The sequence below is a fragment of the Gossypium arboreum genome, chromosome 13 (genome assembly GCF_025698485.1).
Source record: "Gossypium arboreum isolate Shixiya-1 chromosome 13, ASM2569848v2, whole genome shotgun sequence".
Lineage (NCBI taxonomy): Eukaryota > Viridiplantae > Streptophyta > Magnoliopsida > Malvales > Malvaceae > Gossypium > Gossypium arboreum.
In genome coordinates this window covers 123,003,222-123,289,237 of record NC_069082.1, presented here as the reverse complement: position 1 = coordinate 123,289,237, position 286,016 = coordinate 123,003,222, and the positions used below count along the sequence as shown (strand labels likewise).

The 286,016-nt window shown below is 31.7% G+C and overlaps 26 protein-coding genes, 4 long non-coding RNA genes and 1 other non-coding gene across 48 annotated transcripts; 13 read left to right on the top strand and 18 right to left on the bottom strand.

The window, feature by feature from the left end:
- Positions 1–2,865: 2,865 nt before the first annotated feature.
- LOC108461167 (probable CCR4-associated factor 1 homolog 7) lies at positions 2,866–4,459 on the bottom strand. The gene is made up of 2 exons (XM_017760896.2): positions 4,204–4,459; positions 2,866–4,081 (listed from the first exon to the last, which is right to left on the bottom strand). The coding sequence occupies exon 2, from the start codon at positions 3,922–3,924 to the stop codon at positions 3,100–3,102; it is 825 nt and encodes a 274-aa protein (XP_017616385.1). The 5' UTR covers positions 3,925–4,081; positions 4,204–4,459; the 3' UTR covers positions 2,866–3,099.
- A 22,934-nt stretch (positions 4,460–27,393) lies between these two features.
- LOC108461991 (uncharacterized) lies at positions 27,394–28,868 on the top strand. The gene is made up of 3 exons (XR_008277507.1): positions 27,394–28,168; positions 28,284–28,344; positions 28,618–28,868. It is a non-coding gene; the product is annotated as an uncharacterized LOC108461991 (long non-coding RNA).
- Positions 28,869–34,973: 6,105 nt separating this feature from the next.
- On the top strand, positions 34,974–38,571 carry LOC108463726 (transmembrane 9 superfamily member 8-like). Its single transcript, XM_017763627.2, has 7 exons — positions 34,974–35,225; positions 35,870–36,034; positions 36,119–36,228; positions 36,330–36,438; positions 36,538–36,650; positions 36,767–36,917; positions 37,152–38,571. Exons 1-7 carry the CDS (start codon positions 35,100–35,102, stop codon positions 38,307–38,309), a joined length of 1,932 nt encoding a protein of 643 aa, XP_017619116.1. The 5' UTR covers positions 34,974–35,099; the 3' UTR covers positions 38,310–38,571.
- Positions 38,572–51,742: 13,171 nt separating this feature from the next.
- LOC108463725 (transmembrane 9 superfamily member 8-like) lies at positions 51,743–55,344 on the top strand. Of its 2 annotated transcripts, XM_053024013.1 has the most exons (8): positions 51,743–52,088; positions 52,679–52,843; positions 52,930–53,039; positions 53,139–53,247; positions 53,347–53,459; positions 53,570–53,720; positions 53,950–53,975; positions 54,111–55,344. In XM_053024013.1, the coding sequence occupies exons 1-8, from the start codon at positions 51,960–51,962 to the stop codon at positions 55,105–55,107; spliced, it is 1,800 nt and encodes a 599-aa protein (XP_052879973.1). In that variant the 5' UTR covers positions 51,743–51,959; the 3' UTR covers positions 55,108–55,344. The 2 variants fall into 2 exon arrangements, with proteins under 2 accessions (XP_052879973.1, XP_017619115.1); XM_017763626.2 differs by having other exon boundaries at positions 53,950–55,344.
- LOC108463728 (ubiquitin C-terminal hydrolase 22-like) lies at positions 55,022–58,474 on the bottom strand. The gene is made up of 3 exons (XM_017763628.2): positions 57,271–58,474; positions 56,979–57,097; positions 55,022–56,577 (listed from the first exon to the last, which is right to left on the bottom strand). Exons 1-3 carry the CDS (start codon positions 58,002–58,004, stop codon positions 55,859–55,861), a joined length of 1,572 nt encoding a protein of 523 aa, XP_017619117.1. The 5' UTR covers positions 58,005–58,474; the 3' UTR covers positions 55,022–55,858.
- Positions 58,475–66,061: 7,587 nt separating this feature from the next.
- On the top strand, positions 66,062–66,761 carry LOC108461609 (probable steroid-binding protein 3). Its single transcript, XM_017761502.2, has one exon. The coding sequence runs from the start codon at positions 66,212–66,214 to the stop codon at positions 66,512–66,514; it is 303 nt and encodes a 100-aa protein (XP_017616991.1). The 5' UTR covers positions 66,062–66,211; the 3' UTR covers positions 66,515–66,761.
- A 1,372-nt stretch (positions 66,762–68,133) lies between these two features.
- Positions 68,134–71,266, top strand: LOC108461910 (large ribosomal RNA subunit accumulation protein YCED homolog 1, chloroplastic). 2 transcript variants are annotated; one of them, XM_053024086.1, is made up of 3 exons: positions 68,134–68,629; positions 69,669–69,957; positions 70,683–71,266. In XM_053024086.1, the coding sequence occupies exons 2-3, from the start codon at positions 69,683–69,685 to the stop codon at positions 71,107–71,109; spliced, it is 702 nt and encodes a 233-aa protein (XP_052880046.1). In that variant the 5' UTR covers positions 68,134–68,629; positions 69,669–69,682; the 3' UTR covers positions 71,110–71,266. The 2 variants fall into 2 exon arrangements, with proteins under 2 accessions (XP_052880046.1, XP_017617381.1); XM_017761892.2 differs by having other exon boundaries at positions 69,282–69,957.
- A 6,855-nt stretch (positions 71,267–78,121) lies between these two features.
- LOC108461339 (protein ENHANCED DISEASE RESISTANCE 2-like) lies at positions 78,122–79,704 on the bottom strand. The gene has a single exon (XM_017761159.2). It carries the CDS (start codon positions 79,539–79,541, stop codon positions 78,627–78,629), a length of 915 nt encoding a protein of 304 aa, XP_017616648.1. The 5' UTR covers positions 79,542–79,704; the 3' UTR covers positions 78,122–78,626.
- Positions 79,705–85,563: 5,859 nt separating this feature from the next.
- LOC108462846 (uncharacterized) lies at positions 85,564–87,642 on the bottom strand. Of its 2 annotated transcripts, none has more exons than XR_001867949.2 (3): positions 87,412–87,642; positions 87,195–87,288; positions 85,564–85,802 (listed from the first exon to the last, which is right to left on the bottom strand). It is a non-coding gene; the product is annotated as an uncharacterized LOC108462846 (long non-coding RNA). The 2 variants fall into 2 exon arrangements; XR_008277153.1 differs by having other exon boundaries at positions 87,418–87,642.
- Positions 87,643–92,577: 4,935 nt separating this feature from the next.
- On the bottom strand, positions 92,578–93,980 carry LOC108461897 (zinc finger protein CONSTANS-LIKE 4-like). The gene is made up of 2 exons (XM_017761874.2): positions 93,167–93,980; positions 92,578–93,089 (listed from the first exon to the last, which is right to left on the bottom strand). Exons 1-2 carry the CDS (start codon positions 93,860–93,862, stop codon positions 92,769–92,771), a joined length of 1,017 nt encoding a protein of 338 aa, XP_017617363.1. The 5' UTR covers positions 93,863–93,980; the 3' UTR covers positions 92,578–92,768.
- A 1,400-nt stretch (positions 93,981–95,380) lies between these two features.
- Positions 95,381–98,419, bottom strand: LOC108463089 (probable cyclic nucleotide-gated ion channel 14). Its single transcript, XM_017763031.2, has 7 exons — positions 98,183–98,419; positions 97,576–98,104; positions 97,279–97,491; positions 96,895–97,196; positions 96,699–96,810; positions 96,364–96,600; positions 95,381–96,285 (listed from the first exon to the last, which is right to left on the bottom strand). The coding sequence occupies exons 1-7, from the start codon at positions 98,209–98,211 to the stop codon at positions 95,584–95,586; spliced, it is 2,124 nt and encodes a 707-aa protein (XP_017618520.1). The 5' UTR covers positions 98,212–98,419; the 3' UTR covers positions 95,381–95,583.
- Positions 98,420–101,715: 3,296 nt separating this feature from the next.
- Positions 101,716–103,908, bottom strand: LOC108464458 (serine/arginine-rich splicing factor RSZ22-like). Its single transcript, XM_017764770.2, has 6 exons — positions 103,790–103,908; positions 103,448–103,572; positions 103,257–103,345; positions 102,441–102,675; positions 102,234–102,347; positions 101,716–102,011 (listed from the first exon to the last, which is right to left on the bottom strand). Exons 2-6 carry the CDS (start codon positions 103,534–103,536, stop codon positions 101,975–101,977), a joined length of 564 nt encoding a protein of 187 aa, XP_017620259.1. The 5' UTR covers positions 103,537–103,572; positions 103,790–103,908; the 3' UTR covers positions 101,716–101,974.
- Positions 103,909–105,727: 1,819 nt separating this feature from the next.
- On the top strand, positions 105,728–108,976 carry LOC108464498 (exocyst complex component EXO70A1-like). Of its 2 annotated transcripts, none has more exons than XR_001868310.2 (2): positions 105,728–108,627; positions 108,851–108,976. XR_001868310.2 is itself a non-coding variant. In XM_017764832.2 (2 exons), exon 2 carries the CDS (start codon positions 106,282–106,284, stop codon positions 108,328–108,330), a length of 2,049 nt encoding a protein of 682 aa, XP_017620321.1. In that variant the 5' UTR covers positions 105,728–105,985; positions 106,261–106,281; the 3' UTR covers positions 108,331–108,811. The 2 variants fall into 2 exon arrangements, 1 of the variants encoding a protein (XP_017620321.1); XM_017764832.2 differs by lacking the exon at positions 108,851–108,976 and having other exon boundaries at positions 105,728–105,985; positions 106,261–108,811.
- Positions 108,977–110,285: 1,309 nt separating this feature from the next.
- On the top strand, positions 110,286–113,318 carry LOC108464628 (exocyst complex component EXO70A1-like). Its single transcript, XM_053024479.1, has 2 exons — positions 110,286–110,673; positions 110,926–113,318. Exon 2 carries the CDS (start codon positions 110,959–110,961, stop codon positions 113,005–113,007), a length of 2,049 nt encoding a protein of 682 aa, XP_052880439.1. The 5' UTR covers positions 110,286–110,673; positions 110,926–110,958; the 3' UTR covers positions 113,008–113,318.
- A 1,699-nt stretch (positions 113,319–115,017) lies between these two features.
- LOC108464020 (coatomer subunit beta-1-like) lies at positions 115,018–120,236 on the bottom strand. 2 transcript variants are annotated; one of them, XM_017764078.2, is made up of 6 exons: positions 119,992–120,236; positions 116,972–119,031; positions 116,195–116,704; positions 115,913–115,998; positions 115,334–115,586; positions 115,018–115,239 (listed from the first exon to the last, which is right to left on the bottom strand). In XM_017764078.2, the coding sequence occupies exons 2-5, from the start codon at positions 119,015–119,017 to the stop codon at positions 115,382–115,384; spliced, it is 2,847 nt and encodes a 948-aa protein (XP_017619567.1). In that variant the 5' UTR covers positions 119,018–119,031; positions 119,992–120,236; the 3' UTR covers positions 115,018–115,239; positions 115,334–115,381. The 2 variants fall into 2 exon arrangements, with proteins under 2 accessions (XP_017619567.1, XP_017619568.1); XM_017764079.2 differs by having other exon boundaries at positions 115,018–115,233.
- A 9,083-nt stretch (positions 120,237–129,319) lies between these two features.
- On the top strand, positions 129,320–130,244 carry LOC108462199 (protein MAINTENANCE OF MERISTEMS). The gene is made up of 3 exons (XM_017762175.2): positions 129,320–129,379; positions 129,465–130,044; positions 130,147–130,244. The coding sequence occupies exons 1-3, from the start codon at positions 129,320–129,322 to the stop codon at positions 130,242–130,244; spliced, it is 738 nt and encodes a 245-aa protein (XP_017617664.2).
- A 3,798-nt stretch (positions 130,245–134,042) lies between these two features.
- On the top strand, positions 134,043–137,904 carry LOC108463777 (uncharacterized). 3 transcript variants are annotated; one of them, XM_017763687.2, is made up of 6 exons: positions 134,043–134,189; positions 134,897–135,941; positions 136,105–136,155; positions 136,226–136,324; positions 136,415–136,564; positions 136,692–136,951. In XM_017763687.2, the coding sequence occupies exons 2-6, from the start codon at positions 134,922–134,924 to the stop codon at positions 136,818–136,820; spliced, it is 1,449 nt and encodes a 482-aa protein (XP_017619176.1). In that variant the 5' UTR covers positions 134,043–134,189; positions 134,897–134,921; the 3' UTR covers positions 136,821–136,951. The 3 variants fall into 3 exon arrangements, with proteins under 3 accessions (XP_017619176.1, XP_017619174.1, XP_052879903.1); XM_017763685.2 differs by having other exon boundaries at positions 134,101–134,456; XM_053023943.1 differs by lacking the exon at positions 134,043–134,189 and adding an exon at positions 134,470–134,589 and having other exon boundaries at positions 136,692–137,904.
- On the bottom strand, positions 137,502–144,935 carry LOC108463776 (plasma membrane ATPase 4). The gene is made up of 16 exons (XM_017763683.2): positions 144,418–144,935; positions 142,088–142,207; positions 141,756–141,992; positions 140,900–141,661; positions 140,691–140,813; positions 140,495–140,599; positions 140,264–140,408; positions 139,968–140,132; positions 139,549–139,787; positions 139,413–139,445; positions 139,241–139,322; positions 138,968–139,128; positions 138,716–138,889; positions 138,315–138,497; positions 138,012–138,193; positions 137,502–137,924 (listed from the first exon to the last, which is right to left on the bottom strand). Exons 1-16 carry the CDS (start codon positions 144,472–144,474, stop codon positions 137,828–137,830), a joined length of 2,865 nt encoding a protein of 954 aa, XP_017619172.1. The 5' UTR covers positions 144,475–144,935; the 3' UTR covers positions 137,502–137,827.
- A 21,645-nt stretch (positions 144,936–166,580) lies between these two features.
- On the top strand, positions 166,581–169,637 carry LOC108463012 (replication protein A 32 kDa subunit A-like). 2 transcript variants are annotated; one of them, XM_017762949.2, is made up of 11 exons: positions 166,581–166,886; positions 166,984–167,105; positions 167,297–167,407; positions 167,586–167,683; positions 167,888–167,929; positions 168,036–168,113; positions 168,394–168,487; positions 168,593–168,664; positions 168,754–168,833; positions 169,205–169,273; positions 169,388–169,637. In XM_017762949.2, exons 2-11 carry the CDS (start codon positions 167,010–167,012, stop codon positions 169,470–169,472), a joined length of 825 nt encoding a protein of 274 aa, XP_017618438.1. In that variant the 5' UTR covers positions 166,581–166,886; positions 166,984–167,009; the 3' UTR covers positions 169,473–169,637. The 2 variants fall into 2 exon arrangements, with proteins under 2 accessions (XP_017618438.1, XP_017618437.1); XM_017762948.2 differs by having other exon boundaries at positions 168,572–168,664.
- Positions 169,638–171,909: 2,272 nt separating this feature from the next.
- On the bottom strand, positions 171,910–176,543 carry LOC108461661 (glycosyltransferase BC10-like). Its single transcript, XM_017761564.2, has 11 exons — positions 175,730–176,543; positions 174,796–175,361; positions 174,222–174,320; positions 173,962–174,062; positions 173,806–173,877; positions 173,584–173,674; positions 173,354–173,434; positions 173,201–173,260; positions 172,987–173,109; positions 172,301–172,339; positions 171,910–172,192 (listed from the first exon to the last, which is right to left on the bottom strand). Exons 2-11 carry the CDS (start codon positions 175,132–175,134, stop codon positions 172,061–172,063), a joined length of 1,137 nt encoding a protein of 378 aa, XP_017617053.1. The 5' UTR covers positions 175,135–175,361; positions 175,730–176,543; the 3' UTR covers positions 171,910–172,060.
- An 8,521-nt stretch (positions 176,544–185,064) lies between these two features.
- LOC108463055 (uncharacterized) lies at positions 185,065–188,543 on the bottom strand. The gene is made up of 2 exons (XM_017762992.2): positions 188,148–188,543; positions 185,065–185,817 (listed from the first exon to the last, which is right to left on the bottom strand). Exons 1-2 carry the CDS (start codon positions 188,313–188,315, stop codon positions 185,287–185,289), a joined length of 699 nt encoding a protein of 232 aa, XP_017618481.1. The 5' UTR covers positions 188,316–188,543; the 3' UTR covers positions 185,065–185,286.
- A 7,062-nt stretch (positions 188,544–195,605) lies between these two features.
- LOC128287282 (small nucleolar RNA snoR77) lies at positions 195,606–195,743 on the bottom strand. Its single transcript, XR_008277980.1, has one exon. It is a non-coding gene; the product is annotated as a small nucleolar RNA snoR77 (small nucleolar RNA).
- Positions 195,744–197,249: 1,506 nt separating this feature from the next.
- On the bottom strand, positions 197,250–200,140 carry LOC108461185 (proteasome subunit beta type-6). The gene is made up of 8 exons (XM_017760922.2): positions 199,823–200,140; positions 199,651–199,727; positions 199,459–199,514; positions 198,980–199,052; positions 198,493–198,604; positions 197,936–198,009; positions 197,748–197,822; positions 197,250–197,616 (listed from the first exon to the last, which is right to left on the bottom strand). The coding sequence occupies exons 1-8, from the start codon at positions 199,929–199,931 to the stop codon at positions 197,485–197,487; spliced, it is 708 nt and encodes a 235-aa protein (XP_017616411.1). The 5' UTR covers positions 199,932–200,140; the 3' UTR covers positions 197,250–197,484.
- Positions 200,141–203,640: 3,500 nt separating this feature from the next.
- On the bottom strand, positions 203,641–206,068 carry LOC108462200 (uncharacterized). Its single transcript, XM_017762176.2, has 3 exons — positions 204,814–206,068; positions 204,461–204,731; positions 203,641–204,051 (listed from the first exon to the last, which is right to left on the bottom strand). The coding sequence occupies exons 1-3, from the start codon at positions 205,729–205,731 to the stop codon at positions 203,912–203,914; spliced, it is 1,329 nt and encodes a 442-aa protein (XP_017617665.1). The 5' UTR covers positions 205,732–206,068; the 3' UTR covers positions 203,641–203,911.
- Positions 206,069–206,938: 870 nt separating this feature from the next.
- On the bottom strand, positions 206,939–211,326 carry LOC108464594 (uncharacterized protein At2g24330-like). The gene is made up of 6 exons (XM_017764957.2): positions 211,089–211,326; positions 210,715–210,982; positions 210,295–210,439; positions 208,555–208,664; positions 207,631–208,051; positions 206,939–207,490 (listed from the first exon to the last, which is right to left on the bottom strand). The coding sequence occupies exons 2-6, from the start codon at positions 210,967–210,969 to the stop codon at positions 207,228–207,230; spliced, it is 1,194 nt and encodes a 397-aa protein (XP_017620446.1). The 5' UTR covers positions 210,970–210,982; positions 211,089–211,326; the 3' UTR covers positions 206,939–207,227.
- Positions 211,327–236,025: 24,699 nt separating this feature from the next.
- Positions 236,026–247,076, top strand: LOC108463840 (ubiquitin carboxyl-terminal hydrolase 26). Of its 5 annotated transcripts, none has more exons than XM_053023762.1 (15): positions 236,026–236,331; positions 236,882–236,981; positions 237,108–237,704; positions 238,338–238,593; positions 238,807–239,534; positions 239,767–239,872; positions 240,229–240,407; positions 240,621–240,905; positions 240,994–241,198; positions 241,695–241,766; positions 241,926–242,150; positions 243,116–243,376; positions 244,183–244,324; positions 244,861–245,052; positions 246,529–247,076. In XM_053023762.1, the coding sequence occupies exons 2-14, from the start codon at positions 236,902–236,904 to the stop codon at positions 244,953–244,955; spliced, it is 3,231 nt and encodes a 1,076-aa protein (XP_052879722.1). In that variant the 5' UTR covers positions 236,026–236,331; positions 236,882–236,901; the 3' UTR covers positions 244,956–245,052; positions 246,529–247,076. The 5 variants fall into 5 exon arrangements, with proteins under 5 accessions (XP_052879722.1, XP_052879721.1, XP_017619276.1 ...); XM_053023761.1 differs by lacking the exon at positions 246,529–247,076 and adding an exon at positions 245,403–245,834 and having other exon boundaries at positions 236,885–236,981; XM_017763787.2 differs by lacking the exon at positions 246,529–247,076 and adding an exon at positions 245,403–245,834.
- Positions 246,386–248,113, bottom strand: LOC108463841 (uncharacterized). The gene is made up of 2 exons (XR_001868174.2): positions 247,360–248,113; positions 246,386–246,830 (listed from the first exon to the last, which is right to left on the bottom strand). It is a non-coding gene; the product is annotated as an uncharacterized LOC108463841 (long non-coding RNA).
- A 1,030-nt stretch (positions 248,114–249,143) lies between these two features.
- Positions 249,144–259,899, bottom strand: LOC108464031 (DExH-box ATP-dependent RNA helicase DExH10). Its single transcript, XM_017764095.2, has 16 exons — positions 258,625–259,899; positions 256,933–257,247; positions 256,701–256,805; positions 256,543–256,611; positions 255,937–256,104; positions 255,788–255,859; positions 255,595–255,711; positions 254,277–254,486; positions 254,034–254,192; positions 252,948–253,037; positions 252,688–252,780; positions 252,154–252,307; positions 251,099–251,247; positions 250,917–251,012; positions 250,548–250,640; positions 249,144–249,558 (listed from the first exon to the last, which is right to left on the bottom strand). Exons 1-16 carry the CDS (start codon positions 259,594–259,596, stop codon positions 249,448–249,450), a joined length of 2,973 nt encoding a protein of 990 aa, XP_017619584.1. The 5' UTR covers positions 259,597–259,899; the 3' UTR covers positions 249,144–249,447.
- Positions 259,900–260,946: 1,047 nt separating this feature from the next.
- On the bottom strand, positions 260,947–263,911 carry LOC108461637 (uncharacterized). 6 transcript variants are annotated; one of them, XR_008277670.1, is made up of 5 exons: positions 263,560–263,911; positions 262,525–262,677; positions 262,270–262,432; positions 261,536–261,642; positions 260,947–261,423 (listed from the first exon to the last, which is right to left on the bottom strand). It is a non-coding gene; the product is annotated as an uncharacterized LOC108461637 (long non-coding RNA). The 6 variants fall into 6 exon arrangements; XR_008277665.1 differs by having other exon boundaries at positions 260,947–261,081; XR_008277668.1 differs by having other exon boundaries at positions 260,947–261,081; positions 261,536–261,635.
- Positions 263,912–274,757: 10,846 nt separating this feature from the next.
- On the top strand, positions 274,758–279,997 carry LOC108461651 (protein trichome birefringence-like 5). The gene is made up of 5 exons (XM_017761553.2): positions 274,758–275,444; positions 277,943–278,135; positions 278,473–278,666; positions 278,963–279,121; positions 279,507–279,997. Exons 1-5 carry the CDS (start codon positions 275,071–275,073, stop codon positions 279,823–279,825), a joined length of 1,239 nt encoding a protein of 412 aa, XP_017617042.1. The 5' UTR covers positions 274,758–275,070; the 3' UTR covers positions 279,826–279,997.
- A 1,720-nt stretch (positions 279,998–281,717) lies between these two features.
- Positions 281,718–285,810, top strand: LOC108463483 (plant intracellular Ras-group-related LRR protein 6-like). The gene is made up of 3 exons (XM_017763414.2): positions 281,718–282,298; positions 284,459–284,628; positions 284,885–285,810. Exons 1-3 carry the CDS (start codon positions 282,083–282,085, stop codon positions 285,564–285,566), a joined length of 1,068 nt encoding a protein of 355 aa, XP_017618903.1. The 5' UTR covers positions 281,718–282,082; the 3' UTR covers positions 285,567–285,810.
- Positions 285,811–286,016: the final 206 nt, after the last annotated feature.

Below are 286,016 nucleotides of genomic sequence, written 5' to 3'. Positions count from 1 at the left end.
ATGTTTTTCTAGTTGTCGATAGGTGTTAATTCACTATGCCAGTTGTTGAATCGTCGCTTAGAGTTTGCTAACGGAACTTAAAAAAAAAACTTAAAAGCTCAATAACTTAAATAAAAAAAACTTTTAAATAATTCAATAACTTAAATAAAAATATTTGAATAGTTCAATGGCAAAAAAATTATAACTAATGATATAATTTACTCTAAATTTTATTGTTTACTATTTGGTTTTAATTATTTTTTTTCATTTTTATAACATTATCCTTTTTATTTCTGATTTTGGGTTAGCCCTTGGCCAGTTTGCGTTCGGTTTCTATTTAAGCTTGGATTAAAATTGGGTATGAGTTTGAGTTTAATTTGTAAATGGATTATGGGATATTAGGAATATTATATTTAATAAATACGTTAAGTAGATTAATTCGGTTAATTCGGTGAAACATCGTCGATTTAACTAAAATTATAAATCGACTCAAAAATCGAAGCCATCTAAACTAAATTGAAAAATCTAAATTAATTCAATTCAATCAGTTTCAACTAATTTTTGCTTACTTTCATATTTTTTGTTTCTATTGAGACAATTACCGTTAAGTGCACGATAATATGGATTATTAGGAAGGATACTATTGCCCTTTTAGCTGTAATTTTCAGATTGCAAATAATTTAATCATACCTGGTGAGCTGTATTTGGCAAGAAATATGTGACTAAAAACACATCATTCAAAAAGTTTTTCATTGAAGCAAACCTTAATTCCTACCTTCTTTTTTATATATATATTTGATTAATTTCGATTTCGAATTTAATTAAAATTTTTGGACGTATAAAAATTAGTTTTTTTATATAATTAAGGGCAACAATTGAGAAATAACATATAAAGAAAATATATGTATATTTATTTTTAAAATAAATAAAATGTATGTTTTAATGATTTTCTAAATGGTATTTGGTTTATTAAAAAACTAAAGTCAATTCACAATTTTTAATTTCAAAATAGATCTAATAATTGAAAATCCTAAATCTAGTCATTAATGCATCCTTAAATTATTTCATTGACAAACCAATGAATATTATCCTAATCAATGTCATTAAGCAGTGATTAACCTGTTCCTATACAAGTATCAATTGTGATTAAATGCATTTTATAACTAAAATAGATTTTTTCCTTAAAATTCACTAGTACAAATGCAATCCATATAATACAAATATAAATATATGTTTGACCAACTGCAATATAAAATAAAATTAATATAAAACTATAAAAAAATTCTAAAAGAATCAAACAATATCCACACATAATATACACATTGAATTTTTAAAAAATACCGTTTTCTTTAAAAATTATCAGGTCTCTTTTTTTTAGCCACCCTTATAAAAATAAAATTTATAAAACAATAGTTTATGTGAACTCCAAATCTTATTGCTTACTCTTTTAACGAATAATATTATAAAGCAAAACTTTGCACAACATTAAACTCTAACAAAATAAAATATTATAAACTCTTATACAAACATTATCGTGATAAAAAATGGCCTAGACCCGTAATTTTTCAAAAAAATGGTCTAATTTGATAATTTTTTTTAAAAAATTGGTATTTTTAAAAAATTCAGTCTAACATACACACGAAATGTAATTGGATATGCACAGATCGTAATTATAAATAATGAGATTTGAACATGAATAAATTTCTTGTAAGCCAACAACACTGATAGAGGTAAGAGTTGTCGAGAATCGAATGGAGACAAGCATCAACTAAAATGTTTTTTTGAGCCATCATTCGCATCGACAACAAAAGCATTTGTTGGAAAGGATCTAATTGGAGTGAGAGTGATAATGCATGAAAAGATGTCCACTTATGTCTGCAATTACTCCCATTTTACCTTAAGCCATATCAAAAACTGGATTGTGCATTCGTCCGCTCTCCTCACAATGGTACTTACAGGTAACAATGTCTTAAAATTTACCCCAAATTTGGGTTTCAGATACAAGAACTCACAACTGTTATCATGGATTGCATAAACACCTTCCCAATCCGGTAGAGAGACCTTGCAAAATCAGCCTTTCCTCTTCGACTCGTTTAAGCTACCATATCAAGTGCAACAATGCCCATATTGCATGAATCATGGTGCATTTCAACATGGAAGGTACCTTTGAGCTTTTTCTTGCCTGTATTGCATGATGCAGCATGCCAATCTGGTAGCAGCCTAGCTAGCTTTTTCCCTTTAAGCATGCAACAAAGCCTATATTGCCATCAACAAGCACTCACTCAAAAATGGTTAACCCCACATCTAGAAATACCACTCGCAGTTTCAATGATTCTAGTTCTCTTAGCCACATCTCAAAAGCTAATCCTTCTATCATTCCGACGAAGGGCACCAAGCTTGCTCAGACCTCAGAGAACACTAATAAGTCCTTAACAATATACACCATATGAACCATATCTGCCAACATCATAAGGTTGCAATGGTTACGCCCTTTGTTGGCATCACAAAAACTAGGATTCAAACCGTGTAATTGTCATCCCCTTCCCCATTTGTAATATATGAACCATATAACTCACGCAGGAACACAACCCATCCATCATCTGCCATCTCAGTGCAGATATTACAACTCCGAAGTTCCTAAAAATTAGCAATGTCCACTTGTAGAAGATACGCTTCCTCTGATAGAGAAGCATCCTCTGTTCCTATTATGCTCATACTGAAATAATAAGACCAAGAGACCTCAACAACTTCAAGGCACAGAGGCCAATTCTACAACATACAAATAAGTTCTAAGATTATTCAAGAGGACCCCAGTGCAGCTAGCAATTGAAATAAATAGAACTTTGCAGAAATAAACACAAACTGTAGAAATATAATCCAAATCAATAAGATGCAAATGATTATGATTATTATTGAAAAAGATAGAAACACTAACTGCATAATTTACACTGGACTTCAACCGGAAAAACCAGTTAAGGTTTCAGTTACAATGCAAGCAAAAGGAGAAAAGTCACAGCTAAATCAACAATACCTTTTTTTTTGACAATGTATACAAAGAAAATTCAGGCTCAAGCTCTAAATAGTCTACATCCATCAACATTTTTTTCCAATTATTTTCTTCTAATTAGTATTCTGTCCATTCTGGACACCTAGGCCATACAATACACCTGCATATTTCTCTGTGGAGCCGTTGAAAAAGTTATCTCTCAACTTCCTAAAGGTGCACGAGGTGAGCAAACTATCGGAACCAGCTTGATGGCACACACCGACTCTTTCCACTTCCAACAACTCGGCGAGCTTGTTCAAACCACCATGAAGGCTGTTGCAAAACTTCATCATGTGCTTGATATCGTATACCATGGGGAAATATATCTTGATCAAATCGAAAAACCCTGCTTGACTATCAGGCAAACTCCTGCAAGTCAAAAGCTTAAGCAAGTATCCGAAGTCGTATCCACTATGAAAGGTGACCCAATGGACATCATCATTCAACACGACCCCAGACGACATCAAAAGCTCACCGAACCGCTTCACATCGATACCTTTCTCGTTATTCTTCTTGAAATCAATCCCACACTGGCGCAGCAACTCAATTGAATCACTAGCAAAGATATCTTCGCTTAAATTAAACTCACGGAAATTGAATTGCCAAATGCAAAAGCTATCAGTTCCACAAGTGGGAAGGTTCCCATTCTCATCCGAAAAAGTGAGACCCAATTGGATCAATTTCAACATATCAACATTATCTTTCAAAGTTTGGTAATTATAATCATTTATATTCTTGAAAGTTCCCACAGGGCGTAGAACCACACCCGGGAACTCAGTGTCCATAGCCACATAATTATAACTATCAACAATTTCACGGATCAAAGCAAACTCTTCCTCTAGATTATCGTTCCAAACTTCCCGAATATGAACCGATTCACCCTTGGGCAAACCCGACATTTCCAGTATACCAAATCAAAGCGACAAATACAACCAAACCCAGATCTGAGAACAAAACATAAACACATCCAAGAAAAACCCAAACCTCAAAAAAGAAGCGGAAAGGGCTTCGAGTCGAGGTCCCAAAACAGTAGCGTTTTCGTTTTCGGAATCAGATCTGAAAAAATAAAAACAATAAGCAGAAAAGAGGGTCAGATGATTTGAATTTTTGGGAGAGATAAATCAAACCCTAGAAACAAGGGAAGGGATAAAATGAAGAGAAAGAAGAAGAGATCTGACCTTGGATATTTGAAATCGGGCCTTGTAAATAACAGATCTAAGCGATTGATTGATTGATTGGGGCGAACGTAAATTTGAAAATTTCGGTCAAAGGAGGAAGAAGAAAGAAGGGGTTAGGGAAAGGAACGGAACGGAAAGGCGGACAAGGTTCGAGCCATTGTTAGGGGTGTCCTCTTAAAGAGTGGAAAGGGCAGTGGTTACGAAGGCCACGAAAACGTGTCACCGATTCTATGGCCCAAAATGCTCACCAGTATCAGAATAATATCAGTTCTCGGCCCATCATACGTGTCCCTAAATCTTGATATTTATTGATTTTTTAATAAAAACTTGATAATGTTTGTTAGGTATAATAATTTATTTGGCCCTTTAACTTTAAAAAAAATCATTTTAGTCCTTATTTTATGTTTTGCCTTTTTTTGCTTTTAAACTTGATCACCCCAAAATGTATGGAAAAGTTAATACTTGTTAACTTTGTTGACATGGCATACACGTGGATTGTCATGTGCATGTCACAAAAGCAATTGATTAATTTTTAAAATTTTAAAATATTTAAAAGTTATAAAAATTTATTTTTTAAGTGTAGAAATTATAAAAATATTTTTAATTTTTAAATATTAATTAATTACTTGTGTGGATGCCACGTCACTTCAGCAAAGTTAATAAATATTAAATTTTTCATCCATTTTTGGATGATTCGATAAACAATGCAATTCAAGGATTAAAAAAATATGAAAAATTAAATAGAGTGCTAAAATGACTTCTTATGTAATATTGGATGGTCAAATAAGTCATTATGCCTATTTGTTATATTTGATACTAAGGTGATATCAGTTCGGTTTGGTTCGGTCAAGTTATTTGTTAGATTTTTCAAACGGCTCGATTTTTTATTTTTCTATATTGATTTTTAGTTTTTGCCCAAACCCTCCCATATTTCGGGCAGGCCAGGTGGCCCAACCCATGAACAAGTCTACATGTGACTAAGAAAGTGAACCATTTGAAAGTTCAGACCTCCAAACTGAAAGTAAATGGTGTAGGGAAATCTTTAATTAATAACGTCATTGACAAAATTGTTCATTCTATTAACGATGATTTTGAAGTTGAGCTTAGGCTTGTTTCCCACCCAATGAGACCAAGTATTTCGACTTCAGTGGTGGAGGAGGGCTCCTCGGGGTTGTCCTAGTTCAGTTTGTTTTCTATGTTACGATTTTTAGTATTTTCCATATATTTTTAATAGGTTGTTCTATTATGGTTTGGAGTTTTCAAGGGAGTAGAAGTGCTAGGTTTGCTTGTATTTTGAACGAATATATCAAGGATCATATGTCTGATCTCATCGCTTTTTTGGAGATAGAAGTGAGTGGTGTTAAAGCTGACTAGGTTATTGCCAAGATTGGCTACCTGTTTTTCGCATAGGGTGGAAGGTAGTGGGTTCATCGGAGGTATATGTTTGTGCTAGAAAAATGATTTAAATATTTGATTTACCCTAAATTGATATGTTAAATTAGGCTCTCTCAAACACTTTATAAGTTTTTTCTCAAGCAATTTACCAATCTTTTTCTTTCGTTGATTTATAGTTTTTAGTATTAATGATCGCTTTTCTTTAGTTTTACTCCTTCTAATACTCAAATTGACAAAATGGTGTCATCGGAAATCTAACGGGGTATTTGATCTTGTGCAACGAGACAACTACGACTGAACCTTGCGAAAAACTGCATTTGATGTGGGTGTCGCAACACTAAAGCTAAGATGTTGCAACATTGAACATCTATCATCTCAGGGGAGCAAAACTTCAATGAGAAACCAACCTGAAACGGGCTATCAAGAATGCCGCAGCACTAGGAGTGTTGTGTCGTGACACAGAGCTTGAGGTCTCAACTCCAAGCCTTCGAGGTCGTGACTTCATTGCTGATGGTCAAAGTGAATGAGTAATGGCCATTGTCGAGGATGTCGCAACACAAGTTAGTTTGTGTCGTGACATCGAAGACCCCCAAAGCCAAGATTGTGCCACTATCGAGGGTGTCACAAGACTGAATTCTAACGGGGTGGAAAGTATTGTAGGAGCAATTTTGTGTCCAACACCAATTCAAGTCAATTCATACACTCGAAAAACATTTTTATCAAGTTATTATGGTTGTAATTTGGTTGTATTAATGGCACACTTGATGCCAAATAAAAAATGAGTCACCTTTTATCATCTTTTCAGCTTCTTTTTTTATTCCTTTCACCATTTTTAGGTTTAGATTTATTTCCTTTCTTAGCTTAATTAATTGGTAGTTTCTTTATTTTTACTATAGCTTTAACTTTCTTGCAATTAGATACAAAAAACTTCTTTTGTTACTTTGATTTCTCTTTAAAGCATCTAATAGATTTCAGCTTTGTGAACTTTTAGAAGTATAAAAATCTAAGCTTTATTTGCACTTTTTTCACCATTAGTACTGCAAACATCTCCAACAAAGAATCCCTCAAGAGTCACAAAGATTTTCTCAACTTTACTTTTTTATGCCTTCTTTAATGAATTATTCAAGAATGAACTTGACTAATATTTGTATGTTGATGATAGGCAGTCACTAAATATTATGTTGGTTGGCTGATTGAAATGTTGCATGATTAGTTTTTGGGTCAGGGACTAAATCGTAAAAATTGGACTAAATCGAATAAACTTCAAAACCTAGAATTGATGCCTCTAGGTGAACATTTAGATAGATGATATCAAGAGGAGAGCCTATTGTCAATCAATTTGATTGTCCCAGTTTAGTTTTGTGAGATCGAAAGATAAACAAGTCTAAATAGTCTAACAGGGTAAAATGGCGACCGAAAGGTAAAATTGGACCAATTAGAAGTTTGAACAATTTAGATCCCTAATCCAAGAATTGAATAGGAACAAATAAATCAACTGACCACTTTAGTCCATTGAAATTATATTTTTGCACTTTTGATTGTTATGCAATTTAGTCCTCCTAGGTGTAATTTACTGTAACTAACCTTTGATGATAATTTGCTGTGATATAACATTTAGTGATTAGCTAGGTAAACTTCTCAGTTGCATGCATTATCATTACTAGTCACTTTATCGTCCGAACTCTCTTGGGTTCTATCTTCTAAATTCTTCGTGTTTCGTTATAACACAAATATTCCAATTGGCCTATCACACTTGCAGTTAACAACGATATTAAATTTTTTCTTAATACAAAAATTTTAACGAATAAGGGCTAAATAGGTAAATATCTATTTATTAATGCTAAAATGTGTGGTTGATATTATTTTTTAAAAAATATTACTTTGAACCAAGATATCTTTCATTTCCATTTTATTGTCCATAAAAACCAATTATTTAAGAGTTTATAGTTATCTCCTACCAACAATATTATCTTCAATATTGGAACCCGATTCCGCACTTAAACTCAACTGGCAATGGAACGAGGAAAAGGCACTTAATTGATGCATCAACCATCGGATGAACTGACTCGAGTGTTGCAAGCTGATCGAGAGGGTAGAACAATACCCACGATTGTTATTCAGTAAGCTTGGTTTTTGTTTTGATTTTTCTCAATTTTCATTAATAAAATAAAAAATGAAATAAAAAATTCAAAAAATCAAAATTTAAACAACCAAACAATATAATTATAGTCCATAATTATTTTTCATTAATATAACAAACTGAAGTTCAATATTTTATTTAATTTTGCTTATTAAAAAAAAACATTTTATTGAAAATAGTAAAACAATGATTTCATTATTTAGCGATCGTGCTTCCCACTTCTAAATACACACAATCATTATACACTTCATCAATCATTACAATACTCCCTATTCATAGATCGTGATTCCCACTTCTAAATACACATATATTTATTTTATTTTCTAATTTTAATTATTAACTCTAGACAGATTTTCAGTGCTTTTGAAAAAAAAACACTTTCGAGAAGTTAGAGTTATAAAAAATATTTTTAGGTAAAATTTTAATTTAGAAAATATATTTTTTCTTTCAAAAACAGTTTGTTTAGGAATATTATTGTCTCAAAGTGTTTTTTTTCTCAAAAGCACTTTTGAGAAATATTCCTAAACTAACCCTAAAAAAAATGTTGATTAAATCGTTGATTTTCTAATGATATTTGCGTGACATCTTGAATGATAATCCACATGTACTTCATAAAAATTAAAATATATATATAAAATAAAAAGTTCAAAAAATTATCATGAAGTAAATGTGAATTGACACGTGTCGTCTCTAAAAATTTAACTTTTAGTTAATATTTCCATTACAAAATAACAATTCATCTCTTGTTGAAAAAAATTGATGGTTAAATTTTGCTCTTTTTAAAGGTTGAAAGTTAAATTTAGCTAAAAAATAAAATAAGAGCAAAATTAACAAAAGATATAAATGTTAGAAGCTAAATTTGATATTATGCCAAAAATATGTAATATCCCTTATTAATCCCCTAAGGTTTAAGGTTATTGTATTTAAAATAATCTATACTACTATATATTAATTTTTATATAAAAATAGAAAAAAAACATATAATCGTAGAAACTAGGGGCTGGTCGAAGTCTCCGTCAATCTTAAAAGGAAAAAAAATTATTTAGGCCCTTAAAATTTTAAAATTTTAAAATAGCAAAAGTAAAATTACACTTTGGCCATCCCTAAAAATATAAAAATTAATTTAATCTTTTAAAGTTTATAAAGATATAGGCTATTAAAATGGTGACATTACATTTTTGCTATCCTAAAATTACAATTTAATTTCAGTCCATCAAAATAAAATTTTGGTTTCACCTTTGTATATAATGAGATTTTAACGTAAGACACTTTGATTTTCAACATTTCTATTTAACCATTTCAAGCAAAATCTTGCTTGGTTTTTATATAATTTTTTACCCACGTAATACTCTTTATCTTAATATTTATTTTTAATCATTTTTAATTAAATTGATATTTGATTAATTCATGATATCTTGTACCAAAATCCCAACATAATTTTCCTTAAATATCCTAAAAGAATCGTATACACAACATCCCTAAATGTAAATAAGAATGCAATTGAAAATTTCAATGAAGCCAAAATAAAATATTTTTGAGTAAAAAGTAAATGAATAAAAAAATGAAAAGTGAAAAAGGAGAGTAAGTTTTAAATACGTTTAATAAGGTAAAATGATAAATTTAACTTTCAAATGTATATATTTTTATTAATTTGGTCATTTTATTTGAGTTAAATTTTTTATTAACTTTTTAAAAGAGTTGAATTGTCTTCTTCTTCTTCTTTTTCTCTTTACAAAGATGTTAATTAAAACATTAATCTTTTAACGACATTGGTGTAATAACCGTGTGACAATCCATGTACATTTCATGCTGACATGTCACTATTAATTTTATATGTCACATTAATAATTAATTTAAAATTTATAAAATGTTCATAAAAATTTCAAATAACCGTAATGAAATACAAGTGAATGTTATGTGGATTGTTGTGTTTACAAAATTTACATTTTAATCATTATTTCAGTTAAAAAACATCAATTTAACTCTTTTTCAAAAGGTTGATGGTCAAATTATTAACACTTTTTAAAAGGTTGAGGTAAAATTTAATTAAAAAGAATAAAAGCTAATTTGATATAAGAGACATAAACGTGAATGGCTAAATTTGACATTATACATTTTAATAATAAAGAAAATGAAAAAATAATAAATTTATTTTCCATCTTAAAAACAATATCTTAAACGAGAGTAAAGAAAATGTAACACCCCCTAACCCCAAGCCATAACCGAAATAGGGCTACGAGGCATTACCGGACTTATACACTAACATTTATACAAAATCGAGTCATAAACTTTATATTCCAGATCAATTCTTATCAAATTTCATCTTAAAGTCCTTAATATGGGCCTACGGGGCCCAATATATGTTTTAGAAGTGATTCGGAACTAAACTGACAACTTTAGAAACTTTTCCTTTAAGATAGGGGCACATGCCCGTGTGGCCTGGGACATAGCCGTGGGACTAACCTGTGGTCAATTCTGACTTTTCCACACGGCCTGGGCACACGCCCATGTGACTTGGCCGTGTGAAAACATGATTTTTGACCATTTTAAAGCTTTTTTCATATACTAAACACACCTAATTCATGGCCAAAATATTTACTTATAAATCTTGATCAAATAACATTCATCAAACCTTTCAAACTTAGAAAATTTTCATTCATTCATTTCATTACCTCTTTAGGATTATGCACCACATTTACATTCAAAATATAAAACATTTATAAGTGACAAACACCAAACCTAGTACATGCCACATTTCTAAAAGATAGATGCATCACTAAAATTGAGCTGAGGTCGGGATTGACTCGGATGCTTGACTGAACTTTAACTTTACCTAACCTGCGCACGGGAAACAACCATACACTGAGTATTGGAAATACTCAATGGTATTATCATAATTCAAATTATAACAACAATAAAATATCATAACATACATAGATAATTAGCAAATCATACATACAAATCATATATATATAATTTTTTACCAAGCTATCATATTTCCATTATATTATTTCCAATGATAGATCCAATAAATCATCAATGAGATTTCAAATAACTCATGAATCTTTGATTCATCTCTCAACCATATATAATTATTCAATTCACATTTCAAGTATAAACACTTCATAAACCTTTGGTTCATGCCTTCCATCTCTTTACAAGTTTCATCTCACATTCCATCTTACAATATCACTTTATCATTTTATTCGATAGCTCGATTAATCAAATTCATTTGATTTTATTATTTCACTTATTTTCCCCTATTAACATGACTCGGACTTTGGCGGATACACGGATCCAACCAACACACCAGAATGGCGACCAACGCCTCATCGGATAGTTCGAAGCAAATAAGTGACGACCAACGTCTCATCGGCTAAGCCGAAGCAAAGTGGCGACCAACGCCTCATCGAATCTATCCGAAGTAAACTAAGTGTCTCATTGACTCGAGGTCAAAGAATCCCTGAACTCTTCCTATCCTATGGCATGTCAACTATATCCACCCTAGCCCGACTAGTTAATAGGGTATCAAAATCACATATTCATATCACTTTCACTTTCAGTTGATCGTAATCATTCGAATTCAAATCCATCGCAATAACAATTCAATCACAATTTCAAATTCACCACAAATCATTATACAATTCAATTTCACACATGTATATATTCATCAATCAAATCCAATTCTCATTCAATTCAAATATCACTACTTACCTCACATTCAACTTCCATACACATATATTAAAATTAAACATTTAACAAGAAATAACTTAAATTATGATAATACAAACCGATATTTTTCTCAAGCTATTCCTCGATCACTTTTTCCTTTCCCTTCGTATTCGACATCTCGGTTTCCTTGTTTGCTATGAAAATTAGCATAAGTACAATTAATTAATAACACACATATTTTATATAAAATAATAACTTTTCATGCAACTTTTACCTAAGTCCCAAATTTGTCCTAACCATTTTCATCTTCTCTCTTTTTACAATTCACATCATTTTCTTATTCAATTTCCATCAAAACTTCAATATAACTATCAAATTTTCATCATTTTTCCATAATTTCAAATTTCTTCCAATTTAACCCCTAAAATTCAAAACTTATAGGCTAGTTCACAAATTAGTCCTTTAATTAATTTTAATTAACAATTCTATCAATTTGATCCCTAATTTCATCATTTATTCGACATAAACCTACTCAAAAGTCTATCAACTTTCAATATTTGCACACAAATTCAAGAATACTTTACTCTAAGACTCCAAAAACATCAAAATCACAAAGAAAGGGACTTAATTGACTTACCAATTTAACTTCCAAGCTTTCAAACCCTAATTTCTCCTTTTTCTTTTCTTCTTTCTTTCTTTCTATTTCGTTTGGTTCCTGTAACTTTTTCTTGTTTTTCTTTCTTTTATTCATTCTTTATTTTATTACCTTATTTACTTAATTAATATTCAACAAAATATCTAATTAATATAAATAAAAATGTTACAATATGTATTCATACACACATGTACACATGTATTAATCCCACACCATACATTTGTCATTATCTCAATTAATAGATAAAATATAATAATAATAATAATAATAATAATAATAATAATAATAAGTAAATATATTTTACTTAATAAATAAGTAAATATATATATATATATAACATACATTTGTACTAATAATTTAAACACACATTTATTTATTTTCTATCTTACACATGTCACTAATTTGGTTTAAATACTAATTTAGTCCCTTGTCATTTTCTCTATTTTAAAATTAATCTTTTACGCTCTATTCAATTTAGTTCTTTTAATAATTACTTCTAATAAAACTAAATTCACCTAATCAAAATCTAAGTCAACCATAACTAACTTCGTAAATATTTTTAATAAATATTTACGGACTCGTTTTCCTAAGACGGAGGCCCTAAATTCACTTTTCTGGTGCCCGTGAAATATGGGTCGTTAAGAAAATGTTGAAGTAGAGGTTAGAAAATTTTGATTTGATTCGAAAAAATCAAAAAAAATTTAAATTTTGAGTTAATCGAATCAAGTTATTCGAATTATTCGAGTCAACTCGAATAAGAAATTCCACATTTCGAGTTTGAGTCGAGTTGAATTTTTACAATTTGAATAATTTGAATAATTGAATAACAAATTAATATAAATACTATTTTGGTCCTTGTCAATTTTGAAAATAAGCAAATTATCTCTCTTAACAAAATTACAAAAAATCAAATTAAATTTCAAATTTTAAAAATAATTTTTAAATTTCAAAATATTTATAGAAGTTCTAATATTATTTTTTAAAAATTATAAATTTAAAAAACTAAAAATATATAATAAAATTAATAAAATAATAATTTTGGAATCTAAATAAGCGATTAATGATTCAAGTTTATCATACTAAAATATCTTTTTTATTATGTGAAAAATAAAATAAAAAGTAAAATAAAGAACACACAAATTTTACGTGAAACCCTTTCGGGAAAAAACCACGGGCAGAGAAAAAGAAAATTCACTATGTCGAAAATTTGAATCAATACAAGAGGAATAGACTATGTCTATTTATAGGCTTGTAAAGCAATATTCTAGTAGGATTGAAACATCTTATCCTAATCAATATAAAATAGATAGAGTTTAATAAGGTTTAAAAACCTTATTCTAAAATAAAATAAAAGAAGTCTAGTTCTATAAGGATTTTACTTTTATTTTATTTTCTATCGTATTTTATCTAATAAGAATTCGAGTCACTTAATTCTAACAATCTCCACCTTGACGCAAATTCTCAATGAACAAGTTCTTTATCGCGAACTTTTAATGAACAAGTTCTCCACCTCTTTCATAAAACCCCTTAAGGGTTTAACTTCAACAGTGAACACCAACCAAGTCTAAGCAATGCTCAAACTTGGTTATAATAAGTGACTTAGTCATCATATCTGCAGGATTTTTATGAGTACTAATTTTGCTCACAACAATATCACCACGAGCAATAATATCACGAACAAAATGATACCGAACATCAATATGTTTTGTTCTTTCATGACACATTTGATCTTTTGTAAGGAAGATGTCACTCTGACTGTCACAAAATACTGTACTGATTTGAAGGTCTTCATTGAGTTCACTAAATAGTTCCTTCAACCAAATAGCTTATTTACAAGCCTCAGTAATCGCCATGTACTCAGCTTCAGTGGTAGACAAAGCGACTGTAGTTTGCAAAGTGGCTTTCCAACTAATTGCACAACCTCCGATTATAAAGACATAACCTGTGAGAGATCTTTTTCTATTAAGGTCTCCAGCAAAATCAACATCAATATACCCTATGACTCCATCTTTAGTTCTTCCAAACTGTAAGCAACCATCAGTAGTGCCTCGTAAGTATCTTAAAATCCACTGAACTGCTTTCCAATGTTCTTTACCAGGATTTGCCATGTATCTGCTAACTGCACTGACTGCATATGATAAATCTAGATGTGAACAAACCATAGCATACATGAGAGATCCCACTGCACTAGAGTATGGAACATGTGACATGTACTCAATCTCATCATCTGATTGTGGAGACAAAGCCGATGAAAGTCTGAAATGGGCTGCTAAAGGAGTACTAACAGGCTTAACACTCTGCATATTGAACCTGCAAAGAACTTTCTCAATGTACCCCTTCTGACTTAGGTACAATTTACTTGATTTTCTATCTTTAAGAATCTCCATACCAAGTATCTTCTTTGCTGGTCCTAAATCTTTCATCTCAAATTCTTCACTTAGTTGGGCTTTGACCTTTCTTATCTCTCATTTATCTTTTGCTGCTATCAACATGTCATCAACATAAAGAAGTAGATACACAAAAGAACCATCACTATTTTTCTTAAAGTAAACACAACTGTCTAAACTGCTTCTTTTGAAATCATGAGAAGTCATAAAGGAATCAAACCTCTTGTACCACTGTCTTGGTGACCGTTTCAAACCGTAAAGGGACTTTCTCAGCAAGCAAAGATAGCCCTCTTTTTCTGAGACTATAAAACCCTCTAGTTGTTGCATGTAAATATCCTCCTCAAGTTCTCCATGTAGAAATGCAGTTTTTACATCTAACTGCCCAAGCTTCAAATAATGCATGGCCACAATACCAAGCAAAACTCGAATCAAACTATGCTTAACAACTAGAGAGAACATATCTGTGAAGTCCACTCCTGGAATTTGACTGTAACCCTTTGCAACAAGCCTTGCATTATATCTGGGTTCTTCAACTCCTGGAGTCCCTTCTTTCTTTTTAAACACTCATTTACAACGAACAGCCTTTTTACCTTTAGGAAGTTTCACAAGGTCCCATGTTCTCTTTTTGTGGAGTGATTCCATCTCTTCTTGCATAGTAAACATCCACTTTTCTGAGTTTTCACAACTAACCGCCTCAGAATAATTAGATGGCTCTTGATTCGCATCTATATCTTCAGCCACATTTAAAGCATAAGCAACTAGATCAGCCTCGGCATACTTCTTTGGAGGTTTAATTTCTCTTCTAGTTATGTTTTTGGCGATAGAGTATTGTGGTGAAGAATCAACTCTATTCTCAATTTTTGTTCTGGTTTGAGGAGTTGACTCTGTATTAATCTGATGCTCCAGCTGCTTTTGATTTTCTTTATTGGAAGAGTCTTTAATAGATAAGTTAGGTAGCATAGCAGTTTCATCAAAAACAACATCTCTGCTAATCACAACTTTTCTATTTTCAGGACACCATAACTTATACCCTTTTACACCAGCTTTATAACCAAGAAAAACGCATTTACTAGATCTTGGTTCCAATTTTCCATTATCAACATGAGCATACGCAAGACACTCAAAAATCTTTAAATCAGAATAATTAGCAAGATTACCAGACCATACCTCTTGTGGAGTCTTTTTCTCAATGGCAACAGATGAAGATTGGTTGATCAAAAACATGCGAGAGGTCTTACGCCCAAAATGACTTGGTGAAGTCGGCATTTGACAACATACATCGAACCTTCTCCATGATCGTTCTGTTCATTCATTCTGCAACGCCGTTTTGCTGTGAAGTATGACGAGCTGTCAAGTGTCTCATGATCCCTTCTAACTTGCATAATCTATTAAACTCATCAGAACAGAACTCTAAGCCATTGTCTGTGCGGAGGTATTTTATCTGTTTTCCTGTCTATTTTTCAATTATAATTTTCCAAGACTTAAACGCGGAAAACACATCATTTTTCTGCTTCAGGAAGAACGTCCAAACTTTTCTGAAAAATTATCAATAAAGGTTAGCATATAATTAGCTCCACCTCTCGAAGTCACTCTGGATGTCCCCCACAGATCAGAATGAATATACTTCAACGTTCCCTTCGTGTTATAGATTTCTCTAGTGAATCGAACTCTCTTTTGCTTCCCAAAAACACAGTGCTCACAGAAATTCAGTTTGCAAATTTCTTGCCCATCAAGAAGTCCTCTATTGCTCAATTCTGCCATGCCATTCTCACTCATATGCCCTAGGCGTATATGCCAAAGTTTAGTAATATCATCATCTGACAAGGAAGAGGAAGCGACAGTTGCATCACCAGTAACAGTAGAACCTTGTAAAATATATAACTTGGCAATCTTTCCCTGCCCTTTCATCACAACAAGGGACCCTTTGAAAATCTTTAAAACCCCACTTTCAGCTGTGTATCTATACCATTTTGAATCAAGAGTACTCAATAAAATTAAATTTCTTTTCAATTCTGGAACATGCCGTACGTCACTAAGTGTTCTGAAAACTCCATCAAACATTTTAACTTTAATTGTTCCAACATCTGCAATTTTACACGAAGCATTATTTCCCATCAAAACAACACCTTCAGACACTGTTTCGTAAGTTGTAAACCAATCCAGATTGTGACTCATGTGGAAGGTGCAGCCTGAATCAAGTATCCACTCCTCGCTTATTTTAGAATCATTGACAGAAGCGATTAGAAGTTCACCATCGCTGTAGTATTCTACAACATCAGCTTCACTGAAATTTTTTTGTTGTTTTCCCTTTTGATTCGCAGCCTCCCTTTTAATCTTATTTTGTAGCTTATAGCATCCAGATTTAATATGGCCTTTCTTCTTGCAGAAGTTACAAGTTTTACCTCTGTTTGAAGACTTCGATCTACCCTTAGATTTACCACGAGGATTTCGTTCCTGTGTCCTACCACAATCATCATCAGCATTCCGATCTTATCTCCTATAAACAATAAAACCCTCTCCTTGAGAGTCGAGTTTAACCACAATATGCTTCATCTTATCATACGAGGTTAAAGAATCATAAACCTCATCAACTGTGAGAGACTCGCGGCTATATAAAATCGTGTCTCTAAAGGTTGAATAAGGCAGGGCAACGAAAAAAGTAGAATCAACCCTAGATCTTCCTTATCATACTGAACCTCCATGGCCTCCAAGTTTGAGAGAATTTCTTTAAACACTGTTAAGTGTTCGTGTATAGACGCACCTTCCTCCAAACGATGAGCATAAAGATGCTGCTTCATATGCAACTTGCTTGTTAGAGTTTTCGACATACATATTTGTTCTAGCCTCTTCCATAATGCAGCGGCAGTCTTCTCTTTCATCACATCCTGCAAAATTTCGTTGGACAAATGCAGATGTAATTGTGTTAACGCCTTTCTATACTTACGCTTCTTCTCTTTATCTGTTAATATCGAAGGCATCTTATCTATCCCTAGCAGGGCATCATCCAGATCCATCTGCGCAAGAACTGCTTGCATCTTAATCTGCCACAATACAAATCTGATGTTGCGATCCAACAGCGAAATTTCATACTTCAAAGACGCCATTACTGTGATTGAGATGAATAACCCGGAAGCTCTGATACCAATTTGTGAAAAATAAAATAAAATAAAGAACACACAAATTTTACGTGGAAACCCTTTCGGGAAAAAACCATGGGCAGAGGAGAAGAAAATTCACTATGTCGAAAATTTGAATCAATACAAGAGGAATAGACTATGTCTATTTATAGGCTTGTAAAGCCATATTCTAGTAGGATTGAAACACTTTATCCTAATCAGCATAAAATAGATAGAGTTTAATAAGGTTTTTTAAACCTTATTCTAAAATAAAATAAAAGAAGTCTAGTTCTATATGAATTTTAATTTTATTTTATTTTTCATCGTATTTTATTTAAATAATAATTGGTCACTTAATTCTAACATATTATTATTTTGCTTTAAAAAGTTTTCAAATATATATTGTTTCAAAATTTTGTGTTTTAATATATAAATAGTTATATTGTACAAGATTTTAATTTAACATTATTAATTTTTCTAATTAAACTCAAACGGTTTCACTCGATTCAATCGAACGCTCACTCCTAATTCGAGTTATTCAAAAATCTAAATAAAAAAAGACTAAACTATGTGGTTTTGATAAATATTTACATTTTCTAAAGTTAAAAGTCAAAACTATCAAGTTAAAAGGCAAAACTACGTTGTTTTGATAAATGTTTACCCATTAGTCTTACTTTCCTTCCCGAATCGCCCCACTCTTCTTTTTTCCTTTACTCAAAATTAATCTAAAAGCTTGTACTTCATCTACTTGTAAAATAATCGGTCCATGTAAACGGAATATTGAGTATAAATAATAAGATTCGTTAATTCGACTCGACTCGACTCGACTCGAAATTTTTTAACTCGATTTGACTCGATTCGAAAAAAATTCAAATTGAATTTGATTGCTAAAATAGGATTCGTCAACTCGATTAACTCAAAATTTTTTAACTCAATTCGACTCGACTCGATCGAATACTCACCTCTATGTTGAAGTGATAAAGTTAAGTAATTACATGTACAAATTTGCAACCTTTTTTTACATTGATCTCATTATATTCAAACTCACGTATTTCTATACTTACAACAATGCCAATGCCAATTGAGTTAAGACTCAATTGATAAAATTATATATTTTTTAAAAGAGAAATGATTGTATGAAAAAGTGGTGTCACATCATCTCATCTGTATCACTTTTCTAATAGTTCAATGTCACATCAATAATTTCATCTTAAAAAAAATCAAATCTCAATAAAAATATTAAAATTTAAGATGAAATTACTGATGTGACATTAAACTATTGAAAAGTTTAAGATAAAATTACCTATGTGATATTAAATTATTGAAAAAATATATCATTATTTCATACTATTCTTTCTATTTTTAAAATTTTATTTCCTCTAATTTTTCAAATTTACCGAATGACCAAATAGACTAACAAACAAACTAATGAAAAGAAGAAATATATGTATATGTATATATATATATTATTTTATTTATATTCTATCAAGCAAATTCTTAAGGTGTACTTAGTTGAATAAAAATATAAAATATAAAATAGTGGAAGACAATGAAAATGAGAAAAGAAAAGAAAATTTAAGCATGTTTGGTAAAAAAAAACAGATTATCTTCTATTCTAATTTATACAATGATAATAAAAGAAAAATAACAAAAATAAAATTAAATATTCAAAATTATATATTTTTTAAATTAAAATTTTTTTGTTCTCATATTTAACTCAATCAAACAACAAAGTACTAACAAATAAGAATGACAGCCCAAACTATTTAATGGATTCTGAATCAATCCGCTCCAAATGTCAATTTTTAAGAGGTGTCGCCACTTCTCAACCAATTTAAATATAAAAATTAAACTATTTTTCTAAAAAAAAAGAAGAAGAAGAAAACTTCGAAAATTAAACAAGATTATTAAAGCAAAGGGTTGGAATTTTTTGACTAAAGAGTCGAAAAGCGTTTAGTAAAAAACTAATTAAGTCCTTATAAAAAAAAATACACCCAATTGAGTTCTTAATGGTAAAAAATATTAATTAAGTCTTTCTATTAATATAAATCGTCATTGATTTATTTGACCGTTAACAGGCGCTGGCATAGTCGGTGGAACCAATGAAAAATGGATTTTTTTTATTAGATCAAACTGGATTGGGAGAATTTAGGTTAGCCATGCGTTTGTAGTTCTTAGGTACTTGTAAGGCTTAGGCCTCCTTTGGTTTGGCTTTTAGCGCTAGTGAGGTGCAGTTGGGGTAGATTTATGCTTTTAATCTCACTGATATGCTGTTTGTTTCAGCAGTTCAGTTCAGTGAAAATCAATTTTAACCTCACTGCTGTGCTGAAAAGGGGTTGGAGGTTTCAGCTGCAATTAAGGGCATTGGGGCAGTGGGTATTTTTAATAGACAAAAATACTCATACTTTTATTTATTATTTTACCATTTTATCCTTGAAAGTTAAATTAATATCTTTCCCAACCTCATTTGTTTTCAAATTTGGGAAGAAAACAACCGTTTATTTTACCATTGTATGAGGTGTTTGTGCATACTTCATCCGGCTAAATTATGCATTTGAGTGAAAATTGTATAATTTAACCAGATGAAGTATGTATTAACAGATATACTTAAAATCTAGTTGGCACTTAAAATCATTGCAATATATGTAAAAACAATTTAAAATATAAATTTATTAATATTAATATATATATATAATAAACTCAAATAAACAATGAAAAGATAATAAATTCTTAAATATATATTTGTTAATTTAAAACGACTTTTATAATATATTTTAAGGAAATCTACCAAACAACGAAAATATTTTACATAGATTCATCCAAACACCAAAAAATAAATTATTTCGAGAAAAGTAAATCATTTTCCGAAATTATTTTGTGGAAAATATTTTCTTGGTAAACAAACGAGCCTTATAATAAAATATTGGAAGATACATTTTAATATTTTATTTAATGAATTTATAAATTCACATATTTTAATAATTTTAAAAAGTAAATAATTTAAAAACTTCTATTATATGTTAATTCTAATCTGATATCCTTAATAGTCATTTTTTATTCTCACCTCACCGCTACAGCTGTTTTTGAATAATCCAAACACACACTCCACCATTGTTTCTAATCTCACTGCTACAGTATCTAATCTCACCGCCATCGCTATTTTTAACCTCACCGGAGGTAAACACACCGCCCATCCAAACTAAGCCTTAGTGGTTTTTCCCGTTTTGGTGAGTAGATGAATTGCTATTATTGAAGGCTCAGCAATACGATACATTGGTTACCCCCCTTTTTCTTTTTCTTTTTTTAAATTAAAAATTTTGCTTTTAGCAAGTATGATGAGTTGGATTGGTGGTTAAATAAGTAAGATTATTGATTTCTATTTTCAATGGTATGTTTAATTCAATTGAATAAATTATTAAAAATAAAATAAATTTCAAAAATTATTACTTCAATCAGTTCACGAGTCGATCAGTTCAGTCTTTTTATATTGGACCGATATCCTGATCAATTTTCACTTCATCGGTTTGACCGTCTGGTCCGATTCTATAAAAAATTATGAAAATATTCATCTTTTGATAGTAGAAATAACAATTTAACATACTATTGTAATGAAGGAACCCAAATTTACAAGAGTGAAGACTCCTTATTACCCGAGGTTGTTTTTTTTTTTTTATCTCATTCAAGTGTAATTCACGTACCCATACACGCACACATTACACTATTATACTCAAATTAAACCTACGGATCAATCTTATATATTGAGAATAGATGAACACCTTTCGACTAATAAACCCAAATTCAATATAATTAAATGTATTGATTCCACTTTTAAATCAAAACTATGCAATGTTCAAGAAGGAAGAATAAGAGCTTTGTTCTTTTTCCAAAGCTTTGGGGTATATGGTAGTAAATACAAATTTATGGTGATAATGATTCTTAGCTACTTTCCATCCACTTGAATTAGGGCACACCAAAGTTGAACATCCATATATTCTTTTTACCATTTTTCCCCCCTTTTGATGAATAGGATAGCTCTAACTTTGTGACCATGTCCAAATCCCGACATGCACCATCTGTTTGGCCCCCACTAGGGTGGTCTAAACCAATGAAAAGAGTATAATACCTTTGTTTTCAAGCCCAAAATTCAAAATTACTAAATGGTGGCATCAGTTTTATTAATTTCAAGGGGAAATTGTGTGTTCATCATCTCCTTTGTTTTCATTGCCAGTTCTTTTTTTAAATAAAAGTTAAATCCCTATTGTCACCTGTTTTGTCGTTTGGTTTGCTTTATTACTCTATTTAAAGAGACGAGAAAAAGTCCCGTAAGATATGGTTCATGAAGCCATATATAGGGACGATGGTTTTTTTTTTTCTCAAATTTATTGATTTTTAATATTGTTGAGTCGACGGAGTATTTATTATTTTAGTAAACACTCTAAAATTCAAGTTTTCTTATATGAGATAAGAAAAAAAATCAATAAGAATAGTGATGAGCAAGCGAAATTATGGACAATTTATGACGGTCTCATGATAGTGTGAGATACTAAATGGAGTGACGTTATTGTTGAAACGAATGGTGCACTTGTTATTAAAGGTATTCATGGTGGTTTGCGAGGGCAATTATATAGAGACTTGGTTCTAATAATTCGAGAGTTATGCAGTCGTGAGTGGAGAGAGCAAGTTTTGAACAGATACCAAGAGTTGGCTGGAATGATGAAGAATTCCCCGATTGGCGCTGTCCAGATTTTTCATACAGCATCCTCTTTGGTTCTTCACAAATTAAGGATTGTTAGCATGTATGTGCTTTAGATTCCTATTGCAAACTGTTAGTTGAATAATTCATTTTTCTCGTTACCAAAAGAAAAATTCGAGTCTCACTAACAATTTTATTTAATAGATGATCTGTAAATATTATTTTTTTTTAACATTTTACAAAAACAGTTATATATTCTAAGCCTGAACTGGGATATTCTTCTCTAATATTGCTGATGATGCAATCCTCACTAACTCAATGCCTTAACTTTTTCTTATATAAAAAGCTCCACTTCTTTCTTCTTTATCTGGAGCCACCATTTTTTCCCCAAAGAAAAGGAAATAAATTCTTCTAAAACTTTCGGAGAATCTAAAGTGAATGGAGTAAACATAAGATACCTAATTAGCCAATCTAATATGTTAATGGATGCTTGCATGAATTACCTGTCCAAGTGGGCATAGCTAATGAGGAATCATAAGATGAAAAGGTGGTCAAAAGTTGTATTCTTAGTTATACAAAATATAAATTCTTGGGTTTCATGCAAGTTTGAAGATAACGTTATTGAGAGAGATAATTACGAATTTTGAAAGAATCTAATCTTAAACGAACAGTAAGATAGACATGAGTACTTTGATCAAAAATATATATTAATACCAATTCACAAATTAATTCATTACCAATTTAGTCAAGAAAATAACTTGAAAAAAATTAGTTGACTAGTATGGTTGAGGAATGTAGGGGCAGTATACTTTGATCACTATTAATTTTGGTGCAGTGAGTGAATTACAATAACATTGTAAAATTTGAATAACAAATATAGTGTGACTTAATCCCTAATTACACCTAAAATTATAAATATCATTAACCATCAAGTCATCGTATGAGATTTATAAATGATATTAAAATGCCTACACACATTAATTTTGGGAGATTAATATTCCTAGGCAAATGTAAAATGTTGGCATGATGATGATGATGGTCTTAAAAGGAGTTTTAATTATTAAATTACTAAAAACATGCGGAAATAACGGTAATTATCTAAAGGGTATTATTTTAACAAAGCAATAGCATAAGAAACTATATGTAATGATGTAAATGAGAAGAATCAAAGGTTTTAGGTTATATGTGGGGGCATTGGAGGCTTTACGGGCGTGGTCTCTTCTTCCCATAAAATCCCCCAATGATTCTCATTTCTAAATTCTTTTTTGATATAATTTTTAAAATTATTCACATTTCCTCGTTAATCTTTAAATAAGAGGATAATATGTTTCAACGCACTCGAATCCACGTCTTCTTGTACTGATAATAATACCTATAACAATTAAATTAAGGCTCAATGGACATAGTTTTTGTTTATTTAACTATATTAGTAATTATGCTGATTGAGTCTTAGTTCGATTAGCATAGATATTGTTATCAATACAAGAAGACTTGGGTTCAAGTGTATTAAAGCACATTATCCTCCTATTTATTAATTGAGCATAGTAATCGCTTGATTATAGTTTTCTTTTTCTTTTTTAGTCACTTAATTATGAAAAATTATAAAAAATAATCACTAAATTATTAGTATTTTTTTTAGATCACTCAATTATAAAAATTACAAACTAATCCTCAACTAATCAATTTATAATGATTTGTTTTATATCTAATTTTATATTATCAATTAGATCATAAATTTTTATTCAATCAATCCATTCCATCCGTTGAAATATAAAACCTATAATCCTTTTCCGTGATAGACTCGGATTAAAGCACCAGCGCCCATCAATGTTCAATTTCAAGCAGCCACTAGGTTGTGGCTTCAAGTCAAAAAGTTGATAATTAAGAAAATGAAAAAGAAATTCAAACACTCATGCTCGGTAATTAAAAGTTATAATTGTTTTTTTTATATTTTTTATGTTCATTTTATGGTTTATATTCGGAGTTTGTGACTGTCTCTGCTAATAATATCGTCTCCAAAATTTAAATCTAAACATATCTTTTGAGAGAGTGTAATATATCTTGTCATTGCATACCCAATTATTAATTGGTATGTTGATAATTATTTTGATTTGTAACAAATGACAAAAGCATGGCAAAGCTTCTAATTGTTTTAAGGCCATTGACATAGTTTTGTCGTCTTCACAAATTTTCCATCGATAATTAGGATAGCAAAGCTACCCGACTTTTATTTTTATATTACTTAAAACAGCGTGGAAGATGTTGCGACGGAGATTAAGGACGATTCACCTTAGTTGGGTGTAGACCTGTATTATATGGGTGATGATTGGAGCCGAGTTTTTAAGAAGGGAATAACGGTGATGTTCAGGGTAAGAGATTATACATGGTGTATTATTCTTGAGGATGTGAGAGGTATTTACATAGGTTGATCTTTAGGGATTCGTGTTTTCTTTTGGTAGTTTTATTGGTTATTATATGATTATTTATTAGGTAAATTATGTGACATCACTTAAGTTGGATGATACGTAACTGTTAGTTGGAGTGATCTATTAAGAATGATTTGCTTGCATATTTCTTAGATTATGGTGAAAGAATGCTTGTAACGAATGAGGTGCAACTTGCAAAACTAAGTGGGTGCTGAAGGTTAAAGATTTCATGCATAATGATGAAAGACTATGAAAAATTGATTGAGCACTTTAAAAATCACCATTTGATTGATACGAATTTATTATTAATATAAATCCACAAAATCATTAATTTTTTTTTTTATAATTATGGTATCGTCTATGTCTATTTTAGGGTTAATGAAGACTAATCATTTCAAGATTCATAACTGCTCCTCCAACAATGTTATTTTCAATGTTTGGATTTGTTCTTTATAGGAGTTAATGTATTTTACCATTTCACCAAACACTTATTAATGAAAAACTAATGTAGAAAATGTTAATCAGATCAAATATGTCGATAATACAGATAATTAGGCATATAATAAATGTAGACTATAAATGATGAAAGGTATAATCTATAATTAAGCCAATACTTGCTTGAAACAATAGTTAAAAGAAATATGTGAAAATATGACATAAGTTCATGGACTTGAATTTTGAAAATCTTGAAATAGATAACTTAAATTCATAGAAATAAAAGTATGTAACCTCTTTAATAGGCCTATAGAATGCAGAGGATTAATTATTGGACTCGCTATGGTAGATATATTGAGAAATTTAAAAAATAAAAAAAGACAAAATTCTAAATTTATAAAGAGTGCATAAACTTATAACATATTTTAACCTTTTAAAATATAACTAAAATTTGAGTAAAAAATGGAAAATAGAAAATTATTTTGTGATTAAAAATATGTATAACTAAAGATATTAAATTTTAAATCACAAACAAATGTTTGTTTATTATTTATATAATTATTTTCACTCAAAAAGTGAATCGATGAGTTTTAATATAAATTATATTCAAGTTATTTTAATTCTGATGAATTGATATCACGAGTAAATTTGACGTTAACTTGGGATATGTTTGATAAACCATTGAAAATTTGTATTTTATTGAAAATTAAAATTTTTCAATATTTATTATTTTAAATGTGTTTGATAATTATTTTAAATTTTAAAATTTTTACTTAATATAAAATTTTCAACAAAAAGTGTTGAATAAGACAAGATAAGTAGGTAGATAGTTACTTAGTACTTAATGTAGAAAATACTAAGTTAATTTTATTTTATTAAAAATAAAATAATTTACCCTTTTGGAAAAATAATTACGATATTCAAATTATCATATTTATATTTTATCCAAAACTATCTAAAATAATACAAAATGTTTGACTAATAAGATGAAAATTAAAAGAATAAATACTAAAAATAAGTATTTAATGAAAATTAAAAGAATAAATACTAAAATAAGTATTTACTTTTATTAAACAATAAAATTATATTCAATATTTACATTTACCAAACAATTTTTTTAATATAAATTTAGTACTTATAAAATTTAATATTAAAAATTCAGTACTAAATTTTTCAACATTTAAAATTTTAGTTTATCAAATACACCCTTAATTAAGAAACAACTAAAATCTCTATTTAATACTAACAAATATTATGATAATAATTTTTAATTTTTATGTAAAATCTATAAAAATCAATTTAAATCTAAAATATATTTTAAAAAATATATACTTGGAAAGGCTTAAACACATATTTTTTCTCAGAATTTATCAATTGTCATAATGGATATGAATAAAAATTAAAATAATATTTTGAGATAATAATTTATTTGACTTTTAACCTTAAAAAATGATTTTAATTATTTATTTAATTTTCACTTCTTTTAACTTTTAAATTTACCTTTTTTGTTAAAGTTTGTTAATTTTACTAACGTGATATACACATGAATCATGCGAATAATATATAATCATTTAATTAAATTTTTAAAATTTTAAAATAATTTTATTAAAATTTAAAAATTAATTAAATGTTAATGCGTAATCTACATGACAATCTATGTAAATATTGTGTAAGTAAAGTTTAAAAGTTAAAATTTTCATATATTTTTAGATAATTTGATAAAAAGAGTAAAAATAAATAATAAAAAATTAAAATGAATCAGTTAACAAAATCCATGGGATAGGATAATGATCCCTAGCTTCATGGCCCAAATCTCAACCTCCTCGGAGGATTGTCGACCTCTCACTCGCACAAATTGGAATTGTCAACCAAAATGGTTAAAATCTATCGCAGAAATGGAAAAACAAACCCTAATTAAAGACCACCTTACCTAGAGCCGCTCAAAAGAAGGAACAAATCAGATATTGTCACGTCGTAATTTTAGCTGATAAGACAGTTATACCCTTGTAAGGCAAACGATCTGATTGGTCCTTACAGGCGGTTGTACTTACCTCAGCCCAGAACAAGCTGTATACGCTCTACTTTTGTCTCCCCAAATGACGCAGTCCAATCAGTCCAATTCCTAATAAGCCCCTTCTCCCCTTCCATCTCACGGTCACTATTGGTTCATCAACTCAAACAAACGTATCAGATGGTCAACCAGCCAATAAATTCCCAACACACAATTAAACTAGTATATTTTTTTATTTATTAGAAAAAAGAAGAAGTAAAATTGAAGTAAAAATGCGAGGAATAACCCTTTTGAAATTTCTGTCAATATATATGCACTGGGGAGTGACTAAACTACTTGCATCTCAAGTCTTTTTTCTCTTTATCAATGGGAGTTTTACATTTTATACAGTGGGTTGATTTTCATTCTGGGTTTTTGTCATTTGATGTCAATACATCGACACAACTGTTGGATTTGTTGTTAATTGGCCGATGACACTCGGGTACGTGTGACCGACACCTGTACGTTCTGCATGATAGAGAGAGATTGAAAGATAAGTGAACAAGTGGATGAGAATGAACAGAGAAAGGGAGAAGAAGGGTTTTTTTTTTTTTTTTTTCCTTTCCCTTTGTTGTTGTGCTTGACAGGTTGGGGGTGGGTTTTTTTTAGCTGAAAACGGCATGATTGTGGAATTACAAGGTCTTACTTTTGGTACTTTTTTTGCCCTAAATGGGTGTTTGGTCTTGTTTTCAGATCTGACTCGTACCTTCAATTAAAATTTGTTTTTGTTTCTAAGTGAAACAGTTTCCTTATATGGCAAAAGCTTTACCTTCTTTGGGACAGAGAAATTGACAGAAGAGAGTGAGCACACAGAGGTATTTGTATAAAGCTTATACTAATGCTTTTGCGTGCTCACTTCTCTTTCCGTCAGCTTCCAGTGCCGGGAGTTGATTTTTAATTCCCCGTTTTGGTCATATCTCGGCCTGTTTTTGTTCCATATATTCTCTCTCCCTCCATTCTCAGAAGAGTTCAATTTGGCTGGCACCAATGAAGGTGGTATGCCCTACTGACGACCTGACTGTATCTTTTGTTTATGATTTATGTTATTAACAAGCGTGGCTTTTGATGTTATTCACTGTTGAGGTATAAGCTTTGATTGATTATTGTGCAGGTTTAGTGGCAAAACGATGAATATGGGACCATTCACGTTACCTCTTGCCTACTAATAGCTAGTATGGTCCTCCCTCAACAAAACCCTCTTTTTTTTTCTGTACTTTTCTTCTTGTTGGTACCATACCTTCATCTTTTACTGCTTTATTGGAGTTTGTTTTCACCTGAATCTAGCAGGCTCAAGTTTCTTGTACGCTTAGTTGCAAAAATGGAGTTTTCTATTCATCAGTTCAATTTATAACCCTATCTTTGTAACAGCAACATGTTGCTTGTCCTACACCTGTTTGTAAATTTCACAATGAGCTTCTTTCTTGACTTATTGTTTCCTTTTGCAGGAAGACACTGATTTTGAGTTTTTGCAACACTGGATCAAGTTTTGTTCTTTCTACTACTTTGTTCTTGTTGTGTATCAAACAACTTAATATGCTTACAAGTTACAACACTGTACTTTGTTGTAGTCTTTATTATTTCTTGTATCTCCAAAAGCATTTTCAGCTCTATAATTGACTGTAGTAAGGCAAAAACTTCCATGCAATCAACAAATTTCAAACTACAATAAGATTATGTTTTCTTTTAGGAAATGAAATCATTTTCATGGATGTTTGCACTTTTAATTTTTTTTGAATCTGTTCTGCGTTAATTATTATTTTAAATGATTGCATGCTATGTTCATTTCTGAATATCAAAATTTTCTGCTGAAGATTAAGCAATTACAAGATTCCTTTTTTTTTTCTTTTTCTTTTCGTTTGATTGTGTGTTGAGGCTGTGCCAATTTGGATCTCCTTGTTGCTTATGTTTCGTTATATTAGTTCTATTTCAAAAGTAGGATATCACTCTACAAGTATTATAGGTATATTGTGACTGTGCAATCTGCACTTAGTGAATGGATGAAAATATCCAAATTAACAATATATAGCAAATATGCTGGTTAAGGTTTAGTTCGATTGGCACGGGCATTGGTAATGCAGGAGGACATGAGCTGAAATTCATTATCCTCTTATTTAGGGGATGGAAAGGGGTTGTAGGTAGTTCTAGTGATTATGTCCAAAAAGATTAAGAATAAGACTATTAACAAAAAATAATATATAACAAATATTTATAAAATGAAAATATTCTAAATAAGATTGAAATTTATTAGGATGTGTATTTTTTTTTTATAATCATAGGTATCTTCAGCTGTTTTAAAGTTTCAGACTAATCCTATCCAAATTGGGACGCCATTGAGGAATAGCTTTCTCATCAATGATTAGGATGTAGTCGACTTTCACCTCTTCTAACTAGTTGTTGCAAGGTATATAGGATCCATGTAGTCTACCTTCTGTTGTACTCTCTTTATGAATTTAACTATAAATGATTGCATTACCAAACATCCAATGGTTAAAGTTCTCTCGACCATCTCATTCATCCTTTTGATTGAAGTAAGCATAATTATAGCTGATATCTGTAAGCAACCATCATATTGTAGTTCATATTTGAAGGCACGAAAAGTTTGAAATTGTATCCAACATTTGTAAGCAATCATCATATTATGTATGTTTTAACTTTTTTAGAATTTCACCAATTTTTTCACTGTTGCATAGATCTCAATTTCAAGTATGTTGTTCCTCACCTCCTGGTTTTCATTTCCACCATTAAGATCTTCTGGTATTTTTTACGTTAAAAATTAAATTTTTATCCAACTTTGTATTTGATCGAGTTTTAACTCGATTGGTATGAATATTGTTCTCAATATAGGAGAGTTCGAGTGCGTTGAGTTGTATTATCTTTCTATTTATGTTTATGAGTTGTGAAGGGACTATAGATAGTTTTAAGTATTGTCTTAAAAAAAGTAAATATAATCAGAAGTTATAATTAGTTGGGGAGAAGCTATGGGTAGTTTCAGACATTATCTTAAAAAGAGTATATATGTAACTGTAAAATTAATCATCTAATTAGTATAACCTTTTTATCCAAATAAAGTCTTATCTTTTATGAAAATTTCGAGTTTTCTCACTGTTTTATTTTTTATTTTTATTTTTTGGTTATGGCACTTGTTGATCTCTAAAATTAGAGTTTGTACAAAGAAATATTTTTGGTGAAATCACTTAAAATTATGTGTCTTGTGTTCTTGACTATTTGTAATTTTAAGTGCATTTCTTAAATCATGTAAAAAAATCATAAAGCTTGATTTATCATTATTAAATATAATTTAGGATAAATTTTAAAAATATAAATAAATTATAGTTTAATGTGTAATTATATACATGAACTTTGATTTTATTTTATGTAATTTTATATATAAAATTTTGATATAATCCAATTCTTGAAAATTATTAGCACAATTGTTGATATAACATCATTTTATGTTTATATATTGCATAGATAAATAAATATATTTATTCAATATAAAAATAAATAGATATGTTTATTTCTTTAAATGTGTATGATTAAATCAAAATTAAAGTTTCAAATATATATTTTAACTATAATTAGAATTAATTAGAATTTTACGTGTATAATTGTACAAAATTTAAATTTATGTATATAATTGCATATTAAATTAAAATTTATATATAATTTTAAAATTTATTCCTATAATTTAATGTTTATTTTAATTTGAATAAATTTATTCAATTTAACTTAATTTTTGAAAAATTTCAAATTAAATTAAATTGATAAAACAAAACTTAACAACTTATTACACATAATTTTCCTACTACAAATGATGTATATCTTTATCAATATTTTGAAATATATTTAATATACGTAAATAAAAATATAAAATAAATGAAATTAAATAGATTTAAAATGTTTTATATTCATCAATTATATGTAATATTCTTTAATACACATTACAAATAAATAAATAGAACTCATCATTCAACAAATCAAAAACAAAAAAAAACAACAAAAGCATCTCATGCTAAACATATAAGATGGAAGTTCTATAAAAATATACATAGAAAGATGTATTCGTGAAATTTATAAGAATTTTGCTTCCCCTTCCAACCGATGCACCTTCTTATAGTAGTTGTGACAAAAACTTGAACAAAACAAAATGCTACAATTAATATAGATTAAAATTTTTTCCGATACAAAAAATATTTGAAAGTTTCGATTTTCTACTAAAACGATGTGGATAGATTGAATTAATACAAAATTAATCATACGGGAGGGCATCGTTTTCTAATTTGAGTTTTTTCAATTAAACGTATCCAATTAATTGTAGGTTCAATAAAGATTCAAATCCACCCATCACACCTGATATGTAGTTTGTCCCTTGAACTTATCCAAAAGTACTTAAGTGGTATTTGAACTTATATTCCGTTACTTAAGTTAGTATCTTCTCACTAACACCGTTAATTTGTGTTGTTGTGGCATTGATAACCAATCTAGTGGTGACATGTGGTAGTTTTTCATGTGACAAGCATAAATTAAAAAGATTAAACAAACCTTTGAAATATGTACATAATATAGTGTAAAAAATACATACATAATATAATTAAAATATATACATAAGATAACATGTAATATATATATATATATATATATACGTAATATAGAATTTAGAATATACCTAATATATTAAAAGAATATATATATAATATAATATTAAAAAATATAATAATAACAAAAAAAAAAAGAGAGAGGGAGAGAGTGGGTGATTTTCGGCATAAGGCCAACCACCGTCACCAACCAAACATCAAGTCATTGCCGTTGGCGCCACCGTACACGGCAGCTGGACCTCAAAAAAAACTTTTTCGGTAAAAATGGATAAGCTTCCTCCTTTTATTTTTACTTTCGGATAAAAGAAACAAAATAAGATTGAAAGAAAAAATGATAAGCAAACAAAGAACTTAAAACGAGAATAGACGAAGAAACCTCTTTTGCTTTAATCTTTGATTAATCTCTAAAAAAACTACTCTCTCCAAAAACTAGCCTTTACAATAACTCTTCTCCTTGATTACTCTCAAAAAAACCTCTCAAAAATCCTTTACAATACCTTTCTCCCCCAAAACTTCTTCCTCCCCTAAAATAATAAATTACTAAAAAAAAGTATAAATTTTTGTCTAGTTTCTTTTTTATGCTAACAAAATTATATTTTTTATAATTAATTTATATATTTTTAAAGTATTTTTCATTTATATTTGCCACGTGGCATACTAAGAGACTGCCACATGTTACTAACGGATTGACTATCAGTATCACGTCAACATAAACTAACGGTGTTAGTGTAAAAGTACCAACTTAAGTGATGGAGAACAAGTTCAAATACTAACTATAGGTCTAATAAAAAATTTAAATACCAACCAATCACCTTTAAATAAGTTAAAAGGACAAACTACATATTAAAAAAAAAAATCCTAGAGAAAGAAAGATGGGCCTAAATAAATTTATTCAATCCAAAACGTCATGGTAATCTATGACTATTCCCGATACCCGAATACAAATAGACTGACCATCAATAACGTTGTACGAGATTTTATTTACTTTTTAAATAAAGATTGGATATCTTTATTGAAGCAATACGACAATGTTTTATAAATGAAAAAAAAATCAAATAAAATGCAAACCATAAGACTTTAAAAATAAAACATCAAAAGAAAAGCAAAAGTTCCCGTCGCACTTAAGCTTTCCTCGTCAAAAAACCAGAATATCAAAAAATTGAACAGCTCCCAAGTTCACTTTTGTCCACATCCATTGCTAGTTGTAGATGGCAGCAAGAGCATCTGGCAGTAAACAAGTCAAAGGTAAGCACTCTGACCGTTGAGATCCATTCCAATCTTTCGTCGGCCGCCACCATCGCCCTCAGACCTGATCCATCCACCACATCACCTTCGTGGACATTTTTCGCCGTTCGTCTTCTACAAGAAGATAATGACTGGGGTCACCTTCACCCTCATGACCATTCTTGATACTCGAATACAAACGGATTGACCATCAATAAAGTTATACGAGATATTAATTAAATCGAATAAATCTAAAAATAGAATCGAATAAATCAAAACAACTTGATTTATTCAATTAATTTATTCATTTCAAACAGTTTATTTAATCAATTATGAATTTTAAATATAGAAAATTAAATAAATCAAGCATTAAACTTGATCCACTATATATACCCAACCAAATATCTAATTATAAATAGTTTTAAGATCTTAAGAGAAAAAATAGTCCACCTGCTTCTCTATGAAAACATTTCACTTTTCTCCTGTTATTTTAAAGAAAATGGGGGTTAATGGTGTAATTATTTTCGCATATCAAATGCTAACACCTCATATATTATTAGAGTCTCTATATATATGCTTGCTTAAAATCTAAAATATACTGGAATAAAAAAAAAAAGAAGAAAAATCAATTGATTCATTTGGGATATAATTTTAGATTTTTTCTTATTTTATTTTTGAAGAGTTCTTTTTATATAATTTTTGGAATTATAATTTTTATTTAAGATTTTTAATTAAAAAAATAAATTATTTGCTGGAGACTAGATTTATCCCACTAGAAATCTCCTCCTCAAGGCAGTGGTAAGATCTAGTACATCCCAGAGGTGACAGTCTGTTGTTCATGATGCCACTGATGTTGATCTTAACAGCTTGGAAGGATATTTAACTGCTAACATAGGGATCGATAAAGCTTCAAAGGTTGGAGCAATCACCAAAAATGTTTTGACAGTCATTTTAGCTTTACGTTGTTAAATTATTTTATTTTCTTGAATCCGAGTGAAGGGATTTTGAAAAACAATTTGAGATGCAGGTTACTTTGCAACTCACCTTTTCGAATATTTATATGGCTATCAAGAAAACCTACCAGTTCTGCTCATAAACATAACCATGTCTTTCTATTTATGATTTATTGGTTGCCTGCGCTTTCTGTTATGCCAAAAGAAAGGCAATTTGGAAATAAAATTTGTTTATTTTTGGACTAGACTGAAGCCGCGATAGCATATATTTCTTACTGATGCTGATCTAGTTATTTTCTAGCCACAGAGGAAATTGGGTTTAAGGTTTCAATATTAGGATGGAGTCACTTTAATATCGACTACGTTAAATATTTTAATATAATTTAATATAAAAATAAAAATATTTTAATATAATTCGATATAATATATTATTTTCAAATTTCAGAAAACATAAAATAAAAATAATTTATTATAAAATATTAAATTAAATTAAATTAAAATATTTAATAATAATATTATTAAAATCTAATAACAATAACAATAATTATCAATCTAAAAATTTTATGGTAAGGGTAATCTGGTCATTTTAGTTTTTTTTTATGTTATTACAACTTTATTCCATTCAACAAGATACAAGAATACTATTAGAGTTCTATTTCTTTTCATTGAACCAAACAATTGAATTACTGATTATAACTATATTCCATTACAGCTCTATTCCGTTACAGTGAACTAAATGTGGTGATAGTGTCTTATTAGTGATAGAAGGTTGATGGTTAAATTGTTAGGCATAAAAAAAATAGGGGCTAAATTAAATAAGTGTGTAAATATTAAGGATTATTTTTTATATTATTCTCAAACTAAGCATTTTACGGCACAATTTAAGGGAGGGACTATTTTTTTCATTCATCTAATGTTTAGGGACTAATTTACCCAATTTTTTAATAAAAAGACCAAAATGCAATATGAGTTATAGTACAGGAACTATTGTTGTAGTTTTACACAAGACAGTGGATCACAAAAACCTAATTCCAAGTGAAATTTAAAAATGAAATTAAAGGAAAAAGTGAAAAACACATATATACGCTCTTTTCGTTTTCCAGATCTAATTTCCCTCTCTCCCTTGTCAAAGAGAGAGTTTCTCCCATCGTCAAAATGGAGTCTCGATCCAGATCTATGCACAAGTTGACCGCCAAGATATGTCCGTTTCTCTTCCTCTTTCTGGCCCACGCTGCTCACTGCTTCTACCTTCCCGGTGTCGCTCCCGAAGACTTCCATAAGGTTGCCTTTCGATTTCTATTTGTGTTTTTCCCTATGTTCCTTTCTTCTTCTTTTTTTGGTTGATCTGGTTTTAATTTCGTGCCTTAGCTATGATCTCTGTTTATTTTTTTATATAATAGTAGGATTCATATAGGTTCACTACGAGAAGGAATATTATTAAAAATTTAATATGTTGGAAATGGAAATAACGTCTCAGATTCAGCTAGGTTGTATAATTAGAACAAGTTAAATTCATTTCACATGATGATTTCCTTTTCCGTTTTATTCTTTTATTTGAAAACGTTGAGAGTGCATTCTTTTAGCTAGTTTTTAAGTTTTGTTCCGTTCTTGCATTTATCCAAGGTATCTGCGATTGTACTTTATGCTGATCATGTTCTGTAATGCTACCTAGAATAATTATTGCTTAAGATTTAGGAAGTTATCCTCGAAAGAGATTCAATATACATAATGTATTAATTGAAGCACCAAAACGTACGTGATCTTTATAGTGGTTAGTTACATTGTGCTCATCATGCACACCTGATCAATAAAGGCTTTGATTAAACCACTTTATGTTCTCACTACATGTCATGATAGTTGGGAGGTGTTCACTGAGGAATCATACTGGTCTTCTTTAGTTTTTATTCTTTTGTTGGGGTTTGCAGGGAGATCCTTTGAAGGTGAAAGTGAACAAATTGACGTCTATAAAGACTCAGCTTCCTTATTCATACTATTCGCTTCCTTTTTGCCCACCTAAAAGGATAGTTGACAGCACTGAGAATCTTGGAGAAGTGCTTCGTGGTGATCGAATTGAAAACTCTCCTTATGTGGTCAGTTATTAGTATTTCTGATGATTTAGTTCTGACTGTTTATTTTATGGCCTAACTTGTTTTTGTTGACTTTAATTAATGTAGTTTAAAATGCGAGAGCCACAAATGTGTACTGTTCTTTGCCGCATTACACTTGATGCCAAAACTGCAAAGCAGTTTAAGGAGAAGATTGATGATGAATATCGAGTCAATATGTATGCTATTTGTTTATTGGGACATGGAAGTCATCTTTCAATATTTTAATTGCTCTGTCGCCTAGGATCTCTTTCTAATTAATTTTTGATTCGCTTGACAGGATACTGGACAACCTCCCCCTTGTTGTTCCCATTAGAAGATCAGATCAAGACTCTTCTACTGTTTATCAGCTTGGCTACCATGTTGGGCTCAAAGGCCAATACAGTGGGGTAAACATAATATCTATTACAAGCATTAAAAGTTCCTTTGGTTGTGGATGTAATTAGCTACTATATCTGTGTATGCTTATGTTTTCTGGTTATTTACAGAGCAAGGAAGAAAGATATTTCATTCACAACCATTTAGCATTTACCGTCAAGTATCATAGGGATCCACAAACTGACTCTGCTAGAATTGTGGGTTTTGAGGTTAAACCATACAGGTTAGTTGGTTCCTTTGAGTTCTATCATATTCTAATGTTTTTGATTCTAGGTTTCTGCGACTGAGATTCAAGTATTGTGTTTTAATTCATTTTCTTCATATACTGAAACAATGCAGTATTAAACATGAATATGAGGGGGAATGGAATGAAAAAAGTCGTTTAACAACATGCGATCCCCATAATAAACGCACAGTTGTTAGTTCTAACACTCCTCAAGAAGTTGAAGCAAAAAAGGAGATAATATTCACCTATGATGTTGAATACCAGGTGAGCTCTTCAACTTCAAATAATTTGTAGGGTTGACAATTGCAATGTTAAAATTTTCCAATGGCAACCTTGAGCTGAACCCTTAGAGGCTGTATTCCTTTGTGTTTAAGTAGATTCTGTTGATATTATTACTTGGAAAAAATTCTCTATTGTATAACATTTTCTTGAATTAAGTTTCTGACATATAAATCTATGAGGTGCTAGTATTCTTAAATTTTTCTGTGCGACTTTCAGGAGAGTGATGTGAAGTGGGCATCTAGGTGGGATGCATATCTTTTAATGAATGATGACCAAATACACTGGTTCTCAATTGTCAATTCTTTGATGATTGTTCTCTTCCTTTCGGGAATGGTTGCAATGATCATGCTAAGGACACTATACCGTGACATTTCTAGGTATAACGAACTTGAGACTCAGGAAGAAGCCCAAGAAGAGACAGGATGGAAGCTTGTCCATGGGGATGTTTTCAGGCCTCCATCTAATTCTGATCTACTCTGTGTCTATGTTGGCACTGGTGTTCAATTTTTGGGCATGGTACTTGTTACCATGATCTTTGCTGTTTTTGGATTTCTTTCCCCTTCAAACCGAGGTGGTTTGATGACAGCTATGCTTTTACTTTGGGTCTTCATGGGCATTTTTGCGGGCTATGCTTCTGCCCGTCTGTACAAAATGTTTAAAGGAGCAGAATGGAAGAAATTAGCTTTTAGGACTGCGTGCATGTTCCCAGGCATTGTCTTTGCCATCTTCTTTGTCTTAAATGCAATTATATGGGGCCAGAAGTCTTCTGGGGCCGTGCCTTTTGGGACAATGTTTGCTCTGGTCCTCATGTGGTTCGGAATTTCGGTTCCACTTGTTTTTGTGGGTGGTTATGTTGGGTTCAAGAAGCCAGCAATTGAGGATCCTGTGAAGACGAACAAAATCCCAAGGCAAATCCCAGACCAAGCTTGGTATATGAACCCGACATTCTCTATTCTGATCGGAGGAATACTTCCATTTGGAGCTGTTTTCATCGAGCTGTTCTTCATTCTCACCTCAATCTGGCTGAACCAGTTCTACTACATCTTTGGTTTCCTGTTCTTGGTATTCATTATCCTCCTTATCACTTGTGCTGAAATTACCATTGTGCTTTGCTACTTCCAATTATGCAGTGAAGATTATCTGTGGTGGTGGAGATCATATCTCACATCCGGCTCCTCGGCTTTGTACCTCTTCCTCTACGCTACATTTTATTTCTTCACAAAGCTTGAGATCACTAAGCTGGTTTCGGGGCTCCTATACTTTGGGTACATGCTAATCGCTTCGTATGCATTTTTTGTGCTAACGGGCACCATCGGATTTTATGCGTGCTTTTGGTTCACGAGACTTATCTACTCATCTGTCAAGATCGATTAGTGTGTAAAAGGGGATATGCTTTTTAGGTTAAGATATAGTCATGCTTTAAGATGTATACATTAATTCTCATTTTTGAACTGAGTTGTCATTGTTGTAGTTGATTGAGAAAATACTTGTTATTCAGATATTTGTTAAGAGGAGTTTCTTGTGATTCTTTTATCAATCATTCTCCTGTTATATTGGAAATGTCTGAAAAACACTGGGTGAATTTGATGATTTTGTAATAATATCGTAGCCTTTTTATTCGTTTATTTACAGAAAACGCAAAATACTTATGTTGATGATTTGTCTTGACCTGGTGGAACACAACTTGACATGCCCAAGGCTGGAATTCTTTTATAACGAAAGGAATGGATCATGTCCGAACTCTAGTTCAATCGGTCAAGAATATTTTTCGATCCGATTTAGTTTTCTTTACTAGATAAAATATTAAGAACTTTAAAAAAAATATTGAAGATTTATAGAATTCAGCTTAAATCGTTTGTTTAATCGTTGTACTCGTTAAAAAACTAATCAATTTTTTTTTTAATATTTCTGACGTACAAACCGATTTATCTGATTTTGACAATTATGAAGCTTATTTCAAGTTTAATAACTGTAAGCTATAACTGTATATGCATCGTTTTGTGTAAATGTTTGCGCATAATTTTTTCTGATTTATATGGTGGTCAAAAAAATTCTCTAATAAGGAATATTCAATAAATTCTAGCCTTTGAGTAGAATTGGTCCTTGAATTATGTTTTCAAAGAGACCAATCGGTAGCTGATGCTTTGGCTAAAATGAATCTCTCAAGTGTTGAATCGTTGAACTTATTTGAAAATCCCCCTTTGGAGATTAAAGAGATCTTGAAGGATGATAACTCTTTTGATAATTTGCTTATGATATTCTTTTTTTTGTTTATTTTATCAAAAAGAAAAAGAAAAAGAAAAGAAAAGAAAAAGAAAATTGTGCAACATTATGTGATTATATTAAATATTATTTTGTTACACTAATTATGATTGATTTTGTAATGTTAGTCTAACACAGATTATAGAATATATTACCGATTTACAAAATTTCTTAGAGTTTGCATAACTTTTGAGTAATAACACAACTCTTAGGCGACATATTACCTTATTATACTAATTATTACAGATTTTATAATGTTTAGTATAATATGAATTATAGAATATATATTATCAAATTACAAATTTTATTACTACTTACTAAATATTTTGAGTAATAACAAAAATTTCATAAGGATTTTGTGTGATTATACAAAATATTATCCTATTACATTAATTATTATAGATATTGTTAGTACAAATCTTCGGTGAGGAAAATCTCGAACACACGAACGGAACTCGAACAGAAGAAGAAATAGGACAAGGCTCCAAGGCGTGTATTAAGCCACTATCTTTAAGGTTATATTCGCCCTCACCTATCTTCGGTGTGCAAACGAGTTTCAAGCAAATTAACCTCGAGGATATAATGAAGCCAATGACTATTTACGTTTTGCACTGACGAGAATAGTCCACTACACACTGAGCAATTGTATGACAAGAAACTCAATTTCTATAAAGGATTTCTGCAGTAATACTTTATAGAATAGTCTAATAATATTAGAAAACGAAGGAAGGAAAGAAAGAATATTAGAATTTGATGGTATGATTTCCAAATGAAATCTCATTCCTATTTATAGGAATTTTTATGTCTCTTCGTAGAGACATCTTTCATCAATAATTGTCTTTCTGAATAATAATTTCTTTAAAATAAACACATAATTATTTATTTAACTATAACTATTCAAATAAAATTATTCAAATAGTTATAATTCTTTTTCAAAAATTAAACGATATAATCTTTTGATTAATTACACCCATTCATTTATAGTTATTGGAACACTATAAATATTTGAAAATGTTCCAACAATCTCCCCCCATTTTCAAAATATTTTAGATTTTGATATTCTTGGAAATCAAGTTACATAAATGAAAGGTATCTTACGATTGAACTTTCACTTAGTGAAAACATGTTAAAGTTAATCAAAATTGCATGGTAGACTAAGCTTTGAACCAACTATTTCATTTGATTAACTGAACACATCTCACACAATGATTTCAACATTGGTCAATGCATAGTTGTACTGGCCTAAATTCAAGGTTATTGAAATAGTGGTTTCGTAATCACAAATCCGATTTAAAGAGAAATTTATTTTAATATTGTTGCATGAATATTTATATGATATAAAAATCGTATCAAAATATCGATAGAAAAAATTTTACCGATTTAGTGGTTAGTTAGAAAAAGAAATTATTGAAGAAATTGGGTAAAAACAAGGTATTAAGACCTTGATCTCGTAAAAATGAGTAGGAAATATATTTATAAATATTTATGAAATGTTAGTAATGTGGTATTAAAATTCCGTTAGAAAATTTTAACATTTGGATAGGTAATTAAATGAAAAGGACTAAATTGAAATATGTGTAAAAGTTACTAGAATGATTAAATAGCTCAATTGTCAAATGGAGAGGGACCTAAAGAGCAAATAAGCCCAAAAGAGATATTTTGGGCGGCATAAGCTGAGAAAAATCAGGAGAATTACTAAAATAAGGGCAAAATGAGAAAATAACAAAATTTACTAAATTAAAGTAGGACTAATTTGGAATATCTAGAAATCTCTTCATTTTTCTTCATTCTCATCAGCCAAAAACACCATAGGAGGGTTTTCTAAGCTGATATTTCATAATTTTTGCACCAAATCCAGAAGATTCAAATACGAAGCTAGATCGAGGAAAGGAAAAAGTTAGGGATTAGTAGATTTTTGTATACGAACAAGTATCGAGGTAAGCTCGTGTAACTTGAATTATATTTTTAAATGCTTGAAATGTATGTTATTGATGTGAATATGATTTGAATGTTCATTGTATGAAAATTGATGAAACATTGATAAATTTGATAAAAAGGGGAAGAAATCTCGATTGAATGAAAGGAAACTTCGATGGATCTCTGAAAAGGAATTGACGGTAAAAAGGATCTAGCCCAGACGGGTGATCCTATTCTAATATAGCCCTTCCAAAGAATATGTGGAAAATGGATTTAGCCCGGACGGGTAATCCGAATTAGGGTCTGAATTTAGCCTGGACTTGTAATTCAGATCCAAGCTCATTAGAGTAATTGTCGTTGTAGGGGATTTAGCCTAGACTCCGACAATACTCTATGAGTTTATATTACAGGGGATTTAGCTTGGACTGGTAACCCCGCTGTAAGGATGAGGTTCGTGGGAGTGTGCTCTCTGAAATGGAAATGTGCGCACATGTATATGAATTGACGGACCCGGAAATTGTACACTAAAAGTGTACCTCTGAAAATCTATCGAAAATTCCAAGAAATTCAACGGGATAAATATGGAAAAATAATAAGGGAATGGAAATCATGGTATTGATGAGTTCATCAATCATTGTATATATATATTATTGATACATGGAAATTATTGTACTAACTTGAATGTTGAGTTTGTGCATGTTAGGGTAATAATGCATTGAATGGATATATGAATATTTATTGCATTATATTGAAAATATTAGGTAAGTATAATTCTTGTTACATGAGCTTATTAAGCACAAAGTGCTTACCTTATTTTATTTTCCCCTGTTTTGTAGTGTTAAGAGCTCGGAGGTTGGATTCGGTTGGAGACACATCACACTATCAACCTCAAGATTTTGGTATATTAAGAAACTTTATTTTGGAAATCAATGACATGTATAAGCTAATAAAGTAAATGTTAATGCGAAATGAATGTAAGGTCAGCCATTGGTATGGCTAACAAATCTTGGTTTTGGTATGTGATGAGGTTATTTTATAAATGTGCATGAATCTATCTTGAAATTATGTTGAATTGGATTTGTTAATGTGGATTGGTCTCAGTTTTAAATTGCAGGGAAGGTTAGATAACTATAAATGGGTTATATTGAGTAAAAAAAATTAATTCGTAAACTCTAATAATACCTCGTACCCTATTCCGGCAACGAATACAGGTAGGGGGTGTTACATTTGTTGGTATCAGAGCCACGGTTTAGCCGATTCTAGGACCAACGTAGCAAACACGGGATTAACTATATATGCCATTTAAATTATTATTGATAGTGTGATATTTCCTGACCATTTAAATTGTGTTTTTCTTATAGTAATGTCATCCGACCAAGCTCAATCCGAGAAAGCTAGGAGTCAGGCTCCGGCTTTAGTACAAAGAGAAGAAACTAGCAGTAGAAGGCCTGAGACAGAGGGTCGAGGGGAGGAGGCAAAAATAGCCTTCTTTCAAATGATGAATGAATGGTTTAGTCAATACTTAAGAACTAACCCTGTAGTGCAGCAAGTTCAAGCTTCCCCTCTTGCTCCTCCACCGGTTCCCGAGATCCTACAGGGTACAGGTACTGAATCTATCAGAAAAGAGAAAGCTCCAGTAGATAAAATTCAAAAATATGGGGCAGAAGAATTTCAAGCAGCAGTTGATGATGATTCCGAACGGGCTGAATTCTGGTTAGAAAATACTACTCGGGTTTTGAAGGAATTATCTTGCACACCAGAAGAATGTTTGAAATGTGCCGTCTCACTGCTAAAAGACACAGCTTATCATTGGCGGAATATTAAAGCTTCAGTTGTTCTAAACGAAGAAATTACATTAGAGTTCTTTCAGAACGAATTTAAAAAGAAATATATCAGCCAGAGGTTCCTTGATCATAAAAGAAAAGAATTTCTTGAACTGAAACAGAGCAATAGATCGGTATCTGAGTATGAAACAAAATTTGTTCGATTGAGTAAATATGCTCCAGAATGGGTACAGTCAGAAGCTGAAATGTGCAAACGATTCAAAGAAGGGTTGAATGAAGACATTAAGCTACTGATCGGAATTCTTGAAATTTGAGAGTTTGCTACATTGTCAGAGAGAGCTTATAAAGCAGAAGAATTGAGCAAAGAGAAGAAATAGAATGAGAAGGAAGCTCGAATTTTTAGTAAAAGACCGATGAAAAAATCTCAGTTTTCTGTTTCAAAGAAATTGAAGAAGTACCAAGAGCGTTCTACCTCAGCCACTGGGTATTCGGGCAGAGAGGGAGGTTCTTAACGCACTAATCCAAGACCTTCCACTCCATCAGTGACCAGTGTTGGCAGTGTTGGGACCCCTAAGCCGAGATGTCAGTACTGTAATAAAGCTTACTTTGGTGAATGCCGATTAAAAAGTGGGGCTTGTTACCGATGTGGATCTTTTGACCATTTCCCCAGAGATTGTCCAGAAATGGGTGAAAAAAAAGCTGAACAGATATCGAAGCCGAGTAATTCAATTTCAAGTATTAGACCACCTCGACCATCCGGTAATATCAGTGGTAGTCGAGGAACTACAAAAGATACTGCAGGCAGACCTGAGGCACGAGCACCTGCTAGGACATATGCCATTAGTGCCAGAGAAGATGCCTCAGCACTCGATGTTATTACTGATACATTTTCTTTACTTGACACTGATATTACTGCATTAATTGATTCCGGTTCTATGCATTCATATATATGCATAAAGCTTGCATGTGTTAAAAATTTATCTATTGAACCTATTGAATTTGTGGTTAAAGTCTCGAAACCCCTGAGCCAATCTGTTTTGGTGGATAAAATCTGTAAAAATTGTCCACTGATGGTAAGAGGTTATTATTTCCTAGTTGATTTGATGCTACTACCATTTGATGAATTTGATATGATATTGGGCATGAATTGGTTAACCCAACATGATGTAGTAGTAAATTGTAGACAGAAATATATTGTGCTAAAATGTTAGAATGGTGAGTTGCTTCGGGTTAAATCTGATCCGACAGAGGGGTTATCTAATGTGATTTCAGTAATGACAGCACAAAGGTATGTCAAAAAAAGGTATGATGCTTACTTGGCTTATGTACTCGACACCAAGATATCTGAGTCAAAGATACAGGCAATGCCAGTGGTATGTAAATTTTTCAATGTCTTTCCAGATGAATTACTAGGGTTGCCATCAGAAAGAGAAGTGGAATTTTCTATAGATTTAATTTCGGGAACTACTCTGATTTCCATAGCTCCATACTGGATGGCTCTTACAGAATTAAAGGAGTTAAAGACACAGTTGCAAGAACTTGTTGACAGGGGTTTTATCCGATCGAGTCATTCACCTTGGGGTGCTCCGATTCTATTTGTAAAAAAAAAGGACGGGTCTTTAAGACTGTGTATCGACTACCAGCAGCTTAATAAAGTAACCATAAAGAATAAGTACCAATTACCCCGAATTGATTATTTATTTGATCAGCTGAAATGCGCTACAGTGTTTTCAAAGATTGATCTTCGATCAGGTTATTATCAGTTACGGGTAAATGAGTCAGATGTGCCAAAAAAAGCCTTCAGAACCAGGTACGGGTATTATGAGTTTCTAGTTATGTCGTTTGGGTTAACTAATTCACCCGCAGTATTCATGGATTTGATAAACCAGATATTTAGACTGTACTTAGACAGATTTGTGGTATTATTCATTGATGATATTTTAGTTTATTCTCGGGATGATGAAGAGGAACACGTAAAACATTTGAGAATTGTGTTGCAAATTCTGCAAAGGAAGCAGTTATATACTAAATTCAGTAAATGTGAATTTTGGCTTCGTTAAGTGGGTTCTCTTGGACATATTGTATCCGCCGAAGGCATTAAGGTAGATCCAAGTAAAATCTCAGCTATTGTTAATTGGAGTCCACCAAAGAATATATCTTAAGTTAGAAGTTTCTTGGGTTTAACTGGTTATTATCGGAGATTTGTACAGGGATTCTCTATGATAACTTCTCCGATGACTCGATTATTGCAGAAAGATGTAAAGTTCGGGTGGACTGATAAATGTCAGTAGAGTTTTAACCGATTGAAAGATTTACTAACGAAAGCACCTGTATTAGTGCAGCCTGAACCGGGTAAGGAATTTATTATTTACAGTTATGCCTTATTAAATGGTTTAGGTTTTGTCTTGATGCAAGAAGGTAAAGTAATAGCCTATGCTTCAAGACAACTTAAACCAAATGAAAGAAATTACCCAGTACATGATCTTGAATTAGCTACTATTGTATTTGTGCTGAAGATATGGCAACATTACTTGTACGGTGAGAAATGTCATATTTATACTGATAATAAAAGCCTGAAATATCTAATGACCCAAAAAGATTTAAATTTGAGACAGCGCAGGTGGCTTGAACTGATAAAGGACTATGATTTGATTATTGATTACTATCCGGGTAAGGCTAATGCTATAGCTGATGCTTTGAGCCGGAAATCTCTGTTTGCTTTACGAGCTATGAATACCTAGTTGTCACTAACTGATGATGGTTCAATCCTAGCTGAATTGAGAGTTAAACCGACATTTCTACAGTAAATATGTAAAGCTCAGAAGAATGATGAGAAGTTACAGGTTAAACGGGCACAGTGTGAGTCAAGTACTGATTCTGAATTTCAAATTGGGATTGATGGTTGTATGTTATTCAGATGTAGGGTATGTGCACATCAGAATTCAGAGCTCATACAGAAGATTCTACACGAGGCTCACAGCCGTACTATGTCTTTACATCCGGGGAGTAATAAATGTATAATGATCTGAAAAAGATGTACTGGTGGTCGGAATAAAACATAATATCTCTGAGTTTGTATCAAGGTGTTTAATATGTCAGCAAGTTAAAGCTGAACATCGGGTACCTTCGGGGTTACTTCAACCAATTATTATACTGGAATGGAAATGGGAAAGAATAACTATGGATTTTGTATCGGGGTTACCGTTGTCTCCGAAGAAAAAAGATGCTATTTGGGTGATTGTTGACCGATTGACAAAGTCAGCGCACTTTATTCCGGTACGTATAGATTATTCTTTAGATAAACTGGCTGAACTGTACATATCTGAGATTGTTAGGCTACATGGAGTGCCTGTTTCCATTATATAGGATAGAGATCCCCGATTTACGACTTGTTTCTGAGACGGATTGCAAGAAGCCTTGGGTACTCAGTTGTATTTCAGCACTGCATTTCATCCTCAGACAGATGGCCAATCTGAGCGTGTAATTCAAGTATTGGAAGATATGCTCCGATGTTGTATACTAGAGTTTGAAGGTAATTGGGAGAGATATCTACCTTTGATTGAATTTGCTTACAATAACAGTTATCAGTCCAGTATTAAAATGGCTCCGTATGAAGCTTTGTATGGTAGAAAATGTAGAACACCATTATATTGGACAGAGCTCAGTGAAAAGAAAATACATGGGGTTGATTTGATCCGGGAAACAGAAGAAAAAGTAAATGTTATTCGGGATAATTTAAAAGCAGCTTCCAATCGTCAAAAATCATATGCCGATATTAAACGAAAAGAGATTGAATTTCAGGTCGGTGACAAGGTATTCCTAAAAAGTGTCTCCTTGGAAGAAAGTTCTTCGATTCGGTCGAAAGTGTAAATTAAGTCCAAGATTTATCGGGCCATATGAGATCATAGAAAGAATTGGATCAGTCGCTTATCGATTGACATTACCAACGAAACTAGATAGAATCCATAACGTTTTTCATGCGTCTATGCTATGACGATATCGGTCAGATCCTTCACATGTTATTTCTCCGACAGAAGTGGAGATTCAACTAGATATGACTTACAGTGAAGAACCGGTCAAGATATTGGCACGGGAAACAAATGAGCTTAAAAATAAAAAAAAACATAAATTTGGTGAAAGTATTGTGGAAAAAGCACGGGATTGAGGAAGCGACATAGGAACCGGAGGAGACAATGAGGAAACAATACCCAAACCTCTTTACTGGTAAGATTTTCGAGGACGAAAATCCTTAAAATGGGGGGAGAGTTTTAATGGCCTAAATTCAAGGTTATCGAAACAGTGGCTTCGTAACCACAAATCCGATTTAAAGAGAAGTTTATTTTAATATTTTTGCATGAATATTTATATGATAGGACAATCGTATTAAAATATTGATAGAAAAAATTTTACCGATTTAGTGGTAAGTTAGAAAAAGGAATTATTGAAGAAATTGGGTAAAAACAAGGTATCAAGATCTTGATCTCGTAAAACTGAGTAGGAAATATTTTTATAAATATTTATAAAATGTTAGTAATGTGGTATTAAAATTTCGGTAGAAAATTTTAACGTTTGGATAGGTAATTAAATGGAAATGACTAAATTGAAATGGGTGATTAAATAGCTCAATTGTCAAATGGGGAGGGACCTAAAGAGCAAATAATTCCAAAGGAGATATTTTGGGCGGCATAAGCTGAGAAAAATCAAGAGAATTACTGAAATAAGGGCAAAATCAGAAAATAACAAAATTTACTAAATTAAAGTAGGACTAATTTGGAATATCTAGAAATCTCTTCATTTTTCTTCATTCTCATTAGCCAAAAAAGCCATAGGAGGGTTTTGTAAGCTGGTATTTCATAATTTTTGCACCAAATCCAGAAGATTCAAAAATGAAGCTAGATCGAGAAAAGGAAAAAGTTCGGGATTAGTAGATTTTTGTATACGAACAAGTATCCAGGTAAGTTCGTGTAACTTGAATTATATTCTTAAATGCTTGAAATGTATGTTATTGATGTGAATATGATTTGAATGTTCATTGTATGAAAATTGATGAAACATTGATATATTTGATAAAAAGGGGAAGAAATCACGGTTGAATGAAAGGAAATTTCGATGGCTCTCTAAAAAGGAATTGACGGTAAAAAGGATCTAGCCCAGACGAGTGATCCTATTCTGATATAGCCCTCCCGAAGAATATGTGAAAAATAGATTTATCCCGGACTTGTAATCCGAATTAGGGTCTGAATTTAGCCTGGACTGGTAATTCAGATCTAAACTCATTAGAGTAATTGTCGTTGTAGGGGATTTAGCCTGGACTCCAACAATACTCTATGAGTTTATATTACAAGGGATTTAGCCTAGACTGGTAACCCCGCTGTAAGGATGAGGTTCGTGGGAGTGTGCTTTCTAAAATGGAAATGTGCGCACATGTAAATGAATTGACGGACCCGAAAATTGTACACTAAAAGTGTACCTCTGAAAATCTATCGAAAATTCCAAGAAATTCAATGGGATAAATATGGAAAAATAATAAGGGAATGGAAATCATGGTATTGATGAGTTCATCAATCATTGTATATATATATTATTGATACATGGAAATTATTGTACTAACTTGAATGTTGAGTTTGTGCATGTTAGGGTAATAATGCATTGAATGGATATATGAATGTTTATTGCATTATATTGAAAATATTAGGTAAGTATAATTCTTGTTACATGAGCTTACTAAGCACAAAGTGCTTACCCTATTTCATTTTCCCCTGTTTTGTAGTGTTAAGAGCTCGAAGGTTGGATTCGGTTGGAGACACATCACACTATCAACCTCAAGATTTTGGTTTACTAAGAAACTTTATTTTGGAAATCAATAGCATGTATAAGCTAATAAAGTAAATGTTAATGCTAAATGAATGTAAGGTCAGCCATTGGTATGGCTAACAAATCTTGGTTTTGGTATGTGATGAGGTTATTTTATAAATATGCATGAATTTATCTTGAAATTGTGTTGAATTGGATTTGTTGATGTGGATTGGTCTCAGTTTTAAATTGCAGGGAAGGTTAGATGGTGCTCCGGTATCAATCCATCATGTATTATCATCTTGAGCCATATTAATTTCAGATATCATTGGAACGAACTTTTTGTTATTATCAGCCTTAGAAGATGATTTTTTCTTTAAAAATTGACATTCATTCTTGAAATATCCCGGCTTACCACAATGATAGGATGAGTCCTTTTGTTTCTTTTTGAACTTAGGTGCTTTATCAGTTTGTTTAAACTTTCTCTTGAATAGTTTAGTAGTCTGTACTTCCTCCGTAACATGCATTTTGGCATTTTCAGAATTTAGATTCTGATCTTACTTTCGATATTCTTCTTCAATACGAAGATGATTTGCCAAAGCTTCAGGAGATATTTCCTCTTTTTTATGTTTTAGACTTCTTTTAAAGTCTTTCCAAGATAGAGGAAGTTTGTCTATATGGAAGATACAACAATCATTTCATCCATTTTCATATCATATTGCTTGAATTGATTCAACATCTTTTCAATATCACAGAATTGTTCCATAACAGAACGACCATCAACCATTTGATAATATTGAAACGACTAACAAGAAATTTCTTACTTGTAACATCCTCGGTCATGAATCTTGTCTCCAGTTTTTCCCATAATTCTTTAGCGGTGGCCTCGTTTTGGTAGGTGTCGAACAAACCATCAGATAAACCATTCAATATGTGGCCCATGCACATGTAATCAGCATTGTCCCATTTTTGTCTTTCTTGGGTTGCAGCAACAAATTCGTTTTCAGTCTCGTCAGGTCTTGGAATATCCAAAACATAAGCAATCTTCAAAAAGAAAATGAAGGTCGATGGAACCATTGATAAGTTTAAAGCAAGGTTGGTAGCCAAAGGTTTTACACAAAAACAAGGTATTGATTACTATGATACCTATGCTCCAGTAGCAAGAATTGCTACAATTGTTAGTACAAATCTTCAGTGAGGAAAATCTCGAACACACGAACGGAACTCTAACAGAAGAAGGAATAGGACAAGGCTCCAAGTCGTGTATTAAGCCACTATCTTTAAGGTTATATTCGCCCTCACCTATCTTCGGTGTGCAAATGAGTTCCAAGCAAATTAACCTCGAGGATACAATGAAGCCAATGACTATTTACGTTTTGCACTGACGAGAATAGCTCACTACACACTGATCAATTGTATGACAAGAAACTCAATTTCTATAAAGGATTTCTGCAGTAATACTTTATAGAATAGTCTAATAATATTAGAAAACGAAGGAATGAAAGAAAGAATATTAGAATTTGGTGGTATGATTTCCAAATGAAATCTCATTCCTATTTATAGGAATTTTCATGTCTCTTCATAGAGACATCTTTCATCAATAGGTGTCTTTCTAAATAATAATGTCTTTAAAATAAACACATAATTATTCATTTAATTATAACTATCCAAATAAAATTATATAAATAGTTATAATTCTTTTTAAAAATCAAACGATATAATCTTTTAATTAATTACACCCATTCATTTATAGTTATTGGAACATTATAAATATTTGAAAATGTTCCAACAGATATTATAGTGTTTTATGTAACACATGAATTACATAAGTGTAAATTACTATATTCATGGTCACTCTAAAATATGATTTGTTCTATTTTGATCATTTCAAAAATCTTTTTTTGTCAATTTAGTCACTCTAAATAAGATAATTGTGTGAATTAGTCACTCTATTAAAATTTTCATTTTCTTTTAACAGATTGTTGATGTGACACATTAGCACATTGAGTGATTGACACATATTTTTTGTTGACTTTTGATTAAAGTTTAGGAACCTCCCTATAATTAGTTCAAAACTTTTTCCCTTAAACTTTAGTCAAAAGTCAACAAAAAATGACACATGTTAGTCACTCAATGAACTAATGTGTCACGTTGGCAATCCATTAAAGGAAAACGAAAATTTTGATGGCAGTGACTAATTTGCACAATTATCTTATTTATAGTGACTAAATTGAGAAAAATTAGAGTTATCAAAATAAGACAGACCCTATTTTAGAGTGACCTTGAGTGTAATTTACCCATTACATATTATATTACCCAGTTACAAAATTTCTTAGAACAATCATAGTATTTAATTAATTTCTTAGAGGGATTTGTTAGTCACTTTTACCTTTATAGAATCAGTAGAATAAGAGTAGACCTATTCATGGGTCGAGTTACCAGTCTAGATTTGAAGGTTCGCCTGAAATTTAGGAAGGTTTAGATAAAAATATTAGACCCGATAAATGAGCTTGGGTAAAAAATTAGGCTCGTTTAAAATATGAGTAGAGCTTGGTCTTGAATATTCAAGGCCCGAGCCCGGCCCGACCTATTTTTAAGTTTATAATACTTTATATTTTGTTATTTTTATATATTATGTATTTTAAAACACATTAAAAAATAAACTCATACTAAATATATAATACTATTCTAATGTAAATATTAAAATAATATTAAGATGAATATATAAAAAAATTCAATAAAAAATTAAAATAATATAATATAATATTTGTTTAAAATTTTTTAAAAATAATACGGGTAAGTCTAAAATGAGTTTAGATTTGGGCAAAATTTTGGGCCCATATTTCAGATCGGACTAAGTTTAAATAAATATAAAATATTTTAATATCATTCTTATACTCGACTCGAATCTGATCCGACCCGGCCATGATCAGATGTTAGAGGGAGTTGTTTTCCAAACCGGCTTACAAACCCGGAAATGAAATCTCAGAGAAAAAACAAAAAAAAAAAAGAATGGGCCTAAATAGATCAGTCCAATCCCAAAAGACATAATAATAATCCACAAGACCATGACCATGACCGACACTCGAATACGAATTGACTGGCCACCGCCGGTCACCACACGGTCGATAAGAAAAATCAAATTCCACGGCAGATTTTAAAAAAGATTAAAAAACAACAACATATAAGCTCTTCTCTTTTATCAGATCTCATTTCCCCTCTCCTCTTCCTTCTCAAAGAGAGAGTTTCCTTCTCCAACCCCGTCAAAATGGAATCTGGATCCAGATCTATGCACCGATTAACTGCCACCATCATATGGCCGATTCTCTTCCTTTTCCTGATCCATGCCGCTCACTGCTTCTACCTCCCCGGTGTTGCCCCCGAGGACTTCCAGAAGGTCGTCTTTCCCTTTCTCTTCTCTTCTTTATTTATTGATATGGTTTTTATTTTGTATCTTCACTTTCAACTCTGTTTGTTTTTTATAGAATAATAAGATACGTATATGATCTCTACGAGAAGGAAAATTAATGAATTTTTTTGCATGCGTGTTGGAAGTGGAAAAACCGTCTCAGATTCAGCTGGGGTTTTTTTTTAAACAAGAAATTAGAACAATTAACTTCATTTCACTTTATGATTTTCGTTTGCCGTTTTGATTCTTTTATTTCAAAACGTTGAGTGTCCACACTTTTAGCTAGTTTTTAAAATTTTCTTCCGGTCTTGCATTTATCCATGGCATTTGCGATTGTACTTTATGTTAATCATGTTCTGTAATTATTGCTTAAGGAACGAGATTCAATTTACATAATGTATTAGTGGAAGCGCCAAAGTGTGCTTGATCTTTATGGTGATTAGTTACATTGCGTACCTGATCGATAATGACTTTGATTAAAAACTAAGTTCTCACTACATGCTGTGATAGTTGGGACTGTTCATTAAAGAATCATTTTGGTCCTCTTTAGTTTTGATTCTTTTGTTGGGGGTTTGCAGGGAGATCCTTTGAAGGTGAAAGTGAACAAATTGACATCTATAAAGACTCAACTTCCTTACTCGTACTATTCGCTTCCTTTTTGTCCACCTGAAAAGATTGTTGACAGTGCAGAGAATCTTGGGGAAGTGCTTCGTGGTGACCGAATTGAAAACTCTCCTTATGTGGTCAGTTTTCAGTATTTCTGATGATTTAGTGTTGGTTGTTTATTCTATGGCCATTAACTTGTTCTTATTGACTCCAATTAATGTAGTTTAAAATGCGAGAGCCACATATGTGTACTGTTCTTTGCCGCATTACACTTGATGCCAAAACTGCAAAGCTATTTAAGGAGAAGATTGATGATGAATATCGAGTCAATATGTATGCCATTTGCTTATTCGGACATGGAATTCATCTTTCAATCTTTTTATAGCTGTTGCCTAGGATCTCTGTCTAATTAATTTGTGGTTCAATTGACAGGATACTGGATAACCTTCCCCTTGTTGTCCCCATTAGAAGATTAGATCAGGATTCTTCTACTGTTTATCAGCTTGGCTACCATGTTGGGCTCAAAGGGCAATATAGTGGGGTAAACATAATATCTATTACAAGTATTAAAATTTCCTTTGTTTGTGGATGTAATTAGCTACTATATCTGTGTTTGCTTATGTTTTCTGGTTATGTGCAGAGCAAGGAAGAAAAATATTTCATTCACAACCATTTAGCATTTACTGTCAAATATCATAGGGATCCGCAAACTGACTCTGCTAGAATTGTGGGTTTTGAGGTTAAACCATACAGGTTAGCTCCTTTGAGTCTAGCATATTCTAATAATTTTAATTCTAGGTTTCTGTGACCGAGATTGTTGTATTGTGTTTGATACATTTTCTTTATATACTAAAACAATGCAGTATTAAACATGAATATGAGGGGAAATGGAATGAAAAAAGTCGTTTAACAACATGCGACCCCCATAATAAACGCACAGTTGTTAATTCTAACACTCCTCAAGAAGTTGAAGCAAAAAAGGAGATAATATTCACCTATGATGTTGAATACCAGGTGAGTTCTTCAACTTCAAATAATTTGTAGGGTTGACAATTGCAATGTTAAAATTTTCCAATGGCAACCTTGAGCTGAACCCTTAAAGCTTGTATTGTGTTTAAGTAGATTCTGTTGATATTATTACTTGGAAAAAACTCTCTATTGTATAACATTTTCTTGAATTAAGTTTCTGACATATAAATCTATGAGGTGCTAGTATTCTTAAATTTTTCTGTGCGACTTTCAGGAGAGTGATGTGAAGTGGGCATCTAGGTGGGATGCATATCTTTTAATGAATGATGACCAAATACACTGGTTCTCAATTGTCAATTCTTTGATGATTGTTCTCTTCCTTTCGGGAATGGTAGCAATGATCATGCTAAGGACACTATACCGTGACATTTCTAGGTATAACGAACTTGAGACTCAGGAAGAAGCCCAAGAAGAGACAGGATGGAAGCTTGTCCATGGGGATGTTTTCAGGCCTCCATCTAATTCTGATCTACTCTGTGTCTATGTTGGCACCGGTGTTCAATTTTTGGGCATGGTACTTGTTACCATGATCTTTGCCGTTTTTGGATTTCTTTCCCCTTCAAACCGAGGTGGTCTGATGACAGCTATGCTTTTACTTTGGGTCTTCATGGGCATTTTTGCGGGCTATGCTTCTGCACGTCTGTACAAAATGTTTAAAGGAGCAGAATGGAAGAAATTAGCTTTTAGGACTGCGTGCATGTTCCCAGGCATTGTCTTTGCCATCTTCTTTGTCTTAAATGCAATTATATGGGGCCAGAAGTCTTCTGGGGCCGTGCCTTTTGGGACAATGTTTGCTCTGGTCCTCATGTGGTTCGGAATTTCAGTTCCACTTGTTTTTGTGGGTGGTTATGTTGGGTTCAAGAAGCCAGCAATTGAGGATCCTGTGAAGACGAACAAAATCCCAAGGCAGATCCCAGAGCAAGCTTGGTATATGAACCCGACTTTTTCTATTCTGATCGGAGGAATTCTTCCATTCGGAGCTGTTTTCATCGAGCTGTTCTTCATTCTCACCTCAATCTGGCTGAACCAGTTCTACTACATCTTTGGTTTCCTGTTCTTGGTATTCATTATCCTCCTTATCACTTGTGCTGAAATAACCATTGTGCTTTGCTACTTCCAATTATGCAGTGAGGATTATCTGTGGTGGTGGAGATCATATCTCACATCCGGCTCTTCGGCTTTGTACCTATTCCTCTACGCTACATTCTATTTCTTCACAAAGCTTGAGATCACTAAGCTGGTTTCGGGGCTCCTGTACTTTGGGTACATGCTAATCGCTTCGTATGCATTTTTTGTGCTAACGGGCACCATCGGATTTTATGCGTGCTTTTGGTTCACAAGACTTATCTACTCATCTGTCAAGATTGATTAGTGTGTAAAACCGGGATCTGCTTTGTGTTCTTTTGTCATATTCATGGACCAATGTCTTAGGTTAAGATATACTCATTGCTTTAAAATGTATACTTCAATTCTCATTTTTGAACCGAGTTGTTATTTTTATAGCTGATTGAGAAAAATACTTAATTCTGATATTTGTTGAGGGAGGGGCTTCTTGTGATTCTACCATCAATCATTTTCTTTTCTGTTATATTTGATATTTCTGTGAAAAGCTCAGGTTGAATGTCTTGACTGTCGTAATACCCTAGTCTTTTTATTCCTTTATTTACAGAAAATGCAAAATACTTCTGATAACGTGGTAGATAACGTGGTAGAACCAAATTAAGCACTGGCTTGTTATCTCTATATAATGGCAACACAACAGAGCCATCTCCACTGTGGAAACAACTTATTTACACAACTCTATCAAACACCTCACTTCACAAAATGGACATACATTGAGGAACTATTGATGAATATTTTCAGCTTTTTATTCATCTTCAGAGTGGCCCTTCCGAAATTAACAGCAATCAAATCTAAACAAAAATAATTCAAAGCTTTTGGGAATCCCAACATGAAAAAGAATTGATTTCACTTGGACAAGTCCAATGGCTTAAACTTCGGAAATTTCTCGAGCTCGAATCTAAGGGAATACTCCCAACAAAGAATAATGTTTGCTTCATTCTCACTGGCTCTTCGGTTCACCTTCGTCCGAAGATTATAAATTACCCAGCATTATCCAACTTTCATCTGGACTCTACACTCACATTGCAACTTAAATCCTTATTTGCTTTGTAGTAAAGCAGTTTCTGAACATAGAACAACATATAACACTGTGAAGCTCTCACTATCCCCTCATCAACTTCACATATCCAAGCATCATCGCATTTATACCACTGGTTGTTTACATGCAGATACGTCACATAATGCCCAGATTCCAGCATTCCCGAATGAGCAATCACAGCAAATATCTCGTATTCAGCTGAACTATCGGTGTTTTCACATTCGAAAGCAAACATTCTATTCCCGAACCTGCTTCTAACAATCGAGGATGACAAATATGGGGTCATGTCCAATGCGAAAGGGAACTGCAAATATTGATCGATTTTCCTTGATGTTTTTCGGATTAAAGAGTGTTCAAATCTCTTTATGTGTAAACAAAGCACCAATGGGAGTCTACTAATAGACAGTTGCTTCGATGTGTCCCGTAGCTCTTGACAATTCTGACAATGGAGTTTCGAGTCAGAACCTAACCTCTCTGCTCTCGTAAACAAATTCAGGCAACCTGATAGAGTAGACAAACCCGTCTTCTCAGCTGCAGATGAGTTAACTGTGTCCAAGTTGAGTGAAATATCAACACAAGGATCGTAAGTTGTGGAAGTAAATCCACAAGTCGTACAAGTGACATCAGATCTCAACAACCCCGAGAATGCCCTATGAGCAATGCATTGGCAATCTCCATCATCTGTGCAAAAGAATAACATCATGAGTAAAATACAATCCGCATTTTCAGTTAGAGAGGAATATCTACAAACGCCCAAATGACTATTCCGAGTAATTTCTGACCAAAGTGAGAACATGTGTTCCTACTTATGGCTACATGTATGTGACTATTCTCCTACTCCGAGTCGTAGAATCAAATTTCTTACCTCTACAAGTTATGCATGTTAACTAATCAAATTTCTTACTCTGCCCCTAGTATCGGTACCGGATAACCTCAACTGCATGCATTATTAGCATAATTGTGTATTTATGACTACCGCACAACAACGTATGCGATAGAGAACAATTACCACCTCGACAACCTAATAGTACATATATGACATTAATTTGAAGCAAGCAAACATCATCACAGCACCTTGTTACCTTTGCTAGAGTTTCTTACTTTGCTTTCTTTCTCATGGATCCCATCTAAAACTGAAATGAAGAATTCATGAGCATCCTGCTCCTCATAACTAGCTAAATTCGATGAATGCTGCCACCAACTTCAAAAAAACAAGCACAAATCCATCAGTCTTTAGATGGAAAACCAAATAGATTGAGTACAACATACAAGCAGAAAAAATTTGTCTCGATTTAAGGCTTAAACAAAGTAACCAAAACAGACCTAGTTCTATTCACATCATAACATTAAAAGCATTGCAAATTACTTAGGCACCTGTAAAGAAACTGAGCTGGACTGTAAGGGGATCGATCACCCGAGAACATAGCTGAAACAAGAGCACCAATATCACAAAGCAAGCATAGCTTTTCACCATATCTTCTCTTGCATTCATCACGGTTATGGTGATCACTCAAGAAATAATTCCTCAAAGGAGGAGCATGAAGCAAAGCCTGCAACACTGAGTTCATAAAACAAGTATTACCCAAATTGTTTAATCCCCTTAATCCCAATGGATAACACGATTTAGCTCTCCCATCTCTCATTGCAATCAACTGTTTCGACTTCTTCAAATCCAATTCCATCCCTGAATTTAATCTCCTCCTCTTGTTCGATCTCCCAGGACAGGAGCCCTTGATTTGTTCAGACACGACAACCTTGTCGAAATCAGGATCGTATACCTGATCACAACACAAACAGCAATAAAGCTCCGATCTTTCGATGTCGATCGCTACGTCATGGCCGGACTTGGATTGGGTATGCAAAAGAATGTGGGTCGAACATGATATGGATGAGCACATCAAACAAATATAAAGCCTGCCTTGATACCCATTACAGAAATTGCATCTGGGTGTTTTAGTATTGTGATTATCAACTCTAGTTCTTCCAATTGGGGTGGTTTTGAGGCAATTTTGGAGGGAATCATAGCCATTGAAAGCATGCCTGAGCTTGTAATCTGCTAGGTGTTTGCAGGGTTTGGGGCTTGTGTACGAAGAGCTCCTTAAGCACATGTTGATATTGATGAAAAAAAAAAGCTTCGAATTGAGATTATGAAGCTGATATACTACCACAATAAAGCGGTAAACTTTGTTAAACTGGTAATAACAATGTATGATATAAGGATAAGCAAACGAAAAATCAGATAATTTTTGGGAAGTTCAATGGAAGTTAAATGATTAAAAGAAGGATAACATATGAGATTTGGCAAGGTTGGTGCAGAAAAATCAATGGGGTTACAGAGTTGATTCGGTGAAATTAAGAGTTGAAACAGGGGATGTAGAAGATTGCAGAAAATGCTTGGAGGGTCCTTTTTTTTTTTTTTTGCTTTGGATTTATTATTGACCGACTGATGGCCATAAAACATTTTTCTTGTTTTCATTGGTCAGGACTCAGAACCGACTTTAAGACATTGACTTTTGCAGATTGTTGTTCTAAATTGAGTATCGAAGTACATTATTCTTTTATTTAAAGTTTAAGAGATGTTATTAATAATTTTATATATTGTATCAGAAAGAGCTTATATGAATGTAGGGATTAGGAAGAAATATTGAGAGATGTAGTGTGTTATAAGCTGAATTTTGAGCTATTTATCATGGCCTGTAATTAGCTTGGAAGTATAAATGAGTAAATTGTGTTTTAGCTATCAGAGGTATTTGGGGAGATTATAAAAGATATTCAAATAGAGAATTGATGTTGCGTACTCATGAACTATGCAGTTGTAAGTGGAGAGTGTTCATAAAGTAAGTGTCTAGATAAGTGAACTTTGCTGCTAATACTTTAGTTCATCTGATGAAAATTTTCTTATTGGTATGAGAATTTTTCATGTGGCTCCCCCATCTATTGATGATCAAATACGATTTGACAAACGTTTTGGTTATCCAACCCTGATCCTACTGTTAGTTTGTAATTGATGCGATTTATATCTTATTACCAAAAAAATATATATTATGTAAGCTTTGTAGCAATTGAGAATTATGAGAAAATTAAGTACTAATAAAAGATTCCATTTCCTTTAAGCAAAATATCAAATTTGTTCATACAGCAAATAAGGTTAAATTCTGTTATTTTATGAGTTTTTGTATTTTAATTTTTTATTTTATAATTTAGTCATTTTTAGTTAATTTATTTTTATATTTTAAAATTTTAGTCTTATCCCAATAGTTAAATCTATTTGATTTAATTCGATTATTAATCTTGTATTATGTATAGTTGTAGGCTTGATACATATCCTATAATTAGATAATTCTAAACTTTTGTTTACCATCGAGGTTGAAATGCAATTTTTAACCTCAACATTGATTTCAAACAAAAAAAAAATATTGGACAAAAAATATTGGCAAGCAACTTCTTAAAACCAAATATTGATTTTAAACTAATATTTTAACCCATGCAAAAAAACCAAAATTTGTAGCTTTTGGCTTTTTGGAAAAATATTTCTCAGTGAAGTTACATTTTTATCCCCCCACTAAATTTTGTATTTTACAATATCATATTTAAAGTTGACATTTTATTTTCTCAAGAATACTTTTTGACATCAATGGTAAACAATATCAAACTTTTTAAAACTATTTTTTCACAACATTTTTCAATCTCAATGGTAAACTAGCCCTAATTCTCTATACTTTTCAAAATTTAAAATTTTAAATTTGATGCAAATGACAGTTGTCAATCCATTAATTGGATTTTTAGTGAGTAATATGAGAAAATAACAAATTGGCATGACATTACACGTATGATAATATATTGGCGCATCAAATTTTGAAAACAGCGTGACATAACTTAACGTGCTTAAGAGTTATAATTTGGTGGAATGAAATAGTTTTTCTATTTAAAAATTCGACTTGATTGCCAATGAAGATTTGAAAATGTTGGTTAAAGTTGAGACCTCATACTTGGAAGGCACAAGTTCAATTTTTACCTTCCGCAATTGCGATGCGTTGGTCTCTTTCTTAAGATGTGGGTGTGTTTTGTGTTTTTTGTCTAATTCTTTACGGATTGGTTTTATTTTTGTCTAATCTATTTTCAGATTAGTTGGACTTATGCTTGTTCATTCGTTCGCTGTTGTGTGTGATTTGTTAGATTCTCTCCAATAGTTTGAATTTTGTTCGACTCCTCATCCACTGTTTCTAGATTATTTCAACTTTTGTTTGATTGTTTACTCCCTATGCTAGTTATAGTTCTACATGATTTGTCTCTAAATTTATTTGAGAACCAACATAAGTATGAAACCTAGAAAGTTTTTAGGGAAATTAGTCTTTATACTTTTTAAGTTCAATTATTAATCCCATAAAATTCTTTTTATTAATTTCACAAGAGTGACATTTTGAAATTAAAAACATACTCACTTAATAGTCATGTAACAATAAAAAAAATGATGTTGTAATGAACTTGACTTTAATAAAAGAATTTTAACAATATAAACTAATAGACTTACATTTTTAAATTTAAAAGCAGGGTGACTACATTTTTTGAAATAAAAGGTAGGAATGCTAAATTCAAAAGTATGGACAACACAAACACCTGGAGTTTTGTTTCTAATAATTTTGTTAATAGAATAAATTTAACGATATTAACAATTAGACTTGTAGTTTTTAATCTAAAAAGTTAAATGACTAAATTTCTCAATATAAAAGTAAAACTATCTAAATTTCAAATGCAAGAAGTATACAAGAAATTAAAGTGTATTTTAATCTATTAAATATTTCTAAAATGCAATTTTTTGAGATTTTTTTACATTAATAATACAACAAGAAATTGATTATGAAAATAGGGTGCCTTCTAAATTGTTTACGAAAATGAGTTGTTTTGTATAGTATTTTTCGGTGTTGCCATGTTGTTAGGCAACACCACTCAAAAAGTACAACTAGGATTAATCAATGATTGCAGTTGTCATTTTTTTTAAGTGGTGTTATCACCTTATACGACAATATTGAAATTTCTAATTTCCCCATTTTTCAATTTACTTGGCTATATATGTTTGTATCAAAATACCGATGCCGCCGTATAGGGTGACAATACCACTTTCTGCCACCTATGCATCTCCTTGGGTAATAGGCAAAGAGAATTTAAGCAGTGTCATTAACTAATAAGGCGACACCAAATAGAATTTAAACCCCTCCTTTTTGGAAAAAAACCAATTTTTTTTTGTTATTTTTATTTATTTATTTTGGAAACAAATAGAGAGAAGAAAATTGAGTTGTTATAGTTAAATGAAAGAAATCTTAAGTTTTAAAGAGTTCCAAAGCCTCAAACTTGTGTTCCTACAACTATTAGAAATCAAGATTGAAGATTAAGAATAATTGTTTTTCATTTCAAAAATCAAGTTTGAGTTGATAAGTTAGTTTAGAATTATTTTTTGGGTAATCTACAAAAATAGCCACTTTTGTTTGCCTCAGATTACATTTTAGTCACTTATGTTTAAAATGTTACGTTTTAGTCACTTATGTTATTATTTTATTACAAAGTGATCACTCTACCGTTAAGTTCCGTTATCTCTCTAACGGTAACCCTAGGTGGCAGTCCAACTAGATTTTAGGTGCCAACTTGAATTTCTAAATGGGATGAAAATAGATTTTTAATTAAAAAAATTTTAATTAATTAAAATTTTCAAACCTAAACCTTAACTAAAAAAACTGTTCATCTCCTCTTTTTAATTTTCCTTCTGTCTCTTATTTTTTATCAATGGGTTTTTTTTTCATTTGACTGGAAAAATTATTATTAAGATATCAAAATAGTTAAAACCAGCAATAAGAAAGAATAATCTGGAATACCCACAAAGAGATTGTAAACATACAAATTGATTCAGATTAGAAAAAATTTAATTGAGCAGCCAATTATTCATGAACTGTGAAAGAACTAGAAAATATAATACTTAGGAACAATAACAGTGAAAGTAACAACCCTTTTCTGAAAATTTTCAAATTAGCTTGAATGGAACATGTTCATGAAAACATGTTTCTGGTTGTATTTTATGATATGTCTATTGACGCAAAATAAAGGTAGAAGAAAATATCAATAATTTTAATTTAGGGTTTTTATTAAACAATAAAAAATCTAATCTTTTGTTTTTCAGTATTGAATAAAAGAGATAGAGGAATGCAAAGAAGACATACCTGAACCCTCCATTGAATCCATCTTTATGAAGCAGTCAATTTGATTTCAACTATTTTGATCTTAATAATAGTTTTTCCAGTCAAATGAGAAAAAAAAAATCCATTGAAAAAAAGAAGAGGTGGAAGAAAAATTAAAAAGAGGAGATGAACATTTTTTTTAGTTAAGGTTTAGGTTTAAAATTTTAATTAATTAATTTTTAATTAAAAATCTATTTTATCCCATTTAGAAATCCAAGTTAACATTTAAAATCTAGTTGGACTGCAACGTAGGATTACCGTTAGAGAGATAACGGAACTTAACGGTAGAGTGATCACTTCGTAACAAAATAATAACATAAGTAACTAAAACGTAACATTTCAAACATAAGTGACTAAAATGTAATCAAACAAACAAAAGTGACTGCTTTTGTAGATTACCCTTATTTTTATATCATTTCATTTTATTTTACTATTATGTATAATTATGTGAATATATAGTGTTAATAATTTCTAGTATGACTTGCAAATTTTTTTTTTATACATAGTCTTTTAATGCTTTAATATGGTATAAATTGTTTTAATAACAACTAATATATATTGTTTTTAATTTATTTTACTGATTTAGTATAAAAGATGAATAACCAATTCTTCATATATGTCCATTTCAATGGGGTAATTTGTCATATGGAAGTTGGTTGTGTATTTGAATCGCACCATCAAATAGGAATGAAGTTTAACAAGAGTGTAATCAAACAAAAGATTGGTGCGAAAACCCCTTGACGTTGTAAATGGAGGATGTCCAGACTATTCTACAAATTCTCAGTTTTGTCAAACCTGTGCAAATATAGGGAGATGCAATTTATAGAGGATGATGATGTGGAGACTATGATCGCACTGTATTACTCGCTTGATAACGTTGAACCAGATGAATTGTTTGTTGAGCTAGCGGATGTTGAACTGGTACAAAATGTCACTCCATTAAACAAACAATATATAGTTCACAACCCATATATAAAGGTTCCAAAAGTGTTTGTGGATAGGCGATCTTCTATACATAAGTTTGACTTTAATCTGAATGTTGGTTGGGTAAAACAGTACAATTATGGAGCGACATTAACATCGGGCAAAAATTCACACAATGCTTCTATTTTGTATAATAACCCTAATTTGGATCCCTATTTACAGATACATCAATTGGTGATTGGTATTGATAGAGATAGTAAAGAAAGACCCGATAATGATGATGATTCCGGTCACTAAAGGGAGGAATTTAGTGACCCTAATCTTGATAAGGTTTTGATGTTATTGATAACGAATACGCGAGCTATCATGATGATAATGTAGAAGCCTTTCCACTCGTATGCTGAGTGTAGATCCCAATGTTGTTCATGCATCTAACTTCCTAGAATACCTGAATATAGTATCTTCCCACAGGTTGACGTCAGATTTTGAATTAGATGAGTTGGCTATAGGTCAACAATTCCCAAATAAAGAGGAATGTGTACCTGCCATCAAGAAGCATACATGAAACTATTGGTGGACTACAAAGTGGTTGTACCTAAACTAACATTATAAATCGAGAAGTGTTGGAGGTCTACAAAAGGTTGCAACTGGTAGGTACAAGCTGCATTGATTCAAAGGCCACAACTATGGGAGATTCAAAAATATGTAAGGCCTCATACATGCACTGTTGTAAAGATGATGTAAGATCATGGGAAACTTGATGTGAAATTAATCTGTAACTACATCATGCCAATGGTGAAATGCATGCCCACGATTCCTATATTGATATTGATTGTCGACTGTATGAACCAAAAACTTGAAAATCTACTAATAGAGACAAGTACATTAAATGAACTCTATTATTAGTTGAGTTCGGTATGAGCACCCCCTATTAACTCCAATATAAATGCTTGAGCAGCGCACATCTTCTCCGACTCAGAGGCATCATTTAGTAAAGTTTTGAAATTATGTTTGAGCAAACAAAACTTTAAATTGCTAAATTTAGTAGCACCTTTAGCTAGTGATCATCCAAGTAACTGATAGCAAAGAGACACAACACTAGTCACTTTACTTGAACCCGTTATTGTAGCTCGTCAAGTGGGAGCCCAATTTGCAATGCAACATCTTTTAAAATGATGGTGCACTCCTCACACGACAATTGAAATGTACGGGTCTCCGAGCGTCACCTTTCAACGAAGGTTGATATCAAGTTAGAACTAAGATCAAATGTCTTAATCAATATTGTCGTTCCAAATCCCGCATCACTTAAATATGAGAAAATACAATCGTCCGACTCGTAGTTCAAAGTGTGGACATGCACTCTCAAGACATGGTAATCACTCTATTCATAACCAATTACACCATAACTTAAAAATGCCAAATAAAATATTAATGACATGCACTTTTATAAATTAATCGTGAATAGCAATTATGTTTTTTCAATTTAAATACACAACATTCCTATTTAAATAAATAACAAGTAGCAATTATGTATTCTACCAACACATCAATCATCAAAGTAGTATGATTGGGTGCTCTTATCAGTGCTCTTATCAATGAAGACATTTCGATATAGTTGTACAAACAAAATTGAATAAATATATCATATTGAAACAATATAATATTTCCAAATATTCCAGTAAATAAATTTTTCCAACCACATTTTTGTAAATATTTTTTGTAATTTTAAGACGGTTAAATAACTATGGATAATAACAACATTCTCGTAAATAATTCTTAACTCAACCTATTTTCATAATTAAATACTTTTATCTCAATCCATTTTGTAAATAATTTTTTTCAGTATCTTTTAAGTGAAATATTCACATAATAATATTAATCACCAACTAAACAGAAAAATATAAAATAAATTACCTTAACTCGAATGTTTGAAATTAGAAATTTCTATTCTACACAAATAAATATTAAAACATAAACATCTTTTTAATATATATATATATATATATATATATATATATATAAACCTAACTAATCTAATCAAATATAAATTACAAACATATAAAAAATAAAAATAAAAAATAAAAAAAAGAAGAAAACTTCAATCGCGCACGGTTACCTCTATGTTTCAAAAGCTGACTTCCAAAACGAAAACACTATAAATAAAATGTATACATAATTAATTAAAATATAATCCTAAACATAAATTTTAAAAATAAAAGTCAAAAACTTTCAACATACACATTAGACATTAGTTTCACAAGCTGCCCCAAAATTTCAACAAATAAATTATAAAAATATATAACAAATCCTAAATCTAAACATTAAAAATAAAATATATAAATTATTAAAAAATTTACCCTTACCAATTTCACAAGATACCCAAAACTCCTTTTTTTTTTTTTTTTTTTTTTTACCATTGCTCAACACCAAAATTTGTATGGGAGGAGGGGAAGGAACCAATCTTTAAATATTGGTTTGGGGAGGGGAATTAAAAATATATATAAAGTGTACTGCAAAGGGGCTGTTATGACCGATTGGTCACATCGGCGGTAGGAATGTCAAACTGATGTTGCCTAATTGTTGTTAATGTAATCGATCGGTCACAATAACCCTTCCCTCATTACATTGCAACCAATTTTATTTTTTTAATTTAATTGGTGTCAGGCACTTAATTAAGCGACACTAATATTTTTCATATTTTTAAAAAATTACTTTCTTTGTATTTACAAATTACTCATATTTTTCAAAAAAAAAATCAGTGTTGTGGTATAAAATGACGACACCATTTAAAAAATTATTTTCTTTTTTAGTTGTGATCATTGATTAATTATAATTGTAGTTTTTGAGGTAGTATCACCTACTATATAATTGCATTAGAAAGAACAGTTGATTCTGGTAAATAATTTGGAACATAATCTATTTTTGTAATTAACTTATTAATTAATGTAAAAAACCCCAATTCTTGAGGTCATATCTGGAAACTAATGGGGCCTCACCCAAAAAAAAAAGGTGAAAAGAAAGAAAGAAACGTGCCTCAGCTCTACTCAACTTGAGTTTATTCAATTACCAAATCAAAGCCAAAACTAGTGGTTGTTGAACTTAAAACACTGTTCTGTTCTCCCCCTTTCCTCTTGGTGTCTGGTTTCAGTTCCATCTATTTGTCCATGGATCTTACACCTCAGCAACTTATCCAATTCAACGGCTCCGACCCATCCAAGCCCATCTACGTTGCAATCAATGGTCGCATCTACGATGTCACCGCCGGCAAATCCTTCTACGGTCCTGGTGGTGCCTACGCCATGTTCGCCGGCAAAGATGCCAGCAGAGCTCTTGCAAAGATGAGCAAGAACGAAGAAGATGTCTGTCCCAACCTTGACGGCCTCTCTGAAAAGGAGATGGATGTCCTTAACGATTGGGTCAAGAAATTTGAAGCTAAGTACCCTGTTGTCGGCCGCGTTGTCTCCTGAAAATTTGCACCTTTCCTCTATGTTGGGTGTAATTTGTTTCGTTTTTAAGTGTCTTTAGACTCTGGTTATTACTTATCTATCAATTGTGTTTGGTGTTTTGCTTAGCTCAGAGCTATTTCTAGGTTAAATAAATGGGTGAAAATTAATAAATTGAGATACTTATGGGCTTGCGTTGTGTTGGTATCTCGTTGTTGTTTATGTTAGAGAAGTTTCATCATCAATGGAGAAATTCATTTTAATTGTGTGATTTTCTTTTTGTTTACTCCATAATGGTGAAGCTTAAGCTTGGTTTAGTGAACTAAAGCATCATTATCTCCATGAAGAGACTTTATAAAAGCATGATTACCAGATTTTTGTCATCTTTGATTCGTGATAATGTTAGATCCAAGCCACAAAAGATTGGCTTCAGCCATTGGTGCTGAGTTTCATGTCTCCTTTGCCTAGGGCTGCAAAACCAACCTCCCCTGTTTTGGGCAAATTGGAGCACCGAAATTATCCTTAATTGTGTTCATAGATGGGGTTGTCCACTTAGCATCACACGCACCATGGAAGGTTGATCTTTTTGTTTGGACAAACTGCCCTAAGGAGATATCCAAGGAATGATTGGACTTGTTGTATCTTGATGGATGGCACTTTGGATAGGTTATTATTTTATTCGTGTCTCAATATTTGTTATCTTATTTTATTTATCACAGTTTTGATAGTTTAACGTTGTTAACCTGTGAGATTAACAAGGAGGAGGAGAAGAATGCTGTGGTGGTGGTTCTGGTTCACCCTCGATTGGGTGGAGAACCATTGGATGGTGATAAAATGATCTTAAAAAATGGGTGTGGGTAGGGGGAGAATGAGGAGGAAGGAAAGCTGATTTCTGTGTCCTGGTTTTCTCTCAAATGTTATGGTGAGCTTATACATGAGAGATAAAGATGCCCACGAATTTTGAGCTCAGTGATATTGGAGTTATACTTTGTTCGGTGTTGATGTGACGTTTTAGGATATGATTTTTTATCATAATTGGGTAATTAATAAGTCTAAACTCTTATGTGTACTTCGTTCGTCTATTGTGGTTTAAGATTCACTTGATTGGAGGTTCATCTGATATAGGCATATTAGTTTGTAACTTGTCTGATGACGACACGTGGAGGGACACATGAAGGATGTATATAAATATCAAGAAATTAATTCTACTTGTCATTAATGTAAACTCGAAACCAACAAACCTTTTTAAAAGCCAATCATACTACTGGTGTAATGATAAATTTGTGTAGGTTTCAAATTATTTGATACAAGGTTTAATATTTGCATTTGTAAATCTCTTCTCCCTTCTAATTACATATTTTTATGAAAAAAAACCAACTTTAAAAAAGAGTAGAATAAAGGGATAAGCATTAACCCCCAACAACTAAATGAAAGTGAAAGAAGAGAGAACATCCTCTTAGTAAATGCTGGGCAACAAGTGCGGTAGAGCTCTACACAGTTCCACTGAAGAAAGAGACAAACAATAATAATGCCTAAAATGGGAGTGGTTTATTAAGAGCTAATGCTGTGCTATATTTCAATCTATACGCTTACACAACACACATGCATACATACAGCTGCTATATTGTATTCAAATGAAAAACTAGACTACTTGGATCATCAATTTATATAATGAATGCCTCAACTTGTATGTATTGTGCAGAGATAGATGAGAACCAGGAACTGAGGGTATCCCTTTATAAATTCGTCAAATTCCATCCAACTTGTGGGAATTTATCTATTATTTTCTGCAAGTCCCAAGGTGGGTACGGGTAGCATGCTTAGTGCAAGAGCCGACCATGCAATTGGAGGGATTGAAGTTAATGAAACCCGGTTCTACTTCTCTAGTAGGGTTTCATTAGTTGGGTTTCAAAGTCTATAAAAGTACATATTGATTGGTGGGCAGTGAACCCATCAACACAAAACCCAGTTTGGCTATATAAAAAGCCCTTACGGCTACGGTCCAAAGGGATAAAAGGAAAAAAAAATGGAGATGAGGGAGTCTGTTGCACAGCAGATTTGAAGAAAAAAGAGCAGAGCTTTGAAGGAGAAAGGATAAAAGCCAACGTAGACAGAGAAAGCAAACAGAAGCATGAGCTGGTATATTTCGGCTTATAACTTCTATATTTCATTAATATCTTGTTCGCATATTCTGCTTTTTTCTCTGCAAGTGAATATATTTTCATTTTAGTTCTGGAAATGCATAATACAATGGATTCAAACTCATGCTTTGGTCATTTGTTTATCCGAAATCAAATCATGTTAAGCTTGTTTTGGGCTAATTCCATGTTAGACTCCTCCAGTCCTTTGAATTTTGATGTTTGCTATTCTATTCAATTCAATCCGTTGTGATTGTTGATTCTTACTGATTAATATTTGAATGCTTGTATTAATGAGTTTAATTTCTCATTATCATTTGTATTGAGCTAGTATCTTCCATGCAATAAGCTGATTGTTCATTTTTAATCCAAAATTGGTCACAACACTCATAATGTGAATGTCTGTATCTTTGTTGTTCTTGTTCTGACTTGGGTATGTCCTACCCAAGTTCAACAGGCAAAAATGAACAGTGATAGTAACATAGTGATAGTAACATACGTCTCTATCATATTAAAACTGTTGTGTTCATTCCTTAACTATATTTCTAGATTTTTGTAATATGTCTGAATCTGCATTTGGTTTATAGAAGTTTCAATTATATCTATTGATATTTATCCTTGTGTGATTTTAATGTATGATAAATTTTGTGCAGACTTCGTTGATCTGTTGCATGTCTCTTAGTTTAGTATATTCGGAAAAACCATATCAATTTTCTCTATACCTTTAGTTTCTACCTCCTGCAAATAACAAGGAACCTAAATGTCTCTCTTGATGTCGTCATCCTGCTTAAGTTTTCCTTCAAATTTTAATCCATTTAAAACATGTGATATGAAATTCCGACAACCTTCTGTATCGAGTTCATTGTGTTCTTTTGTTGATCACTACAAATTTTCTTGCAACGTGGCCGTAAATAACCATAAAATCTTTAGAAACAAGTCTCTGAATGTTTTGAAGCCTGTTAAAATTTCTATTAACCAAAATAGTCAGCCTTTCACCGATGACGATGACGATACCATAACTTTTGATTGGGAGGATGAAGAAGATATTGAAGACATGGGGTCACCGTGGGAAGGGGCAGTTATATACAGCAGAAAACCTTCTGTTACTCATATGGAGTATTGCACAACCTTAGAGAGACTTGGTTTAGGAAAGCTGTCTAGTGATATCTCAAAATCTAGGGCGTCAGTGATGGGATTAAGGGTCACAAAGGATGTCAAAGATTATCCAAATGGAACACCTGTTCAGATCTCCATTGATGTAACAAGAAAGAAGCAAAAGACGAGGCTTGATGGGATCATTAAAACCGTCATCAGTCTCGGTTGCAACAGGTATTTTAGTGTTCCCCAGTCAGCACTTGTTCATGCTCTTAAGTTTTGATAAAGTTTGCCATTTCTTTTTTAATGCCATTTATTCTTTTTGTTTCTCATGGCAATAGATGCTGAAGTAATTGTACTAGCTTTTATCACTTAACAAGGTTCAGGGTCTGCTTTGTTGCCTGCAATTGAGTTTTGGTAAAAAATAGTCGGGGTAAATGTACGTTTCGGTACCTGAACTTGGCTTCAAGGTTCATATTGGTACCTAAGGTTTTCTTTGGGTCCAATTAGGTACTTAAACTTCGTTTTAGGGTTCAAATTAGTCCTAAACTTGGCTTCAAAGTTCAAATTTGTTCAAATAAGTAATTTACTGTAAGTACTAATTTGCACAAAAAAGCCAATTTCAGCTACCAATTTGAACTAAGAAGCCAAGTTCAGGTACCTAATTGGACAAAACTAAACTTTAGGTACCAAATTGAACCTTAAAGCCAAGTTCAAGAACTTAATTGGACCAAAAAAGCCTTGGTACCAATTTGAACCTTGAAGCCAAGTTTAGGTACCAAAAATGTATATTCCCCAAAACAGTTTTCATGCTTTTGCACTGATTGAAATTCAGGTTTCATTAGACACAGCATTGGCTCGAAGCACTCTGTTTTAACTGTTCAACTGCATAAATTTTACCTTTATAAACCCTTGTCTTCCTCAGTCTAAATGACATTGTATGAAACCTTCTGTTGAAGGTGTGGTGAGCCTGCTGCTGAGTGCATATTCTCCAATTTCTCACTTCTACTAAGCGAAGAGCCCACTGAAGAACCTGAAATTATCGATATGGAAGCAAGCTTTAAGGAAGGTTTTAAATCTTTTAATGGAAGTAACCAATGGGTGCAGGAAGACGATGACGATGCATCGATTGATTGGGATGATCGGCTTTATTTCCCTCTTGAAGAAAAAGAAATCGATATTTCAAAGCATATACGAGACTTGGTGCATTTGGAAATTACTATTAATGCGATATGTGATCCAAGATGCAAGGGTATATGTTTGAAATGTGGTACAAATTTGAATACTAGTAGTTGCAGTTGTAAAGAAGATGTAGAAAAGAAGGATTATGGTCCTCTTGGAAACTTAAGGAAGCAAATGCAGCAGAAATCATCCTATAGCCAATAGCAAATTTTCCTTTTCCTTTCGGTGTCATTATCACTAGTTATATAAAAGTATAAAACCATAAGGCCCTATAAATAGTCCTATTTGTATCTGATAATGGTAGCGATTGAAATTTTGATTCTTTGCGTCGATATCTTAATGGAGTATTTTTTTTTTTTTCTTTTCTTGCTTTTGGAGAACAAAAATGTTCATCCTGATTGGCTTATCTTTGATATTTTTGTCTCCAAAGACAAACAAATGGGGTCTGTGCACAGTGCTCCGCACCATGGGGTACACTGCTCACCGACGGATCATGAGAATCTCCTCCGGCATTGCCAAGGGAGCTTTGCGCTTGAATCCTCGAACAGTCTCGACGCCTCCTGTGTGAGCATTGCTCTTCTCGTTGGAACCTTTCCACACTTCTTGTTGAAGCCGCCTCTATTTCTTCATTCGATATCGCCTTAGCTCGCTCGCACGGACAGCGTCAGACTTCTCTATGCTACTCAAGTTAGCACTTTCCCTTGGTGCCTGATCGATCTCCTCCACCTATCTCACTCTCGACCTCTCATAGTGCCCTTCCTTGCAGCTCCTCGACGTGCCTTTCCTTGCGCTCATTGGACCCCTCATGGGACCTCACTTGGGCTAACAACCATTCTTGCCTTGAGCATTCTGAGTATCCTCTCACTCTCTCATAGCTACTCAGTCTTGCTCCTCCATTAGCCAGGCACCCTTATGTTAGCCTCGTCCTTCCTCAAGGAATCGCTTTCCATTGGCAACTCGACACCACCTCCATTAGATCCTTGAGGGTCTTTCTCATCACTCCTTGGTTCTCGACCATACCCACCTCGAATCAAGAAATATACTATTAATTCACATATTTAACACATGATAATAATAATACATATAATTAGATTCAAAAAAAAAAAACCTCTTTTCCCAGATATATTGGAATCTCATCTAAAAATACATCACAAATTAACTTACAATCCAAACTGACGAGACAGATTTCTTTCCCTTGGTGTTTGCCCTAAGCATGCATCAACATGTGAATGTATGGAGGCAGAAGGGAGGCTTGAAAATTAATGCAGGTGGACGTGCGGGTAATTTATAGAATATTTTATATTCACAATGAATACCGGAGCATGAAAAAGTGAGAACAAAATATATTTAGGAAAATAAATGCCCAGCACATGTGCTTTAGACATCAAATCAAAGATTTGATTTATGCATATCATGGATTCTCATGTACTTGTGTGTTTAAACAACCTTTATTGACTTGTATCACAGGATTCCATAATTGCTTTTAATAATAATAATAACAACTAAGTTATCCCACGTGAAAAAAATTATTTAGGATAAATTTTTTTCTTTTGATTTATATTTTAGTCATTTATATTTAAAATATTATGTTTTAGTCATTTATATTAACGTATTATAATATTTTAATCACTAACCAATAATAGTATAATAGTAAGTTAACGTAGCATGTTAAATTATCATTTCAAACAAAATTTTAGGTTAAATTTATTCAATTGATATCTATTTTTTCGTTTTGAGTAATTTAATTTTTTCTTTTTATGTTCTTTTAAATTTTTTATTTTTATTCTCTTTTGTTTTTCCCTCTATTTTCTCTCTTCTCCATCTCTTTTAACGTAAAAGAAAAAAAATAAAATTGTTCAAAACGAAAAAAATATATAGGGACCAATTGCATAATTTAACCTAAATTTTTCATTTGAAATTATGATTTAACGTGCCATGTTAGCTTACCGTTACACCATTAACAACAATTAAAGCTCAATGACTAAAATGTTACAACATGATAACGTAAGTGACTAAAACATGATATTTCAAACATAAGTGACTAAAATGTAACTTGAGACAAACAAAAGTGACTATTTTGACAGTTGACCCACTTATTTATAAAAAATCAAAATAAAATTTTAATTGTAATGATAAAATAGATATATTAGAATAAAACTATGCATTAAATTTGTATTTTATGTGTACATATTTCTTTATTTTCATATAAAATATATAAATAGACCATCAAAATAATATAATTTATTTTGAAATAATACTTTAGTCATCATCCAACTGAGTTGGTATTTGATCTACTCGTGAGACCAACTCAATTAATAGCTTAATATATTATTAAATTGTGGGTGAAATTTTTTTATAATATATATTTTTTAAAATTTGATATAACAATTAAATATGACTTTGATTGAAATGATAAAGTTAATATGTTAAATATTATAATATTTAGATTTGAATCACATCATTTGTAGATATTTTTAAAATTTTATAAGAAAAGATAAAATTACCTTCAAAATAATTTATATTGCTATATAAAAAGAAGGAACTTTTGGTAATCTTACAATTGAAGGTTCAATTAATAGATGACACCAACTCAATTAAACTCTTAACAATAATGAGATAGAAATATATATTTCATTAATGCATTAAATACTTTAAAAAAACAACTTTTACAATAATTTCAATGTTAGGCAGATTGACCTAGCTTAAGTGATATTGTTGTTCTTGCAATAATTAGGAAGGTGTTCGATAGAGTTTTTTAAATATGTATTATCTTCTAATTTAAGAATTTCAGAGAGTTATCAATAGTAGTAAAATTTGTATAAAATTAAATTAAATTCAATGTTAGTTAGCATTCCGCATTCCGTACTTTTTTTATGCTATGATTCTATTGGAATGTGATTGTCAAGAAAATTACATTATAGCATTCGGTATATATTAAGAGGTATTTATTAAAATAATAAGAAAGTTCATTAATTACTTTCTTAGGACTGCAACGATAATTTACGAGTTTACTCTTATCGAATAAAAGATAATATTCACGTATTTAACTTTTTATAATAAACTTGAATATTCATAAATACTATTATAAAGTTTAATTTTCAATTAATACACTGAAAATAAAATTGAAAATAAATATAATATGTAAATGATATATTATATAAATGATTAAATATGCATATAAAAAATAAAATTAGAGAAAAAAAACTTACGAAGAATTCGTTGAAATAATAAAGAAAATCAAGTAGTAGGAAGAAGAAAGGAAGCAATAGCTTCTACCTTTTATTTTTATGTATATTAATAGACTAGTATCCTAAACTAATATAAAATAAGGTTAATTTTATTTTATATTATTTTTAACTTTTAATCTACACAAAAAAAAATAACTATCTTACCTTTTATGAATCACATTGTCATATTTATAAAAAAGTAACTCCTATAAAAAAATTAAATTCTAATTAATTAAATCCTTAATAAAGTGATTAATTTCCATCATATCAAATTCGAGATTTTTATTTTTTTCATTTTGCCAATGGCTAGAAACTACAAGGTTTAATAAGAAAATTAATAGATATAGATTTGATTAATGCATGAAGGATTCTCATGCATTACAATGCAAAACCCCCGTTTGGTCAAGTAAATATATAAATTAAGCTAATTAGATAAAATTATTACTAAATATCATTAAAAAATCAAGCTTCGAGTACTGTAGAATTAGAGTTGTTTATGAACTAGGTCAGATAAAAGTTTATTCCAAAAATTGGAGGGTTTAGACAATAATGTAAGTCTAAAAAATGGACTTCAGCAAAAAAAATATGGTTTATTTAGAAAACGGGTTGAGTCTCATGTATGAGTTTTTTTGCCTTAGGCTCAACTCAGCCTGAATTTTCAATAAAAAAGGATCTTGTTGTTTTCTCACTTTTTGCCACTATTTTGCTATAATTTTACTATTATGTTGCTACTATTTTATTATTAATGTTTGGATATTATATAACACTTATTTCATTATTAATTGTGCTACTATTTTTAGAGACATTTGCTTGTCAAATTACCCTTATCTTAGTGTTATTTAAGTATAAAGTTTTTTTAATTTATTTTTAATTTGTTGGGAAACATTCATTTTAATATTTTTAGTGTATTTAGTGTATTATATTTTTAATTCTTTTATATAAAAATATTTTTTAAAAAATTAATATAGACTAAACCGACTCAATTTTAACATTTTTATCTAAACCGAGCTTAAACCTAGCAATTAAGTCTAAAATTTTATTAGGGTCCAACCTGATTGATAGCAACTCTACATGGAACCAATCCCTCCTCTGTTAAATATATTAAGATAATCTCATGCTCACATCCAATTGTGTAGCCCAAGTAAGGAATAATAAATAATAATAATAAAATGGAAGGAGTTTAATAACAAATAAGCCATTTTAGGGAAAGCAGGCGGTTGAAGACGGTGGCAAAGCATATTATGTTTGGATTAATTGTGTGTATAATTATTTCATTTAAAACTACAAAAAGTATGGGCCAACAATAATCCAAAATCTTCACCCTATTTTGTAGCCGAAAGCTAACGCCAAAACCGATGGCCAAAAACAAATCAACAAATGCTCCCAATAAATGCATGAAGTAAGTGAAGAGAATCTTTTTCACAGTAAATTCAAGCATAGCTAGGTTAGGGTTCTTTCTTCTTCTTTTTCTTTTTATTAAAAAATAGCATGTTTAATGAGAAACAAATAAATATGGAGTTTTCCTCTTCTTCTTCCTCGATTCATGAGGTCAACAATGTCGACAGCAATAAATATATAATTTGTTTATAAAGGGAAACTTTGAATTTCACTTTTCTTATTTCTTGAAATTATAAAATTTTAAGGTGATTATTATTTTATTTATATATATATATATATATATGATGGAATACGTGAATCTCGCCTGTTCTTAATTTTTTAATTAGTTTATTTTCTAGATCTTGGGCCGGGCTGATATTAGACTTAGGTTCGATTCGACTAAAAATTAATTTAAAATTCAATCAAAATTTGATTTGAATTAAAAATGTTAAATTTGAGCCCGATTAATTTGTATTAATTTTTTAGATTATATTTATTTTTATATAAAAATAAAATTTAAAAATATAATAACATCAAATACATTAAAAATATTAAAACAAATATTTCTCAACAAATTAAAAACACTAAGATAATTGCAACTTAACAATCAAATACCTATAAAATAGTAATAAAATTAATAATAAAACAAGAGTTATATAATATCCAAATAATAAGCAAAATAACAACAAAACAACTTATTCGAGCTGAACAGAGGTATGTCTTATTTTTTTTTAAAAATAAGCCTATTTTTTAGTTTATATTTTTGCCCAATATCTCTCACTTTTCAAACGGACTTTTGAGCCTAAACAAGTGACAGAGGCAAACTCAGGTGGGCTGGCAAGGGCCCGGGTCCCTGTAAAATGAAAAATTATTATTTTAGTCATTTAAAAAAATTTTAAAATTTAAATTAGTTTGGCCTCCTTAAAATTATGAAATTTTAATTTAGTCATTTAAAAATTATATAGATATAGACTATTAACAATTAAAATTTCATTTCGACCCTCTTAAAAAAAAAATTTTTAACTTCGCCCCAGACGAGTGACCCGACCTACGATCAAATTTAATTTTTATTTTTTTTTATTGTAAAACAATGAATTTTCTTTTCTATAAACAATATTTATTGGTTATATTTATGACATCAGCATTTCGACTAACATAAATAGTCAAAAATACAAATTGTTTTGACAGGAATATAAAATCAAAACAGTAAAATGACACGTTATCCCAAAATTCGAAAAAGCTTGAACTTGATTCATACTAATTTCTGAGTAGAAGATTACGATGCAAATTTAAGACTATCCAGCAAATGAACAGTTTGCTACGCTATGTGGGGTAAGCGTATTTTAATTTTTACCTCAAAAGCAAAAAATGAAAAAGTAACAATATTTTATTTTATGTATTTAAAATAAGGGGAAAATGTCTTGAAATGTTTAAAGTGAGAATTAGTGGGAACCAACGCTTTACACTTCCAATTTTCCTACTTTTTACTCTTTTTAAATAAATAAATAAATAAAAAGACATCTTTTATTTTATTTTTCTTACTTTATTTTTAAAATATATAACTCTAGTCTTTCACATGTTTTAATTTTTAAACGTATAACAATGTAATATATACACTTTGTAGTTTTTCACATTTTGAAAATGACAGAAATATATATAACATTTTGCAACGGCAAGATATGAATATGTATACATCATATCAATATTGAGGGTAACTCAATCCTTTTAAAGAAAAAAAAATTAGTGGTACAACTTTTTAAATTAAATCTTAGCAATATTCGCAGCAGCATTAATTTTCTCGATGGTTATTATTATGGTATTTTAATAATATTATTTTTTAAGGTAAATTCATTAATTCATTCAACAAATATTTATAGTAGATGATGAAGGATAAGTTCCATTAAAACAACAAAGGCTTTAACCTCAGCATCGATAGAATATTATGGCACGTTGACAATTAATTTTGTTATAATTCAAGCCCAACATATTTAGAGTGATTGCAAGTATTTAATACGATAAGAAAATTAACTTTGAATGGCCCAAAACAACAAATAAAAATTGACAAAAAAAATCGAAGACGACAACAAAATCATCCCTAAAATCTTTGTAAAACTGAAATTACAAGCATAATTGTGATTATTGTTTATCTAATCGTGATTCTTTTTAATTTGTAGTTTCACTTCACTATATTTTATCTAAAAATTGATTGCACCCATCCTATTTTCTCTTTTAAGGCAATGATGATTTTAGTTTTTATCCACTTTATTTTCTTTGATTAGTGTATAATCGTGTTTTGATGCATATATAAAATTTCTCAAGTAAGGGTTTCACTAAATTTATTAGAAATTATTTTTGAAGAACTTTGTTTACAAAATTAGATTTCGAGATAAAAAAGACAGGATAAACAATTTACGAATTATTTTTTTATTCATCACTAATTCGATGAGTCTCTTGAACTCTTAAAAATAAATTTTGATAACAAAATTAAACAATTTTCAACAGTTTAATCAAAATGGTACCACTTTAATTTGTTCATTGCTCTAATCCATTTATTTTAGAAACAATGACATTGATGCATCAAAAATTATAATATCCGACTTATCATGTTTCGATTATTGTTCCTAATGATGAGAAATATGATTCAATAAAATCCACAGAACATACAGTTGCAATTCAGTAAAGGTTTGTGAGTGATAATATAATGAAAACATTATTGGCCTTATCGGGATTGGCAGGAACCGCCGCACAGCCACCGTCCTATTCCAACTTTATTGACGTATCTTTTACCCACCAAAATCTCAACAGTCGCACAGTTGCCGGCAGTGACACAATATTCCCCACACCACAAAGCAATTGTCCCCAACGCAACAATGACATCCAAACAAACATCACTTCATTCATTTCTTTCACTATCTTTTTGCTTTCCCCCACTTCCTTCAAACTCAAAAAGCCCCAAGAAAACGAAAGGAAAAAATGAACAGATATGGAAAATCAGAGCACATTTGTTATTTGTTATCTAATTTTTATTTTCTATACCCATCAATCCCCTCTAAAAAAGGGACAACCATTTGACATACTGAAAATATTAAATTTAAAATTAAGGGGAAAAAAGAGTTATCATTTATCATCATCATCTTCGTCATCACCGGACTTATGGTGATTTACCTTCGAACAACCCATTACACGCGCCGCCGCCGGTTGAATCTGTGGAGTCAGTGCGTCAACCACAGTCGCAGAGGACATCTCCATCTGGCAAACCCTAACCGCACCGATCAACTTTTCCGGCAACTCATTCTCCGTTTGCGCTTCCACCAGAAATCCCATATCGATTGTCACACTTGTCACGTATCCCAAAGCGAGGTGCAAAATCGCGTTAGCAATTGCCGAACTGGAGATATCGACATCAATTTCCAAATAATTTGGTCCTCTATGGTAATTGCACGTCAAAGCTTTACCTAATAAGCAAGCTGCGTAATTGCCCACCGCCTTTTTGACGATCCATGGGCCTTTGACAATCCGGTTGACGATCTTGAACCGTTGGTTCCTGAAGGCATCATCTCCGTTGACGAATCGGTAGAGCAACGAACCGGGAGGGATAGGATCTTCCGTACCGAAATAAAAAACCGCGCTATAATGATCTTTGCCAGGGACTTGGAGATTGACGGCGAAAACGAAGCTTTTCATAGATTTGCCTTGGGATTGAGCTTTTTTCAGCGCGTGAGAAACACGGTTGTCGGGACGGGCGAGTACGTTGTCGAGCTTGGTAGTTGACTTGAGCCAGTCCATACCGAGCGGAGAGAGCAGGTAGTCTCCGGCGGGTGCTTTTTGTCGTTTAGTGAGGTAATTAAGGGAACGGAGAGAAAAGAGGTTACCTGGTGGTGACGCCCAACCGTTGGTTCCAGTGTCGAGGTCCACGTGTCGCAAGGATCCACCGTTTATTGAGTCGGTGATCCAATCGGGGAGGGAAGCAGCAGGTTTGGCGGCGGAATCCATGGCGGAGCCTCGGTGTTTTTGCTTACTAGTCGGGCACATGATATTTATCACTCTCCTCTTCTTTTCTGTTTTTCCTAAAACTTCTTTTTTGTCTTTAATACGAAAACAAGAATGCAGATAGAGAGAGAGAGAGAGAGCGAGACAGACAGGGAGAGAAGGTTGGTGTACTTTGTATGTAGAGTGGAGGAGGGACTGATAAAAGGTACAAGTAAATATACCCTTGGGTTTGCACTAAATTACAATAGAGCCACTTTGTTTCAGAGCAGGGAAAGAAGTTTACTAGTAACAAGATTGTTTACTAGTATGGCTAAATAATCCCATCTAATTTAATTAAATAAATTATTTAAAATTTTAAAAATAAAATATTAATTTATAAGTTAGTTAAATTAATTCTCGATTCAACTAATTAAATAATATAAAAATAATGCAATTCTTCCATACTTATTTTTATTATAATAAAATTATTATCAAAATTGTTAAATTATAAAAAAAATATACAGATAAGTATAAATTTTTATATAAGATTTATTAAAATTTATCCACTACTTTAAAATTATCACCATCATACAAATTTTGTCAAATAATTCATATTCTAATTATCAAGATTTAAAAATAAAATTTATATATAAATATCAAATATACAATTTTTGGAAAAATATATATAAATAAATATAAAATATATTAGCCTTTTAAAAAATATAACTAGTACATATTATAATTGTTCAAAATGAAAAAATAAAAAAATACAAAATCTATATTTATCATAAATCTCTTAATAGAGTTCGTGTCATGGATAAATTCGATATCAATACAACTAAAAAGATTAATATATATATTTTTAAATGATAATTAATATTATTATTATAATGTTTTTATATTCTTTAAATAAAATAACTAAAAATCACATATCAAATTATTTAAAAGAAGTATCGAATACATGTTTTAATAAGATTCAGATACAAAATTTTAAACATTCCATTTATAATTATTGTTTAAATATTAATTTGTACAAATAGAATCGTAATCAATGATTACAAGTATTAAATTAAATAAAATTTATTTGAGTCTTGAATTTTAAATTTTTAATATTTCAATTGTAAAGTTGACAATATAATAAATAAAATATCATGGTTTTTTTGTGAATTATAATAATAGGGTAAAGCTTGAACAACAAGCGTAATTAACACGACTTCGAACCCGTGCCATCACATACGGTTAAAATATCATATATTTTTATAACAGATAATCATAAACCAAATTTCATAAACTGTCTTATTCTTCTGCCATTTAAAAGAAGCTGGCAGATGCTCATAATTGATGACCAAACTTATTAAGTTATGAAATTAAGGCATATGGCTTTGAATTAATCATGATAAATGGTATAATTAATTTAACCAAATTAAGCGACTACAGCCACAACATCCTCCATTAATTTTTCACTTTCACTAGCCGTATCCTTCCTTTAACGACCTAAAGTAAGGGATAAATATAACTCAATATTTACATGAAATACCATCCCAAACCTCCTTCAAGTATTAGATTAATTATAAATACTAACATATAACACATTTAATATAAAAATAAAATATTATTAAAATATATTTATTTGAATTATGACGTGTTCCTAAATTCAACCGAATTTTATTCTCCTAATTAAACTCTGCTATTTATTCCCTAATTAAACTCTGATTATTTTAAGAATATTATAGTCTTATTAGGACTCTAGTTTTAGCCTATTTAAAGGGACCATTGTATCCCTAATTTTAAAGGCCAAAATTAGACACAAATTAGCAAGGGCTTTTTCTTTGAGGGTGATAAGATGTAGTTGCATATGAGTTTTTGTGAGAGATCCGTGGTAATCTCGTTATAGGTTCTTATCATATCTGCTCGTTTTGATACAATGTTTAGAACTACCGTAGCCCCTCCTTAGCCTTTAAATAAGAGAATGATGCGTTTCAGTGCACTCGAACCCACATCCTCTTGCATTGGCAATAAAGTCGATGCCAATCAAGCTAAGACTTAATTGGTTGTTTAAATACATTAAAACACCAACTTCTCGACTTAATATTTAAAGGTTAAATTTTACTATTAGTTCATGTACTTTACAATAGCTATGACTTTGGTCTCTATATTTTAATTTGATTAATCTTAGCTCCTATACTTTTCAAATTGGTCAATTTTATTCATCGTATTTTTTAAATTGCTCAAATTTAGTTATTGTACATTTTGAAATTTTAGTCTTGACCCAAATAGTAGCAAATAAATCCGTTCAATTAAATTCAATTATTAGTTTTGTACTATACATACAGTTGCGGATTTAATTCATATTCTCTAATTGGATCATTTTAAGTTCCTATACTTTCAAATTTTGGAATTTCATTCTTGATGTAAAAAATCATCGTTAATCTATTAACTAAATTTTTAGTGAGTAATATGTGAAAATAACAAGTTGACATGACATTACACAGTTGATAATATGTTTATCTCATCAGATTTTGAAAATAACTGAATGAATTTAACAATTATCATTCAGTGAGGACTGAAATTCTAAAATTTAAAAAATATAGGGACTAAAAATGACCGAATTAAAATAAATGAGCAAAATCTACAACTTTCGCAAAGTAAAAGAACTAATGAAATAATTTAACCATATTTAAATATAGTGCAAATAAGTATTTAATATATGTATATGTCAAGGGTTTTTTTTTTAATAATTTCAAAATAGGTTTTGATCATATCTGTTTTTTTTATAGAAGATAAAAAATTACACATAATTCCTCTCTAACCCATAAGAGCACTCAAATTTACGTGTTCTTATATTAAAAATAATGCTTATACTAATTGAACTAAAACTTAATCCGATATATGTTAAGATTTTTAAATAGAAAGTAACATGCGAATTAATTTAATGATTTAGATTTAGGAGCAATAATGTTTTGCAATTCATAAGAAAATAGAAATTAAAAGAATAAATAAGTTCGTTATTGCTGAGTTTTAATGAGACAGAGACAAGAAAGGTGAGGCAACTTCAAAGACAAACTTTAGAGAGGAATAGAAAAATTGAACCGTCGGACAAAAAAATTGACTTCATCGATGTTGATGATATCACTAATCATATTTTATCTTTTTTCTTTTTTGCCGAATCACAAAAATATATATATTTATATATTATCACTTAATTATAATTAAATCTATTCACGAGTCGGGCTAGTTCAAAGGTCTACTTGAAAAATAAGATGATTTATCGAGTTAATCTTTGAATAAGGCTTTGTTTTACCCGGATTCAGCCCAGTTCAAATTTGAAAAAAGAAAAAAAAGTTGTTGCTTTTTTTGTTGTTGTTTTCTTATAGTTTTATTGGTATTTCATTATTATTTTGTTGTTATTGTTTGAATATTATATAACTCTTATTTTATTGTTAATTTTCTTACTATTTCAACGGCATTTGTTTGTTAAGTTGCATCTATGCTAATGTTATTTAAGTATAATTTTTTAAAAGTTTATTTTCAATTTGTTGGAAAACATTAATTTTAATATTTTCAGTGATTTTGATGTATTATATTGTTTTTTAAAAATTATATAAAAATTAATATAAATAATTTTAATATGGGCGGGCCAAGCTCTAGTTTTAGCATTTTTATCTGGGACATATTTGGGTAAAATTTTAGGCCGATTTTTCAGGTTGGGCCCAAACCTATCGAACGAGCCTAAAATTTTGTCAAGACTCGAACCTGGCCCAGCCTATGAACAAATCTAATTATAATGTACAATCCAACATTTGTTTTAGTGGTTAATGTTTCTATTAAATATTGTTAAGACAAATTATCTAACCGTTTGAATCATAAGCACTTACTTTACTTTTGTTGATTCTATCTCACATTGATAAAACTCTCCTGAACATAACCTAAAATCAAATATTCACTATGTAAAGGAATCCAGAATGAGAATGATTTACTAATTAAACCTCCATGTATCTATTTTTTTTGTTCTTTTATTCTAAGTAAAACTTCCTTAACATATCAACTACTTGTAGGATAGGAGGAGTTCTATTAAACAACCCAAGTTTTTTTCTTAACAAATAGAGAGCTTCGGATATAATTTGTATACGAGATAAATTATTATAACCCAAAATTTATAAATAATGAAAGGCATAATCACGTGTTTTTTTCTTGTCAGGACACGTTGCATCATGTGTCCAACACTGCACAGGACTCAGTTCATTTCAAGTGCCAACCGAAGAAAGCTGATATTTTGTTTCTTATGGCCTGTTTATTTATTTATTTTGTTATATAAAATTACTCACACGTACGTACTTACATATTTTATATATATATAATGCGATTGCAAATGGCAGCATCTTCTGATCAACTTTAATAATTACATATTTCTTATTTGGTGATTAAACGATGATGATGATGATGATGACGACGACGACTTTTGCTTTTGTCTCCTCCTCGTTTGAAAATGGGATTGAGATGCCCATCCTCAATTAATGCCTACCTTTTTGTAAACTGACAATTTTTACATTATTAGGTTTGGTATTTACATGTTTCTTGTAATAATATTTTCCAGAAAAGGCATTGTATATTAGATAACTTATGCAAGGCTAAAAATGACCCAACAAAAAGAAAAAAATGCTATACTTTTACCATTTCCAAAATCAAATGAAAATTGATTTGAATTTTGATTCTAAACTTCTGTATGGATAGGTTATGGTATGAATTGTCATAAGTTTTTGCATGAGTAATGGTACAACAATACGATTAAAGCAAAAAAAAAAAAAAAACCTATTTGAATGAACACATGTAAATTAATAACGTAATTTCATGCATCACTTATTTTATGTGATCTTGCTTATACAATAAATACATTATTAAATTCATAATACAAGCAATAACTCAAATCCATTCTATTTTAATCTTCGGACTGTAATTAGGATATGCATACTTCAATTTAAATTAAATTAAATTAACCAACTTAATCAAATTAGTTTCATTAATCAATTATATATATTATATACATCTATGACTATGACTATAAACACAATATGTTAATATATATTATATAAGCCCAATATATATAAATTAATGGACTTATAGATAGGACAAAAAATTATAAAATAAAACATTTAACAAACATAAAAATCTAAAACAACTAAATAAGAAAATATTTAATGCATTATCAATCTACATATTTTATGTACCATCGATGAATAATAACATTACACTTTATCATTAAATAAAATAAAAATATTGTAGAGTACTTATAAATAAATACTAATAATTTTATTTGAATAATTACTTAATAATTTATTATAATATTTATTTATAATAGTTACAAATAATATTTAATTATGTTTAAATAAGATTATTAATATTTATTATTATTCATATTCCTAAAAAGTTCAATGAGTACTATTCACATCCCGAAATAGTATTATTTATGACCAGAATTTTTGTTGACTCTGGAATCTAAAAATCTTAGAGCACTCACTTTCAAAATTTTCAAAGAATAAAATTTTATTTTATTTTAAAATAAATTACATCACATCTGTGACTATTATCTTAAAAGTTTTAAGTTTGATTATTTGAAAATTTTTCAACTGAGTAGGATGCTCAAACAACAGCAGGATTAAATAATAATATAGATAGATATATGACACTGCAAGACCAAAACCAAATTATGCACATATTGCACTTCCAATCACAACAAAGTTTGTAACTCTTATAATACATTACCTTTACTTTATAAGTATGGTCATTTGATAATTTTCCATCTAAGTTGATGCTCGAATGACTTGCAATATTAATTCAATCAAAGATTTTAACAATATTAGCAAGACCAAAAGATAAATGAGACGCATATTGCTCATCCAAGCACAAAAGATCACACGGATAACAGCAACTCAATCCATTATTATTATAGATCATGAAAATGATTTAAGTGCAATTGGAAAAATAACCCCAATATGGCTTAAGTAACCAGGTTGTTGTTGAAGACACTATTGCAAAACAAGAATGGCTGGATATTCAACAAATATGTCCCTTTGGCTTGGCTGGCTAATGGAAGGAAACGTGAATCCATTAACAAATACTCAGTAGCAATAATAATCCAACACAATAGGGTAAGCATAAAGGCAAAGTCAAGAACATCTAGAACAACAATGTACAAGCATGAAATATGAAACAAATCTAAGGTTCAACTAAACATGAGTTACATGACAAATGATAGATATCACAAAAAATTATACTCTTTATAAACCTCTGTCTCTACATAGAATAAAATCCAGCATAAGTAACCTCCTGTGAAAGAACAAAAATAATAGTTAGTTTGTTTTCCTAGAGAATGGACAAAGGGAGAGACTAGGATTATCGGCAATTACAACGACCGAGAAACTAGCTAATTGGAGAGCTACAATCAACTTAAATGAAACAAGGCAATACCCAAACTTAGAGTCTGCATTGACAAATGAATACAGACCTATATGATCACCGTATCCAAGCAGTGGAAGCAATTAAGATAACACCAGTCCCATGTACTTGCAGCCAAAAATTCGGGAAAAAGAAACTCTTTCTAACTAGTTTATGTATTTAACACATTCTCTGTCTCGAAACCAGACGGGTTAAATCATTGTCAAACAAAAAGTCATTAAAGTTCATATTCAATGGTAACCTTGGTGAAGAATGATAACCATCAGTGATAATATAAATTGTTAGCTAGCATTTCTATGTTCTATTTGGCTAGGCCTTAATATAAGATTAGCCAATGCATTTCTGGAGAAACACAACTATTTGCTGAACCAAGACAGATATCGTATTTGTCATTAACCTAAAAAGTAAAAACTCCTACGTGCTTTTAGGCAAAGGCATTTGAGACAACACAATATCACAAATATCATACCGAGAAGTTCTACACCCACAGGTTACTCTATAATACACCATAATGAAACCCTCCTAGCTCTGGAAAATCATATTAAACCTTCGATTCAAAAATTGAAAATTTGTCCAATACTTAATTCATTGGACTGAGGGAGTACATAGCATTTATATATCTTCTCATTTCACAACAAGAACATTCACCAGAAACCAATAAGGTTACAGTGGGCATTTAATAGGACTACAACTAAATAAATGTTTTTATGTATGAAAATATCAACTCTTAATGAAACAAAGCACAGCTGGATAAGAAAGCTCAAAGTTCTATACTAGGGAATAAACATCAAAACTACAGAAAAACTTTGTTTTAATGTGTAATATCATACGGTAACTTTTATTTAGTGCAATTGTATACATGGTACTTAGATTTTGATTCAATTTTTACAGATCATTAACAGAGGTAACACCAATTTACATTTATTTATTGCATAATCAATCAATTATATTTAACCAAATGGGAAAAAATTCAAATGTGTACAATTGAATTACAATAAAAGTTTCAAGTGCATATTTACTGATCAGAGTTCAAGTATTACATTGCACAGTGATCAATAACAATCTATTTTGATTTCTATCCACAACCACACTTCTCCTTTGGAAGAACAAAGATGTTTCTAATTCAAATGAATCGAATAGTTGGATTAATGGTTTATAACGATTGCAGCAGACTTGCCACTAACCATATTCATTAAAATATCATGAAAACAGTAAGAAACAACGAACTAAAGGCAAGAAAAAGCAGGAAGGAGTTTCACAAACCTAATATTTCTCAACTTTCCAATATAATGTAAGCTTAATGTGCCTTTCTTCTTTGGGGCTGCTTGTCAGTAGCTAATCTGAAAATCCAGTAAACCTATAAACAAGTAAAAAAATGGATCACAATATCAAATTTACAGAAAATAAAATAGAAATGGTTAAATCTGAAGAGTGAAAGACTTGCCAAAGCGAAAACATGAGCAGCAATCAAGAGAACTACCAATACCGGTACCAAATCCAGAAACCATGGGCGCAAAACTTGTGCTTCCTTGGCCATTTCAGTTGCCGAGACCGGAAAATTCAGAGGGAGAATCTTTCTGATAAGCCCTAAAGCCAGGGTTTTGAGATTTGGCGATGAACCAATAACTTCCAGTTGATCGCCTGATTTGGGCTATTGGGTTCCTTCAATTGATCGGGCCTGTTTACTTATTGGGTAAAATCCACTAATAATCACTCAACTATTAGTAAATTCGTTTTTAGTCATTCAATTATAAAAAGTTACAAATAGTCACTCAATTATTAGTAAATTTCTTTTTAAGACACCTAACTATAAAAAGTTACAAAATGATCACCAACTATTTAATTTTATCTTTTTTATGGCATAATGCCAAAAATAGCCTCTAATGTTTAACTGTTTGGTCACTTTGGCCCTTTATGTTTTTTTTAGAGAACTTTAACACCTAACTTTCTTTTTGTCAAATATGCTGAAGTGGCCACTAGTTGCCTAACGGTCAACACTAATCACTGATGTGATAGTCCAAATGTAATTAAATGCTAATATGACATTATTTTATCTTATATGCCACGTCAGTAAATAATTTTAAAATCATCATCATCATCATTTCTTCTTCTCCATTGTATTTGCTAATGGAAAGAAACAATGATGACGATGATGATTTTAAAATAATTTTAATAAATTTAAAATTATTTATTGATGTGATATATAAGATAAAATAGTGTCACATCAGTATTTAATTACATTTGAATTGTCACGTCAGTTGTCAGTGTTTATCGTTAGTCAACTAACGACTACGTCAGCATGCCTGTTAAAAATAGACTAATTTGATAGAAAAAAAAAGTTAAGTACTAAAGTGCTCCAAAAAAAATAAAAGGTCAAAATGACCAAACAATCAAACATTAGGGGTTATTTTGGGCATTATACTTTTTTTATCACCATTTAATTTACCGTGACAGTTTTTAAAATTAACATAATAACAACTTTAACCCTCGATAAAAGTTAACAATATAATTTTCATATACCAAAATATATAATCTTTATTAAATACATCTACTAAATATGCAATTGAGTCATTTCTACTAAGAAATAGATAAAGAGCTCAAAATTCCAAATGCAAGGTAACCTAAAAGAAAATCCAAAAACTTTCACTGTTTTTTTATGTTTGTTGTTTAGTTTGTTCACGAAATTCATTTTTTCTTTTCTCTTTATTATCACGAGTTTGATAATTTTTTTGAGGGGCTAATCACGAGATTGATATTATACCTATTGGAAAAGAAGCAGAAAAAAACAAAACAAAAAAATTGATGTTACACCCAATTTAATGTGTTTTTTTTCTATAGGTTTTCATTTTGTTTTTAATAATTCACCATTTATTTTAACATACGCTGAAATTGATTGGAGGAGCTGTATGAATGTTAATTAAATTTTAGTTTGATTGGCTTACGTTGCTATTAATGTAAGAATACGTGAGTTTAAATATAGTGAAGCATATTATCCTTTTATTTAAGAATTAGAAAGGAATTATAAGTAATTCTAAATATTGTATAAAAAACAGATATAATTACAAACTAAGATTGATTTTTTATAAAAATATTGAAGTGTGGATAAAATAATGTTTAAACTACTTTTTTTCTCTTTTACACATGACATACCTACCATGTTTTTTTTTCCTTTTACATTTTAAGAAAGGTTAAATTTTAATTTTAATCTCTCTAATATGTCTAGATTTGAGATTTAGTCTCTATACTTTAATTTCTAATATATGTTTTTTATATTTTTGTAACGTTATTATTTAGTCAAAATAGTTAATATCATTCACTTTTTGATTATAACATTATGTGGGGATATATAAATTTAAAACCTTAAGAGAGTATTAGAGATTAATATGTGGTCTATCATTTCTTTTAGGTTTATTGGTTTTTTAACATTATAAGACAATAGTTAAATTTTAATTTTGACCCCTAGACTATGCTAGAACTTGATATTTAATCTATGTACTTTAATTTTTCACATGATTTGGTTCATTTACTTTTATAATGTCATTAGTTAGTTTAAATAGATATTATTGTTAACTATTTCAATTAAAATGTTGACACTAAATTTTTCAATAACACCATTCCAACAACAAAAAATTTTCATGACGTTTTCAAATGAGTGCTTTTAAGAAAAAAAAATCCTAATAAATATTTTTAATGTTATTTTTATCAGAACTAGGCTTGAATTTGAAAATCTGAAAATGGAGGACTATATTCCTGAAAATAAAAGTAGGTGGATTAAATTCCAAATATATGAATCATATAGGGACTTAGAGCATATTTTAACTTACAAAGTTTCACTTTATAATTTGACACAAATAAATAATCAACTCAATGCAAAGCGTGGACCAAGAACTATACTTGTAATAATATTTCATGCTTATGCATTTTTAGCTTTAGAGTGATGGATACGCTTTCAAATTATTTTCAACTATGAATTCCGATTTTGATACAATGATATTTTCACCAATATATAAAATAATATTTGATGTTGCATGAGCATGAAGAATCATCGATGAATAATAATATGATACTTTATTGAGATAAGAATGTGGTAAGAAAATTGAAGGCACTCGCCCCATGGGTCAAAAGCCATAAGTGACTAATTTGAGAGATGAGAAATTGTGGTAAGAAAATGATTGAGTGTTCGAGAGTGGAGGTGGAGATTGAAGTTGAGAGTAAACAACAAAGGAAGAGTGGGATCTCCTTAGGAATGTTATTTAATCCGAATTAGTTGGATACAGGTTTGGAGATAGGAGTTAGACTAATTAACTCATGTATCACTCGAAATTAATGGCAAAGCCTAGTTGAGTTGACCCCCAAAGTTTTAAATGTTTATAATTTAATCCTTTGTAAGTATACTATAACCCTTCTAAAAATATAAATAGGCCCCCAAGGTTTAAATCAATCATTATGTAGTACATTTACTTTTAATTTGGTCCCTCCAAAATTAACATTCTGACTCCGTCACTGCTCAAAATATATTAAATCAAATTAAAAATCAATTGAATAAATTTTATTTATTTTTTATTTTAATTAAATCAGACAAATTAATTACACCGATGAAACCAAAAATCAAGCATCAACATCGATATAATTTTGGAAACATCACATAAATCATTGTACCATTTAATTCTTCTTGGTACACTTTCTAGACTATTATTAGTCAAAAATTATTTGACTGCCTGATTGTCAGTTTTTATAATAAAATTTTCAGATGCTAAATATATGAGAAAGGTTTTTATTGCCTTTTTAATAGATATAAAAAAGGGGCCTGTTGTGATCTTGAGATACTTAGATGTTATTTAGAGAGTGGTTCGCTTGTCACATTGGCATCTGATCTATAAGCAAGGCATGGTTTAAATTGACCTTGTGCGACTCGCATATGAGGGACATAACATACCTTGTTCCTGAGTAAAAAAAGAAATTGTTAAAAGTATTTATAAATAAATATTAATATTTTATTTAAAATTAATATTAAGGAATAATATTAATACAATGCGAATAGAATTTCTAAATTTGTTAGAAGGTTGACAAGTGTCCTATAGAATACAGTAAAATATTAAAAGATAAATATTTTAAAAGGAAGCATATAACAAAATTTTAATGCTGCTTGTGAAATAAAAATATATATTGTTAGTGTATCGATATTATCCCTAATATTAATTGTTATATATAATTTGAATGAGAAGATAATCATAATAAAATAGGGTAAAATACATTATCCAATATTATCCTAAAATAAAGTTTATCTTATTTTGATTACTCTATTTTTTTCAATTTAATTATTCTAATTAAGATAATTGTTCAAATTTGTTACTATTGTTAAAAATTACTTTAATCCACTAATATATTACCAGAGTAGCACATTAACCAATTAAACGAGTATATGTAGACCTGTGTATGGATCGGGCTACCCGTCTATGTCTAAAGATTCAATCAAAATTTTGGAGTGTTTGGTAAAAATATTATGCTCGAAAAATGAGATTGGACAAAAAAATAGACCCGTTTTAAGTTTATAATATTTTATATTATGCTATTCTTATATATTACATATTAAAAAATAAATTTATACTAAATATAATAATACTACTCTAATGTAAACATTAAAATAATGTTAAGATACTGTATAAAAATTTAATAAATAAAAAATTATAAAATTATAAAATATTATAATATAAATATTTTTAAAAATATTTAAAAATAATTTGGTTTAGTTTTTTACAAATTAGACGAGTTTTGATAAAATTTTAGACTTAAGCCGAGCCGGGTTAGAATAATCATAAAGTATATTAATATCATGCTTAAACTCAACTTCAATTCGATCCCACGCACCATGAATACCTCTACTTACACAATTTTTTTTCTTTTTTTTACTTTTAATTAAAACTTAAACATCTCTCTATGATTATTTCATAAACACTTTTCCATTCCAAAAAGCCTTTTTCCTTGTTCCAAACTCTGCAACAAGTTCAAACCCCAAGCAAGAACAAAGAACCAAATTTCAACTCTGCCATGCTATTTTGGCTCTCCTTGAAACGTGAATTAAAAAAATAAAATTCCATATATAATTTAAAAATTGTAATTTTCCCATTAATGCCTGAAGCTGTGAAAAAAAAAAAACAGAGGCAAGCGCATGATTTCCAATTTTCTATTTGATTTTTATTTTTCTCAGCATTTTCTCAGAAACCAAACAGAACTTTTACATTGTCAATTCTACTTTATTCTTTAATTTAAAATGATAAGACTTGGCTTCTGCCGGCATTTTGCTCTGCCGCTTCCTTAGTAAATCTCGAACGTGTTCTAGGATTTTTGAGATCAATCCAAGCTTTGAAGTGAATATTTTATTTTAATTTTCTATTTTTTTATTGTTCAGATAAGTGAAGAAAATTCTGATATTTCAGCTTTTAATTGATTTCTATTTTCTTGCCTGCTGGGATATGGTTAGATTTGGCATATTGTTCCCTGAGAAATGGAGGAAAAATTTAAAGTTATTAAAAATAAGATGACTTTGAGTGTAATTTACCTTAAAATATATACATTTTTTTGGGTGCATAAAGATATACAAATATATACAAATATTAACAGAGTATTAATAACATAAAAATGAGACTTGTACAAAATCAATGGTCCAGATTCGATAGTTATTTGGATTATACAAATCACACTACCTTCATCTTCTTTACCTATTAATTTAGTGAGCAATGAAGTAAAAAAGAAAGAAAAGAAGAAAAAAAAACACTTGGAAAATTACAATTCCAAAATTTAACGTAGAATATTACTACATGGCTACCTTAGTTAATTTCAAAACGACGGAACGACGCCAAATCCATACATGTTACCGCCGTTGACTTCGACTTCAACGTCACTGCGCTTTGCAAATCTTCCTTTAATCCTCGGCCGCACCTCCGCGTAAGCTTTCCTAGAAGCGTAACGTATCGTTTTCTCGAATTTTCTGTTCTTTCTCTTCTCTCTGTACCTCAGCACCCTCGCTTCTCTCTCCGCCAACGAGAGTTGCACAGTCTGATAAGTCGTCTCCGTCACTTTCGCGCACGGGACTGATACATCCGTAATCGTACTACCGCCATCTGGAACTACCCCAACATCCAGAGAAGAAGATGATACCTGCAAAAACAGTAAGATAGTGAAGGGTTCGAACTTTAATTATGGAAGAAGTATGAAGTAGCTGCTCTTTTGCTTACACTGTGACTAAGACAGTGAGAGTTGTAGTTACAGTTGTAGTTGTAGCCATAAGGGAAGGCTTTTGGTGTAGTGAACTCCATGTCGAAACAGTGATCGTTGATCATCGGAACTTGGACGGTGTTGCTTTGGACAGGGACCACTCCATCAGTTCCAGAACTGTTCTGGTCCTGGTCCGGGGTTTCCATTTTCGGATCCACATGACCGTAATCCAGATCTAGGTACGGATCCATCTCGGGAAACACGTACTGCCCTGTGTTCACGTCCGGGCTTTCATGTGCTTTGTGGTTAGGGTTAGGAAGCAACCACGACGCTGCCTCCGCTTCTTCCCTGCTGCTGTCAGCGTCTCCATCGACGTCGGAGAAGTAACGGTCGTCCAGGAAGTTAAACGCTGTGTTGGGCTTGACGGAATCGTAAAAGGGAGCCAAAGGAACCCGCTCGTGCCGGCGAGCGAGAGGGTTAGCGGAGTGGATGTCTCGGTCACAAGTGACGCAAAGAGCGGCTGCGTCAGCCTTGCAGGTGACGTGAGCCGGTGCTTGTTCGCAAACTTCACAGACCAAGACCCGAGCGTGACGGGAGGCTAGCTTGTTGGCGGCATGGATTTTGGAGTCGCAGTTGGGGCAAAGGAAAGCCGAGTCAGGACGGCAGAACAGAGTGGCCGTCGCTGATTTGCATGAGTCACACAACTTGGACGCCATTTCAACAAGTTGCTGGGGTTAAACAAATCCACCGTCTTTCTCCTTTTCTTTCTCTGTGTCTGAAATTTTCTGAAAGGTGCGTTTGAGGCTAGAGTTTTTGTTGGGCTCTGTTATGATTGCAGCTTTGACCAAGTTGTCGATGACGGTGCAGTGCGGGACAGGGGAGATCTCAAGACACCAATAAAGAGTGAACACGTGGAAGAGGCTTAGCCGAATAGAAGGATTTTATTCAGGGTTGAAAACTGGAGGGTGGAGTGCAGAGAGTTGTCATTTTCAGTGGAGAAAGCAGCTTTTTTCCTGTTCTTACCTTTTTGGTTCCAGGATGGGGCGTAATTATTAATAGGGTTAATTTCAATATACATCCTCAAACTATCGCTGAATTGGGAATTGGTCCTAAAAAGTTTAAAATGTTATAATTGAGTCTTTAAAGTTTCATTATATCAACTGAGCCCTTCATTCAACCTTACTGTAATGCATTAAAATTAATTTCAATTTGAGATGAAGCATATTTAAAATATGTTGAGAATTTGTCATAAGTCTATGTACTTTTATAAATTTAAAATTTAATTTTATATTTTTATTTTTAAGAATTTAATTTTCTATTTTTCATGTAATTAAAAAAATATTTTGTAATGAATTTGAATTTAACAAAATAATTTTGACAGTATTAATAGTTAGACCCAAATTTTGAAATCTAAAAAAGTAAGATTAAGTTCCCTAAGAAAAAGTATAGAGATGAAACGCCAAATTTACGAAGAGTACAAGGATTTGTGGCATATTTAACCAATCTATTATCTATCTACTGACACTTTAGTCTTTACTCATAACAAAGCAAAGCAAGGCTGCTCACTCAATAAATGGTGGGTTTGGATGGGCGATTGAGTGCGGTACGTTTAACTTACTTTTTGTCTTACGCTATAGTATCGCTATAATATCTAATCTCACTGCCACCGCTATTTTTACACTAACTGCAGGTAAACGCACCACCCATCCAAACACACCCAAAGTCTTTATGGGGTCTTTTGCTACTGGGCTTTTAGCCTCGGACGATATGGCCAATGGGTCTATGGGCCTATGGCATTGGCCTTCTTTAATACTAAAACAATGTAAATGAAATACTCCAAAAAAATTAAAGAAATATACATTTTAGTACCTAAACTTGGTTTCAAGGTTTAAATTGGTATCTAAAGTTTTTTTTATCTGATTAAGTACTTGAACTTAGCTTTATGATTCAATTTGATACCTAAAGTTTATTTTGTCCAATTAGATACTTAAACTTGTTTTTTTTATGTCCAAATTAATACTTACATTAAATGATTTATTTGAACCAATTTAAACTATAAAGTCAAGTTCAAGTGCTAATTTAAACAAAAAAAGTCATTTTCAAGTACCTAATTGGATAAAAAAAATTAGGTACCAAATTGAATGTTAAGGCCAATGTTAGATACTTAATTGGATAGAAAAAACCTTAAGTATCAATTTAAACCTTGAAGCCAAATTCAAATACCAAAATGTATATTTACCCAAAATATTACCAAAATGCCCATTTAAATCTTAACTGTAACATTATCTACATATATAGCCTTTGAGTAGTGTTGCTAACATGTTAGAGAAGTTCACTTCTGCTACATAGAAACTCTAGACATCATCCAACAATGTAAAATTATGTGAACCATACCATGTTCCTACGACAGCCATTACAGATATAAAATGTCGGAGATCTACTCATCATCTGGTTCTGCCGAGAAATCTGGGTCTAGGGGCTTTTGCAACTTAGGCATTTCTACATCCTTCATCCTCTGAGCTCCTCGCCTTGTATTTGCTGCAAACTTTGAAGCTAGAATTGTCACACCTAGATTCAGTTTTACATGGGAAGACTTCGAAGACACGACACTGTGTTCTTCCCCTTGTTGCCTTTGGTCACACTCCGTCACACTAAGGTTTCTCGCCATCGTTCTCTTCACGTGTCGGCGCCAAGCTGCTTGAATAAAGCAGGCACCCCATGTCCTCCAATGGTAAGAATGGTACCTAAATGTGTGTTGCAACTTCTTGCTGTGGAGACGTCGAAACTGGTTGGCCACGAACTTGAGATCTTCGGCTCTTAATACAAAGGCCTCCACTTCAACTAATGTTCTTACCGTTCTTGTAGAGGAAGGCAAGTTGGAAGAAGATTTGGGAAGTAAAGCCCAAGAAAGTAGCTCCTCGCCGCAAAAATCACCTGGTCTTAGATTAATCGAGTTAAAGAAACCGGTCCGGCCTCCATTTGTAGTGCAACTCTCTAACCTCCCTCTGATAATGAAAAGCATCTCCGTGACAGGGTCACCTTCCCGAACAATGTAGGTTCCTTGAGTACTTAAAGACGATACTAACCGCTCACATATGGCATCTAGTAGTTGATCATCCATTTGTGAGAAAAATGGGACCTGAAACCAATCACTTTGCATGTCATTAACCGAAACCAACATTTTATTAAGTGCACGAAAGTAGCACGAACAACTTACGCGCCGGACAAGGTCCAAACATAGATGGCGTTGGATATCTCGACGGAGATCAGGGGGTAAGGCTCGTAATATCGATTCTTCATCCACACCACGAGTTGCAAGCCACTTATACTGAACGAAACATTGAACACGTTCTCGCAGGTCTTGAGGGAGTTGGCGATGTCTCATCCACTCCTCGGTGTCTCGTCGTTTAAGCCTCCATTCCTCTAGTCTCACAGTGATGGATTGTAGGTAGGTCTAAGTAAGGCCCAATGCATGTTATAAGAAGAACATGTATGGTAATTGAACCCAATGTCGAAAGCAGTACGAAATCGTATATAGGGCACCGACGATACCTGCATATTTCCGATTAAATGGGCAAACAGAACTAAACCCAAGATGGCAATCAGTATGGCAAACAAGGTTTCCCACACAAATGTACTTGTATTTAGAGCTTGTCCATAGGAGCTGAAAATTCAGAAAAGCAGAATTACACATAAAAAATGTCCATAAATAAGTTATTTATAGTACAGCATGTTACGTAAGGCATACCTCAAATTCTGCAAACCCCACCATAGACAATAGAAATACTTCTGAAGGAAGCTTGAAGAAAGTACTTGCTTTGTCAAAGCAATTTCGAAAATCCCGTAGTCGAAACTGATATCGTTATCATGATGACATTTAGTAAACACAACGGTACCGTTTTCCCATTTCCGGCGACCACCGTCACCTAATGTGCCACAGTCAAGGTAATGGGGATTGCATTGCAGAGGGCTAGTTTCTTTTTTGCATTCGGATTTCCAACATATTACGTGTCGTTCAACGGACAGCAAATACCATGATGCCCCTAATACCTACAAGAAGCGAACCTGAATCATTTTTAGGAGAAAAAAAAGAAGGGAATTTAAGTCGAGTAAGAACCTATATATCACATACATGGCTAGCTAACATGTAAAGCAATAGATTATATGCAGCACCAGCCCAAGCAGTCTTTGTGACGACACCAGTATTCTTTATAATCTGAGAGCTTAAAGGGAAGATTAAATACAACCGGGGAACATATTGCACTAAAACAATCAGCACCAATGCATTATTAGTATAGTCACCATGGGAGCTCCTTGTTGCTGGTATAATGAACCATATCATAATCTGCCATAAAAAGGAAAAATTTTATTTATGACAGAACATTAATATTACTTGCAATCCAAGGCATCAAAGGTCTTCATATAGTACCTGGGGAAGAGGGAGGGCAGCTAGTAGATCTATGAAGAAATCTGATTTCAAGTACCTGCTGGCAATCATATGAAGGTCGGTAACAAGTTCGCCTCTCCTGAATACTCGGGAGTTAGGCGATTCATACGCGGTTCGGAACTTGATGATTATATGCAATGCGTAAAACGCATCGGCCAGTGTTCGGAAACATGTGACGATGATTCCTAGATTTAAATCAGTATCCATACAAGATGTAGTGTCTTTGTTGATGACTGAAGGCATGTAGAAAAACAATGGATCAACAAATAAAGCTACTAAGCACCAAAAGAGAAAAATCCTGTTCCATTGTAAGAATGTTTCACTGCCAGGATCTAGGATTCTTTCCTTCCTGGGCTCATGATCCTCTGGAAAAACCTTGAATTTTCCAAATTTGGGAATTCTACTATTACTATTACTATCAGAATGACCTCCTTCAGTTTTCAACAAAGGGACTGTTGCTTTGTATACTGGCACTGGCTTCTTGATATCAGTACTGCCATTGTTATTGAACCTGAGAAGTCAGAAAGGTTACCATTAATGGAAATTCAAGGGGGAAAAAAATGAAATTGGGAAATGGTGCTTGCATTACCTCACTAGTTCCTTCATTTTGGACTCCATCCTTGAAGTCAGAAAAATGGGTGCATCTCTACAGCAACAAAAGGTTATCTGAAAATCCCATCATTAAGAAACTTTCCCTTACTTTCAGGTTTCTTTTTCCAACTGAGAAAAGAGAAAGAGTGTTGACGTAAGCAAGAAGATACAAGGCTTTGGGGGGAGAAAAAGGAAAGGAATTCTGTAGTAGTATATATGATGCTATTTGTTTTTAGTTACCTTAAATTTAAAAAAGCAATAATAAAATAAAATGGAAAACAACTCAGAGGTTTACAAGTCAAGAACTTTGGAAAAATGGATACACAATTGGAAAGGACGTGAAAAACATAACTTTCAAAAGGAAGATATTTTAGCAGAATTTTTCAAAGCGGTAATTCAACCCAAACCAGATAAGGGCGGTGAATATTCTGATCATCAGGTCAATATACGAGATTTGTTTTAACAAAATTTACAATACTTTAATTATTGTATGTTAGGTGAATGGGAAGGAGGTCGTGGCAAAGCCAAAGCTCGGCTTCCTTAAAATAAATTTTTTTTATTTAAGTCCCTTTATAATTTATAAAATTTAAATTAATAATAGTAAAATTGTACTTTGACCTCTCAAAATGATAAAAAATTATAAAGATATAAACTATTAAAATAAAGAAATTATATTTTTACTATCGTAAAAATATATAATTTAATTCCGACACTCCAAAAAAAATTTTGGCTTCGAAAATAAATATTAGATCAAATAGGTCACAATTTAATGTATAAAGGGGAAGGAGTTTAATGTCTTTAAGAAACACCTTGAATTTGAATTTTATAGACAAAAAAATCTGCAATTTAAATCACGAAGTGTGGTGTAATAGTAGCTCTCCTCATCTCTTAATCATATAGTCGAATGTTTGATTCTCGTTAATAAAAATGAAGCATATTACGCTGCTAATCTTTTACTTTTTTGGAGAGTTCTTGTAACAAGAAAGTTGATTGTTACGAAAAACAATAGATACCTTAAATTCAACTTTAAATTTAATCGGAATCATACAAAAATATTAATCAAAAAACATTGGTAAGCATTTATTAATAAGATTTGTGTTGAGTTGAAGTGCGGAAGGCACGTCCGCATTTCGTTTTTGGAAGTTAGGTCTTCCCACATTATTTAATCTTTTAGAATTGTCTTCCTCCGAGCCTTAAGGTGCTGGGATTTGCAATTTTTTTTCTTTGTTGCCTTCTTTTAAACTAAAGAATTAATTAATAATTTATTTATGATAACAATTCTATTTTAATGTAATAAATGATATCTTTATTCATCCATGAAACACATGTAAATCCTTTTTTTTTAAATATAAATAACATTATCAATTGAAAATAGTGAAAAGCTTTGTAAATATCCAAAAGATAAACTACCTGGTACTGGCCAAAGTATAAAAAATAGTATGATTAGGGCGAAATTAAAATTTTTTTAAGGAGACCGAATTAAATTATATATTTTACTATATTAAAATTTAATTTCACCATTTAAATAGCTTATATCTTTATGATATGTAAAGAATTAAAAGTAAACTTAATCAATTTTATCATTATTAATTTAAAATTTTATAAATGATAAAATAACTTCAATAAAAATTTTCTATTTTAAAATATCGGAACTCCTATACTTAGTTCACTATAGATGCAATGAATTCAATCATTCATCCCCTAGTTTATAATTAGTGGTGACACCTACTTGACTATGAAACGCAATGTAATCATGCTTCCATTGATTTACACAATTAGCTTTAGAAAAAAAGAAGAAAAAATCAACGCCTATCTCTCATTTATGCATTACAACATTGCATTGCATACCATATAAAAGAACATCCACATTGTTTTAAACAATATCATTATCTATTTTTTTTCATTTGTAAACTTCATTATTATTATTTTTAGGCTTTTTATCCCTAAATTAAATGGTTCAAACTTTTTATTATAATTTTAACCTTTCTTAAATATTAATAATTCGATTTAGATAGATTTATGAAATAAAAAGAAATAATAATAATTAATATTGAGTTGTTAGCATTACCTTAATATAATATGATTGCTAGTCTATATTATTAAACTGGACTGTTTATAACAGTCCCAAAAATATATAAACTGATTGAATCAAAATGAAAAATTAATTAAATCAACTGTCAAACACATTAAGCCGAATATTTATATTTCTTTTAATTTTTTTATTTTTTATAAATTTAATAAAACGAAACAAATTGTTTAGACTGAGACCACCAACCCGATTACAAAAACATTACATCTAATTCTCGCACCAATGTTAAATACTATAGACACATATGTAGTGGCCAGCATCTGGGCATTTTTGGCTTCTGCCTTGGATCATTGTCTTGCAGCCGCGAGAATATTACTTTAAATATACATGTTTTTATTATCATAAATTCATCAATTATTAGTTCGCTAAAAGAAAACTAATGATAATACAAAGTGAAAGATATTCACTTGTACTTCAAATCACGTCCTCCGTCAAGATTTAATAAAATAAAAGAACAGCCAATCTAAAACCATAAATAAACGTTTCCTACACTTGCTTCAGTGTTTTACATTCAATGATGGAATGCTCCGGCAACATAATCATCTCAAATATAGCACATTGATTCAGGGACACCAATGAAAGATCAATCTACCTATGCAAATGACCATAGACGACTAGACGAGGCAAGTTCCATTTGAGACCGAAGGGAAGTGGCAATTCACTTCAGCTATATCAGCTATACTTGTTTTGCAGCCAATGCTATAACCAGGTAGAAGAACCATGATTAACTTGAGAAGATAACTGTCTATGAGTATCAAGCTCTGCAGCTAAAGCTAACCATCCCAGAAAACTCCCCATTTTAGGCATACCACAAAGACAACCCCAAAAGAAAAACCCAGAAAACCCCTCATTTTAGGTACCCAGAGCCAACACAAACAAAGAAAGAATTCCTTAAAAACAAACTCTTTTCTATATCATCTTGGTATAGATGCAGACACAATGAAGAAAGGCGAGTTCAGCATCCCAACTTTCAAACTCAAGTAGAGAACTCCCAACTTATTCTTTATGTTGAAAAAAGCAGAAAGTATCCATCCTTGTAACATTCTAATTCTTTTTGTTGTCTCTTTTAAAAGTTTGCAAAGAAATTATTAGATGTTTTAAGGACATTAAAACATATCAACTTCTGTGGAACAGATATAAGTACCTGCCAGAAGCATTTGAAGCAGCTCCTCAATCCTTTAAAGATAAAAAGTTAAGAAATGCCACTAGAGTTTGAGTGAAGTTGCATCAGAGCTGGAGAGAGAGATTCATTCAAAGTTTCAAACAGTAGCAAATAGCCAAATAGAGATGATGCCAAATGGGACCCACAATCATCTAGTATTGAAGATCCCATAGCCAGCCAGCAAAGAAGTAAATCCCGGGGGAGCGTAGAAGCAGAAAAACACTGAGGCAGACCCAGAAAACACCTCAACACAAAAAGAAAAAGAAAAAAAAAGCATGAATTTTTAGCAGAGTTCTTGGAATGATTTCTCAACAAAATTTATAGACATCATCTTAAGCTTCTTCTTTCCTAACAGAAAGGACTATATAGCATATATAAAGCAAAGAAAACCAACGTAGAATGTAGAAAAACGGAAAAAACTTATCCAAATCCAAGAGGCTGAGGGCGTTGCCCAATTAAAAACAGTAGCACTGAAGTCCAAACAAACTAAACATTCTTGATCTCAGTCTCCTCACATAAAAGCTACATCCTTGTGGTACTTAGCTCCTGCTGCGATGGCGGTCCCTTACACCATTTCTGCACCAAATTCAGTAGAAATATTTCATGCTCATATATCATAAAGCAAAAGGCCACACAATGCAAAAGTAAATTAAGACAAGCATGGCAGTGAGCATGATCAAATGTATAGGGCAAAGGACGGATAACAAAATCTCAACTGGTTCCTAGTATGAAGTTTATTGATGAAAAAGATTACTACAAGGCCCATTCAGCTCTTGTATAAAGTTTAAGGATCTTCACCCATTAGCATATGGCACTTCCTCGCGACCGCGGTATTGGGGAGACTTGCTGTAGTTACGCCCACGCGGAGAGAGACTGCGGCGTCTTGGGGACCGTCCACGAGGACTGTAGCTTCTGCATCAAATTGCTAAGTGTCATCCAATCACATACAGATAACAGACTTCAATCAATCATAAAGATAATCAATGTTAGCATAGGAGGCCTTACCTGCGACCATAGCTTGGGCTCCTACGATATCTAGGGCTGCGGCTGCGACGTCTTCCAGAACCACCACGTGTGCGGCATTCTCGAGCAAAATGACCAGGCTCACCACATTCATAGCACTTCAAATCAGAACCACCAGAGCGTCCACGACCGCCACCGCCACCACCGCCACCTCCGCCTCCACGTCCACCTCTGCCTCTAGAGTTATGAGAAAGCTCAACTCTCCAGCCATTCTTGCCTGTTCCAAATACAGGGAATAGATTGCGACTCTCAAACTAAACTCATGCTCATTAAAGATGCCATTATGAAAAAGAAAACAGGGGCTTGCTTTTAGATGGATGAAAGAGATAAACACTATGATCCTGCCAACAAATTTTACAGACTGCCGCATTAATATAAAACTAAACAGTCAAGAACAATAGAAAAACAAATTGTATAGGGAAAAAAAAGCCAATTACATATTTTATTTGGTCAGGGTAAAGACCAAAGGTCTTGAGCAAATATGGGCAACATTTGCAACATAGTTTGTGATCTAACAGCATAAACAAACTTCCTCCACAAAATAGACATGAAGATGCGGACATGGAAAAATATGTTCTTTGTAAAGCTCATCTGATTCTGAATAAACATAGACTTCAAGGGGCGTACCAAAATTATAATTTTCATTATAAATCTTTCTTATCAATTAGGAAAGAGAAACCCCATAACCAATGTGTTATCTTTTATTACATGAAAGGCTAGTATTCACAGGTAACTAGACAAAACATTTAGGATGCAATAAATGTCATCTTCATAAAAAAGAAGAAATTGTTGGAATACCATCTAATTCACGAATGGCATCCTCAGCATCTCTGTGATCATCAAAGTCAATGAAAGCATAACCTGGAGGCCTCCGAGCAACCCATACACTAAGGGCGGGAAAAGAAAGAACATCAAATGAAAAGGTCAGCATTTGGAGTATTATGAAAACCCGAATCATGTTAAAGGCAAGAGAGCAAACAAGATTATACCTCCGAATAACTCCAAAGACACGAAACTCATCTTCAAGATCCCGCTCCGAAACTCGTGGGTCTAGGTTACCCACGTACACGCGAGACATCGTGTGTGTGTTTTTTTTGGGGGGGTCAAAAGAAACCTACGAAATAATTCTCACGTCATTCATGTTTCAATTCAACACCCAACAAATCAACCAGAAAAAGGGTGTTCCCAGATTTTATATATATGTATATATATCAAATAAACCAAATCAAGATTCAGAAAATATAAAAGAAACTTGAAAATCAAATTAATTTGCAATTCCTGACGATATTTAGAGAAGGAAGAGCGAAAAGATAGAGAGATCTGAAGCTCACCCTGGTGAACTGCACCAAAGCAGAAGCAATAGCAGTAGCGGTAGCGAAATCAGCTGCTTCGGCTTTTTGAGTTTTAGGGATTTTTTTTAGTATTCTGTTCAATGGCTACTACCCTTGCTTTCATAAGGGTGTTTTTATATTAGGGTTAATTCCATTAAACTTCCTCAAATTATGACTAAAATTTTAAATTAGTCATTAAATTTTAAAATATTTTAATTGAATCCTCAATGTATAAGTATCCTATTAATCAAGTCATTCTGTCAGTCTAATTATTACATTTACCATTATATGTCAGCTCAAATCTACTTTAAAGGAATTTTAAAATAGAAGATCAAATTGTAAATATGTGTACCTATTTCAAGAACAATTTGAATTTAACATATTTATATATAATAGTCCTCTTAAATTTTATTGACACTATCTATTTTTTAACAAATTAGATCGAAATTATCTCTAAATATCCTCACATCAGACTCCAATTGACATTCAATTCCTAATTTTATAGCTAAGCTACAATATTAAAACATTTTAAAATTTAAGGATTAATTTAGAATATAAGCAATAGCCTGAGGTCATATGATGGAATTAACCATTATATTATCCCAGATTTTGGAGGGTCTATTTCATCATATGAGATCCAGTCCAAAACAGTATTGGGTCCATTCTATCCTTGCCTGTTATATGGCTTAAAACTAGTATTCAGCCCATAAAAAGATTGCACCCATCGCAAAATTTTAAAAAAAACAATCTGAAATGTAAAATAACTACTTACTAATATAAAATTAAAAATTACCAATCAAGAGAGGTCCTTGGTTTTCAGTATCCAGATTGGAGAATCGTGCATAATTATATGTGTAGATCTCTAAATCTTATCATGTGCGATTGTTATAAGTAGATTTTAATTCAGTTAGTTCAGTTAATTTGTTGGTTTTAATGTAAATTATATTAGTTTTTAATTTGTTTTTGATGTAATGATTTAATTCTGCATTGTGACTACTAAGGTAATCCATTTGTAACAGTTTGATACTTGTGGTTACTTGAACTTATAGTTATACTTTAATGGCACGTTTGGTTTACTGTAATGGAATAGAGTTGGAATGAAATAAAGTTGTAATCAGTAATTCAATTGTTCGATTGAATGGAATAGAACCGTAATAGTATTATGGTGTTTGGTTGAATAGAATAGATATTATAAAAGCATAAAGAAAAAAAGTTGAAACGATCGAAGAACTTTTAACAAAATATTTTTAGTTAAATGATTATTGTTATTGTTATTAAAATTTAATATGATTATTATTAAATATAATTTAATAAAAATAATATTATATAATTTAATAACATTCTTAATGTAATTATTTTATATTAAATTACATTAAAATATTTCGAACATTTTATTTTATATTTTTACGAGTCCAAATTTTAAAGGATAAATCTAAAATTAATTTTGTTAATTATTCAATGTTGTATGAAATAACTATTCTTTAACGATACCAAATAATAACTATTACGGAGGACAAAGAATATGAAATGAGTATTACGTTTAATTAAACAAATGAATAATTTACCCTTTATTGAATAAGGAGATTGCTATTCTATTCCCCAACCAAGCATGGCGTAATTGTATTATACTTGTTATGTTTCAAAAGAAATTTAGAAATCAATAATCATTTATTTAAATTTTTATTTGTAAGTTTTAATAATATTAATATATTTATTTTATTAATTAATAAAAATTAAATTTACGATATCTATTAAAATCATATACGAATAAAAAATTAACGCGTGTTAACATGGAAACAATCACCTTAAATATTTTAATAAAAAAATCCATTAAGAACTCAATTAAATATTTTTAACGTTGAAGGGTCAATTTAAAATTGGAGTGATAGTTTAGGGGCATTTATAAGAATTAACCATTGTCTCTTTATTTCCGTTGTATTTTTCACTTCTTCCCATAAGCCACAGCGGGGATAGAAAAAGTCGTTCGTCATTTTCTTAAGCTAGCACACGTCTACAGTGCTTCTACGTCTTTTACTTTTTATACATTTTTATAGATCATATTCCCTTTATTTTACTTTAGGGTTCTCTTTTTCCGATCTTTCTTTGAAATTTGGAATCCAGAACTCACCGATCCAGCTCAGCTTGCCGGTTCAACTCGACTCTCTCAACCCACTACTGTTCTTCTCCATTTACGAAGTGAGTTGTTCTTACTCGCTTTCTCCCCACCTACTTTTCGTGTGTGTACTTTTTCCCTTTTTTTTCTGAGGGGGTGTTAATTTGGTGAGATTTTAGTAAAGAATGAAAGAAAAAATGAATGATTTTTCTTGCATGAATACGTGGGAAATTGATAAGATCACGCATAAAAAGTAAACAAGGGGGGAAAACCCATTATTGTACTGCTTGTAGATCTTCAAATTTGTAGTATCAGTTCATTCGTATTCGTATTTACAAGCTTGGATTTTTCGGGTTAGGGTTTTTCTTTGGGGATTAAGATGGACCCATCTGGTATTGGTAATGATTGCAAGAACGAATTTTGTATTGATAATTTGATAGCTGCAAGAAAGTCACTGAAGCTTAGCTTAGAGAAATCAAAAACCCTAGGATTGGCTCTTGAAAAGGCTGGACCTAGGTTAGAGGAGATCAACCAACGATTGCCTTCCTTAGAAGCTGCTGTTCGCCCGATTCGTGCTGATAAGGATGCACTTGTTGCTGTCGGGGGCCATATTAACCGAGCCGTGGGCCCTGCTGCGGCAGTGCTTAAGGTTTTCGATGCTGTTCATGGACTTGAAAAGTCCCTACTATCAGATCCCAGGAACGATCTTCCTGGGTATTTATCGGTGTTGAAACGCCTTGAAGAGGCATTAAAGTTTCTGGGTGATAATTGCGGATTGGCAATTCAATGGTTGGAAGATATAATTGAGTATTTGGAGGATAACAGAGTTGCTGATGGAAGGTACCTGTCGAATATGAAGACCTCTCTCAAGGGCTTAAGGGAGTTGCAAAATGACGGGGAAAGAGTACATCTTGATGGTGGGCTTTTGGATGCTGCATTGGATAAACTGGAAAATGAGTTTAGAAGACTATTGATGGAGCATAGTGTGCCACTTCCAATGTCATCACCGTCACTAGGTGAACAGGCATGCATTGCACCATCGCCCTTACCTGTGACTGTTATTCAGAAGTTACAAGCGATTCTTGGTAGGCTGATTGCTAATAATAGACTTGAGAAGTGCATTGCAATCTATGTTGAAGTTCGCAGTTCAAACGTCAGAGCTAGCTTGAAGGCACTTGATTTGGATTATCTTGAGATCTCAGTTTCAGAGTTCAATGATATGCAGAGCATAGAGGGGTATATAGGACAGTGGGGGAAACATTTGGAGTTTGCAGTAAAGCATTTGTTTGAGGCGGAGTTCAAGCTTTGCAACGATGTTTTCGAGAGGATTGGCTTGGATGTTTGGATGGGTTGTTTTGCAAAAATAGCTGCACAAGCTGGTATTCTTGCATTTCTTCAGTTCGGAAAGACTATTACGGAGAGTAAGAAAGAACCTATAAAGCTTCTCAAGCTACTGGATATATTTGCATCTTTGAACAAATTGAGATTGGATTTCAATAGGCTCTTTGGGGGAGCAGCATGTATTGAGATCCAAAACCTGACAAGAGATCTCATCAAGAGGGTTATTGACGGAGCAGCCGAAATTTTCTGGGAGATCTTTGTTCAGGTGGAATTACAGAGGCAGAGCCGCCCTCCTCAGGATGGGAGCATTCCGAAATTGGTGAGTTCTATAACTGATTACTGCAATAAACTTCTTGGTGATGATTATAGGCCGATCCTGACCCAAGTTCTTGTCATTCACCAAAGTTGGAAGCATAAAAAATTCCAGGAGATGATCCTTGTAAATGAGGTTTCGAAAATAATAAAGGCCGTCGATTTGAATTTGGATACATGGATGAAGGCGTATGGTGATACTACCCTTTCTTGTCTTTTTGCCATGAACTGCCACTGGCATCTATACAAAGACTTAAAGGGAACAAAAGTCGGAGAGCTCATGGGAGATTCTTGGTTGAAAGAACATGAACAGTACAAGGAATATTATTCTGCTGTCTTCTTTAGAGAGAGCTGGGCTAAGCTCCCTGTTCATTTAAGCCGTGAAGGGTTAATTATGTTATCAGGCGGCCGTGCCAATGCTCGTGATCTTGTAAAGAAAAGGCTCAAGACTTTTAATGAAGCTTTTGATGAGATGTTTAGAAAGCAGTCTGGTTGGGTTATCCCAGAAAGAGATTTGAGGGAGAAGACATGCCAACTAATAGTGCAGACGGTTCTACCTGTTTATCGAAGCTATATGCAAACTTATGGGCCATTAGTAGAGCAAGATGCAAGTTCCAGTAAGTATGTAAAGTACACAGTGCAGGGGTTGGAACAAATGCTCCATTCTCTTTTTCTACCGAGGCGGGAAAGGTACGGCAGTTTCAAAGGTAGGCCAACAGGCAGCAAAATTGATAATGGGGTAGATCTTCGCCGGACTGCATCAGCTGTTGCGTGATTGTCCAATCTATTTATGTTGCGGTGGTTAAAATGTTCATGTTTTAGAGGTTTAATCTTATATCTTGTACATATCAGTGTTCTTAGGGCGGAGGTAGAACTATTCTCCATCATTCATCCTTTGCCCTTGGACAGCACATGCTTTGGACATTTGACATTTCATTACTCAAGGAATTGCCAGAATTTGATGTGTGAAGCAGATTTTGCTTTGTCAACTGTAAAGCAAATGTGGGGTGGGATTGGGGGACATAACAAGCAAGAACAGTGTTGGGTTGGCAGATAAGAGAATAACATCCAGGTATAGCATTTCAAGTTTAACTTCATATTTATGTTTATTTAATTATATAGTTGATAGCTTGTTTGGGATAAAAGCATTGTAATTTAGTGGATTTCATGTACAAATATTGTGACATAAAAAGTGGAAAATGAAGGGGCTAGCTGTGATTAATTAATTTATTAAGAGATCAACATTCCCTAAAGAATCAACTTTGATGAGATGCCTTATTATTTTGTGCTATTAGGATAGGGTGTACATGTCCTTGAGAACTTACCTTCCTCAGTTCCTCTGCATTGGGAATAAAGTGTTCGGCTGTTTCTTGGATTATTTTTACTTATTAGAGAATAAATATAGATGTTCCTTCTTCGAATTTATTTCAGCATCTTCTTTATCCTGTTCTTTCCCTTTCTTCTTCTACCATATTTTGGAGCTGTGCTTTTGTTTTCCTCATATCCTGGCAATATTAACTTCCTGTATCCTGCTGATGTATACATACATACATACATTATTATTTACGAGTTGGTGTCACGAGTTGTACTCAACATTAATCTAACTTTACGAAATTGTATTATTATTAGGTGTTTTGTCTTTTTAAGATAAATCTGTTTCAAAATTATATTGTATTGTGTTATTATATAATCCTCTATTTGTCCTTCATATCAAATATAAATTGTCCATGCAGTTGTTTATTCACGTATTTGTAGTCTAATCTATGTGTTTAATACCTAAATTGATACTAGATTCACAAAAAAAATATGATGAACATAATTTCGAAGATTCAATCAAAACATTTTAAATTTTAAAATTTAATTTAAAATCTGAATAATTATTTAGGGTATTAACTCTTTTATATTATTTCAAATTCAAGAGGCTCTAATTCATCATATATCAAATCTACTCCCAAAGAACATTGGGTTCATCTATTCCATGCCTATTATATAACTTAAAACTAGTGTATCAATGCTGATGAAATGAGACAACTTTAGAGTTGGGTGGCCAATGTAAAATCCAAGTTTCATATGCTATATGCACACACCTCACAAGACTACCTCCCTGTTATTATCCTTTATCTTACAAGTTCTCTCTATCATTTGTGCGTCTCATTTACATGTTGTTCTTACATAATAATTTACAATCAGAAAAAAATACATAAATATCATTTATAAAATCCTCAAAAGCTTACAATTACGAGAGTTTTCTCTTTCTTTCTCCCTATCAACAATCTCTCTTCCTCTTAAACTTTTATAATACATCTTATGATTCTCGATCATTTAAATGAACTGTCATCAGCTACCATGATCTCAATCTAATATCAATAATGTTTAAAAAAAAAAGTAAAGTACAAAAAATTGACAAATTGATTCAGCGGTGAAATTAGGAGTTTATAATGGCCCCAACCCCCTTAAAATGGAGTTATTTTAATTTTTTTTTTTAAATTTTAAATTAATAAAAGTAAAATTATATTTTGACTTCCTACAATTAAAATTATAAAATTATATTTTTATATCGTAAAATTACAATATAATTTTGATACGAAAAAAATTTCTAGTTTCACTTTTGATTTGATTAAAAGTTAAATGTAATTATTTAGAAAGGGTAGTAATAATTTTGGAATATGAGTTTGAGGTTGGGCAATGGTTTTATTTATTTCACCACACAATTTCCATCATTAGCTCTGATTATTTTTCGACTTGCATTTGAATATTGATAAACCAAGAGAGTGATAAATGAATCAATTTATATAAATAGTGAGAGAGAGATGATGAAATTGCAGTAAAATGGAGTCAATCTTTAGTATGACATGAAGACAAATATACTGTGTCCTGAAGCTATAAATGAACCAAACACGATTCCATAGGCAAACCATTGGCGGCGATTTCTACAATGCAAATATATATTATTCCTTTTTTCAAAAAAAGGGACAAATTTTTTAGATTATTTATACTCTCTTATTTTCACTTTAGGGTTTCTCTCTTGGAAATTCGGAATCTAAAACTCACCGATTCAGATTCCACTCCAGCTCAGCTCTCCGGTTCACCTCGCCTCTCTCAATCAACTATTTCCGGAGTGAGTTTTTCTTACTCGCTTTCTCCGCCATTCACTTTGTTTTTGGGTTTAATTTGGTGAGAGTTCGGTCAAGAATAAAAGAAAAAAAAAAGAGAGTTTTTTCTTAATTAAATTCGTATAAAATTGATCAAATCGCCCAAAAAAAGTAAGCTAGGGAAAAAAACCCCATTGCGGTATTGCTTGTAGATTTTCAAATTTGTAGTCTCAGTTCACTCATAGTTATAGTTGCAAGCTTGGGTTTTTCTGGTTTAGGGTTGTGATTAGGATTTTTCTTTGGGGGCTAAGATGGACCAATCTGCATCTGGTAACGACTGCAAGAACAATTTTTGTATTGATAAATTGATAGCTGCAAGAAAGTCACTGAAGCTTAGCTTAGAGAAATCGAGAACTCTAGGATTGGCTCTTGAAAAGGCTGGACCTAGGTTAGAGGAGATCAACCAACGATTGCCTTCCTTAGAAGCTGCTGTCCGCCCCATTCGCGCCGACAAGGATGCACTTGTTGCTGTCGGGGGCCATATTAACCGAGCTGTGGGCCCTGCTGCGGCAGTGCTTAAGGTTTTCGATGCTGTTCATGGACTTGAAAAGTCCCTGCTATCAGATCCCAGGAACGATCTTCCTGGGTATTTATCAGTGTTGAAACGCCTCGAAGAGGCATTAAGGTTTCTGGGTGATAATTGCGGACTGGCAATTCAATGGTTGGAAGATATAATTGAGTATTTGGAGGATAACAGAGTTGCTGACGGAATGTACCTGTCAAATTTGAAGACATCGCTCAAGGGCTTAAGGGAGTTGCAAAATGATGGGGAAAGAGTACATCTTGATGGAGGCCTTTTGGATGCTGCATTGGATAAACTGGAAAATGAGTTTAGAAGACTATTGACGGAGCATAGTGTGCCACTTCCAATGTCATCACCTTCACTAGGCGAACAGGCATGCATTGCACCATCGCCCTTACCTGTGACTGTTATTCAGAAGTTGCAAGCAATCCTTGGTAGGCTGATTGCTAATAATAGACTTGAGAAGTGCATTACAATCTATGTTGAAGTTCGTAGTTCAAATGTCAGAGCTAGCTTGAAGGCACTTGATCTGGATTATCTTGAGATCTCAATTTCGGAGTTCAATAATGTGCAGAGCATAGAGGGGTATATAGAACAGTGGGGAAAACATTTGGAGTTTGCAGTAAAGCATTTGTTTGAGGCAGATTTCAAGCTTTGCAATGATGTTTTCGAGAGGATTGGATTGGATGTTTGGATGGGTTGTTTTGCAAAAATAGCTGCACAAGCTGGCATTCTTGCATTTCTTCAGTTCGGAAGGACTATTACGGAGAGTAAGAAAGAACCTGTAAAGCTTCTGAAGTTATTGGATATATTTTCATCTTTGAACAAATTGAGATTGGATTTCAACAGGCTCTTTGGGGGAGCAGCATGTGCTGAGATCCAAAACTTGACAAGAGATCTCATCAAGGGGGTTATTGACGGTGCGGCTGAAATTTTCTGGGAAATCTTTTTTCAGGTGGAATTACAGAGGCAGAGCCCTCCTCCTCAGGATGGGAGCATTCCAAGATTGGTGAGTTTTATAACTGATTACTGCAATGAAATTCTCGGTGATAATTATAGGCCGATCCTGAGTCAGGTTCTTGTCATTCATCAAAGTTGGAAGCAGAAAAAGTTCCAGGAGATGATCCTTGTAAATGAGGTTCTGAAAATAATAAAGGCCGTTGATTTGAATTTGGAAACGTGGGTGAAGGCATATGGCGATGCTACCTTGTCATGTGTTTTTGCCATGAACTGCCACTGGCATCTATACAAACATTTAAAGGGAACAAAACTTGGAGAGCTCATGGGAGATTCTTGGTTGAAAGAACATGAACAGTACAAGGAGTATTATTCTGCTATCTTCTTAAGAGAGAGCTGGGGTAAGCTCCCTAGTCATTTAAGCCGTGAAGGGTTAATTCTGTTCTCAGGCAGCCGTGCCACAGCTCGTGATCTTGTAAAGAAAAGGCTCAAGACTTTTAATGAAGCTTTCGATGAGATGTTTAGAAAGCAGTCTGTTTGGGTTATCCCAGAAAGAGATTTGAGGGAGAAGACATGCCAACTAATAGTGCAAACGGTTCTACCAGTATATCGAAGCTATATGCAAACTTATGGGCCATTGGTAGAGAAAGATGCAAGTTCCAGTAAGTATGCAAAGTACACAGTGCAGGGATTGGAACAAATGCTCCTTTCTCTTTTTCTACCGAGGCGGGAAAGGTACGGCAGTTTCAAAGGCAGGCCAACAGGCAGCAAAATTGATAATGGGGTAGATCTTCGCCGGACTGCATCTGCTGTTGCATGATTGTCCAATCTATTTCTGTCGCGGTGGTTAAACTGTACGTGTTTTATAACTATTCTTCATCATATATTCATCCTTTGCCCATCAAAGTTAAAACTGTGTTGGGTTGGTAGATAAGATAATGATACATTCAGGTATACCATTTCATGTTATAATTTCATATTAAGTTTATTTAATTTAGTTGCTAGCTTGTTTGGCATAAAAGCTATGTAATTTAGTGAATTTCATGTATAAATATTGAGGCATAAAAGTGGAAACTGAAGGGTTAGCTTTGATTGATTAATTTATTTAGTGGTCAATATTCCCTAAAAGAATCGACTTTGATGATTTGATGCCTAACTGTTTAATTTTATTAGAATGGGTGCACATGTTCTTGATAAGTTGAGTTCCTCTGTATTGGGAATAAAGTGTGGGCTGTTTCTGGCATTCTTATTTATTCAAAGAATAAATATAGTTGTTCATTTTTCATATTCATTTGAGCATATTCCTCCCCTTCTCTTTCTTCTTCAAGCATAATGTGGTTTTCAAATTTAGGACCTGCCATTTCGTTTTCTTCTTGGCAATGCTGGCAAATTATGTATATACAATAGTCACAACTCACAATTCAATTTATGTGTAACTTTTTAAAAATTTTATTTTGAGTTTAAATTGATTTTTATAGATTTTATATAAAATATATAAAAAGATCATCATAATATAATATTTGTTATTTCATAAATAAAAAAAAGGGTTTTAGTCATTTTCTCAACTAAATTCGTATTTGATTATGACATTAACACATCCACAGATACACTTAAATACACTAATTATAAATATGTGCTTAAGGGTGTACTTAGTAGAGTGGCAAGAGTGGCAAGAACATTGGAAAGGTAAAAAAAAGTTATAGGGTAGAAAAATAGAAATATGAGAAATGTATCTTTTGTTCTTTCCATAGGTATTGTTTGGTAGAAAATTTTGAAAGAATAAGTAATTTTCTTTTTATAACTTAGTAGGTTGAAAAATACAAGTAAATAAAATAAAATATTTAAAAATATATAATTTTGAACTAATAAATATCTTTCCTTCATTTTCTCCCATTTCATCGATTCGATTTTGAAAGATTGATTTTGTACTTTATAATTGAGAGTGATCATCTCTTCTTTCTTTTTCTTTTTCACTTTTCTTTTTTACTAAGTATACTCTATTTTTTTTTTCCATTTTTGCATTCTAACCAAGTACGCCTTAATAGTCTTGATTGATTTGATTATTTTCTCTTAAAAATTTTAGAATTTAATCTATAGACAATAAGGCGATTAATAAGTAATTATAAGAATTAATTTAATTCAACTAACGAATCTAACCATAATACATAACAATGCGATCACATGTAGGAAACTTGAGCCGTGTGGATAAATTCTCGTGAACCATTATGGATGATTTAAGGCTTTCGGTAAAATATGGAAATCACACACATGAGGCAGCAAAGAGTGCTGGGAAGTTAACACAGAGGGTTTTTTATACAAATAATAAAAAAAATACGAAAATGATATGAGATAATAATTAATTACGAAAATTGATTGTTTTTGAACAGTGAAAAACGGTGCCACTTAATTGGTTGGCCGTACAACCCTACTTTTTCTACAATCATCATCCTGTCATTGGTTTTGATGACCAACTAGATGCTTATTCTGAACACTCGGTTTATTCGTTAAGTCCTTTCCCTACAGTAAGTCACTTGTCCAAATTGATGGAACCTGATTGTATGAGAAGTATTCGCAGTTGCATAAGATTGGACAATGATTATGGAAAAAGTACGTGATGCCTCCAACCAATCAGGCGACACCAGTGTTCACTGTCCAAATAGCCCATTTTCATAATTAATTCTAATTTCATACCATTTTCGTTTTTTATTTTTTTGTATTAGTTGTATAAAAAATCCTAAAATAATAAACAAGAAAGAAGATAAATAAAAAAACATGCCCGTTATCGGGAGTACACTGAGAGAAAATGGGAATACATCCAAAAAGAAAAAGGTTAAATGAAGAGATTTATTTATTGAGCCAAAGGTCCTGGAAAGGTTAAATGATAAAAGGCAGTATTTTAACCATTGCTCAATGGGGGCCTTTTTGTCTTCAAATATGCAACTCCAAATACAACAAGGTCATCAACTGTGCTACTACCGCTAGATACAGAAAGCACAACAAAAATGAAGTGTGGTGGCCATCTTTCCAAATGCGAGAACTAATATACCTGCAACTTTAAAACATGAAAAAAAATATATACTATTAAAATTGGGATTTCAATGGGGGATGGAGGCACCAAGTGACAGATTCAAAACAAGAGCGACTACCAGTTTTGGGAGAAAACAAATTGATAATGTTGAAATACTGCAAGCAAATCAACTGCCTCCCTTTTGTTTTAAAGTGATTTTATCCCCAAGACTAAGAGCAATTCCTTGGGTCTTGCTCCTTATCCTGATATACCCACTAAGCTTCCCGTCTGCTTGTTTCTCGATACTCAAATTTACCAATGCATCCTCCCCAAATACGCTTTTTGCGTACAGGTTAGCAGCCAGGAATCCGCACTCACCATCTAGCGCAGATCTGAAACACAACCCAGCCAGAAAAAGGGACAAGAAAGAACACATTAATAACAATGCAGATGATCTATAAGGGAGCTAAAATCAACAGCAACTCCTGATAAAAGGTTTGTTGGCGCCACCAAACCATAAAGAAATATACTTCGGAAACAAACATACTACAAATTGACCATAATAGATTCATTAAGTTGATTCGCAACATACTGGCCTATAAGTCATATAGCATGCTGTAATGTTAATATTGTGCATTGTAGAGCATGGTATGCAGAAACCAAAACCTGATCGGTTTATATTTTAATCTATATTCGTTTCTAAATAAGTCAAACTTACGGTGCAGTGAGACACTTCATGTTGATGGACTTGATAATATGGTTAAGGAATTCCTTCTCATCTTTAATTACAGTGTTAACAGCAACCTGAATCACAACAATAATGAAAATTTAAATATAAACATCAATGGGTAATCAAACACCATGCAAATGAATGTGAGCAACTTATAAAACTGAGCTAATATATTTTAGCAAACTGAACAAGTCAAATTTACTCATACTAAGGGCATCAATGTTGAGCCTAAAGGAAGCTGATATTGCAAGTTGCTAATTATAAAGATACCTTATTTTCCCACTCAAATTCTGCCCACATAGTTCTGAATGCAGTATCACTACAAACGGCAGGAGAGATGTAGTCCATGATATCAATATGAATGTCATTAAGAACAACAACAGTTCTTTCGAGCACATTTGAAGTCTCGTAAACGATATTGCCAAATATGACACCAGTCTCAGTTGAAGACACCTTGATGTTAGCCTTTATTTGCTTGCTAGATTCAGGAGCGAGGGTATAGTTTTGTGGACGCTCAACAAGTTTCAGATCACCCATGGTTGCCAACTCCAAGCACAAATTCTGAAGAGTTTCCTTGGTTCGATTAATAACAGTGACATCAAGAACAATATCATAGTGATGGACAGTCACATATGCTTCAGCATATACTGGGTCACTAAATCCAGTCAGTTGAAGAATGCGATTAAGCTTATTTGCATCATCTGCATCCTTGACAAACTCTCCAGTTGCACGTTTCAAATCATCTTGGACCTCATCCTCCAATTCAAGCTGACTCATTCCCTGGAAGTTAGCAACTGAAACTTTCAGATACAAGCACATAAATTCATGACAAATCCAAGGAAGAATCAATTTATGTGTCAAAGCCAAAAGATCCGGCATAACCAAAAGGGGAAAAGGAGATAAAGCAGAACATTCTATCAAAAGGAACCAAAAAATGCATGCTAAAATAGAATCCTAATATGACCAGATATGAGCATGACCAACTTTGCACAAACCAAAGATGTTAACTTACGCACATAAAATGATGACTATAAATTGTTTTCTCACCTTGCGACTTTTTAAATGGTAGAAGTCAATGAGGTCATCTGGTTGTGCATGAGAAACCTGAGCCTTCGCCTTTAATTCCTCAGTTTCTCTCAACTGTTTCTCTGAAAGCATTTTAACAAAACTCTGACGGCAAGACTGCAACCATATTTTCCTGATCTCATCACCGGTATTGCACAATAATCTCATGCAGAGAACAATCCTATCATACGAATCATTATCAATTGGGTGTGGAAGAACATGAGACTGTCCTAATTGCAGCATAGACACCAAGATCAGTAATGTCTGTGTGGTTGCTTTATTAACTTCAACTTTGGACGGCTGCACCTCTTCTAATCTCAAAACAAGTTTAGTCAGTGTGCAAGCAACAACTGCCCCGAGGAAAAAATCTCCAGTAAGGAGAAGAGACCTGAGATTCCCAGAAGCCAATGATCCCTGAACAATAGTGGGAGGGGAGAAAGCTGTCTCAGAGGCAGCACTCTGGGTTGCATAGGTACCATCAGCCAGAACAGCTGGTCTCCTGGAGGAGATGGTAATGGAGCTTGCTTGTGGAGTTTTCTTTGAGGCATCAGTAGCTTCTCCTTCCTCAGAAGCAGAGTAGAAAGGTAGGTCTCCAAGACACTGCTTGATGGTTGCTATGGCACTCTCAACTTCAGACAGTGAAAGGCAATACTCTCCAATAATCCAAAGGGCACAGGAGCAAACACGTGCAGCTCGGATCTGATAGAATGTGTCCAACAGCCTAGTTATAATGGACACCCTAAGTTTAGGGTTGGTTTCAATTATTTCTCGAACAAAAACTACAACATCAATAGCAGAAGCAACATTACTGTCTCCCAAGAAATCCATCAGCAGATGCACAACAGTGCTTGCAACTTCTGGGAACTTGATTGCACATGAATGAATAGCTTGAATGAGCATTTGTCTATATTCTCCATTCTTCTCAAGTTCTCCAGTTTGAGTCTTCACAACTTCCTTCTTCAACAAAAGAACAACCTCATTGATATTTCGTGGAGTTATTAATTCAAGAACAATATCGAGCGTCTTCCTCTGGATGTCAAGATTTGGACTCGAAAGTGCCCTAAGCACATCCATGATTAAATCAACCGTAACATCTCTATGAGAAGATTTGAGCTCATTCAGCCGATCTAACACAATAAGCTTGACATTGTTGTCACTTTGAGATAGAAGAAGCTGACAATAAGTGTTGGCAGCAGCCTTAATAGCAGAGGGAGCAGATGAGAGAGAAACAAGGGTGCCAGCACACTCATAAATAACTGCAGTTGATGGGGAATTTAATAAAGCTATAATAATCTTAATATATTTTGCTTTCTCCCCACGGTTTGTTCTGCAAACCTTACGAATCAACTCCAGTACAACCATCTGAAGCAATTCACCCCATTCAGAAACCCTATCAACATGGGTCAAGAGGTAATTAGTGGCTCTTTCCTGTGCACAAGTAAATAGCATAAGAAATGCATTTCGCTTGGCAGATGGATCCTGCTCCGTCGAAAGGACCTTCTCAATCATATCAGGTGCATCAACCAAGAGCTGATCACCTTGTGGGAGCTTATATATGGACATGACAGCTAATATAGCATTCCTCCGAATAAATGGATGTCGGTGCTCAAGATTTTGTAGAACTGATGGGATTAGTGGTTCAATAATCTCTGTCTCATTCAAGCGGCAGAGAAACCTCAAGGTCACACCACGAATATATTCATTTGGATGTTGAAGATTGTTCCTCAAATTTTGGCAGATCAATATCATTTCAGGTAATACCCTCCCCTTTGCATCAGTTTTCTCAATTATCTCCAAGTATAGAAGCAAAAGTTTTTGGACAGTGTGATCCTCTGAAGGCAAAACATATCTGACAATGGTGATAAAAAGCTGGGGGAGGGTCTCGCCATTCAACAAAAGCATAATTGCTTTCTTCATGGCATCAACCTTTGCAGAAACATCATTTCCTTCAAGCGCTTCCTTAATCTCATTAGCAATTGCAGGTGTTCCTTTGTCAAAGTGAATAAGAAGAGTGCATGACTTCTCCATTTCTTGCTTGTTTTCTAGAATTAGAAAGAACATCAATGAAAAATCACATCATCAACAAAAAACAAAGTATAAAATGTATAATGCTATTGATGATTATCAAAGCCAGATTAAAATAAAGCCATCCCAGCATAACACAAGCATCTATAACATGAAAATTATAAAAACATAGTTTATACAAATCATTCAAGGTCTTAAACAATACCATCTCTCAATTACCTCCACATGCATAGAACATTATCACTACAGGATTTGCAGACATATCTTGCATAGAACATTGCTTTTCAACTCTTTTAAACAATAATGAGCATTTATTAATGCATGGTTTAGAATAAATTCTGCTTGAGATCTCACATGAAAGCTCTACTACATATATTTTTGAATTGCATGCTCATACTAAACGGGAGGAGCTATCAATCTTCGCCATTCCTAATTCATAGGAAAATGCACTATATTTACAACCGAGACAAATATGTCCTAATGCCACATTTGACAGATCAAAATAAAGAATCATGCTCATTTTGGCTTAATTATTAATAGAAAATCACTGCCGGTCAGCCTACCGAGTAAGAAAACGATAACATCCATCTGTTTTCATCTTCCTAATTCCAGCATTAGTGCTGACATTGCCAATTAAAATCAAAACATAACGAATTTAATAACAAAATACATTCACACTGCGAAAGCGCGGCCAAAAGAAAAAGGAGGCAACTCATTCAAATCCACAAAGCAGAATTCTCTTCGCTATATTTATTACAGTGTGTGAAGCATTCAACCAATTTATCAAATCAATAAGGAACAGCACATCCAAAACGTAAATCCAACTGTTGCAGCTTCGAAAACAAAAGATAAGAATGCCTCCGTTCGATTTTCCAATAAAAAGAAACTAATATAGTAAAACGCAATACAAAACCGAGGAAAGTAGAAAGTAAATCAATAGATCGGAAAATTGGAAAGATTGAGAGAGAGAAACGAACCTCGAACGATCAGATCCGTCGAGAAGAGAGGCCGCTTAGTGAAGGTGAAGCAGCTTTTTTTCTTTTCTTTCTTTTTTTTTTTTTCCTTCTTTTTCAGGGTGGAAATGGGAACGTTCTTCAAAATAACATCATTTTTATTTATTGAGGGGAAATGAAGAAGACGGATGCGCTCAGATCTAAGATCTACTTTGAATACTGTAATTTCAATTTATATTTCTCCCTTTTTACGGGCCTTAACTACTGTGTGAGACGAGGGCTTTTGTTTTTCTTAACCAACGGAAATTGAATAAAAAGATAAAGGTTAAAATGTGCATTTAGTCCTTAGACCTTGACAAAATTTGAGATTTAGTCATTGTACTTAAAGGACTTAAAAATTAAGTCCTTCTACTTTTCTAATTTAAAATTTTCAGTCCATTCATTAATATTGTTAGTATTTTCCATCAAAACTTGTTAATTTGAGATGTTGATTAGGCTATTTTCATAATACATGACATATGATTGAACAAAATTAAACATATTAAGTTGACAAATTTTGACAAAAACTACTAACAATGATAATGATCGGACTAGCATATTTAAATTTAAAAATAAGAAAAATTAATTTTAAATTTTAAATATATGGACTAAATCTCAAATTCTATAAAAGTACATGCCCTCACCATATATTTAACCAATAGATAAATACTAGTAATTTGGTAACCAATGAAAATTGAGGTGTTCAAATAGTTGATTAAATCATCATTTGAAACCAACTATTATTAACTGAATTAACCTATGTTCGAATCGAATTAATTCGATTAGTTAATCAACTTAACTTAAATTTGTGACTTTTTTTCTTTTAGTTCAAATAAGTTTAAAACATGATTACGAATACAATGACAATATTCTTTTTAATTAAAGCAGTTTAAAAGAAGATGAAAATAACAAATAATACAATAAAAACATTAAATTAAAAGCATTACATTAATATTACTAAAAAATACATTAATATTATTTTCATAATATTTTGTCTTTGACCCATTATATCAATATCAATAGTTATAAGTCCACTTCACTCTATATACTACTATAGATATGTATCATGCTTACAAATATATAATATATATTATTAATTTCGATTAATCAATTAATTTCTTGATTCAATCGGCTATTCATTTTCGAACTAAATTAATTGATAATTAAATTTTTACAAAAATTTTAATCAGTCCGAACAAATTTAATTTTGCTGGTTGATCGATTAACTGAATCAATTCAATTCGGTCAATTAATTCAGTTTTAATCGAAATATGTACACCCTTAGCCCATAGTCCACTCTATTGATAAAGTAAAGTATATAAGAATTTATTGTTTTACAGATCAATACATGATTTATTCGAGAGTTTTTAAGTGAAACTACAAATATATGTTCTGTCAATTATAAAATATAATCAAATCAATATAAAACGCCCACAAAAAAAAAAAAACTAGCATATAACCCCAAAAAATTGTCTATGACTAGAAAATTTATCACAGGCTATGCATGTGAAAACCACATATTTAGGATATAGAGGTGTGTTCAAAATGAACATACAATAAAGGGATAACTTTTAAGACTGTACATGAACTTTGGCCTAATATGCAATTTTATATATAAACCTTAATTTTGTACAATTTTATTCATAATTTTTTTATTTGATACAATCCTCACAAATTATTAACATAATTATCGATATAGTATCATTTTATATTTACATATTACATACATAAATAATTATATTTATTAAATATAAAATAATTTGATGTATTTATTTCTTTAAATGTGTATAACTGAATCAAAATTAATTTTTTTTATATATATTTGAACCACAATCAAAGTTTCATGTATATAATTGCACTAAATTAAAGTTCATATATGAAACGCACATTAAATCAAAGTTTATGTATAATTTTGAGATTTGTCTCTACAATAAATAATGAAACGTATGATTTAAAATTAATTAATATAATTACAAGGTGTAAAAAATAAAAATAAAGCATTAGTTGAGTGGTAAATTTAAATTTTTATTAATGTTGGATTCAAATCTCACCATATTTATATTTTTTATTTTTAAATTAAAAAGAAAAACCCTCTAATAATATAACTTATTTAAATTCAAAAAATATTTTAATAATTTCACTAATCAAGTTGGTACCCTTTAACTCGTGATGGGAACTCAGTCAATGATTTAAATAATAATATAAATAATTGTATATGAGATTAAAATTTTAATATAAAATGTTTATCAATAACTTCATAAATACAATTCTATCACTAAACAATTTTAAAATTTAAAAAAAAAAGTTGATCTCATATATAAGATCATTCCATAAATTATTTCAACATTTCATTACTTTGATTAAAGAAAGTTGATAGCTTTTATATTAATATTTATATATTGCAAGCAGTTTAAATTAAAATAATATATTATGTACATTATATTTATAATAATTACTTTTTTATAAAAATAATGCATTGATTTTGAGTTAACTCAAATTTATTTAAAATGTTTTTATTATTTATTGAGTTGGTGTCACCCTTAGTCAAATCACCAATTTAGATAAAATTACAAAAATATCATTCTATAATTAAAATAAATTATATTATTCAAGAATATTTTAGTATTTTCATTTTAAAAAATACATACGGTGGGATTTAAATCTCGCCATTTGAATCAATAAAATCTTAAATTTACCATTCAACCAAATATTCATTCTAATAAATTTTATATAATTTTATTTTAATATGCACAAATTATTATCTTCATCAATTGTATATATTAATAATGTTGTTAATTGAGTCGATATCATAAGTTAACTTAACACTAATTTACAATTTATGACAAAATCATGATAAATGATTATAGTGCATTTAGTATCGTTTATATGATGTATTTATGTGTTTAAATTTTGTTTTACTTATAATTTAATCTATTTTTTCTTTTAATAACGTACATATTTCATTTGCTATTATAATTAATTAGTTTCAAACCATACATTTTATTGTTTATTATACGTTATTTTTAAACACATATATGTGTTCTAAATTTGTGATTTCCGCATTATATATATGTGATAGAATTTATATATTAATAATATTGTTAATTGAGTTGGTGCCATAAGTCAACTCAACACTAACTCACAATTGATGACAACACCATGATAAATAATTATAGTGCATTTAGTGTTGTTAATATGATATATTTGTGGTTTAAATTTTATTTTTCCTCACAAATTAATCTTTTTTATTTTAATATTGTATATATTTTATGTGTTATCATAATTAATTAATTTCAAACCATACACATATTGTTTATTGTATATTATTTTAAACACATATAAATTCTAAATCCTTAATTTTCAAACGCATACATTGGTATCACTTTTAAAAATGTATTATAAGTAAGTTCTACAAAGAAGGAGACTAGATTTAAATATAATATTATTCTTCTTAAAAATCACTAGGGTGTATTTGTTTGAAAGATTTGTAGGAGGAATTCATTTGTTTCAATATTTTCAAAATTCTAAAATTGAATTTACTTGTTTGGATAAAGATGTTAAATGGATTTCAAAATTGTGAGTAAATTTAAGAGGATTTTAATAGCTCAACTTTTTTCCAACTTCAAAAATATTTTTATTTAATTATAATAATTTTTAGATTTATTTTATTAAAATTTTTACAATTTTTACAAATACAATTATATTTATATTGAATATTTTTATATTATTTATTTTTAATATAATTTTTATTTTTAAATTTTTAAATTTTCAATAACCTAATTTTCCTAAATAAATTATTTATCCAAACAAAAAATTACAAATGCTAGCATTTTAAATTGATGAATTCTAAAATCTAGCATTATAAAAATCTAAAAAATTTAAAGATTTTCAGTCTAAGTTTTTATCTATAATTATTAAATTATATAAAATTTACAATTCTATTTCAATTAAGGTAGCTAGTACTACACTATTTTTCTATTGAAATTGGTATGTTCTAGAATCGGGACTAATCTGCTTTGATGTACAGTTTTGAATTTATTGATATTTAAATATATATTTATTATATATAAATATTTACAAATATCAAATAAATGATTCTAAATAAATTTTAAATATAAAATATTCATCAATTATATAAAATACTCGTCTATAAACTCCAAAAATAAAGATACATCATTAAGTAAATCTAATATTGACAAGAAGAACCTTTCAAAACAAATTAACAAGAAAAAATAAATCAAGGGTGAGCGGAGTTTTTCTTTGATAATCGGGTGAATGAATTTTTAATTATATCTTAGTTTTTATATTTTAAATGTGAAATTTTGTAGAAGAAAAACAAAAATTTTAAAAGTTAAAAGTCATTTTATTTCATCAACATATTCCAATTAAGTCTTTAGCATAATAGTAAATAGTTACAATTTTTATATTTTTCTAATATTATTTATGTACGATCCGATGCACCATATTTCGGCCGGTGTGATCGAAATTAGCCGAAATGGGTCAATGCGATCGATACAAATCAAAATTTACATCAATACAAAAAAAGGTATTGCTTGTTCCACTTTAGCAGTATAACGATGCACATCAATTAATACGATCGGAACTGATGCAAAACCGACCACCATGATTTTGATTCTCAATATCCAATTTCTAAATTCAGCCTTTATCTCTCTCCTTAATTGCATACTTCATAAGATGTATTTTTGTTATAAAATGTTGCCAACAACAATTATTTTCTCTTTCCAAAATACAAAGTGATATATTGCTAAATAATTTGGCATTTGTTGTTTTAAATTTAAGGAAAAATCATTTGATATATTAAAATTACTTAATATATCCGTCGGTACTTGAAGAAGTAAGTAACTTATATTTACTTGGTATTTAAATTTTATATATTTAAATTTAAAATAGTAAACTTGGTATTTAAATTTTATTTTTGAATCTAATTAATATTTAAATTTAAAATGGTAAACTTGGTATTTAAATTTTATTTTGAATCTAATCAATACTTAAATTTAAAACTGTAAATTAACTTAATATTTATTTAGATACATGATTAATACCGTTGAAATATGTTGACATGACATTAACAAGCAATAATATAATGACACAAGATAACCTCACATATGCATGTATCACTGTCTATTGATCGTTAATGTCACGTCCGCATATTTCAACAGTATTAACTGGAGAGCTAAAAAAATACCGAAGTTACTAACGATGTCAGTATCAGGATCTAACTTTTGGTGGCCACTGTTGTGGATGTTTCAGCTTTGGCTACTATTCTGTTGGAGCTTTATTCGGTTCTGTGGCAGCTTTGACAATTTTTAGGCTTCACTATCGCATAGCCTCCGTCACAGGCGTGCATATCATTGGCCATTTACGATTACCTTGCGCTCTCATCCTACTCTCCAACAAGGTGGCAACAAAATTTGACTACTTGAGTTTTTCGGAGCTTGGTGTTGGTGGGCTTTCCTTGCTTTTGTCTTTGATCTTTTTAGCCCATTTGTTATATTTGGCCTTTTTTAATGAATCTATAGTGATTAGAAATAAAATATTTTTTTAATTATAGAAATTAAATGAGATGATATGGATCTCTTCTACTTTAATCAGTAATCGTGAGTTCGATCCTCACTCTGGGTATAGAGTAATTTTAAAATTCGTGATCAGCATCTATCCCCTTAATAAACCTATCAAATACGAAAAATTAATAACTAATCTCCATATCAAATAAATACTGTGAAAAATAAATAAAATAATTTTTAAAATTTTTATGTTCATTTTACAATCTATTTAAAAGTTTATTATTATTTTTCTAATAATATTAATCCTAAAATCCGAATCTACATCTTATAAAAAAAACTACTTTTGTTGTCTTGTCTCATGACATATGATGTTTGGCAATTTCTAGTTGCCCACACGACACGCTATTCCGAAATTTCTACTTTAGTGGATTAAGCCAACCTTTCCATTATTATCTCCCCCGATTACTAATTAATTGTTTTTTAATTAGTGTCCTACGTATTATCAATTTGCTGCCATTACCTAGAATTGATTATGTGTTGGATTAAGGCCACTTGAAAAATGAAAAAGTTTAAGTAAAAAAATAAATTTAGATAAAAAAATATTATTCATTTAGAAAACGAGTCAAGTCTCAAGTAAAATTTTTTTGACTCGGGCATGATTTAACTCAAATCTGCCTAAGTTTTCTTTTGCTACTGTTTTATTATTATTTTGCTGTTGTTTTATTACCATTTCGCTATTTTATTGTCATTATTTAAATATTGTATAACTCTTATATTATTAATTTTATTATTATCTTAGAGATATTTGTTTGTTAAGTTGTAATTATCTTAATATTATTTAAGTATAAAGACTTTTTAATATATTTTTAATTTGTTGAGAAACACTTATTTTAAAGTTTTTAATGTTTTTGATGAATTGTATTTTTAAAATTCTTTTATATAAATAATAATCTAAAAAATTAAATATGGACTGGCTGAGTTATGTTCGAGTTTAGTATTTTTAATTTAGATCGAGTTTGGATAAAATTTTAAGCCTATTTTTCAAGTCAAATTAAGCCCGAGCATAAAAAATGAGCTTAAAAAATTACATTGACTTGATTTATGATTAAGTCTATCATCTCTTATTAAAAAGTAAAAATAAAAAATCAATATATATTTTTTAGTTTCCAAGTCATTGGAAAGAAAAAGGAGGCTATTATTAAACCAAAATGTGATATTGATGTTAATGCTATAACAAACGACAAGCGCTTTAACTTAAACATAAAATAATTAAAGTATGGGGACTTTGGACCTCACCTTGGGTTACAATTGGCAGCCATCCAGCTTCTTCTTTCCTCAACTTTCGCTTTTATTCATAATTATTTTATGTTTTTAACTGTCTATCACAAGAATCTCGATTCTTGAGGTTAATTTCGATTGTTTCTTAGGAATAAAAATACGTTTGAAATAAAAATATTATTAAATAAGATATCTTTTAGGTTTTTAAAATATTTTAAGATAAAAAAGGTTTTTCTTTAAAAAGAAAATCAATTTTGAGTAAAAGTTAAAATTTTTGTATTTTTTTTACAAAAGCACTTTTTGTTTCAAAAGTGCAAGGAAAGTTAAATTTTTTTTAGGATAAATAGAACTAAAATTTTATTTTTAATAGTTTATATTTTTATAATTTTAAAGGATTAAATTAAAATTTTTATAAATTTAGAGAAACCAAAGTATAATTTTAATTTTACTAATTTAAAATTTTAAAAATTTTAAAAAGCTTAAATAGTAATTTTTATTTTAAGAAGAAGTGAGACCCTCTAAATTCACCTCTGCAAAAGTATTTCTTAAAAGAAAATGCTAAACTAATCCTAGATTTACAAAAGAATTAAAATAATTTAATTTTAGAGAAATATAAAAATTAATTTTATTATTATAAACTATACTGCGAAGAATACATAAAGAAAGTCATTCTTACCTCATTTTATTCGTCATCAATTTTACTTTTAAAAGAAAGAGGAAAATCTAAGCTCCTGGGGACATGTTATGAAAAAGCCACTGTACCACTAAGTTCTTTGTCTAACAGAATTAGCATTGAAAAATTTGGTCATCTAATTAATTAATGCTTTCAACGTTCTATTTTTACTGCCAACAACCCTATACCACTACCTTAACATTACAATACCATTGAAGCATTACCTCTCGCATGGGAAGTTTTCGGGTTTTTTACGTTTAAAAAAATTTTAAAATATCAAAATAGGGTATCAGATATATTATTTACGGAAATAGGTTATTTTTTTGGGTTGAACCTACTTGACAGGGGCGACCCATTTTTTTAATAATATAATTTTATTTTTTTAAAATATTATTATTTTATTATATTTTAATAATTTTTAAAATTTTAAAATTCAGTCGGGTCAAAACCGGGTCGAGCCAGACCCGGAGACGGGACCATTCGCGCCTGCTGCAGGGGCGCGACTTCCCTGCAGCCCGCCACGTGTCCCTGCCCCCCCCCCCCCCCACCCCCCATCCCACCTGTAGAGACAGAGAAAAAATTAAATTTTGTAATGGGGACCATATAAGCACCGGTCCCCCAATTTTGTGAATGCAGCAGTAAAAGAAAAGAAGAAGAAGAAGAAGAAAAAGAAGAAGAAGAAGAAGAAGAAGGAGAAGGGGGAGAAAGAAGAAGAAAATGTTAGTAATTTTTTTATAATTATTTTAAGATTAAAATGTTAGTAGTTTGGTGTTATGTGATAATTTTTAGTGTTTGTAATTATTTTAAAATTAAAAAATACATTTTTAAAAAAGTAAAATATTAGTAATTTAAGAGTGTTATGTAATTATTGTGCTTGAATATAGTTTATTAGTTGCTAATTTTGTTTTTGTTTTTAATACTACTTGTCAAGTCTTGCTTTATTTGTTTTTAATTTAAACTTTTTTGTTGAATTTTCAAGTCCATGATTTTTGTTTTACTTTTATCTAACATCCTATTTTGGTGTTTTAATTTTTTAACCTAGTTGGGTAAAAACCCCATTATTTTGCCATTGATGCTCGATTTTGATAGCTTAATGGCAGCCTCCCTTTAAATAAATATATAAAAAATCAATATTTTGCCGTTATTGTCCATTTCGGATTTACTTGGAATCAATATTTTTGTATTTTATTTAAAAAACTTTACTAGCATTCACTTCATTGTTAACAAAAAGTGAGAAATATAGTGACTAATACATTCTAAAAATAAAATAAAAATTTATACCTATGTAAAATGTATAAACTTGAGAGTTAATCTTTTCAAATATTCTTAAATTATAATTTAATTTAATTTCAAACTTTTAAATTTAATTAAATTTACCTATGTAAAGTGTTCAAAAATAATTCTTTTAAATTTTATAAAAATTTAATCAAAACTTAAGGAAAAATAAAATATTTTTAAGAGTAAAATAGACTATTAATAAATTATGCTTGTATTTTAACTTGTATAAAACACATAACAAGAGAAATAATATATATTAAAGAATTAAACACATTAATATAAATGATATGTTAAAATGCATTTGGCTTTATGATTGGAAGTAATGTAGTACTTTGCGGTTGAATAGATGCATAATTGACTAGTTGAAAGTGAGTATATGAGAAATAAGTTACTTTGAATATGGAAAGATGTTGAACAAACGATCTAAAGAGAGTAAGAAATAAAATTAAATAATTCTGAAGAGAGTAAGAAATTTTAATGTAATTTTAATGTAATTTTGATATAATGTAAATTTATAATTTTTATTTATTTGATAATTTTAATTGCAGATTTGTAGCAAATGGGTTCGTTGATTGATAATGAAAATAAGGGTCACTTATCTAGTAACATTAATGAGATGGTAATGAAAATTTTATTTGATAGTCACATTATTTGTTGAATGAAATTATATTGTATTAACCATTTCGTAAATATAATAATGTCAGGTCGAGTACCGCGTATTGAGGGGTCGTATTTATAATGTAGGGTTTCAGCCGGATGAACGCGTAATACCGTTCTTAGAGTTAGCGGGGTTCGAATCAGCAGCATTGATCCGGACTTTTGATCTGCGATATAACTTAATTTCTGCTTTAGTCGAGCGATGGCGTCCGGAGACGCACACATTTCATTTGCCGTGCGGGGAGTGCACCATAACTTTAGAGGACGTTGCAGTACAGCTGGGGCTCCCAATCGACGGGAACGTGGTCACGGGCGTAAGTTCGATCTCGAGGCCGGCTCGCATTTGCTACGAGTTACTTGGACGCTCCCCAAGTGAGGGGAAATTTGCCACATTGCGGTTTTCATGGCTAAAGGCCAATTTTGAGCATTTGCCCAATACTGCCACTGAATTGGAGGTTATGCAGGCCGCTCGAGGTTACATTATGCACCTTATAGGAGGTGTACTCGTGCCGGATTCACACGGCAGTGAGGTCAGTTTGATGTACCTACCGCTACTGTCTAATTTGCATAACACGCGTTCATACAGTTGGGGGTCTGCAGTGTTAGCCACGCTATACCGCGAACTTTGTATTAAGAAAAGATAAGTTACAACACTGCCCTAAAACATTAAAACTTATATTGAAAAGATAAGGTAATCCTTTACCCATTCTCACAACTTGTCTCTTCCAGTCTGCATTCTTATAATCTCACTGGAAGTTAGCCGCGATGTGCCGGATGCAGTAAACGGATCTCCATGGCATACCAGAACACCTAATGGCAGCAATTAATCCTTTCCCTTTATCAAAGATGATGCAAATATTATCGTTGCTAATAATATACCTCCGTAGGTTGGTAAGGAAAAATTCCCATGATTCCATGTTCTCCTTATTGACGATGGCAAATGCTATCGGAAGTACGTTCCTGTTGCCGTCTTGAGCAATCGCAAGAAGTAGGATCTGTATATTTTCCATATAGCCAGTCCCATCTACTTGCACAAACGGCTTGCGATGGGAAATCGCGCACACATGGATCAAACGTCCAGAACATTCGATGAAAAATTCTTTTTCCCGATTGTAGTTGGTCATCTGGCCCGTAATAAGGTCGCGTCTGCAACTCAATGACAGTCTCTGGCACGTACTCCCTCATAGCGGCTATCCATCCCTGTAACTCATTGTACGATGCATCGAAATCTCCATACAATTGTTCCATTGCCATTTGTTTAGCTATCCATGCCTTTCGGTATAATACTCGATACTGGAATCGTGCCTGCATTTCGGCAATCAGTACTGAAACTTTAATGGCAGGCATGTCTTTCACCATTGGCATGATGCACGTACAGATAGTTTTCGAATCAAGTTTTCGATGATCTTCTGTCATACGTGTTGAAGTGCATGTGTGAGGCACAACAAATTTTCGTATCTCCCACATCTGCGACTTCTGGATAAATGCAGCTCGTATCCTCCAATTGCAGCCTTCCGCCGACCTCCAACACTCTCCAATGTATAATGTCGGTTTAGACGTTACAACTTTATAGTCTACTGATATATTCATGCTATACCGCTTAATGGCAAAAACACATTCTTCCTTACTTTCGAATCTTTGGCCTACGAACAACTCCTCAGAATCAGAATATACAACTATCCGGTAAGCAGATAGTATTTTAGGGTACTCTGGAAACTCAGCTACGTGCGCCGCATCGGGGTCTATCCGAGACATGTGTACCCCAAGATTATTGTGTATCGCAATACGACGAATCTGGTTCCCGACTGAAGACGCGTTAACGTTTCTATCATCATTAACGCCTTCGTCGTCAATATCATCCGGGACCTCGTCTACGTCGGGATCACTCTCACTATCGACTTCATGATCAGAAGGATCATTACTATGGTATACATCATCACCAACCACATCAGTCTCGGGTGCAGCATTAAGATCAATGTCGATCCCGTGTATAGTTGATTGGCTATCAACGTACGATATCGGAACCACCATACACGGCTCTTGAGCTCTATCTTCTTCACCTAATGAAGTGGGATCTTCAGTTGCCTCTATACCAGCTAACTCAGCAAATAACTGAATCGGTGCATTTTGGTTGTTTCGAGTCCCACAATAAAGAGTGACCATTGTCTCCACGTCTTCATCGTCTACGACTTCTATTTCGGTGAATTTTATGGGATCCGTCGAAACTGGAAACTTGTAGAAAAGTTTCGACATCCTTCTCCCACAACGTTTATAAATTTTTTCACTAATTTTTTCCTTCATATCATCAAACGAGATATTTTTACTAAATCTGATTGCTACTTATTTGAGACATTCAAATATACATCCCACGGTTATTGTTAAAATTTCTCCATCGAAAAAAACACATTCGAAAAATTGGTTCTCCATCTTCAATACTAGATCTTTTAAAAAAAATTTCAAAATTTTCAAAACAGTTTCGAATAGAAAAAAAATACATAAAATTTTTAATGCAAAAATTTTCATTCATAAGCTAACAAAATTAATAACCTAACAAAATAACTTTCAAATAATAAAATTACTAACAAAACTTTACATTCTATTTACAAAAAAAAATACTAAAATACCTTATCCTCCTCCTTGTTTTCTTCTCCTTTCTTTTTTTTCTTCTCCCTATCTTCTTCTTTCCGTTCAACTTTCGTATGCTAAATTTTGTGGTATATGAACCATTTGATTTTCGGGAGTATATATAGGGAAAAAGTTAAGCACGTGTGGGCCCCACCACAACCATATTCATTTGCGCCTCTGAGAAAGGCTCGATTAGTCGCGCCTTTCAAGTAGGCGCAACCTGTATTCGTATTTATACGCGAGTCATATTAACCCTAAAATAAAAAATAATATTTTATTTAAAAAAATTAATATAAAATAATCATTTGGGCCTGTCAGATAGGCGCGAATGAAAAAAACACCCAATTTTCGTATATAATTGGGCTGACAACCTATTTGATAAATAATTTTTTTTTAAAATTTATTTTAGTAAAAAACCCTAAATAATTATTAAACTTAATAAATTTTTTTTCTTTTCTCTCTTTGCAGGTGGCATGGGAGGGTGCAGGATGGGGGGGGGGGCAGGGACACGTGGTGGGCTGCAGGGAAGTCACGCCCCTGCAGCAGGCGCGAATGGTCCACCCCTGCAGCAGGCGCGAATGGTCGCGCCTCCGGGTCTGGCTCGACCCAAAAAAACAATCCATTTCCGTAAATAATGTATCTGACACCCTATTTTGGTATTTTAAAATTTTTTTTAACCCAATTGGGTAAAAAACCCGAAGTTTTCTCTTTTCACAGGTGAATCGTGGTATTCTCTAATTATATTATTTCTAAAATTCCAACATATATATATATATATATATATTTAAAAAATACAAATTTATTTACTATTACCTCTAACATTTATTGATTATAATAATTAGTTTATTGATAACTATTATTCTTTACATAATAGCCGAGTTAGAAAAATTTTTACAGAAATTAAAATTAAAATTTATATTTTTACGATAGTAAAAATATAATTTTATTATTTTACTAGTTTATATTTTTATAATTTTTAAAAATTAAATTAAATGTTTATTATTTTTAAAAGATTAAAATGTGATTTTACTATTATTAATTTAAATATTTATAAATTATAAAAAATTAACTGAATTTTTTCATTTTAAAGGATCGAGAGACTCAATTTTCATACTCCACTCTACACAAAACAACACTCGAATTATTAGAAATTAATTTTAAATAATAATTGTATCATTAATTTGTTGAATACTTCGCATTTTTCCTATCATCTCCATTAGTTCAACCTTCACATAAACTCAAGTTTGAAGAGTGTTGGCTGATTTAGTTTTTCTTTTAATCATGTTTTTATTTAAAATTTATTTGTATTACACTTTTTTATCTAGTATTTTTATTGTAAATTTGTTTATAATTTTGTGTATAAATAGATGCATATTCAAGGAATGATAAGCACGCCACTTTTATCTTTTCATAATTAAAAGGGTTTAATAGAATTTTTTTAATTTGTTAGTAATGTTTTTTAATACTTTAGTTTTATTAGTTTAAAAATTTTTAATTTATTTTATTAAAAGAGTAGGGTCAAATTGAATAAATGTGTAAAATTGATGATTAAATTTATTATTATACTTTAAATATAAATACAAAATTTTAATGAAGGACTATTTTTTCACTCATGAAATGACTAATTTGATTATTAGAGAGACTAAAATGTAATCTAAGATATAATAATGAGATTTTATATTTTATACCAAATATAAAAGTTATGGGGTTAGAAATGATTAAATTGAATTATTCATCATCACCTATTGATAAAGGGTGTATTTAAGGGATTGAAAAGGGCCTCGACCTTTAAAATAAAATTTTTTCGTTTAGATATTTTAAAATTTTAAAATAAAAAATTATACTTTATTTCTTAAAAATAATTAAATTTTAATTTAATTATTAAAAATTATAATATAAATAAAATTTTTTCTACTTCGCCGTTCCACTAATGTTTTGTTTTTGCAATAAAATACAACATTAGCTGTACAAGTTACTATTTTTAGCAGTATTAGATCGTGTTTCGTACACGTTTTATTGCTTCTTCAACCCTTCTCTATGTTACTTTCTTACTATTGGCGTTGGCTTTGCTCTGTCTTTAAACATCCTTTTCTCTCTCTCTCTCTCTCTCTCTCTCTCTCTGAATATTCAAAGAATCAAAGGAATAAGTAAATTTTGATTGCTGTTCTTTCCTTTTAATTTAACTCTTCGTAAATTCTATCCATTATTTCTCTTTTTCATCACTCACAGATAGCTTCATCCTTTGTCTATTTATTTCTCTCACAATTTTTTTTCAAGTAAATACAGATAATAATAATAATAGAAAATCAGATCCTTTGGCAAATAATTGTCTTTGTTTCAATCGACTTTATAAACAGTAGTATAAAAGATCGATTATTTCGATGATGCTTTACAAGAAGAGCTTGGGAAATATGGTTTGGAATTTACGAAAACTCTGTTATATAATTCAAACACACACACACACACATATATATATGCATATATGTAGATTTTGTAGATTGTAAAATAGAATTTGGGTTTTGGACTAAGTTTTACAAACTGTTCTTGGTAATATTTTGTGTTCTTTTTCATCTCACTTCAAGGTTACACAGCAATACATATTATGTTTAGGTTGAACAAAGACAGAACTTTACCTTTCTGGTTTCAAATTTGAGTATCCCTCTAGGCTTTAACTGTTGGGTGGAAAGTTTCTGGGATTTTAATAAATGGTTCATTTTTGTAAACTTTTAACTGTTGGTTTAGTTCTTGTTAATGAATTTATGGTTTTTTTGGGTTTTTTTCCCTCTTTCCTGTCCTAAAGTTATGTCATGTTGCAGGATTATGTTATATGATGCATTATTTTGATGTCTTTCAGGTATAAAGGGTAATTGTTTACCTAGATGGATGAGTATGGTGGTAAAAGAGGTGTTGATGGGCTTGGAAAGGGATCAGGTCTGGTTTTGAACGATCATGTTAATAACAGAGAACGAAATGCTCGGTTTTGCAATCGAATTGGATGCGGTGCCGGGCTAAACTCCATGAATGATACTCGAAATGGGTGCTCAAGAAATGGAAAGGGAATAATTGGAAGTTCCTCTAGAGTAAACCCTACTGTTAGTAACAACAGAAAATCCTCTATAAATCCTCAGAAGAAGCTATCATCTCAGCTGGAAACTAGTAGTGTTCGGGATGAATTGCAAGTGTCGGAGCTCGTTCCACAGTCTGAATCTGGAAATGTGGATTCCTGGGAAGTGCGAAGTTCTAGTGTGGCATCGAGCACAAGTTCGAGGAGAAACATGATTCAGAGATCTCCAAGTGCTTCTGTGGGCTTGGCAACTCGTGCTAACGCAAGCAGGTATGGTTTGAGAAATTTAAGATGTAAGTCCATATCCGATGTTGTCCCGTCTGGTTGTTCATCATCAGATTCAAGCATTATAAGAAGGGAAGACACGGTTAAAACGAGAAACTCTGATGGAGAGGGAAGTTCCTCCGGTTCCAGTAGGGGAAAGAAGTTAAGTGGGTCATCTTTGGAGGGACAGAACAACGGTCCTAGTCATGGTGTTTTTATTTCTGCCGATTCAAGGCAAGCCAGAAACTGGAGAGATAGTGGTGTTGCTTATTCAGTTCGGACTAGGAGGTCAAACAGTAGTTATGGTAGACGGGGATTCCCTAACCAAGCAAATGGAAATAGGTTAAGTTCGAACGAGTACCATGTGATCATGCCCCAAGTGCCTCGATCTGATATACCTATCAATTTGAATGATCCTGTTTCCACAGAAATTGCCTCGACTCGTGCTAGTTCTTACAGTCAACCAGATAATATAAGTGAGAGTTTACTCGATATCATGCCATCTAGTCCTTCAGAAATAGGTGTTAACCGTGATAGCTTCTGGCACTACAATATTGATGGCATTGGGGAGGTATATTAGCATATTTATATCTTTATATTCTATATTCCTTCTTTCTATGGAACTTGAGGAAGGGACTCAATATACTCTCCAGAGAGAGGCTAACATAAAGCATTAGCAGTTTGTTTGAAGTACTGAAGCTTCATCTATCGCTATTGTTTTATTTTTTATGCAGGTTTTATTAGCATTAGAGAGGATCGAACAAGATGAAGATTTGACACATGAGGTAACTAGTTTTGAAGTGTCTCTTTCTACCCGATGGGTTGTCTGTTGTTGATTCGGTTTCTGTCTTGCAGCAATTACTTGCTCTAGAGACCACCTTGTTTCTTGATGGCCTAAACTTTTACGACCAGTATAGTAACATGAGGCTGGATATAGACAATATGTCATATGAGGTTTGTTTTTGCTCACTAAGATGTATTCTAGTCTAAGTTTATTGTTAAAGATAAAACAATGGAGATTAACTTTGCTTGATATCATGACAGGAATTACTAGATCTAGAAGAAAGGATGGGTAATGTGAGCACTGTGCTATCAGAAGAAGCATTGTCAAAATGCCTTATGAAAAGCATCTATGAAGGTACTAGTGTCGACTGTGACGGTGAAAAGGATGTTACCAAATGTAGTATCTGTCAGGTGCTTCCCTATAGAACTTTCCACACTATCTATCAATGCAAACTTTATGCTAGTTTTGCTCTGGTCATCTCATATCAGGACTGGTTTGAGTTCAACCAAATAGAATTCATGGATTTTTGTTTTGCAGGAAGAATATGTAAATGGAGATGAAGTAGGGATGTTGCAGTGTGAGCATAGGTATCACGTGACGTGCGTACAGAATTGGCTGCAGGTGAAGAATTGGTGCCCTATTTGCAAATTTTCGCCCCATAATTGAGTTGAAGTTGAATAGAAATCAAAGGGACAAAGTACAAACTGGTACATTGTTTTCTTTAAGTATGTAAATACGAAATCCCTTTCATGTCAGTCAAGTAATAAGGCAATGGAAAGAACTCATTCGTCTATAAATTTAATGTGAATCAGACAAATGTTACTTACCGAGCGTGACCGGTTTGTCTCTTGGCAACTGCCCTTTTCCCATTCCAGATGTTTAGGCATCAGAATGCAGAAAATTGCAAGCATTCTGCAACGCGACCAACCTAGCATGATGGTTCTGCAAGTGCAACTTCATACAGGAATTCTAAACAAGGGACAACTTCATATATATCCAATCAACAATCAACAACAGTAGTTTTATATCCATCAATCAACAATAGTTGTTTGCAAATTCACATATAGGACAGTAATCTTTCCTTTTAGTGCCCAAGACAAAAAGTTGCCTTTTTTTTCTTTGCTTTTGATGTTTAGAGATTAACTTAAATGGTGAATGATATTGATAGGCTAATATTAGCTACAATAAGAGAGTAGCAAATTGGTTTGCCTTTGCTGAATACATATATGCGTATATGTGTGTGTATGTATGTATATACATAGAACTAATTGTAGATGTAGAACCATCAAAAATGGAAAGAAAGAAAAAAAAGGATTGGGGAAAATGAAGAAAGATTAAGAAGCAAGGTTCTGCAAACAAGGCCAGGCTATGAATTGAAAGCCTGTTGTTATTTTGCAGTTATAAAAAAGGTAAAACACTTCTTTCCCTTCCGTGTACTAGCTTATCCCGTGTTCCAAAAGAGAGCATAACATACATAACCTATACCATCTTAGAATACTTACCATAATACAAATTCCTGTTTCATTATTTTTTTTCTCATAACATCGGCCATACTCCATAGGCCTCGTTCATCATCAACATTTTCTTTGTAGCAAGGGAGGGAAGATCATGAATGATCCTTTGTTTGTCTCAAATTAAAATGCATATCGTCATCATCTGCGGTGGCTTTAGCTTTAAACTGTGTAATGCTGCTGAATAGTATCGATATCAAGTCCCTTCAGCTTCACAACTGATTCAACATGACCCTTCAGTGTATTCAGCTCCCTCAGCCTACAACATATGTTATGTATTATGATTATAAGCCTGGAAAAAAACAGTGCATATGGCCATATATGAATGGGAATTAGTGCAACTCACCTTGCAACCTCCGCCCTGCGCTTGGCCTGCTCTGCAATCTCTGAAAGTTCCCTGTAACTGCTCCTTTCATTGAAGACGTTTGAGGTTTCAGGTGGTTGAAGGCCATGCAGAGTTCTCTGAGCAGCTGCCCATTGTGCTTCTCTTTCCTCTTTTCCATAATCTTTCTTTGTAGTGAAGGCGGTCTTTAATGGGAACACAGCATAATAAGAACCATTGAATCAGAAATATATATACATACATATATATGTGTGTATGTAAATATCAGAAATGAAGAGATTGATTGAAATTCATGCTGAAGCCTACCTTGTTCTCCAAAAGGTTGTCCCAAGCCTTTCCACTAAGGACATAGCGGATTGCAAATTTTATAAGATCAAGTGGAATATAAGTGACCAAACTGTAAAGCCAGATTACAGCAGCCCATCCCCAACCCATGCCTTGTATCTTTGCAAAACGCCAATTAGCGTAGACAGCTATCAAAGTGGCCACCTGCCAAATACAAGCAGCTAAGCTTCATTATGTTGTAACAAGAAGCTATCAGTTACATTTGAAAAATAAAAGTAAAATGAAACCCATGAAGCAGAATTTGTGGAAATTTTCATTTATCAACTTCCACTACGTTGTTAACACAATATAAACCACCACAATTTCAGTGGTACACAGGTATTCACTGCAACACAAAGCATCTATGAGTTAAATTTTCTTACCAGCTGAGCAGCAATAAATGCAGTGACTAATAGAAGTCCAGGACGTTCGACAAAGGACCAGCTGCGAGACCGTGTGACAAAAATGAGGGCCTGACTTACTATACTAACTTGAAGGTATAAAGCTGCCATCATTTGTTCAGGACGATCCCTCAGTGACCTAACATGAAACTTGTCCTGAAATATAGCAAAAAATCAAAAGAAAACTCATAAAAAATAACACATAAATGGGGACATAGCAAAAGCTGTACTTACAGAGAAGAAATCAGTGTCTTTCATGGCCCAGAAGAATAACACGGTCATTAGTGCTAAATAACCTCCAAGCACAATGCCAGTAGAGAAAATCTCTTTGAGTTTCCAGCTATCTGGTTGTGGAGATGGCTTTACTCTGTCCTTGGAAATTGTCATGATTGTACCTATAGATATGTGTGATAAAGAAATAAATCAGATTCAAGATTATGGTAGGTTTTCTGGTGGACTTTACAACAGACTTATTGAAGAAACAGTCTGATAAAAATATCATCTTACCATCATTTAGAATGGCAATGATTAAAACCATGAACGGTGCGAAATCAAACTTCCATATTAAGGCTATGAACAAGAAACCAAACTGCCAAAATGAAAATGAATGAGCTAAACCATTTGTAAAAATTTTCAGCTTTATCATTGTTCAAGTCTCGACAGGTGTTAATATGCTTACCACAATACGGATGGTGATTGAAACAGCATAGATCTACAAAGTCGAAACGAACAAGAAACGATGTTAGAAACACTTGCCCTGTGGAGTAAAGGACTGTAAAATGCAAACCAAAGTAAGCTGAGATATGATGACTAACCGTGTAGTTCTTCATCCTTTGGAAAATAGCCCTACTGGTCAGCACTGCACTGATAATGACACTAAGCCCAGGTTCAGTAAGTACGATATCTGAAGCACTTCGAGCGGCATCGGTGGCATCAGCGACAGCGATACCAATGTCTGCCTTCTTTAAAGCAGGAGCATCGTTGACACCATCTCCTGTCATACCACAAATATGTTTCCTCTCTTGCAGCCTTTTAACAATTTCATACTTGTGTTCTGTCATTGACGTGAAAATAAATTGTTAGTGAAAAAAAAAAAAAACTAAGCAGAGGACCTTATAGCAAATAAATTTAATGATATATCAAGGACTCTTTCTTTTAAAAAAAAAAATATGTAAGAATATATTTTAATAATTTCCATTTTCCAGAATATAACATATTGAGGTACACAACATACCAGGGAAAACTCCAGCAAATCCATCAGCCTTCTCAATCAATTCATCAACAGGGAGGGCAGAAACGGAAGAATCCTTGTCTTGACCAAGCAAGGAAGATGAAGGGTACATGTTGGTTCCCATTCCAAGCCTCCTGCCAGTTTCTTTGGCAATGGCAAGCTGATCCCCTGGTATAATAGGAAAAAAATACAAAATTTACATTTTGAGATTATGCACAATGTACAATATTAAAATAACATTTACATTTTGAGATTATGTACAATGTACAATATTAAAATAACATTTAAACAACTCTTACCAGTAATCATTTTAACATTCACTCCAAGGTTTAGGGCTCTTGTGATAGTTTCAGCACTATCATGCCTAGGAGGATCAAACAGTGGCAACAAACCAACAAGCTGCCATGGTGCCCCAGGACTCTCTTTTGTTTTCTCAGGTACTTCCTGTAGAAATGGAAACTAAATAATATGACTACACCGATTTACTTAATCTAATCAACATGAGTTTTGCAAAAGTTTGTTTTGCAGACCTGTCTTGCAACAGCTAAAGACCGAAGCCCGCGTTCGGCAAATTTATCAATAACTGCATGAACTTTGTTCCTCACATCTGCTTTGCAGTTGCAAAGAGTTATGATCTATTTCAAAACATTGAAAGCATATTAGTTAGAAGTTATCCACCAAGACATTTTAAATGGATATTCCAAAATGAGCAAGCAGTATTAGTACCTGCTCTGGTGCACCTTTGCTAGCACGATGCCACTTTCCATCGGAATCGATGTAGGTTAGAGCAGTTCTTTTGTCAACAGGGTTGAATGGTAGGAAATGGACCTCTCGGATACCGGCTCGTGCCTGGAAAATCAGTATAAAAGATAACAAATGAATTCTAGGAACAAATGGTAACAAAAAAAGAAGAAAAACTTGGATGAAATTAATACCTCCTTTGGATCAGCAAGCATTCCTACAATTGCAGCATCAATAGCATCCTGGTTTTCAGTCCTTGAAGCCCTTGCTGCATAAAGCAGCACTTGCTCTTTTTCGACTCCCTTTGCGAACACTTCAATTAAGTTTCTATCAACTGTAAGTTTGTTTAGAGTTAGGGTCCCAGTCTTATCACTGCAGAGAACATCCATGCCTGCCATTTCCTCAATGGCGGTCATTCTCTTTGTGATAGCCCCTTGCTGAGAAAGCCTATGGGAACCAATAGCCATAGTGACAGACAAAACGGTTGGCATAGCGATCGGGATTCCACCGATCAAGAGTACCAGTAAATTGTCAATTCCATCCCTATACTTGCGGCGCTGTATCGGGTACATGACTATTAACTCAATGACTATTCCAACGGCAATTGAACAAATACAAAAGTTACCAATGGCAGTAAGCACTTGCTGGAAGTGTCCCACTTGATTGGTGCTGTCGACCAGGTGGGCAGCTTTACCAAAGAAAGTGTGAACACCAGTTGCAATAACAACTGCTTCTATTTCACCCTGTTTACAGGTTGATCCCGAAAACACTTCATCCGAAGGATTCTTGGTGACAGGAAGAGACTCTCCAGTGAGAGCAGATTGATCGATCTTCAAAGGATCACCCTCGAGAAGGCGAGCGTCAGCCGGAACTATGTCTCCCAGTTTAATAGTGATAATGTCCCCAGGAACCAGGATTGCTGCTTCTTGCTCACTCCATCGACCATCTCTAAGAACCTACATTATGGTACAAGAACATCATGATTAAAATAAAGAAAGACAAAAAGATGACTCAACGAACGGTTGAGTGAGCTGAATGTTGATTTCCCACCTTAGTTTTGGGAGCAAGATTAGCCATGAGAGCAGCAGCTGCATTACCAGCATTGTTTTCTTCAATAAAACTGATGGTGGAGTTGATGACCAACAAGACAATGATACCAACGAAGTCCTGCCAGTCAGGAGGCCTTCCACCACCATTTGCCAAGGCAATAGCCATGACAGCAGCAGCTTCCATGACCCATGACAAAGGATTCCACATAAAACCCAAGAACTTGAGAAATTTGCTCTCCTGTTGGCAGCATATCATACCATATTATACAACTGGATTACAAGCTGGAAATTTAGAAACTGGTATGTAAAGAGGTTATGGTAATGAATATGGACCTTTTTCTCTTCTAGTTTGTTTGGTCCAAAAACTTGAAGGCGATTGTTACCTTCCTGGGTAGTCAAGCCTGCTCTTGTACATTTCAGTTGCTCGAACACTTCCTCAATTGGAATCCGTTCCTATAAGCAATTATCACTTCCTTAGCCAATTTAATTACCACTTCCTCAATAAAAGTGCACCTAAGGAGAATTGTTGTTTTGTTCGTATGTGTATGCATTTAAGTGAAAATCAAGTGTCTCATAACAAAGAACATATGTCCCCACCCAAGTGACAACCAATAAAAGAATCTACCTTTAGACTAAAACAAATAAGTCATATTAATTGCTTAAAATTTATATTTAATGTAAGTTAATTTTAATATCATTTAAATTATTTTATATTCAAAATTATATCTAAAATAAAATATTTAAATATTTTACCTTACATTTTACAATAATATTAAATACTTCAATTTAAAAACCTTTTATTTGATGATCAAAAGAAAATTTTGAAAGAAAGTTTTTCAAAACTGCTTTTCAGCTATAAACTAAACCTAAATCAAACTAACTTTCAGCTGGAGAAACAAAATATTATAAGTAATTATTAGTATTACAAATAGAATTACATACTCCTATTTTTCTAATAATAATTATAATAAAGCTATTACCTAATTCCAAAGAAAATTTTGCCCTAACGTAAGACAAATTCAAAGAAAAATGAAACCTAGCTAAATAATTCAACTTCAAAAGCCCAAAACAACACGAGTCTAATGCAGATATGTTGGATCTGTTTTATATTAAATTATGGTAAGAGGTATTGGCAAGGTCAAGTTATCCATAATTTTTTTCCTAATTATTATTCAATACAAATTTAATCAATCAATAATGATTTTCTTATTCATAAGGATGAATAATAAAATTAATGAATTAAAATAATGATAAAAATATAATAGAACGTCATCTTAACCCCACAGACAATGGCAATGAAACAAACTTACTATAAATAGATTTTGTCACATTTACTGTGCGAATGAAAAAATATTTTATATTAAAAATATTATCTTTTAATTTTTTCACTAATAAAGATTGGTGAAGTGGTAATAATTTTATATTTTTAATTGTTTTATTTAAAATGATAAAAAATATAAAAAAGTAAAAATATCATTATAAAAATATTAATTATAATTTAAAAGAATCATGCTTCTATATATTTATAATTGAATTAGTGACCTAATTAAAAGTGACATCAATGTAATAAAATGTTTAATATATTAGTTTTGAAAATTTTAAAGTTATTATATAATATATTATTTTGATTTTTCAATTCATGGGTGAATTTTTTCCAAAAGTTTTTTATATAAATTTCTGAAATTCTTTTACTAGTTTAAACCAAGCAACCAATGAATACATTTAAATACTAATAGAACCAAAACCAAATAAAATAAAATAGATTTAAATATGAAGATTGAAATCATTTTTCCGGTTTTTTTTTTTTTTAAATCTTGCTCAGCCTCACTATGTACTAACAGCATGTCGATATGGGACTCTGGGGCATTTCTTTTTTGGTTCGATGGATCATGGGGCATATTATGATACCCTTTTCTTCGCCGTCATATAAAAACCGATTTATCAAATTTTAGTCACTGTTCAGTAGTTAGTCGCGAATTTGTTTTTTCATGTGATCCCTCTCAGTCATATAAAAAAACCCAAAGAAACTCCCGATAACAAAAACAAAACAAAATTTAACATTTTTCTCTTTCTTTTTGAAAAAAAAAATCCTAATAAAGACATGTTCTTAAAAATCGTAGGACTACAGGAAACTTCTGTTTATTTTTCAATAGTAAAATCAACGTTGAAAACAAAAACGCAAGATTTATGGCGAAAAATAATGATTCCTGCTCTTACTCCTAGCTGCCAGCTACCTCAGTCTAAACCTCTTTATTCTTTGGAAAAAAAAATGAAAAAATACAGAGAGTGATGAAAAGATGCGATCAAAGCACATAAATGCTGGAGATGAAAAGAAAATTGGCAGTAAACCTCACTAGAAACAGATATCAAACTAATTAAAGAAAAATAAAATGAAGATATTGGTATGTATTAAGCTTTCTTTCATAAAAGCAACAGCAAATCGTCGCTTAATTGACTTTAAAAAAAAAAACAGAAGCAAAGTTCAGGTACACTTTTTTTATAAAATTCAAGAACAGAGAACAATACAAAAAAACATATAGTTCATGTATAATCACGTCTTTTGGTGATCTAAAAGCCAAATTAAACACAATTCAATACTTAAAAAAAAAAAAACATGCATAAACTTGATTGATTTAAAGGATGGAAGAAAGAATTTAATTTACCAGATCGACGGACTCATTCTTGATCTCGTCGAGGCTTATGCCCTTGTTGCCAGCCATCTGTATTAGCTAGATTAAAGAACTAGTAGTAGTAGCAGCTATTTAGAGCCACATACAAAAGCCAATAATGGCTAATACCAATGCTAAGAAGCAATACTAATGAAAAACTCTACGACGATAATGACGGTATAACAATAAACGGAGACGTTGCCCTTCTTCTTTAGTTTTTTATTTTTTATTTTTTACGGTTCACACCTTGTTTTGGGTTTGGTTATATTGACGTAAATGAATGGAGTCTCTGTTTCAGGGTATATATACGTGAAATGGCGGAGGAGGAGCCTTAATCGTTGCCCTCCATCTGTAGTAGCAAAAAGTGTAGCCGCTATGGGACCCGCTTAACCTGTCCATTTCTTGCTCGTTTCGATCCGCCACGCGCCGCTTCATTCAATTCACTTCACACACTAGGGTGCTGCCCGCTGGGTGCGCGGTCCGGTCTGTGCATAGTCGGGTTTTAACACAATATCGATAAATTTTTTAAAAATATTTATAAAATAAAAAGGGGTTAATTATACAAGATTTTGATTATTTTTTAGTAAGGAAGATTTTCTTTCCAAAGTGGGTAATTTTTTACATAAAGAAACTATTTGCATTTTTTTAAATGTAGTTATTTCATGTCTCTTTTAAAATAAATTATAATAATAGCCTTAATTATATAAGATATTATATTAGATTTTTTACATTTTCTTAAATAAGCCATTGTTGCATTAATTTATGACATAATTTCAATCAATTAATCAATCTTTCAAGTATTTATAGTATAGATTTGTTTAATTGATATTGTGATTGTTGCATTTGTAAAATTGTTCCTTTTAACATGTATATAAAACCAAAATTGTATTTATTAGTTTAAAATTTGCAATTTAATAAAATAATTTGTAACACCCTTCGCCTGTTTTCATTGTCGGATTAGGGTTACAGAGTATTATTGTACATTTAGAATATTTACCAACAAGTAACATTGAACTTATTCAATTAATTAACAACACTCATAAATAATTCAGATTGAAGTCAAACATACACTTATGGGTCTTAAATTGATCCTATGAGGCCTTAAAAATAGTTTAGAAATAAACAGGGGCCAATTCGAAGCAAAGTAGAAAGTTTAGGGAAAAACTAAAAATTTTCAAAACAGGGGTCATACGGCCATGTGCCCAAGCCGTGTGATAGAGCCTAGACCATGTGACTCCAGACATGGCCATGTGGCTACTCCATATGCCCGTGTACGCAGGCTGTGTAACTAACTGTGCCCGTGTAATATAAGGTCACACGGCCGTGTAACTCTCTGTGCTTGTGTAGACCAACTTACACCTAACACGCTAAGGGTACACGCCAGTGTGGGTTTGCCCGTGTGCAACACACAACTGTGTGACAGGCCGTATGTGCCTAAAATTGACCCAAAACATACTCAATTCTTATCCAAATGCTTAGGTACCTAAACTAACTTTCAACACAGGATCACGAGACCTCAACTACATTCAAGAACAATAAAAACATACTAAATCTATCAACCTAAGTCCTGACCAATAGGTCATCAATGACACCACAAATAAACACTTAGACTTTTCACCAACATAGCCAACTTCCATGATGCAATCACATTTACTCCTCTCTGGCATACAATAGCTCATAATCTATATGCCATTTAGTGCTCATTCAACCACATACCCATGTGACCTAGTTTAGTTATATATATGCTTACACTACATGGACATATAACATAGCAAAATCTATTACACATTGGTACCACTACAATAGCTCATAATCTATATGTCATTTAATGCTCATTCAACCAGATACCCATGTGACCTAGTTTAGTTATATATATGCTTACACTACATGGACATATAACATAGCAAAATTTATCACACATTGGTACCACTACATAAATATTATAGGCTAATACAAAAGTATTCATTCCTCCTATTACATGCCATATAAGCCAAGTTGTAATCAAAATCTACCAAAAGGCCCCTGAATAGTTTGAATTCTCAAAGTTAATCCAATCTCTCGATTTCCAAAAAACAATATCTAAAAGGAACAAGACAAATAATACGAGTAAGCTTTCTATAGCTTAGTAAGTTCGAAAGTTAAAACAATAAAACTTACCGTATTAAACATATCAATTCAAAGTACAAGACAAAAAAAATCAAAGCTTCCTATCAATCACAATCACAACAGGAGAGACGATGCTCAACAATGATGTAAATCAAACTTTTGACATTTCAATATCATTTTATTATCACTAAAACATTGGTGATGAACGATATATAGATATGAGTACATGGTTAACCATCCAAGAACACACCAAATGCTCATATGACCTAATCCAACCGATAACACGCCTTGACAATAAGTGCCTAGCCCATAGGCTAACATCCGCCCCCGATGACATACTAGAAAACATTGTAATATAACACGATAGTTTGCAAAAAATGTAGGATGTTGGTATATTCAGTGAACATGAGATATATGAAAATCATCATCACATCTTATACCAATCTCATACCGCTTGAATAATAACCTATTGACATGCCAATCATACTCTATCCTACGTTCATCTGGCTCAAGATATTTCATCAGAAGCTAATGTTATATCAATCCATTGTTTAATTCTCAATTATATACATCAATGTATTGTCCATCATCCAACAACTAAGTTCATATAATACGCTTTAAAAATTATTAAAATTAAACCGAACGAACTTACTAGATTAAACTGTAGCAACGTTAAAAGTATAGGGACTATTCTACAATTTTCTCTTTTCCTCGATTTTCCACTCGTTCTTGATCAAATCGAAGGACCAAAGCTTGACTAAAGCTTTCTTTAGTTTCTTCTATGGTTTTCGGTTGGAGATAAGATGAAGAATATGATAAAAATTTTAACTTGTTTTATTATATTATACATTTTTACCTATTTACAAATTTACCCTTTAATATACAATTAACTTTCACTAATTTTTTAAGCCTATTACCGTCCACTATAGGTGATGATGAGTTAATTACCATTCAAGTCCCTTAATTAACCTTTCTATAGCTATTTAATAATCTTAACTAATAGCAATCAACTTTATCAACTTTTACGATTTAGTCTTTTACTTAATTAACTATCTAAATGATAAAATTTCTTAACCAAAATTTAATACAATATTAACAACCCTGTAAACATTTAAATAGTTAATGTTTATGGATTGACATGTTAGAGTTGTGGTCCTGAAACCATTGTTTTCGACACCACTGAAAAACGAGTTGTTACATAATTGTAATATCTTTTTATCTGAATAAAAAAAATCTAAGTCTTAGCTACTTTAAACCAAATTTGAGATTTAAAATAATATTTCAAAACTTGTTGAGTTTAAGACAAAGGTTTTGAGTTCGAATTATGAGTTCAGCTTAATTTGATTTTAAATTTAATTGGAGCTTAATATAAGTATTAAATATATTAAGTTTTCTTTCTAGAAAATCCTTTTAGAACAGCCTCTTCCTTAGGGTTCCTTTCTAGGCATTTGCCGTCGTTTAACCTTCTCGATAACTCCTCATTTTTCAGTCTTCCTCGATTCCCAATTTCTCTTCTCTAATTCTTTTCATTGCATTTTCTTTTCCCTTGCATTTGCTCATTTCTTGTAACCATCTTATTGTCACCACTTTTCCTTCTGTATTTAATCCTCTTAACCCAATCCTTGATTTTTTTTCCAATTTCTTCTTCCATCGCTCCCCTCATTATTATACTTCCCTTTCGTCCTTTGACTATCCTTTCCTTCATTAAACTTATTATAACGCTACTTTCCCTCGTCAGACCCCCTCCCTCCATGTCGTTTCATTTTTCCTCTCTTTTCTTTTAGAATATTTTTTCTCACTGTTTCGGCTTCCTAAGTTACCATGATTTGCAGGCACATAAAACGCCATAAAATTGGCTTATTTGGTCTAATTTCTCCCCCATCTCCCTCTCATTGCTCATCGTCTTCAAATATTGCCTTCATTAGTCATCCTCCCCTCAAACATGTCACGAAAACACCACTATTTAGAGATTGCACTTGGTTTAATAGTGGATCTTCCAAAACCTTATCAGAGGATGATTCCAAAATGCAACATACCACTCAAGTAGAATTTTACCCCCATGCAAATGAAACACTTAGAAAAAGACCTATCATCCATTTCAGTCAACAACAACTTGAAGTTAGTTGCGTGCAACGGAGTCATTGCCTAATTAGATGCATACATGATTACTGATGTTTCGATTCTCATAGTCTCGAGCGCTCTATCAACAGACTTTGGAACATTCGGGGTAGGGTGCATCTAACACCCCTAACCCGTATTCGTCACCAGAATAAGGTTACGAGACATTACTGAACTTATACATTATGTATTGGGCCTACGGGGCCCAATACATGCTTTAGAAGTGATATGGAACTAAACTGGTAACTTTGGAAAACTTTAAAAAAATTTCTTGAAGTTAGGGGTACATACCCGTATGGCCAGCCCGTGTGGCTCCCATGGCCGTGTGGCCAGTCCGTAGGCAATTCTGACTTGCAATTTCTTAAGCATCAAAGGGGCACACGGCCTGGGCACACGCCCATGTGGCTAGGCCGTGTGGTAAACTGATTTTTCACCATTTTTAAGTCATTTTCACACAATTTTGACACATGACCATGCTTGAAATCTGTGTCATTCACACAACCAAGATACACGGCCGTGTCTTTTGCCCGTGTACTATCCTGACTTCACATTTAAGGATGCAAGGGACACACGATCATTCCACACGCCCGTGGGCTTACCGTGTGTCACACACAACCTAGATACACTCCCGTGTGTCTATCCATGTGGACAAAAATAGGCCGTTTTAGGCCACTTTTCTCACCCTTTCATCCATTACCTGCACTTAAACTCAATTTTATACAAATTACAACCAACCAATCAACTAATTTATGCCTATAATATGCATTTTATATTAACAAACTACTACTTAACCATTAAACTAAGTTTCATACACATATGCCATCCCTTTTACATACTTTAACCATCTATAACTTTATCCAACCAAATACTTATACATGCCATATAAATCAAAGGTAATAACCTAAAAACTACCAGAGAACATCTGGATAGTGTGATTCTTGGTGATGATCTGATCCTCCGACTCCACGTTAATCTACAAGACATGATATTCACATTCAAGTAAGCTTGTGAAAGCTTAGTAAGTTCATAGGCTTAGAACGTAAACCTACCAAATATGGTAAAACATTCATATATTCCAATTCACTAATTTCTCCTATCACTCACAAGCCAAGTCAATTTCACTTAATATTATTCACACTTAAAATTCATTCTTTTGGGCCCATTTATCACTTATCATCTCTTTTCAAATAAAGAAACTATACGAAATTGAGTACTTCGTCTTCACTTTGCCATAGTAAAACTATGGGCTTGCACATGATCACGCTTCACTTTCCGAAGCCATGACCCAGCCATGGTCTTACACGAGTCATATATCATACCGATGCCATATCCCAGATATGGTCTTACATTGGAGCACTTATCACTTTTCTCCGATGCCATAGCCCAGCTATGGTCTTATATGGATCACTTGTATCACTTTAATCCGAAGCCATAGCCCAGCTATGGTCTTATACGGAAATCACTTATCACTTGTTTTCCGATGCCATAGCCCAGCTATGGTCTTATACGGAAATCACTTATCACTTGTTGCCATGGTCTAACCATGGTCTTTTTCCGTCAATTCATCGTTTGTCACTGGACAGAAGTACTTAATCTGATGTTTCATTCAATTTGATCATTTCTTCAATTTCATATGCTTACATTATTCATGGTTTTATCATAATCATATAGTATAACTCATTATAAAATTCATAAGAATAACAATGATCACTAAAATTTAGCCACATGAACTTACCTGGGCTAATTTGCAATAGTTGTAGAAGTTCGAGAAAATTATTCAACTGTTTTCTCCTTTCCACGATTCACTTCAATTTCTTGATCTATAATTGCAAAATCATTCATTGATTAGCATTCATTTCAATTTTATTTTATCTCACAATTTATACCCTTTAATTCCTAAAATTATAATTTTACCCCAAATTTTACAATTTTCACAATTTGGTCCCTGACCAATTAACTCATCAATAAAACCTTTTCTTTTTAATTAACACTTTCCTTAGACATTTTAAATTACTTCACAACCATTGAAATTTATAATTTTCGCATAAATCCCTAATTTCAAGCTCTTTTACAATTAGATCCCCAAATATTCACTTTCTATATAATTCTTTCAATAAAATCAGCATATAAACAAATTAAAGCTTTAATTCCATGCTAAATCATCATAAACTTCCAGTACCTATTCATGGAAACTTTCAAAATCAACCATGAAATCAAAAACTAATGAATTAGATGATAGGACCTAGTTGTAAAAGTCCCAAAAACACAAAAATTTCAAGAAATAATCAAGATTTGAACTTACTTGCAGTAAAAATATGAAAAACCAGCTCTAAGGTTTCTTCAATGGCTGTTTTTAGCTGAAGAGGATAAAGAAAATTAAAGAAATCTCTAGATTTCCAATTACATCTCATTTTTAACTATTTAATTTTTACTTCTTTTCCAATTTTACCCCTTGTTCACACTTAATTTCAATATTCTTGCACACACATGCCGTCCATCCCAATAATAGGTGTTTAATTGCCTATTTAGTCCTCCTTTAATTATTATTAGAGCTATTTAATCACATTTTACAATTTCACAGTTAATTCAATTTAGTCCTTTTTACCCAATTGACTACCGAAACCTTAAAATTTCTTGACGAAACTTTAATACTAACTTACTAACAGTCCATAAATATTTATAAAAATATTTATGTCTCAATTTAATATTTTGAGATCTCGATACCTCGTTTTTACTTCCAAATTATTTAGTATTTATTATAAAATACTATTCACTATTTCAATCATTTTCCTAACTTCACATCAAACTTATTTTCATTAACTTAATAATATTTTCTACTCATTTGTCGAATTTAGTGATCTTGAATTACTGCTCCGACACCACTGGAATTTGGGCCGTTATAGTGCATGTGAACTATAGAAGTGCAGATTTATTAATTCTTAAGTTCGACTCTAAGTTAAAGCTTCTTCAAGTCTTTCGAGAAAGGACATATGCCATTGATAGCTTTTATGTTAGCTAGGTTTGCCCCAAATGTCATCTATTCTGGAGACCTTTTTGTCTCCTTGCTAGTTTGGATTCAAATTCAATGTCTACCTCTAGAATATCTTCAATCTTTTGTGGCAATCAAGTTAGGAAAAATAGCTGAAAGGGTAGTGCAAGTTGATGACCATGATGAGACTCTTAAAACATTTAATTTCTGAAAGTCGGAGTGGAAATCAACCCATTGAGACATCTGATTATTGGATTTAGCATGTAATAAAATGACAGAGTTAGCTAATGGGTCAATTTTAGGTATAAGTACATATGCAAAATGTACATTAATTATGGTATGATAGGTCATATACGTTATAACTGATCTAGTAACCTCTACGATGTTGAGTATATGATGAATGATCAAATGGATAAGATTCATGAGAACCTGGGATATAAAATCTATAGAGATGCAAATCAAATCCGTTTTAGAGATTACATCAGAGCAATTAGAGCTAGAGGCACCAATCGATCCATTTATGTGAACCTAGATCCCCCCATGCTAGGTTTTGCACTAGTACCTCCTACCCATTCTCTAGAAGAAACAGATTTCGCTTTGGATCTAGCTCAAGAGCCACCCCATCAAATAGTGGAAATGCATACCAAGATAATGAGAATGCGAACCAAAATGATGAGAAAACAAATCCCAGCTCTGGAAATGGTGTTTCGAGTATGGCTAACCATATCCCTGATAATAATGCTGGTGAGAAGGAATCTAACCCCTCAGTGGATGACGATGATGATAATAATCATGGTTTAACTCTCTGAAATAGATTTGGTAATGATTGTTGTTGTTGTGGACCTTCCCTTTGTCCCCTCTTCCTCCCTTCCCTCTGATAATCATGCATTGGCAATTATCATGTACAAAAACAATCCTTTCACAAATCCCTTCTCTATTCCTATCCCAAACTTTGGCCCATTTACACCTAATGTTGAAGTGGATAGCTCTATCATAGCATAATTCCTTACCCCTTTCATCAATGCCAATAAACAACTTTAAAACTAATAGGCCAATAGACAATTTGAATAAATTGAATGGATTATTGTTGAGTTATCCTCTCACTTCCTCCCAAGCTTACTTATCTTAACTTAGAAGCTTTTAGATGATTCTTCCAAATAAAGTCAGTTTAGGGTTTCATTAGTCTGCCAAATTCTAAGGTTACTTTTACCAATTACTATCTTTTTTTAAGTAATTCCTCCAATCAAGCTGAATCAAGTCGAGCTGGAGCTTTACGTGGCTTGAAAAAAGCTCACTCAGTTTATTGTTCTTCTATGTTCAACTCCACCAATGCGAGAATTTTTGGAATTTCTACTTCTATCCCTTTTTAATTTTGTTATAGATATTGATGATAAAAATATTGAAAGTACCCCTAAAAATATCAATGTTAATTTAATTATTGCCTCTAACCCTTCTGAGATTGTCAGGCTTGACAATGAAAATGTTACTCCGGTTATCGAGTTAGAACCAGATAATGTCCCAAGCCTAGAAAACTTCAGTCATCATGGTTCAACTTTCCTAGTGGAGGTGATTATATTTTCAACCATGACAACTCTGACAAAGATTGCTCTTCAGATGCCTCGTGGGGCCAATTTAGATCCAAAAGAAGGAGAATTCAAGAAGCCCCAAACGAAGATACCTCTCTTTTAACAGCATTGTTAAAGCTAAAGCAAGATTAGAAGCTATGTCCTTTAAAAACCCCATTTTAAAAGTCTACCATAGGAAAAGATCTATTGGACAATGCTCATTTGATGCTATGCGACCATCCCCTCTCGCACAATATGTTCCCCTCCTAACTCAAACCTGATAGTTGATGCTCAATCTTTTAAGACTTAGATTTCTTTGTTTGAAAGCAATATTGTACCTACGATCTTGTAACCCACTCCCTCAACTCTCATGTTATCTTATTTTTACTGAAAGTGTGTTGGTTGACTTTTTTTTGTAGTTTCTATTGTGTTTGTCCCCCTTTTTAGTCCACATGGGTTAAGACAAGTTCTCTTTGATCAACCCCCCTCATTGTCATCATTTTCTTGTGTTAGAATGTTAGGGAACTCGAGAATCCCCTAAAATCTTAAATTGTTTCTAGCTTTTTTCCGAATTTAAGATGGACTGTTGTTTTTTCATGTAAACTAAGGTTAATAGAGACAGTTATAGAAATTTACTCTCTAAATGGAATTTGATTATTTTTGTTGGTATGGATCGAAATAGCCTTAGTGGGGGGACTATTTTGCTATGGAAGAAGAATATCAAATGCAATATCACATTTATTAATGAAAATATTATTTCTTGCTATATGAGGGAAATAGGCTAGGTACTTAGATTTCTTGCATTTATGGTAAGCCAAGCCTCTATGAAAAATCAAAAGTTTGGAATGAGTTAATTAACTTTTCTAAAACTATAAACAGTAATGAAAGTTGGATTATGTTAAGAGATTTTAATCAAGTTATTTGATACTGAGGCAAAGTTTTCAAACTTTCTAATGAATTAAAATGTGCTTCTGACTTAATTTAATGCCTTGAGGATTGTTATCTTTCTGAAATTCCTTTTAAAGACTCTTACTTTACGTGGACTAATAATAGACAAAATGTTAAAGCAATTTGGGAAATGCTTAACAGGGTTTCGCAAATAACAATTGCCTAAACTTGCGTTCCAACATCTCAGTTCTCAATTTACTTGTTGCCTTATCTAATCATGGCCAAATGATTTTATCCACAAACAAGTTGACTTCTTTTCAATGAAGGCCTTATCATTTTGAAGTTATGTGGACTCTCCATCCACAATGCAGAGAAGTTATCAATGAGACTTAGAAAATCAGTATAGAGGGATCTCCTTTTTACAAGCAGCTTTATAAAATGAAAGCCCTGAGCTTGTCTTTGCAGAAATGGAACAAACAAGAATTTGGTAATTTTGCCATAAAAAATAAGAATATTGAAAATGAGCTCATGAGAATTCAATTAGAGCTCTCAATCAACATCTCTTTTGATAAGGAAAAATCCATTAGAAAAAATCTAGAGCAACTTAAAGAGTAGGAGCACCTTTATTGACTTAAAAAACCTAGACTTCAATGGCATTGTTTGCGGGATAGAAATGCTAAGTTTTCCACCTCACCACAAAAATATGAAAAGTTGTCAACATAATTGAAGGAATATTTGACCCTCTTTCAAAATATCGGGTGGATAATCCCTTAGCCATCAAACATGTCTTTATAAACTTATTTGTTGACCGCTTTAAAACTCAACCCCCATTTAACAGAATCTCAACCTTCTCTTATCTCAATAACTTGAGCATGCCCTATCTCTCTTAGAATGACTTAATCTCTTTTTAAACCCTTTAACGTTTAGTCAAGATAGTTGTTTTCCAAATTGGAGCACTCAAATCCCCTAGTGTTGATGTCAAGCTAGGGTTTTCTTATAAAAAATATTGGGATATAATTTGTGAAGACGCCACGGTCTCTACCCTTTCATTCCTCAATTCGGGTCATCTATTAAGAGAGCTCAATAAAAATCTTATTGTTCTCATCCCAAAAGGCATTTCCCAGTTTCACCCCTCTAGTTACTACCCAATTAGTCTTTGCAATGTGCCTTACAATATCATTTCAAAAATTATTGTCAATCGACTTAAAGAGGCACTGCCATTGCTCATCTTGCCATATTTGGCAACTTACTTGATTAGTTTAACTCGAAACTTGCTCTATTGGAAATCTAATTGCCTCACATTAGGTGAAAGACTGATTCTAATTAAATCCACTCTCATTTATCCCTCTTTATTCCATTATTGTCTTTAAAGTTCCCTTTGTCATTTTTTGAGATATAAAAAAATTAGGTCAATCGATGGGGTCATGACTCGGGAGATGAGAAACTTCATACTTGCAATTGGGACATTATATATGCTCTCACTTCTTATGGGCATATGTAAAATGAACCTTTTTAATGAATCCCTTCTCTCAAAAGTTGTCTAGTGTATACTCATCGACAATCATTACCTTTTGACTAAAGTTCTCACGGTGAAATACTATAACAAACTACTGGTAAGGACATTTGTAATAAGGGTAAAACTATCCAACTATGAAGTAATCAAAATAGTTGGATATTAGCTAACCCACTCAAAACTCAAATTGACACAGTTGCACATCAACTATTAAACTTTGGGGCAACAACTTCATTACCCCCTGCAAATTCACCATTGATCAATCCAAGGCCTTAAGGTTCATTGACCATGATAGAATTGTTAATCTAATCACCAAAACTACTTCTATACAAGGCGGACAATATAAAATCATTTAGAAGGGCAACTTTAAAGGCCATTTTTGGTTAAAAGCGCTTCACATATCTACAAGAGTTATCATGATGTTGCTCCTGAAAGACCACAAAAATCCATATGGAAAAACCTATAGTAATTAAAGATACCCTTTAATCATCATCTTTTTGTGGAAAATTTGTAAAAACAACCTCCCAACCAAAGACCTTCCTGCAAGGAGACTTTCGACTAATGATCTCATTTGCCCCCTCTACAAAACTGATAGAGAAATAATGGATCATCTTTTCCTCAATTAAACATTTGCAAGAGCAGTTTATTTTAGATCCCCCTAGCCCTCCGAATTGACTAGTTAGACGACATCCCGTCTTTAGATGGATTCTTCATTGGCTTCAAGAAAATGATATCTCAGTGGAATCCTTAAAAAGTATATACACCGTCATGGTTTGTACCATATGGATCATTTAGAAAGTAATAAATAACCTTATCTCTAAAAACTGCAACCCATGCCCCTATGGCAGCTTCCAAAATTATCTCTGAGCTAATACAATCAATCCTTTGCTGATTCTCAAACATTACTTTACCTGCTCCTAACCAAAAAACATTATATTGCTCTCCAGCGACCATCTCTAACACCCCTCAATGGTTGTCCTCTCTCTACATCATTCAATTGTCATAGCCTAAGATCCTAACAATTTTCAAATGACAATTGTCCACAACTTCAGAACCAATAGCCAAGGCCTTTGTGCATATTCTAATCCTTAAAATTGCTCTTATACTTAGAAGACTTTTTGATATCAATCATTGCATGTTACTCAATGCAAGCAATAAATGAAGGAATATTATTACAGGACGTTTCAACTTTGGATGAAAGCTACAACTGACACTAGAAGATATCAAACTTCTTCTCTAGGAGAACAACATTGTGTGGCAAACTTCAAATGTCAACCATATGAAGAAAAAAACCTCCCGTTGGACTAATACTACTTCAAATGTCTTTATTAGCATGGCCAAAATGTTATGTTATTGATTTGAACCAATAAAAAAATAAAAGCTTGATGCATGTATGAGTTTATTTTATAATGATTTTATTGTAATCTTTTGGATATATTAAATTGGACTAAATAACCAAAAAAAAAACCCATTATTTTAAAAAATTACGAAAATAGGCTAATTTTTTTAAAATTTTCGGGAACGGGTCAATTTTGGGAAAACACTTGCAGTTAGAAATGTTTTCAAGGAAAACTTAAAAAAACGTTTCCAGTTGGACACATTTTCAACATATTGACAAAAAAAATGGCTTCCAACTGAAAGCGCTTTTTGCTACATCAACACTAAAAGTGGCAGTATCAATGTATTTATTTTTTTAGTGCTACCTGTTAATGTAGAAATAAAACTTACAAAATAGACCTTTATATATACTCAAAGTCTCATTTCTTTTGTTTTCTTAAACAATATGGGAATTGATATATGTATATATATAGACCCAAAATCTCATTTCTCTTGTTTTCTTAAGCAATGTATATTTACAGTTGAAGGAGTTTTTTTGTCAATATGCTGAAAACGTATCCAATTGGAAGCGTTTTTCTGAGTTTTCCGTGAAAATATTTCCAGGTGGAAGTGTTTTACCAAAATTGGTCAATTCCTGTAATTTTTCAAATATTTGACCTATGCTAGTAAATTTTTTTTAAAAAAAAATTTACAATTTATTCATTAAATTGAAACTATAACTTTTGAAAAAGTAATTTTACTTTTCTACCCGCAAGTTAAGTTGTTAAACAGTGAATTACAAACTCCGTGGAAGGTAGAAATGAGAGGATAATAATGGTACTGTATACGCATGGGAATGGGAAAGTGTTTCATAATCAAATATCTCTATCAATCAAACTTTGAAAAAGGTCATGCCATATTTACCTTCTTCTCCAATTTGTGAATCTATGGTTGCTGCCTCCATCTCCAAGTTCAACCTTTTATCTCTTCCCATCATTATTGTCTAATTGATTCCTCAACTATTTTTTGTTTTAACGAAAACAAATCTTAGTTTATTTTAATATTTTCCTTCACTAATTCGACAAAATGAGGTTATATTATAAATTTTTTGACTCAAACTCGTAAATAGAAAAAAAATATACTTCAATACATTTAAACTCGTTTATACTAATCGAGTTAAGACTCAATCGACATTTTTTTATTTTGTTTTGTTCTTGTATAATGCAGGTTTGAAGTTTCAATCACCTATTTCCAGATTCCAGATGGTAGAAAGAGATTAATAAAAATTAAACACTAAGGATTTAAAATAAAAAGGGGAGATTAATGAAAATAAGTAAATACAATTTTCTTGAATTTAATGCAGTAATTCTAAAATTATGTCTAATCCTTGATTTTTGCTGTTATGTAAAATTAAACAAATAAATTTGAACACTAATTCGATTCATTCATTTTTTAAATAAATTTTGATAAAAGTAAATTGTTAGCATGATAATAAGAGCCTATCAAAGCATGAAGATTGGAGTTGCTGATTGAATCTTAACTCGATTGATATGAGTATTGTTGTGAATGTAGGAGGACGTGGATTCGAATGTGTTGAAGCGCATTATCCTCAATTGAGAAGGGGCTATAGGTAATTCTAAGCATTGTATAAAAAAGAACAGATATAATCAAAACATATAATGAAATTGTTAAAAAAAAAAATGAAGGTTGAAGCTAGTCCAAATAATATCATAGTTTCTCGAAAATGGTCTATATTCATAGGGGTTATGAAATTTACCTATTCAAAACAAGTGTTTTTAAATAAAATTTTGAGAATACATTGTTCCTCAATGTTATTAAAAATAATAATATTTTTACATTATCGACACCACAGTGTAATATTTTATTTATTCATCACTATAATTTTTAAATTTTTTTGCTATAATATTAAATTTAATTTTCAATAATTATAATTTTTCATCAATGTGGCCCTTATTCTTTAATGCAATTTTAGCACTATTTATCTTATATGTCATGACAACAAATAATTTTAAAAATACAAAAAAGAAGAAGAAGCATGAAGTATATGTGAATTGTCATTTAAGCTAGTTGTTTAAAAATTAATATTTTAATCAATATCTCTGTTAAAAAATAACAATTTAACTATTTTTAAAAATCGATGGCTAAATTCAATTTTTTTTAAAAAGATAGACAACCAAATTTAATTTAAAAAAACAAATGAGGATCACATTGATAGAAAAAATAAACATTAAGGATCAAATTTGATATTATGCTTTAAACTTTTTAGGTTAGGTGTAACCTTTTTTATTGTTTTTCAAGGGTAGGTACAATATACGATGGAAGATAACAAATTGAATTTTTATTAGTCCCCAGAAAGGATATGAAATGAATTTTGTAATATTAGGGGATTGACATGCGTGTACTTGGGTTAATGATGAGAAGGAATTTGAGAATGGCAGGCAAGCCCATGTATATCTAGCAACGTGGTGTTCAATCCAATAACTGTTCCGTTTTAGCACATATTCCCCACTCACTTCTTACACTTTTTGTCCTTACAACACCTAAATTGGTCCACAATTTTTGTTCCCATGGCTCCACCACCTTGCTTTTAAGGATTCTTTCAATAGACCTTTCCTCCCATTACAGCCATTGAACCAAAAGGAATTAGTGATAGAAAAGAAGTCAATTCCTATATGAAGTCTTCGTACGGTTTCACCGGCTTCAACAGGGGCCAAATCAGAAAAATTATTTAGGAATGTCAGAAATTAAATTATATTTTTATTATTTTTAGGGAATTAAATGTAATTTTATCTTATTAATTTAAATTTTTTAAAATTTTAAAATGTGTAAATAAAAATTTTTTTGTTTTAGGTGGAGTCAGGCCGCTATCAACACCCCAACTACGCCTGGAACCTCAGTTCATTTATTTTATTTTTATTTTTTAAAAAATGTATATATATTTTTTTAATATCATTTTTTTCTGTTAATTCAGTCAAATTTCGTAATGCAAAAGGGAAGAATGAAAGGCGGAGGGAGGGAATATGTACATATGGGAGAGGAATAATTATCTGAAAATGTGACAGCATACAGCCTCCAAATGTATTATCACCAATCCTTTTTTAGGGACTTTTCCACAGTGATACCCCATCAATAAGATTATCTGGACAAAAAGACTTTGCTTTTTTCTTTTTTTCCAGGCATTCTACCACTTTAATCTCAAATCAGGAAGAGTTGCTCATTTGTGTGTAAATACATATATATTATCAAATTATTTCTTATTTTTTAATTAAATTTGACTTTAATTTTTAAAAAAATAAAATATTAACTAAATCATTAAATTTTTAAATATGACAGCTCACATGATAATTCACGTGTATTTTATGCTAATTTTTTGAACATTTGTATGTTGTCTAAATTGTTTGTAGATATAGTGGCATATAAGATAAATAATATCATGTTAGCATAAACTACACATTAGACCTGTCCATGAGCGAAATCGGGTTTTTCCAAAATTTTAGACCTGTTTGCTAGGCTCAGGCTTAACCCAGTCTAAAAAATGAGGTTAAAATTTTGCCCAAGCCCAGCTTGGATAAAAATACTAAAACTCGAACCTAGCCCAGTCGAATTATTTTTTTATATAAAAAATTTAAAAATATAATATATCAAAAATACTAAAAATATTAAAATAAATGTTTCCCAACAAATTGGAAATAAATTAAAAATATATTTATACTTAAATAACACTAAGATTTGTGTAACTTAACAAGCAAATACCTCTAAAGTAGTAACAAAATTAATAAAAAACAAGAGTTATATAATATTCAAACAATAACAGTAAAATAATAGTAATATAATAGTAAAATTGTAGCAAAACAATGAGAAAACAACAAGAAAATAGTAGATTTTTTTGTCTTTTCGCTAATTTGGGTCGGGCCGAGCCAGGCCCAAGCTAAAAAATTTCATCGAGGCCCATCTCATTTTTTAAATGGGCTTTATTTTTTGCCCGAGCCCATTTTTTGGACTTATATTTTTGTCCAAATCTTCTCACTTTTCGGGTCGGGCCAGGTGACTCGATCCATAGACAGATCTAGTACACATAAACTACCTCGTGAATTATCATATCAATATCATTAAAAATTACTATTTTTATTATCATTTCCGTTAAAAAAATTTAAGTCTTCTTAAAAGATTAATTACTAAATTTAACTCGAAAAATAAATAAAGATCAAACTGATAAAAAATATGAATATTAAGCTCTAAATATGATATTATGACGCATCCTTTTCAGTACAGTGAAGTTAGCAGTAGTATTGACTGCATAGGTCTCAAAGTTTTCAACAAAAGCATAATGTTCGTGGGTTGTTAATGAAGAAGAGTGGAAATAGGTAGCAGCTAGACTGCGAGTACCTGGGGGTGATTGACATAAGGAGTAGACGCCCCCACTTTCCCAAGTGGTTACAGCATATTTGGTGATTCCTATCACTTGCCCTTCCCAACGCCACTAACAAAAGGAACTAAAATGCTAAAATGATAACAATGAACGTTCCTTTGGATAAGGACGCAACACTAATTTTTAAGTATGGACCCTTGAAAAATGTTTTGGATAAAAACATTATATTTTTTTATATTTAAAAAACATTCACTTTAAATAAAGAACAGAAAATGTGCTAAGCTGCTTATGTTTTCAAAAATTATAAAAGGAAAAATATTAATATTGTTAAATATTAAATACAAAATAATATAATGAATGTAAATAAGTTCATGTTAGTGGCTTACAAATATGAGTAAGCTTCAATAAAATTTGAAACTCGCATTTTAGATTAATATACACTTAAGTAATTATATACGATATTAATAATAATAGGGTAAACTACAGTAAAGGTCACTCAAATTTTTTTTTGTCATTTAACTATGAAAATTTTAAAATTGGTCAACTCAACTATTCAATTTGTATTTTTCAGTTACCAGTTAGCTAACGTAAAAATGAAAAGATCCAAAAATTCAAGATAATTGAGTGACCAAAAAAGAAAAAAATTCATAGTTGGGTGACTACTGTTGTAGTTTACCCTAATATATATAAATCTAACCTCACCTAGCTAATAATGGCTACTAGCCCAACCTCATCTTATAAATTACCTAAAATTTTAAGATAAGTTATTAAAATAACCACTCTTGTTTATCTCATGTTACATTTTAGTCACTTACGTTATTATTTTGTTATGAAATGGTCACTCTGTCGTTAAGATTTGTTACGTTCTAAATGGTAGACCGACATGATAGTTAAAATGAATTTTAAATGCCAACATGGATGTCCAGCCAAGTAAATTAATTGATTTTTTAACATTCACGTCAGACTGTTGTTTGGGAAATAACAGATCTTAACGGCAGAATGATCATTTCGTAACAAAACGGTAACATAAGTGACTAAAATATAATATTTCAAACATAAGTGACTCAAATGTAACTTGAGACAAACAAAAGTGACTGTTTTCGTAGATTATCCAAAATTTTATCCTCCAAACAAATATGGTCGGTGCTATCTCCTACTATATTCCTATTCCTATTTGTCATTGTATAATATATTCTCAAAAGCTTGTTCAAAACGTTAAGCTAAGCTGTTAGCGAGACGGCCAAATAATGGGCTGCAACACACGAACATGGTGTTAGAGATGACAGGTGAGAGCATCACATGTTGGCTTACATTGCCTTGTAAAAAGGAGGTCATTTTTCTGTGAAATACAAATCCCTTTTTTTGGGGGGTTGTCTCATAGATAGGATTCTTTTGTTGCAAAAGAGAAAAGATGGGGTTCTAAATTCTAATAAAACGATGGAAACATGAGAGTGAGTGGGGGTAACTGTAAGAGAGGCATGGAATCTAGCAATGGCTGGCTTAATAGACTCCACACAATCTCGCTTCTAAGATTAAACGTACAAAAAGGTAAGCCTTATCATTGTCACTTTCATGTTTAGTGGAACCTGTCGTCCTATCAATATTCCAGTCATAAATTTCATTTTTATCAAGAATCATTTTATATTTTAACATTTTTAATTCAATCTACTCCATCCATACCATCTTTTTATTTATTCATCAGTCTTATAAATTTGTGTTGGAAGCGACGGGTACACAACAGTAAAGGTGTTGTAGGGTCTAGTGAAGTCTAAATATAATATTAACATATTTTATATTTATTTAAGTTTTGTTTAATTTGAAATGTGGGTCTAAAATTTTATTCAAATCTATCTATATTTGTAAAAGACTAACCTAAGCTAGTTTTAAGTTCATTTATATTCTTTATTTTTAAAAATATTTTTTATTTTTAAAATTTTTTATATAGTTATCTTAATATTATTTTAATATTTACATTATAGTAGTATTATATATATTTTAATGTGTTATAAATTACATAATATATAAAAATAACATAATATAAAGTATTATAAACTTAAAACAGGTTAGATTAGGTCGGACTTGAATGTTCAAACTTGAACTCGCCCATATTATAAACAAGTCTCATCTATTTGGCCGAACCTATTTTTTGAGCCTAATATTTTTGTCTAAATTCTTTCAAATTTCGGATGGACTTTCCAGTCTAAATAGATAATCCTACTCATGACAAGATCTAGATAAGAGGTTGACCATAGTGATTTTGGTTTTCTAAAAAGAATAAAATTGTTATTTAAATCCTTCAAAATTTATGAAATTATAAGTAATGTAATATAAAAAATTGTATTTTCATCTTTTAAATTTAAAAATTTGTCTTAAACTCTTCTAAATTATTGCAATAATAAGGATTTTGGTGTTATAACCTTACTTATCCAGGTTTTTTTTTTTAAATTCTCTTGTTAGTGCATAAAATAATAATGCATGTTGGATAATTAATATAAGAAAATTCTATTTCATCATAAAGGTAATCCTAAAATAAAATAAAATTAATTACCAATAAAATAATATCATCATTCTTTTCTTAGAATTAAAAATTATTATATACTCTTTTAACTTTACAGTTTAAAAATAATATGTTATTATAATAGATCAAAAGGAAAGAGGCATAACTTACTTAATTTGCTACCGTTTATGGATTAAAAAACCATAACCAAAGCTTAGCTTCTCCAAAAGTACCATTCTTGTAGACCAAGTTTTGTGGAAAGGGGATAAATGTTAACATTAAAGTTGTTCCCCAAAAATAAAAGAGTTTGATTAAAAATATAGGTTTAAAAAATAGATTTGGATAAAAATTAAGATTCGTTTAGAAAATGGGCTAGGCCTCGAGTAAGGTTTTTGGCCTGGACCCTACCCGAATTTACAATAAAAAAATCTTACTATTTTGCTACTATTTTCTTATTTTTTGTCACTGTTTTTTTACCATTCCATTATTATGTTGTTACTATATTGTTGTCAATGTTTGGATATTGTATAACACTTGTTTTATTGTTAAATTTGCTATTATTTTAGAGGTATTTACTTATTAAGTTACACTTATATTAGTGTTATTTAAGTATAAAGATTTTTTAATTTGAGAAATATTTATTTTAATATTTTAGTATACTTGGTGTATTATATTTTTATTTTTATATAAAAATACAATAAAAATTAATATGGGTGCACCGTGCCGAGTTCGGGTTTTAACATTTTTATCTGGGACTGGCTTAGACAAAAATTTTGAGACCATTTTTTGGGTGAGGCCTAAGCCTATCAATTGAGCTTGAAATTTTGTTAGGGCTCGACCCGACCCATGGACAACTCTAGTTAACCTTTAGTCAGAAGTAATGGGAGCTAGGATTTTCTTTATGGATAATATCACATTTAGTACCTTTACTTTCATGAAATGTTCTATGTGGTACTTGTATTTTGAAATTATTTAATGTGATAATTAAACTATCAATACTGTTTTTATTATGGTACATGTACTATCATAAAACATCCAATGTGGTACCTCTACTTTGAATATGTCCAATGCGGTACCTAAACTATCAATATGTATTTTATTATGATACAATTTGGGTACCACATTGAACATTTTCAAAATAGAGGTATTACATTGGACATCTTATGAAATTTTAAGTACCATAATAAAACACATATGAATAGTTTAAGTACCACATTAGACATTTTATGAAAATATAGGTACCAAATGTAAGATTCTTCTTTTTCTTTATATAGAAATTTTTGACTATCGAAAAATTTTAGCCGCTCTTATTAAAAATTTCGAAACTTTTAAAAAATGTAAGTAAGCTTCAAACTTATAAAAAAAATTACTTATTGAACCTCGTAATTTAAAAAATTATTTAAAACCACATTTTTTAAAAAAGTTCTCATTAGATCTATAATAATTTTTGAAATTTAAATTAAATTTCTTCGAAACTTGATCATGTTAAGATCTACCATTGCATTCGACTGAAGAAAGAAGTATTACTTAGCTAAATTCATGCTTGACAGAGGCAATTATGGAGTTGCTAAGAATGAATTGGAGGTGGAAAATTAGGCATTTTCCAAGGCAACAGAATTTCGTTGGCAAAAAACAACATTCAACAAATTTATGCCATTCGAATTCCCGTATTAAGTTTTTGAAGAGTAAGTGGTATATCTTTATTATTTGAGCAACTCTCTTTAGACTTAATGTACGCATGGATGGTGTGGATATTTCCCTATTGTGTGTGTAGGAAAATTTCTAAAATATTTAAATGAGATTTTAGTTATAATTCAGGAGTCATATTAATCATCAATCATTTAAATTAATGTGCCACTTCATCTTTTCGCTAGGGGATAATGAAAGTTAACGAATGGGTGACCAAGATGTAACAACCCGATAATATTAGTAATAATTTTGTAAGTTTTAAAACGTCAGTGATAAAAATGAAAATTTGAACAAAATTGAGGGGCAGTTAGTGTAGTTTAGCCATTACTTTTCCTAAATTAGTTGTTTTCTAATTTATCTTTTACAGCTCCTGTTCTGCTTTATTCACAAACAAAAGTACTGTTTTCGCGATTGTAATCATTTTATATCTTTAATAAATATAATGGAAATTTTAATTTATTTAACCATTGTTAAAATATTTTTGGTCAATCATAAACAGAGTTATCAATAGGTTAGGCCACTTGATTCGATCTGAAAGTTCACTCCAAAAAAGAGAGAATTTTGATAAAAATATAAAAAAAATAGATTTGGGCAAAAAAACAATGCTTGTTTAGAAAGTAGACTAAGCCTCAGGTAAGGTTTTGGCTCGGCCCCAACTCAAAATTTCAATAAAAAAACCTTGCTATTTTTGTTGTTGTTTTTCCATGTTTTGCTATTGTTTTATCACTTTTTTGCCACTGTTTTGTTACTATTTCACTATTATGTTATTATTTTGTTGTTAATATTTGGATATTGTATAACACTTGTTTTATTATTAAATTTGCTACTATTTTAGAGGCATTTGTTTGTTAAGTAGTATTACTTAAGTATAAAGACTTTTTAAATTTATTTTTATTTTGCTAGAAAATATTTATCTTAATATTTTTGGTGTATTTGGTGTATTGTATTTTTATTTTTATATAAAAAATAAAATTTTAAAAAATTAATACAAGCTGGGTCGGATTGAGCTAGGATTTTAACATTTTTATCCGGGTCGAACTTAAAAAAAATTTTAAGCCCATTTATTGACCTGAAACCGAATCTAGCAACCGGGTCTAAAATCTTGTTAAGACCGAACTCGGCGATGGACAACTCTAATCGTAAAATTGCCGACTAGTTTTGCTAGTTGGATGTTCTTTACACTTAGTGGACTCAAGTAAGAGGAATGCAAATTGGGCTGAATAAACAGCCTCCTATCACTACGCTAAGACAGAAGGGTAACAGTAGTTATATATAGTAGAGGAGCTATTATCGAATGGGCACAAGGTTACGGTCCATTTCTTGAATTTCTTTGTTAAAATGAAAAATCAGGCGGGAAAACTACAGACTAATTGGCGGGAAAGTTTAAAGCGGTAAACCAACTTCTCTCTTTACTGCAAGTACTTTTTATATAGTTTGCATATAGAATTAATTTCAGTTTTATTTTCGTCTCTGCCTCTCTCGTATCAGTTATCTCTGCTTTTAGGGTTTCAAACATGTTTTCTAGTAGTCAGTTTGAAGACAGCTCCCCCTTGGCCGGTGGCGGATTCATGTCTTCTCAGCTCGGTGGCTCAACTCCATCTTCTGCTAGGGTCAGTCATCTCTCTTTAACCTTTATGTCCTTATCCTTCCTATGTTCTGTTTGGCAGCCTGGAAAATATCGGCAGAATTGTTTCGCGCCAGGGGAAATCAAATAAATCTAGTAGAGGAAATTTGAAAATTTGAATGTTTGTTGAAGTCGATCGATCTAATTTCACGTTTTTACCTGTTTGGCGGTTAGCAGATCCGTGATATGCAGGGGTTGGTACCAGCGACGGTGAAGCAGATAAGTGAAGCATCTCAATCTGGTGATGAGAAATCCAGCTTCATAATTGATGGTGTTGATGTTGCCAATGTACCGTTTCTTAGATCCTTCCACTGTTTCCCTTGAAAAGAATCGCAGTGTTTAAATCTGGGCATCTACAGTTACAAATCTCTTAGCTTATTTGAAGAAATCCTCATAACTCATCGAATTATTTGATTAATTCATTCTTCTTTCTTTTATCTTACTTTCGGATGCATTGCTGGTTCAGGTTACTGTAGTTGGCATGGTGTTTAACAAAAATTCAAGGTCCTCAGATGTACGTTTCCAGCTCGATGATGGAACAGGCCGAATTGAATGTATAAGATGGTAAAGCGGTAGATTCCATTTTAATTCTACGAATTATGAATGTCATCCTATTGTTATTTAATTCGTTTCCCTGCATTACTGGTAACCTTAGTGGTTTTTTTTTTGTTTCAACACCGCATTAAAAATCAATATTGAAGTGAAAGAAGCAATTTTGATTTGAAATCTGTATCTATTTCTCTAAACGAATTTTTCTGTTTCAATCAGGGTAACTGAAAGACTCGACACAAGAGACTTGGATGCCTTGGAGTAAGTTCCCTCCATTTAATTCAATCAAGCATTTATTGTTGAAATGTCATTATATGCTTTTATATTATTATATTTTGTGTCATTCTTTAATTTCTCTTTGCTATAGAGATGGGACTTATGTTCGTGTTAATGGACACTTGCAAACTTTTCAAAGCAAGAGGCAATTAAATGCCTTCTCTGTGAGGTATGGTTCCATAAATAAAATTCCTAGTTTCCCAATAGATTTGCAAGGTTGGGATCTCCCTTTTATTGTTATCACATTCCACAAATTGTTTGATAGTATCTGATCCGTGCTTGAATCTGATCTTACTAAGATTTCCAACGGCATCTGATCCATATCATGTGACAAATTGTTCATATGGATTCCTTTATATTTGTTATCTACTTGATTGCCTAACCTATTAATCGTAAACCAACAGACTAGTTTGGATATGTAATATTCTTTGGTTTGCTTGCAATTCTAGGTTGGTGACAAATTTCGATGAAGTTACTTGCCACTATCTTGAGTGCATACATTTCCACCTGCAGAATTCCAAAGTACAGTCTAAAGCTGACGAGGTTTGCATATTAAGATGCTTATACAGTTTAATTTATTCTTTTGGAGATGAGTATGGCTTTTCCTTATGCTCATTGTAATCACAGGGTAGTGTTTTGGCCTCACAGGCGCCAGATTTATCATTCAGCACTCCTGTGCGGGGTGCATCAAATGGGCACCACCCAGCTTCGACAAATGATGTATGAAATCAAAATATCAAACTTTATCATTTCCATTAAATCCTCTCTTTTTTTTTTCTTTCAATAAATATTATCTTTTCTTTTTCCAGTTCTCTATGCAATATAATGCTGATGGACTCAAGAGTTTTGATAAATTGGTCCTGAACTATCTGCAGCAACCTTCAAACATGTAAGTACTGAACAAAAACTTGTTTTTCCCCTAGGGAAGAAACCTGGCTTCAAAAATTTTCAATTGGGAAACCCCGTATGCAACTTGAATGAATTGCAATAGATGAGAAGCATGTTCTGATTACCCGTATAACTTAATCAAAATCAAGCTTTTTCATGAACTTGAATGATGCATTGCTTGAAGAATGCCTTGTTTGCTCTTAAAGAATTGTTTTGGAGATGGTGGTTGGTGCTATTTAAACATCCATGTTACGTTTGGTTGGCTTGAATAGCTATTTGGGGCTTTCCATCAAAGGAACAAACTTGGAATTTTTAACTTACTACTAAGGATTTTCTGAATTGATTTGACTGGATGGTTATTACCATTTACAGTGATCGAGAAATGGGAATACACGTAGACGAACTTTCACAACAGTTGAAATCTCCCCTAGAGAAAATCAAGTATGTATATGATGAATATACTTTTGGAGTTAATTTTAGTTATGTATATGTAAAATATTCATCTATTAATTTATTCATTTTTGCTTCTTTTTTTTTTCTCTTCTCTTGTGGTAGGGATGCGATTGAGTTTCTTGAAAGGGAAGGTTTGGTTTACTCCTCCATTGATGATTATCACTACAAGGCTGTAGAAGGTCTCTAAGTTTCAGAGCATAGCTTAGCTTGGAATTAGGTGTTAAATTGGGTCTGTAATGACTGGTGATGGATGTTGTCGTTTCTTTTACTTTATTTGTATGATATATTTGCTTGTATTGGATTGTACGCTTCAATCTTGTAGAATCTAATAGAATGGAATTGCATGCTTCAATCTTTTAGGCATCATTCCTAGGCTGAACCACACCAACACAACATAACAAAATGAGTTCTGCCTAGTATTAGAATGCAAGTATCATATTATAGTAAATACATTTATAGGTAGAGAAATTCGTTTAGTGGTAGATATCATATTATATGAAATATATCCAAAGAAATCTTTTGTATGAACGAGTTGGTATTGCCACAAGGGATGACATTCTTCTGTTGATATGCCAGTTGGCTTATTATTTTAATTTGATTATAAAATACAAATTATATTAATTAGCCTCAATAACAATATAATTGGCTTTTCCGTAATTAATTAACCATGTAAATTAGTTTTAAAACAAATTATTGAGTATATTAACTGATCAAATTTTCGTTAATGTTTCTCTGTTTTATACAAAAATAGTAAAAAGGTAAAACAAACAAATTTAACTATATATATAGTAAATTAAGCCTAGGCTTTTCATTTAAATATTGGTTCTCACTCACACCCGCAATATATGTTAGAAGTTTTGAAAATAAATCCTTTTCCTTTCGATAAATTTTACAATAGATTGTATTCGTGTGTGTCAATTGATAACTAAATTATCCAGACCACACGATCTGTAATAAATAATAAGATTTATTTAAAATAAATGAAACTTTTTTTTCTCTTTACTAAAAATATATTATGAGTGTGATTAAATATTATTAATTGAAATAGTTTATTGGCATCTCATATACTAAAATGTGTAAAACTTCTGCCAAATTTTAATTGTTTTGATATGTATTTTAAAAATATGTTATTCAAAACTATTTTTAAAATCTATTTTTCCTATTTTTATTGCATTTTCAAAATTATTTTATATCAATTTACAACATAATATAATTTGAAATTTAACATGGTTACAAATTATGTTAATTTATAAATTTTAATATAATTTAAGACTTTTTTTCAATTTTTATGGTTTTTATAACATATTTCAATACATTTAACAATATAATCCATTTTTTTAAAACTTATTACTGTTAATTATAATTACATAAATATTTTAGTTATGTTTTAAAATTCTTAATAATATTTTTGGTTTAAATTTTTGTTAACAAATTTGTAACTTTAAAGATTTTAGTTTTATAAATTTTATGGTATTTTAATTTATTTTTAAATACATTATTTCCATTGGTTTTTAAATATTTTAATTTCTAAATCTGTTTTAAAATTAAATTTCATTTTTACATTATTTTAGATTAATTTAAAAACGTTGTTTCAATTGACATTTAAATATGTTTATTATAGTCTGTAATACTATATGATATACTAACGTACAAATGGTTATTCTAAACTATAATCTAATGTACAAGTAATTATTCTGTACATAAATTTTGAAGTAATAAAATATTATTTGTTGTTAATTATATTGTCACGATGAATTGAAGTCTTTTTATTATTAACTCTTTTGTTTTTTTTATTTTTATTTTTATAATTATAGGTGTTTCTATCCGTTTTATAAATTGAGCCTAATTTTTCTTACGTTAAAAGTGGTATTCAAGTAAAGTCATCTCAAAAATGTCAACTCTAGAATTCAAACCTAGTCCAAATACCTAGAGAAGAAACTCACTTCTACTTATTAAATTTATTAAGTTTTAAACATCAAAAGAATATTTTTGTAAATTTATAAACCCTAAACTTCTAGTTTATGTCTTTATGAGTGAACAGAAGTCAATTAAAACCGATATAACTATTCAAACTGAGCCATTTTGATTAAATTAGTTCAATTAAATTAAATTTTTGGGTTGATTAGAGAAATCGATTAAAATATATTATCCTATTAAATTTATATATTCAAAACATTTATTCAAGAATTCAAACTTAAATATATTATACTCAAATCCACTATCTAAAATTCAAACCCAAAAATATAATACGCATTAATTTAAATAATTATTAAAAATCTGATAATAATTTTGAATAATTCTCCTAATGTTTAGGAGCACAATATTATATTATAATCATTACAAATCTAGTATACAAAAGGATGCCCATGAATCAATAAATTTTACAGCTCCATTCTTTCTCACTTGTCTATTCTTCCTACTCATGTATGTGAAGTCAAATGTTATGTCATTCGCCGATCGGTATGGGTATTATTGCCAGTATAAGAAGACGTAAGTTTGCGTGCGCTGAAGCGCATTATAATTCTATTTAAGAGTTGAAAGGAACTATGAACGTTTCTAGACATTATATTAAAAAGAACAGATATGATAAGACTATAGTGATATTAATATTTAAAACGCTGAAATAAAAACCCTTAAAATAAAACCTTTATCAATCAAAATTTTAATCCTGTTGAATGACATTGATCTGAGTCCACTTGTGATACTGATCCCATCAAATCAAAGAATAATAGCATTAATCACAGCACTAGGGAAAGGCAAGGGGAAAGGGAAAGACTACACAGATAGTGTTGTATAATTAGAGAAATAGAACATCAACCTCTCCGATGTTTCTGGATAAAACTTTCTTGCGAATAAATAACAAGGTCTCTTTATTCCATTCCACATGCATGGTCCTGTAAGCATTCTCTGCACCCACCACCCATACCAATTAATATACTAACACCCCCATTTTATTTATTATTTTATTATAAGAGTAAAAAAATAAAATGAAAACAAAATAAGTACTCTTTTTACCTTTTCATCACTTGTGAAATGGACTATGTCGTCAATGGTCTGCAAAAAAACACAATGAGTTTTTCTTTCTTAAATCTACACCAATCAACACACTCTTATTAATTCTGGTTGGGGTTTTGAGGGGTTCACATTGGTTGGGGTTTTGAGGCCCTTTATGGGTTCACAGAATGTGAACGACTCATAGTGTCTGAACAGAGTAGAACTATGGTAAATTGAAGAATTTGCGTATGGTTTGACTTAATCTCATGACCTATGGCATATAAGTCATTGATGGGACAGCATGCTACCGCTTGAGCTAGAGGGTTTTGTTTCCCCACTCTATTGAGAGACGCAGAATATGAATGCCACATGATACCTGAACAGGGCGGAAACATGTGCAAACTCATCAGTTTGCGCATGGTCTGACTCAACCTCATGACCATATAATATATGGGTCATTAATGGTAGAGCATGCTCCCATTTGAGTTAGCGAGTTTTGTTTCCCTACTCCACAGAGAGTGGAGCATTTTTAAATGCCTAAACAGTTGGAACTGTGGCAAACTGAAGAGTTTACGCATGGTCTAACTCGAACCCCATGACTTACGGCAAATTGGTCATTAATGGCAGAATTCTCGGCCTTTAAACCCGTAGGGCTCTTAGTAGAGACAAGGCACATAAATAAAATGTAATGTAATGTGACAACGTACTGTAAGGTTCTCGAGGAACTTCAATGTAATATCTTCGGCCTTAAATGATTTAGGATGCCACTTCCGTTCAGACCAATCCACATATGTTACTGACCGGTTTGCTATTCCAACAGGATCAATCATCTACATGCAAGTATGCACAAATATAATATATAAAAAATCAAAGCAAGTATTTATTGATACAAGCAGCATAAGCGAGTCTAAATGTACCAACATTGAAAAAAGTTGGCAAGTAATGCTCATCTGCATAGCAATTGCGCCCTTCCATATTTGGCTGACACAACACACATAACATGGATGTTAATATAATCACATTATATTCTTATTCACAATACATGCAATAAGGTGAGTCCAATAGGAAGATTACCTTGCAGTAATACCTAAACTTAGTGTAATATAGGCTGTCAGCCATAACTATTATAGCATGCTGCCGCTTCATGGAGAACCACTGAAACAAACAAAAAGTTGATTAACTCATTTATAATCACAGATTAAACCCCAAAATGTAATTGTCCACCATTGTCTATTGTTTCAATCTAACTACACTTTCAGTGTTTAGCTGCAAAGCCATATATTATTAGTCTAAAAGGGATTTACCTGTGAGCCTTTTCGAAAATGGTCCTTTTCAACTTCAGGCATCATATGCTCGGAATATCTCCCAGATCCATGTGGACCAAGATCCACAAAACTGATGAGAGGAAGAGATCAAGTGAGGGAAAAAAATAGTTTTCATAAACTCAATATTTACAACAACAAATGGAAAGGCTTTCACACTAAAGTTACAGGACAGGATAAAGGAAAGAGTTCAATGTTGCTTACGAGTCGATAAAGCTGACATTAGTGAGCATCAAGTAGTTGTAGACATAGTCAAAGTTCTGTAATGGTATGCAACTGTGGAAGAAGGTTTAAGGGGAAAACTTCAGATAACTACTTATCATGAGAATATTAAGAAATGAAATCCTATGCCACATTTACCTTTCGGACAACAACACGAACTGCTGGTTATCAGGGTCTAAAAGTGCCCGTGCCAACAGTCTCCTCTCAGCATCAACCATGGAAATTTTACCCCAAGACACCTGCATTTTTATAGCTGCTATTTAGGTGACACTATATAAAGTGATATTCAAGCAGAAATTTGAAGTTTAATGGCGGATAAAGATTCATCAAAATTGAGGAGCAAAAGGTTTCATCAAAATTTTTATAACAAAATGCATAAAATGATTAATGCTACCAACCGATTCACTGTGAATGTCTCGGCCCATGAAGTAATGACTTGTGTGTACTGGCTTTTCTTTGGAAGCATGAACATAGACAGAGAATCTACCCTCATGGCCCTGCAGGAAAAGATTAAACATTGTGATTTTTAATAGTGAAGTTTGTATAAGTCCCCAGCAAAGGCATATATCGGTGTACCCATGTTTCTATATAATTTGTTCACCTACAAAAAGCTTTAAAAAGAAAGAAAGAAAGAAAATGCAACCTAGCCTGCATTTAGATCAGTTTGGAAAGCCAAGAAATGAATACTTCTGTCCAGCATGCACCAGCACCTATGGCTGTCTTTTGCATTTATCAGAGCTGATACCAAATTTCATTTAATATGAATGACAAACATACAAGGCAGCAAGTTCAAAACAAAGATCAAGGCCCATAAGACACACAAAGAACAAAGCCATGTTAAGGCAGCTACTTGGAACCAAACATAAGCACTCTTATTGGAAATACTTGCAAATAAGAAGTTGCATAACCATAACCGAGTGAAAAGCCAAAACAAAAAACATCAATGATCAAGCAAGGAGCTGGAAGTCTTACCTGAAAGAACTTAGCCCAGAGTGGCTCAAAAGGGAGTTGCCCCGGAGTCAAAAACAGGAAGGCAATTTTCGGATTGTTGGATTCAATAGGAGGTGTTTTGAGGATTTCCTTAATTACAACCTGAGAGATGGTCTCATCATCAGTTAATTCCCTAGTAGGAATTTTGGGAGCTGGTGGCTGTTTGAGCAAAGTACAGTCTGTAGGAGAAAAAATAAAGCAAGCTGCCGAAGTTGCCGGAGGGTAAAGATAGGCAGCAATCAAGAACAAGATCACAAAATTCACCAATACAATAATCCACACAGGCCTCTTGAGGTAGGGACGCTGTCTTGAACCAGACATGATGAGGAAATATCAATAGCTTTTACATTTAGTTGCCACTGCACTGCATAGGGTGGTTGCCTTCATCTAGATTTTGAAGGCAACATATCAGCATCTCAAACCATCACTCACTGTCCTTAATCTCACCATCTTATTACTTAGCCTGTTTTGACCGTTGACCGTTGACTGCAAACAGATACCCTTTATTGTCTGCAATTAAGTTTCTTTTTCTGGGATCAGACCATAATCTGAAAAAGGGTAGATGGTAGACAAAGACAGCATCAATTTAATGAATACAACAAACATGTATATGCTTTAAAGTTTAATCAATCTTGAAAAGAAAAACAAGTTTGAATGAGCAGTGACCATACTGTGATTTTGAATAACTCAGACACAAATAAACATAGTGACATACCCCATGTGAACAATGCAAAGATTGAACATAGATTTTTTATGTATTGGTTCCTACATCAGACTCCTGCAAATCAACTTTACCTTCCCTAATATGCTAATGAGAATAGAATCAAAGTGAAGAACTCTTAGAGCAAATAGGGGGAAAAAAGAGAAGAGAAATGAACAGTAGTTGCAATGAAGTGATGAAGAGAAGCAAGAGTACCTTGAATTTGAGAGATGGGGTTTGATAGGAAAATGCAGAGTACTGAGAAAATATGAGAGTGAGAGAGAAAGAGAGAGAGATCCAGATCCAGATCCAGATCCAGTTCAAGTTCCAGCTCCAGTTAGTAACAGTGGCAATTCTAAAGTCTAAGAAGGAAACTAAAGAAAGCACCCCCCATAAAAAATAAATTATTTTTTAAATTGGAAAAAAAAAATCACTTTCTTTCCTTTCTTTCTTTCAAGTTTCCCACTTTGTACATTCAAAAGTTCCCAACTTGGAGAAAAATGAAATCATTCAACTTGATCACTATCTACAGTTTTTTTTTTAATATACTTAATTAGCCATTTTTTAATTTATTATTTGTTATTAGTGATAGTAAAACAAAAGGAAAGTAACAGTCACATAGTCCACTCCAAAAACACATCTCATCCATTCATCCCTGTGTTGTGTGTATTCAATAATACCCAAAGGCATAAACTTTTTCATCATTAATAGTTCCTTATTTCATGTACCCAAAACTTTGGAATGTTTTCTTTTTAGCTTGAGAAGCAAGCAAAAGAAGTTTAAGCATGTTTAACTTAAAAGTTTTGGTCATTTTCAAAAATAAAGGTCAACCCAAGGTTCAGGAGGAGGACATAATATGGGGATTTTGTGGATATGGTGGGTTGAAAATAAGAAGAAAAAAAAAAAGCAAGCTTGAAATAGAAGGGAAGATGGAGGAACAGGGACATAAATGGTTATGTATTGCCGTATGGATGGGATAATTTAGGACAATAGAAAAGGTGAAAAGAAAGAAAGAAAACTACTTATCCCCAAAAAGAAGGAAGTTGCCACTATTGGAGATTTCTGCCCTTAAAAAAATACCTGCGGTTTTATCGATTTTATATTTGATTTATTTTTAATTTTCAGAAATTATTTTTAAAGAAATAATATTTTATAGGGATAATATATAGGGATACCTAAACATGGCAACTTGTATACCTAAATTTTTTAATCTAATTAGTATTTAAAGGTGAAAACGATTTAGTTTTTTTAGATATTTAATTAAATTATTTAAAAATTGACTTGACATTGAAAACCAATAGTATCGGTGACATGTGGTAAATTTTTTTATTTCTTATTTTTATTATGTGTCAAAATATGAGATTGTGATGTATTATTATATGTCAGTGCCAAATTAGCATATTTTAATAGTATTAGTTAGATATCTAAAAAAAAACATCAAATTGACTTACGATTTTCAAATTTTGGATGCTAGTTAGATTCAAAAAAGAGTTTATGTACTAAATAGGTATAAGTTATCAAATTTAAATAGCTCCAACTGTATTAACCCTTTTGATATTGCATGAGTTTTATAAGGGCAGAATTGTAAAATTCACCGTCAACATTTTAGGGTTTTCTTCACTTCCGCCCTTATTTTTTTTTTTTTTTGCAATCTCATCCAGAAGGTTGCAAAAAATTTAAAATAATGCCAAAATTGAATGATAATCGTTTAACAGTCAACATTTTTGTGCATGCCACCTCAATTGATGACATTGCTGAGGTGTAGTGACACGTTAGCGATGAAATGGAATTTTCAATTGAAAAATTCAAATTTAAAAAAACAATAAAAATATTTAAAATGCACAAATATTAAAATATTAAAAATAATTTCTTTCTTACTCTCCCTCTCCCTCGCGTCTTGCTATTTTTATATTTTAATTTTTTTAATCTTCTTCTTCTTCTCCCCTTCTCAAAACAAACCCCAACAACAACAATCCTGCCATCCCAGGTTTTCTAGTCTAATCGAGAATTCCTCTTTCACAAACTCGACATTTTCAAGATCCGCATCAAAGATAAACAAGGCCACAAGATTCTTCGTATTATCGGAAAACTCTTCCCTAGTAATTAATGATCCCCATGCCCCCACCCCTTTTTTTGTTGATTTATCAGTATTATTTTGTTTAAAGAATATTTGAGTTGTGGATGGTATTTTGACGTGGGGGGTGTGGGTAGATCAGCTCAGTTATTGAGCGTTGACATTGTGAAGAAGTATTTGGAAGAGCATATATTTCCAAGGCTAAGAAAGAAGACGTTTTTGGTGTTGTACGTGCACACCGGGGTTCAAAGGATCAAGAACTTCCCTGGCATCTCGGCGCTACGGTGGATAAACGAGGCCATCCCCACCAATGTTAGGGATATTCTCCAAACTGTATACTTCCTGAACCCTGGCCTCCAACCCGATCTCTTCCTCGCCATCTTTGGCCACTTTCTCTTAAGCTGAGGGTAGAAAACTAAAAACAAACCAGACCTTTCATTCATGTATTCTAAGCATATTGACTTAGCATTAGTAGAAACGTTGGGCTGGTTGGGTGTGACCATAGTGTGGAGATGGTGTTAGAAGGTGATAGAGAGGAGCAGAGGTCAGCAGTGGTGAGCGGCGCAGCATCGGCTGCTAGGGTTTGTTTTGAGAAGGAAAGAAGAAAAAACGACAGAAGGAGGGATGAAAAACAGAGAATTTTTTTAATAAAAAAGAAAAGATATAGGGAGACGTGAAGGAGAGGGAGAATAAAAAAATAAAAGGAATTTTTTATATTTTTTCATTTTTTTAATTTTTAGTTTAAAATTTTCCTGAATCTATTATTTATATTTTATTATATTTTATACTTTTAATTTTTTTAATTTTTTACATAAATTTAATTCAAAATCCTACATCATCGCTTAAATGTTACGACACCTTAATAATGTCATCAACTTTAAGAGCTGAAGTGAAAAGACCTCGAAACATTGAGGGTGATTTTTGAAATTTTGCCTTTTGTAAACTATTAGTGAATAATAATATAAAATAAAAATTAGTTGAAGATTTATAAACAAGGCATAATTATAAATTTAACACTTAATGTTTACATCTTTTATTAGTTTGACCCTTATTCTTTTTGTAAACTAAACGTGACCCTCAACCTATTAAAAACAATCAAATCGTTTTATTAAACAAAAATCTTAACTAAAACATTATTTTGTTAACGATGTTGGCATGGTAATCTATTTGTGCTTCATACTGATATGACACAATTTATCTCGTATGTCACGTCTAACAATTTAAAAATTATAAAAATATTCAAAAATAACAAAATTCAATATAATAAAAAGAAAGTTTGTATTTTTTTTTTTTAAATAGCATGAAGCAGATGTGGATTGCTATGTGGGCTGCCATGTTTAAAATTTTAACGTTTTAGCTAGTATTTTGTTAAAAAAATAATTCGCTCTTTTTGAAATATTGATGGTCAAATACAACTCATTTTGAAAGGCTAAGAGTCAAATTGGCAAAATATATAAACTTTAAAGACTAAATTTATCATTATGCTTATAAATAAATAATACGGTAAATTACACCAGTAGTTAACCAACTATTTTGTTTTATATATTATGTTGGATTTTTTTTAAATTTATATAATAAATAAAATGATAAAGGTTTTTAAAAATTTAAAAAATCTTTACATTAAAAATTTTTAAAATAGAACTTCTAATTTTAAAAAATAAAATGGTTTTCAAAATCTCAATAAAATTAAAAATTTAATTTCCAATAATTATAAAAATAAAAAGTAAAAGTTATATTTTTAATTATGTAGTGGAAGGTTGTGCTCTTATTTTATTTTATTTTTGTTTGTTTAAACTTTAATGTAGTTGGCTGCCAGGTAACGCAAACAAGTTTCTTCTGTGAAATCTTTGATTTTCCAACGAAAAGTCTTCTCATATTCTTCATGTTGTTTTTATTTTTATTTTTATTTTTGTATTTTTAATTGACAGCTCAAAATAAAATGATTTTTTAGTGTTTTGACTTTTAATAATTCAGACACGTGGCAATTTTTCTTCCCCTTTAAGCTGATATTGAAGTCAATGATATTTTTAATATGATAATGAGTATATGACACATTTAGAATCTAAGTGAAAAAAGGTTAGTATATTTTAAATAATTAAATAAAATTAATCTTGATTTTAGTTTAAATAATAAACATTATTATCTGGTAACTTCAAATTTTATTATTTTTCTTATTTGTATATATTTTTTAAATTTATCAATATATAAAAATTTAATATTTATAAAAAACATTTATTCCTTTATAAAAATGAGCTATTTTTGAGTTGAAATCGATGTTTAACACCAACTCAATTAAATTTTAACAATATTATAGATATAAATTTTAAATCCAAGCTTCAAATTAATTATTAGTTCAAGATGCGTTTCATTTTATTGTTGATATTAGCGGTAATATCGGTTCGGTTTAGTCAAGTTCTTTATTTTCAAATTGTCCATCTTAATTCAGTTTGATGCAATTATGTTCTCGATTCTTTTCATATTACTTTTTGATTTTGGATTTTATACTTACTTGACGAAATAAGTCTTGTCTTATAACTTTTGAATGTTATTTTGTAAAGTTTCAAATTCTTTTTTATATAAATATTGCTAAAAGAAATAATCTTTAAAGTTAATCAATAACTTGAATTTTTAGAAAACATTTTATATAGAATGTTTAACTTATTTTTATTATTTTAAATATAAAATATTTATTTTTATAAAAAAATAAAATCAATTATAAATTAAATAAAACAGAATTTGATACAATTTTGGGTAACTCCAATTTTTAACTTGCATTCATCAATCTATTTAAATGGAATTTTAAATATTAAATGTGTTAAATAATTGATAAATACATCTACATTATTATTTAAGTCCTTAATTGAGTTGGTGTCACGAGTCAACCGAGACACCAACTCGATTAGAGAAATTATGGAAATATTATTTCGTAATTAAAATAATTATATTATTTGAGGGTATTTTAATTTTTTATTTTAACAAAAATAATAAATATATATATTGTGGGATTTGAACGCACTCTAATTTGACTAGTAAAAATTTAAATTTACTATTTAACCAAAGTTTTATTTTAATATTTTTGTATGCGTTTTATTTTAATGTGCACAATTTATTACATTCATCATTTGTATATATTAATAATATTATTGATTGAGTCATGTCACAAGTTAACTCGACACCAACTCAAGATTGATGAGAAAACCAAGATAAACAATCGTATTCATTTAGTATTCTTGATATGTTGTATTTTTGTCTTTAAATTTTGTTTTACCCACAAATTAAATTTTTTTATTTTAACATCGTTTATATTTTATTTGGTATTATTAATTAGTTTCAAATCACATAATTCATTATTTATTATATGTTATTTGAATGACACATCTATGTTCTAAATATGTGATTTTCACGCATAAGCGTGCGATAGAGTTTTAATATATTTGACTTGTTATATAATTTTCTATATTTGATTCAAATTCACTAGTGGTAAAAATAATATTTTATAAAATAAAAAATTTGATTTTTATAAAATTTTTGAAATTTTTATTTTTTATTAAATTTTGAAAGACTTTTTTTTAATTGTGTGTTTTTACTCTCTCTCTCTTTATTTTTTTTTAATTTTGAAGAGTTTTATTTACTTTAATATTTTGCAGGTTTGAATCTAACATGATTTAAACTTAAAATGATTTCGAGCTCAAATAGTTTAAATGCTAAGATAGATCAATTCAAACTCATTTGAATTTGTCTCTAACTTTGGCTTGGATTATCGAGTTCAAACTTTGATGTTATTTTTACAAGGGATAATGACATATCTAATTCTTATACTTTATGAAATCTTTTAATGTGACATATCTACTTTGAAGATGTCTATTTTGTTACCTATAGTTTGATTTTGTCTTTCAATATGGTACCTTTGTCTAATGATGTTAAATTCCGAAACTTCAATATGGTACCACATTGATATACTAATTAAACTTCAAGTACAAAAATAAACAATTTCAAGGTAAGAGTGTCACATTAGAAGATTTAATAAAATATAATGTCAAAAGTATCATTATCCTTTTTTTATAAAAATATATTTTAAATTAAAATATTTATTTAAAGAAAGAAAAACTCTTAAATCAAAATTGTTAAAATATGAAGGAAAAAATCCAAACATGAAATTCATTCCACGCTTTCCACGTTAAACTCAAATAAAACAAATTCTCTATTTAAAATTAAAATAAAGAATATAATGCAAGAAAGTCAAAAGAGATTGCAAGTTAATATTATTCAACCCCACACAAATTCGATTATTAGTAAAATATCTTTATTTTAATAGTTAATTAATATTATTATAAACGTATCTTTATTATTTCATATTTTTATATAATATTTCAAATAAAACAATTAAAATTATTATTTAAGAATATTTAACACAACCGATAAATTTAAATAGAAATTTATTATCACTTCACCCATAATTAGTTATTGAAATAATTTTATAAATATGTATAAGATATTTTTGTTTACTCGTATCGTGATTGTGATAAAATCTACTATATATAAAAGAAATCCTTAAGGGAAGGGGTATCATGTCATGACAGGTGTTTATAAGATAATGGTTTTGATCCTTTTATATATCATGCTCGTATTTAGGGTTTAAATTTACATCTTAATTTCACATAATTTAGTATATTGTTTTTATAATGATATTAGTTAATCCAAATAGTTAATATTATTAATTGTTTCGGTTAAAATACTTGCTCAATTTAAACAAAATTACTTTTCTAACATATAATTTTTTTTAACATTATAAGTTAGAAAGTGTATTTTTGAGAAAAAATTAACTATTTAAATTAATTAATGATATTTAATATAAATAAAAATTAATTACGTAAAATTAAAATATAGGTAATAAATCATAAAATTTAAACATGGTAGGGAAATAAAAGCCCTAAGGGCTGTCATGTAATGACAGTGTCCAACTCTTTTTTCTTCTTCTCTATTTTTAGTAATTATAAGATAATAGTTAAATTGTAGTTTTAGTCCCTTTATTATACTCGCATTTGGGATTTAGCGTTTATATTTTAATTTTACATAATCTACTCTCTTATTTTCTACAATGACATCAGTTAATCTAAATAGTTAAGATTCTTAATTATTTCGGTTAAAATGCTTACATGATTTAAAAGAAAAAACCCTCTATAACACAAAAAATATACTTGCATGATAACTAAGGATATCAACTATTTGAATTAACTAGTGATATTATAAAATAGATGAACCAAATTATGTTAAATTAAAGTATGGATAACTAAATCATAAATTTAAACATTGTAGAGTGCCCATAACTATAATTTCACCTCAAAAACAGTAATTTTATTTTCATAAAAATACAGTATTCTTATGGTATTATATAAAAAATTTAAATTCCTGAAAGAAAAGGGAAGATAAACTAATAAAGGTAATAATATTATCGAATATAAATTTTATTTTCATCCATCTTCATATATAAAATTTGTATATATACATATTTACTGAACGTAACATGAGATATTTATATGTTAAATTGATTAAATTATTTAAAATATCAAAACTGAAAATTAAATAATTAATTTAATTTTTAATAATTTTATAAATTAAAAATAAATTTCTATAATAACTATTTCATTATCAATATTTAATAATATTATTTATAATATTATTCAATAAATAACGTATTGGAGATGTATTTCTCAAAAAATCATACTAATATATGGATAGGTAGATAAACATATTTAAAAAAAATAGAGTGATCTCACAAGGCATGGTGTTGTGAGGTCACTCGATTTTGTTAATAAAATCTCAATTTCTATGAATGTGTGAGAATTTTTTAAATTACAGAAATATATATTTTAATAAATAAATATGTATATTTATTTTTTAAAAAATAAATAAAATGAATATTTATGTAAAAGATGTCTAGATGAAAATCCTATAAACAAATCAAAGTTGTATATAAAAATTTGGATCCAACTAGCTAACAGTTCAGCCCAATTAAATCAAAGTAACAACACACAGAAAATTGGAGAAAGCAATTTATTTATGGGGGTAAATATAAATTTACCCATTTCGAGGCGAGGCCTCTTGGGCTCACCCTTGATCTTTAGTTCGAATCGGAGTCGGGTTTAAATATAATATTTTATATTTTATATTTTTTCGAGTTTAATTTAATTTGAAGTATAAATTAAAAATTTTGTCAAAATTTATTCATATTAGTAAATGATTAACTAAGACCATTCTAAGTATACTCATTATTTTTTTTGGGCTTAATGATATATTTGGCCACTAACGTTTGCATGTTTTGTTTAAATGGGCTTAATTGTATTTTTGAATCTTTTTTGGTCATCAACCTTTATTTTTTTTTTCAATTTGTTTTTTTTTCTAATAGGTTTAATGAAAGTACCGTTAAAAAAAAAGTTAACAGGGTTAATTGTATTTTTGAGTCTTTTTTTGTCATCAACATTTATTTTTTTTCATTTTGTTTCTTTTTTCTAACAGGTTTAATGAAAGTTAACGGTGGATGATGTGAAATTTCATATGTGGAATATTTTTAATACGATGTAATTTATTACTTAGATAACCCAATAAAATAATTGCATGTGAAAATAATAAAATAAATAGCACATTAAATTAAAAATAACTCTTAATTTAAAGAAAATAAACGGAATTATCTAAAAATTAACTCAATAGAAAAACTTCTCAATAAACAAACGTATGAAAGATTGAAACCTTGAATTTATTCATTAAATATGTTAGAAAATGCAGCTTGAAGACAAATCAAAGGTTGATGGCCAAAAAGACTTAAAAATATAATTAGGATAATTTTGACAAAACATGCAAACATTAGTGGCCAAATTTATCATTAAGCCTTTGTTTTAATTCTTTTTAAAAATATGTTTTAATTCTTTTTAAAAATACTTTAATTATTTTTAACTTAAAATTTAATAGTTTTATAGATATATTTTCATCTATTAAAATTATATATGCAACTTAACATTTTTAATTTTTACATCATAGTATTATGTATTACTATAGATTTTTAATTTTGTGTTATAAATTACACAACATATAAAAATAATATAATATAATACTTTACAAAAAATGAGTTAGGCTCAGATAAGCTTAGACCTTAAAATTTCAAGCTTGAATCCAAACCATGTTTTAAATGGACTTAGTTTTTATTCAACCTCATCTTTTAGGTTTAACATTTTTATTTAAATCCTCTAAAATTTCAAATAGATTTTCGATCTTGAGCAAATAAGGTTATGGTTCTAATTCTAATAATGTAAGTAATTTTATGAGTAATAGTTGGTAAAATTTAAATTCCAAAAAACGAAATGGTAAAACTCCATCAATACAAATGCATGTTATTTTAGCCTGTAAGATTCTATTTAACAGCTTCATCAAGTTGGTTTTATATTTGCAGGAGTTTACTAGCAAGTAGGCATGCACAGCAAGGTTGAATGAATGCTCTCAGTTGCAAGCTAGAGACTAGCTATATACTTCATCATTTGCATTACAAATTGGGGAAGGGGGTTTTCATACTTAATTATTTGTGAAGCAACGGAAATTGCTTCACTTCACATATATAATTATAATTAGTGAAGCAAACCAAGGAATCTAGTACCGCATGCATGGCATTTGCTAAGGCATTAAAGCCTACATGCATGTACGAGTAGGATCACCCTGATTCACAGTCTCCAACATCAATTTGCTTGTTTCTCCTAAACCCAAACACGAAGTCAAGGTTGTAAAGCAAAGTGACGATGGTGATGGAGCCGACAAAGACGAGCACAGGGCCAAAGATCCATAGCAGGAGAGGAAGCGCAGCGTAGAAGAGCCTGTTGCCCGCAGTGTTCAAGAGGAACCCTTTTTCGAGCAAGTCGGACAGGTAGTGAGGGGTGACAATGGAGGTGGGGTCTTGGGGAGTGTTGATGAGGATGTTGACTTGGTTTATAAACCTGATAGATAAGGTGTGGCACGAAAACGAGAAGAGGAAGATACATAGGATTGTGACGTACTTGAGAGCCACCATGAACTCCCCGTGAGCTCCGAATATAGAGTCATTGAGTGGCTTTTTGACTGTGTAAGTGCTGCTGATGACGGCTGCCAACCCAGCACATAGCAGGATGGATGTTGTGGCCATTAGGGTCGATCCCATTATGGTGTTTCGAAGCGTTTGGACTGCCAGGATGTTCTTTTTCTCGTTGTCCTGCATGCATGCATGCCACCATATCATACTCTTTGTCTTTTGTTTTTTGAGAATAAAAAATCCAAATAAATTATTGCTACATTATTTACTCAATACCTAATACGTATAGTGAAACAATATAATATTAATGTACAAATGGTTGGAGCTTTTTAATTATTTAATGAGTGTGATTGTGCTTTGTCAATGGCTAAGTTAATAATTTTTATTTATACTTTGATATATATATATATTTATTCTTATTGTGTTCATTTTATTTGTCAATGGCTAAGTTAATAATATTAATATACAATTTATTTTTATATTTTGTTGTGTTTATCATGTTTATTCTTTTTCCTTCATTTTATTGTATTTTAATGCAACTCTTATTTTACATAATTTTTATGATTAGTCTAATTTAATTATAAATTCATTAACATATAATATAAATATTTAAACAGCGAAAATTTTATATAATTATAAAATAAATTTATTTATAATTTATTGTTAAATCCCAGGCGAAGCTGGGTATAAGAATTTAGTGTATATTAATTTTAGCCATGGATCATAATTATATCTATGACTAAGATTAAAAAATTATTCAAAAGAATTCTAATTTCTTCTTTTGATGTATGATTTTCATCTTTCATAATTAATTTTCCTTTATATTTTTAACTCTAAATATTTACATTTTATCAGTAATTTTTAGGGCTTTATTTGATAGATCATTGAAAAAATTAAAATTTTTGATGAAAATAATAAATAGATAAGAGTTACTTATTGCTTAATAGAGAATATTTTCAATTAATTCAATTTTATTTTATTTATTTTAATATTATATTATCCTATAAAATTTTTACGTTATATTTTTGTTTAGAATGATGTGAAATATTTAAAATTAAGAATAAAATGTAGAATATATATTTTTATATTAAAATTTATATTTATTAAACAATCTAATTATATTTAATTATTAATTTTAAGTAATATATCAAACAAATTTATAACTTAAATTTAATATTTAAAATTTTAACACTTATTTTTTATTACATAATTTCTTAATTTATCAAATTTATCAAACAACATATAAAATTTTCGTAGCTTGACTTAAAATAGCTACAGGGTAAGCGAGGGCATTTGGCCTTCCTCGATTAAATGATATAATAGATATCTAAACCCTTTAAAATTAATGATTTAATCTAATCCTTTTAACCTTTTAATTAAATGAATAATTATGTTTTAATTTATTTTTAAGACAAAATTCCATCTTTTTCTATGTACGTAAACAATAAAAATTAAAAATAAATTATAAAAAACAAATAAAATAAAAGCAAGCAATTCTATATTATGTAATAAATGTTTACACTAATTTTAATGCACATCGATGCTCCAAATAACTATATTCATATTGTTCCAAGAATTAAAAGAAGGATCTTTAATATATTACAACAAGTTGATATTTATAATAATGAATTTAGATGTTATTTAAGATAAATTACATAGTTGGTCATCTAACTTTTATAAGTTTTCTTTTGATACTAAAAATAAAAAATATTATAAATTGAGTATTGCCGTTAATAATTGAATTCAATTTAGTCATTAAACTTTAATAAATTTTCATTTTCATCACGCATTTAATATTTTTAAAATTAATTTTAATATATATATGAATAGACACACGTCTAATAACAAAAATTAATGTAGTCTTAAGTTAAATAATTTAGAACACGCAATTAATCATGCATGTCCAAAGAGAAATCCACTTTAGTTTAAAAGAAATAAAAGAATTAAAGCTTTGCTTGGCAGAGTGAAAAGAAATTACGTAACTGTATTTGGTAGGAGAGATGGAAAAATGGTAAGAAAGAAAATAAAATATTTAAAAAATGTATAAATTTGAACTAACATAAACTTCTCTATCATTTTCTCTCTATTCTTATGCATTAGAATGAAAAATGGTCATCTTTCCAATTTTCTTTCCTCACTATTATTTCTAACTGAGCACACTCAAAATTTGTTTTTTCTCTATTTTTCTATTCCCTCTCATCTTCCCATTTTTTTTCACTCAACCAAACATATCTTAAAGCTAGTTGACCGAACCATGAGCCATGAAGTTTTTAACAGCAGAAATGGACAAATTTTTAATTGAAGGACGAGTTTACTCTTTGATCTAATGTATATGGACTAATTTACCCATTTTTTAAGTAGAGGGGTAAAATGCAATTTAACTTCTAATACAAAGCCGCCCATGGTACTTTTATCGAAATGTTTTAATTTGTAGTTATGTCAAAAATATGAATATCTACTATGAAACTAATATTTTCTTAATTCAACGTGCATGCAAAGTCAAAATGTACCTTGATGATGGCAGAGACCCAGAAGCGTCGTCCGGTGGAATTGATTCCAATGATGGTAGCCAGAGGCTGAGTCCTAACCTTATGCCATAACCAGCAATGATAAGCAATGGGGATGAGCATGCTTAATGGCACCAATATCACATCCAAATAACAAGCCCTCCACTCCATCTCTCTTTCACCACACTCTCTTGCTTAATTCGCCGAACAAATCGGGCCTTTTTATAAGGATTGTAGGGGGTGGGTGGGGCAATCCCCACACAGCATTTTGGTGTGCATGTACTTGTTAGGACGCGCAATTCAATCCCACCATATTAACCCCATCTACTACAACTTTCCTTTTTGCTTTACATACAATGTTTAATATTCAATCCCACCAAATTTAATGCATCCATCTACTACTTTTTTATTATTATTATAAAAGATTGAATAAGATAGGTTATTTTAGTTTAAGGTTAGGGTTAGGGTATATTATTAATTTTATAAAAAAAAGTTAAAAATAATGTGAGGATTTATTTGGAGATGACATTTAGATGTTATGGATTGGGCTTACAAATCAGCCACCACCAAATAAAATTATTAATACTTAAGGTCGAAGTCAGAAAATTTTGCTTGGGGCAAAATTAAATTGTATATTTTCATGATACTAAAATGTAATTTCACCATTTTAATAGCCTATATATTTATAATTTTTAAAGAATTAAGTCAAATTTTTATCATTTAGGGAGGCTAAAGTGCAATTTTACAATTACTAATTTAAAATTTTATAAATTATAAAGAGGTTTAAATGAAAAAATTTTCATTTTAAGGGAGACCGATGCCCCTGCCAGTCCCTAGACTTCGTCACTGTTAATACTAGATTATGACACATGATATGAGTGAAAAAAATTATATAACAAATCTATAAAATTTTATATAACAAGTGAATGTGACTTTGATTGAAATGATGAAGATTTTAAGGCCTTGAGTTCAAATATCATAATGTATTATATTTTTAAATTATATTTATTGTTTTATAAAAATATTAAAATTTTGACAATTAAAATAATATATGCGGGATGACACATTTGTCATTTGCTTGCTCATTCCCCACTTCTCACATTTTCAGAGCAAAAACAATATTGCTATATATAGTCCTTAGTCTTTGCTATATTTGTCGTCAAGTGCTTTGACTTTTATTTAAATATGAATAGAAATATTAATTAGTAGAAGTAAGGGATAATAAAGAGGAAATATGTGGCCATTATACATTAGAGAAGTGGGTGAGAGAGTGGGTTCCAACTGCCATTTGCATTTGTAGTTGCTTTGGCTTAAGGATTTAGTATATTGGCTACCCAAATGAAATCCACATTGGACCATTTTCATTGGTTCTACTTGTAAGCTGCTAATGCTAATCACAATGCTTTTTCATTTAAGGAAGAAGGGTAGTGTTGGGAATTTTGACTTTTATAATTTTAATCCAAATTTAAATAAATAAATATATAGATTCGAGTGTGCTAAAACGCATTATTATTCTATTTATGAGTTAGAAGGTATTAATATATCAAAAAGAATAAATATAATCAGAATCTATAGTTAAAATATTCGGCCTTTGACTCGAAATAACAACAACAATCGAAACCTCAACCTCTCCTAAAATATACACGTATGTTATGTGGATGTTCTTAAAATGGATTTATGCTATATTTTTATATGACGTCATTTTAATATAATAAACTTACTTTTTACATTTTCAAATTGCCATATTTTTTATGGTTTATCTTTTGTTAAAGAGTTTTAATTTTTTTAAATGTTAGCATTTTAGAATTCATAAATTTAAAATGTTGAAAATCTTTTCAATTGATTTGTTTGGATAAATAATTTATTTAGAAAAAAAGTTAATGAAATTTTACAAATTATAAAAATTATAAAATAAGAATAATGATATTAAAATAAATAATATAAAAATATTCAATATGAATATTTTTATATTTGTAAATATTTATAAATAGTTTTAATAAAATAAATTTTGAAAAAATATATTTTTAATAAATAAAAATAATTTTTGAAGTTTAAGTTTTATCTTATAGTGGGATTATGTGCATCAAAATCAAATAAAAATAGAAGGAATTTTGAAAAACCATTAATTTAGGTGGAATTTGAAAAAAATTAAAATCCTCTCATGAAATTACTTAGAAATTTTAAAAATTTTCGATATATTTACCCAAACAAGTAAATTTATTTTAGAATTTTGAAAAGCTTAGATGCAAATGAAATCTCTTCTCGATTTCCTCACTCAAACACGCTAAGAATTCTTGTAAATTTTGAAATATTATTTAAAATGAAAAAATAAATAAAATTTTCAAAAAAATTAAAAATTCCAAAAAATATAAAACTTTAAAAATAATGAACAATGAAATCATAAAGTTTATTCAAATTTATAAAATCTATTAAATTATAAAATAAAAAATCCAAATATGTTAAAACTATATAAAAGTTTTCCTTTTAATTTAATAATTCTATTTATGGATTTTAGATTTTAGATTTCCTTTTGAATATAATATATTTTTTACTTTTCATTTTTAAAAATTGCACTAATTATAATTGGAAATGGTCTTGAAATTGTTTTTATTTGCTCACTTATAAATTTGATTGGTTAAATTTTACAAGGATGAATTTGATTACTTGTCAAATAATATAGGGAGCTGAGAAGTAATTATAACGATTGGAATTGCATGCGGTGTGGATTATAGTTTTACTAAAAAAATATGTTTCATAGAAGTGGGTTCCAACATTGAACCTTTGAGCCACCCTTGGTTTGTGTTAGCTTTTCTTTGAGGGCTTAGCACATTGGTCACCAAGTGAAAATCCACATTGGATCATATTCATTTGTTGAATTTGTAAGCAGCAATGCTAATGCTAGTGGAATGTTGCCGGAATTAGGGGTATTCAAATGGTCGGTTCGGTTATTAATCAAATCGAATTAGTATTAATCGAATTAATTAAATTGTATAATCTTTTAATTGTTAATCGGACCGAAATATTTCGATTAATTCGACCGATTAACTGAATTAATCGAAATATATGTTTTTGTCTTAAAAGATAATCAAATTAACTGAAATTTTAGGTCTCGAAAGCACAACATAATTTAAAACACTACATAAGTTTTGAAATTAACATATAATATTAATTATTAGTTCAGTTAATTCAGTTAATTACCCAATTACAAACCGAATTAATCAAAATTTCAAAAAACCATTAACTGACCTCCGACCAAACTAAGTTGGGCCATCGACCGATTAACAAGAATTAGATCTATTCAATCGGTTAATTCGATTTTAACCAAAGTTTGAACACCCCTAGCCGAAACTGTAATTGTCGGGGCATTTTTTCGACATTGCCGATGCCCTCACATTACTTTCAACCTCCTCGATTTCTGCCATCCTTGGTAACTTGTCTATTGAGTTTTCACAAATTTTTTTTTTTGGTTAAGGCTCCATTGCATCTTTTGTGTCAAGTTAGAGATATATTTACTGTTAAGGCGATAAAGAGTTAGATAAAACACTATCACAACATTAAGAATGACTTTTGATGGCCGAGAGTGTCACTTTCGTGCTGTGAAAGCCAACATTCATGCCACAAAGTCTATTCTTTTCTTGGAGACATGATTCAAGTAATGGAAGTGTTTTCCACTATGATAGGTTTTGCCTTATATGGGGCTTAGATCCTTCTTCGCCTTGTATAGTTAGGTTTTTGGCTTCGACTTGGGATGTTGGTTCCCATTCCTGTAAATGTATTCCTACTTTTATATAATATGGAATTGTGAACTTTGACCCAAAAGGAAAATGTTAATGTTAGTGGAAATTAATTTGATTCTTCCATTCTTTTGTTGTCTAAATACAAATCCAAATACAAATGATAAATATTGACTGAGTCTTATCTCAATTGGTATGAGTATTGTTGCCAATATAAGAGGACGTGAGTTTAAGTGCGTTAAAGCTCATTATCCTTTTATTTATAGGTTAAGAAAATGCTATAGATAATTTTAAACATCATTTCAAAAAGAGCAAATATTTTCAGAATTTACAATGAAATTGTTCAATATATATATATGTAAATTTGAAATTATATGAAAAATTAGATAAAAGAACATTTACAATAAATTAACGATTAAAAATAATTTTTGAAATTTGAATTTATTTTCAAAACAAATCCACAAAATTTCTAACTTATTCGAATATGTTTCGATATTGCGTGTCCGAAAAGTATGGTTTTAATGCTTCATTCTTTTTTATATAATTCTAACTTATTATTGCTAACAATCTCTATTTTTAATTTATATATAACTATAACATTAACTAAGTGATAATTAAGATGCTTAAAATTCTATTTAATTAATAATTTTAGCATAATTTTTTAAAAATAAAATAAAAATATTTTTTATAATAATGTCAAAATTAAATCATAATTATTTTAATTAATAATTGTAAATTAAATTATAATTACGGTCTATTAAGTAATAATTTTATTTTAAAATTAGTAAAACTTTATTTATATCAAACTTTTTAAATAATAATTGTAAATTATAGGATAATGCCCAAAACGCACATTAACTTTGGTCTAATATGAAATGCCATACATTATCTTTGATTGTGTAATTTTATACATTAGATCTTAATTTGATTCAATTTTCATAAATCACTAACACAATTATCAATACCACGTCATTTTACCTTAACATATTGGATACACAAATAATTATATTTATTCAATATGAAAATAAATTGATATATTTATTTCTTCAAGTGTATACAGATTGACTCAAAATCAAAGTTTCATGTATACATTTGAACTACAATTAAATTTTCATTTATATAATTGCACCAAATTAAAATTTATGCACCAAATTAAATTATTTATCCCTAAATTAAATTATATTAATTTTAAAAATATAATCATCACAGTTTTTATTAAATTATTATTTTAAATGCATAATAATCACAATTTCTATTTTTCATCAACTTTTTTTGAACTACAAATTTTAAATTAAATATTATTAGTTGCAGGACGACAAGAGGCCTTGTGATCCTAAGGTTAGGGTGTGGTTTGCGAAGCTTTCAGACTCCTCAGGCTCCATCTTGGGTTGCAAGGGTTACACAACAATGGACTTGTGGAGCCCCTAGACTACTCGAAGCCCTTGGGGTGCAACGACAATGACTCCGGGGTTACATGATGGGGGAACTTGAGGCTCGATGAGCTTCATTTAGGGTTAAGGCGCAGCTTTCGAAGCTTCCAAACTGCTCAGAGTCCTGTGCAGGGACTTGGAAGAAAAGATTTACCTTCGGGGACACAGTCCAACTGTAAAAAAATTTAGAGATGAAAACAGTGAAGAGACTTCTCTTAGTAACCCAACCCAATGATAGGGTGACTTATGATATGAATACAAATGACGATGCTTGTCCAAACTCGCATGACCATATTTCAAAAGAAACTTGAGTGTTTGATATTTGGTAGAGAGCATAAAACCTAAACTTGATTATAGGGAGGGCAAAGTAACGTTGAGGCTAAGAATTTTAGATCTAAGTTTAGTTTGAGTTGAAAATTAAGCTTAAAATCTTATTTAAATTCGATTCATATTAAAAATGCTAAATATGAACTTAATCCAACTCATTTGTATTAATATTTTTTAGAGTATTATTTTTATATAAAAATAAATTTAAAAATATAATACATCAAATACACTAAAAATATTAAAATAATTAAAGATATAAAACAAAAGTTATACAATATTCAAATATTAAGAACAATATAATAGCAAAATAAAAGCAAAACAATAGCCGAAATGACGGCAAAACTTATATGAGCCAAGCCAAGCTTGACCCAAATAAAAAAAAATCTTAAACCATGACCATTTTTTTTATATATAATATGAACTACGCAATAGACCTATCCATGAGCCGGACTATTCAAGCAGACCCGAAGGCTCGCCCAAAAAGTGAGGATTTTGGTGAAAATATAGGTATAAAAAATGGACTTAAACAAAAAATAATACTTATTTAAAAAATGATCCAAGCCTCGAGTAAGGCTTTTATGACCCCAAACCCAACCTAAATTTACAAAAAAAAAAATTGTTGCCCTTTTTTGTTGTTTCTTTTTTTTTTGCCGCTATTTTCTTATTATTTTCTCACTATTTTACTACCATATCACTATTATACTGATACTATTTTATTGTTATTATTTAGATATTATGTAGCTCTTATTTTATTATTAATTTTGTTACTATTTTAAAACATTTGCTTATTACGTTGCACCTATCTTAGTATTGTGTACATATTTTTTAATTTATTTTCAGTTTGTTAGAAACAATTTTTAATGTTTTATTTTTTAATATATGATATTTTTATAAAAAAATTAAAACAATTGAGCTATACCAAGCCTGTGGTTTAGCATTTTTATTCTACATCCTAGGTCTTCCCGTTCCGTCATTTGAATGACTCTATGAAATTACATCGATACTTCCACATATTATGGATAACATAAGAGACATCTCTATTTTTCTCCTATGGAATCTTTAGAATTACCACTAATTAGCTTTTAATTCGCATTCGACTATCAAATGAAATGTGAATAACCCATCATTTCTTTGAAACAAGGGGTATTTCTAATTTTATCAGTGCTTAAAACAATTTTATTTTCTCCATATTACTATATCTCTAGAGTCAATAATTTTATATAAAGAACTACTAAACTAATTACTTGCTGCCATTACTTTTCAGTTTGTAAACCTAATTAGTTCCTTTCAATTAGATAAACCAATAGTTCAAACCACATTCAAATGTTTCCCATTTTTATAAGAAATTTTATACTAGAAACATTGGAAAGTCAAGCTTGAATAAAAAATAAAACCCATTCTTTAGATCAAATCAAACTCGAACTTAACAAGCAGGCATAAAATTTTGATTAACCCTACCTATGCACAACTCAGTCCACGGTCAATCCTTTGAATGGACTATTGGAATAGGCAGTCTCATATCACATCTTCGTGGTAAATAGCCCTCAAAACTCGTATGGAACGCACCGCATTTAACAGTTCTATTCTATATAATCTTTTAAGCTTCCATTATAAGCGTTAATGGTATTTAGTTCCGTATCTACACTACTACTCTTTTAGACTTCAGTTTATTATGTTCGCCTTCAATTATACTTATTTTACACTTTAGTTTGGTTATAATTATCGTATATAGGTCTGCTATATTATTTAGTTTTAATAAATTATACCAATTGAACAAATTCGATACCTTTCTCACTCATCTCTGACTGTTATTTTTAATATGATCATCAATCATTCTCGTTTGTTAAAGAGGAGCAGAGTTTTGAAAATTTTATCACCTTCTAAAATTTTAATTAAACCCCAAAAATTCATTGCCAGAAAAAGAAAACAATGAATTTTGATTGAGAAAACAGAATTAAGAGATAAAAAGAAATGTGCTTAGGCTTACTAGTCCAGCTTCAATGAACAATAAATAAATCTCAGCAAGACTGAAGAGCAAAAGCAATGTTTATTATACGAGCAGTTTAACACCCGCATTGCCATGGCGATTTAAGGCAAGTAGGCTGCCTGAATAACTACTCAAAAACTCCACTTTCTCTTATTTTTAATAAAAAAATAAAATGTCCCAACCTCGCCCAATTAAATCCGCTAGATAGATCCCCTATCATAGCGAAACTTGGGAACAAGGTTGAAGGGATTTGATATTGGGAGCTGCATTCATCTCCTTGGAAGGTAATGATTTAACCAAGGAGCCAAACTCCAGCCCCGTTTTCAATTTGTAAATAAATAAACAAATATACTGATTCGATCCATGGATAGAAAAACAAAAATAAAGCAAAAGAGAGAGCAAAGAAAGAAAGAAGCGGCTAGGGTTTTCCTTCGTCTATGTTGACAGAGAGAAACTTGAGGGCAGCTAATTGCAAAACCTAACGCGGCTCAACGAAGTGAGAAACAGAGGATGATTTATATATAGCCAGCCTGCAGAGGCAAAACCCTTTCTGCCTCTGGAGTCTATATTATAATCCATTAGTCCACTGAAGTATTAGCAGCTGGGCCTTTTATGATTTTCAATTATTAAGCCCAACGCAGTGTCAATATCTTGGATTGTTTTATATGTCAAAATATTCAACCTTCTAAATTTTGATTTCGAGTAAATTAATTTTTTAAAATTAATAATAATTTAATCTCTGTCTATTTTAAATGTGAGCAATTAAGAACAATCTATTTTAATATTGTGTTTTCATCAAATTTACATTTTCTTATTGACATAATACCAAATTTAAGCTTGAAAATTTACACATACAATTTAGTCTTGATTTAACAAATTTAGCCTATAGTATTTACACACTCTATCAATTTGATCCTATTTAACAAATTTATCCCACAATATTTATACATTTTGTCAACATTTACATAGAATATATAAACCTTAAGGGCTAATTTGTTATTATACCAAACAAAATTTGACAGAAAAATATTATGATTAATTATCCTTAATTACTTACTTTTGAAATTAACGAGAATTAAATTGGTCAAATTTTTATAGGGACCAATTTACTTAAATGTCAAATTTGAGAGAGATTACCATATTTAACTTACAAAACTTTTGACTCAAGCATAATTTAAGGTATAATAAAAAAATTTAAAAATTAAAAAAGATTAAAATATTCCACTAACAGTAAACACTTACCAAATATTAAACGTAAAAGAAAATACAAGCACTTGGAATTTCATGATTTTATTAACGTTCATGAAATTTTATTTACTTAATTTATGTTGAAATTCAAAGTTAAAAGTATATTTTGGTCGAATAAAATTATAGTGGATAAAAAAGACAGGTATGTTCATGATGTATTAAGCCATTTCAATTCTCCTTCACCGTGTAACATTTCCATTGCGCATGAGATCCCCTCTTTTGTTTTGGCTGTGAACTGTGGTGGATGCATATGACGACTTACACCCCAAAAGATCATTAATTTCATCGTTATACTAAAGTAACTCAGCTCACAAGCAAGCGTTGCCTGTTAACTACAGGATAGGATACAGCATACCATAACATCCGAAGACGGAAATCATGACACAAATAGTTTTAGTGCCCATTCAAATGAAACTGAATTCCCGTTCGTCTCCAAGCCACAATACAAACAGAAAATGAAATAGATAATATGTTTTTAACTCCAACTAAGCATAAAACTTCCAGCTTTAGAAAAAAAATGAAGTAAGAACAAGCCCTTCAGCTGAATACAACCTAAAACTAGAAAGTCAGGTGACTCCCATTTGATTACTGAAAAGGCAGGTGACCCCCATTGATTAAATGTTCATTGGTTCAGGACTAGGAGCGTTCAGTATATCCAATAACGAATTCTGCGGCTCCAATTCGTCATGCCACAATTGAAGTTTATCACCAGGGTAGAAGTTCCTTGTCACTCCGTCGGAGTTGATCTTCAACACCAAAAACACAACAAGGTTAAATAAAACAACACTGAATTCAAACTACACAGTTAACTGCAACAAAGAATTCAAACTACACATTTAAGAAATATTTATTACAAATTATGTGTAAAATATCTTACAATGACAGTGCGAACAACACCTCCACTAGCACCGTCACGAGCAATGGCAAGTGACACTGCCTTGACCACTAGTTGCTGCAATGAAATTTCATAAAAGAATTAATAGAAGTATATGTAAACCATTTTTTCTTAAAATAAAACTTAAAAAAAATTAATTCTTTTTTCAATCTTGACTAAAACAGATGTACCTCAGCTTCCTCCTTTGTCATTCCTTCCTTCCACGCCTGATCAAAAAACCCATATAGGTAACTGGAGCCAGATCCTGTGCAATTTATGTCAAATCAAATAAGAACCACTTTTCTGCATAAGTACTACCATACCACTAGTTAATGGTCCCATAATATTTTTAACCGAACTCCAAATCCTTTGGGTTGCCAACGGTAGAAAACAAATGATCTTGAACTTTGAAAAAGAATAATTACATCTACTTTCATCAGTTAACTAATCAGATATTTTGCTCTGATCTTAAATTACGGGAACAATTATATCAGTTAACTCTCAAGGTTAGATGAATGCATTGAACATCCTCAAGTTAACACCAAATTTATTAGCTCAATTAAGGTAAAAACTAAAAAGAGGGCAACCAACATTCTGAGCAATATGCAAATAAATGGGTAGGACTAAACAAGACTATATAAATATCAAAGTCTATATAAACATGCATATCTACTAGAACAATGCTAGTTAGCATTTCCATAGCACTCCGCAAAACAATTCAAAATGAAAAATGAACAGAACAATATACCTCCAATAGCAAAAGGCTGCTCAACCAGTGTTCCACCAAGTGGAATTCCATATATTTTACCACCTTCATACTTATCCCACCCTCCAACAATAAGGCCAGTTTGAAGCATGTTCTGATAATAAGATTATAAAACTGAGTTCAGAATATGAATGTGATTTATAACTGGAAAAAAAAAATTTGATCACTTGCTCCTAGAAATATATATCATACAGACAAATAAGAAAAACTAAAGTATATTTCAGTAAGTGTACATGCTGATGCATTCCAAAATAAATAGTTCTTAAAACTTAACCAAAAACATTTGCCATAAAGGGAAACGACAATGATGACTTTCTCACAAACTGAAGGGATGGTAGATTTAAGTGTCAAACTATACATAGATATACAATGGTGCACATCCCCTAAATATCCCATGCAATTAAAAAGAAAAAAGAAGAAAAAAAATTGACAAAAGTGTCGGGCAACTTTCTCAGTGGCAAGCTCAAACCTTGTTATTGTAGGATAGTAGCCTGATAAGGTTAGCAGCAACTTTGACAGTTGCAGGCTGCCCAAGTTGTATCCTGTTCGTGCAGGGGAAAACAAAAAGAATAGATGAAAAAGAACTTCAAAACAAATGAAATAGTCATGCTAGAAAGTTGAAACTCAAAGCAAATTCATGAAGAGTGGCAATAAGAATTGCACATAGAATAATACAACCAAGAATGCACCGATCACGTAAATGTAACACAAAAGGATTGAGAGTTGCAAAATGCTGAAGCTAATCAGTAAGAGTTATGCCGGCAGGTGAAAAACTAGAATAAAGTCGGGGCATTCTTCTATCAATGAAGATTCCAAAACATCCAAGACTCTTGAATTTCTAGCATTGACTTGGAATAATCGCATAAACGGATGTGTAAAAGCCTAACACGGAAACCAAATTTTATTGAAAAGCAAAATAGAGAGATAAAAATATAAGAAAGCACTAACGTATGTTGATGAAGAAAATAACGGACGTAGTCAGAAACAATCTGAGAATCAGCAGCCTGCAAACAACACAATCATTTTTTTCAATCATATCCAGAGAATCACATAATTTGATTTCCGCAGAAAGTAAGAAAAAAAAAACAAAGTAGGCGAAAATTAAATTATATAGTGAGATTGAGTTGTAAAGTAAATTACGGATCCAGAACGGCAAACGTAGACGTTATCAGTGAGCTGTGTAATTTTGTCAGATGCCCGATTAGCAACATACATCCCTAATCGATTAAATTAAACCAAAAAAATCATTATTTACAAATTCAAATCCCTAATAATAAAAGTAATAAAGAAGGAAAAGGAAGAAAGAGAATACCGGTGCTGGTACGAGAGTCGGCGCCGAGGACGACACCACCATTGTAGGTGACTCCGATGATTGTTGTGCCCATTGAGTGAGGGGCGTTCACGTTCATATCCAGATCCATTTTGCCTTTCACAAAAAGAAAAGAAAACAAAAAACCCTAAATCCTAATCTGAACTTTGCTTGGCTTCAAATGTTATGAGACCTTTCTTCAACCACAGCGTAACACAAGACTACGAAAGAGAAATCCTTTTTCTTTTATACAGGCCTAACCGAACCTCACTGCCTGACTTGTTTCTCAAGTCTATTTTGCTTCTTTATTTATATATATATATATATTAAAACTTTAGCTAGTTTTTTTTTTTTAATAATTTTTAATTATATTTTTGAAATGTTTAATTATAATTTCTTAATTTATATACTTCATTTGTAATTTTAAAATTTTAAATTTTTATTATTCATGTTTGTCTGTGTTAATACGTTCCCAGTTCACAAGAAAGGTCGAAAATTATTAGTGGTAAATAGGGATCGCAACCAGATGAGGTGGGGTTAATTTTTGTTTGCCCCAACCTTAATTTGACCTTCACTCTTAAGAAAAAATTCACCTCAAACCCAAATCCATTTAATAAAAAACTTGATTCTACTCCAAATTTAATTTAATTTTTTATTTGTTATTTTAAAGCAAATGAGATTATATTTTTACTTTGAAGCAAATAAGAATAATTTGTTGAGTTTAGTTTATTAATTTATTTTTATTTATATATTTATTTATTGAAAGTAAAAATTTAATAAATGTATATACCGAGGCATTTTGTAAATATCCTAAGTGAGTAAAATTACCTTAAACTTGACTCTAACTTAACTATTGTTATAATTTTACCTAACTCAACCCGCCCAAACCTAATTTCTTTTTTGAAAAATCTAACCTTAACGGATTGGGTTGATTAGAACCTGTTGAATTTACGTTTTTTTGGCCATCTCTAGTGATGGAAGAGAAAGAAGAGGTATTATAAGCAGTTGAAGAGAAGCAATAGATAGTGCAAATGTAGTGTTATCTTATAGGTCTAGAGGGATGTTTACGAGAGACAATTATAGAATACATGTCTTCTTTTGATTGATGGGCAGTCAATCAATATAGACATTTCATTAAGTCAGACTACACAACTTAATGTGATGGAATTATAATGTATGTCAATGACAAATGGCAACTAAAAAACTAACTCAATGCGAAAGAGGTAAAGCTGAAGCCAAAAGTGAAATAGTGAAATATTAATATAATTTATTATTAATTTATTATTATTATTAATATCTTAAAATAGTAAAATAGGCTTTTTGAGTCAAGTTAACTCAACTCAAGGTAAAGTTGTGCTTGAAATTTTTTCGGGATTCGAGTCACAACTTGGCTTTACCTAACCCATGGCCAACTCTAAAATGGATGGATTTGAAGGAAAATTAATTTCTCACGAGTTAAGTATCAAATTGAACCTTAGTTCAAATTTAGATACCTAATTGAAAAAAAAAAACTCTAGATATCAATCTCAACCTTCAAGTTTAAGTGGCAAATGTACATTTAACCTAAAAAAAATGTAAAATATTTCATTAATTGATAAAAGCAATAAATTGAAGTTTAATTTGCCACCAGTGCAAACCTTGGATTAATCCACTTATTAAGGCCCAAACTTCAAGTTTCAGATTCAAGCCCTACAATAATCAATCACGTCTATTCAACCCATGTACAATTTGTGTTCCACAATATGCAAGGTACGTGCTTGCCGTCTTCTTAGCCAATATTATTCACAAAACTATAACTACTTAACACTTCAAATATGCAACTTTTTGCAGTTTTCTTTAAAAAATGCTTGCAAATAATTATAGAAACGAATGACCATTCATGGATGCCTTTATCAATCAAGTGCATTTAAAATTTATTCTTAAAAGTCTCTTACAAGAGTAAACCAAAATTGAAAAAATGTTTTGAGCAAAAATCTAATCTCACTCCATTAAAAAGAAAAGCCATGTTTAAAAGGAATGAAATTTGTAAAATATCAATATTTATGAAAATATCAATAAATAGTTGAGTGAAATGATGAAGCATATTTAATTTTTAAGAAGAGAATGTAGGTTCGAACCCTGGAAACTACATTGTTAGGAGGGGTAGCCATGAACTCTGAACCCCGAATATGGACCGTAAAACAGATATGTAAAGTACCCATAAAAATTTTATGAAAGTGTAAAATAGATTAATTCTTTCGTTTAGATTTATGAAAGCATCGAAAGGGAAGCAAGTCGGTACCTTCAATTGGCTAGAAGCGGCCTGTTGTTGGTGATTCTAGGTGGCAACTAGGGTTTAGAGAATAACGATGTAGTTTTGTTTAGTTTTGCAACTGTAGAAATAAATGGAAGAGAGATAATATTAATTTGACTCTTGAACTTGTTTATTTGTATCTAGTCAATCCCTAAGATTTTTTGGACCTAGTTGGTCACTGAACTTGTATTTCGTCGACCAGGTTGGTATCTTTGTATTAACACTATTAGTTTGCACTAACATAACACTAATGATTAATCCTATAGTGACACGTGGTAGCCTCTTAGTATGACACGAGATGGACATAAATTAAAAATATATATAAATTAATTTTAAAAAGTATAATTTTTTTGGACAAGTTTGGATACCAATACTAGGTACTTTTGGACAAGTTCAGGGGGAAACTACATGTTAACCCTTAAAAAATTAAGGTTATTAACAAATCGCGGCAATGTGTGTGACAAAATACAAACACTTGTACTCACAAAATACAAAAAAAAAAATCAAGTACCAATTAGGTAATTTTGGACAAGTTCAGGGGATAAACTATTAACCCAATGGAAAAAAAAAAAAAGAAAAGTTATGCGTGAATTTTTTTTATACTTTTTTAGAATCAGGTTCAAATTTATACAATAAATAAATCTTGAGGCTATTTTAAAAGTTATCACATCATCTTCCCAATATTAGTTAGTCCTTGATAAAGTGTTGAAAAATTCAATCAATTTAAATTTAATATTTTCAACAACTTAATTTTTTAACAGTTGGCCGATTTTGTAATTTTCTATAGTTCGGTGACCAAAAAAGAAACTTACTAATAATTTGGTGAGTATTAGGCTTTGTTTGGTAGAAAGGGGTAGAAAACTAGAAGGAAAGTGAATATAACTTTTCTTTCCATAGGTGTTAGTAGGAGAGATGAAAAAATAGAAAGAAAGTCACTTTTTTTTTTTCATTCATTGCTTAGTAGAGTTGAAAATTAGAATGAAATAAAATAAAACATTTAAAAAAATACATAAATTTGAATTAGCATGCACACCTTTCCCATTTTCTCTCCTCTCATTATTCCAATTTAAAATGATTCATTTTATATGTGTTAGGATAGAAACTTATCATTTTTCCTATTTTCTTCCTCTCATTTTTCTTTCCAACCAAGCACACTCTTAACGTGTAACTTGAATTAAAATTTCTACTTGAAATTTTATTTACCATGAAAGATTCAATTCATTATCACTTCCCTAATTTATTAACTAATTTACTATTAGTTCATGCAAAAAAAGTCGAAGTGCTTGTAACAAACTATACAAGTAGCAAGTCAATTGAATCTTAGTTCGGTTGACATTTGTATTGTTATCAATATAGGAGGATGTGGATTTGAGCTTGCTGAAATGCGTTTATCCTCCTATTTAAGGGTAGAGTTGAGTTATGAGTAACACTAAACATTATATCAACTTAAAAACTTTTAGATATATATATATATATATATAAGTAGCAACAATCAAAATATACGAGAATTCCATTACATGACAATTCATTAAAACAATCGAACTCATGAATATTTTAAATTTAAAATCTCAAAATTCCCAAAATTTTCTCTTCCATCCACAAGAATTGAATAATGCATGCAAGCAAAAGGTGAATGGGTTGTTTAATTTCCTTGCAATTTTCACTTTTCAGCTTTGGGTGAAGACGAAAATAATTGAAACTTGTTTAGTACACACATGTAAAACTGATGAATCCCACTATTAAACATAATATAATAAAATTTCAGCTTAGTCCTTAATTTCATTTTAAATTTAGGGTTATCAGTCGTTCAAAACAACAACCTTACTGAGAATCCACATCACCAAAGAGAACTCAAATGCAAAGAGAGTGTGAAGCAATCCTCGATCCAGTGCATATCCAAACAGCGTTATCCCCTTGTTGTTATGTTGCAAATACGACACTGCATGCATACAAATCCAACAATAACTAGCAAGTAATAACATAATATTCCATGTAAACACGTGACCAATTGTAAACACATGCATATTTACGGTATAAACAGGTCCTGAATGTATTGACAATGTTTGTTTTTTAATACTTTAGATTCAATTTATGAATATAGTAGGTATAAATGTGTTTATAGTTTAATTATTACAAGTTTTAAAAGTGTTCAATTTTAGTCTAAACTGGTATTTAATACCTAAACTAATGACTAAATTGATTGATACGATATAGATACTTTGAAGATTTAACTAGAATGTTTTAAACTTAAGAGATGAATTTAAATTTGGGAAGAGAATTTGGGTACTTTTCGAAATTAACCCTATATATCTATATCTCCATGAAACTCGGTATAGATAAAAACTAACCTAAAGCTTGTCTTGTTTGAAAGTTGGATGGATGTTGTGCGGAAAAGCTGATGAACATATCGGATGAGTCGTCGGAATCAGTTTCATTGCACGTAGATACAGGTAGGAAGCCGTCGTCTTCTTGTTTCCCTTGCTCTACTCCGGCCATTGCGCATGTCATACTCATATGCCATCTACTAGCTACGGCTGCCATTCCTTGGGCTCTATGTGTGATTCTTGCCGCACCCAACAAGCACAAGAAGAAGCCACTCAGCTGAACCGTTGAACAAACCTTCATCACCCACACACAGTATTAATTCATCAGTGAAAAATTATATCCAATTTCCAAGAATAGTGCAAGTTAAGGTGCTTACCAGTAGATCACCAGAATTGAAGAAATTTTTATCTGATTTTGAAGCCAAAACCATCAACAAAGCTGCAAACTGGCTAGCAGTGATGACGACTAAGGAGGCAATAATGAAGAAACGATACCTATGGCTGGTGATGGCCAACTGTTTCCTGATCCTAACATGCTCTTGAAATATATCGCCACCATCAGACCCACACCCTTCGAACATCTTGTGGAGACCTTGGAATCTCAGTATCTGTAGCTCACAAGTCAACCGAAACAGCACGCAGACGAGGAGGAACACGCCGGTCCTATAAACCCACGACCCCAACACCAACACAAACGCGATGGAGTTCAATGGGAACCCGGAGCTAACATAAGGCAACGATATCTTCACGGTGGAGAAGAAGATGATCTTATGAACAACTTCAACGAAGAAAGAGGGTAAGAGTATGCACGCCAGGTAACGAAACGCCTTGTCCAGCTCCCGCGTATATCCACGTCTTACGAACGTCGTATCTTGCTGTAAGGCGTCGAGGAACAAGAGCTGCCTCAACCCGTATCTTCTGAAAAAACAGGACAATGTGAAAAACCCCAAGAAAGCCAAGGCTGATTCGGGGAATTGAACCAGGAGATTGAAGGCGGTGTTTTCAGTAGGAAATGCGATGGACAGGTCTTGGAACCAAACGGGAAGGGAGCTTATGATGGGGACGAAAACGGCGAGGAGGATGAAGGTGAGATAGGAAACGAATTTGCCTGTGCTGGAAGAGTGATCTAGTGCACACCAACGGAGGCTTATTCTGAAGCTGCGTAGCTCGTCACAAAGCAAGGACGTTGATCTAGCATATGATGGTCGGAGTAGCAAAGGTTCATTAAAATAGTCGGTGTCGTTGCCGTGGTCGAAATCGGACTTGCAGCAGTTCATGATATCATTTGTTTTCATTTGCTTTTAATTACACATAGGGAAATTAATTATACTAAAGATATATGTATTAGTTGTGTGAAATGAAGGGTTGATGGCAGGGTGACGCTCAACCTCAAGCTCAAGGTCAAGGAGCCTCTGATGGAAGGAAGCTTTTTTGGTTATGAAGAAAGCAACTTGTTTAACAGCATTAATTAAGTAGGAAGGATAGTTTTGGCCAAAAAGGGAAAACTATAGGAAGGATGGTTTGCGATGGCAATACAAAAACCTATATATTGGCAGTGGCATCGTATCGCAGCAATGAGCAAAATTTGGCCCGTGAGTTTGAGAGTTCTTTTAAGCTATACCTGAAGATGTTTGTGTTAATAAAAGAAGTTGATATAGTGGACCAATGGAAAAGAAAATAGTAGTAGAAATGAAAAGGTGTAGGATGGCGGCAGCAGCTGCAGTAGAGAGGCCAATGGCAAGGCTGACATTGATTGCACGTGAAAGAAAAAAAAAAAAGGGGGGAAAAAGGTAGGGAGGGCGATTTCCGGAAGGAAAATGAAGACCACACCAGGTGGTGTGATTACTTCCCACAATTTCATTTTGTGTGCTATCAGTGCATCCACTTGTCATCAAAGTTGTCTACATTTCATTGGCTCATTTTCTCTATACACTGTTTTGCCGTATACTATGGAGTAATTTCTACAGTATGTTGTATTGGATTTTATTTTTTCTATTAAAATAATTGATATATCATATCGAAAAATAAATTAATTTATTATTTATAAATTTCATCCAATTTTTCTGTTAAAGATTGATATAATTGATAAAATAACCACATTTCACTGTTAAAGATTGATATAATTGATAAAATAACCACATTTCAATTGTAATGCATTTTCAAGATAAATATATTATTATCCGAGATTACTTAAATGGCATGAGTTTAAATCTAATCATTCTCTCCCCTCCAATATTCCACATACATATAATAAAGCCTTCTATCAATAAAATAATGCACTACTTAGTTTATTAACTTGTATGTATGTGAGCTTTAAGTATTGGTATGTTGTTTAGGGGTAGATATCTATGATACCTCTTTCCCTCCCTCTTAAAAATATAATATAAACTTTGCTTGTTTAGAGTCAAGGATATTGGTTCGAACACCCAAATTACCTATTCTCAACAAGACTACAAAAAGAAAATGTATCTATTTCCTACTAAAGATTTTGGTCTATCCATATTCTCAAATGATTTGTTTTTATCAAATAAAAGGGAAGTTTCCTGGAATGCAACTAATCATATTGTAAGAGTAAAATGTAACAATTATATCTATCTTCTATATCAATGTGTGTATAATCATAAGTTCCTAGTAAGACATCTGAATGTTTAGTCAAAACAACCAACAAGAACCAAAACCACTGCAAAAATCCAGAGCTCAAGCGTTCCTATAGTTTACCTACAGGCAACATATGAGATCAAAGGAGATAGAACACCATAATCGATTTCATTGCTCCATGTAAGTATGCATTTTATCCAATCACATCACTTGACTCTACTTTTTCCGTCACTTTCTCAATCTCAGATCCAGATATCACAGGGCTGGAGCTCCTGAGTATATCCTCAGCCATGCTACCACTTGGACTTTTTGCTGCATCGCCAACTCCCGATTGCAAGGGGTCCATGATGGGGCTAGATCTAGAAACATGCTCTTCCAGTTGTTTTGGCTTATTCAAGGCTTGGCAGTGCGGGCAGTAATAAGTTATATATGGGAAATCCTCCTTCCTAGCAAGTCCTGAACAAAACCCCCAAAGGACATACAGTTTGAAGCTTAATATTCCTATGAAAAAAAACACCAGATATCCACAGTGTACGTGTGTGAAATTGTGTCAAATCAGGATTTGAAGATATAACTGCAAAACTAATGCCACTAACCGTTGTGCCTGTGGCAATTGCCACATATAAGTGCATATGATTGTGTTGGATCTTCCCCCACAAGCAAGGCAGCAACTCGAGCAAGCCATCCCCCATCCTGTACAGAAGGCCCCTGTGGATGGTAATGATCAACAACCTGTCGATCATGCTCAGAAGCTTGAGTACCCTCATTCCCTACAGGATGAGGTGGTGATCCTTCATTAGAATGAACCAATGGAGTGCTTCCCGTACTATTGGATCTACTGTGCTTTCTTTTTCGAAGTCCACTTGAAGGCACTATCTCAACATCGTTGCTCCTCCCCCCTAGGACATCAAGCTTAGATTCATCTTCAAGATAGACTTTCAAACCTGAATCTGCACCCAACTTAGATGCAAGGATAGTTGCAGCAGCAGCCTTTGCTGCTGGATCTGGATCATATCTCTGCATCAGAGTACTGTAAATAAGTTCAATTTGTAAATAATATCATGCATTCAAAAAATTACTCAATGATCTAGCTCATGAGCAAATAAACAAAAACTAGAAACCTAAAATTTGTCCATTGTCTTCATTTTCAAACCAGGCTTTTGCTTACATTTTACTTTAGTGACAACTTTTTCAAAATGATCATGCAAAGCATCTATACCTTATATAAGCAATAATTATCCCAAAGTGATTCTGCAAGCAATGCCAATAACAGTTTCTTTCCACATTTATTCAAAATAAGGCTCTGAAAAATACCTTCAACCTAGTCAAATAGCTCTTCTTCTAACAATCCAAAAGGTGGCTTATACTAGGAAATACTTTTTGCAACAATATGTACCAGGGAGGTTTAACCTCATGCCTTCCATTTCATGGCAGTAATAGAAGAAGAAAGTTCAGGTAGAATTCAGCCAGAGGGCTTAAAAAGACATTTTAGGAAACCAATTACTAGTTTTCTAAATTACCTGAATAAGCTGTTGTGTAATGTAATAATTTGTCTTCTCCTTAAGTTCATCAATTTTTGCTCGCCTTTCAGCACGAAGATTTTCTAGAGTTTTCTGGTCCCTCTGGTCACCTATAAGATAAAATCACAAATTAACAAGATTACACACAGTTTAAGAAACCACAAATAGTATAAACTTGTTAGATCAAAATATTGATATATCATCATAGTACAGTTTAGCATGTTATCATCTGCACAGTTCAACTTCCAGGGTACAAATTTCTTTCAAATAATACAACGAAATAAGTAAAAGATGAAATACAAAATAACTATGGAACGCTACATATGTTGTCAATCAGAGACAGCTTTGCCTAAAATGACAAGCTCGGTGACAGAATTAAGAACTCTTTGCGCTTCAATCAAAGAGAGGTTTGCCTAACATGGAAATGCACTAAAAGGATTCTGGATCAAATGAAATATTAGTGACACAAGAGCTGCTACATCATTCTATTTTACTATTTTGTTATTTTATTATTTGTCTTAGTTATTATTAATTATCAAATAACGGCTAGGATTGCTAGTCATCATTAGCGTTTAAATCAGAGAGAGCATATTCCCTAACATGGAAATGCACTAAGATTTAAAGAGTTTCTATTCTTATAACCATAATTGCTATGTTTTACAATAAGTTGTGTAAATTTGGAGCGGGAGGGGGGAATTTCAACTGTAGTAACTGTAAAGACCATGATAGATGCGCTACAGACTCAATCAAGATAAATGCAATGTGACCAAAATGCAATCTTGATTGCACTTTAAATCTCCAATTGAGTTGTCATCTCAAAAAGGTAGAATTTTAAATATTAAAGGCATTCAAACTAATTGTTAAAGACTGAAAATGATGTTGATCACAATTTAAATCCCCATTTAAGTTTTCAGCTCAGAAAGGTAGAATTTTAAATATTAGGGGGGGCATTCAAACTAATTGCTCTAGACTGTAAATGATGTTAATGTTCAATACTCAATAAACATATTGTCTTACAGTTTCAAATTGCCTATCAGATCAATCCTGTAATTCTCAACTTTAATTTTCTCAAATTATATATATAGTTGAACCAACACATCCAGTTTAGGAACACACTTCATACTAACAACCTCAGGGTTTTTAACTCCTATCATATATACCTCTCTAACCACTTTTAAAGAAATTAAAACCTGCAAAGGCAAGCCTCATGCATCAATTAACATGATACAAATCTAATAGATAAAAGAAATAAGTTATAATATGTATAATAAAAAGTTAAAGCCATTTCCAGCATGCAAGTGTAAAGCATGAGAACAGCAAAATAAATAGCAAACTTTCCAATAAGAGAAGTCATAGGGATATTTCCAAAAGGAGAAGGTTAGAACTTCTCCGGGCTAGGTATATATCCGTGCACAATACCCTACACAGTATTATTGCCAATGTTATAATCTATCTAATCAACAAAACCTTAATTCACAATATCATATCAGCCATGATATGCAGCAAATCAGCAAGTTTGAAGTGTCGATACCCTTTCATTTCCTTTAGGTGGGAGGAGAGGAATCCTTGTATTTTTCTAATTTGGGTGTAGGTGCAAGATCACTAACCCTATTATGTGGGTTCACCCCAGTTGTAAATATCCAACACCTACTACCATTTAACATCATAAGCAACAAAATATAAACAAAACTAATCTAAATTTAACATGATGAAAATTCTGTAAGATATTAAGTTACTTACACATCCTTGTGATTTTTACAACTGCAGAATAAACAATGGAAGAAATAACAGGCAAAAGGAACATCGGGGAAACCCTAAATGCCCTCATCTTCCAATCTAAATCCTCGGATCTTGTCATCATAATGGCATAAGCAACTGCAATAACCTGTAAATTGACAAGAAGAGAGTTCTTTGAAAAGGAAGACAGATATTACAAGAAGTTTCACAATTTCCATCTCTTTTTCCCCCTAAAAATAAATAAATAAGAAAAGGCCATTTGGGCAACACTTCTGACAGAGAACCAAATCACCAGTGATACCTTTCACGAGCTTTTCGGAATAAAAGATAGATAGTACATACATGTCAAATTAAATAGAATAATAAAGTTGAGCAATGAATTGCAGACTGACATAGAGACAAAAAAGATGAAATAATGGATACCTCCAAAACGACAGAAAATACAATGAGATGCCTAATTATTGTCCTCCAAGCCTGGGATCTTCTTTTAATTCGCGCGACAACAGCCTTCTCTTCCTTGGTAATATGTTCAAGCCTCTTTTCGAAATTGTCCCCGCTCCTACCAAAAATTGCACGCCAAATACGGGAGAGGACTCCCTTGCCTTTCTTCTTGACTACCGGCGGCGGCGGACTCGATTCTTTGCTTTCACCGTCGGAAACGCCTTTGTCCTCCGCCATCGCTCGCTGTCGCCTTTTCAAACACAAATCAATCAATCATACACAAAGAAGTAATGTTACTTCATTGTACGAAAAACCTGGAATTTCATTTCATTTTAAACTCAAGTAGGAAGAGATACCTGGAAATTCTCCTCTCCTTCCCTTTGGTAGTATTTTCCTTTATTATTATGAGAGATATATATATATATAAGTATAAATCTACAATAGTTGAAAATAAAAATTGCAGATCTGATCTTTTTCTTCCTCTTCTTCCTCCTAATTCTTCTTTTCTTCGCTCCCAATTAATCTTTTTTTTTTATACCTTTTCTACAAAGTGCTATAAAAATAATATGGTTAAAATGTATTCTAAGCCCCTATCCTTTACATACATTTAGAATTCAGTTTCTCTATTCCTTTTGAATTAAGTCCCTCATTTTTTTTGAAATAAAAGTTTCATTTAATGCTATTTTTCAAATTTAAAAATATAAGTCTAATTATTATCTTTATTAAAAAATTCTATTAAATTTAGGCTTATCACAAAAAATATTATTATATGACTATCTAAGTAATTTTTTAATTTCAAAATGTCACGCTAATAAATTTAACAAAAAATTTTAAAAAATTAATAATTAAATTTAAATTTTAAAATCTCAAAATAAAAATATTAAATTTCTAGAAGATTTATATGAAAAGTAGGCATTCAAACTATGCAACTCTTTCTATTTAGATATCTAAAGTTCTTTTGGGGTCAAAATAAGCACCTTAAGTTTTACCAATTGTTAATTCCTGGTAAAAAAACCTCTAAACCAATTAAAATATAACATGTGGTATTTTTAATTAAATAAAAATATTTAAAATTGATATTTAATAAAATTAATTAATTAATAATAACAATATCATCTTTCAATTTTTCTCCTTCTATCTTCATCTCCATCTTCTTTATAAACAAATTTCTTCCATTAAAATAAACCCACATTTTCGATATTAAAATAAATTATTATATTCTTTGCCATTAATTTTTTGTTTTTATTTATTTAAATTTTACTCAATTTTAAATTTAAATATTTTATTTAATTAAAAATTATATGTGTCATAATTTAATTGGTTCAAAGATTTTTTTAACGAGAGTTAAATGGTTGGTATTTAAAGTGATAACGAAATTAAATTTTTATACCTACTTTGACAAAAAAAATAAAAACTTTAGGTGCCTTAAATAGGAAATATTGTATAGTTTAGATACCTAATTTCCAAATAAACCTTTCTAAATTGATAAAAAGTAAAGGGACTTGCAGCATATTTTTACCCAACAATTGTGACATTTGTTACATTAAAATTGGCAAAGTTTTTATATTTAGGGTAAAAGTTTTCAACTTTGGCCTATTATTTTTTAAAACTCGTTATAGATTAAATTTTGAAAAATATATATTATAAAAACTATTAAGGTATATTTTATAAATTAAATTAATGAAAAATAATTGAGGTCAAAGTGTACAAAATTTGACTTCAAAAATGTTAACTATGACATGTTTTCTCACAAATTATTTTTTACGAATAGGAAAACTATTATAATCTGTTTTTTTCATTAAAATAAAAATTAAATTGTAACAAGTATAATAAATAAAAATATTTTATTGGTATAATAATGAGAGAAATTAATTATAACTAGTAGTTGGGTCATACTCTTATGCATGCATGTCAAAGCTAAATATTTAAAAGCTTGTCATATAAGAATGATATAAAATAAATAATAAACATATAATTTGAAAGTTAAAAATTTTAATAAATAAAAACGTGTTAAATTTAATAAATGTTTAATATAATTTAATATTAAGAAAATAAGAGAAATGAAAGAAAAGTGTATACTAGTTCATAATTATATATTATTCAATTATTTTATTTTCTTTTGTTTTCAACTTTACCAAGCAATGAAGGTAAAGAAAAATACTTTTTATTTTATTTTATTTTCATATTTCATACAAAGCAAATGAAAGAAAAATTATAGTTTTCATATTTCTATTTTTCTACCCTTTCAATTTTTTATATTTCTAATTTTTTCTCTACTTTAAAAGGTAAAGTTTTGGAAAAAGAATACGGTCAATTAATTTCGAATGACAAAATAATCGTCGATGTGTTGATGGAGATGACACGTGGCATGTCACATGGACAAGTTGCTTACGTGACATGTCATGTCAAAGTATGTTTAAAAAATGATTTTTTAAAAAAAAGTTACAAACAAATTTATAAAAATCCTAAAAATTATAAAGAATTTACTATCTTACATATCCGAATAAATTTGAATGTGGACAACTACTTTGTTTAGGTTCATTCTGAATGTAAAATTCGAATATTATAAATGATAATTTAAAATCATTAAAATGGTAAAAAATATAAAATAGTTTTTAAAAGATAAAAAAATATTGAGAACTTTTAAGATTTAATCCTAATATGTTCTATTCAATTATTTAAAATTTGTATTCCATTTGTAATTGTTTTATTAGTATTTTTCTTTTAAATATACGATATGGACATCAACAACTCGTCCACATAACATGACGCGTGTTAATCGAGTTAATGTTATTAATAGCTAAACTAGTCCACTAATAATTTTTGTTAATGAAATGGCCTAATTTTTTTTTTTTTTTTTTGTTGAGAAGACTCAATTGGGTGCATATTACTTTATATAAATTTGGGCAAACTACACAATAGTCACTTTATGTATGGTTAAAATTGTGGTTTAGTCACTAAACTTTAATTTGTTATGAAATGATCATTGACGTTATCAATTTATAACATATTGATCACTAAACCGTTAAAAATCATTAACAGTGTAACGAAAAGCTGATATATCACGTTAAATCATCATATTAAATAAAATTTTGACGTCAATTTATTTAGTTAGTTCTTGTATTTTTTTTTAAAGCAATTTAATTTTTTTTTTCTTTTAAAAAACCCACCACTATCTCCTAGCTTTATGTGTTTGGTGGATAAATCTTTACTGCTATGATACCCATTTTGTCCCCCCAAAAAAAACAGAAGAATACATCAACATATTCAAGAATTAAGACTGAGACCATGGAATTAAAAAAAAAAAAACCTTTTGGAGTAACATGCTCTTTTGAGAGAAAAAGTGATTCTTAAGCCAAAAATTGTCCAAAGAGCATTTTTATCATAAGCATTCTCAAAAGTGTTTTTTAAGAAATATTTCTAAATTAGCCCTAAATAAATAATTTTTGAGTTTAAAGTACTTTTGAATTCAAAAGTAAAATAGTTTATATTTTAAATATATAATATTATATATCTTAATTTTAATTGGTTATATTTTAATATCTAAAATATAGTTTATATATTTAAATTATATTTTATAAATAATTAATATTAATTACTTAAAATATTTAAAATTTATTTCATATATTAAAATATTAATAACAAATTATAATAAAATATTTTTTACATTCTTACTAAAATATCATAATATTAACTAATTTGATTATTATTTAAATATATATTTGTTATTTTATAACACTATGTCTAAAATAGATATTTTATTTTTCAAAATACTTTTTTGACAAAAATATCGAACACATAAATCTTAAACTAAAATTTTCATAATTACTTCTCAAAATATTTTTTACATTACTTCTCAAAAATAATACTAAACTCGAATCGAAGAGGATGATAATCGCACGGGAGAGGTCACAAGGATTTGGAACGTAATCTTAAAATTGTGTCCTACAAAATCAATTTTATTATTTAGCAATATTTTAAAGTAAATTATGAGTAGAAAAAAATATAAATAATAGAAATACTATGAGTGATCCTAAACTTTTTTAAAAATTATTCACGATTAGGGCTAGTTCTGCGTTGCTTTTCAAAAGCACTTCTGGCTCCAAAAGCACTTCTGGAAGAAAAGTTGTGCAAAATAAGCTGCTTTTGGCTAAAATTTTTAGCTTTTCAAAAATACTTTTGAAAAGGAAAAGCTAAAATTTTTAGTTTTTCCTCTCCCAAAAGCACTTTTAGTGCTTAATTACTTTTTCACCCATCCAATAACATAGTACTCTCTTTTTTTTCTTGGTACTTAATTACAAATGTGTTAAAATCATTAATTAAAATAAAAAATATTTTTAAAATACTAATTACAAATATTTAAATATTTAAAATATAGTTTATATATTCTAATTAAATTTTATAAATAATTAATATTTATTACTTAAAAATATTTAAAATTTATATTTTATATATTAAAATATTAACAAGAAGTTATATTAATTTTTTATATTCTTACTAAAATATAATAATATTAACTAATTTAAATATTATTTAAATGTATATTTGTTACTTGATAATAACATGTCTAAAATGGACATTTTATTTCTCAAAAGCACTTTTTGACAACAATGTTAAACACTCAAATTTTAAACCAAACTTTTCAAAAGCACTTTTCAAAAGTACTTTTCAAAAGCATTGCCAAATTAGCCCTTAAGCAACAACATTTCATTCTAATGAATTTATTTAAAATTTATCAAATAATTGAAATATATATTGGTTTTTCGAAAACGTTGATCAGTTGAGGAACAAGGGAGTTAAACCGACGTAATTCAAAATCATCTCCACGCAACAACTTAGCCATTTCATCTGTCGGTGACATGCTTGAAAGACACTTTGTAACACCTTTAAAATTTTTAGACTTTAAAAGCAGTAATAACTCGAGATTGTGTATAATTGATTTTTTGATAAAATAAAATAAGAAAATGAAAGTGATAAAAGAGAAGGTTGACGAGTATAAAAAAAAAAGTTGAATCGAGAAGTATGTTGTGGTACACTAAATTAAAGTAATGACTAAATCATACAAATGTAAAAAGTTTTGAGGTTCAAGTACATTTATTCAAAATTTGAGGTGTTGACGCATAAATATGAAAAAATTGAAGGACCAAAAGTGAAAATAATCCAATTTCTTATTACATGAAATTGGTGTGCATGTACCAAATTGAATAAGTGGAGAAATTGAAGGACTACATTGTAATTGTACCAAATTAAGTAATGATTCAATGAAGGAATTATAGTGAATGTTGAAGGGTAAAATAGTCATTTCTCAAATAAGATAATTCTCATGAAATTGGTGTTAGATTTTATTGGTTAAGATTATTTTATTATTATTTTAATATAAGATATTTTATTATTTAATTAATAGTTAATAAAATAAAAAGAAAAGCTGATGGAAATTCTTTTTCAAGTTTATGTCTACCATTCTTGAAGAAAAGAAAGTTTTTTTATTTGCAATTTGGTATTTTCATCAAAATTAATCATTTTTACATAGAAATCAAAGGAATTTTCATAACCACCAAGAGAGAAAAATAATAAGAAAACTATAGAGAGTAAGAATATCATTTTAGATTCAAGAAAATAGAAGTTGGATGAGAGATAAATCAAGCTAGAGCTTAATTCCAAGAGAATATGTAACAGCCTGTTTGTTAGTGGTATCGAAAATGGTGGTTTCGGAACCCCATTTTTCAATGATCGAGTCTGTAAATATTATTATTTAATATTTACGAGTATATTATAGTGTTATATTGAATTTTGATTCAGTAATTTTATTAAACGGTTAGTAATTAAGATACAATGACTAAATCATAAAAAATGTAAAAGTTAATCGTTATTGATTTTTATTAGTTAAAAGGCTTAAATAGAAAATTTTCAAGGTTTAAAATGGAAATTAGGCCATAATGTAATATCATGGACGGTTAGAACATAATTTTTAGCATTGTTTTGTTAAAAATTAAAGTTAAATTATTGAAATTCAAACATTAATAAAAGAAACTAAAGTGGAAAGAAAGAGAATAACTTCACTCTCATATTCTCTACTAATTTTTCCTCCATTGAAGAAGGATTGAAACTTCAAAAACTTTCAAAGTTTGGCCCTTGTATGGTAAGTGTGTTCAAGCTCGTTTTTCATGAATTTTATATTTTTGTGATCGTTGAAGCTCGATCTAGCTAACTCATGTGTTAGTTTTAAAAAATATTAAAGTTTTGAAAAGTCTCCATTGTTGTTTTTGTGAATTTTTTATGTTAAATGGTTAGATTTTAAGTGTATAAATGAAAAATGACTAATTTGTAAAGTGAAATTGTTGTTTTTGTAAAAAAAAAGGACTAAAGTGTAAAAAGTGTAATAGTGGTGTGAAATTTCTATTTCAATGAATTTCAAAGAGTCATAAATGGATGTAATTGAAATCAGATTGTAAAACGAAGCTCAAATGTGAAAGTTATGATTGTTTTGGTTTTATGGACTAAATTGAATAAAATGTGAAACTTTAGGAAATTTATGAAACATGAAATTAAAATGTCATATGCAAAGAATAAAATGTTATAAGGTAATTGAAACTAATAAATTAGAATGAATTATCGTATAGATCAATATTTGAATCAACTGAAAGTTAATTGAGGAAAAGGGAAAATTGTTGAATAGTCCCTACAATTCAAATCGTTAGTAGTTTTTGTAGGAAGTTCATATGGTATAGTTATATATGTAAATGTAAGGTATGCGTTTTAAGTATGAATTTATATTGTGGGAGTATACATTGAATTGTGTGCAAATTAGTACAAAAAAGTGAGAAAAGGACTGAATTGTAAATAATGGATCTGATGCGTTAAATGTGCTAAGATGAACGTAAGAAATGATAGGATACAATTGGAATGCCAATAGGGTTATTCGTGCATTGTACGAGATATGTAAAAGAGATGTTACAGAGCTTACTGATGTACAGAAAATTCACTGATTATGCTGGAATCTTGCATTTGTTGCGATATATATATATATATATATATCTACGGAAACCCTGGTGTGGTGGAGAGATGATATGATATATGATATTTTTGCCTATGGCCCTTGCACTCTTGTGCACTAGTGTGGTGTAGCTACAACTCAGATGAGTAATTCGGTGTGGTGTAGTTACCCAGTATCTGTATTTGTTCATTATGGTGCATCGGGATTACAGTTAATAAAGCAAAAAGAATAACAACATGGAAGAATGTGTAATGATTGGAAATGAATATATATAATTAGAATGATGTAATGATGTATATGTTTGATGATTCTGGTAGAATGACACTGAATTGTATAGATTGAAATGTTATAAGATTCATAATTGATAATCTCACCTTATTGTTGTGATATGTGAAAACAAGAAAGTTTGTATTTATCTAATTCGTTATGTTAATTGTAAATTAAGGTGAGCTTACGGTTTTAAAACCTATAAACTTACTAAGCATTCGAAATGCTTACTCTGTTCATTTTCTATTTTCTGTAGTGGTCATTTTGTGAAACATGTTGATCGGATCACCTCGGAGATCATTTATCTAGCTTCTAACTCGGTAGTATTTTAATCATTCTCGATTTGGTTATATGGCATATAGATAGGCAATATTATGTTTATGTGTACTTTGAATGTTGGTGATTTTGGAACTTGGATGGTACATATTGTTTACATGAATGTGTATTGCTGGCAATGTGCTAAACTATAGTTGAAACATATGAAAAACAATGTTGAAATGAAATGGTTGAATTAGATTATGAAGATGAATGGTATCAAATGTTTGAGTAATTGATGATTTAATAGTTAATAAGTTTGGCAAAGTACCTAAGTGATGTTCAATGGCTTGATTGACTTTGTGAATAGTAAATTGTATATTTGGTTGATAAGTAAAATTGTCACGTATTAAATAGGAGTATAATGCACTTGGTATGAATTATTTAGGTAAAAGTATGATTGTTGTAAATTGAATGCCATGTAAGTCATATAAGAACTGTGTATGTGTAACGACCCAAATTTCAGTGATATCGGAACAGTGATTTGAAATCACTAAATCCGACATGTGAGTTTAGATATTAGTAAGTGAAAGTTAAGTATGGTTTTAGAAATATTTTCGAATTAGTGAAATTATGAATTAAAAGAAATTTGTAGATTAAATGAGATAAAAATGAGGTATCAAGACCTCAAATTCATAAATCGAGCCATAATTTTTTTTAGAAATATTTATGGAGTGTTAATAAGTTAGTATTAAAGTTTGGTTAAGAAATTTTAACATTTCGGTTATTAATTGAAGAAAAATGACTAAATTAAATAAAGTGCAAAACTATAAAATATGATTAAATAGCTTAAGAGATTATTAAGGAAGGAGTTAACAGGTAAATAGACCCAAATTAAGTGGGTTGGACAGCATGAGTGTGCAGGAAAAATAAAAATCAAGTGTGAACAAGGCGCAAAATTGAAAATAGGGTAAAAATTTAATTGTAAAATATGATGTATTTGGTAATTCTAGAGAATTCATCATTTTTCTTCATCTTCATCAGCTAAAAACACCATTAGAGAGCCTTTAAGAAGCTAGTTTTTATGTTCTACAACATGTAAGTTCAACTCCTGATTATTTCTTGTAATTTTTGTGATTTTGAGTCTTTTACAACTAAGTCCTGTTATCTAATCCATTAGTTTTGCTTTTATGAATGATTTAGAAAGTTGCCATGAGTAAGAGATGAAAGTTTATGATGATTTAGCATGGAATTGGGGTTCTAATTTTATTATATGATGATTTTAGGAAGAGATTTTTATAGAAATTGATTTTTAGGACCTAATTGTGAAAGTTATTGTAATTAGGGTTTTATGTTGAAACTTTGTGTATCAAAGACTGTGAAACAGATTATAATGTTTAAATAATGTTTTATTTGAGAGAAATTAATTCAATTGATGAATAAATTGAGTAAGGACTAAATTGTAACAATTTAGAAAGTTTGGGGTAAAAGTGTAATTTAAAAAATTAATGGGCATTTTTTGAAATAGAATAGAATTGAATCAGATGCTAATGAGGGAATGATTTTATAATTATAGATCAAGAAAACGAAGTGAATCGTAGAAATGAGAAATTACAAGAATAGTCCGTGAAAATTCTACGACTTTTGCAAATCAGCCCAGGTAAGTTCATATGGCAAAGTTTAATGTTTTATTATGAAAATATTATGATTACTAAGGTATCTTATTGTAGATGAACACTATCAAATTGTACTAATTACCAAATGATATTTAACTAAAAGTGCAAATTAGTCGGAACAATAGTTTTGAGTGCTTTCATTTAATAAACATGATGAATTGACGGGATAAATGTGATATGTGCGCCTGTATAAGACCATAGTTGGGCTATGGAATCGGTAAATTGTGATATGTCTGCCCGTATAAGACCATAGCTGGGCTATGGCATCGGTGCATTGTGATATGTACTCCCCTATAAAACCATGGCTGGGCTATGGCATTGGTATGATGTGATAATGTGCTTCCGTATAAGACCATATCTGGGATATGGCATCGCTATGATATGTGATCCGTGTAAGACCATGGCAGGGCTATGGCTTCGATGTGTGATATGTGACTATGTGCAAGTCCATGTTTCACTATGGTAATGTGATAATTAAGCACTCAATTCCATTATTGTTCCCTAGTTTAACTATGGAAGTAAATGAGAAATGGGCCTATAGGAATTAAATTCGTGAGTAGCAACATGGAAATTATTCAAATGAGATTTTTAATGATTTTGTAATTTACAAGAAGAATTAGTTAAATTAAAAGATATATGATTGTGTACAATGTTCAGTAAGATTTACGTTTTTATGCCTATGAGCTTACTAAGCTTCAATAAGCTTACTTGTGTATGTTATTTGTTTTGTAGATTGACTTATATACATACGAAAGATCGGATCTACATCAAGGATCACACTATCCGGATTTATTCCGATAGATTTTGTTAAACAACTTTTTGATTTATACGGCATGTATAGGGGTTGATTTGATAATGTAATTGTATGAATGATTAAGTATATAAGTAAGTTGAATGTAATGTTTGTGTTTGAAAATGAAATATACATGTTTTGTCTTGAAATAATTGATTGGTTGGACTCTATTAGTGTATAAATATGATTTTTTGCAGGTGATATCAAAAAGGGTGAGAAATGTGGCCTTAAACGGCCTATTTTCGTCCACACGAGTAGACATGCGGGCGTGTGTCTAGGCCGTGTGTGATGCACGGCCTACCACATGGGCATGTGATAAGGCCGTATGTCCCCTGTGGCTTAAAAATAAGAAACTAAATGTTCAGGTTTGGCATACGGTCTAGCACATGGGCGTGTGGCTTAGCCGTGTGACTCACACGGGCTCCAACATGGCCGTATGATGCGGCCGTCTGAAGTCTGCACCTTAAATGTGAAATTTAATTATCACACGGCCTAGTAACACGGGCGTGTGCTCAGGCCGTGTGACTCAAGTTTCTTCTTGAATGTAAGTCAGAGAGCTCTATGGGCTTGGGACACGGGCGTGTGTGACCACACGGCCTATCCACTGGGCGTGTCCTTATTCATACAGGTGTGTGGCCCAGTTTCAAGATAAAATTTTCTTAAGTTATCTCAAAACTCTGAAAGTTTTCGGTTTGGTCCCGGATTATCTCTAACGAATATTTTAGGCCCTGTAGGCCTGTATAAGGGACTTTAAGCATGTGTTTGAATAATATTTAATTTGGAATTAAGTTTTATGATCACGATTTGTGTATGTTTAATTGTGATTAAGTCTGGTAATGCCTCTTACCCTGTTCTAGCATTGAATACGGGTAAGGGGTGTTACAGTATTGAGGAATGGTTTGAATTGATTTTGTGTAAATGATTTGTATACCTTGAGTACTTATTGGTTTTTGATTAGTTTTGAGCATGAAAATATACTAAAATGTGATACTTTTGACCTTCTAGCAAGAAGTATCGATATTATAGGTTGAAGTATCGGTATTTTACCAAATGAACGAGATTTTAAAAACGACAAAATGCCAATTTGGTATCGATACCAATATATAGCATCGACACTTATTTCCAAGGACTAATACTTTATAAATGTATCAGTACAAATTAACTTGAGTGAAATTTTTTGAAAATGACAGAATGCCAAAATGGTATCGATACTTAATTTGGTGTTGATACATTCTAATACGGGTTATCGGTACCTTATTCCTAGTATCGTTACTTGTGAATTTTAACTTGATTTTAGAACATCGAACCAAAAGGTCGTATCGATACTTGACCCTGGGTATGGATACCTATACTCATACTTTGAAAAGTTTGTAGTTTGTCCTACTTCATGCTCGGGTTAACTTAAGAACTTTCGTAAGCTCAAACGAGTTTGATTTTTTATTATACATTACTATGTGTTTGCATTTACAATAGAATTCATTGAATGAATAAATTTTTGTTATGAATTAAATGTGAATTACTTTGCACTATATGTGATTGCTCCGGTATTAGTAGTAACATCCCGTAACTCGGGTCCGACAATTGGGCGGGGTGAGGGGTGTTACAGAATAAGGTATAAATGTTAAGGTTTCATGTTGTTTTCAAGTTTAATACTGTTAGAAAAGTACAGAAAATATGTCAATATGAAGATTACTCGTGGAAAGTTTGTTTTTATATGATATTGAAGAAGAAGATTAAGAAAATGAATCAAGTGATGAGGAAAAGGGAAGAACAAGTGATTTGAGTTTGAAAAATGCAAGTACCCATGAATTTTTTTGTTATTTAAGGATTAAAAATGTAAACTTGGCGAAGTTTTGTGGTAAATTAGTAAAATAAAGTGTAAAGCAATTTAATACGTGAATAAGAAAATTATGATAAAAATTTAATAAATTTGTTATGAGATGATGAAATACACATAAAGTATTGTAAAAGTGAAATTGTGGAAAATAATGGAATTTTTATGATGACAATGACTAAATTGTCAAACTTGAGAAAATATGTGGATGAAATAATAGAAGTAAAATACATAAAAAATATATATATGAAACAAAATATTGAGATAAATTCGTAATTAAAGTATAGCAAGAAAGAAATTTGATTTAATATGATTATTCAGTGAATATTAAACTTTTATGACAAAAATGGACTAATTGAAAGGTTATGAAATTTTACAAGAACATACTTGATAAGTGAATAATGTAGTTGAGAATGAAAAATACGTGATTATTGTAATTCAAATTATAATTGTTTTTTAAGTTGTGGAAATATAATGATTAAATTGAAAAATGTAAAATTGTAGCTAAATTGTGAAATATTATATGGATAAATAGAATGTGTAAGAAAGTGCGATGAAATGGTATATGTATGAGAAGTGAAACTGAGAATTATTAAATTATATTTATTATGTGAATTTTTTGGGTGAAATGAAAGAATTATGAAAAAGAAAAAAGACTAAATTGAGAAATATGCAAAAATGGCACCTGGGAAGCTATGGTAAATTTTATTAGTGAATATGGAATTTTTGTAAGATAATGAATTATGTTTCAGGTGTTAATGAAAGTTAACAGTTCTGTTTATTGAGTTGTTACAATAATGACTAATTTGAAATAAATTTAAAATATGCAAATTTTGTTCCTAAATGTGAAAATGAAGTGATTTTCGTCTTAATTTCCCAAAGTAGACAAGATGAGTGATATGTCGTAATTTGATATGTCAAATTAGGCTCCCCATTACACTTAACGAGCTTATTCTCGAGCAATTTGAATGTATTTTTTGTATTTTTACTTAGTTTTAGTTATTCGTATTAATAAGTGAATTAATGCATTTTATGTTACTTTTGAGACCCAAATTAGCCAAATGCGCCATAGGGCCCCTAATAGTTGATTGAGTATTGTAGGTAGTCAACGGTTGCTCGGACTTGAACGAAAACATTACCTAGAATGGGGTATCGCAATATCGAGGCTTAAAAGTCATTGTACTTTGGACAATGTTAAAACGAAGAGGATTGAGGCCATCTACAGTGGTATCGCGATACCCAAACATCGAAGGGCCCCCCATTTCAAGACTGCGAGGGTATCATGACACCACTGACGGGACGAGACAAAAAATTAACTACACTGGTAGTCCTTGTCCAACTTCAACACCAATAAAAAATAGATGCTAAGGGGCTTTTAGCACAAAATTTGGGTTGTAATAAGATGTTGAAAGCTAGTTTTGGCTAAGAAAAAAGGGAGAGCTTTTAGTTTAGATTTTCTTTCATCTTTTTAGCTTAGGTTTAGAGTAGTTTTCTTCTCCATAATTTTAGGGTTTTTAATTTATGCTTTTCTTTGGTATTTCTTAGCATTTTAGTAGTTAGTTAAGTTAGTTACAATTGTAGCTAGGATTTATTTACTTGTTTAGCACTTCAATCTCCCTTGTAGTTGCACTTTAATCCTTTAGTTCAATACCAATTAGCTTTGTTATATTTCATCTGTCAAAAATTTTATCTTTGGTATTTTTATTTATCTTTCTTGTTGCCATTATTTCGTTTTTCAAGCTTTTGCAAGAAAGCTTGGGTTTTTATCAACTTTATTTTAGACTAAGTTAATGCCCATTTTTTTGAATGTTGGGTGATTGTGTGCTTAAGTAGCTAAATCTTGGGAGATTGGTTGATGGAAATATTGTTTAGTTAATTTTTGGGTCAGAGATTAAATTGCAAAAATTGGGCTAAATCAAATAAACTTTTAACTTAGGATCGACGTCCCTAAGGGAAAATTAAGATGAGAGACCGAAAAGAAATCTTATCGGACACCAATTTAATAGACTCGTGTTAGTTGGGTGAGGTAGAGAGATAAGTCAGACTAATTTGTCTAACTTGGTAAATTTGAGGCTGAAAGGTAAAATTGAGCCACTTTAGGAGTTTAAGTGATTTAATTCTCTAATTCGAAAATTATCTAGCAGCATGGAAGTTGACCAACCACAGTTTTTTAGTAATTTGGTAAATTTATAGTTTTGCCTGCTTTACGATTTAGTCTTCCTTAGTGTTAGAAAGCAAATGAGTGTAATTAACTTCAAATTATGACATGTCGTAATATAATGCTTAGTGAGAGTTAATTAGACTCCTTTAATTGCATGTTATTAATTAGGGATCACTTAATCACTGACTTATTTGGGTTCAATCCTTGGAATACTTGAGTATTCCATTAAACATTATAAATATTACAATTAGCTTGACACACTTGCAGATACCGCTTTATTATTTGATTGTGTTAGTGTTGATTTCTCAACCCCAGTGTCTATGCACTGGCAATTGAGGCAGTCAATGAGAACTATTAGGATATAGATGACATACCACTAAGGAAGCACCTAGCTCGCTCTTTGTTTTTATTACGCACGTCAGTGCGATCTTGTTCTGACATAGCACTCCAGTGCTACTTTGTTTTGTTATTGCATTTCGATTTATTATTGTACTATTTTCATATATCATATGCGTTTTGTTAAGTCTACATTGGGCCTTTGTTGAATAATAAAAGATAACGATAAAATAAAAATTTATGATAAGTAGGTTCTGATGAAAAATTACTGTTACACAATGAAATGACTAGTAAAGGATTCTGATAATAATTTCTGTTAAACCGTGAAGTGATAATTTAGTGAATAAGACTGGTAAAAGTTTTGTTCCTATCAATCTATGAAAAGATAAAGGTAGTGAATAATGGTAATAATGAGTCTTATAGATACGAAATGATCTATTAATTATTAAAATATACTTTGTTGATTATTAAGATATATTCAAGAATTATAATAGTAGTAATATTTTATATATACAGAATTCAAGGTAAAAAAAATGAGATTTGGATCCCTGGGTACTTACTAAGCTTTCATAAGCTTAATGCGTGTTTTAAGCACATAGGTAGAAGATTGAATTGAAGCTCTAGATTCAAGTTGGGATTTTAACGCATCTCATTTCATCACCAAGGCTTGAAGAGGGTACAAATTTGATATTTTGCTATAGAATATGGCATGTGCAAAAGTTATTGCAAGTGTTTTGATATAATTTGAGTTTTATAGGGATTAGTTGACGTGAAATCGCTGAAGTTGCTCTAACAACGAATGTAACATCATAGTGCTTTGACCTGATGTTCGGGTCGGGTATGAGGGTATTACATACCTCCCACGATCATTCGTACATTGACTTTATATCCCACACACTACTAGTGCTTCTATGGACTGATGTAACCAACTACACTACCATGACGCTATTGCACGCCACCATCACCTAACGTAACCCCAAGTCCCACGCAACCTTCAACTTATTCAGAAGTCCCCAAAGCTTTCCATCGATTTCATTTTAGGCTCCAAAGAAATGAGAATAGTCCAACACCCAATTGTTGTTATATTATTGTATCGCATCCCTAATAGTTGTGCTCATGTAACACCCTTCGCTCGTTTTAGCCAATAGATTAGGTTTACGAGATACTATGACAATTAACAAGTCAATATGTAATTTCAACTCAAAATTAAATTTAAACCATCATTAATAAATAAACATTCGATAATTATGTTAATCAAACAAAAACGAGACCTAAATCTATCCTATGAAACTCAATAGTCAATTCAGAAATAAGCAGGGACTAATTCGAAACAAAAATAGATAAAGTAAGGTAAAAACAATAAAGAGGGGTCACACAGTCGTGTGGTGTTATGGGATACAATCGTGTGAGAGGATTAAGACCATGTGGGTAGAGGCACACGACCGTGCAACAAACTATGGCTGTGTGTGCCAATTGATATCTAAATCGCACAGACCATACAACCGTGCCATATACTCGTGTATGGCACACGGTCATGTGTCAGGTCGTATTTCAGTTGGTGTGAACCTAAATGTGTCTTCAAATGCAAGTCATACAATTACATGCTTACTTAGGCCACAAGTAGACCATTAACCAATCATTCAACCTATTCAAATCACACAAAAAACATACCAAAACATGTCATTTACCTAATTCTAGCCAATAGTGCCATAAGGCACCATCACAAACAACATTCAAATCTAACATTTTCAATTTCTACCAAGTTCAAACTTAATTAAATAAGGCCATATAATGTGACAATGTACTATAATACAATCATCAATTAACACTCATTGTCAAAGCATATGCACCACATATTAGCTATCAAAAGAAAACCATACATATATACAAATTCATAGTATCCAAAACAAATCCAACCAAAGTATTACCTATCACATTTAATTCGTTTATATGCATTTCATTACATTATATATATTCCATCACATATCAAGCATATATCACATTCAAATTTGTTGAGGATCAATTCAATTAAGCAACGAAAAAGTAAAAATAGCAGAATAAATTAAGAAATTGAACACACAAATTTAACGTGGAAAAATCCCTCCAAAGAGGATAAAAAACCATGAGCAAAGATAATTTTACTATAATGGCAAAAGAACAAATAGTACAAAAGATATGATAAAAAAACTAAATCCTAGAACCCGAAAGCAAAGAACTCAACAAAACATAAACACAAAATTCTCCAAATGTGTTATAGTTCTAATCTTTAATGGGTGTATTTTCTAAGGTTGTAAAAGAGTCTATTTATAGACTAAATTTGTAGGTCAAATAAATTATGCTAATAAATGCTAAATTTATTATACTAGTAAATACTAAATCTTCTAGAAAGAAAATATATTTTGTTTAACTTGACTTGCAAGCAATCTCTTATTTTATTTAACAGGAATTTGGGTCACACAACTCTAACAAAATCTCTAAACCAAGCTATGATCCATCACATTATTTGCCACAAACACTCAACTTATATACAAGCACAAAATATGTCACTTATAGTGAACACTTATAAACAAATACAAGATACTCCTATTACATGCGACATATATCAAAATAAACATTTTGAAAGTCTACCAAAAATAGCTGGATACTGTGATCTTCAACTTGATCTGATTGTCCGATTCCGCAAAACAATATCTACAAGAAAATAAGAAAAAAGTTGAAACACGTAAGCTTGAAGGAGCTTAGTAAGTTCATAGGTTGAAACAATATAACTTATAGTGTAAACTGTAACACCCCAAACCCGGCCCAGACGTTACGGCCGAATTCGGCGTGTCACATTGAAGTGTTTTTCGAAATCCATGTTTTCATTGAAAACCCTTCTTGATGTAAAACTCATTGGAGCGTTGTTGTAAAACTCGTGTTTTAATTAAAAATCTTTGAAAAGAATAGTTTCGTTATAGATTAAAGTGAATGGAAGCTGTGCACCAGGTAGGAAGCCAGAAAAGAGGAGGTGAGTCTATTGGACTACTTAAGTACCAAGCTCTTCATGGATCCAATCCTAGACATGCACACATCCATTGCCACACTTAAAGCATATTACTTGTCCACGAACAACAAATTAAGTTTAAGTCCATTTAAAATATTTATTTCCTTTGAAAACATTTACGTTATGGAAGCTTTGCTCGTAATCGTGATATTTTGAAAATAAGTAACTTTATAAAACGCGCCATAGAGCTAACCAATTTAATAACCCAAAATATTAAAAATAATAAAAAGAGCGGCCTTATTTCAACTTAAACCAGAATAAAAATAATCAAAATAATAAATGCGAAACTCATTTTAAAGAAAACAGAAACTTAATCTTCATGGCCACTCTGAATCCCGCCTAGCTCCAAGTCCACCAACTAGGGCTCACCTGCAAGGATGGAAGAGAAAGGGGGTGAGTTTGGAAAACTCAGTGTGTAAAGTATCCCAACCAGAGCCCAAATCAATTCAAGCTTTACTGGGCCTAAGCCCTATTCAGAAATCAGAGTTAGCCCATATCAATATTAATCTGGGCCATAGCCCCTTACAGTATCAGAGTATGCTGGGCCTAGTCTATATCAGTATCAATATGGGCCGTAGCCCTATTACAAGTCGAGATATATTGGGCCTTGGCCATATTAACACAGTTGGGCCCATTTCAATACAGTTGGCCCATAACAAAACAGTCTCATATGATTAATGCATGACAACCCCATCCAACCCTGCACTTGCCTCCGTCCATCCTTACACTTCCTGTGGGGAATAAATCACCCACGCCATCCCTACACTTACGAGTGTTAGCACGGTTCAGACTAATTATAATCCGCAAAGAAAAGTCGCTATATCGAATATCGTGGCACGACCACCGAACGAGTTCTTCCTCCATAACAAAACCCAACCCCATGCAACAGATATACATGTCATGGCATACAACAAACATAATCAGAATATCATGTATTTCAGTCAAAATTAACCCTAGGGGTATAACGGTCATTTTGCACCTAGGGGTAAAACGATAATTTTCATACTTAGGGATAGTTTAATAAAATTTACTATTCTAGAGTTTACATACATATTATAACCATTAACACATTAACAGAAGCACTTACTGAGCGTTTTTACTGAATTGGGCCCGTTGGCCCACTAACTCGTTTTCAGCCCATTAAGCCCAAACATACCGAAGTGCACGAAATTGCGCACTCTGCAATCGTACTGCTTGCGATTACCAAAATTAACAACCAAACCACCTCACAAGCGCTCGCACGCTTGTAATTTCACAAATGTCGGCTTTTCAGGTTTTGCCGATCTAGTCTATGAGTGGGTGTCGTTTACACACCTGTTTTTCTACGAAACGCTAGCGAGATCTCCCCCACAATTAACCTTGTTGATCTTACTAGGCTCCAAATAGATCTTGATCGCTAGCCTTCGATGCGCACATATAAAAAAAAACCGAATGAAAAATACTTAATTTTAATCTTGGCAAAAATCGATAGTCTCCCTAAAGTATTTAGGGGTTTTCAGCTTATCCTCGAATTACTAAATAAAGAAAAATAAGATCTGAATGCTTACCACCAAAGACGTTCTTGTCAGAAGCGTTTCCAACACTTTTCAAATCTTAGATCCACTGTGAATCTATCTTAATCGCAAGTAGGAAATAGATCTAAAAATTAATTCCCAAATCACTAAAGTATGGATGTTTCGGATTTTAGTATAATGAAAAAGAGAAAATAGAAAAATAAAAAAGAGGAGATGACAGTACAAATTTGGCTTTGAAGGAAATTAAACAAGGAAGAGATGAGATAAAAGAAAAGAAAGAAAAGAATAGTAGAAGAAGATAGGTTCATTTATTATCGATGAAGGAAAGATGAACGAAAAGGGAATAATTCATAAAAGCCAAAATTAAAAGAACAAATACGGTACTTAATGCTTATTAAAAATTCTTTCTAATTTCAAATTCCCTTGCTTTGCTCCATGAATTAGGCATTTGAAATTCATCCAACCATCTAGCAGTCTTATCCACCGTTTGACCGCTTCAGCTAGGAAGAGTTTTGGTCCAACTCTACTACTCTCTCACACGCATGCAGCAAAAAGGGGCATCTGAGCGCTTAGCAGCTCGAACCTAGGCCTTCCACACACATCTGCACGCTACTGGCCACTGCGTCGTAGCTTGCTCTTGGATATATGACAGTCGCAATTAACTTTAAACCTTACCTGCTGAAGTCTTGGTCCGCCTAAAAACATACCAAAATAACACCAGCGCCTGGATTCAAACCCATAACCTCTTGACAGGCCTAGCATGCTACTGCCACTGCACTAAAGCTCTTCTCATGATATAATCTGCTCACAACTAATCTTAAGACTTATCTGCTGCAGTCCCAATTTTGTTTAAAAATAAAACAAAATATGCTACTTACCAGACTCAAACTCCTAACCACATGCACACTCTTAACGCCTCCTTGCCACTTGACCACGTGCCTCTTTTGTGTCACCTTTCCTCTCGAAATATTTATAAGGCCTTCTTGCAGAAATTATTGGTTGTAAAAAAAAACAACCATTTGCGCACATCGTGCCTTGAACCCAGGCACCTCCTATGCCTTTCTTAGCGTGCTTAGCCATTGGGCCAAGCGTTCCTACATGTTAAAACTCAGCCTAATTTATTAATAAGGCCTACTACCCAGATTTCCTTAAGAGGCCAAATTTAAGAATTTTGTGGGCCGAACCCTGGACTTTTCCCCACACTATAAGCCCTTCGTTACTTATTTAATTACCAATAATAATAATTTTATAAATATATCTAATAATAAAATTTCAAATAATACAATAAATAAAATTTTCATAAAAATTTTTCAAACATACATGCAGATAATATTTTTCTAATAATAATTTTATCTCATAATACTAATTAAAATTTTGTAAAAATTTAAAATATCCGTAATAATAAATATAGTAAAAATTTTCTAGTAGTAATTCAATTTTTTTTTCTTAAACGGTAATATTTAAAACTTCCTAATTATTCAGGTTTCCTTCTATCCGAATCCGAGACTCAAAGCCCAACTCTTCTAGGCCCCAAAAATCGGGGTGTTACAGTAAACATAGTTTAATAATTAACAAAATCATTAACTAACATTAACCTTGTCAACCACAACCATTTAATTGGTGAGTTTTATATATACAAATCATTTAATCATCTCATTTGTACAATATCATTCAATATCAAGTTATAGTGTAATACTGGAAATCATGAAAACATATACAAGTGATCAACAATGCATTATAACCAAATATCAAGTACATATCAAAGTCATGTCATTTAACCATTGAAATTCAGCTTGATGAACATATATGGATACGCGGTTATCCACCCAAAACATGCCAAAATACTCAACCGAGCCGATCCAACCAAGAACACGCTTGGGCACTAAGTGCCTATCCCATAGGTTAACATCCCTCCATAAACACGTTTAGGCACCAAGTGTTAAGCCTATAGGCTTTACATCCACCCCTAGAAACACACGAGAATCATTGTAAATATAACTCGGTAATTCGCAACAAATGTTGGACTCTAGTATATTCAGTGTACAATAACAAGTCATGAATCATCATCTCGTCACAAGTCAAATTCGGTACAGCACACAAAATAATCAATTGGCATGCAAACTATATCCTATCCTATGTTCATCTAGGCTTAATACATGTAATCGCATAACAATTTACATTTCAATCCATTTTTTCACCAGTTCAATTGTAGCATCTCAGTTTATAACTAATGTCATCAATTTATAGAATTTCAACTATAAAATTACAAAAATACACACAAAAAAAACCGCATAAACTTACCAGGGTTAAATAGCAAAGATGACAATATCATGGACTAATAAATAATTTTCTCTTTTCCACAATTATCTACCGGTTCTTGATCTATACAGTAATTTTTATTTCGATTATTAGCCCAAAATACTTTATAAGATCCATTTGATGCATATGACTTCTTATTGATATTTTTCACAATTTCCCTAAACCTTTTCATTTTATTCAATTTAGTCCCTAAAATCGAAACAAGTTTATTTTCATAATTACTCCCTAACCCATAGTGCTAAATTCTTAAAAATCCCTATACACCCCTTAAATTCTAAAATTTTACAAGAAAATGAAGCAAATTTCAATATTTAATCATTTCAGTCCTTAAACTCAAAACTATGAAAACCACTTTACAAATTAATCCAAATTCATCATCAAGCTCCAAACTAAACCATTAACAACTAAAAAGCTTCAAGAATATCAATGGAAAATTTTCAAATCTTTGATAGTATTTCAAAATAGTCCCTAGGCTAGATAGATTAAGCTGTAACAATTTTAAAAACATAAAATTTACAAGAAACAGGCTTGAACAACATACCATGCATAAGAAATGAAGCTTGGCCGATTGTTCTAAGGTTTCAACCATGGAGTTTTGGTTGAAAATAAAAAGAAATTTAAGAAGATGACGTAGGATCCTTTTTTGTTTTATTATTATAATACTTAAACCTTATTTTAATTAAGCCTTTTAATTATAAAAACACAATTAACAAGCACATGATCGACCACTAAGTTTAAAAATGGCTTTACTGCCACCAAAATCCATCTAATTATACTTTCATATAAATTTAGCACTTAAAAATTAATAGTGACATACTTTTAAAGTTTTTACGATTTAGTCATTTTTCTTTAATTAACTATCCAAACATAAAAAATTTTGGACCAAATTTTAATATGGCACTAATGACCAATATTAATTATTTAATATTTATGAATTCACATGTTAGAATTGTGGCTCCGAAACCACTGTTTTTGATGCCACTAGAAACCGAGCTATTACAGTTCACCTCGCATATCATGAACCCATCATAATTTAGTTTCACCTAATCTTTATTTGGTGGTGTCCATAATTGATTAGCCATGGACTGTGACCTTCGTACCGCATTCATAAATTTAGTTGTGCGCACATGTCTCGCCTACAAAATGGCCTGTGTAGCCACATCCTTGCTACTAAAACTCTGTGTTCTGAACACCAATAAGTTCCAGTGTTTCCATATACTCCAACACATGATCTCATACAAAGTAACCCAATTCAAATTAATAATTTGAATATTAAAAACATTAGATAGATTTATGTGTAACCAATCCTGCAATGATAGGGAAAAAATAAATGTCGCTTGTTGAGAGGTAAGAAAACATTCGAAACTTCCAAATCAATTCTACGTTTGGGCAGTCACAAAGGAGATGGATCAGGCTCTCGTTGCAAGCACCACAAGGGGTGGAACTTGCATACTCCGTCAAACCTTTCTCTACCCGTTCCTTACTAGTAATGAGACGTTGACGTCCCACCAACCAAAGGAAATTCCTAACATATTGTGGACCTAGAAATTTCAAAATTATAGTTCAAAGATGTTCGGTTGGTGCCAAGAATTTCTATCCCAAAAAAGCATATGCAGAAGGCATGGAAAACTAGCCCGACTTAGTATGCTTTTTTACACAGACATCTTTCTTTACATTTCTCAAAAGTGGCCGAACCGCCGCAATACAAAGTAAAATATCATTACTAAGTAATGATGCAAACTCTCCCCACCGCCAACGTCTCTTTGCATCAGCCATGTCAGAAACCAAGACTGCCAGATTTAAAGATACATGCTCCAAACAATAATTATTTAGCGATTCCAGCCCCGGGCCCAGGTATCAAACCAAAATCAAACCCTCCTCCCATTATTGATCGACCAACAAATTGAATTTAGTAAATGCCGTCAGACTTTAGCAATGCATTTCCAAACAAATGAGCTACTTGATCTCTTAATGAACGTAGGCCTCCCCTCCCCCATTCAATATTTAATTCTCATTACTTGCACCAGTATGGCATGTTGATTCGAAAAAAAATTATATCCAATTTCAAAAGGAAAGCTTTGTTCTGAAGACTCAAATCATGTATTTCCAACCTACCCTACTCATTCTTTTTTACTTTTAACTAATTTTTCTTTTAGGCTTCGTTGTTTCACGTAAAAAACTTTTACGAAAAATATTTTCACCATTTTTCGATGTTTGTTTCATGTAAAATAGTATGGTCAACATAAAAAGTTTTCCAGTCAACGTAAAATTACCCCATTATTCTCTTATCCAAATTTTTTTTGGTAATATGTTTTTCAAATTTATAAGGCTTTGTTTACCAAAATGTCTTTGGACATTTTGCAATCAACCTTCGCTACGGATTAACATAAAACATATAGCACTATCAATAATCAACCAATTCACATTCAATTAGCAATTTATACAAAATTTATAATCTATTCAATTTAGTCCTTAAAATCGAGACTAACATATTCAATTTAAAGCTTCAAATTGGATTCTGATTTCACTATTATACATTAGGGACCTCCCATTTATTGTTTTTATAGTCATTTTTACATTTTATTCAGTTTATTCCTTAATGTACTAAACTATCAATTAAGCTTTATAATTTAATCCTTCTCACATCTAAGCTTAAAATCTATCAATTTAACACCTAAAACTTCAAGAATTCAATAATGAAAACTTTCTAAAATATTAACAGCTTTACAAATTGGTACATGAGTTAGCTAAATCAAGTTCCCATGACCTCAAATCTATAAAAATTCAAGAAAACAACCAATGACTACTTGAATTTCGAAGTTAAAAGCTTGGAGCCTTAAGAATGGCATATCCCTAATTGTCTTCATGTTTTACGATTTTACCATAGATTTGAGCCCCTTTACTTTACTAATTGAATAATAATAAATTAGCTTTTATTTAATTTTTGTTCTACTTTTTTGAAGCTAATTTATTATTATTCAAACAAATGTTTTAGTTATAATGTGGTGTACTACTAATTATGCACTCGGGTAATATTATTAATTTAATGTTATATAGTACTAATTATGGTTTGGAAGCAAATTTAGTATTTTTAATCTTTGTTTTTTGTGTCTTTATAATACAATCAGAATCATTTATTCGCTTTGATTGTTTTCAATTTATGTATGTTGGTATTCTAGCTTAATAATTAAGTAATATTATATATTTAATTTGATATATTTATATATTATATTATGTCTATTAATATATGCAATAACAATGTAAAATATAATTTTATAGATATAAAATAAACTCAATTAAACAATGAAAATATAAGAAAATCTTAAATGTATATTTGTTTAATTGAAAACAACTTTTATGAAATATTTTCAAGAAATCGACAAATAATGAAAAATATTTTACACAAATTTGTCCAAATACTAGAAAATATTAGTTTTTCTAGAAAAATAAGTCATTTTCCTAAAGCCATTTTCAATTGAAACAAACGGAACCTTAATTTTATAGGTGATTTAAATCCTAAAAGTTTAGTTAATTTATAGTTGTCCCACAAATTTTGAATTAAATGATGTTATTAATAATAAAAATAGAAATAGAAATTAAAAATATCATTAACAATAAAATATTTATATTGAGAATTTAAAATAAACTAAATAAAATAACAATTGAAAATGATTTTTATGGTTTTATATATTATAAGTCAATCAATTTAAATTTATAATAATTTATAATATTTTCTTAAAAAATTCTAATAATTATAAATTTTATAATAAATTTAAGCCGATTATATAAGTTATTTAACTTTAATGTAATTTTATTTTAAAATTAAAAAAAACTTTATACATCATTCCTCAAACCTAAAACATATAAATAACTTAAATATAAAATTATCTCACTCAATATGATGTGTATTAAATTTAAACTTAAATTATTAAATATGAAATAATTATTATTTGAAAAAAATAGAAAAGCCGAAATAATTAAAATAAAATTGGCTCGAAATTAAAATAATTCAAATTTAAAATTTACTTAAATAATTAAAAATAACTTGAATTTCAAAACTGGAATTAACCAAACTTAAATTAACCATATTTAAAACAGCCCAAGTGACTGTTCTAATTACATCAAAATTATATAAATTTAACTTCTATTAGATTGTTAGTATTTTCTTCAAATAAAATTACAAATCAAAAAAGATTTTTTTTCCCCGAAATTTCCTTGAAAAATTCCCGACCCACTCTCTTCACATCCCCCGCCAAACAAGCCTCTCGCCACCACTCTGTCCCAGCCTCGTCTTCTCTCCCTCCCATTTTGCCCCCGTCCCTCCGCCTCCTCCGCCGCCTCCAGTCTCCTTCTTCTCTTGCCTTCAAGTTTCCGGCAACCTAGCTAAAGACCAGAAAATTAAACAAGGTAATTTTCGAAACCCTAAACTTAACTTGAAGATTGATTTCAACTCCGAGTTATCCGATTTTGTGGTATGGCTCGGTTTGTGTTCTCTGGTCTCTGCCTCTGCCTCTGCATCACTCTGCTATATTTGATTTTTTTTTTGTTTTCGATCCTACTCCTCGTTACTCTGTCTCATCATATTCTCTCCCTGTTTACTTCGGTGAGAAGAACTTTTTTTGAAAGGTATCGATTTAGCGACGCCGCTATTTCCCGTTTCTCTGCTATTGGTGGCCGTGATCCGCCGCTATTGACGTGAAATTTGTTCACACCGGTATTGAGGTTTTTAGCTGTGTGGGACGGCGAAATAGCGGCCGGGAGACCGTTTGCTAACAAATGTATGCTGGGTGCTGTCCTAAGATTGGCTCTTTCCGAGGATAATTGATTCTATTTGGTCCTTTGTGAGGATGGATTTAATGCTCATGCTCAGAGCCTTGAACTCTCAATTAAACTTGCAATTTTGCCTTTTATTCCTTAAACAACATTATATGACCTAATCTCATTTTTGTGCCCACAGCAGGGTCGGTCAATGATAAAATGAGCCGACCAACAACCCGTAGTAAAAATAAAAGACACAGACAGGTGGAGAATGATGATACAACTACTGAAATATTAAGGTACTAGCTATTTTTTATTTAAGACTCAGTAATATTTTACTTGTTCTTTTTCCTCACGGGGGGTGCTTGGGAAGCTGCTAAGCTTTATATTGGTGTTCTTTTTGAATCTTTCTTCCCCTTGTGCAGGAAAATTCACCTGACAGGTGAAATAACTGATGATGATGTAAATCAGCTGTACATGATCACAAAACCGGTTTGTCAAGGCTGTCGTGTGAATACTAAGGACAACCCGAATTGTTTTTGTGGGTTGATTCCACCTCCTAATGGCAGTCGGAAAGCTGGCTTATGGCAGAAAATGTCGGATATTATTCAAGCTCTTGGTCCAGATCCATGTAAAGATCTCCGTGCTTCTGCTTACTCACCTGCAGGTCTTACGAACCTGGGTGCAACATGCTATGCTAACAGCATTTTACAGTGCTTGTACATGAACAAATCATTTCGACAAGGTGTTTTCTCTGTTGAACCTGATGTTTTGAACCGACATCCTGTCTTAGATCAACTTGCACGACTTTTTGCGCAGTTGCATGCTAGTAAAATGGCTTTCATTGACTCTGCCCCTTTTATAAAAACACTCGAGTTAGATAATGGAGTTCAACAGGATAGCCATGAATTTCTGACCTTACTTTTTTCTTTGCTTGAGCGTTGTCTAAGTGATTCTCAAGTTTCCAAAGCAAGGACAATTGTTCAAGATCTCTTTCGAGGAAGTGTATCTCATGTTACAACGTAAGATCAATCTCATCAGTGCTAGTTTGCAAATTATGATTTTCTATTTTGCATTTGGCATTATTGCTATATTTATTCTTTTACTTGGTTTGATATGTTTTGGAGACTTATAAGATGGTCATATATGATTCAAACCTTGATGCCTGCCTCTAATATAACTAAATAACGAATTGTGATTGACTTTTAAGAAAAAAGAACTAATTAACCTAAAAGGGAGGAAAACTGAGAGGTAAAGAAAACCCACTCTTCAATATCAAGGGAAAAATTTTAGTGCACTCTGGAAGCTTTCAAGAGATATCATTGTGCCATTTAATACTACCACTTGCTTACATTTGTTCAGAAGTGGATTATTCCTCCACGAATGCTCTTTTCTTGTTGCCTTATTTCAAATAATTCCTTCAATGTCAGCTTGCTTTTAGTCTAGGTTTCTGTCATGCTTGAGCTAGCATTAGGCATCTACTAGTACAAACCTCCAGTATTATAGCAGCTGCCTCATGTAAACATTTCAATCATCTACTAGTTGCAACCACTTTTCATTGTGAGGTTATTTGTTAGTGTCTTGGTAGTTTTGCTGTAGCAATTTGTAGAAGAATGTATTTTATTTTAGATTTATGTATTATCCTTCATGCATAGGTGCTCAAGATGTGGCAAAGATTCTGAAGCTTCTTCAAAGATGGAAGATTTTTATGAGCTTGAGTTAAATGTCAAGGGCCTCAAAACTCTTGAGGAGAGTTTAACTGATTACCTGAGTGTGGAAGAGTTACATGGCGATAACCAATATTTTTGTGAGTCATGTAACATAAGAGTTGATGCCTCTCGCAGTATCAAGTTGCGGACACTCCCTGATGTGCTTAATTTTCAGCTGAAGCGCTATGATTTCCTTCAAAAGGTAATTGATGGTGTATTGGGTATCATTTTGCTTTTTGCTTTAATATCTTACAGTTAATAGATTAGCAGATCCTTTTTCCTTTCTATTATAACCTTTGATGTGATGCATAAGTAATTCATTTGTGTTGTTTGTGGAAGAAGCTCTTGTCAAAAGCATGCTTCATCAAACAGTCATAACACTTTTAATATTTTCTGTGCTTCAATGTGTCAGTAGACTACTTCAAAGAAGAAGATTACTTCTGTGTTCTCTTTTCCTGGAAAGCTAGATATGCAGGGGAGGTTGTCAAAGCCTTCTCAAGTGGAATTAATATACGACTTGTCGGCAGTTCTTATTCACAAAGGAACTGCTGCAAACAGTGGCCACTATATAGCTCATATTAAGGATGAGAATACAGGGCAGTGGTGGGAGTTTGATGACGAACATGTCTCAAACTTGGGTCATCATCCATTTGGAGAAGGCTCTTCAACTTCCAATACTAAATCTAATCGATCAGATGCAGTTGTTCATTCGTCTTGCACAGGAGGGGATGGCACTGCCAATGGAAATCATTTGGATTCCATTCAGCTGCAACATGAAGAATCTAGTGTTGGGAGTCATATAGAGATGTTTTCATCTACTGATGCCTACATGCTGATGTACAATCTTAGTTCTAAGAAGAATGGTGCCAGCACCATGGAAATAGAAGGGGATGCAGTTTTCTTACATGATGGAATTTCACTTCCATCTCATCTTTGTGAGGAGATAACAAACTTGAATTCATCATATGTTGATGCTTGTGAACAATACAAATTGAAGAAGAAAAGAGAACTAGATCACATAACAGAAAGGAGACAGGAAGTGAGATCAGTGCTATCTGACGCTCCTGTTCATTCAGTTGAAGAACCATTCTATTGGATTTCCACAGACTGGCTTCGCCAATGGGCTGATAATATTTCTCCACCGTAAGTATAAGGCTACATTTTATTTGAATTCTTCCTTTTTTATTTGCTTATGCATGTACGGTTGTTAAATAATTGACCTCTTAAGGTGTGGACTTCTGCATGTTTGTAATCTTGCTTAAGCTTGTATTTTTTTTTTCTTTTCCAAATTTAGTTCCCTTTATGGATTTTTTAAATTTTCCATGGCAACTGTTGCGAGGTTTACTCTTAGAGCTGATGGTTTGATGTCCTGCAGAGTTTTAGATAATACATCTATCCAATGTTCCCATGGAAAAATACCACTTTCCAAAGCTGGCTCTGTGAAGCGATTGTCATCTGGAGCCTGGACGAAGTGCTCTAAGGTAGCTTCATTTTAATCATATGACTTTTATTGCTTGAACTCTGTCCATTGTTATTTACTTTTCACGTTTAATTACACTTAGATACCTTTCTTGTCTGTCTTTTTTTAATCTTTAGCGCTTGGTTAAATTTTAATGAAATGGATGACTTTTATTGCTGCATGAGTGTACTTGCTTTTCTAGTTTTGAATTCTGTTCTGCATATTTGCTTTTTTGTCAAAATGTAAAAATGATTATTGTTATGTTAATGTTTTTGTACATATGTAATATTTTGCTTTTCCATTTTGATATCTTATTTTCCCCTATTGTGTGATGTCAATTACCTCTGGGTTCATTTTGATGATGCTTGTGCAAACCAGTACAACGGGGGCCCAACATTTGCCAAAGGTGATCACTGCCTGGACTGCCTTATTGATGTGGCACATACAGTTGTATGTGCCGACAGCTATAGGGATCGAAGAAAATTGATGAAAGAGATTGCAGACGATGTACTTTTAGCCAAGTGCAAAGATGGAGCCTACTATGTATCAAAGGCATGGTATGACTACAGCAGTTTCTATTTTATTTCTGCTTTAAATAGTCTCAATAATTTGATTACCTTTCCTTGCTGCGGTAGATTGTTATGTGTAATGGTCCTTTTCTTCTTCTAATAACTGTTGTAGGAAACACATACCTTCTAGCCTTTTGGTTTCACTGCTCTGTGTTGCTATGTTCTGAGTTTATAGTGACACTGAACATTTTCTACTTGTAGGTTACAGCAGTGGGTGAAAAGAAAAAACCTTGATGCACCTTGTGAAGCTGATGCTGGACCAACAATGTCAATTAGGTGCCCTCATGGGCACCTGATGCCAGAGCAAGCTGCTGGTGCTAAGCGATTGCTGGTTCCTGAGAAGCTATGGCTCTTCTTTTATGAGGATGCAATTACAGTAAAACCTGATGATTCTTCAGGTTGTTCAACTTTTCCTTCCGACTCTGAAGAGTGTCCTGAGTGCAGCAATACACTTTCAGAAGTTGCATGCTTGGAGGATTCTAGAAGGTAATCTGAACTAAGTTCTCATTCATATTTTGTTGCTATCTGTCAATATGCGTTCATGGTTGATTGACTTTGATTGTTCATGCTACAGAGAAATGAAGCTTAAACAGCGTCAAAACCATGAAAAATTAGCCATGGGCAAGAGTATCCCGCTGTCTTCAAATTGCAAGTACTACTTGCTGCCTTCTTCTTGGCTTTCAAAATGGAGGAGCTACGTCACTGCAAGCAGCAAACATACTTCATCCATGGAACCTGAAATTCTTGACGGCGTTATTAATTTGCTTAAATGTGAAAAGGTCACTTGCAACTTTTCTAATAGTTCTTTTTATATAGTCTAGTGCCATTGCGGATGATTATTTTCCCTACCTAGGATTGGTGCTTGTTTACCATTGCAGTTTGAGGTTCTTCAAACCCCATTAAAATTTATCCAACCCTGAATATATTGGGATTATTCCCTACCTATGATTGATGCTTGTTGGTTTGGTTTGGTGGGGAAGTGACCAGCCTTTTTCTATGTGCATTTTGGTGCTTTCTGTCATTTGGTAATGATGTTTTTCGGCAGCAGTTAAAGAATTTAGAAATAATGAACTTATGAATGGGCCAACAACCACCTTATGGTTGAAATTGACTTTCATACTTACAGTGAGGAATATGCTGTCGGAAGTAAAATTTTATCTGTAGATTATCGGGGCCTATATTGCTTTCAGTTTGTGATCTTTTTCCTTTCTTTTCCAATTATTATTATTCACGAGGAAATTGGTTCTAATAGCCTTCTACCTTTCTTTTCTCCAGCATTCACGCCTTCTGGAGAGGCCACCTAAAGTGGCCTACAAACGTGGGTCCTTTTTCCAGAAGAGTTCTACTGTAAGTATATGAGTGTTTATACATATTCATTTTGTTGAATATGCAGATGGTGATACCTACTAGTGCTGTTTTTTATTTTTGAACTTTTTGGCAATATCCAAATCGTTTCTTCATCTAGAATATTAGTTCAAAATTTAAAGTCTCATCTTTGGATTTTAGACAGATAGGTTGACCATTATCACTGAGAACGATTGGAAATGCTTTTGTGAAGAATGGGGTGGTACTGAGGAGAATGGCATATCTGCTATAATTGAGCTTTGTAGCTCTAATGATTTGGCTGAATGCTGTGGGGGCATGCGAATGTGTGAGCAGCCGCTTGATCTTCAAAATGAAGTAAATAATGAGAATGAGTCAAGGCAACCAGTGATTAGGACCTGTGCAGAGGTAATATTGTAATTTTATTCCTGTTACGTGTTTTGAAAATTTCTTCCTGTTATGTGATCTATGTAATGGAGCTTATTTTGATTTAGGATTTATGAACGTTGGCTTCTTTTTTGTGAGTTAAAACTTGATGATAATTTAGCTAATATTATAGTTGTCACAAAAGAAAAGGAAACTTTTGTGCTCTTATCTAGGTGGTTATAAGTATTGGTTGTTGGTGTTGTTAACTTTCCATAATGAAATGTGATGTGCACGTCCTGAGGTATGCAGGATTGATTTTCCTTTTTTGCATGGAAAGAAGATGAGAATTTGAAGAACTAGAAAAACAATTGGAAGAAGATAGAGAATGCTGTATATTTTTTAATTATTTATTTTTCTTCAAATAAACAGTTGTGTTTTATGCATTCAATTCAAGCAGAGGTAATTGGAAATATGATTAGTGGAAGAAGAAAATATACGCTATTTGATCTATCCAATTCTAAAAGGTTCCTCATAATTTTAAGGGCAAGAATGCTTTATTGTTCATAGGTTTTCAAACATTCTGAGACATCTAAGAAGTTATGAAACTTGAACAATGTAATACTGGCTAGAGTGGGATTGTAACATTCTGCCGTGGTTGTTAGGAGATCTGAGGGCTTGCCAACCTCATTTAAATGAATGTAAGTATTGCTTTCAGAATTTACTTTGTAGGATTGCCTCACTTGTTCATAGGAAATTGTTGCATATGTTAGACGCACATGTGAAGAAGGCAAGTATGACATGCTGGTCCTGGTTGGCCAGGGAATTTCATAGAAAGGAATGTGGTACATAGTGCTTAAAGTGTTTTTTTTTTTTTAAAAATAATTTTTACTTGCATCGAATCTGGGAAATGATTTATGTTAAAATTTTTGCCCAAAACATGGTTGGACTTTTTTCCAGCAGTACTCTTGTATTTGAAAGTTTGGTCTACTTATGTTGATATTTTCCAGGTATGTGAGGAGTGCATTGGAGAAAGAGAAAGCTGCGAGTTGATGCAAAAGCTTAACTATGCTGATGAAGATATTTATGTTTATCTTGTACGTGGAAAAGAAGCTCCAAAGTCAATCTTACAAGCATCTGAGTCCTCTGAGCCTGATCGACGAACCTCCAAGCGTTCTCGGAGGACAAACAATGGAAATTTAGTAAATTTAAGAGTTTCTGCAACTACCTCAATATATCAGTTGAAAATGATGATATGGGAATCACTTGGGGTACGCATTGTTGAGTTTGTGGAATTTTACAATATATTTGTTTCCTTGGAAATTTTGTGCTTGTTTTATGTGCTTTTTCTTAACTAAGTAGGTATCTTTACATTGCAAAACTATAACATATATACCCCTTTCTCTGTCTAGAACTTGTGTTCTCATGTTTCAGACTACTTTAACTGCACTGGCAATCTTGTCTCTGCCTACATGCCATTTTTTTCCCTACAAATTCCTTGCTTAATGCATTACCATTTTGCGGACCTTAACCTTTTGTTGTCATATTGTTTTTGAGTTTAATAAAATCTTAATTATTAATATTATATGAACCATTTATATTGTTGCACTGATTTTAACAGTCTTGTCACTTTCTCAACAATATTTTATTTACTTATATGATATCAGTAGGTTAAGTTGCAAAGCACCGTTACTTTCCTGAAATTGCTCAATCGTTCCGTTTTAGCTTCGTGGAATTATTTTTGGAGAATAGCTTCATGGAATTTAAAATCACTTATGTGGATCACTTTTGATCAAACATGTGAAAATAAAGTTTCTGCTGGAGTTGGTTATATATGATTTGGCTGGACATTGCCCGCTAATTTGGGGTTAATATCAACCTTTGATTGAAAGTGTGGCAGTAGACAATTTCTTAATATTATTTAATTTTACAAGGTTTGCTTGATTGTCTACTTGGAATTGAGATATTGCTATCTTCAATTTATTTCCTTTAGATGCATTTGTAATTAGCATTTGTTGTCACTATAGGAAATCTGTTTTCTTTCAGTAGCAGCCTCATTGACAATCACTATATGTAGGTTGTTAAGGAAAACCAAATACTGCACAAAGGATCCCGAGTAATTGATCAGGAAACTGCTACTCTTGCTGACATGAATATATTTCCTGGAGATAGGCTTTGGGTGAAAGATTCTGAAATCCATGAAGATAGAGATATCGCTGGTAACATTTCTTTTTTCTTTTTCCTTTCCTAACTAATCCACTGAATATAATTACAGTATTTCATTGGTTGTGGATATATTAGTAATTTTAACTTCACATGCCTTTTTGAATAAAGAAGTATGGTGTTATTATATGTACTCACTGATAATTTCCCTGAATGAGTTTTGTTGTCATGAGTCAAATGAGACCAACTTATGAATGGAAAAATACATAAAACAAAACCATAAAATAAGTAACATATTTTCATAAGGTTATATTAATATTTAAATTTTTTTTTAAAATGAGCTTTAATTATTATCTATTAACCCACTTTTTTTTTACCTTTTCTAAATAACTATACAAGAAATTATTTCAGTTATTTCTACTGCGTTATTTCGGTTATTTCTACTGCGTTTTTCTCCTTTCTAAGAGTTCACTTTCTTTTATATATACATTTTGCTCAAAAAGCTATATCGTTAATTTCATTCTAAGCTGTATCACCCAAGCATTTCAATAATGAAATTGCCATCGTTTGCTGATCCCTTTGTGATGCACAGATGAGCTTTCTGACCAGAAAATGAATGTTGAAAATATTGAAGAAGGATTTCGGGGAACACTATTGACAGCAAATATTTCATCTCAAGTTGTTTAGATGAAGTGTTATGTTTTTTGCCTACAAGATCTAAATTTTTGTAGATATTGATGGTGGAAGAAGGAATCGTGGAATGTTTTGATTTGCATGTTAGTAGGTAAGTTGCTATTTCTATTTATATTTTTTATATGCATCTCTTCTAGCCTCCTCATCATTTTGATGCAATACTTAAAGCCTATCGAAAAGCTCTAGTGCAATCCCATGGCATGTGCAGGATGAAGCTTCTATGATTGCTTATACGGACATGAATATATATGTTTGAGCATGCATGATGACATCAGCAGTGATTAGTCTTTTGTATATCCAAGAATACTATTCATTTGGTGTCTGCGTTTGTTTGGCTGTTTTATCCTAGTTTTGGTTTAACTTTGCAACTTGTCTGTCCCTGGTTTGGTCATTGGTGCAAGAAATCAGTGATTGGTAAAAACGTTGTATTTGTGCTAGCAGATAGTAGGAAATGTTGCTGCTCGGAGGAATTATATTACGTGATGTGATGTCTCATCCCCAGCCCAGTTTTGTGCCTTGTAATCCAGAAAACCTTAGGACCTAGACAACCATGGCAGTGTGGTGACCGCGGAAACAGTGATAGAAGAAAGCAAGAAAGTTGGAACCTTTATTATTATATAAATTAAGTAGAGATGGATATATATGAATTGTGAGTTTGATTGGAGCAATATTTCCTTTGCGTGAACTGGATTGGACTGGAGTGAGATGCAAGGTTATGGATGGTTTTAAGTGGTGATGGTGGTAGACTTGCATATTTTGCTTGTACAAATATGAGTTCACTGTAATATGCTATGAATTGAAGGTATCAACATTCATATGATGGATGGATGATTATTGCTTATTAGTAAATCTGTTGTGTTTGGGTTCAAAAAACTGGTTTCCGTTCTTCAAAAGAAAAAAATTATTGGTTTCAACATCAGTGTGATGGATGGATGGATGCCTATTCTATGGTACAGTTACTTGGTAAATATTCCGATGGAAATTTTATCCTGCCATTACATCAGCTTGTTTCTGTTTTCTCAAAGTTTTTTAAACCGGGTCGATGATCGAATTGATCATATCATTGGTTTGTTGATTCAATTGGTCTGAGTAAAAAATTTTAAAAAAATAAAACTCAATTTTATCAGTTTGTACTGGTTGTCGATTTAATTTGTTCAAAGTCACTTTTGTTATTACATTTTTATAACCCTTAGATGATTGAAAAAAATTATGGACAAATTATTTAGTTTAAGTTTATGATTATAGATTAAGAGGAATGATCGTCTATATTTATGGTGTGTTGCTAGAGTGAAGAAGATATATGTAGTTAAGAAGTGTAGCAGCAAATTAAAAGTGAAATTAAAAGTGTAGCAGCAATTTACTTCATTTACTTTTTGGAGAAATATAAAAAAATAAAACAGATGAACCAGAATCATAATGAAGACTTGTTAAAAGGAAGTAACTTCGACTATGTATGTATATGTTAAGCAAATTGGATGTAGAATGAAGATAAAAACACCATAGTAGTCCTAGGCATCGGTTCATTTGCTTTAATTTGTCTCATCCTTATGAATACTATCTTCTGTAGGTCCTGAAAGCTGTCTGCTATAGAGATTCGCAGTCGCCTTGTATAAATGTCTTCTGAGCTAAGAGATCATCAACTTCTGACAGGAAGGATGTTGGAGCCCCATATTGAGATTAATTATGGAGGTTAAATCTGAGCCTCGGATGAGGGGGAATATAGATACTCGGAAAGGGAGGCTGCCCCAAGATTGGAACGAAGGAAAGACTGGTGCATCAGGCAACCCCTCCACCTTGAATTTATAACTTGCATGATCGATTGCATCTTGTGACGCATCAAGATCCGATAGGCGAGGGAACAAGGCATGCCTACCAACAGATCATCAAAAGGAATAATATAAGCTGTCAATCAAAGCAGCAAAGAGTTGATTTCAAAGGACTAAAGTAGTAAACCAAAGAAGCAAAAGTTGCTTCCAGTACTGCAAAACCATGGTTTAAAATTGAATGCTAGTACTGGATGGTGTCTTCTTGAGAAATAAGGCTCCACAAATTTCATCACACATTGTGGAGTTCGGTTACACAATAAAAACATCAAATCACTAATCAATTATTGAACCTCAAAAGCAAAGGAAGCAAAACCTTGCAACACTTCAATGTTTATTAGAAATATGCACACCTTAGGAGATCAAAATAATGAATCTAAAATCCTTGGAAGAGCAAAATGTCACTTGAGTTCCATTATTCAATTTACAAGAAGAAGAAGAAGAACAAAAAAAGTTATCAGAGAACAGATAATAACTATCAAAGTTTCAGCTTAATTGAAATTATTCTTCAAGCCATTAGAATGTTCAGAATCCCATGATAGAAAATATTAATGGTTGCTAGTAAAAGTACATACCTACACCAATGACCACTCTTGCTTTAAAGGACTAAAAACTAAGTCCGACCCAACAAATGAATGAGCATAAAGTTATTATTATCTTCTTCCATCAAGCTTGGCCTGCAAGTAGGACCGATAAGAACAGTTTTTTAAAACCCCTCGATGCCGACTATTCTGTTTTTTTCCCTTGTTTATAAATTGAAAATACAACCTGGAATCTAGAAATCCAGGAACAAAGAATCAACATTTTATTCATCAGTACTATTACTAAAAGTAGTAGCATTGATAATTAGACAAAATGAGAATAAGGAGGAATGTTGTTGACAGCCTGTAAGTGAAACTCAGGAAGAGAATCCAGTTCCCCAAGAGAAGGCCGCCAAGACCTGATTTAGGTGAGCCTACTACCATTCACACGTAAGATATAGCTTTTGGATGTGAATGGCTAACTAGCCACCAGGAATAAGAAATAACAGAAGCAATGTATACTTGGTTGAACTTGAGGGTCATTTGAAAGGTAATCACCAAAATAACAGAAACCTGGACTCATTTTTGTCCTACCACCTCTTTGTCCTTAAGCTCTTGTTTCTTTCCGCTTCCATATATAAAACGGGTCGGTGAAGGAGAAAAAGGCAGAGGGCGGAGAGTTTCGTAGGGTTTCCTTGTGTTTCTACTACCTTTGTATGTAATTATGATGTGTGAATAATTAGGTTCTCTGTAATAATGGGCCTTACATAAAAAGCCTAATGAAGATCTCCAACAAGTCTCACTGAACTTCTGTAGGTCACCAAAACCCAAAATGGACACTTACTCCTAGTATTTACTAGAGGTGTGTCTAGTTGAGAAAAAAAGAAATTAAAAAACAACAAATTCGAAAGGCAAAAAACTAAAGGAAGTAGAAAAAAAATGAAGAAATGAAAAAAATGTACTTTTTTTTATTTTTTCAATTTAAAAGAAATAATTTTTATACATTCAACAAGAAAAATGATTACCCCCATTTTTTGTCTTCACTTTTTACTTTTTACATTTCTGCTCCCTCCTTAGATAAGGTGGAGCTCAAACTAAATCTGAATTATATTTTTTTGAACTCAATCTGATTTGAAGATAAAAAAAAAAATGAAATGAACAAAATCCAAACTTAAAATAATTCAAGATCGAAAAGATAAAATTAAAAATTCATATTTGTTAAAACTTGAGCCCAAAATTTAAATCCTTAAAACTCAAACCCAAATTATATATGTTATACCTTTAACTTTATGGTATTATATATTTTCTTCCATCCTTTTAATCTCTTTAACTTGTCAAATATTAAATGATCAAATAGCCAAATATAAATTAGATCTTAATGAAAATAGATGATTCTCCTATAATCCATGAAAATAGAACCATGCCACCCAACAGTATTCTTTTGCATCGCATATTTCGGTTGATGCTAGAAGTGTTTTTTTCTTAAAAAATAGAATAGAAAAAATGATGGAAGTAGAAAAAAGGAAAAAATATTACTTTTTATTTTCATCTATTACTAAAAATTAAAAAAAAAACAAAAATTATAATTTTGAACCAACTTATACATTTTTCTCATTTTCTATTCTCTCATTTGAAAGAAATAATTTTTATACATCATAATGAAAAATGATTGGTTCCCATTTTTTTCTCCTCACGTTTCTTCTAAATCAAGTACACAATTCTTTTATTTTTTACTTTTCTACTCCTCCCTCCCATCTCTCCACTCACTTTTCTTTTGCATCGCATAATTCGGTTATTGCTAGTAAAAATAATCCTTAAAATACTTGATAAAATATATATTTTTAAAAGAAATTAAAGAACCAAACCAATCTAAACCAGTCATTCGGTTTGGTTCAATTATCTTTTCCATTCAGTTTCAGTTATGTTTTCAAAAACATAATACGTACAGCATGGAGTTATGACAAAGCTGATGATAATAAACAAAATTTAGAGCTGCAGTTCCTGAGCATAATAAACTAAAAGAAGGGATAGAATTAGGAAGACAGGGTTACATTTGAGAAGATGAAGGGGAGAAATCTATGGGTGTCAATGTACCATTAGATCACACAGCTTTTACGTCTATATCCATGGCAAAAACACATCTTACAGATAAAGGGAGTTGGCGAACATGATACCTCGACGTAGGCTTTCACTTGCTGCAGCGAACTTACTCTCCAAATTGACTTCTCCAACAGCTTGTGCGGCAGCGCGGAGCTGGGTGCAATAAATACAACTTTTAACACATTTCCTTTCAAATTAGAATAAATCAAAGAAGCAGAGGAAAGCCATATTGACATGACCATCCACCAGAGATATTCCTATATTAACATTCAAGCAAGAGATAAACATTCTCATGGTAAGTTATAATTGTATCCTAGAGACAGTGACGTAACAAACCGACATATGGTTTGACACAAACACAAACACGATTGTATCAGAGCCCTGGGCATGAAACATGTTTTTTGAAGCAGGTTCACAATACAATTAATAAATTTATTAAAAGTTAGAAGACATGGCTCAATAGAAGATGCTTAAACAATAAGGGGCTTGTCAGTTATAACCCCTCCCTTTTAAACTTGCAATCTTGACTCCAGATAATTCAAAGTCAAAATTCATGCAAATAAAAATGAATGGCAACAAAATTACTATTGAAGACAAGGAAATGTTTGGTGGAATATGCAGCAAGGGACGAGATAAGTAAATCAAGGTGGAAAGATTGGTGGATGGAGAGAAAGAAGGTGGAGATAAGATGGGTTGCAGGTGAGGTGAGGGAAGATTGAAAGAAACAGCAACTTGGCAGCTTAGTTGATGAGTTTTCAAATACGAGAACGTCAAAGAATCAACTTCAGGGTTTTCTTCTTTTGATTACCATTATATTACCTACATTTCCAATTTATATTGGTTGACACTATTATAGCATAACTGGTAGAAAAGGTTAAGCAGATCATAAAAGGGTTGCACAGGTTGACTTCTCTAAGACAATTTTGAGTCAAAATGGGCCGACAAGATTATAGTATTAACACAATTATACAAACCCTCTCCTACCAATCATGACAAAATTGCTAGACCTATAGCCATATCAGCTGAATGTTGGGAAACAGTCCTAATAGCCAAAAATGGAAAATGAAAGCAGAAAAGCATCCGTATCACAAAAATATGGGAAGGAGGAGGAGCAAAATAGTAGATTTCTGTGATCAACTTACCTGGTTCAGAAACTCATCAAGCCTTCTAGCACTCCTAATAATGCTACCCTCAAATATATCGGTCATCTGTATTACCTCTGCAAAAGTTGCACCCTGAGGAAAACAATCAAAACATGAGTAAAACTAAAAATCAATTAATAAAGAAATTCAAAAAGAAAACAACATGCCCAACCAGAACAGGCACCTAGACATCTGAATAAAACTTACTGATGACAGAACAAAAAATTTGATAAAAATACATTAGAGAAAGAGTTCATTTGCAATCAGATAAATAATAGTGGAAATTGATTTCCAAATAGTATAAATTTAAACTGGAGCCAGATGCAAATATTGAACGGACAGCGATCTTTTCCAAGCAGAAGCACTAACCTTCGACCAACAATAAATCACATCCATCAAAAATGGTCTCACAGTTGATTCTACATATTCGTCGATGTTTACATCCAATTTGCATTCATGTTGTATCTGCAACCAGTAAGAGATGCTTCTAATTATTTTATTTGTGGTAAGAGAATAACTATATGAACAAGAGAAATTGACAGATGAAGAACCTCTGCTATTTTTCTTGCACTTTCTTGGAGTTGCTGTAATGGTTTGGCAATCTCTGTCCTCAACTGTATTTGTTCACTTGATTTATCTACTGGAATGAAACAACTTGCAAGGGCTGCTACTTGGTGATGATCAAGATCATTGAATGTACCTGACAAAAAATTTGTTAGACCTATGAACACAATAGAAAACTCAAAGTACCAAGTGCAAAGATTCACCAAATCAGCTCTAAGGTTGAACTTTTGCACGCAGCAAAATGACAAGCCATGAAATCATACTGTTTTTAAACTTCAAAATCTCCTTACTGATCTATAAGTTAATTTGAATAATTGATGATTCAACAAAGAAACGGGTGTAGTGCAAGTGTTATTTAACCTCCTATAATATGAAAAAGATCATAAATTTATATAGGTTACAGTTTTTGGGGCTTACCAGTACATATCAGAAAACAGCACTCAATATGCTTAATATCAAATTTTGTCATATTTAAGTAATTTCCTCAGTAGTGGAGATTTTTTATTCACTCTTTTGAGTTGAGGTTCTTTCTTACTTTTTCCATTTTAATTAGCTAAGGTGAATATCCATAGATATTTCCGCAAATAAAAATATTCCCCCCATCCTATTCTGTTAACTGATTTGAAATATAGACAACGTCCAACTGTCCAAGAATCATCATGTTGTAAATCAGCAATCAATTGCTCAAAAAAAACTAGGCACAATCCAAAAGGGAAAGATAAACAACATTAGCTGCTGGAGTTAACATAGATAAGATAAATGAATGGATTTCATTAACTTTTGTTTCTAAATAAACTCTAATCTAGACCTTTTTTTTTTTTGTATTACTAACAGAATTATAATAATTTAACTTGTATTCTGTTGTAAAAAGAATATGATGATACTAAGCCATTATAAGAATCCTTTTAATACTAACATGTATAAAATTCTAGCATCACTAGATGAACCACTCCAGCCTGGAAAGGAAAATATTAAATACCTATTGATAGGACAAGGTCATATGTACAACAAATTGGATAACACAACAGCAGTTCAAACTCACCATTAAACATCAGTTCTGTCACAAGCAGTTCATCTCCAGTGTCTATCAAGCAGGCTGCCCGTCCCTTCAACTGAACAACACCATCAGCATCAATATGGCCTAACTTCTTCAGGACCCTTGAACGGTTCTTAAGCTCATCACGGAATTTTTGAAGCTGCGAGAGGAAAAGGAAACTTTAATTATTATACTTTCATTAATTAATATTTGCTAACAGATTATTTCTTGATTTAATTATTATACTCCCATTAATTAACTAATACTTTTCATTTCTTCTTATTTGCAATTAAAGTTTTCAAGTTTATCAATTAACCATTTACTCATTATTGATTCTTACATGTGAACAGATCATTTTGATTAAATCTTATATCTACTAAGATTTATCAATTTAGCAAAGCGTTGAAACAAATTGAAAAAAGTTCGATAAGTTGGACGGAGTTTAGGTTTTTCCATTTCTGCTTGAAGCCAAATCTAATACGAGCATCATCCAATTTTCAAGGTCATGTCACATCCACTTACATAAGTGAAATGCAGTACCTGGGAATCACGCATTTTTGACTTGAGCTGTTGAATCTCATGATTCACCTCTGCCTTCCTCTGAAAAGATCTAATTTGATGCTCATCTTGAGACTACAACGCACAAAGTAGTGTAAGTATAATGCTTAATAGATTGCTTCCAACAACTACATGTTAGTATCTTGAGATTACAATGCACAAAGTAGTGTAAGTATAATGCTAGTGCATTCTCTAACAAAAACAACAGAACGGAAAGCCAAATTTGAAGTAATATGGAAAACCTTGTGGAGTGGATGAGCAAACAACTTCTTTTCATGTTCCTCAATTTGTTTCACTAACTCAACAATTTCTTGATCTTCAATTTTCATGTCCTGCAAATCAATATAAATCAACAATAACTTCTTATTCGTACCCAAGGTTCTCTCACCACAACTTAATTTAGAATTTAAAGCATGCTGTTTATATGTGCTTCTACTACTCAATATGTTCATAGGAAAACAGAATAAAGAGCATAATTTTAAGCAATAAAAATACAACAAAGAGTGAAAATGTAAAGTGGATACAAAACACAGTAGAAATGCTTGTTAAGGGACAGCACTACCACAGATAATGCAACCATGGAAGGAGATGCTTTGTTATTTTCATATTTGTAATAATTTGAACTAGATATTTCGTACTCTATTTCATGAATATGTGCTAAGCCTATTTGTCATGTACAAGTGGTGTTGTAGCTTTCCCTGATCCGTGTGCCCCAAGGGGAATTTTGGAAATTTTCTTTTTTAGATGGAATCAGTCTTAGGGCTCACCTGGCGTTCCAAACGAATTGCATTTCGTCTTAATTACCAAATCTGCTAACATAACACAAAACTAGAAACAATATTTCCATAAAAATCACAATTGAAGTAAATTTGTTCTAAATCAAAAAAGCAGCAAAGAGCCTGCAGCTGCAATTGCTTTCAATCACAATGCCAAACTGGACCTTAGTCACAGGCAACTAGATCTTATTTTGAGTTTAAATAAATTATTAGGGCTTCAGTTTCACTGTGTTCTTAGCTAGTTGTCTCGTTCCTGAATCTTAAGTGCAAACATGATCCTCCAAAGGTAGGTTAATACTTATTTAATCTCTTCCTATTGCTAGACTTCATAGAGTTGATCTTTAATTAAGATTTTAATTATCTAGAGTTCTTGGATAATTTCTGATTGACTGAGTGGAAGACGAGACCATGAAACAAAAAAGGAGCACGAGTTCCAATGTCCAGCTATCAATACCAATTAACATATGAACCAAAAGGAAAAAGTTTTCAGCATTCTCTCCAGGTTTCACTATGAAAAATATCTAACTATATCTGGATATTATGAATAGTTACCGTAACAGGATTAAGTTTTGGAAGGCCTTGTGGAAATCGAGTCCCTAGCTCCTGCACTGCAAGTAATAAACTCTGCCTGGCTTCAGGTGGCCGAAGATCAGCAGGTATGGACACTTTAATTTTACTCAGAGCAGAAATAAGAGGCAACTGGACAGGAACCTAAAGCATGTGAAAATTGAAGATTAGATACTTCAAAGGACCATGCTGAAGTTTAGTTTTTGAAACTTTGCAGTGTCAACTTACCACATGCATTTCACCCTTCTCCCCCGGACAGGGAGGGCATGGTTTTGGTCGTACACCATTCTCACTAGAACCAGGCGAACAATGAAGTAATGTATCCACAATATAACCACCACCACGTGCAGGCAATGCACCTAATCCTGCAGGGGTCCTTTTAACAACATTAACTACAACTCCCCAGCCCCAGTCTGTACTGCCTTCTCTTACTTTGATCTGTAATAAGCAATGTTTGAATCCAAGTGTCAAAATCTACTAATAAGTACAAACCCAACAGTATATCTCCAAGTTATGTGCAACATGCATCCAACACTTAATAGTAGGACAAATTATTCAAGTTATGATATTTAAGCATGAATTCTAGTATTTATACAACCTAGACAACACTGAGACAGGAAAAACTCAAGTGGCAAGCAAGACGTATATGTGTGTGTATATGCACACACTATTTGGAATAAAACAATCATCCAGAAAGCACACAGCTATTTATCTAGTTACTGAAATACAATTTCTATCCAAAGAACTCTGCGACATGTAAAAAACCTATTTGTGTGTGGTAAATAAGATTTAAATGAAGGGATGTGGATTTTGAAATTAGAATAAATTGTGTGCTAAAGCATGTGCAAATATAACCTTCATGATTATTTCAAATTCATGGATTTGTTGATCCCCATTTATAGAAGAATTTGAAATGCCTATAGGTATTTGTGAATTTACAATGCATCTTTTTATGACTTTAAAATATATAGGACTTTAATCTTAACTAAATTGTGCATACTGTAGGAAATTCATTCTCGCATTTTATATAGCAAATTAACTCCAAATCCAGTGTCTCAAATTCATCTTTAACATAAGCAGCCTAATTCATGGATGGCATTTAAATAAAATTCATTTTGAATTTTTTATGTAACAACAACTTGGTATATTTGCTGTATAAGAAATCAGACAAAAGATCAGAAATGAATATGTGCATGGACCAATGGAAATAATAAGGACAAGCTGCTTTTGCTTTGCAGCCATACCTAAATGGGATGGACAAACAAATGGTACAAGTTTTCAACTTAACCCATTTCTAACAGGAGTTGCATGATGATCTTAAATACATAGGAATCCATTTCAAATGAAAAATAAAAAGTTTGACTGAAATGTTTGCTAAATGGAGAGTTTTCGTATGGATACTTATAGCAGAAAAGTATACTTTAAGGAACTTACAAATAATAAAATAATACATAAACTCATCTGTTGTACAACATATTCAAAAACTAATGAGCAAACAATGATAATAATCAACACCAAGTACATGAGGACTACAATGAGCACATACCAGCCGTCCAGGATCGAGATAATAAAGTACTCTTTCAGGCCTAGTGATTTCTGACATCAACTTCTTCTCTAACTGGGCTAATTCAAGTTTTAGTTTATGATATTCAGCTACCTCAGCCTGCAGATATACATAAATCTTTATATTGACTCAAAAAATTGTCAAAACACATTACAAAAGGAAGGTGATTGATTACCTCTCCAGAAGCATCTAGCAAGGCAGCTTCCTGCTCCAGCTTTGAAACTTTCTTCCCTATATCAGGTAAGGCCTGAAACAGACAAATGTCCACACGTTATTCCGTGCACCCTATGCTTGTGCAAAAGAGGACAAAAACTCAGCAGAGACCTTCTCGTACTGAAACTGGTGGAACGAATTCCTTATCACATGCTCAGCAGTCATCTGCCCTTCCGCACGGCTCATTAAATTCAAAATTGAATAGTAGCTGAGTCTGAAAGTACTGACTAAAGGAGCCGGTTTACCCAAAACCATGTCCTTGAGTGTATTCATCTCCATCTGTAAGAAGAGGAAATGTAAATTTGTACGCTTCTTTAAAAACATACAGCAAGAATATCCAATATATGCTAGCCAAGGTTCTACTCCAGAAAGGAAGTACTCTAATTATAAATGTACAATGAAAAAGGCAGTACACAACATGAAATCCTGGAAGGTTCTTCTCAAAAAGAAGGCACCTCAATAAATATAAATTTACAGTGAAAAAGGCAGTACATAAACTTGTTGGCTTCTTTAAAAACACACTGCTAGCCAAGATTCTAATCCAAAATTAAATTACTTCAACAAATATGAATTTACAGTGAAAAAGGCAATATACAACATGAAACCCATTAAGACCAAAACTAAATAGTAATTTATTGGAAGGCTTGCTAAAATTGGTGAAACAATGATGAATAGTTGCGGACTTCAAATGCACATAAAGACAATTGATAAAATTACCTGCTCATCAACCATAATAATACAAATACCACGTTCATCTTTGCCACGGCGCCCTGCCCTTCCACTCATCTACAGAGTTTAGAACAAAGCAGATGACCATCAATGTTTTGGAAATTGTCTCAATTGATTAACAGTAAGGTAACAGAATATTCACTCACCTGGATATACTCACCAGATCCTATATACCGATGGCTATCACCATCCCACTTCTTAACAGAAGTGAATACAACAGTTTTTGCTGGCATATTTAAACCCATTGCAAACTGTAATAAACAAATTTTATCATGGAAGTTACTCAACATTAATATTAGAGCTATAAATAAACATGAACAGTAAAATAAAGCGCATATCATGAAAGAAGGTTGGTTGGGTTCCTTGTGATGATCTTACAGTTTCTGTGGCAAAAAGTGCCTTTATAAGGCCTTCCTGGAAAAGAAGCTCCACCAGTTCTTTGATAACAGGAAGAAGACCAGAATGGTGTACAGCAATGCCTCTCATAAGCAGTGGTAACATTAATTCAATGGCAGGCAAACATCTATCTTCTTCATTCAAGCACAGTACTGCATTGCGAAAAACTTGTTCTACATCATCCTTCTCCTCTTTCGTATTAAAGTCAAGCTTAGACATAGACATTGCATGATATTCGCACTCTCTTCTACTGAAGCTAAAAACAATGACTGGGTGAAATTTCCGTTCCATAATCATCTGAAATTCCAAAACAGTACAAGCAACTATTAAGTAATAATGTACAAAATATTATAACAGCAGTAGCTGGTATAGATGACCAAAAGTTTATTAACCAGGTCTAATCATTTAACATTATCTCTGCTCGGACACACTGGATAAACTGTCTACCACTCCTGTTACCAACTCTATTTCTTTTTTACTAAGATCAAATGAAAGAATGAATAGGAAAGACCACAATCCAAAGCATGCAAGGTAAATATTGAAATATCAGACTTCGCTACAAATAAAATTAATTGCATATTAGCAGCAGGATCATCAAAATCAAAGATTTAAGAATGCCATCAAGAGATTTGCACTGCTGAGTTCTTTTTGACATTTCTCAGCACATTATTACCCCCATAACATGGTCTTCCCTACAGTTCAGAATATGGCAAGGCATTCTTCTATTTGAAAAATGTCCCACAGCTTCCACCATAAAGATCCTCAATGATTAGTAACATAGATAAAAAAAAAAAGGTGATATATTTAATCCAAAATGTTCAACCTATAAGCAGTCTTGGAAACCAAACATTCTCTTTACTTTTTCCGTTATCCTCCCATTCTCTATCCACTAATACTTGAAGGATACAAATTGGAGACTATGGAAACCATTTTTTCCTTGGCTAAAACTTATGCTATCATCGTTTTTTTTCCTCCTTATCATAAATTAGTTATTGAAATCATCTGACAGGTTACATCTTTGCACCAAATAAATGGAGCATACACCAAGAAAGACAAGGTCAACATCCATAAGCAAATTAATGAGAAACTAATGAGCACCACAAATAAACGTATGCTCTACCCTGAAACTGATCCGATTCAAAATGCTATGTTTTGTAAGAAATTACATGAAGACAACAAGACCAGCTCCCTATAGTGCATTACCACCTGCTAAGATAAAATTACATCAACACAAGAAGCCTTCCCACTAAAACATTTTGGGCATTCAAATGGGAACATCATATAAAATTTTAACAAAAGAAAGAATCCCTTCGTAATTGGAAGTTATGCTTCAGAAGGAAGAGAAATAGTTGACTATGTCAAATTTAAATAATCGAGAAAAGAAAAAGTTGCATGCCAATTCAGAAGATTCTAACCATGCAGGTTCTGCCCATAACAAAAATTCCTCCTCCATTTGAACTACATACAACTCTTGACCTGATTGTGTTATTAATATAAACTTCTTAGAGATAAAAGCTTTCAGATATTCCTCCCTACTAGAAAAAGTGACTCAAAGGATTAGACATCTAGGGATGCATGATAAAGAAGAGCAAACACAGAAAGCATATTTAGAACAATAATAATAAGCAGCTTAATAAAGCAATCAAGAGCAGCATTATGAAGTAGAAGCAACACCTTCACGATTTTGTATATGTCAGAACCCCCTGAACCACCCCCACCTTTGGCAGCTCTCCCACCACTCTTCCCTTCTTTATTCTTGCTCCAATCACCCGGTCTCTGCTTTACAAATAAGTCCTGGAGCTTCATAAAATTGTCCTCCCTAAATTGCTCATTCTCATCAACCACAAGGTACAATCCACTCCCACCCATGGGGAAAACATAATGCTGCAAAGGAGTTGGCCGGAAATCCGTGTACACCACATGGCAAGGCTGTTTGTGTAAATGACAAATCCACTCTGCAAATTCAGTGGCATTGGACATGGTTGCTGAAAGGAAAACCATTTTTATTGCTGGTGGCAAAAATATTATACTCTCTTCCCAAACAACTCCTCTTTCCCTATCTTTCATATAATGAATTTCATCAAAAATAACCCATGCAACCTCCTTCAAAACCTCTGAGCCCCTGTAAAGCATCCCTCTAAGAATTTCTGTCGTCATGACGAGACAACTGGCATTAGGAGACAAGGTAACATCACCAGTCATCAGCCCCACATCGTTGAACTCTTGATGCAGCTCCCTGTACTTCTGGTTACTCAAAGCTTTCAACGGTGAAGTATATATGACCCTTTGCTTATCTCTAAAGGCCATAGCAATCGCATACTCAGCAACCGCAGTTTTACCTGCAGACGTATGTGCTGAAACCAAAACTGACTCGTTCCTTTCTAAGCACGCTACAGAAACTTGCTGAAAAGGATCAAGCTCAAACTGATAAGTTTTAGCCATTTCCCCATTGTAGGCCGGATTCGAGAGTGTGCCATGAATGGATTCGTCTTTAGTTGAAACGTACCCGCTTGGAACTGCGACCTCATGCACACATGTCCGTGCTAGTGTTCTCCTTTTAGGGGCAGATTCTTGCTTAGGGGTCTCCGTGACATCTGACTTTTCAGGTGACTTTCGCTTCCCTGGTGCAGCTGATTCTTCTTCCATTCTAAGGGTTTGCTGAACCAGGGACTCAAATAGCGGTGGCGTAGTGGTGTGGTGGCCGCTATTTCGCGGCTAAAAGTATACAATAATGTTCAAGTTAAGTTTAGGGTTTCAAATTACCTTAATTAATTTCCTGTCTGTCGGAAACTTGAAGGCGAGAGAGGGCTTGGGTCAGGGAGAAAGACGAGGCTTGTTTGGCGGCGGGTATAACAGGAAGAGAATTTGAGTGTGGGTAGGGAATTAAAATTTCGAAGGAAATTTGAAAACAAAACCATTTTCATATATAATTTTTTCGCATGAAACATTATGATTAAAAAAAAATTAATTGACATAAAATATAATTATTATTCAAATAGTTAGGGTAGGTTTGGTTCAAAATAATTGAATAGAGCTATAATGGAATAGAGTTGTAATAAGTGATTTAATTGTTTAGTTGAATGGAATGGAATAGAGCTGTAATACAATTCTTATGTTTGGTTGAATGGAATATATGTGATAGAATAAGGAAAAAGACTTAAATGACCAAAATACCTTTAGCAAAATTTTTATAGGTAGATGATTATTGTTATTGTTATTAAATTTTAATAAAATTATTGTAAAAACATTTTATTAAAAATAATAAATAATTTAACCATATTTTAACATAATTATTATTAAATATAAGTTACTAAAAATATAATTTAATAACATTTTAATATAATTATTATTATATGAATTAAAAATCATAACATATAATACTATAAAATAATATATAATATACTTTATTATTTTTAAACGCAATACATATTTAATGTGCTAAAATATCATTAATAAAATAAATAATTTAATTATTCTATAATAAAAAATAAAATATTAGAAGTAATGATCTAAAATTTTGCTCAATGCGCGATAGGCTCATCCTGAGTTAAACCTTCTAATTCACATAACTTGAATGGTGACTAATCAACACCATTCATAACATTGGAATAAGGCATAAGCATTAAAGGCAATGCATTTAATTTCACCTTCAATAATGATGATGAAAGCTATGTATTGGTTGAGCTAACTATCCTTTTGGAGGAATCATTCAGATTGGGGAAGCCTGTAGGGATGAGATGTTTTTGTGTTGAGGTAATTATCATATGTTTTCTATTAAAAAGGTTGCTTGTTTCTTTTGCTGTAATAAAAACAAATATTATAGACTTTGGCTTAATAGTAATACCATTGAACTGGTGAGGTTAAGATCATATCAATTTGATCACTTTAACTTTTATTCATCGATATTAACCATTAAATGGCAATCTCGAAGGGGGACAGGTTACTTTCTTTTATAGTACTACATACACTCCCAAAGAAACTAAGTAAATTGGAGAGTTTTGATTTGATATGGTAATTTATCCTTGAAAAAATAGGTTAAACAAAAATCAGTCATGTAGAAACATCAACTTGAGCTTCAAAATGATCGATTCCACTTCTATTCTGCTGTTTACTTTTTCTAAGAATAGAAACCTAAATCAAGAAAAAAAAACAAGCATAAACAACAGATGGAGAGTACATAATTCTTTTCATCTCTAATGGCTGTCAAAGCATTGCCAGAAATAAATGGAACTTCATAACCAGGGATTTAAATTGCGGTCGCAGCTGCATTTTCGGTCGCGTTGCGTTTATCGCGGTTGCGGAGATAACGAATGCTATTGCGGTCACTGCGGGTATCGCGGTCGTGAATTTTTTTTAAAATTCACACAACTTATTTTAAAACATAATAGCTGTTAATCGCGGTAGCGGTTTCGGACGATGCTGCTACCGCTATATAACGACCGCTATAGCGATATCAAACCGCTATTTAAATCTCTGTTCATAACCATACATAAATAATGCAGTATCTTAACCACACCTTATAATTTGCTACATCAATGAATATACCATTTACTCCAAAAACATGTTTTAATTGCAAGTATCATACCTTAGGCCGTTCCATGCCACTTCTAAAATATCCTATCCCAAAAGACAAGGATGAGTACGCAGCTGCAATTTCTATATAGCTTTCAGTTTTGGAGGATTTCCTGGAACCTAAACCAATAAATTCACATATAAAAACTAATCCGATAAATGTATTTTTTTTTTAAAGATATATTGTTGTTTAATTGAGAACTCGCCCTGATAGGAGCATCCGCTTGCACGATTAAAATCCCAGCACTTTTATCAGTATCAGCTTGATTACTATCTTGAGCAACGGAGCAAAGAACTTTCATGCAAGCAGAGGCAGGACCTGCCTGTAAACTTTCATGCAAATTGCAATGAATCTAATGTATGTTTCAAATGAGCCAAAATTATTTACTTGTGTCATTCATTTCTCTTTTTAGCTTACCTTAAATATTCTAAATGGGATCAAAGATGATAAATCTTCGAATTTAAGCAAATAATTTAAGATCGAATAAATTCAACTTCTATTATATGATTTATCACTTCTAGTTCTCACCAAACATAGACCGTTACCGATTTCAACACCCATGCTCGGAATCAAGTAGACAATTAATGTTTTAAAAGATCGTATCCTACTATACTACTTTTGTATTAATAGAAAGAGATAAAAGCAGAGACAACCTAACTCAACAAGGTCCATTTAGGATAACTGAAAATTTCTTCATGTAAAGGGAACAAATTCCTGTTAGGCATATAAATCCAAAAGAATCTTACAGTGACGATGAGACACAACACTCCCGAGCTGCAAATCCTTTCATTAGTGTTCTCCAGCACTGCTAACACAACAACCAATTATGAAAGGAGCCCCAAAAGGTCCTCATGAGGAGGCCTAACAGCCTGCACCGTACATTGTTGCTAATCTCACACGACCGGAGACCTGTCACAATTGTGGGAAAAAAGTGTCTCATAAATTATATAGCCTCAAAGAGGAATGAACTAAGAAATACAGTTTCATCCAGTAATTATCACCTTCACCGCTGGAGGCTCTTGATGCTATATTTCCTTCAGTGTTAAAACAAATGACTCCCACAGTGTCCATGATATTGTCTTCTGATGGGCTGAGCATACATGATTGACCACCACTGTTGTCCTCCAAAGTATCACAAGTTTGAGAATGTGAGCCTGACATACAGATGCATAATTTCGGTTAAAAATATTGTCCAAGCTTATTGACATGAAATACATCTCTAAATTTTTTTTTTTGGGAGGCAAATCTTAAATGAAAATGATCAAAAATAAGTACATGCAAAAGAGACTCAAATAAACATCCATCAATTTTGTAAGCAATCAAATATCGGTGAAATCAATACAGTTCACACTACTAATTATAAATATACAGAGTCTTCATTGCTAAGAGAAAATCATGAATGCTGGTACAGATGCCAAGATTGTTGAAACACTAAGCAATCAAATAACCCATCGAATAACTTATGATTCTCTAAGCATTAAGATTCAAAAATAAACAATGCGTATTAGCACATATGCCGAATTTCTCTTTAATTTAACTTCAATGGTTTTCTCAATTGAATTGCTTTGTTCAGCTTACACTGTAACTAGCCCAACATTTCAAAATCAAAATTGAAAAAAAAAAAAGAAGAAGCAAAGCAATGGCAAATTTACTAGTGAAATGATTTCCTCATCTCCCCCGCCTCTGTTTTTTTTTCTTTTTCTTGCTCAAAAACTCTGTAACTGATTCAAAGCTCAAAATCCAAAACCCCTTCAACCCATTTACCACAAACAACAAATTCCAACCTAAAATTGAAATCCCTTACTATTGAGACAAACAACCTGAAATCCCTTACAATAAACAGAAATGCCCAACAATTTGAAAAAACCAAGCTTAGCTTTCTAACCCTAAATTGCCCTAAAATAATCGGATCAACCAATCGACCAATTTTTTTTCAAAAACTCATTTTTTTCACAGTTCCCTTCTAGTGAAATACAAGCAGAGAGGTAAAGAGATGAAATTCTCACAATTGAGGTGAGATTGAGGGGAATAATAACCTTACTCGTCTCAACTTTGGGGAAGCTTTATAATGTCGAGATCTCTGTCGATGATGGTCGTGGGATGAGAATAACTAAACGAGAACTAGGAGACACGGTTGGGGTGTGGTGGCTTGAGGAGTTTGCTGAGGGAGAGTGGTAAAGGGCAAGAATGTGAGGTTATGTTTTTTTTCTTATCTGATGGAGGCTCAGTATTGCTATTCTTTAGATCAGGTGGGGAATGGCTATTACGGGAGAAGACGGAATGGGAGATGAATGAAATCCTGTCGAATGGAGGATTCGGTGAACCAAACTAATGAATAGCTGCTTATCACCTAATCATCCCGGAATAGTTTGGCTATTCATGCCAACCAAACGTGCTGTTATTATTTTATATTAAAATTTGACGCAATATTTCTATTTTGTATTTTTATTATAAAATAAAGTATTAAAACACCCTAAAAATACTAAAAATCAAATACCTTATAAATGAAAATAGTAATTTTATTATATAAAAATTAATTATTTTTATATTGTATAAGCGATCAAATCGATCAATCCATTAATTCAATTAAAAAATGATTAAAAATTCAAGAGCAAATACATCCTGTAACACCTAATTGATGGGTTGGGCGATTAACCCTTTAAGATTTCAACTATCAATATATGTGAAATAATTTAATAACCATATAATAGGTTTATAGTGTGTTATCGTGAAATTACAATGTACATATAAAACAAATTTATGATAACATTAATATTTTTATAGAAATATGTCAATTTAGCCTCAATGTGTCTAATTACAATTAGAACTAAATTTAAAGAGTTCTTATCCATATACAAAATAGAAGTTTAAGGCTACAAGTGTTGGGAAATGTATCTATATTAGTAAACATGTAGTTGTTTTTTATGTATTTGAATTATGAATAAATAAATAAATTTAATTTCACATTTCACTATTATCTCTTTTGTGTTTCTGTCTTTCATGTTTTAGATACATAGCGAAATTGTGACAAACAAATATTAGATCATTGATTGTTTAAATTCAAATTGATGATAAGTGACACTGTAAGAATATTTACATTGAGAGAAAAATAATTTACTTTAGTAGATAATCTAAACGAGTCTGTGATACCGTAAAATAACCAAAGTGAGCGATTAATTCAAATACTTGAAGAATTATTATGTCGTCTACAACTTCAATTGAAATGTGAAATTAAATTTATTTATTTATTCATAATTCAAATACATAAAACCCTTAGACAAGTATTTGAATAATAGGATTTATGCCACTCCCCTTAGACAAGTCTACCTATAACCCTTCCCCAACCCTTAAATAATAGGATAGATACGCTTCGACACACTTAAATCCATATCTTCTACATTGACAATAATGTTGATACCAATTGAGCTAAAACTCAATCGGCTACATTTATTAGAGTTCAATCATCAAGAGTAAAAAAAAATATATATATTTTTTAAAAGAAAATTTATCAATTCATTTCATGAATGAGACCATATGATTTAGAGGGAAAAAAATCCGTCGTAGGCGGTGAAAGATAAGTTTCATCAACACAGTAAAGGCTAAATGCTTCTGTAACAGCCCATTTTCGATGAGGTCAAAATAATGGTTTTGGGACCACAAATCCAAGTAAAAATAAAATTTTATTTTATTTTATTTTATGGTTGGCATAATGATAGGAGGGTCACATGAAAATTTTGGTACAAAAATTTTACTGATTGTGTGTTTAATTAAGGAAATGACTAAATTGCATAAAATGCAAAAGTTGGCTTCTAGTAGCTATAGGTATCAAATAGTTATGGAATTCAAAACTTAAGGTCCTTATATGGTAATTAGACCATTTAAGAGTAGTTAGTAGATATTTTAATGACCCATCCATGGAAAAATTAGAAATGGGTAGGGACTAAATTGGAAATCCATAAAATTATTAGATGATAATTAATTAAAAAGAAAAAAATCATCTAATTTGATATCATCTTCCCAAATTTTTCTATGAAAACCCTAGGAGAGAGGAAGAAAACTTTTCAAGCCCAATAAAGTATGAAATCAAGTCACGTTTTTAGTAATTTCTATATTTTTGGAATCGGGATAGCCTAATCTTTCTATTTAGGGGATTTATTTGAAAATTTATCAAAGTATGAAATTTATGTCATGGATGAATATGCTGAAAATTAGAAATTTATGGTACAAAATGAAAAGTTATTCATAGATAAACAACTTTACAAAGCAATTTTTGATGAAAACTTGATTTAGGGACTAAAATGAAAAAGTGGTAAAAACCCATGAAAAATTCTGAAATTTATAGAAAAAATGTGCTGTAAATTTTTAAGTTAGGCTTGGAATAGGGTGTAAATTGCATGAATTTCATTTTCCGAGCCTAGGGACAAAATCAGAATTTTTGAAAAAGATAGGGGCAAAATGGTAATTTTGCCTAGGATATAATAAGATGAAAATGTATATTGTACAACCCAATTTTGGCCCGGGCTAAAATACAAAGCCCAAATGAATTAAACCCACCCCAAAAACAAACCCAAACAAAACAGCCCAAGCCTAATCTAACCCTAGCCCAAAGTTAACAGAAAAAAAAAAAACACCAAAACCCTAGGTGCGCCTCATCTAGGGTCTTCTAACCAGCACGCCTCCTTCTCTGCTGAACCACCACTTGCAAAACAAAAAGAACACGCAACAACAGCGCAAAAATAGGAAATAGACAGTTTATGAACAGTAGCAAAAAGTGTAACAAAATCGGCTATAAAGGTTATTGTTTATCAAGTAAAAGAGAGAGGAATACAAAAAAAAAATACGATAGATTTTAAGATGCAAAACAGAGAGAAATATCTACTAACATTTCATCCATCGATCGAAAAACAGTAGGTTTCTTTTGCATTGTTCTTTTATTTTCAAAACATATGTATAGCAAAGCATAAAGATCGATTTTTCTTTTACCTTTCATATGATTCTGGCTCTATTTGGGAAGACCAAAGTACCTTTAGGATTCTGTTGAAGGGTCAAGACCGATATGAGTGGAAACGAAGGGTTTCTTAGGTTATTTTTTATTTTTGAGGGTTTTTTTTGAAAAATTTTACCTTTAAATCTAGGTTTGGCTAAAAAAAAGGAACAAAAATAGAGTTGGGGAAATTTTCCGGCCACCGCAGACGGCGGCGCTGTCGCCTACGACCGGTGGCCTCATGGTGGTCCGGTGACCGGACCTTGGCCTGATACTGGAGAGGGGAAGAAAGGTTGAGAGAATTTTTTTGTTTTTCTTTGGTTTTTTTTTAAATGGAAGAATGAAAATAAAATTTTGTCAAAAAATGACTTTTATAGCTTATATAAAACGGCGCCGTTTTTGGCCAATGCACAGACACCAAAACAGCGTCGTTTTGGAGCTGACCTGCGCGTGACCCGACCCGCTCCAGAGGATCCGCACTTTTCGCTTTTTGGGATATTTATCCCCTTGGCCCTTCCGCTTTGTTGGTCTGTTTCGATTTTGTCCTTTTTTTCCTTTTTTACTTTTTTAAAATGTGACCACATAATTTGCTGTGTTCTTCAAATCAGTCTTTGGTTCGCTGATCCTCTATGGAAGGGACGCGTGTCCAGGGATTGGGTTTTTTATCCATTTGGTCCTTAGCCTTTGCGCGTATTTTGATTTTAATCCTTATTCAATTATTTTGTTATAATTTTCATCTTTTAATTTCACTTTCATTATGATTTAATCCCTAACTTGTTTGATTTCAACTCTTTTTTCGCAAATTTGTTATTTTTTATATCTTTTAAATTTTCTTTCTCGAGATATTATTTATATTAAATTCATTTATTTTATTTATTTTAAATATCTCATATATTATTTGTATTAAGCTTATTTATTTTATTTATTTTAAATATCTCATATATTATTTATATTAAACTTATTTATTTTATCATTTTAGGTCTTTTCATATGTTATTCATTTTAAACTTATTTATTTCATTTATTATAAATCTTTCATAGTATTTATTTTGAACAATTTTATTTTTTATTTTTATTTGTTTATTTTTTAAAGTTTTTTCATATAGTATTTGTTTTATCATATTATTTATTTTAATCTGTTTTGTATTATTATTTTTAAATTATTTTATATTATTTACTTTAAATTGCTTTATAAATTATTTATTTCAAATTGTTTTATATTTTATTTATGTTAGAATTTATATATATTGTTTATTCGAATCATTTCATATTTTATTTATTTTAAATTTTTATATATTATTTATTTTAAACTTTTTATATTTTTTACTTTAAATGGTTTCATTTATCATTTATTTTAAACCTTGTTATATTATTTACTTTTAAATATTTTTATTCATTTGTCTTCAATTATTAATGTTGATCTCTTAAAATGGTGTATCTTGTGAACGTGTCCATTATGTGCCCTATAAATCATTTGTTAATCGATTCATGTTATTGACATTCATTAACCTAGCATTTAATACATGTATTATTATTTCGTGCCCTATATTCTCTTTTATTTCATTTCGTTTAAATCATATTGCAGAAATGTGTTTATTCAATATACACTGTTTTATTTTACTTCAAACAAAATAAACACACATTGCTAAATGTCGCATTTGTTTTTATTCAAAGTAAGGAAATATTTCGCGTTTCGAGAATTCAAGAAATCGTACCCTAACTTACTTGGTTTCGGTTTTCTTGTTAAACCGAAAAAGCCAAATATCCTTTTAGATTTCAAAATACACAAATTTTCGATAAAGATTAAAGGCAAACTTGCTCCCGAAGATTTAAACGTCGCGTCCTAACTTACTGGATGTGACACCTTACTATCTCAGGACGAGTAAGTCTTTGATGATCGTTTCAATGTAATTCAGGTGTTTTAAAATTAGCATTCATGAGAATGGATCGTATTTTAAAATTTATTTTAAAATTTTTTCAATTTTCGACATTAAGACGTTAATTAATCGATTAGGTACCAATTTTGGGTGTGACGAGGGTGCTAATCCTTCCTCTCACGTAATTGACTCTCGGATTCATTTTCTTAATTTTCGTAGACCAAAATCAGTTGTTTTAATAAATCGAAAGATTTTATTGAAACGACTAAATTTCTAGGTGATCCGATCACACCTAAATAAAAAGGATTGATGGCAACTCCATTTTCATTTTTAAATAAGTCGACGCCCATTTTTAAAAAAGTGGTTTTGACATATATGAAATGTGATAGATTAATAGTTAAATTTACCCATATAGATCCGAAAAGACCAACCACGAAACTAGATCGAGGAAAGCAAAAGATTTTGGATTGGTTGAAATTCAAGTACGAACCATTTTCAAGGTAAGTTCGTGTAACTTAAAATTGCATGTTAATATGCTTGAATTGAATTGTATGATTTTGTGTTGATATGTGTGAGATGATATATATAATGAAATAGTCTTAAATTGTCTATTATGGACAAATTATCCTGTTCCGATTGAAAGTTGAATTTCGATGGGTTAAGAATAATAGTGTATATGTTGCAGATAGAATTTAGCCCAAACGGGTAATTCTAATATAAGCCATCTTGAGCTTAAGTTATAAATTGAATTTAGCCCGGACGGGTAATCCATATTAAGCTCCCTGTAGCATATGCTACGGATAAGATTTAGCCTGGATTGGTAATCCTACTACAAAATGTACGGCTCAATAGTGTGCCTTTTATTATGTACCCTAATGGGTACTTTTGCACATGTGTATATTACCCGAACACCCATCAAAAGTTCAATAGTTCGACGGAAAAGATTCTTGAAGTATGGAAAGGTGAAATTAATGGAAACTTGTAATGTGATGAGCTCATCTATGTTTAGTTGATATTTATATGTGGTTATATGATTAACTTGTTTGATTAAGTGTTTGTGTTTAGGTAAACTCATCCAAAATTTATGGAAAATATGACTATGTATGCTTGTATTGATAAATATGAATAGTAAGTTTATTTTCCGTTATACGAACTTACTAAGCATAAAATGCTTACTCCGTTTACTTTCTATATTTTATAGTGCTCAAAGCTCGCAAAGGTTGGAAGTCGGTCGGAGCAGTCATCATACTATCCACTATCTCATTTTGGTACAAATAGAAATTTCATTTTGGTATAATGGCATGTATAAGCTTATTTAGCCAATGATAGCTTGTAATTGTTGTTTTGTAATCTAGCCATTGGAGTGGCTAGTGATGGTCTAAGTTTGGCTATTTTTGAAGTAATCTTTTGATAATCACATAAGTGCTTATTATGTGTTAGTTTGTTGGAATTATGTTAGCATATAAGTTTATGTTAAGAGTAAGTTTATATCCTTTGTTGTATGAGATAATACCCCATGGTTGATGGCTACTTTTTTGTGAATATGATATTGGATTAGTGGATATATGTTTGTGAGCTTTGGTGCAGGAAAGTTGTAAGTCTTGGGTGACAAATGAGGCTAGGAAATGGCCTTATTTTGTCCACACGGTCAGATACACGGGCATGTGTCTTGGCCAAGTGTGACACACGGCTTGTCCCATGGGTATGTGGTCTGGCCGTATGTCCCCTACACCTTAAAAATGAGAAACAGAATGCTCAAAATTGGGCACAGGGGCAGAGACACGGGCGTGTGTCTCAACCGTGTGGTTGACACAGTCGTGTGAAAACTGCACCTAAATTTCGAAAATAAAATTCGCCACATGGCCTAGCACATGAGTGTGTGACTTCAATTTATTCATGTTTTAAAAGTTACAGAATTATGTGGGTTAGGGGCATGGGCATGTAGTACACGGCCTGACCACACAGGCGTGTCCCTATACCACACGAGTGTGTGAGCCCTTATTGGACCTTGAGGGTCTAGTTAAGGGATGTTTTGAATGATCTCAGTAAATGAATAGTAATTTATAAGAATTATTTGTAAAATATTCTGAAAGTTCTGATAATACTCCGAAACCCTGTTTCGTCAATGGGTACTGGTTAAGGGTGTTACAGCTTCAGTCACAACCTCAATAGAACTATGGCACATTGACAATTGACTCTATCACAATTCAAGAACGACATATCTAGAATGATTTCAAGCACTTAATAAAATAAGGAAATAAGCACCATATAGTCCAAAGCGGCAAATAAAAATCAACAAAATAACCGAGCATCTATCAAACTAGAGAGGATGACAACAAAATCATCCCTAAAATCACTTGCAAAAGAAGACTATATGCATAAGCAAGACTAAAAAATATGCTATAATAGTAAACAAAAAACTTCCAAGATGAAGACTTATTAAACAATAGAAAACAAACAAAAAAAATCATATAAAACTTAAGATAACATGAGCCCAAATTGACTCTTGAAATAATTTATCATTCTGAAATACTCTCAAAATAGAAACAAATTAAGAAGCTGACGACAAGTCACCCACTTTTGAAGAGAAACTGGTAGTGGTTGACGGGGTTTCAGCGACAACAGATATCGTCATTTGTTCCTCAACTTATATAGAGGTAATAAAAATATCCACAAAATAGATTTACAAATTGAAAAGAGAGAAGTCATATACTATTTAAAATAAAAGAGAGAAAAACAAACTAGTTAAAAAAAGTTTTTAGAGTATTTAAGCTGGACCGATTTACACAAAAAAGCCCATTTCTAAGCAAAATTACGGAAATAGGACGGTTAAATAATTATTTACCAGAAAGGGTTATTTTTAGCAAAACCGCCTACGTGGCTGCGTTTAAGGGGGATATTTCCAGCAAAGCGTGCCCCTAGGGGAGCGTTTTGTGCCACGTCAGCAAATCGCGCCTACGTGGACGCGTTTTGCTGACATGGTACAAAGTGCTCCCTTAGGGGTGCACTTTGCTGGCACCAACGGCTACTTTTTTTTTACCGTTAGGGGGTCCAACGGTAAAAAAAAGTATAAAACCCCTTCCTCTATTATTTCACACTTATTTTCTTTAAAATTTAGCCAAAAATCTCTACATTTTTTCCCCAAAGCTTTCAAATATCTCATTAAATTTCTCAAAGCTCTTTATAATTAGTTATTTACTTTATTTTTTCTAAATTAATAATTTTTTATAATTTAAAAATATTTGATCGTGTTAGCAATGGTTAGGGATTAATTTGTCTCGATTATAAACATATCTCCGTCAAACAAATGAAAACGGTAATGGTTTATTTTAAATTTTAAATATTATTTAATATTTTTTCATTTATGTAATTTTAGTTAATTTTAATTTTTGAATATTATTTAATATTTTATCATTTATGTAATTTTAATTAATTTTTATTTTATAATTTTTATAACAGCATGTAGATCGGGTGTTACAATGTTATATTCGTAACATGTCTAATCCGCCATCACCGTTGATAGAAAATTACTTGAGGGAAGCGGATTTTTGGCACGCGACCACTATAGGTCGGGGGTGCAAATTGGACCCGAAACTCATCAGTGCGTTAATAGAGAGATGGAGACCCGAGATGCATACATTTCATCTTCCATGCGGTGTACTATCACTTTGGAAGACGTCTAGTTACAATTAGGATTGCCAGTGGATGAGGCTGTACTCACCGGGTCCGTTTAATCTGGTGATTGGGGAGCCATATGCTATGATCTTTTAGGTGTGATTCCGGATAATATTTACGAAGGTCAAATCGAGATAGGCTGGTTATGAGACACATTCTCGGAGTCAAGGAATGATTCAACTGAAATAGAAAGAATACGATATGCTCGGGTATACATCATTGAGATGATTGGAGGTTATCTGATGCCGGACTTGTCACAAAACCTCGTACATCTGAGGTGGCTACTGAAACTTGTTGATTTTAGAGCAGCTGGCGAACTTAGTTGAGGGTCTACCGTGTTGGCAATATTGTACCGGGAGATGTGCGGGGCGATGTGATCAAATAAAGCCAAAATTGGATGTTGCCTATCACTACTACAATCATGGGATGATCTAGTGAAACAACTGTCAATGAAGTATGTTACATAATGCAACATTAAGTAATAACATTATTATTCAAAACTCTAAACACCCAGTGATACTGTACTGATAACACGGTATATGGACCTTTGTATTTTTTATCCTCCAAAAGCCTATCTTTTTCCTAAGAGAAGCCATGATTTTCCTTAAACATGTACCGTCTTGCACTGTACACTTGGTCTCGAACTTCTCGGATTTGGATTTAACCATGTTGTAGTTAACCTTGTAATTAATGCTATATTGTTTCAAAGCACCAAGAAAACATTCCTTACTGGAAAACTCCTTACCAACTTCTAAATCACCCGAATCCAATGATGAACTTGTACAGTCATGGGTTCTGTATGGTAGCTCTAGAAACTCCAACGCATCATCCGCCGATATGTCGATATTATGCATATGGACTGGAGGTGAGTATACCCTGAATCGCGGATTTTCTTCTTCTTTATTTGAACCCCCTTCAACTTCTTCAGGTTAGGATGGAACAGGCTCCAGTTCAGAAAATAATGCATCTTCTACACTATTGAGGTTGGGCTTTCGAGGTTGATCTACATTGAACTCATCATCCAACCCACCATGATCTGCAACGTACGAGGTCCCCTCACCGGTGGACGTCGTAAGGTGTACATCATCCCTTCTTGTGGACGTTTCGTAACGTCCCTAATCAGATGTGGATTGCCAACCACTAGAAGTTGTTGTCATTCCCTAATACGTATTTCCAGCATCGAACATCGAACATCGATCCATCGATGTGCATGTCTTATCCACTAACCGAGTGTCTTGCAGGAGTTGTGTTTTCCATACTACCACCAAACATGGGCGCTTCCGTGTTCTGCCTCCCACTAGCGGAGTATCGGCTAGGGGTCGTGTATTCCTCTCGAACAACATTTGATGTTGAAGTCACAAATGTGTCATTTGGCGATGAAAATTAAACATATAACTCAAGATAGGGTCACCCACTAGTGAGATGAGTCTACACCGTCGCCTCAAAGCTACGAACACCTTTGATATCAAATGAGTCATATGTCACGGGATCAATCGAAGCACAAAATCAATACTTAATAGAAGAAACCCTGCTTGGCGTCGTTCTGAAGATTTTGCGCCTAATTCTTTTACAAAATTTTGTAAAATCTATACTCTGGTTAAAAACCATTTGCGCTGTATTCTCTGATAAAAAAAGAACATCGTTCTTAGTGTCACGGACCTCACCATCATAGTAAATAATAGCACTAATACGTTCACTCATCTTCAATTTCTATTCTGCTTAGCCTTTTTAATTTTTCTTGCTGTAACTTATGCAACCTGAAAATGATATTTGCCTCGTTTATAACATAAGGCCAAGCATGAACTACTGTAGAAAAAGGGCGTCTATGTGGGAGCATTTTTCTGTAATTTTGCTGACAATGCATACTTCTTGAAGCGTTTTTGACACTATTTGTTCAGAAATGTCTTCTCAAAATTATTTTTTCAGTAACTACTGTAGAAAAAGAGTGTCCACATGAGAACATTTTTCTGTAATTTTGTTGACAATGCATTCTTCTTGAAACGTTTTTGATACTACTGGTTCAGAAACGTCTTCTTAAAATTATTTTTTCAGGGTCAAAATAGTCAATTTTGCTAAAAAAATAAACACAATATTTAAAAAAAACAAAACCCTAATTTAATTAATTTTAACACTAAACCTTAGTTTAATTTATTTAAAACCCTAGAACCACGATTTAATTTATTTATTTAAACACCATAAATCCTAATTTAATTAAAATCCTAATTTTATTTATTTAAAACCCTAAAACCCTAATTTACTTAATTTATTTAAAACTTTAAACCCCGATTTAAATACTTTTTATAAACAAAATAACACTAAATCTTGATTTATTTTTAAAATCTACTAAAACTTTAATCCCTAAATCTATTTAAAAAAACCCTTAAAACACTATCTTATTTTAACAAAACTCTAACTTTAAAAACCTTAAAAACCCTAGGCACTAAACATAAAAAAATCCCTAACATAAAAAAAAAAAAGAGAGCAAAGCGCTCCCCAAGGTGTGCTTTACTAAAAATATCTCCTTAAACACGGCCAGGTAAACACGTTTTGCCAAAAATAGCTCTTTCCAATAGATAATAATTTAATCGGTCCATTTACATAATTTTACATGGAAATGAGTTTTTTTTTTTTTTGTGTAAATCGATCATTTAAGCTTGACCAACTTAAATAGTATAATATAATTCAATTTTTTTTTATATATATTGAGCATATATTAATCAAGCAATAACTACACTCAAATATTGAGATATTCTTCCAAAGAAAACTTGTTCTAGAAAAATTCATTATATTAAAGTAGAAAACCCAAATAAATGAGTTCGAAATAGAACGAACATATATATCAATCCCGAAAAAGAAACTTCAGGTTTTGCATTGAATTCCATCAAGCGAGCAACAATGGGTTTCTTGGAGCTGCTGTAATGTAAATAGTAAATGTAGTGTATGTCCATACACTCAACAGAGGAGTAAAAGAAAAGAGAAGATGCAATCTCGTGCTCCGCCAACCAAATCCAAATGGGAAATTCCATCGCTCACAAAACCCGTTACGCATTGACCTTCCTCTGCTTCATACTTGTCGTCCTCTTTACCCTTTTCCTCTTCACCAAACGTACGCTCGAACCCTACCTCTCCTTCTATCAACCATCCTTCCATATCCACTCTTCAAATGCCGCATTCATTGATGGTAACCAAACTCTTGACACTGCTCACGAGAATAGGGAAATGTGTGATCTTTACACTGGAACTTGGGTGAAAGACGATGACTACCCAATTTACAAACCGGGTTCTTGCCCTTATGTTGATGAGGCTTTTGATTGCCAAAGCAACGGGAGGCCAGATTCTAATTACTTGAGATGGCGTTGGAAGCCTGACGGCTGCGATCTTCCGAGGTATGCTCTTTCTTTCATTTTCGGTCAAGTTATATTTTATATGCATATATTGTTAAAACTGTTAATGCTTTGCCAAGTCTTGCAGTTGTTAGGCGCTGGTTTAATTCCCATATTTATTTATCTACTTTTCTTTAAGTTAATGCTGAACCTAGATTTTGCTGAAAACATTTATCGAAGGTATAAGTTATTTGTTCTACATGCTTTCAGTTGCCCCTAAGTTCAGTGACTAAACTTGAGTGTAAGCATAATTGCCTTCTAAATCACACAGTTAGTTGCATACAGTAATGATTGTTGTTATTTTGAGGTGACCTTATTGTTTAAGCACTCAATCAGTAAATAAATGTCTAGTCGATGAGCTATTTGCTTCACTAAAAGTTCGGTTAGCCAGATGTCGTTCCTCTTTAGGAATGCATTTGCTTTTCTACTACATATATGAGAGATGCTATAAAGATGAAACCATCTTAAGTGATGAGAAACGAGATAAACTACCAAGAAGAAGAAGATGCATATGGCTGAAAGTCATAATTGATTAACTTGCATTCGATGAGTACATGTTATGACTTTATACAACAAGCCATCTGCAGCTAATAGAAGCTAAACTGACTAACTGCTTCCTAGCCAACTCAGTAACTAATCACTTGACTAACTGCCTATAACCATATTACAACTGATCCTTAACATTAAGTTCTGGTTCATTGATGTGTAATTTTCAATTGTTGCTTTAAGTTATGACTTCTGTTTAGCTTATTAACAACTGAATTAACAAGCAAAACAGAGGTCACCATGTCTGATTTAGGCCGAATGCTAACATATTAGCTTGTCAAGAAATTATGCACATGTTTTTGGCTGGTTAAACATCGAGAGTACCAGCTTCAGGCTTCTTGAAGTTGAGGAGAAATGTTCACGCCGAAGGATGTCTATGTTTTCATGTTATGGAACCATATGATTTTTTTTGTTTTAAGTTCACCTAGGTTATGTGTCTATGTCATCGATATTGATTCTTGAGACTTAACCCTAGCTAGGCTTGTTGGTTATGCTGTTCTAAGTGTGCTGGTACTCATTGGGTAGTATGATGAGGTAAGTGCTTTTCTTTTTTATTTTCTGGAAAACCTTTTATGTAGTGGTGTTGAGTTAAGGCACCAAGACAAGGAGTATACTCTTTATTTTGCTGGGCAACGTATTCGCTTATATCAGTCTTTACTAAACATTCATTTCCAGACTATATGCTACTGGAAGAATAAGCGCCTTTTTTTCTGATTAATGTCCTAATTAACCTTTAGGCTATTGAAAGAGGGAGTCTTTGAGTTAAGATAGAGAAAACTGGTTTTTGTTCTGTTGGGAATATGACAAAACAGTATTTTTCTTTCATTTTAATTTGTATATTTTGTTAGTACATCATTGGCGCTTTTCTTTTTCACTACCTCATCATTTTTAAATTTGAAATACCCTCTTTGTATCACTTCAATGTTAATAATACTTAAAGGATGAGTTTAGCCATCAGAATCTTCACTTTAACCTATCATACCTGTGTCTGACATTACTTTGGCACTTAAAATTCATATAGCTATGACCCTTGGATCCTCAAAAGTATTGTTAAAAGTATCCAAGAAACATGAAGTACCCTAATTGGTCAAATACCTGTATTCTGGACCCCCAAGTCCATGTAATGTATCAAGCGGGATCTCTTTGGTATTTCAGTTAATGCAATTATTAGCTTGATGCTAGTTCTAGAGAAAGTGATCTTGGCAGCTATAATTCATCTAAGAGTTTGGAAAAGAGTGGTAACTCCTAACATTGTGTCCGCAGCCCATGTGTTGAAAGTTCCCCCAAAACTACAAATGTTTACATTTGGCTTTTGGACTTTGTAGAGTTGTAAGCTTGTTTGTGTCAGAGCAGGAACAGCTGGTTGGTTATTTTGGTTTCTATAGATTTATAATATATAGTTGCAGGAAACGTAAGGGAAAATCGCTTATGGCAAACACAGAAGGAAAATCTTTTTCTTTTCTAATTACCCCTTTCTTTTGTTTGTATGTTGGTTCAAGGGGTAAGAGATGCTTATTACCATTCAGATTTTTGGTCTGTAGAATACAGACAAGAATTCCAATATTTTAAAGCTTCTATGCTAATGACTAGGATTAGAAGTAAGTAAGGGCCGGTTGCTGACTTTGGATTTCAAGTCGAGGTGTATCTTTTTTCATTCTGTTGATTCAACTTTTGTACTATTAACCTCAAACTTCCTGTCCTTGCTTGAGTTCAAAGTGTACACTAAATGTTCTTACGTGAATCTAAGAATATATAATATTTTCACCTTTCCCACTGTAGAATCTTTGAATTCATCTTTGAAGCTAGAAATGCTGTGTACCTATTTCACTGAATTGGAAGTGGAACTTGCAATTCATTAGTGTATATACTGTCCCTGTAGTGCCATATTGGTTGCCTAGGTGTAGCTTCTTCTCCATTTAACAGTAATTCTCTCATGCATTACTAACTAATTGCAGGTTTAATGCTACTGACTTCTTGGAGAGACTAAGAGGTAAAAGGCTGATGTTGGTTGGGGACTCCATGAACCGTAATCAGTTTGAATCAATCTTATGCCTCCTACGTGAAGGCCTTACGAATAAGAGCAAAATGTATGAGGTCCATGGATACAAGATAACTAAAGAAAGAGGGTATTTTATATTTAAATTTGAGGTAACATGCTTGTTATATTTCTTTATTACTTAAGTTTAATACCAGATAGATTTCATACATTCTTCTAAGGGCTGCAATTTCCCTTTTAGATCGCTCACTCACAATATTGTCCTATAATCTTCTTGACTCTTTTATTCATATTTTGGTAATTGGATAAGTACATCTTACAAGCATCTTTTTCAAATAACCTTTTGACATCATCAAGCAGTTATAGTCATTAATGTTGACTCCTTGTTTAAGTTGCTTCTAAAAATTTAAAATCACATTATAAAGAAATGCAAGCTTCATTAGCAGTTTGCCTCTGAATTTTCATATATTTTTTGATAATTTTGAACAGGACTATAACTGTACAGTGGTATTTGTAAGGTCACATTTTCTGGTGAAAGAAGGAATCCGCATTAATGAGCAAGGGAATTCAAATCCAACTCTATCAATAGATAAAATTGACAAGACATCTGATCGATGGAAGCAGGCTGATATTCTCATTTTCAATACCGCTCACTGGTGGGTTCATGGAAAGACTGCCCGAGGGTACATCATCGATCTTACTATGGTTATACTTCATACTTGTTTTACTTTTATGCTACATTTGTTTACTTTTCTGATCATTGATATTCAGAATCACTGGTTTTCTCCTTCCGTTTGCAATTATAAATTTGCTTCAATAGACTTGTTTACAAGTATTGGTGCATTGCAAATATTGCAATGCATAGATCATGAAAGTTTAGTTTAGTTTAGTGTTTTTAAACCTTTTATTTCTATATCGTATCTCCTCAAAACAATATAGGACTTTTCTATGGAGAGTAACGAATATTTAGTTGATACAGGATAAATTATTACAAAGAAGGTGATTATCTTTATCTGAAATTAGATGCTGTTGAAGCTTACCGAAGAGCCTTGAAGACCTGGGCAAGATGGATTGATGAAAACATCAAACCGGAAGCAAAGTTGGTCCTCTATCGTGGATACTCTTCTGCTCATTTCAGGTATAGTGGAACCCGTGTTATTAATAATTAAAATAGCTTCCATCGCGTCCTTTTTATCATCATTATTTCAGGTTAGCTTCAATTTTATCCCATTGTCAAAGTTGAGAAAAGTGCTATATTATAGGCGCTAAATGTATAATTAGCCTTTTAGAAAAAATCATACAGGAAAATAAGATTAAGATTCATGTGATTCATTGAATTCCAAAATGAAACAGCTTGCTTACCTTGTGGTCAATAGGGTTTGTCATCAAAGAATTCCATAAATTTTACACACAAATTATAAAGTATTTTACATGATGACATGAACTATGCACAACGCATGCACACAAATTGTTGCAGATATATAGGATTACATTGGCTAATTAATTTCTGCTACCTGAAATAGGGGAGGGGATTGGAACTCAGGTGGATCATGTACTGGGGAATCTGAACCAATCTTGAGCGGAGCCGTCCTGGACACGTATCCTTTTAAAATGAAGATAGTGGAAGAAGTGATTCAGGAAATGGAGGTCCCTGTGATACTGTTGAACATAACGAGGCTGACCAATTCTCGCAAAGATGGCCATCCAGGGATCTATGGGAAGGCATTGAAAGAAGGGAAAACGAATTCTATGAGGCGGGAAGATTGCAGCCACTGGTGTCTTCCAGGGGTTCCTGATGCCTGGAATGAGCTTATCTATGCCACTCTAGTCCTCAAGAAATAATTTTGAAAAGGATATAAGTTTCAACTTCCGGATTAGAAGAATAGGTCAAATTTTGATTTTGGTCCTTATACTATGTTCAAATTTTATATTTAACCACTACATTTTAGCTTGACATTATTTTAACCATTCCATTTAAAATGCCAGTATAGATTTTTTTTTCTTCTGAAAACAACCTTCTAACTCGTCATATTGATATAGAAGCTTTTGTGTTAGAAGGGATTTTTAAGAAAATATTTTGCTTGATGTTTTAATTGGAATAGTTAATAAATTAGCTATCCACTAAAACTACTATGATTGAACTCCTCATTATATACAGTTATGAAAATAATTTAGATTTATGCTTTCTTCAATGTCTTTGTCATTAGTGTATTACCTTATAAGATATCCTTATCTCTTTGGATTAAAATTCGTTCGCCCAATATGATCTTATTTTATCTTATGGTTACTATTACATCTTCTATGATGAAAATGATTGTTACTAACAAATAGTAATAACAATTATTTGTCCTAGACAAATAACTTGTGGTCACGTTCCTTTTTCATAATCCATGCAATGTCGGTGAGATTATATCATTTACTCTTTGAACGACCTATGAATTTTACTATTGTAAATGAAGTCATGCCATCCATAAGTCATATACTCAATATATTAGCTTTCGACTTTAATACCAATTGAACCCAGGCCTTTAATATATTAAAGTGTGCGAGTCGTATACATATAGTCAATCACTTTTTCAGGATTGAGGTAAGCCACACTATAAATGTCACAAGTGAATAAATCAATAAACGAATGTAAGATAGATTCAACTCAGGTTTTATCCCATGTATTATTAGTCCAAGCAATCACGCATATGTCTCTATCTTTTCGAGAGTTATCCGTTCTGATACCCAATATAAAATATCTTCTAAATTAGACTTGATAGACAACATAATAGTCTCTTGAATCAATTGCTAATTTCTTATGAGTTGTATTTTATTAATTAAACCTTAAGTAATCAAGTGAGTCAATATTTACTTTGTTCATTTTCCTTTCATTCAAAAATCCAATAAAGATAATTATAAAAAAAATTAACTATAAAATTTTATTAACTAATTTGTTCGAAAAACATCAATAACGAAATAACTATACTAAGAGCAAAAATTTCAATAAAAACAACAACAATAACTACTACTAGATTCAAAGATAACTTTTTTGTAAGATGAAACAAATTTCATTTGGCAGTAGACAATAGAAAAAATAAAACCAGATACATATGAGTTCATAATTTGCATTACATCAAGACCAAGACCATAAAATCAAATTAAGCTAACAAAAAAGAAAAAAACTATGAAAAACAAATTTCCATAAGATATTTTTATAGGATTATTTTATTTTATGAGACAATTTTATATACAGAAATTTATCTTTATAACATAATTATTTAATTAATAATTATAATTTATTAAAAATTTACATAATAAAATATGATTACTATTAACATTATAAACTACTAATAAACGAAAGGAATTGAGAAAAAAAATAAAAGTAAGGAGAAAAGTCTAAACTTGGTATTTGGAAAAAAAAAGAAGAAAAGAAGGTTAAGAGAATAATCTATTTTAATATATTTAAATCTATATATTTTATATTGATAACAAAATTGATATGAATTAAATTAAGAGTTAATGGATAACTATGTTTATATGGATTAAAAGATAATGATGAAACGAAAAACATTGGATTAAATGATACGTGATACTATTGGCTGGTTGAAAAACATTGAAAATTTGGATTTATGAATAAAATAAAGGTAGAAATCCAATAGTAATAGTAAAGATGCTAAGCATCCAACCCCGTGTATCTTAGATATAAAGAAAATGGTTGTGGGGGAATATTATAGTGATAAGCCTATGATCTGTATCCCCACTTCTATAATGGGTTGGTACGTAATTTCCTATAAATAAAATAAAAAGAAATTCCCAATTGGATTTAGTCTAAAGAGTGAATAATGATAAAAATAAAAAGGAGAGCGACATGAGAGGGCAGCCAAGGAGAAACAAAAGGAGAGGGGTTGACTTTCTCCACGTGGGAGATGTGGACAACCGTCATCTCTTTCTCCTTGTCCTATTCTTTCTCACTGTTTTTCCTCCTCCGTACGTCCTTTTTTAGAACCCCAAACCCAACCATTTCCTATGTTCTTTTGTCTCAGATTTTTCATGCTCCTTTTTTCTCTCAGCTTACAGTCTTGTGGTGGTGTTTAGATAATAAAGTTGTTAGAAAATGATGTACGAAGAGCAGCAGCAAGTGATGATGAGAATGGTGGAATTGAACAACAACAATCAGAAGGGAGATGAGAGAAGTGGGAGAAGGTTTATAGAAGATGAAGAGAGGTTGAATATAGTGGATTTGAGTGGGATGTCTTTGGATTCTCTTCCCAAACCTTCCCTAAATTTGACTACCATTTGTAAATTAAACCTCTCCAATAATAATCTTCAGGTATACATCTCATCTTTCTCTCTCCCTATATGCATGTATGTTTTGGAGTTAATCCTGTAGCTTCCTAGTAGTATTGTTATACAGTTATAATTAAATAATGATTAGACTTGACATTCAACCCGAAATCTGACCCACTTTTATACGATTTTAAGGACTCTTTTTGGGGAGGAGACTAGACACACCTTATTTTACTTATGATCATATGTATCAATAAATATTTAGTAGACTTGTCTTACTTTTTTCGAATGACAAAATAATCTACATTTAACAAGTTTTTAACTTAATTTAACGATTTTTTTTTAAATTTGAGTTTGAGAGTACGAACTTTTAATTAAAAGTTTTGGGGTTAGATATGGATGAAACTCGCACCATCTCACTCCAAAAATTTATAAAAACAAATATTTTCCTTTAAATTTTATAACTTTTTGGTAAAAAATTTATGAGTAATTTTTCATATTTTTGTTAGAATTTGTTTTAACTTTTATAACATTTTAATTATTTTTATATTTAATCTTGTAAAATTAATATAATATTTCGTGACTTGTCAAGTGGGATTTGGAGATTTTTTTGCAATTTTGATATTGGATTCAAGTATTAGGATGAAGATAATGGCTTTAGCCCCTTAGCAAAAGGAGAAAATTTCCTTTTAACAAATAATTTATATTTTAATCAAAAATTAATAATTCAATTTATGTTTTTAATATAAAATTTAAATTTTTGACCTAAAACTGTTCCGTCGTGTTTTCATCACTATTTAGAAGGAGCGTAATTAGGATAGGTTATGGTTATAGCCTCTTGGTCATGATTAAATGAATAATTTGTATTTAAGTATTTTCTAAAAAAACTAATAATTCAATTTAATTTTTCTAAAACATAAAGTTTTATAATTTTATCTCGATGGTGTTAAACTACTTTAATCAACGAAATTTTTAAAGACGGTATCTTCGACCGCTAACAGTTAGCCGCCTTATTTATTATTATTACTATATATAAGTAGATTTTATCATCAATAGGATTATCTATCAGATTCCAAAGGCTCGCTTAAAAAATAGAAGGGTTTACTAAAATGGATTAGGTCATGTAGAATTTTTTTTGCCCAGATTAGGCCTGAATCACATGTATGATTTTTAAATATATTTTCATTTTGCTAAGAGAATTTTATTTTAATGTATTTGGTATATTTAATATATTATATTTTTAAAATTTATTTTATATAAAATAATTTTAAAATATTATTATGGATGGTTGGACTACATCGGGCTCTGGTTTAATTTTTTTATTTGGACCGAATTTAGATAAAATTTTAAATTTAATTTTTAGATCGAATCGAACTTGAGACATAAAAATTGACCTAAAATTTTAGGTTAATTTATTTAACGATAAAAAATCATAATGATATTATTTATGGACATACATTAATACCTATTTCAAGAAGATGTTATGATTCGTGTTAAGAGAAAACTATTCTTGAACAACATCAACATGGGATAAAATATATTTAAATAGTTTTTATTTTTAAAATATTGACTTATATTTTAAAAATAATAAATATTAATAAAATCAGCCGCATACATTTTAAATAATTATAATATTAAAAATATATTTTGCACCGATCATATGCTAAAAGTCAACAATTTCATGAAGTGATAAGGATGTAAATCTGACGTTGTCATAGGCATTTTATAATTTTTTATGAGAAATGAAGTCTGGGTCACACTTGTGAAGAATCGGAGTACGAAATTGTGAAGTATCGGAGTACGGCTTTTTATTTTGATTTAAATATATAAAATAAATTATGGTAAAAATATAGTAGAGAATTTTTATATTAAGAGTTAAATTTTATTTAAAATAGATAAATTAATTCTTATATATTAAATTAAATAATAAATTAATCTTTATGTTAAAATTTAATTTATTTTCATTGCTAAAAATAGATCTTAGTATGTCTAATTATCATCTGCAATTATTTAATTATTTTATTCGTCACATTAATTTTAATTATAAAATATATAAAATTTTAATAAAAATTCAAGAAAAATTAATTTATCTATTTTATTTATAATAGGATAAAATGTAATTTGAATAAGAGTAGAATAAGATACTTTTACCCATGAATGATTGCTTTTTAAAATTAAAAATATTGACATGATGTAATTACAGAGCATACCAGAATCGTTGACGGCAAGGTTACTGAATGTGGTGGCGTTGGATGTGCACTCAAATCAGCTCAAGTTTCTCCCAAACTCCATCGGCTGTCTCTCTAAGCTCAAGACACTCAACGTCTCCGGCAACCTTCTCCAGTCTCTCCCTAAAACCATTGAAAATTGCAGGTTTATTTTTTTACCTTATTTATATATTATATATATATATATTCTACTAGTATTGACAGGATATTAAAATGACTAATATGAATGAATCACTTTCATTTAAATCATAGTACATAACTAATTACGTGATATAAATTTTGAATGAAAATAATATACATATGCATGACCATTTCACCTATAATTTCAACAGTGCTGCAATATGGAACTAATTGTTAAGCTGCAAAAAGAAAAAAAGTTAAGTCGGTTGCATATTTGGCAGGTCATTAGAAGAACTGAATGCCAACTTCAACAAGCTCACAAAGCTGCCAGAAACTATTGGATTCGAGCTCATAAACCTGAAGAAGCTCGCAGTGAACTCAAACAAGTTGATATTCCTCCCTCGATCCATCACTCACCTCACTTCCCTACGAGTCCTCGACGCCCGCCTCAATTGCCTCCGAGCCCTCCCTGAGGACTTGGAGAACTTAATCAACTTACAAATCCTCAACGTTAGCCAAAACTTCCAGTACCTCCAAAACCTACCCTACGCCATCGGCCTCCTCATTTCACTCTTGGAACTGGACGTCAGCTACAACAAGATAACCACCTTACCCGATTCAATGGGCTGCATGAAGAAGCTCCAGAAGCTTAGCGTGGAAGGGAACCCTTTGGTTTCACCACCGGCGGAGGTGTTCGAGCAAGGGTTACATGCGGTGAAGGGGTATTTGAGTGAGAAAATGAATGGGGGGCATAAAAGCCCCCCGAAGAAGAAATCGTGGGTGGGGAAGTTGGTAAAATATGGGACCTTCAGTGGGTACACTTTGAGAGGGACATCAAACGGGGAGAGAGAAGGGTTCTTCATTTCGGAATATAGATCCATTGATGGTCTTGCTTCACCTCGGCACATAGGGATGTTCTCTCCCCGCCGACTCTTCTCTCCTGGTAGGTACTTTACCCGATGAAAGCTAACTCCGCATTGCATGGATGCTGAAATCGACTTTGTGTGGTGGACTCTGGATTTTAGATTGCAGAAAGTTATGGTGCGTCTGTTGTCATTTGCCATTGATGTTATTATAATTAGTGTTGTAGTGAATTTTGTTTATTGTAAAACATGATACTATAACAATCGTAAATGTTTTTAATGTAATTTGTGATTATGAGAAAAAAAAGGGTGCATTTTCAGTTGTTTGGCCTTATGTTAAAATATTCATTGGATTCGTTCCTCATTTGACCGTGAGTGACATTTTGCTATGAAATAAAAAATAAATCAAATGGAATCAAAGAACAATACCTGATCTTTTAAGAGAAAAACCAACAATTGAAAGAAACCATTTCGAAATTTATTGGACACATAACCCTATTCTGGAGAGAGATTTGGAAGAACAAAAAGCATTACCTATAGGTTTTGGGGA

Coding starts and splice junctions, on each gene's coding strand:
- LOC108462200 (XM_017762176.2), bottom strand. CDS start 205,731: ATGAAAACAAATGATATCATGAACTGCTGCAAGTCCGATTTCGACCAC. Junction 204,732..204,813: donor TCAATTCTGGTGATCTACTG/GTAAGCACCTTA, acceptor TGGGTGATGAAG/GTTTGTTCAACGGTTCAGCT. Junction 204,052..204,460: donor TCAAACAAGACAAGCTTTAG/GTTAGTTTTTAT, acceptor GTATGCATGCAG/TGTCGTATTTGCAACATAAC.
- LOC108461661 (XM_017761564.2), bottom strand. CDS start 175,134: ATGTCTGGTTCAAGACAGCGTCCCTACCTCAAGAGGCCTGTGTGGATT. Junction 173,675..173,805: donor AATGTCAGCTTTATCGACTC/GTAAGCAACATT, acceptor TCCTCTCATCAG/TTTTGTGGATCTTGGTCCAC. Junction 173,435..173,583: donor ATTTTCGAAAAGGCTCACAG/GTAAATCCCTTT, acceptor TGTTTGTTTCAG/TGGTTCTCCATGAAGCGGCA.
- LOC108461897 (XM_017761874.2), bottom strand. CDS start 93,862: ATGGCGTCCAAGTTGTGTGACTCATGCAAATCAGCGACGGCCACTCTG. Junction 93,090..93,166: donor CTCACTGTCTTAGTCACAGT/GTAAGCAAAAGA, acceptor CTGTTTTTGCAG/GTATCATCTTCTTCTCTGGA.
- LOC108464031 (XM_017764095.2), bottom strand. CDS start 259,596: ATGGAAGAAGAATCAGCTGCACCAGGGAAGCGAAAGTCACCTGAAAAG. Junction 257,248..258,624: donor ACATATACAAAATCGTGAAG/GTGTTGCTTCTA, acceptor TTGGAATTTCAG/ATGATTATGGAACGGAAATT. Junction 254,487..255,594: donor ATCTCGATCCTGGACGGCTG/GTATGTGCTCAT, acceptor TGCTTATTACAG/ATCAAAGTAAGAGAAGGCAG.
- LOC108462199 (XM_017762175.2), top strand. CDS start 129,320: ATGGGTTCGTTGATTGATAATGAAAATAAGGGTCACTTATCTAGTAAC. Junction 129,380..129,464: donor CTAGTAACATTAATGAGATG/GTAATGAAAATT, acceptor TAATAATGTCAG/GTCGAGTACCGCGTATTGAG. Junction 130,045..130,146: donor CACGCTATACCGCGAACTTT/GTATTAAGAAAA, acceptor TGTCTCTTCCAG/TCTGCATTCTTATAATCTCA.
- LOC108461910 (XM_017761892.2), top strand. CDS start 69,389: ATGTCTCTCTTGATGTCGTCATCCTGCTTAAGTTTTCCTTCAAATTTT. Junction 69,958..70,682: donor ATCAGTCTCGGTTGCAACAG/GTATTTTAGTGT, acceptor CTTCTGTTGAAG/GTGTGGTGAGCCTGCTGCTG.
- LOC108461339 (XM_017761159.2), bottom strand. CDS start 79,541: ATGTGCCCGACTAGTAAGCAAAAACACCGAGGCTCCGCCATGGATTCC.
- LOC108463728 (XM_017763628.2), bottom strand. CDS start 58,004: ATGTGCTTAAGGAGCTCTTCGTACACAAGCCCCAAACCCTGCAAACAC. Junction 57,098..57,270: donor CCAGCTCAGTTTCTTTACAG/GTGCCTAAGTAA, acceptor GTTTTTTTGAAG/TTGGTGGCAGCATTCATCGA. Junction 56,578..56,978: donor AGTAAGAAACTCTAGCAAAG/GTAACAAGGTGC, acceptor TCTTTTGCACAG/ATGATGGAGATTGCCAATGC.
- LOC108461167 (XM_017760896.2), bottom strand. CDS start 3,924: ATGTCGGGTTTGCCCAAGGGTGAATCGGTTCATATTCGGGAAGTTTGG.
- LOC108461609 (XM_017761502.2), top strand. CDS start 66,212: ATGGATCTTACACCTCAGCAACTTATCCAATTCAACGGCTCCGACCCA.
- LOC108463840 (XM_053023762.1), top strand. CDS start 236,902: ATGAGCCGACCAACAACCCGTAGTAAAAATAAAAGACACAGACAGGTG. Junction 241,199..241,694: donor ATTTGCTTAAATGTGAAAAG/GTCACTTGCAAC, acceptor TCTTTTCTCCAG/CATTCACGCCTTCTGGAGAG. Junction 242,151..243,115: donor TGATTAGGACCTGTGCAGAG/GTAATATTGTAA, acceptor GATATTTTCCAG/GTATGTGAGGAGTGCATTGG.
- LOC108463776 (XM_017763683.2), bottom strand. CDS start 144,474: ATGGCTGGCAACAAGGGCATAAGCCTCGACGAGATCAAGAATGAGTCC. Junction 141,662..141,755: donor ATCTTGCTCCCAAAACTAAG/GTGGGAAATCAA, acceptor ACCATAATGTAG/GTTCTTAGAGATGGTCGATG. Junction 140,814..140,899: donor TGCTTGCTGATCCAAAGGAG/GTATTAATTTCA, acceptor CTGATTTTCCAG/GCACGAGCCGGTATCCGAGA.
- LOC108463726 (XM_017763627.2), top strand. CDS start 35,100: ATGGAGTCTCGATCCAGATCTATGCACAAGTTGACCGCCAAGATATGT. Junction 36,035..36,118: donor TTGAAAACTCTCCTTATGTG/GTCAGTTATTAG, acceptor TAATTAATGTAG/TTTAAAATGCGAGAGCCACA. Junction 36,651..36,766: donor TTTGAGGTTAAACCATACAG/GTTAGTTGGTTC, acceptor GAAACAATGCAG/TATTAAACATGAATATGAGG.
- LOC108464020 (XM_017764078.2), bottom strand. CDS start 119,017: ATGGAGAAGTCATGCACTCTTCTTATTCACTTTGACAAAGGAACACCT. Junction 116,705..116,971: donor ACCATTTAAAAAGTCGCAAG/GTGAGAAAACAA, acceptor GCTAACTTCCAG/GGAATGAGTCAGCTTGAATT. Junction 115,587..115,912: donor ATGAAGTGTCTCACTGCACC/GTAAGTTTGACT, acceptor GTTGTGTTTCAG/ATCTGCGCTAGATGGTGAGT.
- LOC108463089 (XM_017763031.2), bottom strand. CDS start 98,211: ATGGAGTCCAAAATGAAGGAACTAGTGAG. Junction 97,197..97,278: donor TTTACATGTTAGCTAGCCAT/GTATGTGATATA, acceptor CGCTTCTTGTAG/GTATTAGGGGCATCATGGTA. Junction 96,601..96,698: donor ATTTAATCGGAAATATGCAG/GTATCGTCGGTG, acceptor GGCCTTACTTAG/ACCTACCTACAATCCATCAC.
- LOC108461651 (XM_017761553.2), top strand. CDS start 275,071: ATGGGAAATTCCATCGCTCACAAAACCCGTTACGCATTGACCTTCCTC. Junction 275,445..277,942: donor GACGGCTGCGATCTTCCGAG/GTATGCTCTTTC, acceptor AACTAATTGCAG/GTTTAATGCTACTGACTTCT. Junction 278,667..278,962: donor CATGGAAAGACTGCCCGAGG/GTACATCATCGA, acceptor TAGTTGATACAG/GATAAATTATTACAAAGAAG.
- LOC108463725 (XM_017763626.2), top strand. CDS start 51,960: ATGGAATCTGGATCCAGATCTATGCACCGATTAACTGCCACCATCATA. Junction 53,248..53,346: donor TCAAAGGGCAATATAGTGGG/GTAAACATAATA, acceptor GGTTATGTGCAG/AGCAAGGAAGAAAAATATTT. Junction 53,721..53,949: donor CCTATGATGTTGAATACCAG/GTGAGTTCTTCA, acceptor TGCGACTTTCAG/GAGAGTGATGTGAAGTGGGC.
- LOC108461185 (XM_017760922.2), bottom strand. CDS start 199,931: ATGGATCTGGATATGAACGTGAACGCCCCTCACTCAATGGGCACAACA. Junction 199,053..199,458: donor TATTTTCTTCATCAACATAC/GTTAGTGCTTTC, acceptor CTGCACGAACAG/GATACAACTTGGGCAGCCTG. Junction 198,605..198,979: donor TACTATCCTACAATAACAAG/GTTTGAGCTTGC, acceptor TCTTATTATCAG/AACATGCTTCAAACTGGCCT.
- LOC108464458 (XM_017764770.2), bottom strand. CDS start 103,536: ATGTCTCGCGTGTACGTGGGTAACCTAGACCCACGAGTTTCGGAGCGG. Junction 102,676..103,256: donor TGCCATTCGTGAATTAGATG/GTATTCCAACAA, acceptor TATTTGGAACAG/GCAAGAATGGCTGGAGAGTT. Junction 102,012..102,233: donor GAAGTGCCATATGCTAATGG/GTGAAGATCCTT, acceptor AATTTGGTGCAG/AAATGGTGTAAGGGACCGCC.
- LOC108463777 (XM_053023943.1), top strand. CDS start 134,922: ATGGATGAGTATGGTGGTAAAAGAGGTGTTGATGGGCTTGGAAAGGGA. Junction 135,942..136,104: donor ATATTGATGGCATTGGGGAG/GTATATTAGCAT, acceptor TTTTTTATGCAG/GTTTTATTAGCATTAGAGAG. Junction 136,565..136,691: donor CCAAATGTAGTATCTGTCAG/GTGCTTCCCTAT, acceptor TTTGTTTTGCAG/GAAGAATATGTAAATGGAGA.
- LOC108464498 (XM_017764832.2), top strand. CDS start 106,282: ATGGACCCATCTGGTATTGGTAATGATTGCAAGAACGAATTTTGTATT.
- LOC108464594 (XM_017764957.2), bottom strand. CDS start 210,969: ATGGCGGAGGACAAAGGCGTTTCCGACGGTGAAAGCAAAGAATCGAGT. Junction 208,665..210,294: donor TGTAAAAATCACAAGGATGT/GTAAGTAACTTA, acceptor TTTATCTTATAG/GTGACCAGAGGGACCAGAAA. Junction 207,491..207,630: donor CAATTGCCACAGGCACAACG/GTTAGTGGCATT, acceptor GGTTTTGTTCAG/GACTTGCTAGGAAGGAGGAT.
- LOC108463483 (XM_017763414.2), top strand. CDS start 282,083: ATGATGTACGAAGAGCAGCAGCAAGTGATGATGAGAATGGTGGAATTG. Junction 282,299..284,458: donor TCTCCAATAATAATCTTCAG/GTATACATCTCA, acceptor ATGTAATTACAG/AGCATACCAGAATCGTTGAC. Junction 284,629..284,884: donor AAAACCATTGAAAATTGCAG/GTTTATTTTTTT, acceptor CATATTTGGCAG/GTCATTAGAAGAACTGAATG.
- LOC108464628 (XM_053024479.1), top strand. CDS start 110,959: ATGGACCAATCTGCATCTGGTAACGACTGCAAGAACAATTTTTGTATT.
- LOC108463055 (XM_017762992.2), bottom strand. CDS start 188,315: ATGGAGTGGAGGGCTTGTTATTTGGATGTGATATTGGTGCCATTAAGC. Junction 185,818..188,147: donor GGGTCTCTGCCATCATCAAG/GTACATTTTGAC, acceptor GCATGCATGCAG/GACAACGAGAAAAAGAACAT.
- LOC108463012 (XM_017762948.2), top strand. CDS start 167,010: ATGTTTTCTAGTAGTCAGTTTGAAGACAGCTCCCCCTTGGCCGGTGGC. Junction 167,408..167,585: donor ATGGTGTTGATGTTGCCAAT/GTACCGTTTCTT, acceptor TTGCTGGTTCAG/GTTACTGTAGTTGGCATGGT. Junction 168,834..169,204: donor CTGCAGCAACCTTCAAACAT/GTAAGTACTGAA, acceptor TACCATTTACAG/TGATCGAGAAATGGGAATAC.